The following is a 287,650-nucleotide window of genomic DNA, read 5'->3' as shown; positions in this document are numbered from 1 at the left end:
TAAGTCAGGAATGGCAGAGAAGTTTGTGTGGGTGGTGCACGGCATGCATGAAAGTAGTAATATAAAGGCACTTTTTTTAAACATAGATGATTTAATTTAGCTAGTTTAGGAGCATTTCACTTTTCTTTTGCGCTCCGAAAGACACAGGGCCTAGAGTACCACAAACAACATGTATCCCTTTAGAAATAAACTTATCTTGTGATACTTCTAAAAGCCACATATTCTTAACTAGCCACAATAACACTGTATCGACCCACCCAATGTTCCTTTAATGCAACAATCCCTATAATTATCTAGTAGCCACACACTGCAACAGTAAGACTTGATGATTAGGGGGTTACAGGTAGGGCCCCAACAGTTTCTCTGCTCCAAGACATCCGCGGTCCTTTCACATGGTAAGCATGTCTGTTATACCCAGCGCATAAATGTCTGTATGTCAGCGCTGATTATTCAAACCCTGTTTAAAATGTGACACACGTGTTGTCCAAAAACATTTCCTCTAAATTTGCAAAGTTACTGATTTAAAAAATATATTTTCGAATTTTTAGTTGCATGTCAAACATATGATAGACTCTTGAGCATATTTATATAGCTAAATCCACAATGGTATAACCACGCTAAATAAAAGATGCCCAAGCACCAATGCACTCTAATGCAAGCCTCTGAACTGTATGTTGATAAGTACATGAAGCGTACCTCCACCTCTATAGCTGAAAACAGTTTGTATCCGCACTCTGAGGGTCTGCTGAATTGTTTTTAATATGGCACTTTTTGACAAACTGCAGATGATGAAATCCTATTTATTGGAAAAACTGTCCTTAAGCTACTGTTGCTCATACTTACTGAGTTCCCTAGCTACTTCTTTACTATGTCAGTAAACTTTTTGAAAAGGAAGGAAGGTGTTGTAGATTTAAAGAAACATCTTAATTGAAGCAAAGGCAAAAAATTATAATGAATTTTATGTGACTGTTCATATTAGCTTATGGGGATAGGTTAATTGGATAATCCAAATTGCCACTAGGTGTGAATGTGTGAATGAATGTGAGTGCGAATGGTTGTCTGTCTCTGTGTGTTGGCCCTGCGACAGACTGGCGACCTGTCCAGGGTGTACCCCGCCTCTCGCCCTATGTCAGCTGGGATAGGCTCCAGCACCCCCCGCGACCCTGAAAAGGAGAAGCGGAAGTGAATGGATGGATGTTCATATTAAATCCAACAACAAGTGAACATCCAAAACCGGCTCCAATCCTTTGTATTAATGATCTCCCTCCCTCCCTCCCTCTGTGTGTGTGTGTGTGTGTGTGTGTGTGTGTGTGTGTGTGTGTGTGTGTGTGTGTGTGTGTGTGTGTGTGTGTGCGTGTGTGCGTGTGTGTGCGTGTCTGTGTGTGTGTGTGTGTGCGTGCGCTCACAGATGGAAGGTCACGGCAGGAGCTTTTCTCAAATGCATCTCCAATCATTTTTTTTACAAGAAGTGTAGCTCATACAGTGGCATAAATGTATTCTTTGCGTTACTTTATAAATATGAAACTCTAAAGATTTTGAGTTCATGCACATTGTGAAACAAGAATCTAAATATTTGTAATGTTGACTCATGACTACATGACTTTAATAGACTACTTAAAAACACTAAACTCTAATTTCAGCAGTTTATTTTAAGTTTACAGAATATAACATCTGGTAAGACGATGAATTTTACTTCTCACTGTTTGTGCTATGTGCATCTATTTATCATATATGTTGCTTTGCTCTGTAAACTGTAAAATGTTTCATTGTATTCATGAAATAAACCAGACTTTCACTGTCGGCATCTTTTAGTGTTTTTCTGCTTTTGTTCACTCCAAGTTAACAAAGCCCACAGACTTCCAGAGTTAACTCGCTAACAGCGTGGAGCAGTCTCAGTGTATTTAGCTGCTTTTTCCTTAAACACAATCAACTGAGAGAAATGGCTGTAGTCATCCACTTGGGTCATTGTGAATGTTGAAGGAGATTTGTTCCATAGACACTGTATACTAGTGTTTCCTACACTTAATCCAACACTACTATGTTCTGTTTAAACCCAGATTCCTTTTATAGAATGCAGTGAAATTTGTTAAACTGTTGCTTAATGGGACAGAAGTACAAGTCACTCTTTTACTAACACATTGTAGATAAGTTTATTGCTGGACAACACAGCTAACAGCCTCACACACGCTTTAGATTTTTGAAGTATTGTGTGTAACGGTTTTAGTCTATCAAACCTTACCTTTTTCTCCCCAGTATTACAACAGTATGACTCCCAAAGTACGGCTCAGTATACGAACAAGGACTCTAAAGTCAGAACAGAAAGATACAGTTGGAAGATGAATGATTGCATTTTTTATGATGCGTAGTAAACTACACCCTCTTCTTCTTCTCTTTGTTGTTGCTCCGTGTGTGTGTGTGTGTGTGTGTGTGTGTGTGTGTGTGTGTGTGCCTTAGATCTCAAATAATACATTACCCATACTTAAAAAAACTTAAAAAAAACATTTGATTTTCAACATCTGAGATTCTAAGTTTTCTTTTTTTTGAGATTCGTTTTTCTTTACCTCTCAGCTGTTGTGTTCCAAACAAACGATGTTTTCTTCATGACCAAATTGTGTGCTAACTACCTCACACCGCTGTGTCTGGGGTCCAAAAAAAAAAGTTAAAACGATATACCTTGCGGCAGTTGTGCTGAAGAAAATACTGCGTGTCTGATGGGGTGTTTTTATATAGGTGGATTTGGTTTCAGTTGGCCTCTGAGATGCAGATATAAAGAGCAGGTTGTAAAGAAAAAGGTGGAAAAACTATGGAGGTTCGGTTAGTCAGTAGGAGGTGTAATTGCCGGATAAAGGAGCAGTTTGTAAAGAAAAAAGGTGGAAACTATGGAACTACAGTTGGGATGTGTGTGCTGGGAAGCTCTTGATAAGGAAGCTGCTTTTATTGTTTTATGACTTGTTTTGCTGACTGTTGGGTCCCTACCTGTAACTCCCTGTCTAATCATCAAGTCTTACTGTTGCAGTGTGTGGCTACTAGATAATTATAGGGATTGTTGCATTAAAGGAACATTGGGGGGTCGATACAGTGTTATTGTGGCAAAAAAGTGCCTTCATATTACTACTCATGAAATAGTGGTGGGGTGTGTGGTAGGGGTGAGAGATGGGTTTAAGGTGATGGGATTACATCTGGTATCGGCTTTGAGCCCCGATGGGATCCCAATACCTGGGATGAACCATCCAAACTTACACACAGTGCACAAGAGAGGTGAAGAAGAGCATGCAGACAGGGTGGAGTGGGTGGAGACAAGTGTCAGGGGTCATTTGTAACAGACAAATAGCAGCAACACAGGAGGCAGAGCTAAAGATGCAAAGATGTTCATTGGTAGTGACCAGGAAGGAAATAAGTATTAAGAAATGAACAGCTTATGGGCTATTTCGGAATTTGTGTTCAGGAAACAAATATTGGCAAAGTGTGCTTCTTTTTTCTATTAGCACTTAACACACTGAACACCTTGATTAATTGCATGAGGCTGACCTTTATTCTAAAATGCAGTTAAATACAAATTGTAGCCCCATCCTTGCCTCAATGCGTAAAAAGATAACTAAATTATATTTACAATGAACACTTACTAACATGCATGCAGTATAGAGTTCATCTGAGATAGACAGATTGAGATAACTGCAGAAGACTAATGGGACAGAATATACAAATCTGTTGTGGTGGGCGTGTTTTTTGGCGCAGCGGCAGGGGAGGCCAACACAGTAATCGCCATCAGTAATCACACCTCACCTGCATAAAAGGAATGAACTGGGTCCTGAGGTTGTTCTTGGTGTGTGTGGCTGACAGCTGAAAAGCTGCAGCCGAGTGTAAAAACGAGTATGTGGTCGGGTCTGCCGTGTATCTTCTACATGTGTCATTTCTCAGAAAACACTGATATATAGGCCTATACACTCAATGCCCATTCAGTTAGGTACCTCTGTTCATACCTAATCAGCCAATCACGTGATGCCAACTTAACACACTTAGGCAGGTAGACATGGCAGCACAGTCAGGCTGGCCTGGTGACATTCAAACCGAGCATCAGAATGTGGAAGAAAGCTGATTTAAGGGACTCACACCAAGAAGGTTCTGAGTTTGGCTGGGGCCTTTCTGTGTGGAGTTTATATGTTCTCTCCGTATCTGCGTGGGTTCTCATGGAGTACTCTGGTTTCTGGCAGTCTGTACACGGTGTACCCTGCTTCTCGCCCTATGCCAGCTGAGATGAGGTTCCAGCCCTTCTGCGACCCTGAATTGGATAAGTGTGAGAGAATGGATGGATGATAACTGTGGCATGGCTGCTGATTCCAGACATGCTGGCCTGAGTACTTCATGGACTGCTGATCAGTTTACAGCCATTTCCAGAGTTTAAAGAGAATGAATTTAGCCAATAGGAACTCACATAACTACCTATTACAAGGCCTCCACAGTCACCAGATCAGAGCACCTTTGGGATATGGTGGAATTACACATTCACATCATGGACATGTAGGTTAAAAATCGGTGTGATGCCTTTATTTGAATATGGACCAATATCACTGAGTAATGTTTTCAGCACCTTGTTGAATCTATGCCATGAAGAATTGAGGCACCTCTAAAGGCAAAATTGGGTCCAAGGTACAAGGAAGGTGTAATAAAGTATCTTGTGAGGGTATAGCCCACATATTGCATGTATAACAGAGGTCATTAAAGATATGAATAAGTCTCTTAAATTTGTTAAATGCCAGTTAAAAAAAGAAGTGCGGTGTAACAAAACATGATGGTTTGATACTCTTTATTCACTGTAGGCTGTGTTTAAAGTGGTGTGGAAAAAATTTAAAAAACTTTCATGTGAAGAAATCTTGCCCGATGCCCATAACTTTACATAACTGGGTATGGTATATTTCTGAGAACCATGTTTTTTTTTTTTACCATCATTATTGTTAGAAAAGCAAAGTTGCTTCAAAAGTGAGAATAAAAAAGGAAAATAGAAAGATTATGATAAAAAAAATGTCTCAAATAATAATACAAATTCAGAGGCTTGGTGTAGATTTGAAAAGGAAATGAAAAGCATTTATTTCAGTGGGCAAGTCATATGTTTCACATTTTTTGATGTGTGGCTTCACCTTTTATCATATTTGCACTTTACTTTATTTGTAGCCTTTTCATCTAAAGTGTTATGTAATATGGGCCTTTGTGCTGTTAGTATCTTGGGTATGAAACATGTGCAAACACATGTAATTAGCATTTATAAGCCCAAAACAGAGTTTGTACAGTTTTAATTCTACAATTATACTTTAACACAGTCTGTCTCTTGTGCTTTCTCATAATTTAATTAAGTAATCTTCAAAAATAGTTCTCCAGGGCTCTTGAAGAACATTTAAAAGCTTTGGATTGTGGCTGCTTTTTGTTCTGTTCTCTGTCAAGATTGTCTCACACTACTTCAGTGTTGAGGTCTGGCTATGGGGAGGCCAGTCACTGACTGATAGTGCTCCATTGTGTGTTTTTCCATACAGGTTAATGCACTGGCAGTGTGTTTGGGATTATTGTCATGCTTAAAAATGAAGCTGTTTCTTGTCAGGTGCCTTCCAGATCGTATTGTACGGCTGATGAAAATATGATCGTGCATTTCGATGTTCATAATTCCATCAAGATTGATAAGATCCCCAACACCACTGGCTAAAATACAGCCCCGAGACATTGCAGAGCCTACGCTATTTTTTAAGGATGTACCATAGACACTCACTGTTGTACCTCTCTCCTGACTTCCTCTGTACATATTGACAACAATTTGAACTATAAATTTCACATTTGGATTCATCACTCCACAAGACCTGTTGGCACTGATTTTCATTCCAGTTCTTGTGTAGTTTAGCATATGTTTTCTCCCTGTTTCCCTTCCTTGAGAATGCCTCTTGACAGCCACCCTGAGACCACTGAGACCATTCCTGGTGAGGATTCGGTGAACAGTAGATTGAAAAGCTGAAGGTTCAGATGGATCTCCAAAGGCAGGATTCTCCCCCCCTCCCCTCCCCTCCCCATTTCTTAAGTACATGACTTTCAGATACTGTAGACAGTGCCACTTGAAAGTTTCCTTGAAACATTTTATGGACACACCGCACAATATGCTGACATATGCCAGATGACTAATAGCTCTTTGGGAATCACGTTGTTAGTGCAAAAATGCAATTTTATGTCTATCAGACTGTTTTTGGCATTTTTGTAGATTCAAACTAAAGAAATGGAAACAGTTTATGTGCTCTGTGACAGGCTGCTAGTAACAAAGTGCCTAAAGATATTATTTTAAATTGATTCTTTGCCAAGTTGTCTGTTATGTGTAGACATAACATTGTCTTCCTTGAGTTAGGTGTCTTTTTATGCTTCAGTGATTTGTAGTTTGTGTTAAGTGGCTTAACAAACAAAACCAGAAAGCCAGCATAACGATTGCTCAAGATCACTTAATAAAATTGCCAGAAAGTCTCGCTTCTTGGAAGCAAAATATAAAGAAATTAGAGCTCGATCAAGATTATAACTGGATAACATTATCTGACATTTTCTATATCTGATGACATTATGTATATGTCACGTACTTCTGACAGTATCATATAAGATTAAAAAAAACAAAACACTTTATTTTTATATTTTTTAATATTTATACTATTTGTAATCATTTATGCAATCACTTATTAAAGCCTTGAGTTTATTATTGCAGCTCTTTATGTGAAGAGCAGAAACGCACTATAGGAGAAACAGTGCGTCTATCCTCTTAAATACATCTGTTGTTAAACATTTTTTTTACTATGTAAATGTTTCAAACGTACCTTAACAACAAAGTCCAGACAGTCAGACATAATGACGTCAGTCCTGTCTGGCTCGCGCTAAGGGTGGGGGGGTGTTGGAGTCGCGCGGGTACGCGAGAGAGGAAGGAGGAAAAAAAACTCAACCATCATCAACTCGCTGGCGGAGCGGGGTCACGAACTATGACCTTTAACAGAAGAAAACCAAAACAAATATTTTATAAAATAGCAGAGCGCACTAAATCTGTGACCGCCAGTTCCCGGAGGTAAGTCTGAGTCCTGGACTGAAAACAGTAGAAAGCTGTGAGATATACAGGACCATAAAAGAGCGTAGCTAATTTCCCAACTAGCTAGCAAGCTAGCCGATGCGGAGCTCCCTTCCTGGCCGTCTCCGGCAGCTCGGAGTGCGGGCATGGACCGTGAAACATCGGTCTCAGTCCGTTTAGGCTGACATATTTTGGTGACAGCTAAATTAATTGTTAAATACGATGACACAGCTGTCGACTTGAACCAATCCCTGCGTGCTAGGATGACAGCCACAGTGGGGCACACAGCTGCAGTCGGCTCTCACTGCAGCCTACTTGCGTTCACTTGCAGTGAGCTAGCTGAGGGGGCTAACGCTGGAAAGCTGTAGCTGCAGCAGATGAACTCGACCCTTTTACCTTTGCCATCCCGGGGACGGGAGTGGATTGAAAGTACTACGATCATACATTTTATTCATCACAGCTGCCATTTTTTTTGTATTCGCCACCAGAATATCTGTTCGGTGTCTGAAAACAAAATTGCTCGAACATATTTATCATAAGGATTCGTCTTCGATGTTACTGGCTGATTGCCAGATTCTCCATTTTGTTATGTGTTGTGATACGTTTGAGAAAAGAGGTAATGATGGACGTACTGTTAGACCAATCAGTAAACAATATGAAGCTACATAAGATTCCTGTATGGTTAGTGCAGCCACATAAATCATTTCCCCCCAAAGGCTGTCAGATTGTATTCTTATAAACAGTACAAGACCATATAAACAGAGAAGGACGGAAATCTTTCAAATGCCAGTAGATTAGAAAGAATTAAACTAATGAAAGGTGGATTTAGACACTTCCCCCAAGAATAAAGATGCTGCAAGGTGGTGATCACAGCTTTAAAAAAATCATTCTAATTTCTAGATCTTCTAGTGCAGCTTGACTTTTTCTTTCTTTCTTTCTTTTTTAACATACTAGCAGTTATGTTACACTGACAGCGAATCTAGGGTAGTTCAAAGTGGTGCAAACAGCCACAAAAAGCAAACGCCAGAAAAATGTCATCATAGCCCTCAGTCACTTTATGAACAGTGTGTGTTTCAACATTTTGTGAGATTCAATTCATCTTGTATTTACTGTTACCTTCTGGCAGAAGTTTAAAGGATTTAAAAATTAATTTGTGCTCTGTTCAGTTAATGCTCGGAATATTAGTCTGTAGTGTGGAGTCATTGGGTTAGCGCAACATTAACAATTAATGTTGATGTGATGCTAAATTGTGACTTGTTGTGCTTTGTATGTTTGTGGTGGTCACAATAGCTATGCTGGGAACTGGGACTTGGAGTCCAGAACAAATTTCCTCTTCAGTGACAATAAAATATAAAGTAAAGCAAATTAGAAGTTTTAAAAATATTGAAAGCAGTGGGAGTTAGTCTCGACACCTTCATATTTACTATGTTTTTTAAGTCTTGACAGGATTTCATATTTGTCCATTTGGAGGACAGGTGTACAAAGTAAGAAATGATTGGTGCCTCTGTCGATGTCAGTGTGGTATTAGTATCTCCAAAAAGTGTTTCACCCACTGAAATTACTCTGGCACTGGACTGATGCAACTCAAGATTCATAGGTAGAAATTATTACATTAACCAATATAGGTGCAGCAGTATAGGAGGATTGACCATATCTGTGATAACATATAATATCTAACACTAACGCAGTGATGGTTCCAAACCCTCTTCAGTTAGCTTCACTTTGAGTGTGATTTTGGTTTTCAAAGGAAACAAAATAGACATTTAACAAAGGTAAAGGTGAGTTTAGCTGATAGCTTAAATATTTTATCTGGAATATTACATAAATACTGCATTGTCTTAGCAAGTTGTGTTGTGGTCTATAATAACATGTCAGCTATATTACCAAATTAAGTGAAATCCTCCTGCTGTGGTGGCTTACTCTCTGTTTGAGAATATGCAGAAGTGCTAAAGTATGGCTCTAAAGTCAGCGTAAAGTCACATGTAGAGGAACACACCAAGCTGTCGATCTTTGAACCATTGTATTGGACAGTTGCTCAGGTCTTATTAAGGATGGGGGAAAAAATTTATAGAGTAGTATTGTGTTATTTTGCAATGCAATCTTATATCAATACAGGGACACTAAATATGAACATAGTATTAAATAAATTAAAATACACTGTTAATACTATGAGCTATAGGGCTCATCTCATGCACCACCATCCCAAGATAACATTACCTGAGCAAACATTTATTTGACTAAAATAACCTTGAAAAAGGTACTTCCTAGTTCAGAGCAAGCCAAAGGCTCAGTCACACAAGTAAAAATAGGACAAGAATATCCTTGCAACTACAAAAAAAAAATTAAAAATGTATATCCATATATAATTATTTCCACATTCTGCAACCGATTGCAACTTGTGACTAAATGGTTGTCCAGACGTTTAGGGTTATTGCACGTTTACAAGCACTTTTAATCGCACGTTGCTTGGATGTCTTGCCTGATCAGAGATAACCTTTCTGCAAACAGTAATAGTCTGGACTTGGGCTGACTGTAATCACTCTGAAAAAGATTCTTGAAGGTTTGCAAGTAATTGCTGTCTAATTTTAAATGCAAACAGAATGCCAGCATGTTGCCATCAGTCTGAATGGGTCTGTCATTGTGCACAACTCATAGGGACTTGACTCATCCGGCTGCCAGCTGATTGTATTCTGGTTATTTATGTAGGCTGCAGGCTCCATGTAATGGCAACATTTATGCAGGTTTTAGGGACAGTGTTGGTATGCTTGACAATCTCATTTTGAAGCAAAAAAATAACTGAAGTGAGATAACTTTATCTTATTGGATAAAACAAATACAGACAAAGTTTACCATGAGGACATAATTTGCAATTTTAAAAATGTCACAATATACATTGTTGCAATATTCTCCATATGTTAAAAATCGCAATAAATTCTTCTTGTGATTGAAGTGAAATGTTTTGTTGAAGTTACCTAAAAAATAAGAATATTACTTTTAATAACTGTGTGATGATACGGCAGTCTATAGCTTAATATATAGGTAACAGGGCAGTAAACAGAAACTGTTTTGTCAATTTTATTTTAGTTTGAAGACTGATTGCATTTGTTATTATATAGTATAAAAAGAGAGAAGCTTGTTTTTTGTTTAATTTTTAATGATTTTAAAAGTTGGGTTGCAAAGGCATTGCTGCAGCACAGATTTAGTATTTCAAAGTGGCGTAATATTTTAATGTTTATACCACCCATTCATAAGAACACATGAGTGAGACACTGGTGTGCTTCAGTAGCCAAATCGCACCATACAAAATCATCCAATGTCTTGCTGCATCTTCTGTGACCATTATGCGAGTCAGTAATGTCAGCCTGCTCTTCTGGGGTAGTTGGTATTTTTATTAGTTATTTAATTCTTTTCTTTGACATCCTTCCAAACAGACCTCACTAATGACTTTACTTCATCATGACGTCCAACCTGAATCTGCTTTCCCAGCAGAAAGTGGATTCTGAGCATGACGCAGAGGTGAGTGGTCTGAAGTTGTTGCTTCATCCAACCAATATGAATTTTTTTTCCTTTTTTGATGGTTTTACTCACTTTGGTCGTGTGGTTACCTTTAAGATATAATTCACCATTTGCTGTCTTCTTTCACTTACAATAAAAGTGTATAACATTTTGTAGCAAAACATTTCAACGCTGCATATTCAAATGAAATGTATTTGTGTTGCAGACTTATTAATTAAGATTATTTTTATACATTTAACCAATTAGGTGTCATCCTCTCCATCAGACTCAGTGATGAGTGAGTCTCCGCAGCGCTTTCAGGTCATCTCGACTGAGCCCTCTACACCACAGCGAATTCAGGTAACATCTTAAACTTGAATGTGTTACAACCTGTTGACATTGTCCCCTTTCGCAGGGGCGCTGAACATGTTGGTGTTAAAATATTTTTCTTGGATCTTCCACACTTTCCCTGTTGTTCTGTCTTCCTCTTTCATCTCTTATCCCCCCAGATTGTAACCGACCAGCAGACCGGTCAGAAGATCCAGATAGTGACAGCAATGAACCCATCCAGTGCCCCCAAGCAACAGTTCATTCTGACTACAGCTGACAGCTCAGGGGCAGGAAAGGTCATCCTGGCCTCACCAGACAGTCACAACGCCAAACAGCTCATCTTCACTGCTGCAGACAGCCTCATGCCAGGAAGAATACAGGTACATTTCCCTCTTAATACTGTCACATAGGGCATATGTGACAACACTACTGCCAATAACTTGTTCTTATTTGAATGCTTTTTTTCTAGATTGTTACAGATCCAGTGTCAATGGAACGGTTGTTAGGACAGTCAGGAGATTTGAGCCGACCACAGCCGGTGGAGTACTGTGTGGTGTGCGGAGACAAGGCTTCAGGTACTTCAGCCACTTAACATGAGTATACTTCGGATCTTTTCCATATACTTTGGTATCCAGCTGTGTGTTCAGCTTCATATTGTCAGTAGACTCAACCACGGGTACAAAATAAGAACTTTTTTGTCTGTGTACAGGACGTCACTATGGTGCCGTCAGTTGCGAAGGATGTAAGGGCTTTTTTAAGCGGAGTGTGAGGAAGAATCTGACTTACAGCTGCCGCAGTAAGCAGGACTGCGTCATCAACAAACACCACCGCAATCGCTGCCAATTCTGTCGGTTGAGAAAATGCCTTAAGATGGGGATGAAGACTGAGTGTGAGTGTGCATCCAATTCCAGGACACAGTGCAAAAAATACACCCAGAAACAAGTCAAGTATTGTCCCTGAGAAGGTAGTTTCAGTTTCCTTGAGAAATAAGTGAGATATGGCCCGAAAAAGTCTTCTATCTTTTTCCTGACCTGACATGTATAAAATACAGACTGGTGTGACACTGGATACTGCTGCAGGAGGTTGTTTAGGAAACATTGTCCCTACAGCTACTCAACAAGGGTTATTTTTAGTAAAAATATAGGTTCAGCTCTTTCTTTGCCATCAATTTGTCAGGAAGTCCAACTGAGAACTATTCTGATCAGTTAAACCAGAAGTACCTCATATCTGCAGTATTCTGAGAGACACTAAATATCATTAGCATTGTTCTCAGTGCATGATTGTAGAAACGCACAATGTTCTTTGCTTTTACTTGTAGGCATGAGGAAAATATTAACACATTCTGACTCCTGTAAATATTCAGCTGTCCAGAGTGAGAGGAAACCCATCGACATTGTGCCCAGAGAGAGGCATGCCAACTGCGCGGCCTCCACCCAAAAGATCTACATTCGTAAGGACCTAAACAGTCCACTCATCGCCACACCTACGTTTATCTCCGATACAGAGACAGATGGATCCAGGTCAGACCTGCAAACAAACATTGGGTCTGAGCTGTTAAATTTGCACCATCTTTAAGTTTCCAACGATTTTGTAAAGTTGTTTTGATGGTTCTTTGTACCACATGTAGGTCCAGCTTGCTGGACCAGGGGATGCTGGTTAACATCCAGCAGCCAGTGATCCAGAGTGATGGAACTTTGGTGCTGGCAACTGATTCAAAGGTACATCTAATCATTAAAGAGACTGTGTAACAGTAAACAAAACATCTGCCTTTTGTAAGTCGTGTAAAGAGGTTGGAGCATAAAATCTGTGCTAGGCTGTAATGTATGTACAGTGGGTGCTGGTTATGTTGCCTATATGATGGGATATAATCTGCATTGAGTCACTTGTCTTTAGATGGATTGTGGGCAGGGAGACTTGGGGACGCTAGCCAACGTTGTGACATCACTGGCCAACCTAAGTGACTCACTAAAAGAAAACCTAAACAATGGTGATACCTCAGACAGCCAACATGAAGAGCAGTCTGCAAGCGAGATAACACGGTCAGTCAGCAACACCCAGAGAGGAGTCTTGCCTTTGCTTGTTCAGATTTGGGTTCAGGTGGCTTATCGTTAGTGTTCTCTTCAAATTTACTTTGTTTGTCTCTGCAGAAGTAAACCAGTTCTCTATTTGCATTTGTTTAATACCGCATTGGTAATTTTGTGAGTTATGCGTTGTGGGTTCTAATATCTGCATTATTTTTTAACACTGATAAAACCTGTGTTGTAGACTGTAGATAATATCTCATTGATGACTTTGCATTGTTTTTGTTCTTATTTGAATGAACATAGTAACTGGGTCAAAGGAGCTTGCAAAGAAAAGCGTCGGGACTTCTTTAAGTTGCTTGAAGACGTTTCACCTCTCATCCGAGAATCTTCTTCAGTTCTAAGGTCAAATGGTGGAGAGTCCCAGATTTAAACCCAGTGGGAGTATCCCCCCAAGAGGGACCTTAGAACCTTAGAACTGAAGAAGCTTCTCGGATGAGAGGTGAAATGTCTTCAAGCAACTTAAAGAAGTCCAGACGCTTTTCTTTGCAAGCTCCTTTGACTACGATGACCTGGATGACTGAGAACCTTCACAGACATAGTAACTGGATAATTGTGTGTATAAGAAAACAGTGTTAAAAACAGCATTTAGGTAATAAAAGTGGTGCTAAGGAGTTAACGCATGTATGTGTGCAATAAGAACACATTTATACTTTTGTGACTTATATGTTTCTTGTTAATGAAATTAATGAAAGGTCATTTTATGTGTGCTTGTGTGTTGCACACAGTGCCTTTGACACCCTGGCCAAAGTCTTCAACCCACCTGAAGTTGGGGTCGAAGACAATCTGGCTGATAAGTCACAATGTGTCAGTGGAACAACGATCCAGCTGATTGGTCGAGACCAGGAGACCCCTATTATAGAGGTGGAAGGACCACTGCTCACAGACAGCCATGTCAGCTTTAAGGTGAATAGAGTTCACATGTAATGGGAAGAACAATATGCACAATTTTTGGAGATGATTGACTGCTGAGGGATACCGATTGGCATCCACAGAAGGGTGGGTGGTACTCAGAGGTTATTCACCAGAATACAAGACCATTCATCTGTCTATGCAGTTTTAAATTACCAAAGTATGGATGCGTGGTCAATAATAAACAGCAAAACCCTGTTAAGTGGTTTGTTATCACCTGCAGTTGAAACACTTATTTTAAGTTTCTTTTTAGTTGGTGTTTATTTGATTTTTGTCCTTGCAAAGATACTGGCAGGAAACACGAGGAACAGTGAAAAATATGACATGTAACAAGCAGATCCCCTGCTGGACATTTTGTGCAATGTGCATTAACTTGAGCGACTCATTTAACACTTGCTTTGTGTTTCCTTTGTGTTACCATTCTCCTGTCAGCAGTAAGGTTTTTGTACTTGATGTCCTTTTCAGCTGTGTTGTGTTTGTATCTTTCCTCTAGCTGACCATGCCCAGCCCCATGCCCGAGTATCTGAATGTACACTACATCTGTGAATCTGCATCTAGACTTCTCTTCCTCTCCATGCACTGGGCACGCTCAATCCCAGCCTTCTCAGCTCTCGGGTGAGAGAGTTTTCACACAAGCTGTTGTCTTTGCAAACACTACCAGATGATTGTTAATCAATATTTTCCCTCTCTTCTCAGTCAGGAGGCAAACACAAGTTTGGTGCGAGCCTGTTGGAACGAGCTGTTCACTCTGGGTCTTGCTCAGTGCGCTCATGTGATGAACCTGTCGACCATCCTTGCCGCCATCATCAACCACCTTCAAAGCAGCATCCAGGATGGTATGGACCACAGACCTCGCCATCTTTCACAGTAGGACACACACGCATATAAACAGGAGTAAAGAAATGTGATTTTTCTTTTTTTTTCCTTTCTTTTTTGTTATTAACAAACATAGGCCTTAAGCATAGAAGACAACTTTATTACTTACATGTGATGAAATCAGAACAGGCTCATATTGTTGCTGTTTTTATTTAGATTGTAACAAAACTTTGAAATGTAATTGCATAAATAAAAATCCCCCCTGCATTTTGGCTTAATGAAGCCAACTACATTGCAAACAAGTGACGACACTTGCCACTAACACTGACTAAGAATTGCGTCGTTTTTCAGTGACGACATGCTTTTTGTTGTTTCTCTAAGTAACTTTTCTCGGACCATTAAGATGGAAAAGAATTAAAGAAAATAAGAGACTTAAACCATGAATATTTATACAAAATGGAAACTTTCTTCTGTCTCAGACAAACTGTCAGGGGAAAGGGTGAAACAGGTGATGGAGCATATCTGGAAGTTCCAGGAGTTCTGTAACAGCATGACAAGGCTGGAGACCGACAGCTATGAATACGCCTACCTGAAGGCTATAGTGTTGTTCAGCCCAGGTGAGTCTGATTTTCTGTGTCAGAAATAATAATGGACAGTCTAGCTGTTATCAGTCAAATTATTTTGGAGAACAACTGTTGTGTGTTTGACTCATCAGATCACCCAGGTGTGGACAGCAGTGGGCAGATTGAGAAGTTCCAGGAGAAAGCTCTGATGGAGCTACAGGACTATGTGCAGAAAACATATCCAGATGACACCTACAGGTACATTCATACCTCCTGTCCTACTCTCATCCACATTCAAAGCAAAGTGACAAAAAATGTTATACAAAGTGATACCCTAACTTAATACCCAGCACTAAGATGGAAAAATAACTGATACTATGCCACTCTTATTTTATTGCCGTAAGTTAATTGTGAGTTTGGTTGAGTCTTTTTTGGTTTTTACAACTTCTCTCCAGCATATACCTGTTTCATTCTGTGGGACACGTCACTGTCTGCCAGGCTTTAAGCTTTTATTTTCACTGTGGCTTTCTGAGGCTGTGAATTCACCAACCTGTTATCTGCACTATTCTCGAGTAGGCACAGTAAAACATCTCAGACTCTGCAGAAGGGAGCTGTATTAAGACTGATAAACATCCAAGCTGACTGCATCTGACGTTTACATTCTTTTCTCTGCAGAGTATAAACAGGTCATGTCTATAGGGTGCAGGTCTGCAGTGCATGTCTGAAAAAAGCTTTTGGCTGATGTTGTCTGCTGTTCAGTTGTCATTTAATCTGACTGTTAACATTTTATTTGATGTCCAGTGCTGGTAAATTTTTGTATCCCAAATTTGTATCCTAGTTACAACCATCAGCCACCAGATGGAGCATCATTGTACAAAAATGCCATATCAAAAGGATGAGATTGTGGATACAAGCAGCAGAAATGAGCTTTCTTTGAAAGGTGGCTGACCTCTCCTTAAAGAAAGGGTTGTTCTCAGCTAGCTGAGTTGCTTCTTGGATGAGGTGTTATGAGGATGTTCTAACAGGAGGACAGGGATATTCTCTTGGCATTACCCAGAAAGAGCTGGAGGAGGTAGCTGGGGAGAGAGTCTGGACTTCTCTGCCTCTCTTTCCCCAAGATTTTTATGATAGCTGTGTGAAGCACCACACCTTTAGACAGTGTTTACTATAATAATCAGAGTTTGAATCTAAATAAGTCGTACCCAGGCTGTATGATGCAGTGAATTTTGAGCGACAAGCCAATGGTTTGATTAGCAGCATATCATGGTGAGCAGAGGAATATGTGTTGTTGGTTTCATCCAGCTGTACAGGATACAAGTGCCTATATCGTGAATTGGTATGTGAGGAATGCTCTTACCATCTTATTGCAGATAACAAAGTGAAAACAGCGATAGTAGTTGTGTTGGGGTGGGGTGGGCAAAAGAGGACCATCGGTGTACCACTACCCACCCTTCATAATGCACAATGTGGATTCCAAAGACAAAAAAGTCTGTAACACCCAGGGAGAAACGAGCACACACCCCAGGAGTGTATTTTTCATTTCTGGCTTGAAGAGATGTTTTTTAATTTGTTCTTTAATGATCATTATTAATGAACATGCAAGTGGATATGAGCAGAACAGCTAAAACAGTATTAAGTTAATACATGCTGGGTCTTTACTGTTTTTACCTCAGAGCTGTACTTCTCTACTCTTCACTGTGCCTTTGCCACACACAGTGGAGTCTTTTACCAACAAATGAGGTTTGCTGGAAGGTGTTGGTTTGGTTCACCAGGCCGAGCCACTCCACACACACACACACACACACACACACACACACACACACACACACACACACACACACACACACACACACACACACACACACACACACACACACCTTAATTTGAAAGTGTGTAGACGTCCAGACATGCACTTTCAATTATATATGTAAATGCAACATTATATTATAGCAAGGCAGATTCATTGTATCATGACTCTTATAATAATGATCACATTGATTTAATGCATCACTGGGGAAATAATCTAAAAATTGGCCTTGATTGGTTCACTTTGACCAAGGTTGATCGCTGACGTCATCATCCATTGGCACAAACCTGAACTCCTGTGTCCTTTTCTTTTCTGTGGATGTCTGGCAGAGGGCCTTCATTCCATTTCAGGTAAAACCGTGTTTGCATGCTGTGATGTGTTGTGTAAATTACATCTTTATTCCATTCCTCAGGCTGACACGTATTCTGACTCGTCTGCCTGCACTGCGCCTCATGAACTCAAGCATCACAGAGGAGCTCTTCTTCACCGGCTTAATAGGAAATGTTTCTATTGACAGCATAATTCCTTACATCCTCAAGATGGAGACGGCTGAGTATAACAGCCAGGACTCTGACTCTACAGAATGACACGCCATCACTCCAAGCACCCTAACTCTCAGAGTTTGAAGTATTTAGTGAGTCTCCTCTTCAGGTACACACTTTCTCTTGTAAGGATTGTATTTTTGAACTGCAGTACTAAATCCTGCAGCAAGCCCTTGCTTTCAATGATGCATAGTGCAAAGTCATTCAGGTAGATTGAGATGGAATGGCACTGGACAGCCTGGATGGCTGAGGATGTTTCCTGAAGCTGATGCAGTCAGTCCTGTTGAACTAAATAACAGAATCTTCAGCATCTACAGCTATGCTCTTTAATGTCTTTATAGCACTTGACCTAACCCTTTCAAATTGCGTTACATTTGTCTAGGTTTGCATAACTTACAGAAAGTCCAGAATCTAAAAGTAACATTAAAAGAAATCCTGCATGTGAAAAAGATCTTTAAAAACCTCTTTAGAGTGGAGGACATCTGATTACTTTAAAGCTGGGAAGTTTTTTTGAACATCAGCGCAGTAAAATTGGCATGTTTCTGATACAGGCCATTAAAAAGAATTGAGTTTTCAATATGTATGGAAAAGAGCTTTTCTTGTTAATTTTGACACAACTGAAATTAAAATGTTGTTCAATTAGTTAAATCTGAATTATAGTTAGAGAAACTCAGTCAGGTATATAAAGGTACAAACTCTCAGTTATGTTCTCCATTAGTAAGTATTCATAGCATGTCATAGTATTGATCAAGCTCATAGCGCATAATCAGCTCAGTGCATCACCTCTCTTTTAGTTTTGCTTTTACAATAACAAAAGTTTCATAAGTCAAGTTAGCCATTTAAATTGAGGAGCGTATGTTGTTTCTTATACTGAACGATAGGGCTGCCACGATTAGTCGACTAGTCACGATTACGTCGACTATCAAAATCGTCGACGACTGATTTAATAGTCGACGCGTCGTTTGAAGCTTTGTAAGATCCCAAAAGACGCAGGAATAAGTAGTAGGATTTAAGAGTGTAATAACGGACTGAAACAGAAGATGGCGGCACTGCTTGTACAAGGATGCCAGCTGCTGTTAAACCCTGAAGAAGAAGAAGCTGCGTCCCAGAGTTCATAGCGTGGCCCAGCTCAGTTTTCAACAATGGCGGCAGCTAGTTAGTTTTAGTATTACTCTTATTATTCTTTCTGGGTCACAAAATAAACGTTTAAGATATTCTCAGGCGAGAATGTAGCTGTGTAAACCTCAAATATCTGCTCAGTTTATCAAGACATATTTTCAAAAGCGCTCCGACGTTTTCGGAGACGTCTCTTACCCACCAGCTCAATAGCTAACGGGTTCAAGGCTCACTAGAGCCCGTGAGAACACCGGACTCCCGGCAAATCGTTTTCAAACCCACCGCCGTCTTTCGCTACTCAGGTTAAACATGATATATGAGTCACTTAGATAACTTAAAAATTTTATTGTTTGGCTTTTTTTTTAGTATTTTACTTGTTCCTGAATGAATCGGTTTGGCTGAGATTAAAGTTACAGTTTTTACACAGCTGAATAAACCTCAAGCAGACAGCTGATTATCAGAAGTGTGAGATGCTCGAGAATATACTCCAGTGTCCTGTTATATTTTAGATAGCAAGGAGCAGACGGCTGAGTTTATTAAACTTCACCGAAACAATCTGCAAATTTCATTAAAATTTAATAAATTTTAATCTTGCCTTTATTTTTAGCTAGCACATACCTTAAACACTTAAGCTAATGATAGTTATATTAAGAGCAGATGCATGCTGGTGCAATAAGCTGTATGTTTTATGTCCAATGAATGCATGATCTGATTAGTTGACTAATCGCAAAAATAATCGGTGACTAGTCGACTATTAAAATAATCGTTTGTGGCAGCCCTACTGAACGACATCTCAGAGGTTTTTTATGTGCTTGTGTTTCTATGTGGTACAATTATTTTTAGGTTATTATGAGTATGTTCCTCATATAATCCGTGCAATCACCTCATCAATTTTCCCTTTTATGACAATCAATTACATATTGTTTCCTTCTGTCCTGTCAGTGTCATAACTATTCTTCTCTATCTTCATTTTTTACAGTATTTATCATCAGCTAAATATTTCTTTTAAGGAATTAGATTACCTTAAATGTTTGGGTTTAAAAATCCGACTTATGTGTAGCTATGCTACTGTTTTTTATTTTTGCATTTGTATTCTCGTGCACATCAATCAGCTTTTGTGGTGTTTCATTGCACTCATGCTGACTAAAACTTTGTGTTTTGTATGTTTTCCAAAAACTTTAACTTGTTGTAAACAAATTTGCTCGTTGCATACTAAGTGTACTTAAAGTACTTTTGGGCAGGTTTCCCTGATTTAAAAGAAAAAAATGGAGAAAAAAAAAAGATTTTCTAGGAATCCAATCCCGAGTGCATTGATGTCTTGGAGACTAAGTAGGAGATATGCATTGGCTTACCTTCTTATATTATGGTTCTGAATAGGCATCCACAGCACCATGAATGATAATGGGTGTATAAATAGGTCAGCTATGATTATGTCTCTGTGAAGTACATGTCAGATGTAATATTTGGGTTTAAAACCCATATGGACTGTTCGTAAAGGCACTGGTGAGAAAAGACCTTCGTACATGTAATTTCATTAAAATGAGTGCATGTTGTTTTGAAGCAGGGTTTTTTTAATCTTGTCGCTGTCTGCCCTAAAAAGGAGCATTGTTATAATTTTTCTAGAGCATTGCAATGCATGCAAAAGTTGCTTAAGCGCATTTTATTAAATGCTGTATGGAAAGTGTGGATTTAAATGTTGTGGCTTTAAAATATTTACCATGAGCAGCTCCCACATTACAGGATAATAGAGTTTTTCCAGAGTATCTTATGGTTAAGATTTTATACTGTGTAAAAGTACTGTTTTTTTCCTTATGTAAAATGTCTGTGTTCAAACATTGAGATTGAGAAAATCAGAAAATCATTCATGTTTTGCTCGAGTTGGTCACAGTCCTACCTTTCTACCTCACGCTGATAAAGATATAAAAGAAATGTGTTAATGACTGAGTCCCGCATCAGAATTCCAGTCTCTGAAGCTACGCATTTTAAACAAAATAAACAGTTATTCATGAAATAAAACACGACTGAAGTTATTTGTGATGAAGATGGATGATAGAACTGGAAAAGCTGAAGTCTGTATGAACATATCAGTTTTTTTTTCTGTTCCGTTGAATAGAAGTTAGGCTTTAGTAACAATACAGGCAGGAACCATAGCATTCTCCTTATTACTTTGATCACTTTTAAATACAGATGTTTCCCCATAAAAATAAAGCCATCAAATAACGAGTGAAAAAAGCATTAATAATGCAGAAACCTGCTTAATGGGTCTGCTTGAATATTTTATTCTACAGTTTACTGAACAACAGCAAACTAAACCCCAAAAAGACACAAAAAACAGAAATTCTGTTTCCAAAAAAAGAGAAAAGCTTTAAAGTATTTATCTGAATTGAAGATGATCTTTTATCTTTTATTATCTTTTAAACTGTATATATTTCTCCCGTGTGTATTTACTCTTAGTTTTTAACAACTGTACAGAGACACCTTTTTCATAGCTTCAATGATTATTGCAAAACTTTACACACAAAATATTTAAGCTGCATTCACAGAACCACGCAGTGTTGTCAAATCAACACACAATCAGGCGAAATTACTCCACTAAGCTCGTATTGCTGACTGCTTCAAAGGAAAAAAAAATTAAAGACAAGTCTTTCCAAAGTCATTCTACAAAAGATGAAAAAATATGAAGTTAAAATAGAGATGAACTAATTTTCATGTTCAAGAAACCAGTTTGAGATGATCTGAGCGTTGCAACGTGGTGTGTTGCTGGAAGCAGCACTCAGGAGATGGATACACTGTTGACATACAGTAAAGTAATGGACATGGTCATCAACAACACTCAGGTAGGTTGTGGTGTATAAACACTGAGTTGGTACTTTAATGTGCTCAAAGTGTGACAAAAATATCCCCCACACCATTACACTAGAATTAACCTGAACAGCTAATACAAGGCAGGATGGATGGTTTCATGCTGCTTATGCCATATTATAACTCTACCACCCAAATATCACAGCAGAAATTAAGATTTATAAAACCAGACAAGTTTTTTTTTCTAACCATCTATTGCCTAGTTTTTGAAGCTGTAGCCTCAGTTTCCTGTTCTTAGCTGACATTAACTGGCCCTTACGGGTTCCATACCATCATACCAGAAGCAATGAGTGTGAATAATTTAAAGTTATTGTGTTGACTTTTGTTGTAACTTCTGCTTCCAGTAGTTAGTCTTACAACAAATGAACTGTTGTGTAGACTGTGTTTTAAGGTTATAAGGCAAAATATAAGTTTTGGCAAAAAGAGTGATTGGTTTAAAAAGTTAATATTTTAGCAATTCGGGAAAATAATAATGTAGCTTAGGCGTTCTTGCAAAAAACTACAATTACCATCACTCTTTGGTCGCTTGGCTAGCGACCTTCCTACGTCATCAAAACGCGTCTCTGTTAGTGTGCTTTTTTTGGCTACAGGCACGCGCAGTTTGCTGTTAAATGGTAATTTGTAAATATAAAAAAGGTTAAGATGCCTATGAAAGGAAGGTTTCCGATTAGGAGGACCCTGGAATATCTCCAGAAGGGCGACATCATCTTCAAAAACAGAGTGAAGATTATGACAGTGAATTATAACACACACGGCGAGCTCAGCGACGGAGCAAGGTCAGAGCATCGACTAGGAAATAGACGAGCAGAAATTTCAGCTTATTTTATACACTTAAAAAAAAGTCAACTCTTTTTGAGCCACGCTGTTGTTGAGATCTCACGTGTCTCATGTTTTATTAACCTGAGCCCATAAACACGTGGATCAGGGGAGAGGGGGTAAAATGCTGTGTGGATTACCTGGTCATCCTTTATAACTACTCTGACAGTATGCTCATATGCATCACTGTGAAAAGTACCGTGTTTTTTCAAGTCATGTTTATCCCTTTGAATTGTTGTGAATGTCAGAAAAATGGTGAAAGATACAAATCCTTTTTTACATTAAGGTTTTAAAATTCAGTTCATTCAAAACAACAGTTGCCTCAAGGGCTGGTGTCATGTAGGTTTCAGATATCACCCTGGGTCAGCACCAGTGTTGGTCAAGTTACTTGAAAAAAGTAATCAGTAACTAATTACTCCCCCAAAAAAGTAATCCCATTACTTTACTGATTACTTATTTTCAAAAGTAATTAATTACTTAGTTACTTAGTTACTTAGTTACTTTTTAAAAACACGATTTACAACCTGAAGAGGTGATAAAGTGATAGATCTTTCAGCCCAATTCTACTTTTTCTACATAATCCATCATACAAAATGTAATCAAATGGAAAAGTCTCTTTTTTTAACTTGTTTTATCAGTTTTAATCTTTTAACTTTATGCATCAAGCAAAACATTTAATTATATGCAACATTCTCTGACTTGAATAAATTAGTTTAACATTTAAACCTATTTTCTACACATTCCAGCACATAAAATAAAATATTTTTTGTGTTTTCACTCACTCTTTCAAACAGATGCAAGTAAAACACAGCAGAAAATAAATAAAGTCAAAGACTCAGCGGTCCTTTTGCTCTATTTTCACCTGTAAAGCAGGAGCAGGGTAGGCGGAGGGTTACCCTGGTGCAGGTGTGCTGCGGTCAGTTGAAGAATCCGCGCGAGTGTCTCTGTGAGTTTCCCATCACGTCGTAGCTACTCGGTGCTTGCTCGGAAGTTTAGGGGGTTTTTTCGCTGTAAAAAGAAGTTTTCTTCCCACGCACGATGGACGCTAATGTTTTTGTCACTTTTTATGGAATCAAACTCAAAGTAAGGTCAGTACTTCCACACTTTAAACGCTGCACGCTCATACTCTCTCCCGCACTCGATATATTATCCATTGTTGATCTGCACACAGCTGCTGTCACCAACGTCGCACTTGCCTACGTCACTGTCATGAGACATTCTCGCAAAAAAAATCACGGTTTTAGTAACGCAGCGTTCCTACGGGAAAGTAACGGTAATCTAATTACTGATTTTGCAATAGTAATCCCTTACTTTACTCGTTACTTGAAAAAAGTAATCAGATTACAGTAACGCGTTACAAGTAACGCGTTACTGCCCATCTCTGGTCAGCACACCTGAATCAAATGATTTGTTCATTACCTTCATTATCTGGAGAACTTCAAGACATGTTGAGGAGGTAATTAAGTCACTTAAATCAGCTGTGTTGGATCAAGGACACATCTAAAACCTGAAGTACACTGGCCCTTGAGGCCTGGAGTTAGACACCCCTGCTTTAGGACAACTCCATAATAACGAATTACGATAGTTGAGCTTAGAATGCATGAACTACTTTTTCAGCATTACTTTGAGAGAGGACGTTTTTAACTTTAGAGATATTGTTTAAATGCAAGACAGCAGTCTTACATATTTGTTTAATATGTGCACTGAAGGAAATATCCAGGTCGCAGAATAAATCCAAGATTCTTCAAAGTTTCCTAAAAGAAAACACAAGTTTTGGATAATTTTACTTTAATCTTTTATCACAATAGTTTTCAGTTGATTTTGCATTAATTCAACTTTGTGTTTAAGTTTACTTCTCAGAAGTTTACTATATACAGGTTTTCCAGAAACACTTAAAAAAACAAAAAAACAGCATGATTGCCTTTTTTTAAATGCAGAAAGCTATAACAACTGTAATGATCTAAATGAAGCTAAATTGTCTTCTCTCTGTGTTTTGCAGAAAGTTTGTGTTCTTCAATATTCCTCAGATTCAGTACAAAAACCCGTGGGTCCAAATTATGATGTTCAAAAACATGACGCCGTCATCCTTCCTGAAGTTCTACCTGGGTGTGTAGCTTTACGTGTTGTTGTGTAGTGTTGATACGAAATACTGGAGAAATTAAACTGGGCTTAGATTGATCTTCTTTTGTGTTTTTGTCCAGACGACGGGGAACAAGTAATGGTGGATGTGGAGGGGAAGGACCACAAACAGATTGCTCAACATGTTAAGAAGATTTTGGGCAAACCAGAGTAAGATATACAAGGATTTTTTAAAAGTGTGAATCGTCTTTTATGAAACAGAAACAAATAGTTTGAAAAAATACCTTCCATAACTTTTCTTAACTCAGTGGCAAACCACTGAGGAGGATTTCTAAGAAGTTATGAACCACGTTGCTTAGGTGATCTGTCTGAATTAACACTGTGATGTCTGCCTGTTAAAACTAAAGTCCAGAAGACGGACTACAAAATGAGCATCTTACTTCATCCTGTGTTCCTATCGTGTTGTTTCATACAGCTAATACAAGAACCAACAGTAAAAAAAATATGATTACATACTAAAGTTGGAATTTTAAAGAAAAACATAAACCTGGATATAAACATGAATTCATAATGAATGATGGATGTGACGCTAATAGCACTTGGGTGCACCTTAAATGCACTTTGATCATGTAGACTTTCTTTTATATGTAAATTCTTTTTACCTCGATCAGAAGCAGATCTTATTACAGCAGCATAATGTTCATAATTCACCTGTGGGTTTAACATTACCTTTCATTAAAGGTTCAAAACATATCATCAGGTTACAACATGAAATAGAATCACTGTTCATTAGCATTTAATGGTGACCTGCCACTTCCTTCCGATCCAGTGTATCCTCTCCTAAAGGAGGTAATAAAGGAAGCACTTAAGCACTTTTCCTTTGTATTTAGAAAAGTCAACCAGATCTTATTATGGCTGCCAATGCAGATAATTCCAGGTTATTTGCCTCAGTTAGTAACCTTTTTAAGATAAATAGGCTATTCGAGCACACCTCTGGATGTCTGCATACGCTCACATCAGAATATATTTAGGTTTGCTTACTTTTGAGCTATTTTATAGTGTTTCAGAATTAACTTTAATTATATACAATTGATATTTTTCCCTGTTGGCTCACAACAAATCAATACTCTGTAAAGAAAAATGTATTTATTTTTCCTTCCTAATGTCTATAAGAGGACAACCTCTCTGACTGCGAGGGATCTATGTTTGTACCTCCAAAATGAATCAGGCACATCTTGTGGTCTGTAATTATCCTTGGTGTGTGTAGATTTCTTTGAATGGATTAGACATTGTTCATAAAGGCACATACCTGCATATTTAGGGTCCCACAGTTCACACTGCATGTTAGGATTAAAAAAGAGTGAAAATGAGATCTGAATTCTGCAGAAATCTGTGATAAAACTGGTGAGTCAAAGAGTTGTCCACAGAGAGCCCACAGACAATCTGCAGAGTCCTGATGGTGGCAGTTCAGATGCTTCCCATCTAATCTGACAAAGATTGAAAGGATTTAACAAGAAAAATCAAGTAAACTGCCCAAATCCAGGTGTGCATAAGAAACCCCAAAGCTGTCACTGCTGCCAAAGGAACTTCTAAAGAGTAGAAAGGAGATTTCAGCAAGATGGACTCCTCAATTTTTAGTTTTACCATTTACTACTGTGCAGTGTCAAATGTCCTCTGTGTAAAAACTCTTCTCCAGCGAAGACCAGGCGATCTGTTCATATATTTATTTTACTCAACTCTCTCCACAGAGAGGTGCTACAAGCTGAAGCTCTGGCTAAGATGCAAGCCTCCAACCCCGCCAACTTTGGGCCAAAGAAGTACTGTCTGAGGGAGTGCATCTGTGAAGTGGAGGGCCAGGTGCCATGTCCTGGCACCACTCCGCTGCCTAAAGAGATGACGGGCAAATACAAGGCCCAGATGGCAGCGTCACAGGAGTAGAGTCTGAGAAGGACAGTGGACTTTTGTAGATTTACAGAACAATATTACGGGATTATGTGGCTTCATTTGGTGTTTATATAACTATATGAAAGGACTGGCACTCAACTGTGAAGCAGGAGGAACCAATCATCTGTCACAGTGAGACCTGTTGAAGACTTCGCATGGATGTATATGGGCTGACTGATGTGAGCATTTAAATAAAACCCATTTTTCTCATGTAGCTTTACTAACCAGCCTATTTTGTTCACACTATGTAAGTATTCACCATCAATGCTCACATGAAAAGTGGAAAAACAAAACCAAAATGCAATCACATTTTACTGCAGACAGTTTTATTAGTGCTGAGATGGAATTTCCTAACATTTCTAAATCGCTGTGTCCATTTCAAATATTTTCATTTAAATGCAGAGATGTTAAATTACTTTCAAAGATAAAGATCAGCAATTAATATTAATGAATCTCCTTGTGTTATTCACACTGTCAAAACATTAAGGGTGGTCACGTGCTTTGCTAAAAATTTTCTGCAGATGTTACAAACACAAAAAACTCTACGAGGAGACTGAAAGCACAAAAAGAGAGTCATGTTAGGACCGGCAGAGCAGCACTCAAGGTGATAATACTTGCTGGCATTCATGTAGTGTTAATATATGTTTGACCAAGAAAAAGAAATTAACCTAAGAATTTATTTAGACTTAACAAATATGAATGACTTCCTTACACAATGGAACTTCAGTGAACTTTAGATGTTTTATGCCTACAGTGTCCCTTGGCAAATAGTGTTTCGTACCTGCTGGGTGAACTGGTTGGATGAACTCTGAATGGACATTTCAGGTGAAACTAGTGATCAGATAACAAGCCGAACATACAGATCTTAGCTGTGATGTCCGACATGCCGGGCTACCAGCTGAACAACACACACGTGCAGCCAAAATTCCTGTACTGTAACAAAAACAAAAAAACATCAGGTTGAGGAAGCCTTTTTTTTTGGCTCCCTGTTATATAAGATGCAGCATATTTATTGGATGACATAGCAGGTGCAATAAACTGAAGATTTTGGGAATGAAAAAGTCGGGTTTGACACCTTCATTTAGTTTAAGAGTTAATTAACTGGCTGACTGCAACAATTGTAATTAAAACGTTTGCTAGTCAGTGTAACATTAAGCTACACTTTTTTTTAGTGGCAGGCCACATACATGGTTTAATTCTGTGCAATGCATCTTTAACTACGCTTACAAATCTAATTGGTCCAGGCGTATTGACTAAAATTATAATTCAAACACTAATAACAACTTTGTCAAATAATCTCTTTCCTTCAAACACTGGGCTCCCCAAATTTTGTAGTAAGTGTTAAATTCCACTTCTTGTTTGATAATAACATGGTCATTTGGACTGAGTTATTTGTGGGAAAGTTGGATGTAAAATAATGTGCGCTTTAGCTCTTTGCTAAGGGATAAATGAAAAGCAGGAAGTACAATTACTACAGAATGAAGCACCAATACAAGACTTCAAACATCAATGAAACAGATTTTACACATTAAAGTCTGCAAATTTAAGACATTTAAAGCCATTTCTCCAGAGAGAGCGGAGTAGTTTCTGAAAAAACTGTAGTCAGTTACCAACTACAAACCCAAATCTCAAGTTGAACTGTGCTTCATGTAGGCAGCAGGTTTTAATAAGGTAGAAGAAGCACTGTGTTTCTGTAGTATCTTTTTTTGATCGGGGGGGGTCATCACAGGTCTGCCAGTGCTATAGGAGTGCAGTGCTATGATAGGATGTGTGAGCTCATCTTTATAGCTTTGCAGCTATGGCAGCGTTTTGACTTTGTTCAGAGCTTCTACTGAAGAACCATCTGACTGTCTCATTTAACATTTGTTAAAAGTGACATTGTTTTATCTTCATTTGTTCATGTTTGCATTTTTACAGCTGGGCAAATAGCTCCAGACATGCCTAAACAAATTCACTTTTACTCACAGTGCTCTAAAATTGTACATGTGCATTAGATTTGAGCCCTTGACCTAAACAGGCAAGGAAGCCTAAGAAGATGTTTGGAAATTCAGGAAATGACTACTGAAGTCTTGTATGTATTTTTGTTGTGGCATGAACTTCATTTGTGATACAGCAGACCTCACACAAATTAAATTCTGTGGGCTCAGAAGTCGCATTAAGTGAGCTAACCTTGTGGGACTTGGTAAGTAGCAGGTGATCAGGAGGATTTTGAGGGAAATGTGTCAGTGCTTCTTATTCTTATTCTTCTGCTCCTGGAGGGTTTTCTGTAGCTCTTTTAGGTTCTGTGTCAGAAGGTCAACCTCATCGAGACGCCCGCTGAGCTTTGCATCAAAGATGTAGGCCCTAATGTTGTCTATCTGCTGTAGCAGCAGCTCCTCCTCTATCATGTCCACATCCGGCAAGACCTCATCTTTGTCATCCCCGTCAAATGGGTTAGTCGAGACTTCTGGAGAATTTCCTGAAGCCTCTAGGAATGGGTTACCTTCATCTGTGTCATCATCCTCAAAGGGGTTGCGTGAAACAGTCTCAGCCTGTTTGTCCTCCTCTGCATCTTCATCTTCATCAAAGGGGTTGTATTCTTTCTTTCCGTTGGTTACCTCTTTGTGGTCCTTCTTGATGTCCTCAAAGAACGGATTGGATGGATCATCTTCGGTGGGTGTGGAATCATCCTCTTCAAAGGGGTTAAGGGAGGTGTTATTCTGGCCTTCACCGCCAGGAGGCGTTACATGGCCTCCTAAGCTTCTCAACCTTGGGGGAGACTCCTCCTGGCTTGTGAGAGCAGGGAATGCTCTAAAAGACGGAGGACTTCTTTCTGCCTTAGGAGTCAGCTCCTCTGCTGGTATGTCCTCCTCTCCCTGGTGACCTCCAGTTGGAGTGATATCTAGAGACCGCTCCCATTTATAGGATGGCTCGAAGGAGTTTACAGCGGAGCTCCATTGCTCTTTCTCCTCCCTTTCCCAGGTCTTCAAGCGATGCAGCTCCCCCTGCTGCAAACTCTCCTCTTGAGCAAGCTTTTCTGAGAGCGCAAGAGCAATACTGGTCTGCTGCTGGTCATACTCATCCTGCAGCTGGCGCAAGTTCTCCTCTAACATGGCTACTTCGTCTGTTCTCTGAGCCTCCCGAGCTTGACGAAGGAATGACTGAATGTTCTCGATCTGCTGCAGAAGGGGGTCTTCCAGTTCGCCACGTGTGTGGACGGAGTCCGCGGAGGGAAGCCAACCACCAGCTTTGGTAATTCGTGGCTCTCTGGGGGCCTGTGGCAGCTCTCCATTGGCATTCACAGGTGGACGGCTTCTTTCCTGTCTCTCCTGCCTCCTCTTCAGAGCCTCCTGTGCTGCCTGTTGAGCAGGAATCACATGAAGGTTAACACATTTAGCCACATCTGTCCAGCGGAAAAAAATAATAGTAACAACATACAGGAACACAATCGTACCAGTCTTTCTTGTTGCAGTCTCTTCTCTTGTTCCCGTTTCCTCTTTTCTTTCAGCTCTTCATATTTGTCCTTAGTGGGTAAAGACATCAGACCTAACAGCTTCTCCTGAAACAGAAGACACAAAGAATGGGCAGATTCATACAAATAAAGAATTCCAGGATGAAGATATGTTGCAGAAACAATGTGTAAATGTACTGTAATGCAATGATAAACGGAAACATGCTGCTCTTAAAAATTTCAGCCCCAGACAACATTACAGCACATATAGCATATTATATTTGTGGTACAACACATTTTTCTCTCAATGAAAAGCTTTGTTTACAACAGCAGACTTTCATCAGCTCAACATACAATATGATGACTGAAGCAGAAACAGATTTTACAGACTTGGCAGGTTGCTCATTATCAGTGAACTCCTGTAAAGTAATACTGATAAGAACATGGCAATAGGCAAAATGTGCTACAGGTCATGAACTGATTTTATATGGACTATCCCTTTAAGATTACAGTAAAAACACTGATACAGTTAAATCATTTCTGGTATATGATAGTCATACTACAGAGAACCCTGTTACTCTTATTTCTAGCTACTGCTATCTTGGAGCGTTGAATGATTCAAAGTTTGAAATAACTTTTAGTTATCTTATATTGGGCCATGTCAGTGCAGCCAAGCCATTTTAGCTCCACCCCCCTTCAGGCCAACTTTCTTCTGATTGGTTTACTCATTCAAACAGAAGGTTTGAGCAGAAGATGGTTGGGTCTTCTATGCCCACTTTGACCACATGAGAGATAATCAAACTAAGCATAATATAGAGCCAAGAGGAACTGTGTTTAGAGCAGCCTGAAGACGGAGCTTTTGTGCTCATAGAGATCACTTCTACATTCTTTGACCTCATTATTTCAAATTTTATTATAAGCCTGCAGTTAATTAATTTTCCTGCAGTTTAGCTGCTGGCTGAAGTACAGGAAAGTGGTCATTCCTCCAGAATTTCATTACAAGGATGGATGAAGAAACATTGTGTTTCTTCATCCATCCTTGAAATTTCCCCTTGTGGGACTAATAAAGGTATATCAAATCAAATCAAATTGTGTTTTTATGTATGAGTGGAAGTTGTCCTGACCTGGACAAACAGCGTGGCGGTATAACGGATCATTTTCTGTAGCTGGAGCACCTTCGGATGTGGTTGTGGATCATCCTTCAGTCCTAGTGTTAAGATCTTCTTACTAAAAAGAAAAGAAGCCAATTTAATCTTTAATAATGGCATAGTTGGCAAACACGACAAAAGTTTCATTTTGAAGCTGCCAGTCATGACTGCCATATACCTCAGAGCATCGATGAGTTCATAGTATTTCTGGACTTCCAGTCTTAACCCACCAGCAGTGTCAAGATTGTAAGTGGTTTCTCCAGCACTATAAAAGTGTACAGATGACAGCAAGTACTAAAACCATCTCTCCAAACTGAAAAATAAGCAGCTGTTATAAGAAAGTATGAAGAAGTACTTTTTAAATGTGGCTTACTTGAGAGACTCAGCCATTCGGATATACTCTGGAGCCTTTTCATCCACCTTCTCCATGCACATCCTCAGCCTCTGTCAGGAAGACAAATTCAAAGCAAGTAAACAACAGGAAGCTCCACAAGAAACACATTAAATGACAGGAAGGATAGAACAAAGCAAACTCGAGAGGTTGCAAAACAATTCTTAGAATCGACCGCAATGCAAATGGGAACAGATAAAGAACCTGATCTTCACATTAGGAATTAAAGTGATAAACTAACCTCATAAAGTTTCACTATATCTGGCACATGGTCCTTCTCTTCTAACTTCTGCTGTCTCTTCAGAAGTGTGTCCATACAGTGGTGACAGCAGCGAATCTTTTCATCATCCTTTTCCTCCAGCATGGAGGTTACACTGCTCAAACTGCTGATGCTGCCTCTCCTAGAGCCCATCCCGCTGCTGCCACCTCCCGCTGGTGGAGACTGGGACTGACTGGGACTTCCGGGTACACACAGTGCTTCTCGAGTCCCAGCGATAAGCTTCTCTGTTGAAGGTTAAATAAAAAAGACATGCAGCATTATGACACTTATAGAGAGACTTTTGAGATCTGACAGTTTTCTGTATTTCCCAAGTATTTGTTCATGCTTACGGGCCAGGGGTAAGGGAACAAACTCCATGCACTTCCTACACATGATGGACCCGCAGAGGCGACAGTGATGCCGTCTGTTACGTATGTTGAACTTGTTTCCGCAGTCGGGACAAAACGGTACGTCTGAATCATTCACCCATGACACTACAGACTTCTCAATGGCTACAAAGAGGGATACATTTTTATTATTTAAAATATTTTATGAAGCACAGTTACATATGTAAAGAATATTCAGAGTTATAATGAAAACTCTAACCTCTGATCTTAGCAGCATCTGAGTTGGCTCTGTCAAATGATGTCAGCTAAAACATCATAGTTTATGGTAAATGAGCTGCAAATTTATTTCCAGCAACAGAAGAAAATAAATTGTCTGAATGAGGTAATGTAAGCAAACCTTTTCCAGTCTAATGATGAGCTTGTTGACCTCAATGACATAATGATCTATCCTGGCTGCCCGGTGCTTTTTAAACAAGTCCAGATGACTTCTGGTTACTCCTAAAAAGCAAAAGAAAAATATTTTTTTAGTGTCTTGCATTAACAAATATTGTTGGTTAGCAGTGCTACAGATGACAGGTTTTGCAGTCTCACCCAATTCCTGAGGCTCCCACATGTATGGGTCCACTCCACCATAGTAGAAGGACTCATAACTGCCAGTATCCGGTCTGTCGTCCCCATCCCTCTTCAGCAGTTTATCTTTGGCTTTCTTTGCTTTCTGAACCAAACCTGAAAACAGTGAGACAATACGTACAATGAAACAGTGCGTAAATGTATCCTGAAACTGTGATTCTTACGCTGATCCAGAGTTAATATTTATAATGACCACATTTTCAGTTTATTCATCCATCTTTCAACATGTGATTGTTGTTATCATGTTTTTCTATTTTCAAGTTCATTACAGTACTATTAATATGCAAATGAAGCCAACCTGCGCATGCATCCTTCTGGCCTTTTCATAATTCAATCATATTCCTATTATGTAGAAAGTTGCAGCAGCCAACACGGACTGCAAATTCATCCTGACAGCAATTTCCTATAATCCAGTACAGCAGTATTCTTATATTCAATTGCACTGTTTATACTTCTCCTTTTATATGTAAATTGTGTGTGTATATATATATATCCCCTACAAGCCACATGATCAGACTCTAGATATTTTTTTCTACTATTGGCTCTGTATGATGTAAATGAGATGTACTTAATATGTTCATCTGCAGCACACAGCTCCTGTAGTGACCATATAAGACTCATCCACACTCTTAGAGGAATCTAAGCTTAAATTCTTCACTTCTAACAAAGGATAAACTTCTAGCTGACCCAAGACCCAGTATAAGATAAACAAGAATACGTTTAACTTGTGACTAGTCACACTAGCAGGGTCCACAAATAATAATGGTAAATGGTAAATGGCCTGTATTTATATAGCGCTTTACTAGTCCCTAAGGACCCCAAAGCGCTTTACATATCCAGTCATCCACCCATTCACACACACATTCACACACTGGTGATGGCAAGCTACATTGTAGCCACAGCCACCCTGGGGCGCACTGACAGAGGCGAGGCTGCCGGACACTGGCGCCACCGGACCCTCTGACCACCACCAGTAGGCAACGGGTGAAGTGTCTTGCCCAAGGACACAACGACCGAGACTGTCCAAGCCGGGGCTCGAACCGGCAACCTTCCGATTACAAGGCGAACTCCCATAATACTAAACTTAAAATGAATAATAATAGGTTTCCTTTCAAAAGCCCTTTTTTTCCAGACTAGACAGTACACTGTACGATTTTGTGTCTTTAGAACACAACAGGAGTAAATTAGCCCTGTAGCCAAAGAGTAAAACACAGAATCTGCTACTAACTTTTTAGCTGTCCCCGAACATGGCGGTCATCTCCAGAGTGCTCCTCTTCATAGTGGTCTTGGAGTTGGTAGAATGACTGGAGGTCCTTTAGGCACAGTGGGCAAAGAAAACCCTCCTTTACTTCACCTGTGCCCTCAAAGGGGGGCGGGTAGCTGGAGGCCATGACAACAAGTGTCAGTGCTGCTGCAGAGGGGGTGCAAAGTGGCACGTTCTCACTTCGGTCCACATCTCATGGGGCGTGCAACCTACCCCACAGTAGCTCCATAATGCCTGAGAAAATCCCAGGATACTGAGGAATGAGAGAAGTACACTGAGGCCACATACAATACTGAACAAAAGACTTGAGCCACCGATAATTTCTTTATATTTGCAATGCAAAAACGTAGTTTGTACAATTCTAACAAGCTTGTAAGTCAATATTTGTTATGACCAGATTTATTCTTCAATACAGGATGAACTCTCTTAGGCAAACGCTCTTTTAATTTTTTTGGTCATCTTCGGGAATTTTTCTCCACGCCTCTTAAAAGAAATTCAAGGCTCTTCTTTGTATGTTGGCTGTCTTTTGTTCTATTCTCTGTCAAAATTACCCCCACACTGCTTCAACACTGTTAACGTCCAAGTTCTTCAGAGGCAAATCCACGATTGATAGTGTGACAGTGTGTGTTTTTCTATCCAGGTATGCTTTTACTGCATTAGAGGTGTGTGTTTGGGATCACTGTCATGTTGAAAAATGAACCCACTGCCAATCACACGCTTTCCAGATTCTATTGCATGGTGGCTCAGAATCTGGTGATGCTTTTTTGAGTTCACGATTCATTCAATTTTGCCAACATCCCCAACACAGCTGGCTGAAATGCAGCCCATAATCATGGTTTTAGACACTATTATACCTCTCCGTGGGGCTCCTCCATATAAAATAATGATCTGAATCAGAACCAAAACCAAAACTGTTGGTCTGAGAAGAGAGAATGTTTGTATGCTTGAATGATCCATAAGTGTTGACTTAACTCAATTTTAAGCTGCTTAAAAAACAAAAATACATTCCTCTGAGTATTGAACATCTTAAAAAACATTAATACATTAATTAATACTTACATTTAAGGTAATAATATTGATTAGAATACTATTATGCACATTCAGATAAATTACTATTACAACTGCATTATAATAGCTGAACTTAGCTTAAGTCGACCCACGCATTTAACGGGAAAAAACGCTTAACTGGACGGGAAGTATTGGGTTCCCTAGCTGCATACCAGAGGTGTTTTACTAAGTGATAGCTGGATACGAGCCATGAAAGGACTTACCTTTATTGTTTATTATTTAGGCTAACTTTGGGCGCCGTTATACCACACAGAGGATGTGGCGTTAGCAGGAGAAAGCTAGCAGCTGCTCTCGCCTTCTTTTGCAATCGTTTCTCCCCTCAAGCTGTTCGAAAACGCGACATTAACAAACTTCCAACTGCACAAAAGCAAACAAATGCCTACTGACTATTGGACGCGATAAAAAAAAATCTGCACTTAGCCTACAAATGAGCCCGACAGTAGCTGTGTTGTTGACAGTTCGAGTTTTCACTGACAGAAGCACAACAGCAGCGCCAGCAGCCCTGCCTGGTCATGTGACTGACATCCAGTCGGTATGGAAGGAGAGGAGGGACAAAACTTGATTTTGCGGTTGGCGCTCCATCAGGAAAGTTCTCCGCAATGTAAGTACATATTTATTATATCCAACTTTTGGTTGTCTGTATTTTGTGCAAACCTGCACTGCTACCGTAAACAAACCATTTTTTAACTCTAACAACAGTTTGTCATTCCCGATGGAGGGTGATGGGAAAAATTCAAGGCTGGATAACTAAGGGTGTGTTTTTTGTGGTTGGGATGTGTGGTTGGGTTTGGCCAGCTTCATTAACTGCAACTACGAGCCTTAAGGTGAATCCAGCTGTACTGTGTAACCCTAGAACCTTTATTTGATCCAGTTTCAGTTTGTATAAGCTACAGGTCCCTAGTTTTATCCTACAGCATTTTTTCACTCGTTAAAACACAGTTTAAAGGATTCTTGGAGTGTGCACTTAGCTGACTGGCATTTATTGACAAGAGGGTACGAAGCAATCCACGGAGAATAGGTGAATAGTATGGACTCCCATCTCAGTTTCGACCTGTCTCATGGGCTTCACAAAATGATATATTGTGCAAATATTAATTTTTGATTTTCTTTTTCAAGAGAACATTCTTTAATATTCTTTTTAAGCATTTATAACTTTAAAAAAAAAGAAATAATAATTTATTTAGTTAAATTACTTATTATCACTGTTGGCACCAAGAGCACAGCCTGTCCTGGTGGCTCACAAGCCGTTTTATTGGAAGGGCTCATAGACAAAAAGTGATGCAAACACTAATAGAATCTATCTATCTATCTATCTATCTATCTATCTATCTATCTCTCTCTCTCTCTCTCTCTCTCTCTCTCTCTCTCTCTGTGTGTGTGTGTGTGTGTGTGTGTGTGTAGCTCATTATATAATAAACATTATATAATAAACACTTTGCCAGTCCACTGGCACTTCTGCTAGAGTTGTGAGTGTTCGGCGAAACATCTCCAATATTAGGTCTCCATCGTTAACTCACATGCTTGATGAATAATTTGCATATTGATCAGGCTGGTGGACAGCTGCTCCCAAGGCTCTGATGGAATGAGCCTAATTAAGCTGGGGAGTGGATATCTGACACACTCTGTCTGTTACTGAACTGCATAAATCATTCTCTAAGAGGCTTAGGCAGGGTGACTACTTTGGACTACATACTAATTAGGCTTGTGTTGAATCAACAGTTTAATGGTGCACCATGAAGCATTGCATTTGCTGGAACTAAAGCAAACCATACGTTTTTACCAATGCGTTTATTGTCCAACAAAAACATTGGTGGCTGACTTTAAGGCAATGGCAGCTTTTAATTTATAACATTAGCTTCAAATTACGTAAACCATGCAGTAATGTAGAAAAATAAGCAGTGACACAATTTATTTGCTGTGATATTCATTATATTTTACATGAGTAGAAAATAATGAAACGCTAATCGAACAGTGGAGGGAGCTTTTATGTGTAAACATAGACACTTTAATTTGATCTTAACACAAGCTGAACTGACGAGCGCCTGTTGCCTCACAGAGGCAACATCGCTAAAACCATCTGACTAATGTTTTAATCATCTGCCTCAATGTAAGAATAAATAATCTCATGTTATTTATATCGATAGCTATTAAAAGATCAACATATGGCCCCAACCCTTCTGAAAAAACAAAACAAAAACGTCTGTACAGCTAAATAGTTATTCCAAAGTTTGGATGGCAATTACGCATGAGCTCTCCAAGAAAATGTCAGACAAATGGCTTGCGGTAATGTCTCAAATGTCTTCAAAAGAACAAGCGGTGGCACAAAAGGTTTAATGATCTTTTTTTCATTTTTTATAATTCATTGTGGTCATTTAATTTGTACATTTATTTGTTTACAACACAGCGAAATACGCACTCCTGTCTAATCTACTCTCCATCCACTAAATCCTCATCCGGTGCAAACCTTTTACCCGGGTGTTGTCTCTTCTCCTCACCGTGGCCCTTGTTAACGTTGTCTAAAAAGTCGAGCAGCAGGCTGGTCTTGCTGCAGCTCGCAGGGTCCAAAACGTCACACGGACTGTTTGTGCCTAAATCCGGACTCGAGTTATCCCAAAACCGTTTCCCAGGGTGCTGACGCTTTTCCATCTCAGCGAGGTCTTCTTCTCCATCCGCGTCCGCATCCCCGTCACTGTCGCCGTCCTCATCCTCTAGAAGACGCTTACCTGGGTGCTGGCGTTTGCTGTGCAGCACCAGGTAACGCTTGCCTGGGTGTTGCCGTTTTGAAAGTTCACTGAGCAGGAGGATGGGGTTGTCAGAACTGTGACCCGCCGTGGAGCGCTTTCCCGGGTGCTGCCTTTTCTGCAGCTCTAGGAAAGAGTGCGTTTCATCTTCGCGCTTGCCCGGGTGCTGTCTTTTTTGAACATCAAAGTACTGTTCATCCTCGTCCTCTTCTCTCCTTCCTGGATGCTGCCGCTTCTCCAAATCATCACTATATCTCTTACCAGGGTGCTGTCGTTTTGTCACCCATTCTGGCTGAGAGTAATAGCCGTCTGGAAGAAAACAAGAGAGGAAAGTGGCTCTTAAATGTTTCAGAAGTCACTGATAAAAACCCGGTTTCTCTCTACCGCGTGCGCAGATAGTCGACCTGTTTCTTTGATTATTTATTTATTTATTTTTTAATTATAAAGGAGACATATTCTCTTGCATTGCCGATGTTAACTGTTTAGCAATTACTTAAACAAAATGTCTCCAAATGATACCTGAAAAGTGCGCACGAAACTGTAAACTACTGAGAATGTGCTGCAACTTTCAGGTACATCTAAGATATACCCGAAGTATCAGTATCGTATGAAATAAGATTTTATGACATTTTCTTAACTCAGAAAATAACATATGTTTTACGCACCATTTCTTCCGTCTTCATCCTGCAGCTTTTTGAGAATGGACCGTAACAGGAGAGTCTCTGCTCTCTCTAAAATAATGTCGTCTATGGTCTTTCGGTCAGTCTCATCCTCAGCAGACATGCTCTGTCCTCCAGACACCATCAAGTTGCAGACCGTTAGAGATGCAAGGATAAGCAGACATGTCGACTTCATGGTAATTTAGTTTTTCGTCTGAAACAGATCACGGCAGATAGGAAATATTAAACAGAAACAATATTAGTCTACTCTGCGCCACTGTATTTAAGTCAATTTTGGGACCAGACGTTTCGTTTTTGAATATAATTTTTTAAGTACAATTTTTATTTTTATTTTTTATCTTGAGAAATCCAGTTTTAGCAAAGCTGCTAACCAAGCCTTTGAGGCTTTGAGATCGCAGCAGCTTTGAAGATTGGTTTTTACAAAGAAATCTAAGAGAACTCTAAAGTCTCACCAAATAAATATGAATAAAACATGATGCATGAGATCTATCCAGATCAATTAAAGAGCAACCCTTAACCAGCAGACATATTTACATTTCCAATGAGATTAGTCTAAAAGCCTCACCTGGTAAAATATTGTCCTTTCCCCAGTTTCTGGCACTACCGGCAGTGATAATAGTTGCTTTCAGTCGCTTGCAGCAGTTGGTGACCTTAGAGGCCAAGTCTAGAGGTATGAGCAGATAACTTTCCGTCCCGGCATTTATACGAAACGGTCACTGTCGTCACACCAACACTGGAGTAATTTTTCAGGATCCTTCGTCCCTATTGATGTCACCAAGTCGTGCGCAACTGGATGTGGTGAATGATCGGCCAATAGGAGCTTTTGCTCGATATCTATCTATCTATCTATCTATCTATCTATCTATCTATCTATCTATCTATCTATCTATCTATCTATCTATCTATCTATCCGTGTGTGTGTGTGTGTGTGTGTGTGTGTGTGTGTGTGTGTGTGTGTGTGTGTGTGTGTGCAGTGAAATGTAAACAAAAGCAACAACAACAACAACAACAACAACAAACAAACAATGACAGACTGACAGAAGGCAGGATTTATGTGAGATTTATGTGATGAATATGTGAAAAAAAGAACAACTTTATTTTTAAAAGTTGCAAAATTCATTTGAGTGTAATGCACTAGTTTATAATATATATATGTCTCTGTGTGTATTCCGTGCTTTTTTCATTTTATTTTAGTATGTACTGTTTTTACTGCTTCTCTTAGATGATTACATAAACGGTCAGTATCTTATCATAAAATGTGGACATCTCCCATGGTGTGCCAACGAGGGCTGTAGCATGATGTGGGCTATTCATGCTTTTCTTAAATACCCTTAGGTCATGGGGCTCAGGAGGGTGGGATCACCCCATCTGGTTCTTCTGAGCACATACTGTATAGCCTAATGTGGTTTCTGGTCACGAAGCAGCAGTGCTGAATGTATCAGAGGTGGGTCTAACAAGTTTTACATGGCTGAGTGGGATGTTGACTCACTAAGCAACCAGAACAGGCAGAATGTGAAGTCTTCTGAAGCAGTTTTATTGTTTAATAACCTCTAGATATGTTTTTCCCTTCTCTTTCAACAGAATTAAATGTTACCCAAACCTGATTGTTCCACTCTGCCTGGCACTATCATATATGTAGCTATAGCTCATCAATTGCTTTAGTGTGTGATCTTACAGTATCTAAGGTTCACTAAAGCTATAGGTGGTTTTCACTCATTGCTTCACATTTCAAATCACATTCAGAAAGTGAAAATAGTCCACTTTTTTCTGGTTGTATTAACTGGACCAGAGCTGGCTATACTTAGAGTATTTCCACAGGTGAAAAACCCACAGGTGAACTTTACATATTAATGGGTCATTTCATGCAAATGCAACATCAGCCCTTTTCTCACAGTCAGGTGTCATTTGCAAGTGTTTGAAAACAGCTGCAGACATTTGCTTCCAAAGTTTCTTTCTGTACAAAATAATATCTGCAGTGCTTGAAATTCATATCATTCATATAGCTGACAGGCAAATACAGTTGGGTGCTTTTATAATAGCTGGTCTTGGTTATGAGGGCTTGACTTCAAAGACGTTTTTAAGTAAATTGCTGACAGCAATAACTCTGGATTGTTTATGAAACTATGTATTTCTTCAAGAAAATAGTTATTGTCAGGTAAATTTTGCGCTTGTGCTGCCGTTTTTTATGAGACTTGTCTTGGACTACATTCCAGATCTCATTAAACTACCTGTATAAAACTGCCTGTGTCCATTATGTAGAGTCATATCATTCCATCATCTGGATGAACTCCTCTCCAGTCTCACTCTGTCTGTGATGAATGTCAGCATGAATTGAATTGAGTGTGTAATGCTGTAATTGCCTGCTTTCAGTGTGCTGTCACGTCCAATACTTCAAGCAGGTTTGAAGTCACATGGTTAAAAATAGCAAATCAATTTTAAAATCATTCTTTCCACTGTTTTAATGAGTTTTACCGAAAGTCTAACTTAATTTTTTAATTTTTATCAGTCTCAGTTACATATTTCTGTGACGCTGAAATAATGATATTGTTAGTTCAGTAACAAAATGAGGTTAATGATTGGGTTAAAAGGTTTTAAAAGTGTTCACAGAATGTACAAGCCCACCACTGAAGCTTCTTTCCATGAGCAGTGTAAAGAAGGAAGGATAATTTCCCATAAGGACCAGTCTCTGTCTGATAGTGTGTTCTTACTGCGCTGCTTCAAACTGACACATAAAGTGACAGTAGTACAATTAGGACATGTCTGATCTGTATAGGCACCTCCTTACACCTGTCATGTAGTTCCCTCCCTCGTATAATGCTGAGAGGGCAACTACAAGTCTGAAGGAACCAATTAATTGCCCAAGAGTGTACATAGTTGGTTTTTAAGCAGTTTAAAAGGGTGGCATGTGCTTCGATCAGTGAAAGTCTTGTGATTCCACAGAACGTGTTCAGTGAATGTGGTGTCCTCGTGAGTGCAGATGTGAAACAATTAAAGAAGATGGAGTGAATGCTGCAGGTGTAGCGGCATTTAAAATATTCTCCTCTTATCCCTCTTAGACGTGGAATAAAACACAGCGTCCTTTCTTTTCATTCACTCTCATTCATCCTCCACAAACACTTGACATGAAAAACTTTTAGAGGTGGGAAATCACAGCATTAGAATTCTGGGCTGCATTACGTACCTCAGGAGGAGGTGATAGGTTAAGTGTACACCCTGTGCGTTGGGAGAAAATAATAAGACTCATTACCCTCTGCACTGTGTTTGCTCCAGCCTGGTTCGGTTTAGGGTTGTATATAGTCACAATGAACTTCTTCTTCTTGTTAAGAAACTTGATGCATTGCTGTGTGTTGTCCTGATTGTCTATCTGTATTTGGCTGCAGAGATGAGAAACCCCTATCAGATTTATTTTACTATTATTAAAGTATTAAAGTCTGCTTTGAAAAGGTCATACCACAGGACAGTAAAACAAAACCAGTTAAATTAAATGAAAAAGACATACACCAAAGTGTAAATTTATATATTTTGCTGCCATTTACGCAAAATATATTTCATGTATAGATGACTTTTTATTCTCAAGTTGACAGTTACTAAAGGGAAACTCCCCAAGGCAGCCAATGAGTCAGCATAAGAAAAATAAGGGTGTGGAGCAGAAGGAAGAAGTGCAGTAATCCAGTATGCTTTCACAATAAGTAAAAGGACAAAAGGCTGGGTATAAACTAAGGAAGTATATACAATCTGTAACACTATGGCTTATTGTTCAGTCTGAGATTTTTGATTATTATATGTTATACAAAGTTTGTTTTACCACAGCCAATTAATAACCAGTTATAACACTGATTATTCAGGATGATTAAGTTCAGTAAAGCTAGACTGAGTTTACTTTGTTTTGTAAAACAGAACCCAGCTCCTGTTGTGTGTCTTCAGTGTGCAGATCAGGAGAGTCTTTTTCATGAGTCGACTTGGTGTCTGTTTGGAAGTCAACATTTATGGTAAAGGAAAACAAACACACACACTCAGATCATGTATACTGCAATATACCATCATGAATACTGCACACAGAGCCCCTAGACAAATACTGCTCACATTCACTTAAATTGCTTCACCTGCTATCTCCTGAGATCCAAATTTTCAATAATGGGTTTTCATTGACGCAAATTTCTTTCAGCAGGGTGATTTATCAAGTGTTAGGCTGACCGTGATATCATCCAGCAGGATGTGATCTGTATTTAGATCATCACGTGTATTTTTTTGGACCTACTGAGCAGTGAGACAAGAGTAAAAAAAGAATCTGCTACAAATGAGCATAAATATATAAAACAGACATGTCTAACTGTCGGCTCTGATTTCCTCAGGCACGCTAAACAAAGCAGTGACTTTAAAATGAAGCACTCGTATTTCACCGTTATTTTAAAAACCTGTGAAAAAGCAACATTAAGATTCCTTTTGAGTCATCTTTCTGAAAATCTAACATTCACGGTGCTTTGTTTTCTGGTTGAATGACACCATCTTCAAAGTAATTTGCAAAATAGTGCAAATATTAGTTTCTTTATTTGAGATTTTTTAGTCAGGCATCTCAACAAGGAAGCCCAAATCACACACTTCTACATCTAAGTGATAATGCCCATGTTATTATTGTGTGACAATCTGCATAGGGAGGACTTGGCAGTGGATGTGGGGACAACAATACATTGTTCAGATTGAATTTTAGATCATTACATCTTAGTAAGCCATTACCTATGTTTTCTAATTATTTGTCATGGTAACAGAAAAAAATCTCAATTTTTTGTTATTAATGAAGTGTTTACATTTATTGGGTGCCTTTAATGACATAAAACAGTCAGCACCAGAACCCTGAATAGGTCATGGTTGATTTAATCAGGAGTTAAGATTGTAACATTTGAGGAATAAGCTTTTAAATGTTTTGTCTTTGAGGAATCAGAGAAGTAGCAGAAGTAGAAGCTGACAGTGATCTATAACATATAACTGGTATCGGCCTTATGTTGTCCAATATGCACCAATACTAAAGCATTTTTTCTTCATAGATGATAATGCAGAATAAGACAGTTGCTGTCATTAGGAAATGGTGTCAATACATAGGAGTTAAGCAGACAGGGGTACAGATTTAGGCTGTTGTTCATAAGTTAATGACCAGATTGTGGGAAAACATGCTGTCAACTTCAGAAATAATGACCAGATTATTTCCTATCTGTCACTCTGTTATCTTAAATGCTTATCCAGTTCAGCATAGCCTGAGGGGCTGGAGCTTATCCTAGCTGTCACTGGGCAAAAGTTGGGCTGTAACCTGTACAGGCCGCCAGTCAGGGTTAACACATAGAGACAGACAAACAGTCACAGTCACACTCAAACCTACAGCTGATTTAGAATCATTAATTAACACAACATGTATGTTTCTGAACTGTAGAAAGAAGCCAGAATAACCAAAGAGAAACCATGTACGCACAGGGAGAACAAGCAGCATTGGTATCAAAACTCCAGCTTCAGTTAACAAAAGGGATAGGGATAAGGCGATTAAAAATGCTGGTTGAGTAACTGGCTTGACACTTGACTTGGCACAGACAGCGTTGGAGGAAAGAAGCAGAAGACTGAGGTCTGAACATATTTCACTTGAAAGGTCAGCTGAGTGACCAGTTCAAGATGCTGAGATACTCCACTGAACATTTTAGAGGCTCCAGTGGGCTTACAGCTTCTGACTTGTGTAATTTTAGCTACAGTACCCATGTGAAACCAAAATATCAAAATATCTACCTCGGGAGCTAATATCGTTTTCTGAACATATCTTAAAGGTTAATAAAAAATGATAGGACAACAGGAAGACATATGCCACACGGTGAATGGTGCTCTTCTCTTAGAGACTTTGAAAAGCTGTATAAATATGTACCATTTCTTTTAGGATGAAGTAGGGCTGTGCGATATGACCAAAATCTCATATCCCGATATAAGAATTCTATCGTCTGATAACGATATAAATCACAAAAATGTAACATTTTCTGTAAATTCTGTGAATCTCGGGCAGCTCGACTTGCGGGAAGTGTTTCCAGCTGCGCGTCATGTAGCTGGAGTCGAGTGTTTTAACCGATGCATGAAACGATACATTTTTAGACACAAGTTGTAACGGCCGCCGTTTTCTTTGTGAGTATTTATTACACGGCGTGCTGCGGGGAAAAGCCTGTTCTAACGTTTGAGTCTGAGGTCTATTATTTAGCACCTGGCGGCTCTTTTTTACTTCTCATCCGTAAATAATCTGCTCTTTCACGTGATTCAGTTTATTGTGAAAAGTCTCAACAGGATCTTGAGCTTTATTGTGAAAGGTTTATGTGGAACATAAACAAGCAGACACGCGATGGTGTTACGTTGTTGCTAACCACAACGCATAAAAACAGGCGCTTGTTCGTCTGTAGTGTGGTTATATTAAATATAAGAGAAAGAGAGAACTTTAAGAAATTAATATAGCCACTACAGTGACCATCAAAACGATGAAAAAATATTGCCGTAAAAAGTTTATTTTGCGACACCACGAAACAAACGATAGCGTAAAATGAAATGATACACGTTTTTATATCGTCATCCGATATATATCGTTATATCGATCAGCCCTAGGATGAAGCGTGTATCAATCTAGAAAAGGAGAGCCAGTGAAAAAGTTTCCAGAAAGTTCCAGAAAGGAGAGAGTGGGTCTGTTGACAGGTGAAGTCCAACACCTCACTGCCAATGGATAGTCGAGAAGAAAGCAGCCAGAGGTGGCGAGTAAAAATACAAGACGTCTGACTCTGACACCAAGGGCGTGTTAGGAGCGCTTGAGACAAGCACAATGAAGACAGACAACAGCAAACAGAGACACTAACAAATAAATAAACAATTCGTGTGTGGACGGCATGAAAACCCTGTCCCCCAAAAGTGACAGTGGCCTGACAGAGGTCACTGTGGCAGGGAATGAGTGACAGCTTCACAGGGTGTGCTGCTGGTGAAAGTGAATGTGTGGAAGAGGAGTGTGTCACAGGTCAGGAACACAGACCAGCTTTCGTAACCAGCTCGCCTTGCATGTTAATGTCACGCGGGAATATCATCACATTCACTCAAGGCGACTTATCACTCGTACTATTACTGTTTAACAGATTCACTTTGGAGTTCATTTAAAGACTTGCCAGAGCTGACGGTCTGCCTGCCATGCTCCATCACAGAGCTGTGCCAGTTGAATTGGTGAATTATCTTTGACTTACAGTCATTTTCAGGAAGTAAGACGGTGTTCATGGAGAAAGTGCTCAAAGTAAATACAAAAATGGGATCTTAAAGCCCTACCACAGTGGGTGATTTTACAGCAGCGCCCAGCAGCTGTTCAAGACCTTGATCAATCACAGTGATGACAACCCTGCAGCTATGAAATGGCTGTAGAGGGGGCTGTGGCATCAGCTGAAACAGTGTTTATTGCATAGCTAAGCTGTGCCATCTACACTGTGGACAGAGTGATAAATGTACACGTGTGAGGATCCAGAAAAGAATCTTTTAATTAAGGCGATGTTACGGTATTGGAATAAAAGTGAAGCACACATCTTCACATCAAGCCTATTTAACTTTCATGCACATATTTACAAAAGTTTTCCCATTTCCCACAAGTGCCAAATCTAAAGGTAATACTCACGAGAGCCGCTGGTGTGTCACAGAATTTTTAGTTTGCCATTCTGTGGCTAGGAATTTCAAATCATTACTCAATCTCTGAAAGCTGGGGTTGTTTCTGTTCCTATATTGACATTTTTCATTGCACTGAACAGTTACTCTGAAGTCACAATATGCACAGACATCACACTCCAACACACACACACACACACACACACACACACACACACACACACACACACACACACACACACACACACACACACACACAGGAGGAGAGAGCAGGATGACTTTGCATTATTTATTTTCAAATTTCATCTCTGTCTTTAGCTGTGTGTCTGCAGCCTTGAGAATCCTATTATCTCTCAATAACCTGTGAGGCGCCTGTGTGTTTCTTCAGCCGGAGACTGTGATTAGTGCACTACTACCACATGCTCCAGCTCACTTATCACTGTGCTCGCTCTCTTCTCCTGAGTGTCTATCCCCCCTCGTCTTTTCTCCCCTCTGCCTCAGTCAGGTAGTGTCTGGGACCAGTTGTAATCGTGCTAGATTGAGCTGATCTTTCAGTCTCACGCCTGGCTCGATTGCAAATGTGACGTTTTAAATATTTAGTATTTCAAGAGTTATGAAAGCGAAAATATTTCTGGGAAAAAAATGAATAGAATGATAACAGCACTAAAGAGAAGATATATATCGTTTTTCTTTGTAACTCAGTCCTTAAAGTGAAATACAGTTGAATAAAAAAATATCAGGGTGCTTATAGCTTTAAAACCTTGCTAAGAGTGGAGTATATTTTCTTAATAGCAGAACTTGGGTCTATTTGATCATGATTTCTTCTGCTGAGGTAGATTGCTTTACGAACATTAGCTGATAAGATTCAAACAGAAACAAATGGCTTATTTGGTTGAGCTGTTTTTACTCCTCTAATGTAAAAGGCTGATGGGGTATTGCTGTAACCCCACCGGGCAGCCATTGAGCACGCTTAAGTTTGTGAATGCAATTACTAGAGAAGGAAGTGTAGAATTTTCAAAATGATATCACAGGTGTATGTATTCACTATTTTTACTAAATCTTGTATGAGTTTAAGTCTCAGTGCTACATTTTGATGGTAGGATCAGAGTTTGGCCTAAACAACATTTAACCACAGATTGTCCTGGCTCAGCTGTTCAAATATCTGAGAATATAACTGTTTCAAGCACATTGTTGAATCTGTGCTATGAAAAATTATGGCAGTACTATAAAGTGTCCAGTGAGTGGACACTTTATAGTACCCACCTTTATAATACATGACTATTTGTATTTCAAAGGGGCCTTGCAATGACCAAATATTCAATTCACTTCCATTCAGTTCATTTCAATTTTATTTACACAGCACCAAATCACAGCAACAGTTGTCTCAAGGTGCTTTGTAAGGTGAAGACCCTACAATAATACAAAGAAAACAGAAAACCCCAATAATCGTATGAGCTATGAGCAAGCGCTTTGGTAACAGTGGGAAGGAAAAAATCCCTTTTAACAGGAAGAAACCTTCAGCAGAACTAGGCTCAGGGAGGGGTGAGCATCTGCCACGACCCGTTGGGATAAGGGAATAAGACGGGACAAAAGACATGCTGTGGAAGAGAGCCAGAGATTAATAGTAAGTCATGATTAAATGCAGAGAGGTGTATAGACACATAGTGAGTAAGGTGACTGATGAAGAAACACTCAATGCATCATGGGAATGACCCAGCAGCCTAGACCATTTCAGTGTAACTAAGGGAGGATTCAGGGTCACTTTAACTATATGCTTTAGCAAAAAGGAACGTTTTAAGTCTAATCTTAAAATTAAAAATGCTGTTTGTCTCCCAAATCCAATATGGAAACTGGTTGACACCCAAATTGCATTTCCTCTTTACTGAACTTAATATCTTTATTTTATTTTTTAATTTTACATTTGGCCTTAATAGCACAGTGATGCAGACTGCTACCAAACATATACAGAAAAAGTTACTATCATCCCAGGAAGCATACCCCCCTTGAGGCCCATCTGAAGCCACTGTGGGCAGATGCATAGTGTGGACAGCCCACTGTGGTCCCCAGTACCAGTGTGAAACAAAGGACACATGGGCCCAAATGAGGCAGTCCTTAGTATGGCCTGACTGTGGGCTGCCCACTCTAACAAGAGACAGGTTCACAGTGGTTCCCCTCCAATCCTATCAAATAAGTTAGTCTGTCTTAGAAAATGCAATATGGCCTGATAACTTTCACTTCTGAGTTCGTTTGCAGAATATATCAATAAGATCCAGTTTAACTTCCATTTTACTGAGCTTGTGAATCATTCGCTGTCTCTCAGACTCACATTTCTCACAGTGTAATAAAGCATTTTCTGTAGTTTCATCTTACAATAGCTACATTTCCTGTATGATATTTCCTTATATATATATATATATATATATATATATATAATGTGCCGTTTGGGACCCACACGGTATAAAAATGTGGGTTTCCCTGCATGGACATGTGTGCTGGGACAGCCTGGCTGGACTTTTAAAAAATTTTTTTAACATTCATAAATGTTAATTGTATCAATACCAAGATGGTGATATTTTGTTGTGGTTGCCATCTTGATGAACCCCAAGAAGAAACACTTAGTTTAAGTAATAAAACCAGTCACAGGTGAAATAAATAACTCTGTTCATTTCACTACAACGTTAGACCAGATTTTTCTTCTAAAAGTGACTCTACGTACCTTTTCTGCAGTGTCATAGTTTCAGATTCAAAGGCTCCTGGTATCAAATCTTAAGATATATCCTCTCATTAAATTTCCACATACAGCTCAGAGATTTTATGTCACTTAGTTGTATTTTCAGCCCGCTGTGGTCCTCGTGGCAAAGTGGAAATGTATGAAGATGAAACAGAATAGCGATGTGCTTCCCTTGTATCATTATCTGTATGTGTACTGAGCTGTAACTGAGAGGTGTTTAGCTGTAACATGCAAACCATTCATCTTCTGTAGGTAACAGAGGGGGATTGCAGACACACCGCAGAGTCCATCTCCAGTATCTCCCCCAAAGATCCTTCAGTGTAGTTAATCTAATTGGGAGAAATGGTAGGCAGCCACAAAGCATATTAAAAGTATATTTATCACCAGATGTAAATGCCACAACATGCAAATGCCGTTATCTTCCTCACTGTCATTTCCCCCTACGCAGAATGGAGCACTTATGTCAAATTTATTGCACGCGCACTAAGAAAAATGCTCCCACTGGGTTTTTAGAAATGGCTCATCAGAAGCTCAATGGAGCTTTAAAATATTTTGTTTCTAGAAATACTGGAAACCGCATATCTTGGCATCACATTTTCATCTTTCAGTCTGTTTTCTGCCCTTTAGTAAAATGGCCTAGATGCTCAAGTGAAATTGAGCAATAAAATAGAAAGCAAAAGAAAACCTATTTGATGGGGAAAAACAGTCAATAAAACCATGCTCTCTTAATTTGCTCTACTGCTGTCACACCTCTAAAGTAACTACCCACTAGTTGCTGTTACAGCTAAGCCTACGACACTACTCAACATTAATTTTTCAATGCTTCTTATGGGTGAGCGTGCTAATAACATCATCAGTATGGATGGTAAGTTTAGATACACTGTTCCAAAAAATAGTAAAGTCAAATTATTTTACTGTGTATTTTACAGTTGTGTACTGTTTTTCTAGAATATCATTACATTTACATAAGTAACACTGTGATCTGACACGTCAAATGTAAAATAACATAACATCACTGTAAATGTAATAAAACACAATTTACTTGTTTGTTAAATATATTTTGTTGTACATATGCATATTTAGATTGTAAAAATACATTCAGAAATGTCTCCCATCATGCCTTGGGACATGTGCTGCTGTTTAGATGTTCTTGCTTTATTGTTTATGGTTACGTTACTTTTAACTGTTATCTTGAATGTTGTGTTTACGCCGTGGTGCAGCGTCACTGACAGTTGTTGTTTTGTAGAGAGAGTGCTGTACCATGAATGACTTCTGTTGTGCTGTTGTTGAACCTTGAGGCACATTGTAACACTGGCAAGTGTTTTAATAAAGAGCTCCCCCTGCCAGCTTGGGGTTGAATAATAAGCTCAATCTCTCTCTGTGAGCTTCTTTGTTAAGATTTCTCTGCATGCCACAATGTAAAATATTGCACGGACACGCTGTGCTAATTATATGTTTTGAAAAAGAAATGTAGAGGTAGGAATTGCAATTGATATAAATAACATGACGCTAAGCATCGGCCAATGAATGTCAACTAACAACAAGGTATGGCTGTGACCGTAGGAAAAAACCCTAATATGAATGTATTTTACTGTGTATTTTACAGTAATGTTCTGTTCTTCTAGAATATCATTAAAGTTACGTAAATAGACTTTGACTTCACATTTTGAATGTAAATTAACGTTAAATCACTGTAATGTAATACAACATAATTGTCATGATTATTAAATGTATCTGTCTGTACATATGCATATTTAGATTGTTAAAATACATTCACAAATGTATCATGATTTCACAAATATCTGTCCGTTATTTGAAAGATTGAACTGTTGAATTCAAATGTAATGCTATGGAAAAGTATATAACATGATCCCTATAAGCTTGTGTTACATCACATAAGTATTATTATCATTGCTAGTTAGGGCGTTCGTGGCTCAAGAGTTGGCAGTTCGCCTTGTGATCAGAAGATTGCCGGTTCGGGCCCTGGCTCGGACACTCTCCGTCGTTGTGTCCGTGGTCAAGACTCTTCACCTACTGCCTACTAGTAATGGCCAAAGGGGCCGATGGTGCGATATGGCAGCCTCGCCTCTGTCAGTCTGTCCCAGGGCATGCAATCAATTATTATTTAAACTAACTGCTAACTGTATATTTCTGTACATTTACGTATTATGATTCATATTTCCACATTCAGTGACCTTGTTTATAGGTAATTTCATTGTTTGATCACGTAAAAATGTTCCTAATTTAATGTCTAAAAGCACTTGGAAAAGGCAGAATCCCATGTCAAATTAGCGCAACAAACTCTATTTTCATTATTGAAAATAACTGTATTTTTATGGGACAGTTATTTTCTGTTATTTTACGGTCGTATTTTGGCGCCCCAGCTGCTGGAACATTACCGTTGTTTTAGGATGTGTTTTTTAACAGTGTAGATTTCCACGTGTATCCCCAGGCACGTTATTGTGCCTTTCACTTGTATCCTAATCAAATACAGTAATTTTTCCATCCTATGGGAAAATATTTTTAACAAATATGCATTAGCAAACATGGATAGTCATACTGTTCTTATGCAGGACTATTTGAAATGTAATAAGCATTCTTTAGAGAACAAAGATAGCTACCCGCTTCGTGCAAAAGTCAGTCAGTTGCAAGAAGTCTAATTTTAATTACCCACTTGTAAAATACCAACCAAAAAATGAAAGAAAACAATTAAAATCTGGATGTTTATTAGGCCGTAGCATAACCCCCGATTTCTTCTTTTCCTCGTTGGATTTACCAGTGTGCTTAGGATCACCAAGAGGTTCACTTCCTGATCATCTTCAAGTCCTCGACAGATGGCTTCACATAATGTTTAAAACACTTCTTGGTATCATGCTGAAATTATTGCTGAATTAAGCCCTGCAAGCTGTTCATTCCCTGAAGACGTTGAGCAAACACCAAAACATAACATGTCCAATCCAGTGCTTTTCAGCTGGTATGACGTTCCTGCCCCGAAAAGCTGCCTTTGGACTATAAACATGTCGGTGACTGTGGCTAAGAAATTTTCTCTTTACTGTTGCTATACATATTAATTAAAGCATTTTCTGCATGTTTATTAGTAAACCTGTAATTTTTCTTTGATATTTGTTGGACAGGAAAGGCCTGTTCCTGGCATGTCTCTCATGCAAGAAAAATATGTGCATTCTGTTTCTGATTGCAGTGACATGCACTGTTGACAATATTAATGTGATGGTCTCCTCTCTGTGTGTGCTCACACATTTGTAATTCTGCTTGTGTGTTTCAGAGGCAGTGCCTTCTCCCGGCTCTTTCTCCTGCCCTCTCTTTGCTCCTGGAAGCAGTTCAGTAATCACTCACCTGTGTGCAATCGAATGTTTTTAGTCACTCACTAGTTAAGGTGAGTTCTATTTAAGAGCTCCCTCAGTTGCTGCATCTATTGTGGTAGTGTAGATCTGTTCCTGGTGTTTTGGGGTTTTTTGAGTTTGTAAAAAAAGTCAGTTTTTTACCTTTTGACTTACCTGAATCTGCTCTTTGCAGATGACTCCGGTCATGGTGGATATGTGGGGAGAAACGTGTTTGGAAAAATGGAAGTCTGTGGAGAGGAAGAGACTCAGCGAGGGAAAGCTGTGTAGAAACAGACTTGTTATTCATCTATGCTTCCTGCCCAGAAAGAAGACATTCAAACAGTTTTCTAGTTGCAGTTCAATCTTTATTGCCTGTGAAAACATCTGTGTGCAAACAAAATCCGTTGAACTTTTATTTTTGTATTCTAAGTCTAATTGTCGGTTCATGACAACTGAACTTTGTTTCCATGCCCAGTGACAAGTGCAAAACATTCATATTGTGCACAACAACAGTAATTATTGCATTATTACTGTGTGATTTATGTATTTATAATATAAAGCAGTCGACATGGGAAAAATGCTATAGAGGATTTTTACCAGTGGAAAGTGAGAATAAAAACAGGCTTTCTGTGGAGTTCCACATTATTGCCACAATTACACTGAACCTGCCACACCTAGGAACTAAACCCCAATATTCTTTCCTTCCCTTTGGGGACTGAATTTGCCATTTTTGAGTTTCCTTTGCCCAAGCCTAAAAGGTGCTGAGTCTTATTTCAACACCTGGTACTGTGCACTAGAAGCCTTGGCAGACATGGTCTAATGAAGCCATGTAGTAGCAGTACTACATTGTCTGCAAAATGTAATGTTATCCAATACTTCATACCATACTGCTATCCTATTATCACTATATTGACCCAGCAGCCTCCAGCTAGGCCTTGATCAAAAACACTGCTATGTGCAGTATTTCCATCTTTCACTCCATAAAGAATTCAACACCAGAAATTCATGGGCCAAGCATTTTGGAACATGTTTTTGCAAGGGATCAGATCATCAAACAAATTTTAATATTAGACAAAGATGACCCAAATAAATACAAAGTAAAATCTGTAAATGATGATTTTGTTGATTAAAGTTTTAAAGCTATCCAAATTCAATCAGCTGTAATTGCTCAAATGTAAATGCTCACTAGACCTAATAACTAGTTGTGTCAGCCCTGGCAGAAAGAACTGCAAAGATTAACAGTAGCTGGCCATGAGACTTTCACATCACTGTGGAGGAATTTAGTTTTTTTGTGCAGAATTGTTTTAATTCATTCATTTATGAAGAGCCTCTTTAAGCTTAAAGAGGCTCTTTAAATGAAGGCATGACCTAGGTCATGCCTTCATTTGGCTTTTTTGAGTCATTCAGAGGTGGAATTGCTAGTGTGTTTCAGATCATTGTTCTGCTGCATGAATTGTGACCATCATTTTATTTTACGCCAGATGTAATAGTACGCAAACCTTCAAAAAAGTTCAACTTTTTCATTATCAGTCCATAGAGTATTTTCTCATAATTTTTCGTTACATTTTTGGTTTTTTTGGAAAATGTGAGACAAGCAATTGTTCTTTTTGTTCTTTAGCAGTGGTTTTCTCCTTGGAAGTTGCCTATGTATGCTATTTGTTTTGTCTCCTTCTTGAATCGTGAACATGAATGTAACCCTACTTACAGTTTATTATCAAGAATGACCAAACTCCCACTAGGCCAGTATCAGATAATCTAGGATCAGCAGGAGCCCAAGGTATAAACATCGATAGGAGGGACCACACCAGGGTAAACAGTTCACAAGTTGTCATATTTGACATACAGCAGCTGCAAACAAATGTACTGAAAGCAATAAAATAAAATACAAAATATTTGGCCCAAAAACTAAATAAAAGTGCACGCATACAGCTTTATCTGAGTCAAATGTATGAATGAATAATGTCTGGTAACTGATGGATTGTTGGGGCCCATTCAGTTTGTCTAACGTTTGTCCTGCCACACTCAGGTGAAGGAAGAAAGTTTGTAGTCCTGCAGGTATCTGAAGCTTCAATGGGAACTACGGAAAGTCATGTGATCAAGGTCAACTGTAGGGGTCGCTGGGAGCTCAGCGCTGATTGGCCAAGTTACACAACAACAAATAATCTTATTTGTCCACATCTTCCTTTAAACAAAAGAAAAAAAGAAATGACCAAATTTTTTACATCATACACCCAAAAATTACTTTCCACTGCTCTTTTTTTTCTAACTGGGCTACACTAACCTTAAGGGAAGTGACGCCTGCAGTTCTTTACCTGTTTTTCCGAGTTATTTTGATGGATGGATGGAATGATGAGGGTTCAGTGCACTCTTGGGAATAGTTTTGGTAGACCAGCCACTGGTAGGAAGGTTCACCACTGTTCCATGTTTTCTCTATTTGTGGATAATGGCTCTCATTAAGATTCACTGGAGTCCCAAAGCTTTAGAAATGGCTTTGTAACCTTTTCCAGACTGACGATGTAAATGACTTTGTTTCGCAGCTGTTCTTGACTTTGTAGATTGTGGCATGATGTGTTGCTTTTTGACATCTTTTTTAGTCTGCGCCACTTTGTCAGGCAGGTTCTATTTAAGTGATTCAGCAGGTCTGGCAGTCACAGTTAATTTGTAATTCAACAAGGCAGTGCAATTACTTGTTTGTTTTGTAATACGGCATATCTTTTTTTCCTTTCACAAATGAAATTATTATTTAAAAAATGCATGTTGTATTTACTCAGGTTATCTTTGTATGATATTAAAATTAGTTTAATCTGAAACATGAGACAAATGTGGGAAAAAAGAAATCAGGAAGGAGGCAAATACTTTTTCATAGCATTTCAAATAAAAATAGATGGCTTCCCTACTCAATAAAATAACATCTAAACAACAGCAAATAAATTATATAAAACAGGAACATCTTTACGTGCAATTACGTAGTTCCTCAGTAGTTCCAATTTAGTAGCTCTGTGAGGGTTTGTTTTTTTTGTGAAAATGTCTTTGTGCAACACTGTTGTCACAGTGGACAAACTGGACAAACAGTGACCCTACATTGTACATTAAAACCCCGACCAGGATGCAGTCTACTTAAAGCACATAGTTTAAAATAGAAGCAATGTGACATGACTTATTTAGCAGATTTTACCAAATGATGTCAGACCAGATAATTAAACTCTGAAGCTGATAATGATCTGAGCAAGACAGTTTCCCAAACTCTGATCAGTTTAACAAGGTTAATAATTCATGGAAACTCAAATGCCAGTAACATTAGCTCCAATTTTGTTTTGGTCTGTGTGGTTTCTGTAGCTGCCGTGGATGCACAGCAGGTCATGGTGGCAAGCTGAACCATCATCAACCTTGGCAGCAGTGACAAAATACCTGTAAGCATTCATGAGACCTCCAGCCACCATCTCTCCACTTGAAAGCAACACATGTGGCAGGAAGTCTGTGTCTGAAAGTGCACTCCTGGATATACAGGTTTGGTTTTTACTAGTTCCAAACAAATTTAGAGTGGGACTTTTCTGACCTTCTAATTTTATAAAATTTCACCAATGGCTCAAACTATGTATTACAGACAGCGGTAGACATTCACCTGTCTTCTGACCTCCTCTATCCATGCTAAAGATGTTTTGAACCACAAATTTGGATTCATCATTTCATTATACTGGTTGCCACTGATTTTCAGTCCACTTTCTGTGTAATTTGGCATACTTCAGCCTTTTCCCCCTGTTTCACTTCCTTAAGAGTGGTCATTTCTGGTGAAGTTCAGCTTGATCAACTTAAGGGCAAGCTGCATTTTTCAGGTCCTGTGTCAGGCCTTTCTGGCACAGGAGCTGATTAATCCCAATTTCTGAAGGACATGGTTTTCAGATACAGTTCATCTGATCTGGATAGTTATTTTTGTTGTTGTTTATTCAATCACTTCTTCTTTTTGTCCACTATAAATCAAATCAAATCAAATCACTTTTATTGTCACATCACATGTGCAGGCACATGCGAGTGAAATTCTTGTGTGCGAGCTTCACAAGCAACAGAGTTGTGCAAAATACAACAACATAAACAGGCAAAATATACGAATGGCTAAATCTGAAACTAATAAATATATGTACAATATATAATAGTATATGCAAAAAAAAAAAATTATTTCTGGATGTGTATACTAAATGTTTTTCTACGCGTGTGTGTGTGTGTGTATACACATATTTTACAAATTAAATAGAGTCAACAATAAATAAAATATATAAAAATATACAGAGTTGAGACATGTGCAAAACAGTGGCATTACTGTACAGTATGGAGTGCATAATGTTGAAGTTCCAGTAGTGGAGGTGAGGTGTCTATGACGTGTTCAGCAGTCTGATGGCCTGATGGAAAAAGCTGTCTCTCAGTCTGCTGGTACGGGACCGGATGCTGCAGAACCTCCTTCCTGATGGAAGTAGTCTGAACAGTTTATACTATATACTGTGCTGAGATACCCCAAGTCTTCTGCTAACAGCTCTTTGTGAATCACCTTGTTGGTGCAAAAATTTAATTTTGTACCTGTCTGTGTTATCTTTGGCTTCTGTTTTTTAAAAACATACAATTAAGGATACAATGGATGAGATCATTCTCAGTTTTTTGTAAAAAGTATTTAAAATATATAATGTCAGATTATTTGACATTCAAGAACAATAAAAAAATTTGGAGTATAAGACACTGAAACCTCCTCTAAAATGTTTAAGTCTTTTTGTCTCATCTCTGTTGTCATATTACAATGTTTATATCCTTCGGTAATGTTTATCTATCTACATATATATATATATATATATATATATATATATATATATATATATATATATATATATATATATATATATATATATGTATATACTTTAAGCCTTAACACGTATTCAGCAAGAAACATAGCTATTTTTGGCTCATCCTGTTGTCTGTTTTCACTCCTTTCCCTTGTTTTTGTGGCTGTTTTGAGCTCTTAATCTGAAGGTGGTCTTCAGGGAGACGTGCTAAGAACTACTTGATAGTGCCTTTGTAGAATAGAGTACTTGCAGCTGTTTATGTCTGGCACAGTGATCAGTGGGAGAAGCAGCTCTATCGACATCCTTGATGAGCAACACATAGAGCCAAATATCTAGTGTCAGATCAGGAATGCTGATCTTTTTCACTACATCACCTTGACAAGAATAGGCCAAAAAAAGGGGTTGTCAATTTTTCATTAGATACAGAGTGCAGAGGCTTGACATAAGTATTCAGTAAGTATTTTAACCCCTGTGGCTGCCATCAAGTGCCTGTTAGGTTAAACCAATCCATGTAGCCAAAAATGACAACTATGAAAGTACTGCTGTGACTCACGTGCTCCCCATTTCTTCCTTCAGTTTTACATTCAGGCCTGCATTTATACAGCTAATGAAGAAATTTTCCTGTTTTCAGGATGTTTCATGCTCAGAACAACCACAGAGGTAGTCAGCCAAGTCACAGAGGAAACCCCTTTAGATATGTGACTGCAGCAGCAGGTAGTCATTTACCCTGTTGACTTATTCCCAGGAGACATGAGAGGGAAAAAGGGGCTGTCTGCTCTCTCAGATGTGGCGAGGCTGCTCAACATCTTCATTTGCTGTCACTGCTGAGAGAGATGCACCTGTATCAGTACTAATAACATTGTTTTCATTAGGTTAGTGTCAGATAAAAAGCACAACCTACAAGGTCGCAACAATTGTTCTCCTGCTTTATCTTTGCTAATGACATTTAGTTCAGTTGAGGGTTGCTGCCATCTCCCACTTCTTTTATCATTCCATCTGAATTTGGGCCATGCTGTTTCGCTCTCACATCAGTTTTCTCTCCCGGGATTATAAAACAGCCATTGTTTAGAGTAAAGAGCAGGACTGACAGTGCCATCTGTTCCACCAGCCTAATTGTCCGCAGGTATGGATGAAGATACACTGTCTCTCTGCGAGATTTACAGGGACTGTAAAGGTCAGACTGCAAAGAGTTGGTGTAGGTGCACACAGTAATGCTTTGTTATGACCAAAGTCCTGTCACGGCTCCATAAGATGCCGACAGAGCCGTGCAGCCTTGGGAGTGAGACAAGACAGAGGGATATTCATCAGGAGTGCCAGCTGCTTCAAGTGAAGCCATTCTCTTGAAAGAGGCATGAAAAGTGTGTTTACTCTCAGCTTTTTGTTGCCTTTTGTGAACTAGTTGTTACATTTTTCTTGAAACCTGACAATAAAAAAATGAATTAACACTGAGCATTTAGGAAAATTTGGGCATTAAGAGTTGCTGGTCTCTGCTGTGTTAGAGTTTGGTGTCATTCAGTGCTTGTCTTTTTACATAAAACCGTACATCTTTAAAAGACGCCCATGTATGTTTTAATTATCATTCTCATGTTGCCAGAAGTATAATTGTATAGTGGCCTAAGGGAATGCTCCTCAAAAGCCTAAAATGAACAGCTACAATTAGAAAGTCTTAAGTAACCCTACATGGAATATTGTATTAGAGATCCTAAGTCTCCTTCACTTCCTCTGCATTGCAAACAATAAATTATTCTTTTCTCTTTGTTATTACGGGTATATAAACAAAAATGTGTGTATTTCAGTACAGTACAAAAGCTATGAATGGACTGATACTTGAGTGTGTTAGTCCCGTGACATACATTGTATCTGCTGTAATTCATCCCAAAGGTGTTCTATTGGGTTGGACACAGGACTATGTGAAGGCCAGTCAACTTTTTGCACATCAAACATTCTCATCCATGTCTTTATGGACCTTGCTTTGCACGCATGCACAGTCATGTCACATGAAGGGGCCATCCCCAAACTGTTGGAAAGTTGGAATGATGAACTTGTCCAAAAATGTCTTGGTATGCTGAAGCATTTAGAGTTCATTTTATTGGAACTAAGGGGCCTAGTTCAGCTCCTGAAAAGTAACTCTACACCATAATTCCCCCTCTACCAAACTTTACACTCGTCCACAGAACATGTCTCCATTGTTCAAGACTCCATCGGTGTTGTGCTTTACACCACTGGATCCAATGCTTTGTATTGTGCTTGATGACGTAAGGCTTGGAAGTAGCAGATCACCATATAAACCCATTGCATGAAGCTGTTTTTGAGATAATGTAAAGGCCGCATGAAATTTGGATAACTGTAGCTACTGACTCTTCAGAAAGTTGGCGATCTCTGCGCACTACGCGCCTTGGCATCTGCAGACCCTGTTCTCTAATTTTATATGGCCTACCACTTTATGGCTGTTGTTCCCAATCACTTCCACTTTGTTATAATACCACTGCAGAATATTTATTAGCAAGGTTTACAACTGGACTACACAGATGGCATCTGATCCAGATACTACGCTGGAATTCACTGAGCTCCAGAACGAAACCCATTCTTTTGCAAAATCTTGGCTTAAGCAGTCAGCATGCCTAGTTGCTTGATTGTATACAACTGTGTCTGTCGAAGTGTTTGGAACAACTGAATTCAATGATTTGAATCGGTGAGTGAATACTTTTGTATCAAAAATAGGCAATCATAAATGCTACATCTTATAATATGACATATGAAATGCCACAGTGCCTGTTAGATATGAGTAGCAGTATGCCTTGAAATAATGTCCTATCTTTTTTTTTTTTTTAATTCCATTTATAAAAAGTTTGTGAGGTGCTGGAACACCATGGCTTCGAATCATAAGGAAAATGCAGAACGTGACCAGCTGTCTGTAACTATCTGCTGTTTCCTGCTCATTGAATTTTAACGCAACAATAGGAAATCAATCACTGGCATATTCAGGACTTTAGAAGGAACCTGAACATATAATGGATTAAATGACTGATCATAACAAAGACTCTCTAATTTTGAATCTTTGTATGGCTGAGTGACATGGGTATGATTACGTTAAGGACAGGAAGTTACAAGAGGGAAGACTGACAAAGGTGTGACAGATGGGATCCCATCAACTGAATTACAAAATCACTTTACTTAAGCCTTTTGTCGCTGCTGAAGGACTATTGAGTTGCCCAGAAACTAAGCTGATTTTACTAAAAAGGCCCCCAAAGGAAACATAATTGTGGTAAATGAAGTGTGGGTGGCTTCCTTTTTGTCCATACGTGTTTTTGTAAAGTTTACTCGTGCAGCAAGAAGTGCATGTATGCACACACATATACACAATTTCAGGAGATTGATGGTATGAATCAGAGAGAAACTTTTTTTCTGACAAGGAGGATTTTAAATAACACAGAATTCCATTTGTTAGCTCAAACTGATGCTCAAGATGAATTATGTCTGTGGCGTCTTGTTTACTTGCGCCTGACCTTTTTCCGTTGTCTAAACATGATGTAGTTATTCCCCTGAGGGAAAAGTTCAAATGTCACTGTAAAAATAAATTCTGATTCTGTCAAAAAGACCTTCTTTACCATTCCTAGTACTACATGTTGTGTCTTCATCATTTAAAAAAAAAAATCTTCTGAGCTGAGCGTGGCCTGTAGTATTCTGTAGTTATATGGACACCTAGGGCCTGACAGCTAATTCTCTTCTGTTCATCTGACTTAGCTTTTACTGATGATAGCTTTGTGATGAGGTCCAAAGCTTGAAAGAAAGAGACTTCCAGTCTTTCAGGCCACAGTACCACCGAGATCGATTCTTCGTCTGCTGTCAAAACTCTGATGGACTTTCGTTGAGAGCTATTGGAGTGCAGAGATGATAGTTTTCAGAAAGTTGCTCGGTTTGTTTCACTGTAACTGGTTTCAGAAATGGAGAAATCATTAAAAGTGAAATTGAACCTGTTCTGCTCTGTACCTAACTTGATCCTGCCTTAATTACACAACCATTTTCAAAGAGTGTTTTGTAATTATGCTCTCTTACTCTGTCATGGACCTGGCTTATGATACCCTCACAGCATTTTCTGTAGTTTGCTTTGCAAACACAGAGGAAAATTCTGGAGTTTATAGCTCTTGTGTGGCCTCTCTTTTGCACCATCTTCTGTCTCCGCGGTCCTCTCAGCTCTGCTCTCTGTCAGACACCCTTGTCACTCTCCGGCTGGCCTGCCATCCTGCCAACAGACCAGTGCTGATGGAGCCAAGAAACAACAAGGCTGACAGTCAGGGTGACTCACTAGCCCCAAGAGGATTCTTTAAAAACACCCTCAACCTCTGAAAGTACAGTATGTACAATCAACTCCCAAATATTTATAGACAAAAAATATATCTGTGTGTGTATGGGGGGAATTCAAAACCACAGCATAGCACTATGCATTGCTCTGTGTATCTACTGGTCAGTTCTTTACTTTCATTTCTACTTCCCAAATGTCCAAGTTACTAATTTGAGTAACCTGTGATATTTTATGTACTCACAGCTGGTAGTACAAGACACTGTGACACTGTCTTTATTAATATTACAACAACTACTGCATGCACGTTATAGCACTGCTTCATGGATTTGTGCTGATGGCTAACGGATATACTTAATCCCATTGTTGTTGTTGTTTTAAATGTATGATTTAAAGGAACACATGAGTATTTTGTGTGTGGGTTTGTTTGTTTTTTGTGTATGGACATACTGCAAATCAATTTCCCACTGGGGACAATAAAGTTACCACTGACCATTGACCATTGTAATACTGTCCTCATCAGCAGGACACTGTTTACCAATAATACCAAACTAAGTTTGGTAGTTTTGGTATTTAATTGAACAAAATCTTACATCTTTGGTATGTAAGATTTTGTTCAATTAAACATAAACCCATATGGTAAAAGAGGATAGGCATAATGGTTTACCTATACTGTAACTGTCATGATTTGAAGAGAATGTGTTGTGTTCAGTGTTTGCTAAATGACATTTTATTGTCCTGACATTAAAATGATATAAGGCTTTCATAAAGTGTTATAGGAGAATAAATGATAGTAAATGGGTCATTTTAGCTTGTTGAAGGGGGTTGCTAGGCAACATGATGACGCTATAACATCTGAGCTACCTATTTAATTATTAATTATACGAATGATTATATCATTTTGGTGTAGTGACATATTAAATAATAATTCAGTTTTATTTAAATAGTGCCAAATCACGGCAACAGTCAACTCAATGTCTATAATGTCTATATTGTAAGGTAAAGGCTCTACAGTAATACAGAGAACACATTACAGCTGCCTGTTGCATCAGTCAGTGGTGCTGATGAGAGGAGATAAAATGATGATTCTAGAGGCTGAAAACTGAAGACAGCTGCAAAATTAGGCAGTAGTATTGAGCTATAGTGTTCCACTTGTCAACTTAAAAGTTACCACATTACAGAAAATAGAAAGATATATTATTATAAAAACCATAAATGCAGTGTTGTTGTTGTTGTTGTTGTTTTTGTTGTTGTTGTTTTTTACTATATTTGCTAAAAAAAACCGTTTAGGTTAAGCTGTTTCTAAGTTTAGTTCAGAAAAATTTGAACTGACCTGTTATTTGTTTTTTATTTCTTTGTTTGTTTCATTGACTGCAATTTGTATGAAGTTGATTAAAAAATATATATCTGAACCTATCCTTGTGAGGTAGGCCTGATTAAATGTACCAAGAGAGGTCTGTTTGCAGATCTTACAGAGGGTGTGGACATAATCATGTTATACACGTGAGCGCAGGTCCACAGCTGGCCTCAGCTCTCATATACTTTTAGGTGCTCTCCATGGGGGTTAGAAGAAAATTGAATTTCATCCACAGCTGCAATCTGTTGAAATATTTCAGATAAATTGCCCTAATATACAGAACATGCAACAAACGTCATGTAGATATGCAATTTCTGACAAATGTAATGTTAAACTAGATGAAGGAAGTTTGATTTTTAATGTGACTCTAAACTTTTAAACAGTAATGTGAAGAAGACTTATTTGGGCTGCATTTATCCGGAGTCAACGAGTGATCTTGATCTCAGCTTCTGCTGTCAGTGTTAGCAGATTTCCTTTTATATTACAACAGGAGTAATTGAGGTTCATCACCCTAAGTGTTAGTGTAAGGTTGACTTACGCCACATAACTAATAATTAACAACAGTCCCCCACATCACCACCCACATGTTACTTTACATCAACTATAGAGAGAAGAGAAGAGAAGAGAAGAGCAGAGCCTAGCAGGAGCTCATATTGTTTGGAGGCAACAGTATGACATCTGCAGGGAGAAGTAAAAGGATAAAGATAGCATGAGGTTGTTGTTCTGTGTGTGAGTGTGTGTGTGAGTGATGGCTGCAGCGCTGTGGGCTGTAATAGAGAAGAGAGTGCATTCGGCACACTCAACACTGAGGCAGCAGGAACTTGCAGCAGAACTCCACAGAGTCCTCTCTATCTGTAATCAGCGGAGCGAGAGGGGAGTCACACGTCCTTTTTTCCTCCACACAAACAATCCTCGTTTCTTTCCTGTCCATCTCCTTCTTTGTCACTGCTTTTCTTTCTAGCTTTACACAGTTACATTAATCCATATTAATTTGCAGCATTGGTATTTTTTTGAACTTCATCATACACGCACAGACTTCAACACAAACACCTTTGATTTGCTTAACACAGCTGATAAATGCTTTAATATTAAAGTGGAACAGGTACTGAATAATTGTGTAAGGAAATGCTTTATTGTGACGCGAACTCAGCCTTCTAAAAGCTGAAACACTTTCTTTAGCTTCTTACAAATGGCTCGGTCTGCTGTGACATCACTCAAAACTGACTTAAAAAGATTCCTCCCAAACTGTGTACTTCACGCTAAACAACTCATTTCTCATCCAACATCTTTTTCTCATTGCTGAGTCTCAATAAAACCAGAAACTGCCTGCGCTGGCGAACTTGTTTTTAAGAATTTATCTCTGTGCCTGTGGTCACCCCCTAGCCCCCTGAAGGAGCCAATTCATGAATAAATCAATAGAACGGGCAAATTATAACAGGATAGCTCATTTTGTTGGACAGCATCGTTAAAGGGTGTGCGTGTTTGTGTGTGTGTGTTTGAGAGAGAGAGAGTCCTCTGCTCATATTAAGCCTGATATTTGATCAGCTGAGCTAGTTAATTATTTCTAGAAAAGATGGGATATATATGTTCTCAATTAATTATTCTTTATGAGGAATTCGTTTCCTCTCAAAGATTTCATGCATGCCTTCAAATGATGCCATTTACATGTGTCCCCATGGTTTACCTCACTATGCCACTACCTAACTGAATGATTTTATTTATTTATTTATTTGGCCATTCACTGCCTTTATCAGACAGTCACAGCAAAATTATGCAGGATATGTAGTGAATGATAGTAGGGGAATGAGATGCAGTAAAGATTCAGTTTCCCTTCACAACCCATTACAATCTGTAAATTTTTCTTACCAATAGCAATGTTCAGAGGAAACCCACCTTTGACTTTTTTGTTTCATTAAGGAGGTTAAAAATAAAGACAAATTGCATGCATATGCTGTGACAGACTGGCAACCTGTCCAGGATGTAACGCAGCTGAGATAGGCTCCAGCCTAGGGCCAAAAATCCAGTTTTGTTTAATAATACTTCATGGAAATTGACACAAGCACCTAAAATAAATAAATAAAATAATTAGATAAATGGTTAATTGAAAGTGATGCACTGGGAGAAAATGTTTTTCTTTTAAAATAACAAAAATATGAAATAATTTGAATAAAATAATCATAAGTCCATGTATGATATTTTATTGCAACAGTGGTAATGTGTTAATTAGATTTACTTGTATGAGAAATAATGGAGCAACTCTAAGGGGTGTGAATAAACAATGGGAACTGCTGGAGGAAACAAGATTGTAATTCAGCTTGCATTCTCCCCTTTCAGACATGCAGCCAAGTTAGACACGATGTGGGAGCCTGTAATCCACTGTGCCAGCACTGTGGTGATCGATGGATTCCTCTGGTCTCCTGAGACCTCAACATCTCTAAGTTTGGCCTTAGTTATACCGGAAAGTCTGACTATTCAGCAGGCATCTTGGTAAGGCTTCTGATAATGTATTTGGGATGTAATATAAATGAAACAGAGCAGAGCCATAATTCCATGGTTATTGGCACATAAAAATAGCACCTATTCACAAGTGAAAATGGAAACTGTAAAAAGCTTAGACAACTTTTCCTTGAAAATAAAGTTAAAAACATTTATTTCCCACCACTAGTCACAGCTTAAAGACCTCATAGTGCCATGTTATCCCCAGAGATGGGCAGTAACGCGTTACTTGTAACGCGTTACTGTAATCCGATTACTTTTTTCAAGTAACTAGTAAAGTAAGGGATTACTATTGCAAAAACGGTAATTAGATTACCGTTACTTTCCCGTAGGAACGCTGCGTTACTGCGTTACTAAAACCGTGATTTTTTTGCGAGAATGTCTCATGACAGTGACGTAAGCGAGTGCGACGTTCGTGACAACAGCTGTGTGCAGATCAACAATGGATCATATATCGAGTGCGGGAGAGAGTATGAGCGTGCAGCGTTTAAAGCGTGGAAGTACTGACCTTACTTTGAGTTTGATTCCATAAAAAGTGACAAAAACATTAGTGTCCATTAGCATTGTGCGTGGGAAGAAAACATCTTTTTACAGCGAAAAAAACCCCTAAACTTCCAAGGAAGCTCCGAGTGCGCTATGACGTGATGGAAAATTCACAGAGAAACTGCCTTATCCTTCCACTGACCGCTGCGGCACACCTGCACCAGGGTAAACCTCCGCCTACCCAACTCCTGCTGTACAGGTGAAAATAGAGCAACAGGACCGCTAGTCTTTGATTTTATTTATTTTCTGCTGTGTTTTACTTGCATCTATTTGAAAGAGTGAGTGTAAACACAAAAAAAAAAAATATTTTATGTGCTGGAATGTGCAGAAAATAGGTTTAAATATTAAACAAATTTCTTCCAGTCAGAGAATGTTGCATATAATTACATTTTTGCTTGATGCATAAAGTTAAAAGATTAAAATTAATAAAACTATAAAAGTTTTAAAAAGAGACTTTTCCATTTGATTACATTTTGTATGATGGATTATGCAGAAAAAGTAGAATTGGGCTGAAAGATCTATCGCTTTATCACCTCTTCAGGTTGTAAATCGTGTTTTTAAAAAGTAACTAAGTAACTAAGTAATTAATTACTTTTGAAAATAAGTAATCAGTAAAGTAACGGGATTACTTTTTGGGGGAAGTAATCAGTAATTAGTTACTGATTACTTTTTTCAAGTAACTTGACCAACACTGGTTATCCCAACCGAGCACTTCACTTTCTGACTGCAGGCTTTCTGCAGCCAGAAAGCCTGCAGTCAGTCAGAAAGTGGTTCATAGTTTCTTTGTGAGGCAGAGCCTTTAGCTATCAGGCTCGTCTCCTGTGGAACCTGCTCACAGTTGGGGATTCGACACAGACGCCCTCTCTACTTTTAAGATTATTCTTAAAACTTTCTTTTTTGATAAAGCTTATAATAAGGGATGAATTAGGTGACTCTGAAGCATCCCTCTACAACTTCCTAAAATGCACTGAGCATTCCCTACTCTTGATGAATTAGCATGCCACTACTGCAAGTGATTAACTTTTGTCTTCTTTCTACCATAGTTTGTGTGCTGTCCTCAGTCTCTGTGCTCTCCTTTTCTTCTCTTCTCTTTCCCTTCACCCCCTTTCTATTCCTGTTCCTTCTCAAGGTCGCCAAATGATTAGTCAAACTGGGTTGGATTGCTGATGCTTTCACTCTAGTTTACAATATAAAAGTGCTTTGATACACTCTTTGTTGTGGACTGTTATCATATGTATATAGTTTAATTAAACTGAATTGAATTTCATTGGATAGTCATTCTGTTGTCATTCTTCTATGCATGCTTAAAGTTTCATGGTTTAGTCCAAAATCCATAATGACCAATGTCTCCAGACAGTAAGCCGAGCATAGGCCTGCTTGACTATTACTTTTACTATTATAATACAAAGGTGTACTGCTAACACACCATTAAAACAGTAATAAACCTTTACCCATCTACACTGGATCAACATTTAATTGGTGATGTAGAAAGATTTCTATATAGCTTTAAGTCTATGATCTAGGTTGCCAGGTTCAAGTCTTATTGATGAAAGCATGATATTTCTTCTGTAAAATATGGTCCCAGTTAAAGTAAAAAAGAGGATAAAGCTCTGTATACTTAAGGTTGGATATATATGGTGAGGGACAAATTGCTACTCTCTCTCACTCACTCACAGACGCACCCCTCACTCATGATGTCTGCTTTCACAGCACTATGGTGGGGATTATTCTTGATTGTAGACACAGATATGGACAGCTGCAAATACAACAGAGGAGCGGTCAATTAAGCTCCAAGAGGACTTTTTAAGTCTGCTTGAAGTCCATGTGATGGATGTATGCAACTACGCATACATCCATCACATGGATGTATGCGTAGTTGTCCTGCATACACCTCACCTTGTCCCTCGATTATGAGACATTTGTCACTTTTTTGAGTCAAGTGAACTCTGGAATACTTTTGAATGCTGAAAGTGTAACACCTGCTGCGTAAGACTGAGTAGCTGTAAGCGCCCACTTTGAAATTTCAGAACATGTCCTCGACTTACAGGTTATCTCACAAAGTCCATCTTTTATTTGTGGTCTGTGTTTTCTGGTCAATTTTAGTGCCATGTCTTTTTCTTACAATATCTTTGGCTCAATGCAGATTTTAGTTTTGTAAACTGTTTTTGTACAATAACCATCTGCGTCAGTCTACTAAGTCTGCAACTGTACTCTGTAGCACATAGCAAAAAGGTGCTATAGCTATACAAAAATATACAACAACAAGTACACGCCCACATATAGGCACACAATGGCTTGCTGGTGGAGCCACCCACTCTTTTTCCCTTTAACTGACAAATACATCTAATGAGGCACTGAATGCAACAAGTGTGAGACTGAAGTCATTGGGAAGGCCAGAGCTGACACACACACACACACACACACACACACACACACACACGCACGCACACACGCACACTTGTACTTCTTTGTGCTTGTGTAAGAATATCAGAAATACCCTGGGTCTTTTATTTTAAAATATTTTTGAAGAAATATGTGAAGAATTGGCTGCGTATAAATTAAGTCCCACTGTGAAGCCTGAGCCTTTTTACCCTCATGTTTTGAAAAGAGACACGACATCAAGATTTGAACCACAGGACACCGCATACAGCATCATATGAGAGCTAGTCAATCACAAGTGAGGCCTGCCCTAAATCACACCATGCTTTATCATGATTTGTGAATCTAATGTAAGTATGATTTAAAATGAAAATCACATTGTTGACATGAAACCAGTGACTTAGACCATGAAGTTATTAGGAAAATGTTAACTAAGGTTACAGATCAAAGGATGGAAGGCATTGATTTTCTATAGACTTAGATACAACCTAACTTCTTCTTGAAACACGTCAGGTCACCTTCTGCTGGAAGTTTGCAAAAAAAATATCAATTAAAGCAAATTTATACTGGGTTATTTTTGTTTATCCTTACAAATTTTTTATTATGTATTTTGTATGTATTGTGTGTGTGAAGCCCATTTTAGAGACTGAGAGTAAACATAAGTCACACACTGTGCTTAAAGCAGATGCATCAAAACTAGAGTAAGTACCAGTAGCTGTAGTTTACATGAGGTCAACAAACTAAACACTGTTTGCCAACATTGCTGTGAGGTAGTCTGAAATTTTGACATCTAACCTAAAATTATAGCAAGCTATGGATGTTACAGGATTGTCATTTAGCATGTATGAATGTGTTGCGCATTGAGTGACACATCTATGGATGCATCAGTAGATTGGTATACGTTTTGTAGCTCTATTTGACAATTTTACGAATTTTCAACTAATTATGATGCACATATACTGCATCATATCATATTGTCCTTCCGCACAAACCTGAAAAATAACAAAAATTCTATTTCTCAAAATATACTGCTGCTTCATTTTCTTTGTGGTGGTTTCCAGCATATTCAACAAAAACAAGCAAAACGTATAACTTTTGGTGACCTGTGTCTCTGATGAGTATGGCATTACACAGGCTAACCTTCTTCTTCTTACTATACAAAAAAAGCCTTCCCTTCACAGACTTGGGTATGGGTAAACGGGCAGACACAACCAATCAAAATGTGGGATATTTTCCAAGATGTGGAACAGCGGAACAAGCAATAAAAATACTGTGCAGTTCCGTATAAAAAGAGGGACATCTGGTCACCCGAGCTGTAGTTGCAGTAATCATCATGGTCAATATTAGAATAAAGCTGCTAACACCTGAAGAGACAGTGTAACAGACAGTGAATGTTCTTTTTAATTGCTTTCACAACTGTGCCCTAAAATGACTTTCAAGACTTCAGCAGGAAACTTTAATAAGACCGACTGTGGCACGTGCTGTTAGCACAGTGTAAATAGAATAGGAATCTCACTCATTGACATGGACTAAAGTGCATTAGGAAAGTCATCCTGTCACATAGGCAGTGACTGAAAACTGCAAATGAGACAGAGAAGGTATTATCCTAATTTTCTTAGCATTTGACTGATGCATTTACATTTAATCGTATTAATACATAACTTAAATCAGCTAAACTATAAACAAGTTCACGGTAGCTTGGCTTCAATTACTCAAAAGGTTCCCCTGTTCTTTTGGAGGAAATGCAATCAGCATGAAAAACAACAACATTTTAATGAAGTAAGAGAGGATGACTTCTATTTTTTTGCTATTAATTAAGGCTTATCAATTTTTAAAGGAGTAGTGCAACGTTTTTTTCAAGCTTGGCATGAATCTTCTCACCTAACTATTTCCAAAAAAAGAGAGAGCGAGCGAGAAAGAGAAAGACGTATTATTCTGCTGCCATTCTGTGATTATTCACTTTAGGTGAAATGCCTGCTTATTTAAACAAATTTCAAATAGGTGATGACTCACAGAGAACTGGAAAAAATGTTTATTTCCTTCAAATGTATGTCAGTTTAGATCCCTGAAATTGCTATTTAAAGTCCTAATCCTTGAAGAGGGCTTTCAGATTACACCCCATAGAAAGTGACTGCTCCAGTAAATCCAGTTAAGTGTATAATCCCACTCTGATCTGTGGTTTGATTTCTGGTCGCCAGGAGCTCATGCTGTCCTGGTGTTTGTTATCAGATTAGAGGAACCCAAACAGAAACTTTAGCTTCAGCTGTTGCTGCCAGCCCAAAACTTTTATTAAAATAAAAACACTGGGAATATTCAATCTCTATTAGTCTTGTTTGTTTTTACTCAGTCAAAAGCTGCCTTTGTCTTGATTTTTACTCCTGTTACCCAGTTTTTTTGCTCACACCTGCACTTTTTAAGTGAGATGACAGATAACAAATCATTGTGATCTTATATATCAATTTAACTGTTCATGTGTTTCTTAACTTAATCACATTAACTAAAAAAAGGCCAATGGCTGCACCTTGTAAATAATAGGATGCCGCTCTGCTTGGACACACAGGTTTATTATAGTGGTCTCGTGGATTCCGTTTATTTTCATTACTTTATCTCAAATCAATAAGACAATGTGCTGCTCAACGTGAGCTGCAATTATCATTCTTATTTGGCACTCTGGGGTTAAAAACAAAATGAGCACATGCTACAATCCACAGAGAAAACAGATTCCAATATTGCTTCCAGTGTGCTGCTAAGGGAAATGATTAGTTCTTGTCCCACCGTTGAAACTGAATGTTTTGGTTAAACTTGTTTTTCTCATTACAGTCAAATATTCATCAGGAACTATAGGGGACTCATTAATGGAAATCCCACTTGTCTAACTTGAGATATAACTCACATCATGACTCAGTAGCATGTACTATTTGTATCACAGCCCACCACTATTCCCCAATGATGAGGAAACCCATAAGAGCCCGTGGCTGTAAATAAGATTCAAAGAAAAGTAATTAGGCCTCGTCTTCAAAATATGCCTCAAAATATTTCATAGGCCTCTTCTCTTCTGTTCCATGACTATCAATGACTTCATGTCTAGCCTGAGAATATTTGAGTCCTGTCAGAAACCTTGAACTGAAAATTATCATTAAGAAAAGCTTTTGATATCCCAGAAAGTGAATTCTCCAAAGGGGAAGACATTTACTTAGGTGTCTCTTTTGGTATCAACAATTAGAAGGAAAAAAAAAGTTAGACACTAAACAGGCATAAACATAAATAATAATTAAAATGAATGGTCTTGTCAGCAGAAAATTTGTAATAAACCAGATTCACACACAGATTATGCATGTAGCTGTGCGGTGCATAAAAACAGACTCCTACATGCTCCTTCTAGGTGAAAATAACAAGAGTGTTTCTTTAAAACATGTTAAAAAAATCTACATGTTCTGAAAGAAAACCTGATTCACTGGGTCAAGCCACCTTCTTCCATTAAACCCTTAACTCCACGGTCGAGTTCTGATAGAAATGTGCAAGGGTCAGCATGGGCATCGGTCTGGCAGTATATAACCCCGTGCACTTAGCAAGCTGTAATGCATTATGTGTCCTGAAACTTTTCTATCTACCATCAAGTTTTGAGGTAAACCTTAATGCAGTCCCACAAGAAAGTTACTGCAGATCTCCTGTGGGGTTGCAGAGTGAGCCTTGTAGCACACATGAAGCACTTTCACCCTACAAGACGTACTATTTTGATTTGATCCCTGAATATGCCAATTTTTCATCCTACAAACACATCAACCTCAAGAACTGTCCATTTATTTCTTGCCTAGTACATGCACCCTGAAAGATTTGCCAATGTCTGATTATCATAGCAATCATTTCCCCAATTCATCATGAAGGAGATGTCTGTGCTAAATTTCACAAAAGGTCATTCAGTAATTTAGAGACATTTTACTCAAAAACACATTGCATTAAAGGAAAATGCCACGATTAACCAAATGTGTTAAGAGCTACCATTAGTCTTTTTATGCTACTATATGGAGATTTTGCTAGAAGAGGAGAAAAAAAAACAAGGTATCACCAAAGTCAGTAAGTTTCTTATTCTTAGGTTTCCAGCTGTAAATAAATAAATGTATCATGGTGTAATTTGGGCAATAATCAAACTCCATCACTGGACAGAGAAATTGGTCTGGCGTTGGTCATTACAGACCGTTGTTCTCCACATTGTAGACTTGATGTTATAACAGCTAGTGGCAAGTCCTTCCTTCTGAATGCTAATCCAGCAGCACAAATGGCAATTAGCACGATAAGCATGCTGATCACTGCACAGATGCCGAAATACTGAAAAGGCAGAGGGGTCCTGACCTTATCAAAGGCTGAGCATAAATGGTCATGCTCAGAATATAGAGTGTGTGGTTTTTTTCTTTTTTCTGTTGAACAAAAATAAATAATGTGCTTAGAAATTCTGCAGCTTTTTGACCTTATGTGCTAGAATAAAAATCTGGTAGACCTTCTAGTAGGGTTAGCAAGGGGCCATATCAGAAACTGGAACTGTCGTTGAGGTGTCTCACATTTGGTCCCTAGTGCTTTATGCACCTTATCCTTCTCTTGTGCCTCCAACTGTAAACGTAGTAAGCGAACCTTAAGCTTCGCGTCACTACTAGATGTCTGGGATTCTGGAGAGAAAGGCTTAAAGCGAGGCAGAGTTTAGGGAGCCACATCTGATTTAACTTGGGCACCCGGAGGTGTAGCAAATAGAGCTTGCTCTTCAGTTCTCTCTGGAGAAGCTGGATTAGCAGAGGCTCCAGGGGGAGCTAAGGGTCCTGAGAAGGTACCTCAGTCATAGCATGGCTAATTAAGATACCCAACTCTATTAACCCCTCCAACAAAGCCCGCTTAATATCCTTCTTCACTCCGTATTTTGGTACGGAAAGTTTACACTGGGCAGCAATACTTAACAAGTCGTCTTTGCGACACAAGTCAATCTTTCCAACGCTAGGTTGATTAAAAAAATCAAGCAGGTCAAAACTCATCTTCAACTGCAACCATGAAACATAGCCACCCTAAAATCACAACACACTTTCATTAATTTAGGTTGTCCACAGCATAAAAAGATCCCGGACGAGCCCCCACTTGTGTTACGTCCCCCCTCACCATGGTGGAGGCAAAGGTAGGCAGGAGACAGCAACACTGGACAACCACAATCAATGAAGATGGAGGACAACAGGACAGTTAAGAATCAGGCAGGATTTATTGGTTGCTTGCCTTGATAGTCAAACTTAACAAAAGAAAAAGGTGGGGGACGAGGACTGGGCGGTTGAGCCAAATCAAAGAAATTAATAAAACAAAAAGAGGTCGATAGCTTCCAGGGCCTAACTAAAAGAAAAATGCAAAACAAAAGGCCTACCTAGCTACTAGACAAAAGGTCAGTGAAAACATACAAAAGCGGCATCAACTGCATAACCTAGTGTGTCTAACAGTTTAAACTCTGCAGCCAGCGTATAGGGTACCCCAGCTTACCCGTCCAGCCTTCATCACACACAATACAAAGAAGCCTTCACACAAATGTTTGTCATAAAGCAGAAGCCAGCAGCCACCAGCTGGCCAGGGAGCTGCTCAGTTGTAGTGATCCCGGGAGAGTGATTGGCCAACTGTGCCCAGACCAGCCAATAGACACATGCCAATCAACTTTGAAATGGCCAATAGGTGGAGGCTTGACACCTGAAAGATAAAAAGAACACAAAAGCAAAGCCACATCTCTTGGCACGTAACACCCATCTTTGCTCTGGAGTATAAGTGATTTGTCAGCTGGGGACTATGAGCTCCCATACAATCTATGCAATAGGCAATATAATATCTCAGCCTCAATCACAGTGGTGGGCTGACAAGCATCACCATCCCAATGCTGTTCTACTAGTGTGGTTAAAACTAGTGAAAGTTGCTACAGTCTTGGACACGCATAGCGTATTTCCTTAAAACTGACATTGTAGGTTAAGGACAACCTGTCATTCATAGAATAGACCTAATTAATTTCAAACAGAATGGAAAAGCTTCAGTGACTCCTGCTCCACATGAACAGTTACTGTTCTGACAGGGTTATTCTAACAATGTGAATCAAACTCAATTTGCCCGAAGCTTAATTTTCACCATAAAACAGGTTGAAGCACGAGTGTTATCACACACCAACACCGAGTTCACACTTTGAACTGCTGACGTACATCAGCAGCAGAACTTTTGGAGATGAAGATGTAGAATAATTTATAACAGAAGAGGGAGCATAATGATGTCGAGAAGTCAAATGGGAGCACAAAGACAGAGAGGGAACTGCATCATATTTCCCCTTAGGCAGAAGAAGAAGAAGAAGATGTGGTCCCTCAGTCCCCAGGCATTCCAATGTTGGCCCCCCAACTGTGCCCTCACCAGGCTAGGGATCAATCCCTGCCTGACTGACTCTGCTCCCGTGCTCCGGACTCTTCATTAGACCCGGCCTGCTAGAGTGGAAGCTCTAATTGACAAGGGCCACTGAGAGCCAGCATCCCCGTCTGCCACCCTCTCAGAGAAAGGGTCGCCAGGCATCAGCCGCTCACACTAATCTTTCCCATTATCCTCTGCTCTACTGTGGGAGCAGAAAACAGCCTGCCTGTCGAACGTGTGGATGCTACATTCAGGTGCGTTTCTGTTTGTGTGTGAGTGTCTGTAAGCTTTGTTTGAGCTCTTTGGCTAATGGGAGCACAGGTCTGATTAGATCATGTAAAAAACATCCCATCTACGACACTTGTTTACAGCCTACTCTTGGTTGAGACTATTGTGTGAAAAGGTTAGTTATTTTTCTGCTTTGGAGGATGTTTTTCATGTGAACTTGCTTTGCAAGATAGTACTGCACGTACTCTTTTGTGAACAACTCTGACCCCATGATTAAGAGCTTGTATAATTGAGAGGCAGGTAAAAAACCCAAACTCCTGTTTATCTCTTATATCTGTCCCCATATTGGACTCAGTACTGAGAAAGGGCTTATTTTGTATTTGCTGCTCCCATTTTTACCACTCAGAGGTCTCATAATCATTATGATTCAAAATTTTAATTTATGAATTAAAGCAATTTGCAGCATGGCAAGACTAATTTGAATTGTCAATTACAGTCTTTGACTTGCCAATGAGAAACTCAACAGTGGTGCGAGGGCTCTATCTGGCAAGGGTGCAATTGATAGACAGAAAAGGGGTACTTGGGTCCTGGAAGGTCAGGGCAGAACTCGAAAGAGATGCTGACAAACAGATTATTAGCAATGTAAATGAGTTTAAAATGTTCCTTCACCATTAATCTTTTTTATAACTAGGACTATATCAGTAAGGTAAAGACACACCAGTGTGGATAAGGTGAGTACTTTGTTGTTTCTTCTCAAAGCTATAACATTGGGCTTCCCTATTTCAGAACACATGATGTCCACAAGGGGGCAGTGTAGCCTTGTTGCTTCACAGCTCACCTGGGATCTTTCTTGTGTGCCTTTTGCTTGTTCTTCGTGCCATTGTGTCTGGTTTCCTCCCACAGTCCAAATATGTGCAGATTAATTGGTGGCTCTCTAGTGTTTGTAGGTATAAATGAGCTGCTGTCGGTTTCTCTGTCTCAGCCCTGTGGATGATGTCGCAAGCCCATTGCAGGTTCCTACCACAGTGTTCCCTTCCTCTGTTTTTTAATATCAGCTTTATAGAGTCAAGCCCCCTCCTCCATCCTAGTTGCACAGTTGTCTCTACAGGCAAGCTAACGAACTAGAAACTATTTTGGGCTGTGCTTAAGGATAGAGCTGTATTTAATATGCTCACAGTCACAATGATAGTGGTTCAGTGAAGGCTGATTATTTAAAATGTTATGGACAAAATAAAAGTGGACCTATGATGCAGCTGGACTTCAGAGCAGCTCTACAGTTCATCTTCTGCCTAAAAGAAGCCATTTTAGTAGCTTCCTTCCTGGTCAATAGTGAATGGGCATTTAATTAATTATTGAAATATGTATTTAGTAATTAATTCCAATTGTAATTAATTAATAAAAAAAATTAATTATTTAATGGTTTATTTAATTCATTTATTTTGCCACTCCTGGCCCTCCATACTGGCTATCCAGACCCGTGAACTTTTAAATGAAATGAATGAACTTATACATAAAAATAAATCAGTGACAGCTAAGTAGGTCTCCCTAGTTCAGACCAAAAACAAAACTGTTTCTTACAGAACATGACTGGAAATCCTAACATCCAGCACCATGTCCACATGAAAGAAATCTCCCCGTTACAGCCTCCTTCACCTCAGAAACTCCGCTTCTTTTTTTTTCTTTCTTTTTTCTGTTCATCTCACACATGGACCTGTTTTTCCTGCAAACATACTACTGATGGGATTCCTGGTCATGCTTTGGTAAGAAACTTAGTTATGTTTGTGGTGTGGTGTAGTTATGTATGTTGTAAACTGTTTGTTCTTGGGAAAGGAGACTATATTTTTGTCATGGTCTGTGTGAGTGGTGAGTTTCCACAGCTTTACTCACCTGGAGCTAATTGAGGCAATCAAGCTGGGGAGATTTAAGTGCTACGCTGATGAGAAAATGTCTCTTCTCTGCCTACTTGATGATACTCCACGGTGCAGAATTAACACGCACCTTCATACCTGCTCTCTGGAAATCCCTCTGTGTCTCACCTGCCTGCCCTCCTGCCCTTTCACCACCTCGAAACCAACAGAACTCAGGTCAGCTGTCTCACACTCTCGAATTCTCCTGGAGTCACGCCGCCTCTCCCTCCAGCCTCTATCACTCCTCCTGCAAGTAAGCTGGGAAAAACTGTCATACTCACCTTCTCCATAATCCACGAACTCCAAACTAACCCTTGGCTCTCATTCTAACTCTGTTCTCCTCTCTCCCCAGTGTGACTATTACATACCAGCCACGCTCCAGTTGCCTTCACGGCCCTGTTTCCCCACAACCAGGTTACCACGCCACATTAGCCAAGCCACTGTGTATTTTGCCATTGCCAAGTGTTACCCTTGTATTAGCTAAATAAACCTTGTTAAAATGTTCTCTCTGCCTCTGCTATGGGTTACTGCGCTTGGGTTCAGTTTAACTTACCGGCCTCCAGCCCCCTTTGACAATTACAGTGGAAAAAATGACGCTGATTATGACAGCTGATCGTGCCACTCGGTATGCCTGGTCAGAGGAGGAAAAATCAGAGGTTCTGACTCCAGCTTGTAGGTCAGATAAACAACCTGTCACCTGACTCAGCTCTCCTCCACACAGTCCTCATTCATAAATCCAGAAATTTAATTTCTCCACGTTATGGTTGTTTCTGCTTTCAGGTCAAAAATGTAGATGACGAAAAGATGATGGAACTATGTTAGCCAATGACCCATGGTTATTTGGGGACCAATATATGTTGACAGGAAAGAAGCAATCATAAAGTATGTGTACTCATTACTGAAATGGCTGTCAAAAAATATTTGGCATGATGTCTTCATTCAGAATGAATTCAAGTATTATCTCCTTCCTGTCTATTAGTGCCCTCATGTTTCATGCACTGGTGCGGCAGATCCCAGTACTCAACCAAGTACGAGAGGGACTATTAAAAATTTAAAAGATAATGATAACAGTGCATAAATATCCACCTTCTCTGGAAGTATTGGAGTCAGGATCTGAGAATGAAAACGGGAGCCTGCAGGTAGCACCATCATAGCAGCTGGTGATTCTGTAGGAGATGGAATGGTGTTCTCGTTCTTACTCTACTGCACTTGGATAAAAGGTGTCATCAGCTGCACTGAGTGAAACAATCCCCTGACTTGCAATGTGAGGAAACTCCTTGGACCAGGTCATGGTATAGGGAGAGGATTAGATTGATCATGGAGTCCAAAAGGGTGCAGCTCAAAGGACTGTTCCTCAAGTTTGTGGTGACCATTTGACGTACACTGACTGGACTCACCAGCTCAGCTACGAGAAAACAAAAGTTCATCTATATCAAACATGACATCAAACAAACTAAGGATTTAAATGTCAAGACATGACTTTATATCATATCCTATTTCTACAGACAGGCAATGAGAGACCCACAGCAGAACTCATTATTTATGAAAGGCTTAACACTTTTCAGGTTGTAGAAGGTGAGGGAAAAATGACTTTGCACTGTAAATGGCTCAGTTGTTTGCTTTAAACCAAAGATCACACCAGCAACTTCAAATTCGAATCCAGACTTGGCTTGTTAGCATGTTGCAGACGTTAAAAAGGTCCTACTGATAGACATCATTTGCAACTTTACCATTTTAGCCGCATGTAAATTAAAAATTTACAGAGTGCAAGTGCCGAGGCTAAATGGCCTTTGTACAAATGCACACACTTCTTAGCAGTACAGAGGTATGAGCACAAGCTAATTTGCATTGCTTTGGGATTTCAGAAATGAGATTGCTAATCCAATAGCTAATATGATAGCTAATCCATGAGCTAACAGGAAGTTGATTTTCAAATGAGGAGTGGACTTGCCATTTTATTCAAGTCATTTTAATCGTTTTAGTCAAACCTTAAACATTGATCCATATGCGTAGGTTTATGGTACAAATTACTAATGGATATCTCAGTCACTCAGCTATCCTGCCAGTTTTCATATCCTCCCTGGTGAATTTGATGATTTGATCCACCGAGTTAATGTGATCCATGAATTGTGGTACGTCCTGATTTTTGATTTTCACCCAAGTGTCTTCCACATACCTGAACCAATGACTTGGTGGTTTTCCAGGATAGGATAACAAAGCCCTCTTTTTTTCCCACTTCTTCCATGTACAAATTGGCCACATTGGGTTAAACTGGGGAATCCATGGCACACCCATGTTTCTGCCTGTAGAACTGACCCTTGAATGTGAAATACGTGGAATTAAGTCACAGTTCCAAAAGCAGCACTTGGTCGGTGCTGAGAGTGGTCCTGTTGCTGAGGTTGGGATAATCCTGTAATCTCTTACGAACTACCTCCAGTGTTTCATTGACTGGAACCCAATTGAAGAGAGATGTAACATCGTACGAGTCCATTAGTCATCTGCCTCCATAATGACATCTCTCACCTCCTCAACAAAATACAAGGTGTTCTGGATGTAGTGTTCAGAGCTGCCTACTAACAAGTTGAGGATCGAAACCAGAAACTTTGAGATGTTATAGGTGACCCGAGTTGATCATACTGACAATTTGTCTTAAAGGTACACCCTGTTTATGTATCTTGGGTAAACAATACAGACTTGGTGTAGATTCCCCTGAGAATAGCCTGTGAGAATAGCTCTTGCAGTCCTCCATAGGATGCGAGTAATGCCTTGCAGAATAATCTCTGTCCGTGCAGAAAGGTGTCTGGAGTTACACTGACGTGCATTAGCCCCCATTTAAATAATTAAATATATAATTACTTAATTGTGTCCTTAATTAAATAAAATTTGAAATGCATAATTTATTAAATGCTTTAAATGAAATGAATAGGCATTTAATTATTGAAATATTCATTTAAGTAATTCCAATTTTAATTAATTAATGAATTATTATTCATTCATTATTAATTATTTAATGGAGTATTTCATTCATTCATTTTGTCACTCCTGGCCCTCCATAAATTTGGGCCTTTGGTCAAATTTATTATCAACACTACTTTGAACTTATTACCCTTTAAATTGTTTTGTTGTTGTTGTTGTTTTAATCTAATGGTGGCGCCTTATTAGCCAAAAATACATACTTACACGAAAATCAATGTGCTAAATTTAATGGCAGTCCGTCCAATGGGGGATGACTGATATTTTAGTCTGACCTACACACAACAACCTGCTGACAGAGACAGAAGAAATGTCTCAGATCAAGCACTGATTTTGGATGGATGGCTGGAGCCATAAAGCTATACTTTAATTTACATTTCAAAATTATTTCACTTGCTTATTGTTGGTGTGAATCGACAACAGGCTGAAATGGTAAGTAAGTAAAGAATAATGCATTTAAAAAGCAGATGCGATGAGATCTCTTTCTAGAATTAGTTAAAAGATGCCAGCAGACTGAAGCTTGTACCTATATCTTATGGCAAAAAAAGATGTGGTGCAACAGCAATATTTTTTTTAAATTACAAAGTAATTTTTTTAATTTAAAACTATAAAATACTCCAAAAATGAGAAGGAAAAAGACCCTCATGCCTACTGGCTCCTTATTCCTCTTCCTTCCACTCTGACTAAGCAAAATGCCACCAGGAATCTTTCTTCAATGAATTTTTGAGCTGGTCATGCAGGTTGTATCATCACCTGCAACTGCTTACAGCTCAATACTGAAGATGAGTTTTTCTTTAATCTAAAATAGTTTAACAGCAAGGAAAATACAGAACAGAAAGATTAGCTCTAAGACATTAGCTGCTGTCACCAGCATATCTGCTTCAACATTGCCATCTAGTGGAAAAACTACCAGCATCGAAAAGGACCATAAACCAACAGTTAATTAATGACTGTGCTTCAAACATGAACATTGTTTCTGTAACTGAATGAAGGATCTGTCGGAATATATGAAACATGCAGAAACACTGATTGAAGATGTATTGAAAGATGATGATCAAGGGACATTCACAGTTTATTATAAATAGAAGAATAGATATCAAATGTGAAATATACTGCACATACTTTGCATATGATAGCTGCCTTTAGAGTTTACCCTTACATCATACATTTAATAGTTTAAAACTCATAAAAGTGGCTGCTGTATATTTACTAAATGCCATGATTACAGTACATTCAACACCTATTAGGTCTCAAATCAAAGCCACAAATTAAAAGAATATTTTTAACAATAATGTTGGTGATACAGTATTAAGTTTCCATAGCTACCAAGGCTGTGAGACAGAAACCTCACACTTATTATCCAGAAATGAAATGTTTCTAGCAGCACGTCATGCTGTCCTCCAAGCTGGTGAGAACTGAAAGATTGAAGTCATGTTGAAACAGGTTTTATGTGAATTTGCTTTTGCTCTGGAATAAGACCTTGTGAAATTTCATTTGTCAGATTTATAGGTTCAGTCTGCTGGCATGTGAATGGTAAGATTCGCAGAATAAAGATGTTATTCTGTTGATCACGGAAGTGCTAAAAAAGGAGACGTGAGAATGGTTAGTGGTCTTTGATAGATAACTGGCAAAGGTTAACAGCCTTTGTGTCTGTCAGTTATAAAGGTTAAGTCACACTCAACAGTGTTCTCAATGAAAGCCACTATCAGGGATAAAGAGAAGTAGTCATTATCGAGGACATCTCAACAGGGATTCTCAGTAAAAAAGAGCTATTCATTTCTCCCCATTCATACTTCCTCAGCCAATCTTAATTAAAGCCACTATAATGCTGCTATTTCACTAGACCATGGGTCCTCAAAGTGCATCTTGTGAACCAATGGCAGCCATTTGGAAATTTTTTGTGAGGCCCGCAGGCGTGACATGAAAAAATGCACTACTGTACATTTAGTTCACCCACAGTTTATGTCATACATGAACAGTAACATGACAGTTCATAGAGACAAGGATTTTTCTTACATTTTAACTCTCTTCTTTTCAACTATGAAAATTGGAAGTAATGATGTGCATTTTGCAGTGTAAATGAAAAGCCAGAAAAAGTAAAACACATGCTGTAATGAAGGCTAAAAGAGCAGGAGTCTCCCCTCAGATAATCAGAGACAGTCTGCAGGTGCTGGGAGGTTTATAGGTCAGGGCCCACTAGGCCCAGACGTTGTTCATATGACCTAAACAGCAGCTGCATGACATAGACCTGCCCGTTCTTGAAGGAAACAGAGACCCCTAGTGCTCAAGTGCCTAGGGGTCAACACATTGCTCCTCAGTGAACAATCCAGCAGATGAGTGAAGAAAGCAAAATATTCAAAGCTTTGTTATTTTAGCTAAGAAAATATATGTATAGCACAGTCTAATTTTTGCTTTCACAAAGTAATCACCATGGCTTTAGTGTGTCAGTGGTTTACTTTAGTGTGTCAGTGGTTTACTGAAAATCCCCAACAGTCAAATAACCCCTATGAACAAGATATTGGCGACAGTGAGAAGGACAAACTCTGACACACTGTGGAAGTAAGCCAGAAATGAATAATAACAAAGATTAAATGGAAAGTGGTGAAAATAAGTCAGTGAAGAAGACACTAGGTCCATCATGGAAAGCCTCCAGCTGTTTATCATGGGGGTTTCCCATGTTGTGGTACTTGATGGGCTGTCAGTACTTCCGTTTGAGCATTTTTGATCAACTGAAGGCTTTCAGGGAGTTTTGATGACAGCCTGAAAATAATGGATTGCAATAGTAATAGACTGGAAGCAATAAATGCATGAGCTAGTTTTTCAGCATCACTTTGAGACAGGATATTTCTAATTTTAGAGATATTGCACAAATACAAGAAAGCGGTCATATTTGTTTAATAAAGACACTGACGGTCATATCCTGGTCAAAAATGGTTTCAAGATTCCTCACAGTGTTGAGGAATACTGTATGGAGGCCAAGGGCAATGTCAGAGTAAGTATCTGGTTTTTAAGCTTTTTAATTGGAGGTCACCCAGACCCATTTTGCCAGTTTAAGTATGTTGTACTTTCGAATGATACTGCCTAAGGAAAACATGTATAATGTAAATAGAATTGGTCCTAGTACAAAACCCTGTGGAACTCCATAATAAACCTTTGTGTGTGAAGAAGAGTCCCAAACTGGAGTCTTTTAGACCAAGGGTGTCAAACTCAAATACACAGTGGGCCAAAATTCAAAACTGGAACAAAGTCGCGGGCTAACATTAATATTTATTGAACAAAAAATCTTCCTCCAGATATAAGAATGAATCTTTTCTTATGGACTCAAATAAGTTTTGCTGGAAAACTGAATATGGAACAAGCAAAGCTTAATACTAAACAATATATATATTAGCTGTATAATACCAGAAGGCCATCTCTAATAGTATTTTGGTATGGCTTCGCGGGCCAAATGTAATTAGGCTGCGGGCCAAATTTGGCCCGCGGGCCAGAGTTTGACACCTATGTTTTAGATAGATATGATTCAAACCACTGCAGCACAATACCTGTAATACTTACAGTTTATTCTAATCTTTGGCGTATCATATTGTGGTGAGCGGTATAGAATGCTGCACTGAGATCTAGAGAAACAAGTGCAGAATGAGTGTGCCCTTAGACACTATACGAAGCTCATTTGCTACCTTAACAAGTGCTCACACGTTCATCGAGGACTTGTTCTTGTTTTTAATATGACTGTGCAAACATTACACTATTTTCAGTATTTTATTGCTGTCATTTTATTACGCTTATCTGAAAGACAAACTAAGATAATACAAAATTACTTTATTGTCACTGCATGATGTACAGATTACAGTGAAGTTACAGTGCATTGCCTGAAACGGCCTCACAGATGCACCACAAGCATACACAATTGTAGAATTACATAAAAGAGTGTATTGCATGGGCTAGAGCTAATAAATAAATAATAGTGCTAAATATAAACCTGCACAATTGCACGGCCTGTCTATAAAGTGGGTGAGTTCAATCCTGGGTTCAGTGTGGTAATAGCTTTGAGGTATGTACTTACCATTATTCTTGTGGTTTGTATCTCTGTAGACCTGTATCTTTGAGAGGAAAGTTCAAACAGTTTGTGCGCTGACTGGTATGAGTGTACACCTACACCTCGGAGGATGTAGGTGTCTTGTAACGTAGGGAGATGTGTGTACGGTATTTTCTCTGTGGTTCTTATGTCTCTTTGCAGAGCCTCGTAACAGCTACTGTTGCCATACCACACAAGCACCTTGTAAGTCACGAGCAGAACAGTAATGATACATATGATTTGAGCTATTTACATTGAATTATCTTCATAGAAAGAAATGTTTTTGTTTTTGCAGCTTTCCGTACTCAATTTAACAGACATATTTTCCAACCGATAATAACTCAGTATGAGTCATCATGAATACTGATGCTCTGTTAATCACTGAATGAACCACAGGACTGCAACGACATGGCATAGTTCTCACTCCTGTCAGACAGTGATATGCATATTTCACTACACCTACCTACTTTTTGGGGTAACTTTTTTTCAGATCTAGCTTTCGTTAGCTATAATAACCTTGTAACCCTAACTGTGCTGTAGATGACGCTTTTGAGTAACAAGAAAACAACAACCAAGAGTGGCGTTTCGCTTGCTTGTAGCAAAACACGGGGCTCTAATGGACTTGTTCCCACAAGCTTTTTGTAACAATATAATGTGTCAGTTTTTGAAACATGCGAGTGAGTCATCTTTACTAACACAGTTTTCTGTTTTCTTTCCCGCTGGGTTACGCATTACGCCATGACGTCAGCCGGGAGAGGGCGGGCGCGCCGAGGGGTGGAGGGCACTCGGAGTAGGGGTGTTGCTCGTTGAACGTCAGCTCCAACAGTTTGCGACCACCCATGTAAGTGTGAAATATATTTTTAGTCGAGTTTTTTGGGGTTGTTTTACGGTCAGTTTGTGCGTGTCTGTGATGCGTTTTGGGTCTCCGTAAGAGTGTCGGTGCGGAAATTGCCTCGTATTACCAGCTCTGTGTAAGGACACACTAACGGGACTGTCAACCTGAGTCCGTTAACACACTGCTGTCGCTTACTGACAGCACTACACCGGCACTGAACTAATATTTGAACGATTTTAAAAGCTTATTTTTACTTATTTACGCAAGAAACTTTGTCTCTGCGTTAAATGTTGCTCAACTCGGATTTTTTCGACTTATCTTTCGTAATAATCGCTATATATTTCATATCCGTGATTTCTTCATTAGTGTTTGTATGTGAGCGTTATTTGTTTTTGTTTTTGTTTTGAAGTGAGGCAGTCAATAAGAATATAATTAAATATGTGGGATACTGTAGTTTTGTACAGTAGGTTTGTCTTGTGTAGCAGGAAATAAGCAGCGTAACAGAGTTAAAAATTTCCACCTGCCATTATGGTAACATCGTATCATTTGCTTTATTGCTTGTGAAGTTGATTGTAGGATCTTAATCCCAGTTAATTAACTTTTAATTTACTATCCAGCTGTCATATTAATGCACCTCTGTGCCTTGAGATATTAGCCAGGACCTCTCACTTGATCAAATTTCAGTCAGTTTTTCTCTAATGCAGACTGATGTCCTAAAGACGTTTCATGGTCTGATAAGGATGGATATCTGTAGACTCATTAAGTCTGAAGCCTAGTATTCTTTGCAGAGGTGCATTCCCCCCCCCCCCCCCTGCAGCCTATTATTATCATTGTCTAGGAGACAGACAGAGACACCCATACACACGCACCGCACAGGCGTATACTCAGGCAGGGAGAAGCAGTGATGTGCCAAGGAAGCGTTTAGAGGATTACAGTTTCCATCTCACTTTTTGTGTTCTTTGTTGAAGACCCGTGGGCCTGATGTAGCAGGTCCTCATCTCCTCTGCAGTGAAGGAAGACCACTCCGGTGTCATTATAATGGACTGAAAGGTTTGTTTTCAATCATTTCTCTTTTATACTGATAGGTGAATCTGTCTCTGCAGGGATGTAGAGGGTTGGAAGGGTTTGGTGTGACATGATGTATCCCACTATCTGTTCAGCTTACTCTGCTAAATGGCTGAGAGCTTGGCTGCCCCTTCAGGGCACTGCTAACACAGCCATTCATGTCTCACTCGGATGGTCAGACCACCACGATGACGTTGCCCTCCTCCTCCTCCTCCTCCTGTTCCTGCTTCACTCACATTGCGCCTTCCCTGTTGGGAGCTTAGAATTTAGAGTTATTTTATGAGTTTAACATGTTTGTATTGCTTTTTTGTGTATGTGTGTGTGCGTGTGTTTGTGTTTAATTTTCATAATGCTTACACAATACAGCTCCTTGCCTTCTATAGGTGTAAATCATGCCTCCTCTGATCTTAGCACAGTTTAGTGTAACACCTCAGCTTAGGATGTGGTGTAGATGTGCCTATACTAGATCAGGTCACAAGATTAACACAGGCTGCTTTATTCTTGTCTGGCTGTCACAGGGGTTTATTAATTGGCTATGCATGCAGGAAGGCTGCATTTCCTACAGCAAAGCTGCACACGCTGGATCAGAAAGATAAAATGAATCGGACTGTGAGTTATGCATGTAATAGATTTGTCCCAGTGGTTGAAATGAGTGCTGTAGTGGCGCGGCTGCCCCTCTGTTGGTCTTCCTTGGTCTCTTGTGTTCTGGGGGCCTCTGGATGTCTGGAGTTTTGATCTCCTCCATACCTGCTTCATGCCCTGGAGGACGGGGCTGTGGCCCCCCCACACCCTCTAGCAGATCATTACATGAAGGAACCTTTTAAAAAACAAAAAACAAGCGCGTCCATGCTCACAGGTGTACGCACGGGTGATCACACCCACAAACTACACCCTTTTTGGCTCCTACCTCAAAGCACACTGTGTTCTGTTGATCTTATGTGCTGCACAATAATGTTTAATATTTAGTATTTACTGTCATATTCCCATATATCATTGTGATGTTGTTTATTCTATTACTCTTGTTCTCTTCTGCTTGTTTTCTTTTTTTCTTTCTCAGCAGGTGACCCAGGTGATTGATATATGCATTTTTTTCTTTTCTTCTTCTTTTTTTTCTTTTTCTGCTCATTCTGTTGGTTTTTGGTTTTTGCCCTTCTCCCCCGTCCCTCTTCTCAGCTGTTTCTCTTTCCCTCTTTCTTTCTCCCCTTCTTTCCCCCAGTCAAGTCTGTCCCATGTTCAGTAAGTGAAAATAAAATAAACAATAAAAGGTGAATCAAATGGACCATTATGGCAAGGCTGGGATGGTCAATTTGGTAAAGTAAATCCGTTGGGCATCTTTCTTTGCCTTTAGACAACAATTCTGATGGCAAAAGAGCCAAACGGGACAGGCAAAAAAAAGAAAAAAAAAAAAAAAGAAAAGAAATGAGTGCTGTAAAGAAGCGATTTTTCTGATAGAAAAAATAAGAGGCTTTTTTGCTGTCTTGCTTTCGGTGTTGATACACTGGTGTGTAACATCCCGTCATTTAAAAAAAAAAATCCTTGAATGTATATGATTCTAACTCAAATTGGATGCGATCGATAACTTAGCAAGATCAATAACTAAAATAACTTCCTGTTATATTTTAGTTATTGTTCTACATGACAGTAATACATCCACAACTGTCCCTTATTTCAGTGTCATTTGTTTCTAGTTTCAGTATTGTTGTGACTGTTCTGCTGCTAAGAATTGCTCAGTCAAAAAGATAACAAAAGACATTGTGTGATTTTTGTTGTAGAGTGAGTTATCTGCACAAGTCTTTAAAACATCTTGTGTTTTAAATGCATCTTTACTAATAAAAGACCAAAAAAGCATATTTTAATGGTAGTCTTCAGGACTAGTTCTCCAGCCTTCTTGGATGGCATTCAAAGCTCTTTGGATGTTGGCTGTCTTTTATTCTAATCTCTGTCACGGCTATTTCACAATGCTTCAATAATGTTAAGGTCTGGGCTTGTGGGAGGCCAATCCATGACTGAAGTTTTCATTATGTGTGTGTTGTTGTTTTTTTTAACCCAGGTATGTGTTTACTCCATTGGCAGTGTGTTTGATATCATTGTCATGCTGATAAATAATTCTGTTGGTAATGAGATGCTTTCCATATGGCACTGCACCGTACAACACTTTTCTGTATTCATAGTATCATCAATTTTAACAAAATCTCCAGCACCACTGACTGAAATGGAGTCCCAAACCATGGCAGAGACTCCACCATGTTTACAGATGGTTGATTGACAGCTAACCCTCTCTCCTGAATGTCTATAATAACAATGACATTTTAAAAGAAAATTAAAAATTTGGATTCATCTCTCCAATAAGACCTGTTGCCACTGATTTTCAGCCCAGGTCTTGTGTAATCTGGCATGCCCTAGCCTTTTCTCCCTGCTTCTCTTCCTTAAGAATGGCCTCTTGACAGCCACCCTTCCACTGACCCTTTCTGATAAGCCATTGGTGATCAGTTGATGGATCAACTGAAGGGCCAGATGTATCTCCCAGGTCCTGTCAAGTCTTTTCTGGATTTTTTTCTTATTTCTTAAGGATGCGATTTTCAGATACTGTTTATCTGTTGTAGATAGTTTGGGCCTAAAAATCTGTCTTTTTGTCCTCCACTTATCCAGTTTCCTCAAGTGTTTTAGGGACATGGCACACAAAATGCAGAAATATGTGTAAGTTTTAAGCTAATAGCTGTTAGGAATAATCTTGGCATTGTTAGTAGATGCAACTGAAAAAACAAGAACACATTTGGTGTTTTTACAACAAGCTCCTAACAAAGTTCTCTCTTTTTTAAGTTGTCTGTTATGTGTAGGCACAACGCTGGTGTGTCTTATGAGTTAGGTGCTTTTTTAATGTCTAAATGATTCACAGATTAGTGTCAAGTAGCTTAACAAACAAAAACAAACTCATTCGGGTATGAAGACTGGACTGAAAATGAGTAAAAAGCAGCCAATGTCCAAAGAAAAACTCTAAACAGCTGTCAGAAATCCTGAAGAACTGTTGCTTAAGACCACTTTAAAAATTACAGGAGAGTCTGCCTTTTTGGAAGTAAAGTTAAAAAAAAAAAAAGAGTGGTGGCTCAAGTCTTCCACAGTACTGTACATCCTTCGTAGAATAAATATTTTTAAGTCTGTGTTTTACAGTTTCCAGGTTGTTTCCAATGTGTAAAAATAGTTAATAGTAAAAGTGTGACTAACTTCACGATTGTAGCTCAGTGCTACTTAGGGCTGCCACAAACGATTATTTTGATAGTCGACTAGTCACCGATTATTTTTGTGATTAGTCGACTAATCAAATCCATTGGACGTAAAACGTACAGCTTATTGCACCAGCACCCATCTGCTCTCATATAACTATCATTATCTTACAGCTTTAAGTGTTTAAGGTATGTGCTAACTAAAAATAAAGACAAAATGATAGTTTATTAAATTTTAATGAAATTTGCAGATTGTTTCGGTGAAGTTTAATAAACTCCTTGCTATCTAAAATATAACAGGACACCGGAGTAAATTCTCGAGCATCTCACACTTCTGATGATCAGTTGTCTGCTTGATGTTTATTCAGCGTTGTAAAAAGTATAACTTTAATCTCAGCCAAACCGATTCACTCAGGAGCAAATAAAATACTAAAAAAAGCCAAACAATAACATAACAAGTTATCTAAGTGACTTATATATCATGTTTAACCCGAGTAGCGAAAGACGGCGGTGGGTTTGAAAACGATTTGCCAGGAGTCCGGTGTTCTCACGGGCTCTAGTGAGCCTTTCCCCCAGCTAGCTATCATGCTAGTGGGTAACAGATGTCTCCGAAAACGTCGGAGCGCTTTTGAAAGTATGTGGTGTCTTGATAAACTGAGCAGATATTTGAAGTTTACACAGCTACATTCTCGCCTGAAAATATGTTAAACTTTATTTTATGACCCAAAAAGAATAATAAGAGTAATATTAAAACTAACTAGCTGCCACCATTGTGAAAGGACACATTCAACTTAAGTGGAAATTTTTGGATAAATGACACAAGTCAGCAAAACATAATATCTGTATCATTGTTTGTAGATATTTTTTTTATGTGAAAATTTTACATGCTATACCTTTAATTTAAAAAAAATGCTACAGTGCTTGATTGAATGTGCTACTTTTATTTTGGGTGTTCTCATTTTTTGTCCCAAATCAAATACATAAGTCCGTAAATTGACCCTACATGTATGAGTACAGCGTTAGCCCTGTGCTAAGGTTGTATCTAGCAGCTCATAAGTAACTGTATATACTGTACATATAGCACTTATGTAGTTACGCAATGCCAACATTCAAATTCAAATTTTATTTGTCACACAACAAGTTACACAGATGAGTTATGAATGGGTGCTTATGTGTTCTAGAATATTTGGCAACATTTACAATTAACTGAGCACAGAAAAAGAATTGGTGTCTGATTATTAATTGTTGCTCTCTGCTGCAGATGAATATGCTGTGCAGAAATAGTGACACACTTCAAACATGATCATTCAGTTAGAAGTGTGTATAGTACCATCAGCAAGCAGGGAAATGGTGAGCAATCATGCCTTTGTTGCTGAACCTGTGTCATTCAGCTGGTGAGGGCAGCAGGACAGAAGTGTGTATTGCAAGAGGGAAATGGATGTATGCCAGGGCTGCAACTAACAACTCTATTGTTCCTTGATTAAACCTGATTAAAATTATACTTTTTTTTTTAAATTTATCAGTTGATCCATGCCACGATAGTGATGTCTTGATATATCATCTTTTGTCTAAAATCACCAACAATATATTTTATTTGCAGTAAAAAGTGATTTAGACTGACTAAGTGTTTAATCAAGTAATCGATAAAGCTGTACTCATTCATCGCGCTGCTGGTTAAGATTATCACCATTATATCTATTTGCATAATGGATTGTGTTAAAACACTAATGCTCTTCTAAAAAAAATTTTATTGGGTTTATATACCCCTAGTCGGTGTCGTTGCCGAAGGATAACTAACATGACAACAGATGCCCCCTCATCTAATGTTGGCTTTGTAGAGTTGTGTTGCACAGCTTTAAGTCTCTTTGTCCCTTTTTCTAAACAGATGCATCAAAAATGATTAGTAAGGGATTCAAAAGGATTCACATAATCCCCTTTTTTCAGCCCCTTGGAGTCTAAACACTCTCAGCATCATTTGCGCAGTGATTTGGCTCTCTTCTCTCAACAACAGGTTGAGCCTTTTCTAAATACAAAGTTAGTCTCAGATAAGAAACACTATCTTTTTTTCCCTCTCTGTCTCATAGACCCACACTCACCCGCTCCCACCCTCTTCCGCCTCCGTCTGCTGTTTGAAAGCCCACAGAGCAGCAGAGGTATCATATGCAGCTTAATGTAGATAATGTTTTTTTACAGTAAGTCTCTGATGCTACCAGGGGTTCATGTTCAAAAATAATGCTGTATCTGTGGACGGACTGAGTTTGTTCTTCCCAGTGGGACTGACTCCCACACTTCCAGAGTGAAGGTGAAATTCCTTTATAAAGGCTGTGGTTTCTAGTGGCAACAAGCTGCCTGTTTCCCTCTGATCCCTTCCTGTTTGAAGGCAGAGGGAGAAAAGAGCCAGAGGTCACGTGGAATCACAAGAGGTTGCACTTTAAAACGTGTCTGAGGGCCTTGTTTTAATGTTAAAGGATAACTTGTTTATTTTCTAAATTTCTCTTAAAGCAGTTGTTAGATACCAATCAACTTGTCCCTGTCCCAAATTAGCTAATAAACCCCATGGTGATAGGTTACAGTCCCTTTTTGATAAAGTTAATCTTAAGCTAGTATAAGGTTTTAGCTGTCCACGTTTAAACAAATTCAGTGGACATATTGAAAGGTGTCTTTAAGTGTCCTTTCCCGTAACAGTATCCTCCTCCTGAGCACAAGTGGTGGAACGTTTTTTGTGGCATAGATTCAACAAATTGCTGTAAACATTCATTAGAAATTTTTCTTTATGTTGACATGATAGCCTCTCCAGTTGCTGCGGATTTGTCAGATGCACATCCATGATGCAAATCTCCACTTCCACCACATCCCATAGGTTCTCTGCTGGACTGAGATCTGTGACTGGGATAGCCATTCACGTACAGCAAACTCATTGTCATGTGCACAAAACCAGTTTGAGATGATTTGAGCTTTGAGACATGGCAAGTTGTCCTGCTGAAAACAGCCATGAAAAGATTGGTACGCTGGTTATACATAGACATTTTTAGCAGCAATACTCAGGTAGTGGTGCTTCAGCAATGCTAGATTGGCATTAAGGGGCCCAAAGTATGTCAAAAAATGATACCACTGATAAAAGCCAGGACTGATGCCTGGTTTAATGTTGTTTACATCAGATTCTTACCCTACCGTGTGAATGTCACAGCAGAAATCAAGAGTCATCAGACCAGGCATTTTGGTGAACCATTGTTTAAAGCAGTCTGATCATTTTTTTTCTCGGAGAACTGCCACTCACTGGATTTTTTTAATGATCATTCTCTATAAACTCGAAAAATGGTTATGAGGGAGTTTCTGAAATGCTCAAACCAACCTATTGGGCACATCCAGGCTGCGTTCAAAGTCACTTAAATCACCTTTCTTACGCATTCTGATTCTTATGTTTGAAGTTGAACAACATAAGACAAGTCCGTATGTCCAATATGGCCTATCTAGGTCTGGACACTCTTTAAAAAAACACACCTAATCTCAAGAGGTTCAGTTCATGGTTAAATAAGCGTTAATAAATAAAATATGGATGTTTTCCCCCCTTCTCTTCATTTTAGTTTGTTTACGTCTTCTTGAATTTAGATGGCAATCATTACAAGCTTTCGTGTTAAGTTTTGAAGGTTAGGTGGGCTTTCATCTTTCAGCTTAAGTCTCCTCCTACAGTGTAAACTTAATATTGTTGACCCACAGTCTACGTGCGGAGCCTGATGTCATGGTCAGAGTAAAAGATTCAAAGCCACGGCTTATATATGCTGATCCCCAATAACACCTCTAGTGGGCTAAAGGGTGTCTGGTTACCCGGGGCCAGAGATTTGCCTTAAGATGTGTAATAACGCAAATGGTTTCTGAATGCATAAAATTGCTCTCAGCTGTAGTGAGATGCCCTACACACTGATGACCTGGTAGATTTAGCTCTTCAGTTGCACAAAGTGTGCATTGATCCTGACATGCATTCCCCTTACCATTCCTTATGGGTGTGCGCCTTTAACACAGCCTCTGGTATGAGATTTCAGGTCATGTGTAGGTGGTTTCCAGCCTGTTGACAGCTGATGACGACCTGCCAGAGCTGAGGAAATAGGAGACATGTTGGGCAAGTTGAATGTATTACTACTGTTAAACACCTATCAGGTTAGAAAGTGAAGGCCATATTATAGGGCTTGAAATGTTTTACATATATTGGAAACCGTCTTATGACAACATCTGTCTTATTAGTAAACAGCAAGAGAATGAGCTCCTCAGTACCTATACTGGTTAGACACACCGGTGTTGTAGTAAATATCAGTGTGACTATCAGTGCCATGGGTGCTGTAAATAATTCATTCAGGCACTTGTTGTGGTGTTGAACACAGATGCAGAGGTGTCCCTTAAACAAGGCTTCCTCAGTATACCTATGACATCATCCAGCATAATGTTAAACCGGCAACCTGATCATGACTTGCTGCTCATCTTCAATTTTCTTCCACATCACTGCTTTGCTGCCTAGATTTGTTCATTGGCTAGCGTGGTTGTGTAAGCTATACCTCAGAGTATAAATGGTATTTATGGCCCCGTACAGTCACAAAAGACCAACATAATGGCTCCCCTGTTCTTTGCTGTTCTTTTTATTTGTAGCTTTCCGCCTCACAACCTGTTACATGCTCGACTATTACCCGAATACCACCTGCTGTCTGTCTTGTTCCCGTTGTGTGTGTGTGTGTGCGAATGCATGTGTTGGAGGTTTTCTTTTAACATTTTTTTTTCATTTATTTTTGATAAGAGTCAGTTTGGTAACAAAGGGTTTTGTCTTTAGAAGATATAAAATCTGCTATATTGGAGGTATTAAGGTAGATTATGAAGTACACTCAATTTGGCTTTTTTTTTTTTAGCATTCATTACATATTTGTGAGTAGTGTGTAAAGATTACGTTAATTCAGTTCAATTTTATTTATGCAGCGCCACATCACAACAACAGTTGCCTGAAGCTGCTTTATGACCATTAATTCAGATACAAGGTGCCATTGTCCAGTGACAGCCTCTTGTGTCATTAAGTAAACAGATAGTAACAGCAGTAACAGATGATTGCACATCTTCCGGTTTGTCCTGTTCCTGGAAAGCTGAGAACAACTTTGGCACCAGAGCCTCCCCAGGGTTTCATCTTGCACAATTGGGCGTTGTGTCTGCCTTTTTAATAGAACTACCTGCTGTACACCTTCTCATTTAGACACATTGTACTGAGCGCCTGGGTTGAACCTGACACGACCAGACGAAACACATCATGGATGCCTTTGATCCAGTCGGGCCCGTTCCACTGCCTGTGTAACCCTCTGTCTCTCTTTTCTCGCTTACACACTCTCTCTGTGTTGATACAAAGAGTTGTCTCTCTTATCACACTTTGTGCAGTTTGCTGAAGTCATCTCCTTCAGTGTCACAGCTGACACAACTGTGCTATTCTCTGCCACCCAACCACACACACATATGCATGCACACACGCACACATGAATAGAATAACGATTGTTCCTGTTTCCTGGCTATGCTGACATTATACAGCTGTTGAATGAGATCTGGTCCATTTTCCATCGGTCAAATGCATCACACACAAGCACACATGTAGATACATCCACTTGTACCCAGTATAATCCTTGCTATCTTTTTTTTTTTTTTCGTTGTCTTCCTTCTCTGTCTCTGTCTGATGCAAGCATGCACGCACATATTTGTCCACGCACGCAAACACAAACACCAAGCGAACTCTCTGGCCTAATTCCACTCTTATTGATGTGTGTCTGTCAGTGAAAGAGGCACAGCACAAAGAGCAGCAATGGGCCTGTATGTGTGAGCTCAGAGCGAACAAAGAGCGGTCTATTCCACGCCAGCTCTCAGACTCTTCTGGAAACACTGCATTTTCTTGTTTAAGCTATAGCCATATTTTGAGTCCACCAACTGTATGTTCAGCAATGAACAACAACATGGCTGCTTCAGTGTCAGTGAATGCAAGCCAGATTGACCTCTGCTTTGGGTTCTTCATGCACAATGTCCTGTTTAGGAACAAAATTTAATGGCAAAGTCCTCATTAAATGTCGATATTTCAATTATGGAGCTGTTGAAAAAAACATTTTTCTCACATTTTGCGTATTTGCAGATTGTCTGTTTTATCATTTAACTTTCTGTAGCTCTCAGTATTATCGCTCTTGAGCTCCAGCCCTTTTTAAATAATATTTTTGTGTAATAATAACAATAATGGGTATCATTTTTCGCAAACTGGTGGTGAATCTGTGTTAGAAAGTCATTTTGTCTGAATGATTCTGCAGCTGTTTTCTATCCAGAGCTTAAATGAACATTTACAGCACAGTATGTAATATATTGCCAAGCAGAGCAACTGAACAGAGAGAAAGAGAAACTTCAATAGAAGATTGTAGTTTTTTATGTGTTTATCACAATATCTTTCATTTCTTAAAGTGATAAACTGAGTCAGGTTGAGCCAAGCCTCTTCCTCCATTTCTCCAGTTAAGCTGGCAAATGAGAAGAGGACAAATGGCAGCTCAGTTGACTGGTGTGAGACACAGTGCTGTGAACAAGAATGTGTGTGTGTATTTATGTGAGGGACTGAGTGAGGGTGACAGAGTTCCAGAGAGGCCATTGTTCATGTGGTGATTTGTGATTTACCTTTGGCAGCGTCGCAGAATCTCTGAGCAACATGCTGACTCACACAGGCTGCTGCCCCTGGTTGTCACTGACGCTGTTGATCACTGATAATCATTATTATGTGGTGAGCAATCAAAATACATATTTTCACAAACAATTTCTTGCAGTATCCTGGTCAGCATACAGTCATGAAATGAAGTAGCTTATGTCAGAAGAACACAGCTGCTTTTAAAGATCCATCTGGTGTTCGTATGTTCTCTCTTCTTAAAGGTAGATTGACAAGGCTTGCTAAAACTGAATAAAGATGCAAGCATACACATCAAGTCTGACAATAAAGCGTTGTCCTCTAAAGACTCCTCAAAGAGGATTTGGTGTGATTATGAAACCGCAGGCAATCAAGAAAACACCCAATCCTGCAGTTGGGATCAGCCTGGGGATGAAGAAGGGGATTTATTAATATGGATGGATGGATGGATGGGTACCGGGGTGAAACAAGACTTCAGCTTCAGGATAGGATTAACTTTTATGCCTTTACTCGCAAGCTCTGAAAGAAATTTAATGCTTCATCATCAGTGATTCACACTTCCCTGTCGCTCACTGTGCCAGCGGACGATGCATGCGCGAATCTGTCTTCAAATATGCATGTATTATTGAGTACGGTGTACAGCTTATGCATAACTTGTCACCTTCTGTGAGAAACAGCTCAGGTGGTAAGCTTGGTTGCATAGAAAACAACATATTTCGAGCACGTCATCATGCATCTTTATTCAGTCTCATATTTAGTCTCATCATGGGAAGACTGTATCCACATGAGATCAGCTGAAGAAAGTTGTTTGTTAAGAACTGAATTCTATGATCAAATATTTATATTTTTTAATTTAGTAAGAGGTGTAAAGTTAATTATTCCCGGCAGGATTGGATATTGCAGTCATTTGATATTATTATTTACTATGGAATGCGTGCCAGCGTAAAGATTGTAAGTACTAAATTTAAAGACCATAGTTAGCACAACCATATTATGAGTACTCAGGTGACTAAAATAAACCTGCTTAACACCTGTCTCACACTCTCTCACTCTCACTTTCTCTCTCTCTCTGGCAGGCAACAGTTGCACTTAACTGATTGGCACCATCCTATATCAACTCATAGCCTCCAAATTAATCATATTAGAACCCTGTGGCCTGAATCTGTCAGTTGAGCTAAGAGATAAGATTTAGGCAGAGAAAGTAAAAGCATCTGTGTGCATGCGTTTTACCTTGCTGAATTGAATGGAATGTTTTTATGTGCATGAATGCATCTTCTTTTGGCAGTGACAGTGTAGCTGTTGCAAGAACTGATATGACACTTGCATGTTGCTTCATCCTCCACCCCCTTCTGTCTGTTGTGAGATGTGTGTGAGTGAGTGTGTGTGCCTGTCTGATAAACCTTGCGTTATTCTTTATGGGCAGGCAGTGCAGCTAAAGGAATGATATAGTTTGGGTATATAGCTGTGCCTCCCCAGGGTTTTGAATGATCTAGACTTGCTTGCTTGTTTTGCTGTCCTTAATGGGAGCAGCTTTTCATGCTGCAGGGAGACTCAGGCTGCCTTCCCATCTATGAGGTGATCACTGATCAACCAATAAGGTTGCTCAGAAAGACTCCTTCTATTTTAGCAGGTGTCTTCTCTGTTATTTTGCCGATGGCTTGTATTGTGTCAGACGGCACAGGATTTCATGCACTCTGTGACACTACTCTATATGCTGTTTCTGCTGAGGAAATCCTTATCCCTCGATACTTCCTCAGGGCAAGGAGAGAATGCCTTTGGGGATTTGAAATTACTTCCTTGAGAACCACACAAACACATGCAAACATACAGTGTTTCCATGTGTTTGTGTCTTCTGTTCAGTGGAGCGTACATATTCACGGTAGCGGATTGGAATCAGGAAGCGGTGCTGATATTTCTTATAAGGTCAACGACTGATGATTGAAGTTCTGAATCTTAAAAATGATTCAATCTTTGGTCTTTTTCCATCTGTCCATCTTCCTCTTAGGTAACCCAGACGAGTGAGTCACATTAGAATGACAGTTTGGCTGATGGTAGGTGGGTTTTTCTTCTTCTGATGTTAGTCATCATCTTTTTTCCCCTTCTCTCACTCCTCTTTTCATCTCCTCCTTTTTTACTATTCTGATTGCATCCCATCCAGGCTGTTTATAATCTTAACATGCACACTTATTTAGTCTATATTTTTCGTCTTTTTGCCTCTTTTGTGTTATTTTAATTGTGCTAGTTTACCAAGATCCAGCTTAATTTACTTTATTCCTACCCAATAATTGATAATGACATATTGACATTGAAATAATATCAATTATTATCAAACACTGGAACAAAAATGTTAAGATGCAAATGTTGTGTATGTGAAAGTTAGGGTTTGCACCTGGATCTAGGTAACTTTTCATCCACTCATAATCCATCTCCTTTCTCTGTGTTAGACCAGAATGACCACTTGTTCCTGAGTCAAAGATGCATGCTCCCTTTTGGATCCCTCTGACCGCCAATGAGCTGATCCAACCCTCCCATCACAGTCCAATCACCACTTCCACTGTCCTCTGCTGATCTCTGCTGTTTTCTAGTCTTCTCCCCCTCAGTCAGTGATCTAGTCTGACCATCTGCATGCCTGACAGAGAGGAAGGGAGGCATTCGCAGGTTGTTTGATTGGACAGATTCTCTCTGCTATTCATGAAGAGTCAGCAGGACAATATGCAGCAGGGAGACAAAAGTCAAATGGCGCCAGAGGGGGTGGGACCCAGTTCAGGTTCTGTGACAAGGGGGTCACAAGGCTCAGGTTTGAAGAGGGCCTTTTCTGAGTCAGATCACCCTTCCTTGATTAAGATGAGCCAAAACGCCAGGGCGAGCATGGGGGTTCTTGGCCAGGGTTTGAAGCAGCTGTTCCAACAGCAGCGTAAACGTCTCTCCCTCTCTCGCTCCACCATCACTTCCTCATCATCCTCCTCATCTTCCTCTGTGGTGTCAGCATGTGGCACTTCCCCTTGTGCCCCTGAGGATGCCTCAGAGTCTTGTTGTCCTGACTCTGACATCTTCTCTGCTCCTATGGTTCCTTCTGCAGCTGGCCAGGGCTCAGCCGCTGCAGGCATGATGAGGCGTGGGACCAGCCTGCAGAGCCGGCGAAGTAAGGGTTCTGGGTCGGGATCTGGGAGTGGAGATCGTGATCCTCTTCTGAAAGGTAGCCCTCAAGCCCCGCAACGCCGCTACACCCATGATCCGCAGCAACATATTAGCCGCCCACGCTCCTCCTCCACCACCGATACCACACCCAGCAGCCCTGCCCCAGGATATTCCAGCGGCGATGCATTGCTGTCATCAGGTTACCAGTCCACAGAAGAGACAGACAGGGTAGGTGACAGGAGCCATTAATCATAATCATTACACAAGTTTATTGATGTGCCTCTGTTTTTCTATTCAGTAGTGTCAGACCTCATTTGTCAGTGAACTGTCAAACAAAAGCTGAGGTTCATTTTGCTGCTAATGTAAATTTTCCTGCTGTTCAACAGTGAACGCTCTGAGATGGGCCTGCTCTGTGTCATTACTGCTGTTGGATTTTCCCAATGCTGACTATTGTTCTAGTAAAATTGAGCTATTATTCAAGGCATGCACACACATGTAGAGTGTATATAGAACGGTGTACTCCAAGGTCTGGCTAACTTTACTATCAAGAGAGACATTTTTGAGCAACTTTTGACATATTATAATAAAGGTGGCAGCCTATTAAATATAAATTAGCCCATCAAACTCAGTAATAGGAATAAATAATTAAAATCTTTTACCACATGTGATCACTCTGCAGTGGGCTGTTGCATGCATGCATTTTTAATTTAAGAATATAATAACATATGTTGTGTTGCATGTCTAAAGCATCAAAAAAGGTTTACTTATTTATTACCAACAAAACTGAACAATATCATGTATTTTTTAGCCAAGAGTCAACCTTTAAAGAAGAGTGACTATAAAGATATTATGGCCACTGTGAATCCTACCACTCGTATTTTAATATCCATAGTTTATTCTCCTCCCACTGAGACCTCTGAGTTTGTCCTCTCCCTGGATGTGAAGCATTTGACCATGTAGAGTGGGAGTATCTATACACAAACTTAGAATAAAATTACATTTTGGGTCAAAATTGGATAAAATTGCTATATCTCCCCATATGGAAAAGATACATATAAATCTTATAAAGTTTGTATCTGTCTTGTGTGAAACTTGTATGAAAAGCATACAAGAGTGAAAACAGATATAAGATCCCTTGAAAAATTATTGTTTTGGATACTTACTAAAACAATATATGAAAGTAATGAGAAAGTGGCCACTTTCATGAGTAAATCATATAAGTTTTTACTATTTCTTTTCCATATGGGTCTCCCCTTCAGTCCATCTTTGATAAGAAAAAAAAGCCACGTCCAGTTGTAATTTTGACTAAATTCCAGCCACAGAGGCAGTGAAAGCGAATTAATCTGTCCACGTATTGTTTGGAGTTCATATGTAAACTGACTTGAGGTTGCTGAAGTCATTTAATTGTATATAAATCTATGGCAGCCATGACAATTGAGGGTCATCAAAGTTAAAAGAATAAGACAATCAGGCCACAGACATATTAAGTGTTTCTTTAAAATCCTTGTATTGGCTGCACATTTTTGCAGTCACTTAAATGATGAATAAAAGTTCAAATGTTGAAAAAAAAATCCAATTAATTTCCATGTTCATATTTCTCAGTTAAAAAAATCTAAACCAAAGTGAGCCACAAGAGGTGGACAAAAGAGCTGCATGAGCTCCAGAAAAGCAGGTTCTCCACCGCTGGTGTAGTCAGTGTTGAAATATAGGCTCAGGATTAACAATAGACACATGCCCATATGAACACAACTAGAGGTGTAGCTTGTTTTAATTTAATTATAAAAAATCCTTTTCTATCATGCATCCACTTGAAGTAATAAAGGTCATAATCCAGCCTTTGGAAAGTATTTATACAAAGAACAAAAGTATATCTGAAAATATCATTATGTGATGCAGATTACGTAAGTATCCTCTAAAATGGGACTATTTTATGACCTGTTTGCCTCTTTGTCTTACAGCAATATAATAACTTCAGATAAACCTATAGGAATAAAGACTACTAGACTTTGTTATTCCTTTTCACTGAATGTACATGACAAAAGGTTAAGACAGCTTTCTACTTTCTGTCTTAAATAACTTCATTAGGTTGCCACCTGGATTGCTAAGCAATAAACAAAAGTTAAATCACTTTCCAACCTTATTACTGTGCTGTCTTTAAGTTCATTCACAAAAGTACTGTAAGGTGTGGCTTTTTTGAGGATTGCATGAGGAAAGGAAGACTAATAATTGCTGCAATTCAGTAGTTACCAGCTTCAAAATTCACCTATTAAGTAAAACTTGTGTAATAGATTTGCAATATTTTGATTGCTCTGTAACTGGATCATTAAGGGTAGACTGATGTGACATTTCTGCAGTGTCTGTTTCTTAAACTTTTTCACTTTTCTATTCCACAAAAAAGGCGATGTTCAATGACCACGAAATCTCAACCCCTAACTTGTATGTTAATTACACTGACATTGCTCATTGCTTTGTTTTGTTGCTTTTTTGTGGTGCAAAAAGAAACAAAAAACTGCAGACCCCACAATGTGTAAGCCATTGATATTCGTTTTTCTTTTTCTTTATTTGCTTGTTTTCAGCCATTTAGCTGCCGTTTCTTAATGGAAGTGCTTTTATCTTCCTACGTAATTTGCTTGTAAAAGTTGACCTTAAGTTCTGACTTTAACCACCTTTGGTGTTCCTGACTCCAGTTGTTTCTCATTACCACTAGAGGGCGCTGTTAGATCAGCCTTCCTGCTGTGAGCAGCACTGGGCTTGGTTCATGTGTTGGGAGTGTTTGCTTTATGAGCTCATGTTTGTTGTAGACCAGACTGATCCTTTTGGATAATGAAGTAAGCCATGCCAAGAAAAAGCATCAATGTGTCATAGACAGAAGGACGTCTGGCTATCTGGCTTTTAAGCCAGTGGTGGGGAGTAAGTCTAGGCCAGTGGGCCTTGATATCCACATTAAGCAGCAGGCTATAATGTGTGAGCTAAATTTAGTAAAGCCCTCTCCTCTTTCTTCATCTGTAAAACCAAGTATACTTCATTCCTGCATGAATGACCTCACCTTGAGTGACAGAGCAAGGCTGAGAGCCAGTCATCTGTGCTCCATTAGTCTTGCTGCTATGATGGACGACCATCAACCTTTCTGAGTTCTGCTGCTTGACCTTGGCAGAGGTTATAACCTGTCTGGCTCTTCTCTTAACTACCATCATAGTCATGTCTCCACACTACAACACAGCAATGCAATTAAGGTTATCGAGCGGTCGCCGTGGTTACCCTGAAACTTGCTTTCTTGGGACTACGCCCTGCTTAGGTTGTCATAGTAACAGCATGGTTGACCTTGGAGGTGTGTGAGGTCTGCTGCTAGTGGAGGTTGAGTGTTGCATCAAGAATGATGGATGTTCGGTGAACGATCAATTTTCTTCATTGATCGTCGCACTTCTTTTTTCTTTCTTGCTTTCTCCCTTTCTGAACATCCCCCCCCCCCCTCGCCCCTCATTATTCCTCTGTCTTTCCCTCCCTGTCCCCCTCCTCTGTCCCTGGAGAGAGTTAATACAGATAGTCAGCTGGTCCCTCCTCCTTCTCCTCCTCCTCCTCTCCAATCTCCCCCTCCTTCCTCTCATCCTCTGCCACCACCTTCGCTTCACCCCACCCTTCAGCCTACTGACAGGAAGCAGGAGGCAACCTTGCCTTGTCCTAGATGAGTGAGAGCTGTGTGTGAATCACTCCTGTGTTCAGAAGAGGATGTGGAGGGTTGTGTGCATGTGTGAACGTAAGACCTCATTTCATCTGCGTTCCAGATTCTCTGAGTGTGTGTGTGTGTGTGTATTTATTGAATATTCTTTGTGTATAGACAGCCATGTGGTGTGAGTATTTTGTCTGAGTGACTGTATCTTGTGAGAGAAAGAGATTTGCTCAGGGGATCACTGTGAATATGAGTAGAGGGCAACACGGCTGAGCTGTTATTATCTCCTTTTGCTCTCCCTCCCTTTTTTTTCACCCCCCTCCCCACTTGTGTTTGCATAGTAGATGACTAGAGCGGTGTGGACTACAAATGTGTGTGCACATGGATCTTTGGAGAGGATGGTAGCATGTGTGCCTTTGGCGTGAGTGTGGAGTGTACTATGTGAGGCGGTGTGTACTTTGGTAGGATATCAGCAGAGAGGAGTAGAACAGGGGATCCAGCTGTGGGTCCGTCACTCAGGCAGTCAGGATGGTGCAGCGCTTCAGTCTTCGTAGACAGTACTCCAAGGTAAGCTTAAACACACTTGGCTTGTCACTAAAACCACGTGTCTTCCTGTCTCCATGCTACAGATCCATTTACAGCTGAAGCCCGGTTTGTATTACATTTTTGCTGCCAGCCTTGTATTATCTCTGTAATACTTGTGTCATGCATTACCATTTTTCCATCTCTCTTCCTTTCTTTATCTTCCTGCTATTTGATAATATGCCAGAAACTGGGGATTCTTTGAGTTTGGTTCAGAAGAGCAGTCAAAATGAACAAACTGACTCTGTTATCATGTGCAGAGGCAGTTCATGATTAAGTATAAAGCATTGTTTGCTCACTTCTTTGATACCAGCAGTCTTTACAGTAAACTGATTTTCTTTTGATCCTTCATTCCCTGTTAAGCAATTCAGTCATCAGTGTGATCAGTGATCAGTGTTTGCACTTTATCTTCGCTCTTGTTAAACAGTAACTCATTCTCCAGTGGTGAGATTGGTAGCATGAAGTCGACTGGTGCCATTACAGAGGGACGTAATTATTGGTAAATGTTGTGTTTGATTATTGCTTATTAGGGAGCATTTATGACTCACTTACAATAACACTCTGTTGGCTGTGCTCTAAAACTGACTATGGGTTTAATGTATCTCTCCCCTGATGCCAGTGTTGTTAAACTGAGTAGAAGGCTTGTGTTGGAAATCAGCAGCAGGTCCGTTAAAAGCCTGCTGTTCTGCAGGTGGTGCTCAGCCTGTGAGCTATAATTACAATTAACTGCTGATTAATTGATTGACTGATTACACCCATACTATTTGTTCTTAACACCATGTTATAAGGCTGTCAGATGCTCATGTGCTAAGAAATGTCAGTGTGTACATGCGCAAATGCTCCGGGCAGACAGATGCACGGTGTCACTTTTAGAAAGACTAGAACCCAGAGTGATAGAGTATAATCTGGTCTACATCCTATTCAAAGAGAGACAAAGTGATAGAGTAGGAGTAAAAAGATATAGAACGTGAAAGGCTACAAGGTGCGAAATGCTCAGCTTCAGGAAGGCTGACTCATTTTGGACAGGAGATGGTGAGGGACAGCCGAGTAGACTCTGGTGTGATATGAGCTACTGAGAAGAAATAAAAACACCAGCCAAACCTTAAGGCTACTTCTCTCACACTAAGAGTTTTGTATCTGAGAGAGATGAAGCAGTCTTTGTCTTGGGAGATCATAATCTCCTCCAGGGCCTGTCTGCGAATGCTCACTATCCGCATCCCATCCAAAAGTGGGCTGTCGGGAAATACTGTAAAGGAAAGAGGTCGGGTAGGTGACCCCTTCTCTTTCCCTTAAGCCACATCTCCACATGCACACCTGTGTTCCTGTTCATCCTTTGTCTTCTGTTGTTTATCTTTTTATTTTGGCATGCTGTGCTCTGTAGAAAAGCCCCAAATCTGCACAGTTTTATAATTTGCTGATTCAAACTGAAAATGCACTCAAATGTGTGTTTTGTTATAGCTGTATCGTAAGATAGGATGTACTTTTTTTTGGTAAGTTATTTAGTTATTAAATGGTTTAAATTAGCTTATTATATTAAATTGAGTATATTTTACATTTGTTTTGAATTTAATACAAAAATTTTGATCCCGTCGTAATAATCAGTAACAATTTGACTGAAAACTAAACATGAATCTCAGAATATATGCAGCTCTTTTGCCTTAGTGACAACATTTTCTCAGGCTGGCAGGGACACTGTGAGCTTGTTGATAAATGTTTTCCTAACATGATATGACAGTGTTGTCTTGTCTGTCTTTCTCAGTCTCATCCTATCCATCCATTTTAGCCACTTGAAGGTCGCTGGGGGGCTGAAGCCTATCCCAGCTGTCACGGGGTGAAAGGTGGGGTACACCCTGGTCAGATCACCACTATATCATAGGGCCAACACACACAGATAGACAATTACACCAGTTTACTTAACATACATGTCTTTAGGCTATGGTAGGAATCCGGAGTACCCAGAGAGAACCGGGAACAGGGAGTACATGGAAACTCCACACAGAACAGCCCAGCTGGCTGGTGGATTTGAACCCAGCCAGACCACCAGACCTTTGCTAATCTCTGCAGCACTGTCCCCATGTGCTCAGATAAATATTCAGTGGGGTTAAGGTCCAGTGTCCTTGATTTTCCTGGCTTTATTTAATTGTTACAACGCGTTGAGTCATGTTAGCCTTCATAATCATGTTGTATGAATCTTTCTCTAAAAAGATGGATGCACCCGGGGAATGTAGCATCTCTGAAGCACAGGTTGCTCTTTCTACTAATCAAATTGTCATTGATTGAGTCATGTAATCAGCTCCAGACTAAAACGCCCCAACAGTGATTCTTTATGTATTGATAGTATCATTGTCTCTCATTAAATCTACCAGTATCACCTTTTCCATTCAAACACTGTGAAATGCAGGCATGTTTTAGCATGAGGTTTTGCTATTTCTTTTTTTTTTTTTTTTACTCTCCTGAGATATAGTTTAGAGATAGCTGCTCCTGCTCTGAGCTTCTTTTGTTGTTGAGTCTATAGTATCTAGTATATATAGCTTCTTCAATATGATAAGAGACAAATTGGTCTCTGACTAGCAGCCAGTGTAGGAATCCTAATATGGGAGATACGTGGTACATGATGAATCCATCTAGATGTCTGATGACTCTATAGTTTTTGGATGCATTGGTTGGAGGATGTGTTGCAATACCTGCCCACCAACTGCAGTATCTTAGGGTGGTGGGCAGCTCTGGGGACTGGTGCGAACTGAACTGTCTGCAACTTAGCGTCACAAAATAACAAACCTGAGGGTTGGTTGGAGATCCAAAAAGTCTCCATTACTGCTCTTTTAATAATGAAAGAGTTCATTCTTTTCTTTGTGGAGAATCTGGTCCTTCTGTAGTCTATAGGCCACATGTGCTAAAATCTGAGGGTGAATAATTATTGGCTTTTTAAATCTTTTAAGTTTTTAAACAGTGTTTTTATTCCTGATCTCCTAAAGATTCCATTTTTTAAAACACTGAGTGTTGTAGCCAGTTTCAGTGTGTTTTCTGTGGTCAGGTTGTTAATGATGTCTGGCAAAGAATAGATGTTTATGTAATAGCTTCATTTGGGCTCCCGGGTCACATTCAGCCTATTCAAGGAAGTCGCAAATGCACTGATTGAATAGAGGAAGTGACAGATTTTCGTCTATATGTGGATCTCTCTGTTTGTGGTCATATACGTCTTTTACTCTTTCTGTGCTGTCTTTCTTTTGAACCTTTCATTTAGTGCACCTGAAATTTGTAAGTGTTTAAAAATTCAAATTAAACTCCTATGTCTTTTTTTTTCAAACATTTTATTACTGCTAAAACAAGTCTAACAATTATTTGTTTTCTGTTAATTAGCTTCTTAAATCAAAAGTAGTCATCAAAATTAAACTAATTGAAAAATCCATAGCAGCTACTCGCTTTCACACTTCAATTATGCATTTATGATTGGTAATTTTAACAGTTGCCCCTAATAGGACTGCTTTTTAGAAAGTGTTTGTTAAAAGCAATGACTTGTTAAAGAAGGGTTTGAGTTTTGTGTGTTGCTGTGCCAGTGTTTAAGAGAAAAGCAGAGGGGAGAAGTGTCGGTGGAAGGAACCGAACTTCACCTGGTCCCCCGAGGCTTGTTCTGTCCCTGCTACTTTAACATCCCCATCACTGCACTCCCATCGTCTCTCACCTCCTCAGGCTATTGGCTGTGTGTTGATGAAAGCGTTTTTGACCTTTGCATCAGGACAGAACAGCTCATCCTAGAACTATTTTAGTGACATTGAGTTTTTTTGAAATCGGCAAAAGACAAGCATGATGTCTCGCTTACCCAGAGTGCTGATGCAAATGAATGGTAAAGTCTTAACAAACCCCTGCCACAGCAGATTGCCCTTTAGTCACATAAAGACAGAAACAGAAGCAGGCAGTCAGACTCGTGTATAATCAAACAACTGAGTTTCAATTGACTTTTAGCAAAGAGAGAGAGCGCGTGTGTGTGTTTGTGTGTGTGTGGAGGCAGGGGAGAGCCACGGGGATGATGAAGCATGTGCTCTTAGTACACACTGGAGGTGATCTCATCTCAGCCTGTTCACTAACCACCAGCCTGTAGCAAATTTTGTTTTCAGGCTCTATCTGTGTGTTTGTGTGTGTGCTGTCAGTGCACCATCACGACTATGTGGTTGTTGACTGAAATTAGGATGCAGCATAAAGCAATCAGTTGGCAGCTTGTGATGTTGTTGACTTTCGGGCAGACACTGAAATTGTTCTCAAATGCTTCTGTCTTCCTTAACTTTCCCCTCCTAGCATTGTAGGGGAAAGTTTTCATTCCTGTCATCTCTCACTCTCACTCTTCTTTTTTTGCTTATCTATGAAAACAAAGTCTTCTCTTTTGTTCATGTAAGTGTGTAAATATTGCCTTGTCTACTTTTTCTGAGACCATTGAGTTCAACTAAAACATCAGTGATGTGTTTCTGTCGTGGTTGATTTAAATTCTATACTGTGGCTGATCATTGATCACCTAAGCAAACACTAATATCAACAGTGGATTTAATACAATGGATGCTCTGTTCTTTATCACATCTTGTTTTGAGCTCTCTCATTACTTGTATTACTTGCTTGCTGTGACTTTTGTGTGTCTGTGCAAGTATTTGATGTGTTTGCTCAAATAAGCATCCAATTTAGTCAAGTTCTTCACCACTACGAGACACCAGAACATTTTCAGTGCTTTACTTGGCTGATAAATGTAATTCTTTGGCAAGATATTTACCCATCTGGTGTTTTGGTGTTTCCAGAGATTGCAGTAAGGTCTCCCCCACTTCTTGACACTTTGGCAAATTTGGAGTCTATAATGACCTGCCAACCAGTAAGTGTTATGACATATCATACCCTATCCCACGTGGATGCTTTGTAAAGATTACTGGTAGAAGTAATGAAGTATGATTATTGTGAGAAGAATTTGTGTCCAATTTTTGCAGCACAGTATGAGGTAAGGTCACCATTTCAAATTTAGCCAAAGATATATTTAGAGATATTTCAAACTGTCATCTTGGACTGCCCAAAGTCATGCAATACACGTGTCCGTTTGCGGATGTGTGGGCAAATGTTCTACATTAATTTGATTTCTCCTTTTATGCAACTACCTGTAGTTCTCTATTTATCTTTCAGACTCTGAGATTTCTCCACTTGTGGGAAATCTCATGCGGTTTCCTCCAGCATCTAAAATTAAACCCGAAGTTTCCTTGCTGAACAAGCATGTGAATCTGCTACATTGCTTGTTACTCATGTGTCACACTTCCTCAGCAGCTTTTCTGACTTCACTGTTTTGATCTCCACACCCCCTTTACCTTGTCACTGTTTTCCTTGTTTCATGTCTTAGAGGCAGTCCTTCTTAAGCGCTCACTCTCTCGGGCTTCCTCTCATCTGTGTCCAGTGCTCAGACAGTGTAGCCAGTTACCCGTCTCCATAGTAACAGGGTGATGTTCAAAGAGGTTTGCAGCAGCTTTGCTCAGCTGAATGCTTGCAGGTTTGCTGTCAGATCTCGCAGCCACCTCATCTGCTTGAGTAGTGCAATAACACCTTCCTAGAGGAGAGAGAAGTGCTTCCTAAAATTAGACTCCTGTGCAGTTTTCCAGATCTTCCAATCTAATGTTGTACACTATGTAAATAAGCACTTTCTTGTCATGTGGAATGGCATCATATCGCTTGTTCGCTTATTGCTTATGACTATTTCCTGTTTTCATTCTCTTTTAATGTAAAGTTGGAATTTGGCAGTTAGAATAAATTACTTGTATTAGGCAATTTACCAGACCCCAGCTGGAGTTCTTTACAGTAAATGTCTAACTCTAGAGTAGATTTCGTGCTTAGGCTTTAGTATGCAATGTGTGCATACATATGCACTGTGTGTGTGTGTGTGTGTGTGTGTGTGTGTGTGTGTGTGTGTGTGTGTGTGTGTGTTTCTGTGTTTTCCTTTGTGTGTGCTTGAACTCTACACCTCTCTGTTTGTGTTCCCTTTGAAGCATATCCTCAACCTGTTTAATTAAGCTCTTGAATATTCATGTAGTTGTACATATAGGCCAACGCCTTTTTTCCGGTCCTGCATGCTGTTAGTATTCACAACACTAGTCTGGCACTCATGCTCACAGCAAAGGTTAACAGTTAATGAATAAAAAGTCATTTTATGTGTGAAATTCTTGTTGAAACGTCCCTCCAGATGTTATGGTGTGAAAGGAAGAAAACAGGAAAGACCTCTGTGTTGAGCTGGGGTAGGGGAATGTTTGAAACACTGATGCAATGGTGTATGGGTAAAGGTCGATGTTGATCAGAAAGATGGATAGACTTTTGGAGAAAAGAAGAAAATCTCTGAGGTTCTTTTTTTTTCTCTCAGTTCCCTCTTAGTTTTCTAATCTGGGTCTGAATGAGGAAGAAGCCTGCTGTGCCTTCTTTGCCTATTCTATTAATAGACAACTGTCTGAACCAGTGTTAACCAAGTTCACTTTCAAGTGTGTCTGAATGATGTTATTTATCTATAACCCCCCCCCCCCCCCCCCAGAAATATATATTTATGCAATTTTTAAGGTTTCCATAATCTTGTGTGTTACTAGACCTCTTTGTCTCTTGTGAGAAAGACGCAGTTGAAAGTAGCTTTTGTTAGACCTCTTTATTAGAGCTTTTCCAAAGATGAATTGCATTTTTATGTTTAATTATGTGGTTGCTTGAGTACACCGCCACCCCCTCTTAAAATAATATGATTTAACTTTAACCATATTTAAAAAAAAAAAAAAAAAGGTTTAATTGGGTGTCTGTGCATGAGGTCGCGTGCATATATGTGCACATGTCAGCAAGAAGTCTCCGTGGGTCATCGTTTGTGTATTTATTTTGGTCCTGCAGCTGGTCCTTCCTCTTTGGCCTCGTGTGAGTATATGTGACACTAGTGTGGGCACGCATGTGTGTCTTTGTTGTTTTCTCAGCCGTTCCAAGGTTGCTACATACTTGGTCAGTCACTCGCTGAGAATATTTGGGTCAACCTTAACCTACATGTCTGTTCCCCGGACACCGTCCCCTGTCCCAGTCCATCTTTAGTTTGCACACTGCTTGCTTTCATTTATCCAGCTGCCAGTATTAGCTCTGAATTTGATTTCCTTCAGCTTGGTCGTCAAAATAAACTAGCTGCATCTATCTGATGAAGTGTTTTCTTTAGTTTTCTGCTCCTTATTCAGATAGACCAGCGGATTGTTTTCAAAGGGAAATTGCTCATTCTGAGAGATGGAGAGCAGAGAAACAGACTAAGAGAGGTCGTGCTCTGCATCCCTGCCACTCCCTGTGCAGTCTATATCATTCGCCTGACTCTGTTGAATTATGGATGAAACTATTTATCGCTGAGCTCAGCTCTGCTCCACTGACCCACTTGCACACACATTTCAAATCTGGTCAGAATCTCTCGGGAAATCTCATCATATTTTCCTTTTTACTAATAACCAGAGCCATTCCTCTCATTCTCATGTGTGTCAATTTGTAGCAATCCCAGGAATCTCCATTTTCTCACTGTCCACCTCTTACAAGGTCTCCCGTCTGTACTGGACATCACATCATTGAAATGAGTTGTGTTTTTTGTGTCAAGAGAGAGTTTATATTGAATTTGATTGTGGTTGCCTTTTCCTCCTCATTGATATAGACACATCTTTAATTTTCTGGCAATATCTCCTCTCTAGATCTCCTGTCTTGTAAATTAATATAGGCAATTACATTATTTCTACTTTCCATCTCCATGACATGTCCCTCCTTCATCTCTGTTCATATTATCAGCCAACAAGTCATCTGTGTGCTTTGATGTTACTCACTAATCAGAGCTGAATTGTGCTACAACAAAGGCCTGCACGTCTGTCAGCAGGACAAGTGATAGCGGAAGAATGCAATAAAAATACAACAAAACCTTGAGTTTATTGACAGGAAACCTGTCAGGAAATGAAATACCAGACAAAGCACTAACACAGGGGACAGCAGTCGACACACATCATGTAGCATCGTTGTGCTTTAGCTCCCCCTTGTGGATAATAAGCAATACTACTCATTGAGTAGTTGGTTGTGTAAATTTGTGAGATTCTCTTATAGTTTTATGTTTTGATCTCTTGATCTCAATAGCAGCAGAAACTAATTTATTAAACCAGGTATTATTTATTAAAATGTAGACCTATGTTGAATATGTCAGATAATACGGGGCATCAATCTTTAATGAGAGCAGGTAGAGTAGCAATGGCAGGAAAGGGGCAGACAGAGCTGTTATAAATTATGGTTGTATTGAATCACTTAAATGGAACTGGGCCATCATTAACTTAATAAATGGCACATGTAAGTAAAAAAAAAAAAAAGTTTAATTTTCACCAAAGAAACCCAAGCAGTGTATTTCCTGAGTCACAAAAATTATGTTTGTGTGACTCAGGATAATGCATGCATAACATGCACGCAAACGTATTGCTTGATTGCGTGCATATGTTGTGAAATTAGTCTCAGTACACAAGATACCCAGAGCCACCAAACTTTGTTTTTCAAGATAGTCTTAATCTGGAAACAAGAGAAGAAGATTTTCATTAGATTTAGCTGCCCTGTAACGACATGAGCTTCCTACTAGACAAGTGCCTCTACTCATTATCTGTCTTCCTGTTATGAAATCGGCTGCTTCTTAGTGGAGGCTTGCAAAACTTCTGAAACAGTACCCAGAGGCCAGACCATCCAATAAGTCTGCTTAAAAGTGAGTAGTGAGATTAACACAGAGACAAAAAGTGAGAAGAGGCCAGACTAAATAATCCTCCAGGGCCAAAAAGCTGGGACTGCTTGTTCTGGATTCTTCATCTTCCTGCTTATGAATAGGCTGGCTGTGTTTGGGCTTACATACTGCCCCATGGTACCGAACATTGTGCAGCATCCTGCCAGACTAAGTCTGCATTTTGGGTCGGTGCCCTTTCTGTTCCACGTTGCATAACCAGGATGACTGAGTATAAACAGAAGCAGGGCCAATAAATGCCAGCTACCACCAATAGACCAACACCGTGTCTCCCCATGAACCCACTCTTATGTTTTCCTGCACGTATACGCACACTGCTTTCCTGTGTACACTTTGACACATCCATTACTCACATCACAGCATCACATCCACATTCAGACTTAGAAACTTAATGGAAAACCAAAAAAACAACAAAAAGGTTCAGGTGCTACAACATACAGGCCTTTTGAGGCTGTTACAATACAGATATTTAAGCCTTTTATGAAACTGTATGGCTGCTGTGTTGACATTAATGATGTCTACATGACTTCGAAACCATTGTGTGTAGTTCTGTACTGCAGTTTTTTGTTACATATTAGCTGAATAATAGACAGTTATTGGCTACGTCTGTACTAGGCTGATATCAGCCCGTGTAACGGCCTCACCCACTTTATGAGGCTATCATTACTGCAGGTAAATGGGCATGCCATGTATATGTAGTTTTCCACGGCCTCTGCAGTAGGCCCTGAACAAGTGTGCTGGCCTGTGACTATTTTTATAGTATTTGTTTAGCAAAAAGTAGCTCCAGTGAAAATAAGGTAAAGTATATCAGTAGTTCAGGAAAGCGACTGTATACATTTATCTACGCGTGAAACCCTTCTAATGATTTGATTGAACCCACATCTAAAATCTGGTAATACTTAAATTCATTCTGAACACATGATTACTTGTCAGATGTCGAATGTTTTGCATTCACAGTTGTCAGTTTCAGCACAGGACATGATAACAGATAATTGTTTGGGTTGTTGTTATGGACATTTCTTTCTTTTCCTTCCTGTTTGGCTCTTGTCGAAGCCAGGAATTGGCTGGCTATGAAGATGTTTCACACTCTTGGATGCCACCAGCTATAAATGTCCATGTGTATAAAGTGCTCAGGGGTTTATGTAACTGCTAATAGGGCCATTGATTATACTGGAGCCTAGACTAGTGAGAACTGGACAGCCAGAGTTGGAAAGAGGGCTTTTTGTTATGGGGGAAGGTATTGTTGAAGAAAGCCAGAGGCCCGAGTCATGGTTATCTCCTCTTTTAGGCTTGAATTACCATCAGTCTGTGCAGACAAACCTCTCACTCTTCTGCCTTTATGTAACTGCTCATCTCCTGCCACCAGACCATACTACACAACTTACTGTCACATGGAGCGAGCTGTGGTGTTACCCCTGCATAAAAAAACTAACAACTTTTGTTTAATTCTGCAGTTAGATGCAAAATTTCAGGACAAATGCATCTAACTTGTTGCTCCAGTTATAAAAGCTCAAGGTTAAGGTTTGGAAGGGTTTTGCATTGTATTGTTAATCTTTGCATAACTTTCTGTTTATAAAACTTAGAGAATTTATCCTTTCCCAAACCACAGTCCAGTTACATCAGACCCAGTCTCTTCTTTGTCTCTTCTGGATTTTTCCAGAACTTTTTTTTGGCTGTGGAGCACAGACCTGGCTTTAATTCAGCGCTAAGCTCTGTCCTCTGAACGACACTTTCCATTATTATGGCCCTGTACGCTGGCTGAGTAAACACATCCACACGAGTTGTTTTCTGTGTCTTTGTGTGTGATGTCATCAGCTCACAGCACTGTTAGTTCAAAACAGTATTTTTTTAAGAGAAAGAAAAATCCTTACTGTTAAACTCGTGTTTTTATTTTTTGATTAAAAATGTAAAAAAGGACAATACAGATACATTTTACCAAGTTAGAGTAACAGCGGAGGTAATCAGACTTGAGCTTTAAGTGTCACCATAACAGGCGGTGTGGTTTATACCATCACAGTTGTTTTAGAGATAGTATAATATTTTTATATATTATATTCTCTGAAAGCGCATTTGAAACCTATACATTTTGCTGTTTAACTTAAAATATCTAATCACTTGGCAGCACTTCATTGCATTTTAGGGAGATAACCTGCTGAACTACAAAATGAGAACCAGAATAGAGAAGAATGGTAATTTAAGTTCATACAGGCTTACCAAAATTGGACAATAGAAGACTGCAAAAATAGCGTCTGGTCTGATGGGTCTCAATTTCTGCTGTGACATTTAGATGTTGAGGTTAGAATTTGGCGTAAACAACATGAAAGCATGGATCCATCCTGCCCTTTCAGTGGTACAGGGTGGCTGTGTAATTGCATGGGGGATATTTGCTAGTCACACTTTCAGTACCAGTTGAGCATAAACCACACAGCCTACCTGAGTAGGCTCAATTTAATAGAGCGCCTTTGGGATGTGAAGGCAGAGGGGGGTCCAGTGGCATACTGCACCTAATAAAGTGGCCGATGAATGTATGTTGATGACTTTATTACAGTGGTGGTGAGTTTCCTGCTGGTTTTGGCTAAAAACCAGTTAGAGGATGTCACAAATCAATCTATGTAGGAAAATCACTGATGTATCATAGTAGACTGAAGGTGTGTCATTGACTGGAAACGCATGCTTATTCTTTACTGACTTTAAACATCACCAGTTCAGCAGGTCTTTCCCCTTTTCTATATCTCTGCAATGCAGTTCTTTGTTATTTTTTTAACGTGAGTAATTGTACTGGGTCTAAATAAAACTTATTAATTCACATTCATTTCCAACTTTGCTCTTCAAGGCACCATCCAGATGTCTCTTAGTGAACCTGATATATGCATATTAATCTTAACTCCTTAGTGGTAACCTAAAAAGTATTCGAACAAGTCAAAATAATATATAAATTATGTTTAATCTGACATCAAAATGTTAAGGATAAAGTTAAGGCTAAATATTCACCAATATGCAAAAGATGTATAATCTAAAATGAAGACAAAACTGTGTTTTGACACAAAATGGAATAAAATATTCTCTCTATTAGCTTTTGTGAGTTTCCTCTGAGTTTCAGTCAGCTTTGCTTTCAGTTTTTTCCCCCCAAAAAGCGATCCCATTGGTGCTTTATGGGATTTAGGTCAGGACTATGGGAAGGGGCATTTTAGAGCTTTTATTTTCTCCATGGTGAAATATTCTGTCACCACCTCTGTCACTTTCGTTTTTTCGCTTGATTTGGCTGATCCTTTGTTTAAGATTCAATCGAACATTTGTGATAAATACAGTTCAGCTAAAACAGTCACAGAAATGACTGTCAACTCTTTGTTTTATTACGTTTTAGTTGGTTTTCCCCTTGTAGCTTAAATTTTGGGTCATTCAACCATCTACTGCCTATCTGTGCAGAGTTAATCCTGGTTGTCTTTCTTATAGCTTATTCAGCATACTGCACTTTCTTTGAACCACTATTTGTTGATCCTGTTTCTAATCCTCTGTTAAATTAAATGGATCTTGTGATCTCTGAAGCAGTCCTTCCTGTTGTTTTTTTTTTTTTTTTTTTTGGGGGGGGGGGAACTCATAATCATGAGTCCAGTTTGCTGCTGGTCTTCATTGCTCTGCTTGTGTTCCTTCTGTTATAAGTCAAGACCTCTGTTTTTGAACATTTTGACAATATACTGTGAAAAGTGGAAGATTAGGTTATTTTCTGGTCTGGTGAACAGAGTGGCCTTATTTTATAACACTATTTATTGCTTGATTCCTGAGCTCAGTGGGTTGTTTTTGCCCGTTTGTGGAGTTGTTTTTAATTAAATCCAGGGCACTTGTGGATGGAGATGGACAGAGTTAGTTGAAAAATCTGAACTTTTCCAAAAGAATTTTAATTTAAGAAGTAATGTTGTGCTTTTTACTTTAACAACCTGATTCATTAATTATTTACTTTTGGTGCCATTTTAATGTATTGTAAAGACATAATCCTTCTATTACTGTCTCAGTTAATGTGTAGCTACTAGTAATTAATTTCTGTCAATGTAAATAACACCTAAAGTGAGCCACAGCTGTTCTTTCTGTCCCCTAATTTTAGCCAGCTAATGTGGTGCTAATGAGGTATAGCTGCCTCTGAGGCTAGCGTCTCTATTTATTTCTGTTCCGGTGTCAGTCACTTGTCATGGCATGAGTGCACCACCACCTGTGATTTGTGTCATTGAAACTTTGCTATTTGTTGCATGTTGTTAATCCCACCAAAGTTTATGCTGAGTCACTGTGAAAGCTTGATCATTCCTGGATAGCCAAGAGTCGCTGAAGGCCATATTTGCCGTGCGAGAGAATTTGACTTCAGGCTGGAATGACACTGACAGTAGAGCAAAAAAATGTGTGCCATTTAATCACAACTGATGGGAAAACACCTGTCAGAAGTTCCAGTCATGGATTCCCCGAACAACTAAAGGGTTACGGTTAAGACGCCTCTAAGAAAATGTATCTGTACTTGTGCTCCCTGTAGTCTTGTTTAGAGGTTTTTACAAAGTGAGGATTCACCCATCTTTAAATTATTACTTTTTAAAGTTTGTTACTATTTGAAAAACTGCCAGGCTCAACTACTTAACTGGTAACTGGTAGTTAGCTGGTTAACATTTTACCCTAGTTAAAACTAGATTAACTGACAACACTACAGCAAACATTATTTGGTATTAGTAATCCAGATTTTTTAGCAAATCATTGTAAACTACTAAAGTAAGTTAATGCTAAGCCTTTGAGTGGGAGACCCCATTTCTTTGGGTAAAAGTTAAAGAGACGGTCAAAAGTATATACTGTTTGTCTGAATGGGAATTGTTGCCAGTAAAGGGAAAATATTATTATTCGTGGCTCTACAGATGTGCAGATATAGTTTAACCTATTTTTTCTATATTTACATTTTCCAATGTAAAGCCTTGGCTCAAATTTGAAACCACAGATTCTGCCATGTGTCCCTTTTATTCAGTACTGGGGTCAAACATACACATCTCACAGCGAGTTGGACTTGTTCTTATATAAGCACTCTTCTCCCTAATTCCTACCCGCTCTCTTCCGGTCCCCAAACCTCTCCTGCTTTCCCATTAAACCCTGTATTCGCGCTCCTGTTGCCCTGCTCCTCCTGTCGGCTTGGGCACAGAAGTCTTCAGTTGCCCTCGTCCTGCCATACCACTCCACACCATTCCCCCTACACCCACTACTTCCAGTGCTTTTTCTTTCTTTTTTTCTACCTAATTGTACACCACAGTTTCATCATGACGCGAAAGACTCTGAGGCTCATAAAAAGGTGTTTGTAGTATATTTGGATGCCAATTTGTGCTTTAATGCAGTGAAAATGATCAACCTGAACGCAAAATTACAACTGTGTGCCGTCTCAGTTCTTCTGGACTGTTTACTAACAAACACTGTTTTGCACTCTAATTATGGCCATCCTCTCTATAAATTACCAATACTCCACTGTTTTGTAGCACAGGGACCCAATTATAGGCTTATATTTTTTGAATTGCAGCCTTGCGATGATCATACAACTGTATAATGTCAGTCCTTTCTTGTTGTTTGATTTCTCCAACTTAAACTAGAATTATCCACGCATTAGTGCTTTTCTGCTGGACAGTTATTTTGTTCAGTGTGGGTTTTTTTCTTTTCTTTTTTGATCAGTAGAAGCATCTAGTCCAGTCTGTTACAGCGTGATCACTCAGTAAACTGATTGGCTGAGACAATCAAACTGTGATAATTAAAAGGAGGGAATGGAAAAGTTCTCTCTCCTTTTTTCTGCCTGAACTAGCTAATGTTTTGGAGCTGAACTGGCCTAGAAACTCAAACAGAAGAAAAGCCCCCCTCCCTCCCTTCATGAGGCTTTCTCACAACCCCTCTCTCTTTTGCGCCTTCTCTCACTCCGTCTCCCTCTCACTGACAGCTCCTGGTGGGATCTTTTTTTCTTCTGTGCTCCTTTTGCTCCCCTCACATCCGTTCTCTGGGTCTCTGCCTCTCTGCCGCTCTTTCCCCCCGTCTGCGGATTTTATGCCCGATGGATGCTTTGAACGCTTAACTTCGCAGTAAACTCTCCCTGCTTTTATCCCAGGCTACATCCAGCGCAGCGAGCCTTCGTATGATTAACATTCTCTGTACTGTCACCCACCCCCAAACATGCGTTAGATGGGCTCATTGGTCCAGAGGAGTCTTTCTTCTTCCACTAATGTACGCTCTCTGTGGGAGTCGTGCCTGTCGAAGTGCATTGGCTCTGCACAGGCTCTCTGTCTGAAGCGTGTGTTTGAACTCAAGCTTCGTCCATGGGCTTTGAGGAGCAGCAGCCCTGTGAACCAGCAGCAGAACATAATGTAGACTCTGCAGCTATCAGTAGTCATGGTACATTGCTGGAGTGACTGTGCATTTTATGGATTCTGGATATTCAATCAAGCCAGCAGTAATTCCTTGTCCAGTGGGGTCTTTGCAACTGTGGACTTTGAGTGAAGTGGACTTTGTTTGGAAGAAGTGTCCTGACTGATGTGTGCTGTGCCAGACCCAGGCTCCTCTCCTTTTCTTTCACTGTATTTTTTTCCCCGAGAGACACACAAACAAATAGAGAGACCAAACAAATATTCCACTCCAAGCTGCACGCATGCGTGTCCCACTCATGGAGGTCATCCTTAACCTGGTAACTGCTGACACCTCTCCACTTCCTACCCCCAACACCACAGTGAGTCTCCACATGTGTATATAGTGTGTGAGGTTGTTTGTTATGTTTGTAAAGACTGTTTACAGTCTTGTAAAGGTGTTTATAGCGATATGGTGCTTGCTTACATATCAGTTAAAGTAGGAGTGCTGTGTGCACTGTGTCTGTAATAAATAAAACACAGATGTCTTGCTCGAAAAAAGGATTTTGTCCTGAAGTGTTTTTGCAGTAGTGAAAATACTTTTTTTTTTTTTTGCACTCTCCTTTCCTTAGTGTGTGCACTGATAGGCTTTGGCTGTATTATAGTGATTAGTAATGAAACTTTGTGGATTCAGCCATTCGCGAGTACATGTGTTGAGTAAACTGCCCCTTGTTCAGCATCACATGGAGTTTAGTAATTTTCCATATCCTGTGAATGGAGTTCATTGTTGCCACGTTGGATACACTTAAAGGAAACAACAAGTGGATTTTCATCAAATCATCAATTTCAACTGAAATCACAAGATGGTGATGCAGGGGAGCAGAAAGTAGGGTTGGGGTTAAATGTGGCACATAGTAGTCCAATGCACAAATGTTTTATATTAAAATGACAATAAATAAATATTAAATGCAGCACCAGACTTTTTGGGCCCGTGAACGTTCCACTAAAGGCCTATTTCACACATAACCTACCGCAACTAACTAAGTGTTTGACCGTGTGTTTGCACACAGTGTCAAATGCTCAAACGCTCGTAAATTCAGATCTGTTAATAAAAGATCACTCAGTACTGTTAAGCTGTTACTTTGATGACTGTGTTCACTCTCTGATATCTACGCTGTACGGTTAAAGATCAGATCAACTAATCAGCAGTGTGAAGTTCAGACAGTCATGGATGACCGGCTTTGATGCAGGGTGTTTAATAAAGTCACAGAGATACGAGTCATTTAAATGGAGAGGCGACAGCTGTGTAGTGCAAAATGAACAGAGCTGAAAGGGATAGCTAAAAATCCTCCCTTTTACAATAGTTCTCATCCTTCATGGATATTGGACTCTGTAGATAACATACTCAACTTACTGATATGACTTGAATTATAAGGGAGGCACCTTTTCCACACTTCAGGGAATATTATAATAGGGGGGGGTGTGGATCAGAGCAGATTTCTCAGAAACATGGAGTTGCAACGTCCTCGGAGTATCACTCTTGCATCTTGCCATTTGAAACTGCTGCTTCTCAAGAAACACAAACTAACAACACAGGAAGCCCACAGCTAGAATGCGGGGCTTAATGAATAACAAGGTACTGTACTTTTCACACTTTCACACACACACAAATAATGAAAACCTGAACTTGACAGCAAGAAACATAGAGCGTGGTATGGTCACTTAGGTGTTTCTTGCAAAAAGTACAACAGTGAGCTGTGCCGTGGTTGCGTTGCATTGTAATGTTTATATAAAATACCGTAAGTCTGTTGTATAAGCTATGACTCTCAAACATAACAAATGGGAAGATAATTTTGTTTCATTCTGAAACATTTACTATGACAAACATACATATTTAAACAGCAAGCTACAGTCAGGGTCAGTGTGGAGTTTTAAATTCCTCTGGCCTTGATCTGGTTAGGGTGTAGATATCATCAGCATGCGACAAGATCCTAAGACTGTGTCTATTTCCACTGTTTGTCCTCGAGAACATCCTGACTCTAGCTGTCCTCGATCTCACCTGAGTTAACTCACAAAACAACAAACACATTAAACTCAACTCAGAGGAGACAGACGGAGCGCCTGAGGTATCTGGTGTAGAAAGAAAGGAGAAGTGAAACATTTTGATCACAAAAAATAGGAAAGAGACGTATGACAGTCTAATTTCTGCTCGGTGACCTACATTGAACAAAATGGATTTTGGGGGCATGTGTCCTCTGCAGTTCAGAGAGAGTGAGATGGGTAGTACAAGATGTTCTTGTTGCATGTGTCTAATTATATGTGATGCACATCTAACACCATTAGCTTGGTAAATTCTTGCCTAAATGCCTATTTGTGTGAGGTTTACTTCGCAGGTCTCGGTGTTTAGGTTTAGCTCGGCTTTTCCCAGGCCTGTGGTCGATCCGTGCTAAGTCAGTGGTGGCCTTTCATGGCTCTAACAAGCTTTACTGGATCCGAGGCTGTTACACACACCAACCTGTGGCCCCGGTTTGGGACATAGGTAGAGTAGGTTTTCTCTGAAGTATGTGTGTGTGTGTGTGCAAGGAGCTGAAGGGCAGGGGACAAGTCCATACAAACCCTTTGTTTGTCATTTTAACTGATAAAGTCTAATCACAGGGGGGTGCACACCACCCTGCTCCCCAAATTACCAACACACACACACAAAACGTCCCTAATTAGGCTGCACAGACTCCAGTGGTGCAGTGCGTGTCACTTCTTGCTTCAGTGGCTCAGCACATCGACATGTTTGGCTATGTTAATTGAGGGAAATTAGCCTGATCCTTCAGCTCATGATCTTTAATTTGTTGCATGATTAGTCACACTAAAAGTCAGACATTTGAAGATGACACTGATCGTACAGGCAATGCTGATTTGTTTAGTAACTGAAAGCCAGGGATGAAGCATTGCTTTGCTATGTGTGTGGTAACATTAGATCATATCTTGCAATGGCCAGTCTTTAGAGCCGGGAAGGCGCACAGCTGATCATTACTGCTTGAACTGGTTTCTTCGCTTTACCTAACAGAAGAAATGCGCTGATAGTAATTTGGGGGTTTTTTTTGTTTTTTTTTTGGATCAGCACGTTGGTTTGGTGCCAGTGTGTACAGGTCACTAGGGCTTCTTATCACAATGTCTAAAATCTATCTGTGCTGCACTGCAGGGTCCTCCAGTACAAAGTATACTGCTTACTTGTCCTTTGCTCTCTTTATCTTTAGTAACTGGGCAGACATTTGATTATGCAGTTATTGTGTCACCTGGAAGAAAAAGGGGAAAACCAAATCAAGCGTGTGTGCTTCATTCATGCTCGCCCTTATAAGGTTATCAATACTGCTTTGTAACAGACCAGGTGCTCCTCTGAAACCTGTTCATTCGCTCTGTGCTTGCTCAGCAGGCTATTCCACTTATCCAGCTCACTCGATCACCTTGGCTTGCTGTCAGGAAGCTTTAATAGTGATTAGACTTACTGTACGTACACAATGTGCCAGTTAAATGGACTCATAGATGTGTGTCTTTTTCTGATTAATGTTGCCACATAGTCATCAATACAATACACATCACCTTGATTTTAAATTCACTTGGTGAACAAGTTTAAATTGTTTTCTTGCTGGTAATTCTGACGAGTACTCAGAGGAATGTGCCCTGGGATGTGTGCGTGTGGGCGTGCTGTTGTAAAGAGATGTCTAACTAGTTTTTCTTCCCATTAAGTACTCCTCTATGACAGACAGTCCCAACTCTTAGTTTTTCCTGCACAGCCTCTTAAATTTCTGATCTCAAATATTTTTTACCCATTTCTGTCATTTGCAGCTGTCCACATGGAAAAGTCAAATTCCTTCTAGAAAAAGGTTTTTAGTCAGATGAGACAAAGATTGAGCTATTTAGTCACAGTGACAAGAGGCATGTTTGGAGGAGTAAAGATGAGGTTTTCAGACCTAAGAACACTTCCAAGCTCCTTAGACTACGATGACCTGGTTGACTGAGAACCTTCACAGACACATGGTGGTGGTGGTAGCATCAAGCTCTGAGGCTATTTTGCTGTCAGTGGTACCGGTACACATCACATCTTGAATGGTCTCCCAAAAGCCCCGACTTTGGGGCCAGGAAACCAACAAATTTAAATGAATCATTTCTGCTAAGAGTGGTCAAATATCCAGCTAAAAGGTTATTAATGACTACAAAAGGTGTCTGGTTGAGATGTACTTCCAAAGGATTTATAAACAAATATTAATGGGCATGTACATTTACTTTTGATCCTGTGTGTATATGTTTGACCTTGTGTAGATTAGGAAAAAAACAGAAATAATTATAAATAATTCTTGTTTTCTAAATCGATTAAAGATGTATGCTGTACAATCATTCCACCCTGGAAAAAGAACAGTTTAAAGAAATAATTAAAAGCCCAAAATTACTTTGACACTCATGCCCACAATGAGTGTATGTAAACGTTTTATCACAACTTTAGTGTGACCAACACTAAATTGTACTTACACACAGAGTAAATTATAACAGTTTCTTCCTGAGTAGGAAAAAAAATATGTAAAATCTGCACAGCGAATACTAACAAGAGTTTTAAAATGAATATAGTGGAAGCAAAACAACTGAGGTATCATGAAGCTGAAATTCTCGAAAACTCGTTTTAACAGTACTTGAGTAAAAAAATAGGTTAGAAAGTTACTACTTAATCGGCAACAACAAAGAACTGAACCAGATCAGTTGTTTCAAATAATCACAGACAAAGCTTTTGTGGCTTGATCTATTGTGAGGCTCCCAACTGTGTTTATTTTTGCAAATTCAGTCACGCGGTATAAGAAAAGGTCCCAGGTAATGCACTGCGCTCTCTTTGAAAGCTGCCAGAGGGATGATGTCATCTTCCTCAGAAAAGGGAGTGGAGAAGGGGGCGGAGCTTCAGGCGCTGCCAAGTACACTTGAGTTTCAGGTGTGCTTCAACTTTCACAACAAGTCGCCGGTAGAGCTGGAGCAGCTGGAGCTTACAGAGCGAAACTTCACTGAGTCGTTGTGGGGTTTTTATACAATTAAACTTTAACGAAATTTGAGCAGAACAGATGAAAAAGCACAGCTGGCTTTCACTGTGTGGACAATGCACTGGGAAAAAATCCTTCGTTTGACCAACGGAAAGGTGAGCGCCGCTTTTTTGCGCATGTTTTATTCGCTTTACTTTTTTTATTATTAAAGATAGTTTTTTTTTTTTCGGTGCTCCTTTTGGATTCTTGTTCAATGTTTACGAGGAAAGTGATTAATCGGGAGCTTTAGTTTCTCCCGGATGCGTTGTACTTTGCGTTGTTGACAATTGCATCTGTCATCCATTAGTCATGCCGCTCAGAATACAGGTGAGCCTCCGGTGTTTTGGTTTCTACCGGTTATGGTGTGGCAGTATGGGGGATTTGAGTAGTAAATACTCGGATGAATAACCAGTGCGTGTAAATCCCTTATGTGTGTGTGTGTGTAAGTTTGCTGTGCTTCCTGAGCCCCCATGGTGTGATGTGAGGTCCAGATGATTATTTTGTGTGAATACTAAGTGATGAGAAGAATATTTTCATCAGTCTCTCCCAAAGGTTTGGCAATGTTCTTCCCCTGAGGTGTTTGAGGAAATGAATCACACCAGCGACCTGTGATTGAAGGTGTTAGATTCATCATTGTCTCAGATAGGGTGGTCTAGTTTTAGAAAAATTGAGGAAACACAATTTAGATGGTGTTTGGATTTTGCGCGGATGTTTCGTGGTCTGTTGATAAAATCGGGTCATTTTGAAAAACAAAGAAGAAAAATCTGTGAAATTGCTTTAAACCCAAATCTAATATCCTGCTAGTCCTGTTTTGTTTTGGGGGTTTTTGGCTTCCAGAACAACGAAATCAGAGTCCAGGTTTTTCGAGTTGAGTTTTGTGTGGATGTGCTGAAAATGACAAAAGTTATTTTTCCTTAACTTTCATTTCTTTGCAAGTCCATGAATAAAAAAACCGCTTACTTGGCATCTTCCTCTTTAGTTAAACTGACCGCAAGTGACCTGTTCAACCCACTCAATTAGCCTCGTTCCAGTCTGCATGCTACAAAAATGCAGAAGTTTCCTTTTTTTTTTTAACATGTCAGCAAAATGACCAAAAACTCATATATTGCAATTCATCCTTTTTCCTCCCTGCCTCACTCCCTTTTTTGTTTTCCTCGCAAATCCTTTGATTTCTTCCCTCACCCTTCACGTACTTGAATCTGTCTTTTTTTCCTCTTTCATCGCTTCAGATCGACCGGCTGGAAGTAAGTGGCCTGGGCCAGGCACCCCTGTCTGTTTCATGTGGGGCAGACAGTTCGTTCCAGGGGGGTGAGGATATCACCCCAGACCCTCACCGCACCAAGCAGGCCATCGCCCAGCTGCAACAGAAAATCCTCAAGCTCACAGAGCAGATTAAGATCGAGCAGACAGCCAGGGATGACAATGTTGCAGAGTACCTCAAACTGGCCAACAACGCCGACAAACAGCAGAGCACACGCATCAAACAGGTGAAACAAGGAATTATTGTTAGATTTTTTGTATTAAAGCCAGCACCTCATTGCCTTGTGCTTTTAGTAGGCTGGTGAGATTAGATCACAATTAGTGCATAAACACCAAACCTGTTTGATCAGTTTGTTTTACCTTGGCTTTTCCTCAGAGGCAGGGAGGGAACTTTCTAAATATATTTAAGTGGATAATTGCGGACTGATTTGCATTTCACTGACTAATAAATTCCTGTCCTGTGGCTGTCAGGTTTTTGAGAAAAAGAACCAGAAGTCAGCACAGACCATCCAGCAGCTGCAAAGGAAACTGGAGCACTACCACCGGAGGCTGCGAGAAGCGGAACACAACGGTATCCCACGCCAGCCCAAGGATGTTCTGCGGGACATGCAGCAGGGCCTGAAGGATGTCGGAGCCAAAGTCACAGGCTTCAGTGAGGGCGTGGTGGATAGTGTTAAGGGTGGCCTCTCCAGCTTCTCACAGGCTACCCACTCTGCTGCTGGTGCAGTCGTCTCCAAACCACGAGAGATCGCCTCCCTTATTCGCAACAAATTCGGGAGCGCTGATAACATCACTTCACTTAAAGACTCTCTGGATGACCCTTCAGTAGAAGAGGGTGTGACAAGTACTGGAGGACGTTCCCTGGGAAGCACTGGGCATCACTTCCAGTCCAGTCCGAAGTATGGTAGCGAGGATGACTGCTCTAGTGCTACATCAGGCTCAGTGGGGGCTAATAGCACAACAGGGGCCCCTGGGGGTCCCCCCAGTTCCAAGGGAAACACACTGGAGAGGAGCCAGAGTTCCAGCTTTGACATGCTGCTGCAGGAGGTGCAGGAGTTGAGAGATGGCCAGGCAAGGCTAGAGGAGAGCCTGGAAGGTTTGAAGAGCCACTATCAAAGAGACTACACAGTTGTTATGCAAGCACTGCAGGAAGAACGCTTCAGGTAAAGAGAAAAAGAACTAGAACTTGCCAGAATGTTTGTACCATACATGCCTGAGTGTGTAACGAGAAATCCCCGCGAATGTCAACAGTGCGTAATCAGGAATAACCTGCTATAGTTAGAAACACTTCTCTGGAACCATCTTAGTTATGCATATTGCTATTCATCATCGCAAGGTACACTTGGCCTGCTTGTGCATTAGAGAGATTTTACCAATATTAGCAGCATTAGCTCACAGTAGATAAGAAACCTTTTACCTACAGTTCATCAACATTAACATCAGAACAGCTCAAATTCTTTTATACTCATTCTCAAAGCAGCAGTTGGCATGTAAGCCGAGAACAGCACAAAAGTGCATGAGCTTTAAAACACAGGGCACAAGGACTGAGAACAGATCTAATGATCAGCTTGAATAGAAAAAGAAACATGTGCATTTTTCTTCCTAAAATGTCCAAGTTCAGAGTGATCTGTTTGACCTCTTAGATTAAAATTGCCAACAGAGACAAATGGCATCTAAGGAGCTATTTTCACCCTTCCCAGGGGAGGGAGTACTCCATCCAGAAACCAGTAATGCTGCTAAAAACTCCTCAGGAGCTGAATCCACCCATAACATATCTGCAGTTATTTCATAGCGGACATTTGTTAAGGAATCATTTCTAAACATTAAAAAAAGACAGGTAAAACTTATAAATCATGTGTCATCGCCCTACTTAGAGACTTTTTGCTGGATTTTATACCAACCTGTTAAAAGATCTTAAAAATAAGAAACAGTCAAGTTGACTCATGTCTATTCTTGTCCTTTGCTGTCCATCCAGCTTTATGTGCCTGCCAAAATAAACAACAGTATAGATTCATCGCCTCTTGTTGGGCACACATTCCATTGGCCAGTCTAATACTGCCGAGTCTCTTGTGATAGGCTAGTTGAATCAGCAGATGAGCAAGCATATCCTAATCTTGTCAGGGCGGGTCATCAGCTCAGTCAGGTGCCATGTGGCCAGATGCCCTCAGGGTCTATTCCTACTAATTCCTGCGTGCGTTTCTTTGTCTAAGCTAATTATGCCACAGACTCTCACATGTGTTCGTGTGTGCTTCTTTTACTTACGCATGCGTTCAGGTGTGAACGTCTGGAGGAGCAGCTCAACGATCTCACAGAACTTCACCAGAATGAGATCCTCAACCTTAAACAGGAGCTGGCCAGCATGGAGGAGAAGATCGCCTACCAGTCCTACGAAAGAGCCAGAGACATCCAGGTTTGTAGTTCAAGATAATGTCAGCAAGCACCAGCACCCATTTTTATCATGATAAGCAGTTTCATTTTCATTAACAGATATGCATGAGGAATGGTAGTGATTACACCAAAGTAATGATAGATAACAAAGCACTGCAAAACAACTGATAAATGCACACCAGTGACAACATCTCTCACTGTCACACAGATTTGTCTGAAGAGGCTTTTTAATTTGTCTATTAGAGAACCAAACTCTCTGCAAAAAACAATAAAACAAGGAGGAAAAATGTGAAACAAATGTAAAAGCAATGTAAATATAAAAAAAAGAGACCTAAATAAATTAAGGTGGGAGAAGGTAGATTGTAAACATGAAAAATGTCACTGTGTTGACAGTCGCTATTACAGTTATTAAAGGGCAGATGTCATTGTCACTGGAAGTTAAAAATGTTATCTTATCTGGTGACATTATGAGTTCATAGAGAAATGTGAGACAGGTTGTAGTGTATAGGTGTTTTTTTTTTCATCGCAGTGCTTTTGTTTCACAACCATTTTTGTTATTAATGCCTCCATCATCGGCAAGTGACATGCCAGATTAATTTTATCAGAGGCCCTCGTGTGATTTTTAAAAATCAGCCGCCACGCCTGTTTTTTGTGCAGTACATTCGGCCCAGACAGGCAAAGTCTGAGTTTTATTGGAACAGCTGCAATCGGCAGCTACAGACCTGATTTCACTAAATCAGGCTGCCAATAATAAATGTTGAACAAAAAAATGTTCTGGCACACCTTTCTGATAGATTTAAACCTGTTTGTTCTATGACTGGGTCACCACACTGTGTACTGACACCAGCCCAAGTAAATTTGAATCTAAAATGCTGTCCAAAATGTAATTAGCTGAATTCCCCTAAATAGCAATTCACACTGAAATTATATTATTACAGGACCTCTGTGTGTGGCACAATACAGTAGATCATTTTTGGTGGATTTTTTTTTTTCGCTTTGAAATGACGAACATGACAAAATCATACCAGACTGAGATCACAGAAGGCCGCTGCAATTATTACATATTAATAGGGGTCCACTGTTATGTTAGTCCTGTGTGAATTGGGCTTTAAGAGTGTCAGCAGCTGCAGCAGAGTAATTACATTTTAGAATGCATTGAGCCTTATTATTACTGTTGCAGCACTGCATTTTATTCTGACCACTTATGGCTTGCACGCTTGACCTCCCAACGCTAAAATGGGCCTGTGTTGAAATAATGGAAGTGGCTGGCCACTCAACCTTCCTGTCTTAAGCACTAGTAAGCTAAAGAAAGCTGGTCAGACGAGACCTTATTGTGTCAGTTTTAAGTTAAACTGAAGTTTTGAGTCGTGCACAAACCCTCCATCAGTTAACTGCCTTATCTAAATGTCTGTGTTGACTCTGTACACAAGGAGATGAGTTCAAGGCCCTGGTCTGTCCATCAGCTTTGTTTTGGGGGGGGGGGGGTTCAAAACATTAACTATCCCTTGAAAATGTCTCACATTACTTGCATCCTTTCCTCTTGTCCATAAAGGCTAAGGTGTGTGTGTTTTGTCCCTGCATAAAACTTTTTTCACGCCTCATATTGCTCATTACAGCATTCCCTTCCTACACAGCAGGGGGTGGTAGAGAGCCATGAAATGTACTGTCAACAGCTACTTCAAACTCTAACAGAACCAGCAGTTACTTTATTTATAAAACACCTTTCATTGAAACAGGAGCCTGAGGTGCTTCACAGATGACTGAAATTTCAGTAACAGGATGTAATAAATGCTGTAATAAAAGCAATAAAACTAGATTAAAATCTAGATCAAATAACTAAAAAAAACAACAAAATATCATTAAGTAAAATTGCATAAGCAATATAAGTACAATAAAGCTAAGCTAATAAAATAGGATTACTGAAAAAGCAGATATAGTTAAATGAAGGAAATGTCTGAAAATCTCTGATGGGTAACATGTATCGATAATGTGCAGGATATTTAAGTGTTTTTGGATAACTTATCAATTACAGTTACAAACAAACATGATTAAGAACACTTCACACTGGTCTAATGTGGATCACATGAGTCTATTTAAAATAATCAAAAGTATAAAAGGCTGCACTCAGGCAAGTGAGAAGTTTTTATGTTTTTGTTCAGTGTTTTTCCACACATGAGAACAAAGGAAAGGCAAAATCATATCTGACTTTAAATCACAGTAAAACGATCAGTGTCTTGCTATTGTGCTTTGGATTAGTTTATGTTTATGAAACTGGTGACTAAGCTAAATGGATTTCCTCTCGTCGTCCTCTACAGGAGGCTTTGGAGGCCTGTCAAACCAGGATCTCTAAGATGGAGCTGCAGCAGCAGCAACAGCAGGTCGTCCAGTTGGAGGGGTTGGAAAATGCCACAGCCCGGACCCTCCTGGGAAAACTTATCAATGTGCTGCTGGCCCTAATGGCTGTCCTTCTGGTCTTTGTTTCAACTGTAGCCAACTGTGTGGTCCCTTTGATGAAGACGCGCTCACGCTCGCTCTCCACCCTCCTCCTCATCCTCCTGCTGGCCTTCTTGTGGAGAAACTGGGACGCTCTCTCGGGGTATACGCACCGTGCGCTGCAGCCCCCAGGATGACCAGATTACATTCAGCACATGTTGCTTTGGTGACAACAAGAAATGTAACTGTAGCTGCAGTCTGCAGTCGGTTCAGCTGAGCACATTTGGAAGCGGCCTGGATAAAGAGCAAGAAGTGTGAAGAAGAGTGAAGAAGAGAACATTCACATTTAGGAAGGACAAGACTGTTTACATTTTTAAAACGAACTTTTGTGTTGTTATCCCTCACAGAATGCAGTATTGTACTGTTTTTACCCTTAGAGTTTAATCAATTATAATGTTATTTCTAATAATATTATTTTATTTTCAATGTTATTTTATTCAGTACCATGTAGCATTACACTCCTCTCACTCTACACAAAGGGGAGTTTAGTCAGGAAACTGGGCTGGAGAGCTGCCACAAAGGCCCAGTCTAATTGTAGAGACATGCAAATGTGAGAATGTGGTTGATTGCCTTTAGGAAGAGAACTCTTACTTAGCTGTGATTAGTAGTTTTGAACCATGGCTGAAAAACCTTCCTGGAAGTTTCGCCTTTCTTGCTGTGATGAAATTTGTTCAGATAGAACATTTTGAAGGAATGAGTGTCATGCAGACGTACAATTTCTAATGGCAAAGATCGCTTTTACTTTTTTAAAGTTAAAAAAGAATTGAAAATAGGGAAGATAATGAATGGCACAAAGACTAGAGGGGGAAGCTGAGATGGTGTGCCCACCATAAAAACAGCACATGAATGCTACAGAGAACATCTGGCTGCTGTCTAGCATCTGCCATATTTGTAACTTGTATACAGTGCTGCACGTTGTCATGAAGAAAATTACTTCCAAAGCAGATTTACTTTTAAAAGCGATGATAAAGGGCTGTTGTCCAAGTAAAATTAGGTTGCCAGGACAATTGGCCTCCCACCCCACCATTATGATGTGATCAAGTTAAGAAAGAAGGGGAGACCACTGGTGCTTTTCCAGTTCTGTCTCAGAACCATCATGAATACTGCTGCTTCAAATCTACAGTGCAAGTCATCTCCACTGCCATGCCAGTCAAATGCACATTGCCTGTATGTGACTTTATACTACTGACACAGTTTCCCTGCGTGTTATCTTTTCTTTCTTTTTTTTTTTTTAAATGTACCACCGTATCGCTATGTCAAGGTGTTATCACCCAGTGCCAAACTGAAGTTTGCCCAGGGATGCCTAAGCACCCAAAAGGTCCAAGCAGCTGTGGCTTCTTTCCATATATGTCATGAATGTCTTGCCAGATGCAACTTTTGTAAGGGGGAAAGTAATTCGCAATCTGAACATGACCTTGCCTCCAGATGCTCAGTAGTGTGTTTCTACACATTTTGCTTCCATGAGTAGAGCTTGGCATTCGGCCTCTCTTTTACTCTCACTTTCTAATCTAGTCAAGGACACTACAAGATGACCTAGCACGTTAACTAGTCTGCACTGTATTTAATGCCAAGAAGCTGATTTCCTAACAGACATTGTGATCATTTGAACTGTACAGCTGCACTTTAGCACACTGATAGACAGCATGTAGGTCAGGCCTTTGATAGAGACTACAAAGCTTGACACTCTCTGAGAAGTGAAGCGCTGATGCAGGTTGAAACTGCTGACATGCTTTTCTACAGGAAATAAAAAAAAAACCAAGGAAATTCAGTGCATTTTTGTCAAAATGTGAGTAAACTTGTTTCCTCTCAAGTTGAACCGCAGTAGGCAGATTTATTGATCTGTCAGTGATGTGTAATCAAAGGTACAATAGACAAGTTGGGAGTGAGCTGACCTTTGACTTTAGTTTGTCCTTGCAGCAGCACCTCTGATCTTGGGTTGTGTGCTAAACCACTTCAGTGCCTTCTGATGTCCTTTTCTAAGTGTGGAATAAATAAAGTGCATTCCTGACTAATTTATGCACATTCCGTATTTCTTCAAAAGACATGTTTCCTTTTTGTTTATTTATTTTCTTGTGTGTCTGATGCTTCTTCGCAGTGTTGTAGTGGAAAGTGTGCTTTTAAAGTCATCTTGCATATGCTTTTCCTGACCGCTAGATGGAGCTCGTTTACCTGGAAAAGCCTTGACGTTCCTTCAGTATGAAAGCCGTGTTCAGTTTGTGTGAATGGTGTGCTCTGAGGGTGGGGAGAAGAGATGTGACTCCTTATCAGGAAGGAAACAGGTTCTGAGGAGGGGGTCTTAAATGCCAAAAGTTAGCTTGTGCAGCAACAGATATTGTTTTTATTACAAACGAGAGATCGGGTGTACCCCCACTTTATATCACTGTAATGCACCCACACATGGAGCCTAATTCGGTTCAGTGTCGTTTTCTTGATTGAGCTGCACCAAACCGCAGCGGTCACGCCTCACTATGGATATTTGATGCTGACAGTTCTGCCCCAGACTGCGCCTTGTCCCTGCATCCCTGCCAGACCTCATTGTAGCCGCTGGCTCCCTACTCCCTGACGAAAGTCTGCACTTACATGCACGCGCACTGTGTCGACACTATTTGGCTCATTCATTGTGCTCTGCACTTGGGGGGTCATTATATTGCACTTTATCGGAGCACTTTGCTCCTTTTCTACACTGCCAGATTTGATGCGCATGGCTGTGCGCCAAGGTAAACACGGAGCGCACTTATCTACCCAACTGAAAGCTGCAAGTAGAGATTGGGGGTTGGGGTGGGAGGGTGTGGAGAGAGAGTGGGTTTGTCCCCCAGAGGAGTACGCAGTAAATAGGCACAAGCGATTGCTCGCGATTTAGCATCAACTTTAATTATTTCATGTATTCAGAGATAACACTTTTCTCGGGCTCCCCTGCAAACTGATTTATGCAGCGTCTGACTCACTTGTTGTCTTTCCTCGACTAGGAGTCATTCATTTCTATTCAGAGATGTGAGCATATGCACACTCCGTCGAGAAAGCAAAAAAAAAAGGGGGGGGGGGATGCTAACCATATTCGTGCATTTTTGAGTGGGGGCACATGTGTTGTGCTTGAATATTTATGAGGTAAAACGTGCAAAAGCAGTGTTGGATAGATGTGAATGTCAAAAACCGGAAAGGTGTGCTGATGTGCCCATCTGGTAGCACTTTCACGGTCTTTACCGTGCCGTATGTGCCCAAAACGAAACCCTCCGGATCTGCAGAACTAATCTGAGAGCCGAGGGACCGGGAAGCACAGGAGGTGGGCTTGTGACCCGCCATTAACCCCAAGATGAGCGGAACCACGCACGGGTGGAGACTCATCAAGTGGCTCACCTTGAAAGGAAGATGATCATTATGACTTCATATGGCACGACTTCACATTATGTCTTAAATAATAGTTATTGTACCTGAGTGATTGAAAGGAATCAGGATCTAATCAACGAACGAAGATCAATCACAGCTGACTGGGCTGACAGAGCGCTTTGATGGGACGTTCCATTAAGAGGGAGGCAGTGCCATTTTTCAGGGTTAATGAGTTAACGCCCCATGCTCGCAGCAAAGTCCATCTTTACTAATATTTGTAATCGAAGAATGCTTTGCTTATAAATAAATATACGTATATATTTTTAAATAACCAGCGCTGAAACCTGACTCAAAATAAGTTTGTCCTTTGTGCGGCGATGTCCAGAAAATGCACAACACCAAATCAGTTGGAACTATTTATTCCCTGTTGTCTATTCTGTCAAGATGATTAAAATATCACCCAGGCGGTGTGGCTCAGTGTGCCCCAGGAGAGTGACTGCTGAGCTGCACGATAGGCAGAGAGGGACAGAGGAGGCAGCCTGAAAAGGAAGCACGACTCGCTTATCGCGTCACTGTGGGTTTAGGCGTTGAGCAGGAAACAGTCTTTCCTCTCGGGTTGTCGCAGTAGGAACAAACACACATTTTTGTCTTTGCTCAATGCACCCCTCGGCACAGAACACGCGGAAGCCGGTCAGAAGGAAAAATGCCTCCTTCGATAGAGATAGCCGTCCTGCTTCTCGGCGTCCTGGCTTTGGAGACGCGCCGGAGTGCCAGCGCGCTGCACATCCAACAGGCTTTCGCGTCTCCAAATCAGACCAATAACTTCGTGGTGGATCCAGTGTCCAGAAAAGTCTACCTGGCTACCGTTAACACAATTTACCAGCTCAATGGGACCTTGACAGCTGAAGTGGAGAAGAGGACTGGACCGGTGGAGGACAACCTGTTGTGCCATGCGCCACAGCTTCCCCAGGCTCCCTGCGAGCATCCCAAATCCCTCACTGACAATTACAACAAGCTCCTGAAACTGGACCGGGACCAAGGGATCGTGGTTGCGTGCGGATCTGTGTATCAAGGCTTCTGTGAGCTCAGAAAAATGGATAATATTTCAGAAATAGCGGTGGAGTTCCCACCCCAGGGTGAGAAGACTGTTTTCCCCAGCATGCTGAACATCGCTGCCAATCACCCGAATGCATCCACCGTGGGGCTCATCTTCAAAAGCCACGGGGGAAACACCCGGCTTCTGGTTGGGGCGACATACACAGGGGCTGGAACTCAGTTTTTCCCCAAAAACCACAGCAAAGAAGATCTGCGTTTTGAAAACACCCCGGAGATCGCCATCCGCTCCTTGAACATCAAGGATTTATCCAGACTTTTCACCTATGACATTAACCCTTCCGAGGATAATGTATTCAAGATCAAACAAGAGGTTAAAACCAAAAATAAACTAAGCTTCGTACACGCGTTCATCCAGAAGACTTACTCATATATTGCCTTCAATAATGATGCGAAAATGGGCCACAAGGAGAGCCAGCCCAACAGCATCCTCGCGAGGATATGCCTGGACACCGAGAACCCCCGAAAATCCACCGGGCCAGAGAGCAGGAAGCTCACTGAATCCTACATCCAGATGCCTTTACAGTGTGGATTTAACGGGAACTTTTACAACCGGGTGTTGTCCGTGTACCCCACGGAGATCCACGCAGGTGATGGGAAAAGCCCCGAGCCATACTTGTTTGGAGTGTTTTCTAAGGGAGACAGAAAGTCTGCACTTTGCGCTTTCAAGTTTGGAGACATCGAGGAGGGGATACGGCAAGGCCGCAGGAACTGCTCAAACTCTCCCAGCAGCGACGTTCAGGTGCTGGACAGTGTGATACAGGGCTCCGGTTCAGCCTGCATCCAGAAGGGAAACCTTGTGGTAAGGGCTTTGTACACATTTAATTAGGCAATATAAAAATACTTAATTTATGTAATTATTTTGATCTGATTTTAAGCTGCCATGTTAATGAAATATATACATTCTGTCAAATAAAACGCACTCTAAAACTTAGCATAAGCTTTGCTGAAAACGAAACTTATTTTACAGATCAGTTTATCCATTTCTTGACATGAAAGTGAGAAAAAAAAATAAGTCAGCGTCACTGAGATATTTTCTGCATCATTATTTCATATGTTTTTATTTCTTTTCTCTTCGTTATACTGGGTGCCAAAACGTGCTCGTCCAATAAACCTGCTTGAGATTTATGAATCCTCTTGGCCATTACAGTTGTTCAGGCTGCAATAAGATTTACTCCCTCACGTCTGCTGCTACTCTCTGACAGTTTCCATTTATGCTTACGAACAATTATCCTCTTTAACCCTCAAACTGTTGACTCAAAGAAAGGATCTCCCATGTTAGGAGTAGAGGTGATAGCTGGAAAGACCCTCTAGAGCCACACTGAGGGTTGTGGGAAGGGTGAGACTAATCTCATATCCAGCAACTCTCCCCTTTTACCAAATGTGAGGATTGTAAGGGGTCAGTAGTTTACTATGTTTTCCAGTAAAACCCCAGACATTTTTATTTAGTGTGTGCTTCTGACTGAAGTTCAACTCTAAATTTAGCCCAATGTTTGACCGATAAATAGCTCCTCTGTTCCAAGCACGTGATCAAATATTATCACGTGTATTTTATTACAATCTTCCTACTCATACGTGTGTCCTCAGGGAAACTTTAGCATTGCAAAAGCGCTGTCTGATTCATGGTGCCTAACAATAACAAGCAATGAAAGCTTTCCACAGTTTCATAGGAATGCAGAGAAATTCCAGATTTTCATTGTGGTGGTTTTGACTGACAGAGTTGAGGTCAAAGGAGACTGTCTCGCCACCACTGTGCTGTCAGGTCAGAAAGTTGCCCTCCTTGCTGGCACTGCCTTGTTTGCCGTGGCCCCGGGGCCACTCCTCTCGTGACCAGTTTTTCTGAATACCATCTCCGGTCGCCCACAAACCCTTTTTGAGATGGACAACTGCTTAGTTCAAAGTGATTTGTGCCCTTTGTTTTTTCTCCTGCTGCAGTACAACCCACTTACCACTCATAGACTAAAGTTAGTCTTTCCTCATTTACATAGCCGTGGCCGTTGAAATGTGATCTTTTTTGTAGTCGACAGTTTGAAGGCCAACACTGAGGGAAAGCCAGACACAATTTATGATAAGAGAGACGATGCCTCGAGCAGAAGGGCCCGTGGGAAAAGACTCTACAAATATCCAGTGTGCTTAATTTCTTTTTTTTTTTCTTGTGTGCTCTAAAATATTCAGAGAATTCCCAATAGATCCTGGTGCTCATCCAAGCGCAGCACTAATGTTTTATCATTGCCCACTGAGGATTTGACAAAAGCAAAGTCTTACGAGTGTTGAAGACCCTTATAAGCCCATTTCAAGTATTCACTGAGATGTCTGAAAAGTGATTTAGCAGAATGAGCAACGCCAGTGTGATAGCTTCTATCAGCCCTTGCTTTCCACACGCCTCCTTTTGTGCCCAGCTCTCTCCTTCTTCTAATCTTCATGTCATGCTTCCATATGAAAGCTGATGAGAATTGATCTTTCTCTCTCACTCTGTTTGTATTCTAGTTGCAGCCCGAGCAGCTGGACTGCGGTGCAGCCCACCTGCAGCACCCACTGGCATTACAAAGACCCCTTAGGGCCATTCCTCTGCTTGAATACCCGGGTCTCAGTTCAGTCTCTGTGGACAACGTGCAAAACCACACCGTGGTTTTTCTGGGAACCAGTAATGGACGACTTCGTAAGGTGAGTCTCACACGCACATGAGCGTGCATACACTCTCAGTCCTTGTGATTGAGAACTTTCTAAACAAGCTTAACCTCAACCGCTGAATGGAGTTATTATTTTTAATGTAGTTGAGCCCCGAAGCTTGGAAAAACTCTAACATTACAAGGTATGTAGTGCTGCTGTGATGTGGCTGCCGATTCTTACAATAAACCAAACCTATGTGTGTGATGAAACACTTCGAGCCACCACAGGGCAAGCAGAAATGCCTCCTTTTAACTTGTAGATTTTCCCTGCATTGTCACCACCCAACCAACCCCCTCATTCCGCTGATCCATGAACCATCCCGAACCTTATGTAGTCCTAATCATGAGTTTTAATGTCTAACAGCGGTTGACGGCTTATGACTCATTTGCGACATGTGTTGGTGTGCAGTCTGAGCTATTAAACATCTGCAGAAGGTCCAGCTTGTGAAAACCTTTCCTGCCCAATTACCAGCATTCCTTAATTTTGTCTCAGCCACATTCCTCGTCACCCCTGACTGAGCTTCCTAAGCAGCGGATCTGCCTGCATATGCAACTAGCTGCACTTCAGCTGTCTGTGGAAACAACACAAGCTGACTCTGAAAGCTTTCTGACCCTATGGTTTTGCATTAGCCTAGTACCTTTCACAACATTAAACCCATTCTGCTGTCGGGTGTTTTGTTTAGACCTGCTAAAAGAACTCCTTGTTTTCCTCCCCAGATGAAGGCACTGCTTTAGCCCCAGCTGAGCACGCAGTAATTGGTTTTTGGATGGTTTATAGCGGATGCGCCGCGTTGGTTGGCATGGTGTAAGCAGCGGTGTGTATGAGCGTGTTTGTGTACGTCTGTTTGCTAGATTGCAGGTCTGACTGTGTTTTTAGGTGTTTGACTTTGTCTGCAAGCCAATGTGACTGGTATAGTGATTCCATGTGTTTACTCAGATGAATGCATACCCTGTGATTACGTGTTACGTGTGTGTGTCGACCTTGTTGTATAGGGTGTGCAGTATTTTGGTGACCTTGGGAAACAACATGCTTTGTGCTTTTATCTTTATGTCTTTCACTGTTTGCCTATGTATCTCTCTCTGTGTGTGTGTGTGTGTGTGTGTGTGTGTGTGTGTGTGTGTGTGTGTGTGTGTGTGTGCCCTCAGGATAGAGCTGTTACAGAGGTTAATGGTGCTGTTAGTGTGTGTAATGTGATTCTGACTGTGAGTTTGGCTCAGACTAAACACAGGGGAACAGTGGTTGAGATTAAGTTAGGCCTCTTTTACTGTCTTTGAGAGAGCCCTCAGTGAAGTAATTTGTAATTACATGCATTTTTTAATGAAGTCTCTCCCTCCCCATTACAGCTGACTTCCATTTTCTGCTTCTCGCAGTGTCCGCTTTTTTTATCTCGCTCCCTCTCGCTCCAATTTTACTCCCTCAGTGGGTCCACCCCTCCACTTCTCAGTTCATCGCTTCGCCATCCCCTCTTTCTCAGCTCCTCTTTTACTCCATCTCAAATATAAAAGGCCCTTTGATTCATTTTCCAAACAAACAGACTTTATCTCTTTCTCTTTCTTCTTTCTGTCGCTCCTGCCCCACCTCTATCAATCTTTATTCTCTCTCCTTTACACCCAGGTACACATTCAAACACACACAGAGAGACACACACGTGCACAGACAGAGACACAGAGAGAGAAAGAATGAGTGCACAGCAGCTGAGCACTTCTTGGTTGAATAGGGTCTTTCATCTGCATGAAGATAGACGGAGAATAGAGTCAGAGCGACCTGCCAGTACAGCAGGTGTTTTGTTGGCTGACCTGGTGGCTCACTGTGCCACAGCTCTCTTCACGTCTCCTCCTCTCTGCACCTATTGTGCTCCCTGTCCAGGTGTGTGGGCTGCTGTTTACTTACTCCTCGCTGTGTCACTCTGCTTATGTGTTTGTAGTCACTGGGGTGTGAGGTGAGGACATAGCACAGCTGCTTACTATCACTAAAAAGCAGGCGAGCTTGTGCGAGCAGATGGGTAGGTGGTGTTATAAAAAAAAACCTGACAGTGATTCTTGCAGGTTGAGATAATGCCTTTCATCACAGGTTAAGCCAATGGTTTACTTAGCTCCTGTCTGCGCTGGTTTAACATTAACCAGCACGTCTAAGTGGGTGGTAATGGTTTTGTCCTATATAAATGTGTGCTCCTGTGCACATGACAGTGTTTTGTTGTGTTCAGTGGATGGAGAAGTGATACAACCCGTGCTTGTCACCAGATGCTGATCAGTTTGCCACTTCCTCAGGATGCCAGGATCTCTCCATTGAAGGGAGGCCCGACAAATCGCAGAAATAAGAGTTTTCACTGTCGGCGTGACAGGAAGTCTCACTCAGCACAGTTTGTTTTTCTGCACAGCTTTGTGTGTGTGTGTGTCTGTGTGTGCATATGTTTGTGCGTACGTGCTTTATGATCTTGACCTGCAGGACGGTCAGTGTGCAGATAAATCACTGCTCAGTGGAACGAGATTAGGCACACTGCTTGAACAAAGAGCACCTGAAATGTATTTGTGAAGGTGGAAACATGAAAAATATTTGAAGTAAAAGGCAGGAACTAAAATCACTTTACTAAATCTGGCAGTCATTGCTTATACATACATGCATGAATTTAATTAAGACTGAGAGTTTTGGTTACTCTCTTGTGTATCCACGTTAGCTTTGGGGGAGGGAAAGTATCCAGACAAAAGAATTTAATCTGTCATGTTGGCCTTTTAAAAGGGAAGGAGTGAGGCAGCTCAGACAAAAATTAATTTAATCTTTGTCTGGATATTTTTTCTTGATAACATATGCAGCACAGTAACAGCTACAGCATTCTAAGCACCCAAGCACCAGTCCAATCACCCCTCATATAACCTCCTACTGAGTAATTGAGATACAGTCATGGCAAAAAAAAAAAAAAGGAGCTTGTCAAAGGAGCTTGCAAAGAAAAGCGTCTGGACTTCTTTAAGTTGCTTGAAGACGTTTCACCTCTCATCCGAGAAGCTTCTTCAGTTCTAAGGTCAAATGGTGGAGAGTCCCAGATATAAACCTAGTCGGAGTAAACCCCCACAGAGGGACAAAAGGATCCCCTGATGATCCTCTAATCGCCTGAGCCAAGGTGGGAAACTGGGCGTGGGTCCCAATCAGCCAGAGTTTCGGGTGAGTTCATTGTGAAACCTGGCCCCACCTTATCATGCAAATTCCTGAGGTCAGATGGCCCAGGATGTGAGTGGGCGTTAAGGCGTCTGGGAAGGGATCTCAGAACTGGGATCTCAGGTGTGTGTTAACATAATGCCAAGGAGGAAAGACATCAGCAATGTGCCCAGCTATCTGGGACAGGTTCTAAGCTCATGTGAAATCCACTGGTTCAAGTCCATCCAGTCTAGAGTGAGAACAATTATTCACAAGACAGTTGCCAATCTTGTCAGGAGTGGATGTTACCCATTCAATGCTAAGAGAGGTAGCAAAAAAGAACTCAAATGCTACATCTCAGATCTGCAGGTCTATACGTTAATATGTTAAAATTCTTGATGGTACAGTTAGAAAAACACTGAACAAGTATGACTTATTTGGAAGGATTGCCTAGAGAAGGCTATTCTCTCTCTAAAAAAAAAATATGGCAGTTTAGTATTGAAAAATTACATCTGAACAAACAACAAGACTTGCTGAACAATGCCCTTTGGGGACCAGTATGGACATGTTTGGCCATAATGAACAGTGCCATGTTTGGAGAAACCTAAACAGCATATCAGCACAAACACCTCATACCAGTTGTGGCGGTGATGATGTGTTTTGCAACCACAGGACTTGGGCATCTTGAGTAAACCATGAAGTCCTTTTTATATCAAAATATTCTGGAGTTAAATGTGAGGCCATCTGTCCAACAGCCAGAGCTTGGCCCAAACTGGTTCATGCAACAGGACAGTGATCCCTAACATGACAGCAAATGTAAGGCAAGGCAAGGCAAGGCAAGTTTATTTGTATAGCACAATTCAACAACAAGGTGATTCAAAGTGCTTTACAGAGACATTAGAAACAAAAACAAATAAAAAGCATGATTTAAAATTGATTAAAACAAGCAAACAAACAAACTAATTAACAAACAAACAAAACAGTATATAAAATCAAAACAGATAAAATCAGAACAATAGATAAGATGTACAACAGAATGGTAAAAAAGAAAAGAATCAAGATGTTGCAATGGGCAAGAAAAAGTGCAGATCTCAGCTTGACTGAAACACTGTGGGGGGACCTCAAAAAAGCTGTGTGTATATGAGCAAAAGAAAAATGGGTCAGATTCCTCCACAATGATGTGACAGCCCGATAAAGTCATACAGAAACAATTTTTTTTCAGTTATACCTCCTAAACGTTTGTCTACAAGCTACAGAATCGTGGGGTGTGCTTCATTTTCACACTCTGCAACTTTTCGTTTCGTTTTTTAAATAAATAATAAAACCACAGAATCTGTTTGTTATTTTACACCTGAGGTAAGGTAAGATTTTTTTTTAAGCTACCAAGGACAGGATATTTTTTTTGTCCCAATATAAAAACCTTAGAAATAATAGAAGGTGTACTTTCTTCTTATTACTGCAGCGGGCTTCACTATGCCCATTCTAGTCATGGGTGAAAAGATTTTGAGGCACAGTTCGATACTTAATTCAGTTCTGATTAAATATTATAGCCTGCTATATGGGTCTCTCATTTAGTCCTGACCCAGATGTAGCCAATCTGAATCTCATCCTCCCACTCACCCACTTCCTCATCCACTATGTCACTATGTTTTGGCCCTGCCGTGTCTCAACTTCCAATCCCACTCAAATACAATGTACCCTTGTTCATTCATCCATTCATTGTAGGTTTAAACAAACTGTCCCAGGTTTATTCCCTTACGTGACTCACTGGTCGTATTGGGGGAGCTACCTTAAAAGCATGAAGAAGTTGAACTACACTAAATCTACCTTAGGAAAAAATCTAATTTGGCCAATTAGCTCAGACTACATTATAAGAAAGAAACTGGCACTGGGCATGTGATACCACATTTTATTACAAAAAGTATAAAAGGATAAGTTCAGGATAAGTAAGGGTAGAGTAAAAACTGTCCACTTATTCACAGGTCAAACATGACAAAAAAGGTTTTTGTAGCAGAAACCAAAATCCAGGTGGGGCACTGAGTCTGGCAGGATCTTTGATTATGTATAGTATAGTGAAGGTTAGTTTTACAAACTTATATTCAAAACATAAAATGTCATAGCCAAGTATTCCAGGAAGCTGTAGGTCAACTTAATACTTGCCTTAAAAAACAACCATCCATCCAGGCAGAATTTATTTACGCTGTAAACCACTTTGGATCATTTGACTGGCCAAAAGGGTTTGATTATTGTGGAGAAGCAGCGGTCCAAAGTTTTACCGCTGTATAGTGTTTTTGAAAGACTATACACCAATGAATGTAGCTGAACTACCAGCAAGCTATGATTCCTGAACTTAAACTAGTTTAATTGCATGTAGTGCCTTCATGTCACTCTTCACCTCCAGCGCTGCTCACTGACTCTTCATCTGTGTTGAATTTATCTGCACACAGAAATGAACATGGGTGTCAGTTACGGTTAATATCTGTGTCCTGTGAGCGTCACAGTTTCCCATATAAACATTATTTTACATTTACATATTATATTATTTGATATTGTATACAAGTATGGCTTCTGGAAACACATTTTAAAGATACGAATCACCACACAAAAAGTCCAGAGTTCCAGTGTCCTCCCTTTTTACCACAGTAAACTTACCATCTAACAATAGACAGTCATTGTGGCTGCTTATTTTACTGCACCAGCTGCTGATTTAGATTTCATATTTTCAGTTGGACCGCTGGCAGACAAAAATTGTAGACTGCCAAATCATCTGACATTACACAAACAATAAGACACCAAAAATATGGTGCAATAAAAATCACACAATCAAGGTTGTCTGTACATCTCGGTGCTTGCTACAGGTGGGCGTAGTCTCCAAGGAGTGATCACGATGTAAAAGTTTTGTTTGTGTATCTCTTGCCAAACACAGACGTGGGAAAAAACCTGCTTCTTCTGTGGTATTGCTGAGCAAATGACTCGATCTGCTCAATCAACTGAAAAGTAATGTGGTTGCACTGAGCAGTTGTGAACATATGAGAAACTCTTCTGCATGAATGTGAACCAAGAAATTGGCGCTCAACGTCTTTTTTTTATTTTTTAATTGCACCACTTTGCATGTGGTTCCAACTCTGCAATTCAACATGTGCGTCTCTCTTTTTCACAGCTGACTCTGCTACCGAACATGACCACAGCCAATCAGTGGATGCTGAAGCTGCGAGCCAACGAAGCAGTACACCACATCATGACCTTCGATCCCAACGACAGCAACTTTCTTTATGTCATGACCTCTCATCATGTAAGGTTATACCCGCTGGCATATCAGCACGTAGCGCGACCATGATAACCACAATGAGACCTCATGAATGTCACGTCATGTACATCCTCCTTAAGTTCACTTAACAGAACACTACCATATTTGTGGTTAAGGCAGACATGCATGCAGACCTACATTAAGCTTTCAGACCTGCATTTCAAAGCCAATTTGTTTGATAACAGTTGGGCTTAGGGCGGGATATGGCTGCACCTCTGGCCTTTATGGTTTCTGCACAGTGACAGTGCATCAGTTTGTTAGCTGTCTGTGCTGCTATTAAATCTCTGTGCTTCCTGTCACAGAAACAAAGTTTAACGTGCACACAGAAAATATGCTACAGCTCCTTTTTAGACTCTGACAAAACTGCTGCATGACATTTTTTAGGTAACATTTGCCGTGACATTGTTAAGATTTAAATTAAATTTGGCACTATTATTGGCTGGCATTTATTTTAGCTGTAACCTTTAAACGGATTTACATTCTGAGACCGGCATTCACTTCCTAGGTTCAAACTGCCTATCTGTGTTTACCTACAGCGTATTCGTATTTGTTTGCACTGCAAATAGACAAAGCAGCAAAAAAAGAAGAAAAAAAGGTGGTTGTTAGCCTTAAGAAACTTAAGGAGATGTACACTGCACGTAGGAGTTTACAAATGTGTAATTACATTATCTGAGATTTTTTTATCTGCTTCATTGTAAGCGGATGTCGGTGAAATATATCTGCATTTGGAAAACGACAAGATCAAATGTCTTTGTAGGAGTTATTCAGGAAAGACTGTCTGCAGTTATTATACATTAATAAACACTTTAGATGTCATGATGTGTTTACTGAAAAATTTCATGACATTTATTCATTTCTTTCTGCTGTCAATAAGTGTTGAATGATGACATGCAAAAGTTATGTGTGAGCCTGTAAGCTGGTTTTCATTGTGGGCTTATTATATTATATTCATTTCGTCTGGGTGGTAGTTTAAATCCTAGAGACTCGAAATTGCAGTGATACTCTTACACTGTAGCAGATTATCAAAATTCTTGAGGAGGATCATTCTTAAGTTCTCTTAACAGCCGTCAGCATCTTGGTAACAAAATCACTTGTTTTCCACTTTTTGGCCGCCCTTGAAGATGATTGTGTGCTCATGTTTGCTTCTGTGCATTGATGTGCAGATGCTGAGAGTAAAAGTGGCAGATTGTGATCAGTGGAAGAGCTGCAGTGACTGTTTGGGAGCAGGTGACGCCCATTGTGGTTGGTGCACACTGGAGAATAGGTAAGAACCACAGCACGTACACACATGCACGTACGCACACAAACGCACAAAGACGCAGTCTCTCCTTCTGTTTCTTTAACTGTCATCCTCAGACTTGTTTGTCTGACCCTCCCAGCCTCTCCTTTGGTGCCAGTTAAGCATAATTCAATCAAATTATCAGACGCTCGGTTTCGCGCACACACATGCCACATGCTTTTTGACGTAAAGCAAAAATCTCTGCTTTGAAAAAGAGGTCAGCTGTTTATATGAAAGGCGCATCGATTCCAGAATAGACTGATGGCACAGAGCAATAACGATCATTGGTCGTTTTATTACTTGAAGCATTTGCATGAATCAAACCCACTGAGGCTTGTTTGCTTATTTTCATCATTTTCGTTTTCAGTTTCAAAATGTCGCCCAGCTGAATGAGCAGTGGCAGAAACCGAGTGTGTTTTGGGGTTGGAAGAGTGTTGTTGGATTGAGCAGAATTGATTTGCTTTTCATTAGGCCGCAGACTCGAGTTGTTTGGGGAGGGAGTGACAGGCTGGGAGCGCCCAGCGAGGAGTGACTTGGCTGAAGTGTAACTGTGAGCGAGTGAGAGTACACTGTGATTAATGTGGTTCTGTCAGGACTGGCTCTCTGGCCGTGCATTCACTGGCTTCCAGGGAGAATATGTGTTGTGTCGAGCTGTGTTTGTGTGCCGGTTGTTTGTCTGCGTGCGAGTTGCTTGGTGATTAAAGCAGATCAGACGAGATAGTGAATTTTGTGATGAGCTGTGCCCCGGCTCTGGAGGCTCTTGCATTGCCAGGGGCCATTCAGAGCTGGAAGAGTGGAACTGATGAGTGTTATGTGTTTATGTGTATGTGGTCAGACTGTCTCACTGTCATCTCCCCGTCTCCTCTCCTTATTTATCTATCTGTCGTCTCTTTATCCCAGTCCCTTTCTCGCTTGGCTGCATTTTTTTACCCTTGTGATTCTCGCTGTCTTCTGCTTGGGTTTTTTTTTTCCTTTTCCTGCCCTCGTATTTTCCAGTAGCTTTTGAGAATTTAGCCATCCCTCTCTAAACCTCCCTCTAGTCCTTGTCTTCTCCTCTCCCAGTGCCCTTGTCCTCTTCTCTATCCCTCTACAAAGGAGCGTTGATTGTGATGATGGTGGTGGGAGGGAGAGCGCACACTGGTTCTTTTGACAAGGAAATGTCAAAGTGTGTAAGCCTGTGTGTAAGTGTCAGAGTGTGTGACGCTGTCTGGCTAACGGAGACCAGGGAGCTGATGTCATGAGTGTGTGCGTGTTTTTGATGCACTGTTTGGCCAGTCGTACTGGCCGCTGGGTTGGCGCTGTGGCCCCAGAGCCCAGGGGATCAGGGGGTTGATGTGTGGGGGTGGATGGTTTCCTCTATCACCTCACTGTCTCATTCAACTACAGACACTGAGGATGGTGGGGGGAGTCAAGATCTCACAATCTGTGAAGCCACCACTGTCTCTGTGGGTGCCTGCTCGATTTTACGCATGGCGCTGACGTCTCTCTGCACGTCCGCGTGTAGAGTGAGCATGAAAACATATCTGTTCGCTTGTTGGATGCTCCATTGTTGTCTGAAGAAGAGAGCTAGTTCCTCCACCAGAGATAAAGCTCGGTCCTTGATCACTCTTTTCATGCTGGTGCTGGTCTAATCTGCCACATGTCACAAGAAAGCACTTAAATATCTTTATTTGAATCAAATTATGCATCACACGCAGTCTTTGCTGTTCACAAATTATCATGCTTATCTGCATGTGCTTATCTCACAGCGACTTTTGTGTGTCTGCCTGTATGTGTCTGTGTCTGTTTGTGCATTTAGAAGCTCATATGTTCGCCTGCTGTTTAACAGTCTCACTGACGTTCAGACACTTAGGAGGTGATGAGTTTTCTCAGGTCATATTTTAGCTGCATATGTTGGCTCTGTTTATTTTAAGGAGCTGTTTGAAAAGCTTTTAAAGTTAGCGGGCTGCAGTGGGGCTGATGATGAGTGCGTGCGTGTGTACCTGTTGTATGTTTATTTGGTCTTCCAGACTGTTAGAGAAAAGAAAAGTACTTTGAATTAATTTCTTCTCACTGTTGCTCTTGATCAAGTAGGTGTTTGAATTAGCAGGTTATGTACTGTTTGCATCCATTTTAAGAAAGAATAAAAAGATACAATCTGAGCAACTTGGTGCATTTTATAAACCAATTGTTTCAGCTCACATGCTGCTTTGCTGATGATCACTTGAGACTGCGAGTCTGTACGTTTCCTGGATGCATGCTTCATTTCATACCAACTGGTATTTATGAGCTATTCAGTACTTAAAGATACAATCTTGAGTTTACTGGATAAAGTAAACAAGGAAGATGCCAGATGTGATCTTAGACAGAGAAGAGGATGAAGAACTAAGTTATCAGCTAAGATGTACAAGTTTGTTTAGAAAAATGAATCATAAAAGATTGCTACAATGCACAGATGCGTTCTCATAGGTCTCATAATCAGGTAAATATAATCTCAAATGAGCAACACAGGATATGTCACATAGTGTCACTTTTTATTTAACGAAAAATGAAAGAAATGCAGAAGCAGTGTGTGAAAAATAAAATGTACTTAAATATACTGGAAGTAATTCTTTTTGGTGTGACTTAATCACTCTCTCACATTGTTGTGGAGCAATTTGGGCCTTCTCGTCTTTACATCGTTGCTTCAGTTCATTGAGGTTCATCAGTGCACAGCTTTCATAAGGTCTGGATTTTGACAGAGCCATTGCAACACCTTGATTCTTTGCTTTGTCAGCCGTTCTGCTGTAGATTCGCTGCTGTGCTCGGGATCATTGTGCTGTTGCGTGACCTAATTTGGGCCAACTTTTAGCTGTCAAACAGGTGGCCTCACTTTTGACTCTATAATATGTTGGTATACATAGGAGTTCATAGTTGACTTAATGACTGCAAGGTGCCCAGGTCGTGTAGCTGCAAAATAAATCATCACCCCTCCACCACCATGCTTGACAGCTGGTATGAGGTGTTTTTGCTGATATCCTGTGTTTGGTTTTCTCCATATGTGGCACCGTCCGCTAATATGGCCAAACAGTGATCTAACCCTTCCCAGACTGATAAGCAACAGTAGTTGCTTATTTAAAGACATTGTTTTCCTCCTTGGCATTGGCAACTGAGTGCTTCACACCAGTAAATTGCCAAAACATTTGCTTTCATAGAGTTGCTCACACTTGCTGATGATCAGTTAAATCGAGTGTATTTGATTAGCAGCAACTGCTCCCTACCCTCTGAATTCCTGTAGAAGCAGTGATGGTGTACTTTTCACGCACCATTTCTGCATTTTGTCTGAATTTTTATTCAATAAATAAAGACATGGTGTAATATGTGACGTGTTGCTGGTCATGATGGAGTTTCATCTTATCATGACCACATCTGCTAATCAGTTTGAAGCAGCAGACAAATAAAGTGCTAAAAATAGCTGCCTCAGTCGAAATGAATTCTACAAAACCCAAGCAATCAAACAAAATACAAACATTGGTTTCATAAAGTTACTATAATTGGTGAAACTATCTGTAAGCATTTTATTTTAATTGCTGAAGTCAGGCATTTTAAAATGGAAATCTGGGGATTGATTCGCTTCGAGAGCCAGCCTCAAGTGGCTACTGATGGAAATGCACAAGAGGTACTCAAGCCTCAGATTAATTTTTCAGCCCTGGAGGTTTGCACTTGATAATGACCCAAATGGAAGTTGTTTTATTTCATAATCTCAACATATATGAATGATTACTGGCAACTATAGGTTTGCAATAATAATTTCAAAGACATGATGGGAGCATCACACCTCAGTCCCTTTGGAGTTTTGACTGAAGAGAGTATTGACTATTGAGTAAAATGCTATCATGCTAACATTTCCACAGTGACTTGCTTATATTTGGCAAGTCATTGATGTTAATACAATTATTAAAAAACTATCTTTTATATGTGTGTTATGAATGTGTGTTATTAAGAGTCCTTATCTGAGGACATACTCGTTAGAATATTTGATACTAGACCAAATTCATGAACTGAAAAACAGAGAAGTGTTTATTTTCCTTAAAGGAAGTTAAAAAAACAGATCACAACCTCTGGCTTGTAAAGCCCTTTATTTCTATTTTTAGTTGAGCAGCTGACCTCAGGCCCCTCTGAGTCCCTCTGTGCTGCTGGGACTGACAATGTGGACACTGACTTTCTCGGACACAAACACTCACGCTTACAGCCGCGCAGGCACAAAAAGACACACTTTATTTTAAAACAACTGTGAAAGTATAGAAGGGAAGTGGGACGTGCCAAACTCATTATGTACCGTGTTAGGTCATTGCTAGATGGGGCCTCTTCTTTTTCTCCTTACTCTGAGGTCACTTTGTCCTTTCAGTCTGCACTGCAGATGAACTGAGCTCTGTGCCAATGGTGAAGTTCATTAGTGAAGCAGAAGTCAGGGTGTGAGGCCACCTTGCTTGTTGGGTGCCCTTTTACAATTCTTATGTCCCAGGCATTCATTATACTCGCAGATTGCGCACATACACACGACTGTATGTATGGTACTGCTGACCATGTGTCCAGCGTTCATATTCCTAGATGCACTGTTGGTCCAAACAGACTAAGAATCAGACTGGTAGTTTTGTCATTCTGCTATCTGTAACTGTGCCTGTGGGATGGGTTACCATAGCAATGCATATGACCTAAGGTCAAGTAGTCTCTTGTGTCGAGCCAGCCAAACTGACAGCCAAAGTCTGAATGTGACATTAGGAGACCAGAGCACCTCATAAATCTGCAGCAAGCAGACCATGAAACCCAGTGGAGAGAATTCGTCAACTCCAGGAATGAAATGAAAACACAAACTCACCTCACAAAGAATATAAAGTTGACCTTGAACAGGGGTGTCAAACATGGTTTCATCAAGGTTCACAATCGGTAATGGGAATCACTTTAACAGTCATACATGGTTTATTTATATGCAGTTTTTAATCAAAAATGCATGTCTCATATAGTCCTTACGCCTAAAATTTGAAAAGCCCTCAGCCAGTCAGCTTAAATGTTGTTTGACCTTCAGACCATTTAGTCAAGCAAAATTATTCTGTTCCTTGTGCAGTTCTACAAGGCTACCATATAACCTATTCACAAGAACCAATTTCACAGAACTGAATCAAAATGATGACGCAAACGCCTCATAGCCAGGCTTCTCTTTACCCTCGAAGTTTCTCTGTAGGTAGGACCCAAATATAGACCAGAGGCAGTCTGAACCTACAAAAGACAAGCTTTATCTAAAGATGAAAACAACTCACAGAAATGAGTTGACTTCTGCAGGGCACTGACTAAAAAAAAATCATGAATCTAGTAGAACACAAAGACTTTGGGGAGCAACAGTGGGACAAATAAAAAGGGAGAGACATGACTATTTGCACGCACAGCTGACTGGACGCAGGTGAAACTCCCGAGGGCGTGGTGGGTAGTCACAAAGAAGGGAAACCAGATGCAGGTGCAGACAGGACAAAAGGAGAAACAACCATCAGAAGTAGGAAGATAAAGATACATAGAAAAGCCACTGAACTGAAACTACAACAAAAAGCATAGTACCATGACACCTACTGTTCAGGGCAACATTTTTTGAGAACCTAGTGATGTGCAGGCCGAAAATTATTATTATTTTTTTTAAAAAGGACCAGATTAGACTTGTAGGCGCTGAGTTTGACACATACGACCTTGAAGTTCTGGATTCACAAACCCATATGGCTGTCTTGTGGTCTAGATTACCAGCTGCAGGAATGATAAGCAGTTATTTTATCATAATCTGATACTGGACGAGCAAAGCAACATGTGCATGGCCTTGAAGTTTAGGCCATACAGAACATGTTGAAGCTCTTCTTCCTGTAATCTAATCTCAACAGATTCAACATGAAAATGTAACACACATGATGTAGCAGATATGATGTTCATTTTGTTTCTTTCTGTCCAGATGTACCATCCAGAAGGAGTGCGCTCAGGGGCTGCTGGCCCGTTCTTGGATCAGCATGGGTGAAGGCCCCCAACAGTGTCCTTCCATGACCCTGACACCCGCTGAGATTAGCATCTCGGCAGACATCAAGGTGCTGTGAACTCGTTGTATGTTATTGTTACCGTCACATGCTTTTCACAAGTCAGACAAGCACTGCTGTTGATCTTCACAAAGTTATGGCTGCAATGGGGACAGTTTATTTAAAGCTGATGTCTCATGACCACCTTTATAATCTGACACCTCTCACCATTACAGCACAGACTATTATTATTACTCGGCTAATAAAATAAAGTGCCAGTGGCGTGTGCTACTGCAGCTTCTTCCACCATCACAACTTCCTGCTTAAAGCGATGCATACGTTTATGTAACGCTAGCATTCATCTGCTTTTTTTCCAGCTTTTAAAAAATGTTGCTGTCAATGTTCACTCTTTATAGCTACACCCTCAACTCTGAGCCATATCAGAATCAGAATCAGAATCAGAATGGGTTTATTGCCAGATGTTGAGGTTTACAACATTAGGAAATTGCTGCGGTGCTTCAGTGCAGACAATAAGAATTAAAGTGCTATGTAGAAAGAGAGATATGTGCATGAGATATACATGAGATATATACATGAGAATAAGAATTATGAGTGCTACGTAGAAAGATATATACATGAGTGCAGGTGGTGATCAGTGCCAAACATATATACATGAGAATAAGAATTATGAGTGCTACGTAGAAAGATATATACATGAGTGCAGGTGGTGATCAGTGCCAGACATGAAGTGATGCAGTGACACAGCATAGGGTCATGTGTTAGTGGCGGGGACAGTCATGTGGTTATTGTTCATGTGTCCAACAGCAGAGGGGAAGAAACTGTTCTTGTGGCGAGAGGTTCTGGTGCGAATGGACCGGAGCCTCCTGCCTGAGGGGAGCAGGTCAAACAGACTGTGTCCAGGGTGAGAAGGGTCAGCTGAGATCCGGGCTGCTCTTTTATGTTGAACGGAACAACACACAGCTGACACACAGAAATATTTGGTAGTCGATTGTTCAACTGCTTTTGAACCTTTGATATATGACTACTGTGTTTGAAAAGCCCTCGTAGTTCTTTCAACACGGACTAAAATCAAAGCTGGGACTTGGCAATATCTGATCACTGTTTGAATCAAAACTGAATGTTTTGAAGCACAGAGCCTGAAAAATAAAAAATCTGTCTAAATTCTGGAAATCTATATAAGCTAGAAAGATATAAGCTAGAAAATGTCTTGGACTGAATACATGAGTTGATCTGATGGACTATGATACAGAAATGTTACTGTAACCTCAGTCCACTGTTTTACTGGGTTTTTGAAAAATACAACAAGTCAAATGTCAAAACTCTAAAGTGCATCTATATTTATTCGTGCTCATGGTTGCAGGAAGTTATCCGTGCGAATTTCTCCTTAATGGTTTCTACTGACCCAGCAAAGAAATTCAAATAAGAACTTTGCCAGGTGTCTCAACAATGTTGAAATGACATCCTCCATTGGTTTTAATATGGATAAGAGGCTGGAGTACAGAGTTATAGGCTAAGGCTAGTCTGGTACTTTCAGCTATTCCTTTATTTCACAAGTGGTCGTCACAGCAGATGGACACGCATATTTGATTTAGCACAGGTTTTATGCCGGATGCCCTCCCTCATGTAACCCTCCCATTTGTCTGGACTAGGGACCCGCATGAAGACTACACTAGCTTGTGACCCCCTGAGGTTGGGTTTGTGTCTCCTCCCGATCAGCTAAAGGCTTTTAGCAGCATTCAAAGACTGTATAGGTGCTAGCAGGTGTATATTAGTCCACCACCCAATTTAAGGTTTATGCCAAAGCTACCCTAAATTACCAGTACGGGTAATTACCCAAATCATTTTCTATGTTTCTGTAGTGGTTAATACACCAGTACATGCAAGCTCTTTAATTGAAATGATAATTTTAATTCTAAAATATAATTATTGTTATTACCCATGAATTACTTTTTTTTTTTTTAAGCAGATGATTATTTTTTGATTAACAAGCCAAAATGTGGGGATTTTCTGCCTTTACTGATTGGAAAAATTAGCTTTAGTGGTTGAACGCTAATTAATTTATGACTTCTCATTCAACTTCAGTGTACTGGCTAAAATCTGAGTATGACAGATGATATCATTTTCTTTTTTTTTTGGCTAATAAATAACAATATTATTTTTAGTTTTAACAACTTTTTTTCACATATTTCTAAATTATTTGTGTTTTCATGTGTTTATAACAGAGGTAATTAGTGCTAAATGGTATTTTATTTAACAAAATTTGGGGAAAAACTTCTTGAATTGATCATAACCTAGAAGCAACGTATTTTTTCTAGTAAATCCATGATAAATGCTCCAAAAAAGGTATCAACATCATCAAAATGGCAAAGAGGTCCAGTTCAGTGACACCTGTTAGCATAGGAGACAAGCTTTATTTAAAAGACTGTATAGGAGCAACACAAAGACACAGATACCTGGTAATTTGTGCTCAGCAACACACTAATAAAGAACTAGAGTTTCACGCTCAAAAAACTGAAGCACTGATTTCTTTGCTGATCTGCACAGGCAGCCATAATATTTATCAGATTTCATTAGCGATGGTCCAAAATGCACCAGCACCACATCTATTATTTATTTTTATATTTAGCTGTAACTAAAATTGGTAAAATGAAATGCAGATTAATAGTAAATAGTGTTTTGCTGCTTTGCAGACAGAAAAATATGTTTTATCAGTTATTTAAAAAGTAATTTGCGGTGACTTTCCAATGTCAGCTTACTCTATAGTATTTGTACATTGTATGTGGGCATGTTTCCAATCACCTTTACCTTTGTACTAATGGAAAACACACATTTAACTCAACTTTCAAGTATACCTGAGAGCTAGTCAGGCTTCATTAGTACCTTTTGTGCATTAATAATGAGCTTACCCATTAAAATCTTCACCCTTAGCTTTGCAGGTGTTTATAAGTGGTATTTAATGGACCACTACCTTAATCAGACTTGGCAGGATAATATATCCTGGTTAAAAGAGTGACTGCATCACCTACTTATGGGGTATAGCTTCCAAACTATTGTTTTCAGTAATTCTTAACAGTCATTATATCGCGTAACAAAAGATAACAATGTGATAATTAGCTCAGGGAAATTTGACACCTCAGATATAGTTGACCTTTAATTACAGATCATAATTGGACTTGACTCGGAGACGACAGGTCATTAATTGGTTCATTAATTGTGGATATTTGCTTGTAATGAGGGTCAGTGTGGCTGGTCCTCCAGCTGCCGCTGCCAAAGGCATCCTTCATCAACAGGAAACTCCACTCAAGGTTGTCTCCCCAAAAGCAGGAAGCAGCAGGCAGGAAGTCAGGGCCTTAGGCAGGAAATGATCAATTCCACTAAACAATGGAGAAGATTTTTAAGACAAGTAAGCACATGCCGCCGGCTGCTTCAGTTCCTACCTGCTGGGCTGCAGAATATGTCATCTTGCTCCTTCCTCTCTACTTAACAATCCTTGCCTTCTCCCACCATCCCACCCTTAGTTTTCTCACATTGAAATCATTTAGCTGAAATTCAGTCATGTCAGTGAGGTGTTATGTTTCTCATTATACGTCTGTCATACTTCATCACATACCCAGATTTAGATGTGAATGTAGCACTGTGCCATCTGTTTCTTCATTGCACATTAGTTTCTTTATTTCTGCTTAAACTCTTGAACAAAGTTGAAGTAATGCCAACACCATTCGCTCTCTGTTAAGGAGTATTGGAGTCGATGTTTGTGCGTTCGGGGGATTCAGGTTTCTAATTAATTTTGATGAAGACGAGCAGCTATTTATATTGCTATATGTGTTTTTGCCGCAGGATGTTGGCATCTTGATAAACGGCAGCGTTCCTGATCTGATTGGTTCCCGGGTGGAGTGTGAATACGAGCCGGGGGTTTCTACAGTCGCCACGGTGCACCTGGACTCCGGTCCCTCTCAGATCCAAACCTGCCCTCTCCTCCCTCGAAAAAGCTATCAACCAATCCTCCCCGGCAAAGGTGGGACTGCAAACAGGCAACCATTTGGCTTTTTTTTTTTTTGCTAAGCTGCCAGCCATGTTTTTCCACACATTTCAAGGACAGTTATGGTATTTGAGTCATTTTTTTATACGAACAAATCCAATTTCCCCTTTCATCTCTTCAAAAAGCGGCAAAGTCAGTGTAACGTCAGGATGTACTGTTGTCTAGTTTGTGTTATGAGGGCGATATCATCTCCAGCGGTTGTCACATACGCTGTTGTCTACATTCTTTTGTTTCTTCAGATCACCTGACGGTTTCTGTGGCGATAAAAGTAAATGGCACATCTGTGGTATCTGGGAGCTTCATCATCTATGACTGCGAGAGGACTGGAAAAATACATCCGAAGACACCGTGAGTCACACTTTTAATATCACTTTGGTTTATCTCAAATTCTTGATTTAACCAGTTAGTGATGCGTTTACACGCAGTCACATTTGCATTGATGCAGTGGTGAAATTTACATTTTCTCAAGTACTGTTCAATTTTCAGGAAGTATAGTTTATACTACTTTATATTTATTCCTCCACTACGTTCTTTATGCAACCCTTTGCACTTCAACTTTCACCAGATTTAGACACAAAATACTAGCATGATTAGGGTTTTCATGTAAATTAAGCATATGCTATGTTAGTGCATTGTTAAGGAGCAAATCAGTGTCTCCATGTCCTTATGAGAAAAGCGCTGCTTACTTGTGATCACTTTTGCCGCTTCACATACCCTTATCTGTTTAAATAAGTATCTGGATATGAATATTGAGCATCTGCATTTGGAGGACATGATTATTGGGGCCTCGGGCTTTTGGTTCTGTTTGCTGTCCAAGTATCAGGCAGCTAAACAGTTCCTTTAACCTCCCGAGCCTCCTCATCCTCATATGGTGACATTTTATTTGGGTTTTTCTACATCTAATACTTAATACTACTTCATACTACTTTTTTTTTAATTACTTCCAATCAAAGCTTGTGCTTGTTTTTTCAGGTTCAACTTATTAGGTCTGCTATACCTTGGAGAAATTAAAAATCCATCCAAAATAAAATTTGGGCTTGCAGGATGTTGTGTAGTAATTTGCAATCTTGAAACCATGAACTATCATGTGACAATGATAAATCATTTTTATTAATTTTTGAACTGTGCAAAGGTTTTAAACTAACCCTAATTTCTTTTAAGGAAAGTGGAAAACAGGGTTATTGAAACATGTGCAAGTATACATGGAAATACAGTTTATAAGAAAAAATAGAGTGTTAATAATTCTTGAAAGTCAGTGGGTATGACCACCTGGACTCTCTTAGGCAAGCCTTCTTATAATTTCTTCAAGTAGTTCTCCAGGCTTCTCGCAGGACATTCAAAGATCTTCTTTCAGCGTTGGCTGTGTTTTGTTTCGTTCTCTGTCAAGATGATCCCACAGGGCTTCATATTGCTTTGTGTTGAGTTTGAGGTAGATATGCCAAGGTTTTGGGTAATAGCTCTGACGGTACAAAAATACTATTTTATGCCTGTCAAATTGTGTTATCTTTGGCATTTTTCACAGATGAAACTAAAAAAAAATGGGAGCAAATTGTGTTTTGCAACAGGCTGTTAGTAACAAAGTGCTTAAAGGTACAATTACCTGGTCACTAAATTGCCTCCCTGGAAGCTAAATGTGAAAAAAATGAGGGGTAGCTCATTTTGCACAGCACCTTGCAGTCTCGAAAAATGAACGATGCACAGGTTCTGTGTCCAGTAGCTCAGATATCTGTAAGTTGTTAGCAGTTCCACCAAAGAGTTATTGATGTTTTTTTTTAGATAACTGTTTGATCATTTAAATTATTCAGTGTTTTACAAAAAAACTCAAACACGTGAATAGTTCTCTTCTTCTTTGATACCAAATTACGTGTTACTTAGCTTTCACGAGTTCTCAGACAAGACTGCTGAACCGTGTAAACAGCTGAAACTAAGTTCACCTGGAAGGTAGAATAATAAAATGCTATTAGGCTCTGATGCATCAGTAATGGTCTAATAATGAAGCAGCTTAATAGTGTGCCACTCACCGGGGACACATTTCCCCATTATGAGGTCTTTGACTTAATTTTGCTCATAATATTTCTTTAATTTGCACAATTATTGCAATAAATGAGATCCTTTGAGTAACAGAGTATTATTACTTTATATTGATGCTTTTACTTAAATAGTGGATCAGCTGCTTCAATATGCAATAAATTTCCTCAAAACAAACCTTTAATGTTAAATAAATCCCAGTGAAATACAATTATAGTGATCTCACAGCAGCAAATGATTGCCACCTCCATCCCCAGCCACTCCCTCTCATGTTTTTTCCCCTGTTCTCTATTTAGGCCTCAATACTCTCGACGTGTCTTCAAAGGCTTATTGTGTGTTTTGCTTGCTCCAGGTTTCCCAGTGCAGGATCAAATTTGAGATTAATATGCTGTAAACATTAATCCAAGGGAAATTAGATATGTGTGTCTGGCAGATCATGTCAGTGTTTGTTTATATGAAAGACTGTGACTTGTATGGCCCGGTTACTGGGAGGGTTTACTCATATCTGGAAGCAATCCAGCTGGCTTCCTCCTGCATGTTGGACCATGTCAGAGGATCGGCTCTATCTGATGGGCAGATCTCAGGTTTAGAGGGGCATCTGTGTGTGTGCGTGTTTGTCTGATTCCCGGAGATTGAGAAGGCGTTTGATTTGTCCCTTTTGTTCGCTTTTTGAAAGCAGTTTCGAGGTGTGAACACTGCAGTTGCAGGTACATGTGTGCAAGACTGCACCCAATATGTGCGCGCGGCCTCAGTGCTCGGTGAGGTCCAGGAGTGTGAAATTAGATGGTGGTTTGTTGAAGGTGATAATGAGCAAAGTGCCATTCTCACAGGATGAGCATTCTGCTGTAATGTGCGGATCTGCTATACTCTATCTGATTTTAATCACTGCATGCTGTTTTGTTAATAATCCCTAAAGAGCCGCTCATTCTCAGGGAAACCGGATAGTAGAGGGTCTTTGTTTTACGCTTTATGAAAAAAGCCATCACTCGGGTTTTTCTTATGTTATTAGATACTGACATCTGAACGTCTGTGTAAACCATCAGTGTCACGCAAGCACCGTTAAAAGTGATTTGCTGCAAAACTTATTCTCATATTAGAAAATCTGTCCTGTGCTGTCTCATGCTACTCTGGTGTGGAAGCAAAATTACATTTCTGCAAGGTGTCAGTGGAGGGTATTTTATTCCAATTCATTATTAATACACTGTGCAAAACAAAGTGAGACAATGTCTCCTGTGGCATTCTGGCTCTTTGTGGTAATGCCAGACTGATGTGATCAAAAATAAACAGATTCTTAGTGCTGCAAAGAGCTAATTATCTGCTAATCTGCTAATTGTTTTCTTGAATAATCAATTACTGATTTGGTTTGTGAAGCGCAGAAGCGTAAGTAAGTAAACTTTATTTGTGTTGCACTTTTTGAGACAAAGAACAGTCACATGGTGCTTCACAGAAGTGTCAATAAAAACCAATCAACTCTTAAAGAAAAGGGAAACATGCACAATTTAAATGCCGACCTGTTGATGTTAGATTATTTTGACAGAACAGTAATTTAAGGGATTAATCATTTACCAAAATAGCCGCCCAATAATTTTCTCTTGATGAACATTTCAATCTAATTAATTGAGTTTTTGTTTCAGGTTTAGCAAGTTCAGTGAATTAGTGGTTCAGTGAATTATTATAAGCTTTAATTGTCTTTGTTCAAAACACAACACTGTTTAGCTGGGAGCGGGGGAAAATCAGATTAAAGGCGAAGGAAACAGAGGCACATCTGCCAAACATTTTACATCATCTTCAGTCAATAATCAAAATATATTAAATAGTAAAAAACACCTCAAAAAACAGATTTAACCCTGGATAGCGTAACCACAAAACAAATGCTAGGCTTTCTTTTTATATTCATGATAAGTAGTAGGTGGTTGAATACTATTGATGCATTTTTATTACTCTGTACAAGGCTGAGACTGTAGGAGCCGTACAAGAAATCCATTAGTTAGTGGGTGTAATTTAAGCCCGGTACCTTGCATGATTTGCATTCCCATTTCTTTCTCCCTAGTCTGTCCCAACTCTTCGGCACTCTTGCTCCTTAATATAATCTCTTATCAGAAAGATGCAAATAAAATCGTAGTAAAACAATCTCATTTGAGGTCGTGAGCGTACCGCAGTGACAGCTGTCCTTGAAAGACTGCCAGTTTTGAGCTCCAGTGTGTAAAGCCTGGATCTAAAACACATGCTAGAAAGTCAGGCTTAATAGCATATATGTGACAAGAAATATTTAGCCAACGCTTGCAATAAAGAGTATTACTGAAAGTATAAAATCACTTGTGCAATACCATCTGTGGTTTAAAAAGTAGGCGAAAACACGCCTGGTGATGTTATACAGTACTTCCCCTTAAATTTGCAGCAGAAAGCATGTGTTGCAACCATGCCAAAACCACTTTACGTGACAGTGTCTAAATAAATGTATTATTAAGTTGCATTCAGGGTAATGTAGCAGAGCTTGAGCTTGACCCATGCTAGTCACCTAAATTTAGAATATTAGAATAACTAGTGACCATAAAACATTACGACACTTTCAAAATGGTCACCGGGCAAAGTGTTAATGACAACCAGACCAGGCATTCCAGTCTCACCACACAGCCCAGTAGGACAAACACCTATCCTGCCCTCTCGCTCTCATTATGTCTCTCAGCCACGCTCTCACTCTCAAACACACACACTCTCGCCGCTGTATTTGCTTTTTGTGTCTCAAGTTTGGAGCATGTCTCTTTCCTGCTTCTCTTTTTTTCTCTCTCTGTCTCTCTTGCCGTTTGCTCCCCCCCCTCCCCCCTCTTTCTCTGTCGTCCCCCCTGAAACTGATCTTTTCTTTCAAACGTATTTCTCTTTGACAGAGATGTGATTGAGGATGTGTGTTTAACCGCTGTGTCCACTGAGGCCCTGAGAGTGCAAGCCTCACTCTTTATTTGTGTGTGTGGTCATTATGAGTTGGGGAGGGCAGTTTCACAGGGTATTTACTGTCAGTGTTAGATGAAGCAGAGAGAGTGTGTGTATGTGAACAATCCTTGTGTGTCAGTCTTTGTGTGTGTGTGTGTGTGTGTGTGTGTGTGTGTGTGTGTGTGTGTGTGTGTGTGTGTGTGTGTGGTGGTTTATAGGTGTTTTAGTAGGACAGAAAGGGAGTCAGGGAAAACAGAAACTGTGCAGCTGATAAGAGCCTTGAGGGGTCCGTCTGCTTTTAATCAGAACACACATGTTTCAATTACATATCTACATCCTCTTGCACCCACTTCACTCCCCCCAATCTAGAAACTCCCTTAGAGTGCTGTTATCACTGGAGGCACTATCATTCCTAGTGTGGGACATCTGTCTCTTCCCAGAGGCAGCGCAGTGACTCACACTTTACTCATGCTCATAATGTGCAGTGGAGATGTTCCAGTTTAGGCACTTCATCTGAAAAGACATATTTCTACTCTGTACACAGAAAGCAAGGACCTAATATCCACATATCCACAAACACCACCCTGTATCATCTCGACTACATGTTAAATGGTCTCAAAACTAAAACTGCCTCATAGCCAAATATCACTGTTCATTCTTACACTGGACCAAGAAAGGCTCATGTGTATTTTTGCATATAAATCAACTTTTCATTTTCTAAGAGAAATTTCTATTTTGAAATATAGCATATATGTAAGATATACTTATATTATCAAAGCAGATCTTCTACGCCCCTGTTCTGTGTTATTGTACAAAAAAGTGCACCCTGTGCAGAAGCAGTGTGGGGGGAATTAAACACACCCATGATTTAACAACTTGTAGAACCAATAACTTTGTAATGTGAGGGTTTGTTATGTGGTTCTGAATTCAGCCCCAGTGTGACCTCGCTAACCAATCAGAAGCCAGGAAATCCTAGACTTGGGTAAATGCAGGAAAACCAACTAGGCAAATTCAACACATAATTATTACAGCTTTGAAAGTGCAGGTGTAAACATTCAAATATGTAAACATGCAAATATCAAAACATGTAGCTATCAAGTATAAATGAATGTTGTTTCACTTCATTAAGGCCTTACCATTTATGCACAGCTCTCTTAAGTTGCTGCCTCAGGATTTCAATGTAGTTGAGGTCTGGGCTTTGACTGAGCCATTGCAACAACATGATTCTTTTCTGATCCACCGATTCTGTTGTAAATTTGCTGCTGTACTTCAGACAATTGTCCTATCGTTAAGCTTTATCTGGTGTACAGATGGTCTCACATTTGACTCTAGAATACTTTGGTATAAAGAGGACTACATGCTTAAATCATCTACCCTTCACCACCATACTTGACAGCTTGTATAAAGTGTTTGTTCTGATATGTTTTCACTAAATGTGGTGCTGTGCATCATGGTTAAACATCTCCTCTGCTCAGGACATTGTTCCAGGAGTCTTGCGGTTTGCTCAGATGTGAGTTTACAAACCTATGTTGTGCTCCCTTGTTCTTCGTAGAGTAGAAGAGGCTTTTACTCTTCCAAACAAGCCATACTTATTCAGCCATTTTCTAATTGTGCCATAATTAACTTCAACATTTAACATCCTGACTGAGGCCTGTAGAATCTGTTGGTCCACGTCAGTCCAATTTGCTGGGACATCCATTCCTGGGAAGACTTGCAATTGCCTTGAATGTTTTCCATTTGTGAATAATCTTTCTCACTGCACAATAATGATCTTGAAATTGTTTGGATATTACCTTATAACACATCCCAGACTGATGGGCAGCAACAGTCACTTCTTTAAGATCATTGCTCATGTTTCCTCCTTGGCATTATGGTAACACACACCAGAATGAACCAGACCAGCAAAAACTCTACCAAAGCGTCTGCTTTTATAAGAAGTGTTCACACTTGCTGGTGATCAGTTAATCGAGTCCATTTAGCAGTGAGGGTAGTGTTTGTATCACACTACTTCTGCATTTGTCTTAACTATATATGACCCAGTTAAATATATCGTGTGCTGTGGTTCATCTCAGATTGTAAACAAGCAAATTTAAAACCTGCTAAAGAATATTTTTATTATGCTTTGATATGTTAAAAAGCTTAAAATTGGAAGAGGGGATTTTATTTATACAGTGACTGTAAATAGTTTACTTTGTTAATCCCTAAAACGAAACTGCCATGTTGCAGCAGCAAATACACACAAATACACCACAAAAGTAGACGTAAGGCCAAAAGATCAAGAAAATACATGCATGCAAGGTACTAGAGTCCTAAAAAGTAATGAATGAATACATGTGTAAAAAATAGAATATATAAAGAATTTCAGATATTTGAGATACTTCTACTGTACAATAAACTCAGAGTGTGCAAATAAGCACAAGAGTGATTGTGCTGTGTGTTTTTATTCTCCTTACACTTTCTAACTGCTCTACCGTGTGTGTGTGTGTGTGTGTGTGTGTGTGTGTGTGTGTGTGTGTGTGTGTGTGTGTGTGTTTGCTATCCCTAAGCTGATTTTAGTGAAAAACTGTTCACAAATATAAAGCTCTTTCATTTTTTTCTTCTTCTCTAAATTAGAATCCATTTCTTGTGCTGCTGTATTCTAAGTATACAGCCGGAGGAAGCATATATGTGCATAAACTATTTTCATCACAGTAATGCAATGTGTTTTAATAGTTGCTTGACAATTTTAAAAAATAAGACAGGCTTTGCAAACACTGGCAGCATGTGCTAGTATGATAAATTTATTGTTGACTTTGTTCTTTTCACCAGAATTCAGACTGATCATTTCAAATTCAACCAAGGTCCAGCAGATAAAAACCTCTCTATAAGCTCTGGCCAGCCAAATCTTATTTCACCTAGACAGACATCTTCAGCTGTCAGACGAGTCACGCCCACCCAACAGTTTGCAAGTGCTGTGCATGTTTAACCTGTGCATGTGGGCTTGTCTCAGATCAGCGGGTATGAATTGTATAGACTCTACAAGCTGCTGATGGTTTTAGTTGCCAAAATATCTTCACGTAGGCAGTGTAACACTCAGACTTGATCTCACAAAGATATAAATACAAGCAACAGCATGCTCACACACGCATCAGAAGAGTCTGTTCAGTGACAGGTTGCTTCTCCCCAAGACAAGAACTAACAGACTTAAAAACTCCTTTGTCCCACACGCCATCAAACTGTTTAACTCCTCTCTGGAGGGGAGAGGGAGGGGAAACAGGAGGACAAAGGAGGGGGGAACAACTAAGCTGTAGTGCCTCTTCACCTCACTGTACAATACCTTGTGCAATACTTTTTGTAAATAGTCAACAGTGCAATAGACTCAATACTTGAAATGTGCAATTCACTTGTATTTTTATTTTTTTATTCCTATTTATTCTATTTATCCCCTTTGTATATTTTATTTATATTTGTCTCTGTATTTATGTGTGTGTATATATAACTTTAAACACCCAGCACGCCCCTGCGGGCGGTTTATCCTTCAAGCTCGGGTCCTCTACCAGAGGCCTGGGAGCTTGAGGGTCCTGCGCAGTATCTTAGCTGTTCCCAGGACTGCGCTCTTCTGGACAGAGATCTCCGATGTTGTTCCTGGGATCTGCTGGAGCCACTCGCCTAGCTTGGGAGTCACCGCACCTAGTGCTCCGATTACCACGGGGACCACCGTTACCTTCACCCTCCATATCCTCTCGAGCTCTTCTCTGAGCCCTTGGTATTTCTCCAGCTTCTCGTGTTCCTTCTTCCTGATATTGCTGTCATTCGGAACCGCTACATCGATCACTACGGCCGTCTTCTTCTGTTTGTCTACCACCACTATGTCCGGTTGGTTAGCCACCACCATTTTGTCCGTCTGTATCTGGAAGTCCCACAGGATCTTAGCTCGGTCATTCTCCACCACCCTTGGGGGCATCTCCCATTTTGACCTCGGGACTTCCAGGTTATACTCGGCACAGATGTTCCTGTACACTATGCCGGCCACTTGGTTATGGCGTTCCATGTATGCCTTGCCTGCTAGCATCTTGCACCCTGCTGTTATGTGCTGGATTGTCTCTGGGGCATCTTTACACAGCCTGCACCTGGGGTCTTGCCTGGTGTGATAGACCCCAGCCTCTATGGATCTTGTGCTCAGAGCTTGTTCTTGTGCTGCCATGATTAGTGCCTCTGTGCTGTCTTTCAGTCCAGCTTTGTCCAGCCACTGGTAGGATTTCTGGATATCAGCCACCTCCTCTATCTGCCGGTGGTACATACCGTGCAGGGGCCTGTCCTTCCATGATGGTTCCTCGTCTCCCTCCTCTTTCTTGGGTTTCTGCTGCCTGAGGTATTCACTGAGCACTCGGTCAGTTGGGGCCATCTTCCTAATGTATTCTTGGATGTTCGTTGTCTCATCCTGGACTGTGGTGCTGACACTCACCAGTCCCCGGCCCCCTTCCTTCCGCTTAGCGTACAGCCTCAGGGTGCTGGATTTGGGGTGAAACCCTCCATGCATGGTAAGGAGCTTTCTTGTCTTTATGTCAGTGGCTTCTATCTCCTCCTTTGGCCAGCCTATTACCCCAGCAGGGTACCTGATCACGGGCAGGGCGTATGTGTTGATGGCCCGGATCTTGTTCTTACCATTCAGCTGACTCCTCAGGACTTGCCTGACCCTCTGCAGGTACTTGGTGGTTGCAGCTTTTCTAGCGGCCTCTTCATGGTTCCCATTCGCCTGTGGGATCCCCAAGTACTTGTAACTGTCCTCTATGTCTGCAATGTTGCCTTCTGGTAGTTCAATCCCCTCAGTTCTGACTACCTTCCCTCTCTTTGTTACCATCCGACTACACTTCTCCAGTCCGAACGACATTCCAATGTCATTGCTGTATAGCCTGGTAGTGTGGATCAGTGAATCGATGTCTCGTTCACTCTTGGCATACAGCTTGATGTCATCCATGTACAGGAGGTGGCTGACAACTGCTCCGTTCCGTAGTCGGTATCCGTAGCCAGTCTTGTTAATGATCTCACTGAGGGGGTTCAGGCCTATGCAGAACAGCAGTGGGGACAGAGCATCTCCTTGGTAGATCCCGCACTTGATGGTGACTTGTGCTATGGGCTTGGAGTTGGCCTCTAGTGTTGTACGCCACATCCCCATTGAGTTCCTGATGAAGGCTCTTAGGGTCCCATTGATCTTGTACAATTCTAGGCATTCCAGTATCCAGCTGTGGGGCATTGAGTCATAGGCCTTCTTGTAATCAATCCAGGCAGTGCACAGGTTGGTCAGTCTGGTCTTGCAGTCTCGGCTGATTGTTCTGTCTACCAGTAGCTGGTGTTTTGCGCCTCTGGTATTCTTGCCAATTCCTTTCTGTGTCCCGCTCATGTATTGACCCATGTGCCTGTTCATCTTAGCCGATATGATGCCTGACAGGAGCTTCCATGTAGTACTGAGGCAGGTTATTGGTCGGTAGTTGGAGGGGACCGGTCCCTTCTTGGGGTCCTTGGGGATCAGGACCGTCCGGCCTTCAGTTAGCCATTCCGGGTGTCTCTCGTTAACTAGCAGCTGGTTCATTTGTGCTGCCAGACGCTCGTGGAGTGCAGTCAGCTTCTTCAGCCAGTAGGCGTGAACCATGTCGGGCCCTGGTGCTGTCCAACTCTTCATACTGGAGACCCTTTCTTGGATATCTGCCACTGTGATGGTTACTGGACCCTGTTCAGGGAGGTCGCTGTGGTCAGCCCTCAGATCCTCTAGCCACTGAGCATTGCCTTTTTAACACGATTGGTGTGTTCATTGATCAAAGGATGTGAACTCTTATGCATGAACATGTTACCTCTAACATTTGCTTTAAATTTGCTTTAAACTGTCAAATCAGACAATCATCTGTGTAAAACTGAATGTAATGCTGATCATTAAATCTTCAGTAAATGTGTTTATAAATCTATATATATATATATATATATATATATATATATATATATATATATATATATATATATATATATATATATATATATATATATATATATATATATATATATATATATATATATATATATATATATATATATATATATATATATATATATATATATATATATATATATATATATATATAACAATTCTGTAACTGTAACTTCGGTCGTTGCTGTGCTTTTTGGAAGTCGAATTTCCCAGAGGAACCCACCCGAGGGATTAATAAAGTTCTATCTTATCTTATCTCTTATCTTATCTTATCATCATTTACCAGTCTGAGTGTTTATTGAGAAGCGCTTTGTTTCATCTCAGCAGATTTGGCCCTGTGTGACCTCTCTGCTGGCTGTGTTGTAACTGTGGAATGAATGCATCTGAATGTGACTAATCATTACTTCCTTTTATTAAAGCTAAACTTTGATGCCTGTAATCAGGTCTGTCTCTCTGCACTGCTCTCCAAATGAATCACAAACCAAACTTTTGAAAAACACTCTTCCCTGAATTGGAGTTGATCACAGGGAGTAATTGTACAGAGGCGAAAACAGGCTTGATTTGGCAATATTTTGTCCTTGTTTCTCAACTCTTTATGTGTATGTGTGTCACAGATGTATGAGCTGCCTGAGCACAAGGTGGAAGTGTTACTGGGACCAAAACAAGCACCTATGCGTCTCCAGTAAAGATGACGTGAATCAAAACCTGCTTGAGGTGAGTAATGTGTTTAATCCACCAATCAGATGCCTCGAGGAGCTCATGATATTAAGTTTTCTAGTAATCAGAGCCTCGGTAGTAATCCAGACTCCACTGTCCAAAAACACTAAGTGTTCTGTAATGGTCTGAGTCCAGACGGGTTAGGCAAGAGTAATGATGTGGTAATTCAGTGTGATGTTACAAGTGTCACAATTACACTTCGTACGAATGTGGAAACCAGCTATAAAGTCTCAGAAGGGTTTGGTTTTAGAAACTCAGACCAGGCATCTTAAGTTTCTGTTTTTGAAATGTTTGTCTGAGAGGATAAATGGAGTTGCTGTGCTTTGATTTGGGCTGGAAGTAATTTGACTGGTTGCTTGATACCAGCGAAGAGTTAAATTAACGCCTACATTTTCCACCGTAGGTTTCTATAGCCCTTTATTTTGCAGCTTGCCTGTACAGTACAAATGAAACTGTATGTTTGCCAATGTCAGCTCCCGTAGGGTGTAAAGTATTTTGTTAAAGCAAACAAATCATCAAATCGTGTAACATGTTTGGCACAAGAGAATGAAATGGCTGTAAAAGTGTGAAATTTATCTAAAGCTTCAAGTGTAGCATTGCTGAAGCCAATTGAAGCTCCCCAGCCACTGTCCTTTTGGACATAATCCTGACATTATCAAGGCCTTCGAGGTCAGCCACTGTATTATTTCTGTCCCCTGTGTAAATTTATTGTGTAGCCAGATCCCATGGCCTGCTTGGCCCAGCAGACTTTGGGCCTCGGGGCACACACAACTGGTTCCAGTTAAAAAATGAAAGGATGTGACTCAGTCCTGTGGTCAGCTGCTGGTCAGCAGTGTTTAAGTTTTGTATGATCATGAATGTTTAACACTCGCCTTTATTTCACAAGATCCCCAACAGAAGCAGACAACTGATGTAATAAAGACATCACAGCATTTTTTTTTTTTTGTACAAATGCAATAAATCCCAGTCGGGTGTGCTGTTTCAGATCCCAAGAAACTGATAAATAAACAAGCCAAGCACAAGAAACTCTTAGTTTTTAAGCCAGTTTTTATAATTAAAATTCAAGGCTCTTTTTAAACCTGTAAAAAGGTTATTTTGATGTAGGTCAGACTGACATGATGAGGTGGGTTTTTCCCATTCTGCTGAGCTCATCGCACTGTCCGGTGGGTCTGCTTTTCTTATCCCTCATCATCTCTCTATTTGAAGCTGTTGTTGTTTCCTTTAGAGGAAGGCTTCACCCTCTCATTTCCTTCTCATACAGATAAACAGGACAGGTATTTTGAGGCACGGATGTGTGCATTGGAGCTATTGTTTTCTTTAACTCCTATATGTCACTTCCTCCCTCTTCACCACAGAATGCCGCTTCCTGCCCCAGCCTGGTTTCCTCTGAGGTTCCTCCATCGCCATCAGGAATGGTCCAAGACTTCACGTTATCCCTCAGCAACATCCAGGAGGTATGACACACAGCCTCCAGCTATAGAGCTGGACTTGGACTTTGTCCAAATTGCGTGTTGTGAAAATGATTGGAATAAAACACAAGCATATGGTGTGTTTGCTTCAAGCTGAGTTAAACACAGATGGATATTTGTGTGTTGTGATTTGGGTCAACGAGTGAGTAAAACTGGAGTGATCTGCTTGTTGTAAGACGGAGATTAAAAAATGAAGAATGAGCGGTTGTCTTTATGCTTAGTTGCTCGCTGCTCAGCTGTCTGGGCCCACCGTGCCTCTGGTGACTCGCTGAGTTGTGTCTTTGTCAGCACAGCGTACAATGTGCAGTCGGTCTGAGGCAGCACGCACACACAGAAGGCAGCGGCTTTATTTTGCATGGGCTCATTATAAATTCAGCTAGTCCTTCCAGATCAGTTGTTCAAACTCTTATTCTCATTCCTAATCCACATGGAGCCAGCCAGATGCCGATCCTGCATCGCTGATAAGGACACAACTGGTATCTGCTAAAAATTCCAGTGCTGACTGGTTGCCAGGCGTGGTCAGTCACACGCCTAACCCAGGCTGGCCTCTCAAGCCGTCTCCTGGTGTGTTGCTATGGTGACAGACATTGAGTCACATACACCCCCCCACACACACACACGCATACGCACGCACACACACTCTTCCTTAGGGCAGCGTGAATGTGATTGGCCATTCACGCTGTTTATTATGAAAGTTTATCCAAACTGACATTGTTTGACTAATGCCTTCAGATTGTCGACAAGTCAGCAGAGCAGGAAATGTTCTGCCAGTCAAATTCATTCTCCCCAAAGCATCACCATCGCTCGGATCCTTCTGGGTTTTGTTTAGAATTTCAGTTTGGTTCCCACACTTCTCCGTAAGGACAAACCTAAAGGATGTTTAAACACGGTCTCACACAGCCTCTCTGAAGCATTAATGAACAAGCAAGAGGTTACAAGTTTGTTTGCTGTTATATTAGTTCAGATCGAACATAATTCCAGGAAGCCTTTCAGTAGCATTTCATTGCAAGTGCCCCCCCACCCCACACACAAAAAAAGAGCTTCTCCGGTGTCAAAAAGTACAGCGAAATAGCAGAGGCCTGGAGAGACTGAGTAAAGTAGACCAATTTAGGGTGGCTGGATTCACAGACAAATTACTTCTCCCACTTTAGGCACTTATCCTTTACTGCTCTTACCTATCTGAGCTTCTTTACGATCTTAACGTCACACATCTTGGCTCAGTAAAACTCGGGGCTTTCATTTTGTGAAGAATGAATTCATATTCATTACTCTGACTCCCAGATGACTTGCTGAGATGTGGGAGTCCAGATGTTTATGAATATGAAATTTGAATAGATCACATTTTCCCTGGCAGGGACAATTATTGTGGGTTATTTCAGTTTCCTGGTTCTCTTTCCGAGTTGTCAATTGTTACCAGACAGTGATTGAGACAGTGAGAACAGCATGTTATTAGGTTTTTTTTCTGCTGTTTTTGAAATGCTTTACTTTTTTTTTTAAAGTAAGTGTTTTTGCATAACAGAATGAGAAGCTGGAGTGTGACTTTGGAACAGAGCAGCGATATGAGGCCACATGGCTGAACAGCACGACTGTCAAGTGTAGTGGAGTGACGGTAAGTACAGACGATGACCTACCAGAAATGAGCGAGTTTGCCAAGTCTGAATAAACATGCTTAAAGCTCCGGCGCATCTACTGTGCATTTACTGGTTCAGTGGGTTCATTATTGTTAGCTTTAACGCTTATTTGTAACTTGTTTTTGATGTAATTATTTTAAACCCTTGTTTAAGACTTGGCTAGAAACCTATGATTATCTAGAGCATCACTAAGTGGAAGCAAAATTACATACAATAAAGACACGAGAACATTGAGGACATACCTGTTTTTGCTGATGCCGTCTTCCGCCCTGTCTATTTAGCTTTCCACTAATCAGAGGAGTCAGATTTACCACCTTAACCTGAGGAGGCGAGGAGCCTTTATCAGACATCGAGAGGATGTATTCATTGACAGCCCCCAGCCTATGAAAGGTAAGATATAAAAACCCATAATTATGTAGACATGCAGAAAAAAAATAAAAAGAAAGGAGTAGATGAAAACACAGCTCTCTGCTCCATTACATTTGTTTGCTCACCTCTCATGTATTTGCAGTGTAATTACATCCCCGCCACAACAAGAAAAAAGATGTGACATAGCCTCCACTGTTGCTCCCAGAATGCATTTCACCCATACCCAGATGTGTTCTCATGAGATTGATGGGTTTTATTAAATCCGTAGAAAAATAAAGATTCCCTTACAGGGACAAACAGTGTGCGACTACCTTTCACTTGCAGTAATAGCAGTTTGTGTATTACAACACATAATTTGCCAACAACCAGTAATTTACCATGATGTTATATCCTGCTACCGTCTAATTACACATAATGATTGGAGAACATAGTGAGCTGCAATTTTAAGGTGTTATCAATGCCTCTCTCAAGCAATGTCCGCATGTATTGTAGCAAATATAGTTTGAGCTCCATGACAACAGTGAGATGATGAAAACTGACGTGTGTTGTTGAACTTGGCAGTGTTGTCTATAGTGCAGCTACAAGCCAGTTTTTGCCTATCCCAGTCCCAGATGTGCTGTTTGCAATCCATGTGTCTACCATGTGAACAACAGCCCTGGGCCACTGCCAGACACTCCGTGCTGTTAACAGGCAAGACGGTCGCTTTCTGAACATGCAGTGTCATCAAATTTTAAAATGACACACACTTTATCACACACATACAGGCGTGCACGCACTGCAATATGCACACAGTCAGCTGCACAGATGCACATGCGGTGATACAAATGGGAGTTCTCACTGGGAGGCACACTGGAACATGAACGTAATCATCTGTTTTCCCTGGCTTTGTTCTCCTCCACTCCTCTAGCTCTTTCTCCTTTTTTACTGGTTTATTTTTATAGCTGTGAATATATCATCCTCTAACTCCCTATGCTATTTATTTAGGGCACGCAGCCCATAGCTTCATAAAAGCTCTAAAAGAAAATACCTTGAAGAGTGTACATTAAGTTGACCAGTCAAGGCAAACAGAGTTCAGTAATGTTTTCTCACAGTAGTAATTGCCTCTATGTCTCTCCCTTATCTGCCATATTCATCTAGTGGAAGTGTACAACTGTGGTGTGGGTAGCTCGGACTGTTCCCAGTGCTGGGGTCGGGAGGATCAGGGACACCTCTGTGGCTGGTGTGACAGCATCTGCAAGCCAAGGGATGAATGTCAGCCAATCAGGGATCAGTGTCCTAATCCTGAGATCCATGAGGTAAGTTCAGGGGTTAAACGTGCAGGACTTTGGGCCACAAATGCTTGCATTCATCCTCCTGCATCCCTCACACCTATGGTATTTAGGCCATGTAATGGTAAATCATGAGGTCACTCACATGGTCTGGCAACCCAGATTGTCTGTCAGTCCAGGATCAGCTGCTAAGGTTTTGTTTGAACCTTATTAAAGCAGCTCATTCAGTGATAAAACTAACAGTCACATAGCCACAGACCCCAGGAGACCCAAATGAGTCGACCTGCAATGACTCAGGAGGCCATGGGAACACCTTCTGCACCATGTAACAGCTGTACATAAGCAAACCATGTGGACTGGGGCATGAAAGCTATGTGTGTAGGACCCTTTATGTATGAAACCACAAAGGCTAAAAGGAAAACAAATCAGAACCATGAGGGACTTGAGATTTTGCAACCACAACAAGAGAAAAACCGCACTGCTAAAAGGAATTAAGGAGTATTTATCTTACACGGGATCTGACTGCAGTCACGTCATCATGATTACTGCCAGGGTTTGCGGAGCTCATTTGCATGATCGTATTCATTTGTTTTTCCAACTGTAATGGGAGCCTATTTAGAGTCATCTTCCGAGCCTTTTCTGCCGCTACCAAGCATTATATCAGCACAGCTTTGGTAGGCGGTCATGGGAAGCATGGCTCACATGAGACTCAGTCGGCCTGAACTTCCTGTAGATAAAACCTGGTCGGCAAGCAGAACAAAGCAGGCGCGCAGACACACACTCTCTCACATACACACACGTAAGCCCACAATCTGTCACACAAATAGGCCATATTGAAGCATTCACGATTATCCTTCATTCTTTGTAGCTGTCAGCATACTGTGACTAACAGGATGCTCTGTGAGAGTCTAACTTATGTGGACTTCTTACATGACTGAAGTTAGCTGGGCTGAGATTCAGTATGTGTGGGTAGACTCTTGTTGCAATACTCCATGTCTCTCTCTCTCTCTCTCATACACACACACACACACACTCCTACTGGCTCTCTCAGGAGAGCAGGCTGCAGAGAGGATACTGGGGTTGTGGTTCGGTGGGGTGAGTGATGCAATGCTTTGGCAGCCGTGTTTTCCCAGAGAATCCACAGGGGTTAGAGCCCAAGTCCTCCAGCTTATAGAAAAAAAAAGCTCCGCTCTCCCCAAACATTCAAACACACTCAGACTGCAGCAGCTCTTTGTTATATAGTCCTTGCGACAGTGCTGCTAAGATAATGAAACATGTTTTTCATCGCTCTGGCTTTGTCACGTACAATCTCTGTCACAAGGTACTCACACCAAAATATCAATAATACAGAGGAGGATTTCATTATTCCCTAAACTTTGCCACTTAGCACCTAATTGAGAAAAATGTTCTGTTCAATTCATTGACGTAAGACAATGGAGACATTTATTATTAACTCCAGGGGCTCTTTATTTTCATGTCATACCTAGACTAGTTCAAGGAATTAAAAAAAAAAAATCCATTGATTAGAGGTACTTTGGCAACCAAAACAGGAACTGCAAAACATAGTTCACTCACAACATGAAAAGAAAAGGAAGAGAAGGACTTGGGTGAGACCTAAATGGTTTGGGAGAGAGGATGGAGAGCTAGTTGGACAAAAGACAGGGTGGAGAAGGGTACAGTATAGTGAGAAGCTTTTTCCTGTTTTTGTCCTCACGTCCTCCTTGATTAGTCTGATGCAGAGGAAGTCGAGTGAGGAGAGGAAGATGAAAGCTCTGACCTCAAAACAATCCCCCCCCAAAAAATGAAAAGGAAAACATGTGGATTTCATTAGGTAGCTGGTTTGTTTGGTGCAGGTTTATATACATGCATGTACATTTGGAGCATGTTTCATTTGAATACGAGAATGTGGAGTAATTTTGTTTAAAAGCTCCAGCTTTCCTTCTGGAGCTTTTTGCTGAGGCACATTCACACCCTGTGATCTCCCAGGAGGCCTGGCAGAGTTTGCGCTGTAAATCAGGACTCACAGACTTGTAAGAGGTGTAAATGAACAGCATGCAAGCTGATGTTGCTGTCAGGTCTCAATGGCACCGCAGGGACGCACTACGCGCTATACGACGCATAGTGATAATAAATAACTGCATATTGCCGGCTGCTTTTCTGTGTTTGTCTGACATACTACAGTGTGCGTGTGCACAACTGCGCGGACAAGCATTTATATGCTGTTTGTGGATTACATGTGCGTGAAAGAATGTGATGTTTTTGTTAGAGGAAGTATATATACTTGGTGTAAGTAGACACGGGGTGGCCACACTTAATGTCTGAAACCTTAATATAACCGCAAAAACATTTGCACCATTTCCTGCAGTGTAAATCTCACAGAAATACGGTAAGTAATGGGCTGGATTCCAACAGTTTGTTTTCACACCATAATAAAAGTACCACATTCACTCTTTTCTCAACCGCCTCCCATTTTAGCTAGGAAATATATGGTTTATTTATCTGTGCTGTCAGTCTTGTGGGTTTCGAATTATTTGAATGCAGGGCCGAGCCTTGTCCTCTCACCTAGACCAAACAGAAGTGCTGTTTTCATTTTTCAGCTCAGTTTCAGATAGAGCCGGAGCCAGGCTAATAACACAGAGGGGTCACCGTGACCTCGGCTCAGCCAGAGGGACATCCAGAAAAGCATGCGCACTGCTGGGATAGCTATGCTACAGTGGCAAGATGATGCTAGATTGCTTCTGTCTGGGCGTTGGAGATGTTATCTGAGAAAGTTGAGTTTTCATGGCGACTGGAGAAGTGACAGTCCTCTTCTTTTCTTTCTGTGGCTCCAGAATGGAAAGTTAAGAGACCAAAAGTGAGGGCTGAAATGATGCGTGAGAGTATGCCTCTGAACAACAGCAGAAATGGGACTAAGGAATTTGACAGAGCAGACACAGGAAAACAGATGAAAGGGAATAGTGCTGTGCATTAATTCCCCTGTTGAGGCTTTGCTCTCTCACCACCACCATCAGCATTCACTTTCCTCTCGACAATCAGTCCCCTAAATTGCCTCCCCACTCATCCACCTTTCTGCTGTGCTCTACACCTCGGCTCTCTCTGTCTCTTGTGGGATGTGAAGGGGGCTCTTAGTCTGCTCTTTATTTGCATGTGCTGTAGAGGATTAGAGGCTGAAGAGTCTCAGACTACCGCAGTTAAGAGTCTGCTTTGTGTGTGTGTATACCTAAAGTGTGTGTCTATTCAATTAGATCTCAGTCTTCAGCAGAAGAACACTTACATGGGCCCTTATCTCTGTGTGTGTGCCACACTCCATGTCAGCATCAGAGACGGCACCTCTATTCTCCTAATTCTTTGTCATATTCATTATCGCCCATCGTTAGTGGAGTGTTTTTAGGGCGGTAATCTACTTATGAGCTCTAATTTATTGTCCAATTTCACTGCCTTTTTTTTCTCCCCTCTCATATTTTCTTTTTTCACTTTGTCTCTGACAGATTTCCCCTCTAAGTGGTCCAGTGGAAGGAGGCACCCTGCTGACAGTTCAGGGCAGGAACCTGGGCAGGAGGGCTAAAGCAGTGAGAGTCTCTATAGGAGATGTGAACTGTACTCTGCTGCCTCAGTTCTACACTGTCTCCACAGAGTAAGTTTTACAACATATAACTGAATTATGATTCATACGTTTGCAGTGTATGTCAGCCTCTCCCTGTAAATTTGCTCAATCATATCAGTTTGTCTCGTTTATATCTTTTATATATTTAACTACTTTTCACATTATCTGCTATGTTGAAATAACAAAACTGAACTTCTTGCCCTGTACACCAACTATATATATATACATATATATATATATATATATATATATATATATATATATATATATATATATATATATATATATTTTTTTTTTTTTTTTTTTCTTTTTTTTTTTTTTTTAATATATTTATTTATTTATTTATTTATTTTTTTTATTTTTTTTAACCCTGATGAAATATGCACCATTGTTAGTGTCAGGACTTGTGAGATGATAGCTGACAATTACCTGTCGTCATGGTGTTGTCATGGTAACCTAATAGGATTTCAGGCAGGTGAGCGTTCAGGTGGATGGCAGGCTGAAATAGACACACACGGAGATCAAGTGATGGAAAGATTTCTCACTGTTACTGAAAGACTCCTGACATGGACATCTCAGACATGAACACTGTGTGTGCTAAAACACCCTCAAATCAGATCATTCAGTCACACCTGCCTACTTTTATTGGATGGTGGAAGCTACCTCTATTACACTGGAATGTCTTCAGCTGGGAAAAGTATGAAAAAGTAGTAAACGGGTGCCATGCTTTAAAAGATTTTGGGAAATATTTTTTTCTATATTGAAAACCCTCTAATCCAGGTGGGAAAGAATATTCATGTAAGCATATTTATCTAAACAGAAGCCATTTTCAGACATCGACTGCAACATCAAACATTTTTAAACATCACCTGTTATAGGTGAGAATGCAAATGTCTTATTAGAAACAAAGTCTCTAGCACGTCTCTATCTCTGTGTTGGCCCTGCGATGGACTGGGCTGGTGCTTTTTGTATGTAAAGTTTACATTTTCTTTCTGTGCTTGCATGGGTTCTCTTCAGGTATTCTGATTTTGTCCAAGACTCCAGAGACAAGCATGTTTTTGCTCCCCCACAGCCTAAACTCTCTTAAGCAAGTTTCCTGATATTTTTTTCAATAGTTTCAGGAATAGTTCCCAATAGTTCCTTAAAGACATCCAAAGCTGTTCTTTGGATTACTTTTGTAAGTAACACTACTGGCTGAAATACAGGCTAAACCACGACAGAGCCCCTCTCCTGACTTCCTCCATACATATTTTTGACAATTTGAACCAAATTTCAGATTTGGAACCGGTCTTATGGGCTTCATGAGATTTGTTGCACTGATTTTCAGTCTAGTATACCTCCGGAGAGGCTTCAGCAAACAGTAGCTTAATGAACTGAAAGTCCAGATGCATCTCTTGGGTCCTGTTTTTTTTTTCTATTTCTTGAGAACATGACTTTCAGATGCTGCTCATCTGCTGTAAATCATTTTGCAGGCCTGATACTTCTTCTGTTGTTCTCTACTTGTTCAGTTTCTTCAGATTTTTTAAGGAAACGCTGTACATCACTCTCAGATACTTCCAGATAATTTCTGTCTAACGTCGCTTTAGAAATCAGCTTGTTCTTGAAAATGTATTATTTTTTTGCCTGTCAAATTGTGTTACCTTCAATATTATTGTAAGCTCAAATTTTAAAAAATTGACAAAAAAAATCATTTTTACAACCAAGTTCTTGTAACAGAGTGTCTGAAGACACAATTTAAAATAGGCTCTTTGCTTTTTTATGCTTGAATGTCTCATAGGTCAGTGTTAAAATGAATAAACAGCAGCTAATGGGTAAAGAGAAGACTTCACAAAGCCTGCTAAAAACATTACATTATAGTTTGGTTCCTTGGAAGCAAAATGTTAAGAAATAAGGGCAGACTTAAGAATTTTGCACAATAGGACAAAAGTTTTTTAAAAAAGAAAGAAATGTAGGTAATCTCACGGTGACGAGTTAGAAACAGTTTGCCCAGCAGATCTCCAGGTGTTTATAAAGGCTCGAAGCCATTTTAGCGACAACTAGAAATATAAATTACACCTGAGCCTCAAATTCTCAGAAAAAAGAATGCACTGAAAATGGTTTTATCTTTTCTTCTGCAAAATGTTTTAAATTTCTAGATACCGACAGATTAGCCAGAGCATATGAAAGTGATGGATTCATTGTATACATGCCAAATGTATAAATGAAAGCAACGTAAAAGTTTTTGATCCCAGGCCAGATAACCCTAGTTCTAACGTCTAGGAGGTCAGGTGGAAAATGGTCTATTATTTGGCGTGCTACAAAGAAAAGAAACAGAAATAGATCATCAAGGGCAGCAGAGGAAATCCATACTTTTTATTTTGTGCTTGACCAACTTTTATTTAAAGACAATCCAAGAGGGGGCAGTTTATAAACTTCCTCTTGTTAATTAATCACCATCACAGAGATCTGTGACAGTGATTAGATCTGCTTTATATAGGCCCACCAATCATGAAATTAAAATACCCACTGTCCACGTGTGGCTCAGTTTTCATGCATTCATGAGGCTAATTTTCACAAATATTATTATGCAGCACACTTCTCATTTTAAATGGCTCCATCACCACCCCTCCAAAGCTCAGGAACCGTCACATTGTCACCATGGAGACAGAAGGAGCCCGACTCCGACTCTAGCAGAACTCAGTGAAAAGTCAGTAACTCGACAATTACATCCGAACTTTCATTCCGTATCTGTAATGTTCCCTGAATGGAACTGTTTATCTGGTCTTGCTCCACTGAAGCCAATCATTGTATTAAGACCAGTTCTAGGGTGACCTGCGGGTCTTACCTGTCACTCCAACTGCCTGACACATTCCCCCCAAACCACACATGTAGAAAACAACGAATCACGTTTCACTCCGGGGTGAGCTCATCCCATGTTGTCATTCCTTATTGGCTCCAAAGGCTGGTTGTTGTGACAGCACGTCGTCATTGCTGGAAGTGGCACTGACAAATCATAACACATCAGTGCGTCTGACAGTGTCAGCACATTTGACTTGCACAGACACGCGCAGGCATGCGAAACCAGACATTTTTCTACTTCTTCCTTGTGGGGCACTCCGGTGATTGATTAGTGATCCTGTCTCATCACCTTCACAACTTAATTTTGAGGTACAATGTAAAGCTATTCACACCACACCCCTGAAGCAGGAAGGTCTGCTTCAAATTCCCCTCATTCATAAGACCTTGCCAGCCGTCAGTATTGCTCTCTTCATATACACAGCCTACTCATCAGCATACACACACCTGTGCATGTGACCTCATTTACCACGACTGTTGAGACAGGTGTCTGCCCGTGTGCTGAAAGGTGAAAGTTCACATCTGTGTGCCAAAAGGAAAATGTGCAGCACTGGAGAGGCTATGCTCTTCTCACCCAGTGTCAACATGTTAATTAATGGCACAGTCAGTCTAAGCACACCTCATTTATTGAAGTGCTTCACTTGATGTTTGGCTCAGGTCCTCCATGCTGCCCTTCCTTTTCATCATTTTCATACGAACCTTGAGTGGCCGTCGCTGTGTCCATTTAGCTCGGCCCCAGAAAACACTTGTATTCAGACACATACGGACTGGATTGTTGATGATTTTGCAGCCACTCGAGGGAAATGATTAGAGACATCTCAGTGCTAGAACAAATGTTGCCCTCCCGACTGTAATATCTCCACAGTGGGGCAATGCTGGAATATAGAGCAGAGGTCAGCCCAGGCCCTGTGCGCTCCTGCAGGGAGTCTGCCTGTCCTTTGAGTAGAATCACACCACATCAACATCACATCCAGCATACACCCTCATGCACACACCACATTATCTGCATATCTTACAAAAGTCTACTTCTATGCTTTTTTATCTGATTGCACATCGATGGAACATTGGACACGTTGGTACATATCTAAAAATTAAACATGGAAGTGTTGCAACATGCATTGTGTATGCGGGAGGCTGCATAGTTTTCTTCTGCACTGTTTCATTTGGCACTGTGGGATATATAGCAAGTACTGTCACTGCTGCCACACTAGCTCTGAGAAGTTAATTGTCTCGTAACTGGCAAGAGTCTAATTTAGCAGAAGATTAAAAATAATTCATCTGAGTTAATTGGTGGAAATTTAATTATGCCATAAGAAGTTATTGTTATATACTTCGAGTGGAGCTGCATTGATTAGTCAATCAACAGGAAATTATTCCAAATTATTCAACATCTGTTTTGATAATTCTGTTAATTGTTTAAATAAATTTTTGTAAACAAAAATGGCAGCAGTTTCCTGGCTCCAGGTTCTCCAATGTGAAGATTTTGTTGGTGTTTTTTTACAGTGTTTTATCAGTGTGAAGTCAAATATTACAGAGTGTGTTCAATGAGAGGATCCAAAGCAATGGACAGTGTACAAGACAGGTGAAGAAGAGAGTTCAGGCAGGGTGGAGTGGGTGGTGACGAGTGTCAGGGGTGATTTGTAAAAGAAGGATAGCAGCCAGAGTAAATGGGAAGGTTTCCAAGAAGGCAGTGAGACCCGCTATGATGTGTGGTTATAAGATGGTAGTAATAACAAAAGAACAGGAGGAGCTGAAGGTGGCAGAACTGAATCGGTTAAGAAAGGTTAAGATTTTCATTGGGAGTGACCAGGATATACAGGATTAGAAATGAGAGCGGGATGGCTCAAACTGAGTGGTTCAGAGACAAAGGTAGAGAGGCCACCATGCTGTCTAACCCTTGAAAAAGCAACTTAACCTGATGTTATAGACATTATAAGGGGTAATTTCATCTCAGGATTAAATATAGTTTTAGAATATGTGAGAGGCACTAAAAAATAATGGGAATGATGAGGGACAGCTTAGATTGAGCAGGTTTGAAGGCAATGTTAAAATGTTTTTGACATGTTCGGATTATGAAAGATTCTAAACTCTTTCCTGAAACTATGAGACACACCTAGTTTCAGTTTAAATGGTACAGGCTGACTTCATCATAGCATCTATCTGCTGAGAAAACCCCTTGTGTTGTAGTTCACAGGAAAAAATGACTTTGTGTCTTTGCTGTGCAGAATTATCCTCAACATTATGGTTCAATAGCAAACATCATATAATATGATGTACAGTTTTGATAACAGTTTAGTTCCCAGCCTGAAGCTACCCTGCAAGTTGAGACTGATTCAGGCTCCAATTTCTCTTATTTCCCTCAGGCTTGATCCTGTGAATAGTCATGTTTCATTTTGTTTGTCCTTGTTTTTCTTTCCTCTCTAATTTAGAGCATGTGAAGCGATGCATTTTTTCCCAAACAGGTGCACTTCTGCCCTCATGCCACATAACTGAGAGGAGTGTAATTTGAGTGTAATGGCATTCTTTACCTGATGCTTCTGTAATTAATGAGCATGAATGTAGACCCTGCTATCAACAGATGGTTGGTACTGCAGGTTATTTTAGTTTCCTTTTAACACCTATTCTGGCTTATGAAAAAAGGGGAAAATTTGTTTTAATTAGGGTTGTTATATGCTAGAATACATGTCACTTTGTTTAAGGCTTGATATTTAGAAAGCCCCGACAGCTTGACCTCAGCCAAGCCTAGACCGACCCAGCCCAGCCGCATCTACTGTGTGTCCTGCCAGGTCCTCCCACACTAAGCACAGCTCCTGCACTTATGTAAATTCCATGGGTCTCCTCTGTCAATCATATATCGCTAGCTGAGAATTTATAACCACTGTAGCAGCAGGCACCTGACTAAATAAACCGACAGGGTGTCAAGCTGGAAGGAGATCATTTGAGGCGATAAAGGTTGTGTTCCCCCTTTGGTACATTTATCCCAGTGAGGTCCCAGAACAGTAGGTCTCTGTGCCTCAGTACACCACCATGTCATTAATATGAGACGTCTCTGTAGAGTGTGCACTGATGGCACAGGGTATAATCACAGCCAGGAGGTAAGAGTACAAGCCACGGCAGCTTCTTAATCTCCTCTGTGGTTAGACACATCTGGTCTAAGGAGCTTTGAACTTTACTTCCCCTAATATCTGATATCCCAGGGCTTTATTGGATTCCCTTATGTAAATGCAATGGGCATTGATGAATTAGTTCATAACACTATTCCCCAAGATTAATTATGTGTCTTTGTTTAGCAGGTCGAGATCTCCTTTTTCATTCTTATATTGGTTTCCCTCACTTGCAATTTGAGTTGAGCGACTCCTTTTTTTTTTTCAAATGAGTTTATTGATTTAAAATTGTGAGCATCATTTTTTTTTTTTTTGCTTGTTATTCATATTGTTCTCTTTTATTAACTGATCCTCTGTTGTGGTGTTCTGTCCCCAGGCTGGTGTGTGTCACTGGGAGGGCTGCAGATAACAGGAGCGATATTGTCCAAGTGGATGTGGAGCAGAGTGGGATGGGGAAGTCAAAGGAGACCTTCTCATATTTAGTGAGTATTCTCCAGATATCCACCCTCCTGCTGGTTTTTGCTTTCTGTTCTATCTGCCTCTTCCTCCACACTCTTCATCTATGCTCCTTTTTTTTTTTGCTCCTTCCCCACTGGGAAAGCCTCCCCATGTGTGTCAGTTAAGTGTTAACAGATGCGTTTTATGATTCAGAGGAATGCTAGTGTGTGGGAATCTTCAAACATCCATGTGAGCTGTAAGCTAAGCACCATTGTCATTCAGCATTGAATGCCAGAAAAAACAAATATGGTGATTGTTGGAATGTCCCCTTGCTCTGAATTCATCACCGGACAAGGCGAGCTGGCCAGCATTGTGTTAATTGACCTCAACCCACACAGTCTCTCAGTCTCTAAGAGTATTCACCCAGTGGAAATACCCATGTAAGCCATTTGTTTCTCTTTGTTTATAGACAAAGAATTTTTTTTACAATCCAGTGCTGGAACGAGCTGTCATGTCTGGAGCTTCTACAAACAGATCTCCTTGTGAGTCATCCCACAGAGAAATCATCCCAATCTTGAAACCCTTCTTGATACATAAGGATTTTTTTAAAATCTAGAACGACAAACATAGTAAGGACTGTTGTTGGACCTCCTCCTGAGCTTCCTTATCCATCTCAGAACTGGTCAGTGTCGGGAGGTGTTTTACTGCAGGAGAAGATGTGAGAGAAAGGGGAAGCAGTTCTGGAGACAGGATATGTGCCTCTACCGCATCTCCTTCCTCAAACCTCTTGACGGAAACATCTGCCTCCTTACGCCCCCTCCTAAACAAAAATACACAATAGGTCTGCTCCATCCCTGTGCACTGAGGAAGTGAATCCTGTCAGTGAGGATAAGAGGTTTCCCTGGAGGCGAGGTTCACAGCGGGGATAAAAAGTTTGAAAAGAGCAGGAATGCTGATGCTGGTAGCTGCAGAGCCGGACAGGGATATTCATCTTCGCCCAAGGAGGCTTTTTATTTGTGTGTAGGTGCTTTTGTGCATGTATGATTACGTGTGCATGAAGTTTCTCATGCGTATGCATGAACATTATTGCTTCTTACCCGCAGTACAGTACAGCTGTCCTGCTACTTGGGCCTTAAATGCCTGTTGGCTTCAGCAGCACTTTAACATACTGCAGCGTGGGCTGTCTTCACAGTTTTCCTCACTAATTTATTGTTATAGTCAGCAGCTGTCTCAGCCCATCTGTAAAGACGTAATATTTAAACCTCAAAGGATAAGGAAAGATTTTATTTGTTGTCAAGAAAGGCATCATAGAGCACAAACGCAGTTTTTACTAAGCCTGTCTTTTCCAGTGACAGAAGCTGTCAGATTTCTACTGATAAATGTGATTTCTTGTTAGTAGTGTCCCATATCTTTCCTCTGCATGCAGATCCCAAAGCTACTGTCCATGGAGCCGGAGCGGGGCTTGCGTGCTGGAGGAACCAAAGTGACCATCAATGGGGAACACCTTAACATTGGATCTGAGGTTAAAGTCAAGGTCAACACAACACAGGAATGCATTATCACTAAGTGAGTGCGACTTTCGTCAAGCAGTTTCTGCAACTTTTGTTAAGCTGGCCAAATTTCAAGTGGTTCTAAACTCTCTGTGACTTTGAATGCTTACCAATAAACCACAAAGGATTTAAATAGCTTTCTTTGCTTTGCCCATATTAATAGCGCCCTTTTCTGTAGCTGATAACAAATGCAGCTACACAGTAATTATTTATTCAGGCTGCACAGTGAAGCCGGCATAAAATTCAGCACCTTTACCTGTATCCCTAATGCTTTCCAAAACAGATTTTTGACTTCTGTGCAACTCTGCCAATATGACTTCAATTGTAATTGGAAGTATTTTGGGGATTAAACAGTTGTAGACATTGCAAGTTCTGAGGTTACACCGTTTACCTGTTTTTCTTTTCTTTCTTTTATTAGGAAAACAGCTCGAACAATTGAATGCATCATGCCTCCTGCCTCACAGGCACACACTGACCCAGTAACAGTGTGTGTAGAGTTTGAGAACAAAACTTGTGAGGGTCCAGAGCTTAGCACCACATACACCTATGAGAGGAACCCCACTATCACCTCCATCCACCCCAAAATGAGCTTCCGCAGGTACGTATACCACCACACACATCTCAAGGATTAAAAATCTCCACATGCAATACTTTGGAGTTCTCCTCGCATTCCCAGTCACAGGCATAAGTCATTACTGTAATATTGTCCTCAGTGTCTTCTTCCTATTGTTCTCTAAATTGCACAGCTTCAGTGTGACAGGGCAGTGGCATGTTTTTGAGGACATGTGAGGCTTTTCAGTGTATTCAAACTGGTGTGCTTTATTATCTTGTCCTGTCTCTGTCTCGTGTTGGAGAAGGGTCCCAAAGTATTTGCATGTCAGTATGAATTTGACTCATTTTTTTGTCGCAGCTGAGATGTGACTCTCTGTTGTGTGTGTGTCACAGTGGTGGCAGGAACATCACAGTGACAGGCCAGGGTTTTGATCTGGTACAGAGTGTCACCATGCAGGTGGTGGGAATTGGACATTCAGTGAGTATCCTAATTATTTCCTCATTTATTTTGCTTGACGCTTTCAGTCAGATAGTCAGATGTGTGGGATCTTGGGATTCACTAGAAAATAATTATTTTCTCCTGTGATGTAGTCATAAACATGCAGACACAAATAAATTATTGGTTCAAAGTAAGTAACTGTTGTCCTCTCTGGTCCTTCTACAGCAGTGTGAAGTGCTCACCCCCTCCACAATTGCCTGCCGCTCTCCTCCATCCAACCAATCCCAGCCGACCTCAGTGCAGTTCTTGCTGAATGGAGTCCTTTACACGAATGACAGGCCGCCTTTCTCGTCTGATACCGATGACGAAGAAGAAGAGGAGGAACCTCACATAGGTCACTTTCCCTTGGAATATGTGGAGGATCCTCAGTTCTTCACCGCCAACAAGGAGAAGCTAATCAAACACCATTCAGGGGAGCAGCTGACACTCATCATCAATGTGAGCGACACTGTTCAATCACTTTCATGCTTCACTTTGTGCTGGTCTACAAAAAGATCCTCAGAAATCCCCAGAAGTCTGCCAGTCCCTACAGACATTTCCACACAAATAATTTGCATTTTAACTTTATTTCATCAAAAAGCTGGTCAGACTTAAAGGTACCATCAGAAGACATCAGGCCTTTTATGTTGTTATGTGGCGAGCTTTGAAAAAAATGAAATACTTACTCTACTCCTTGAACTAGTGATGCTATTTTCTGGCTTGTTTTGTGGTTTCAAAAGCATCACTGCTGTAAACCTGAATGCCCCCACTGTTATGAGCCGACAGAGCTGACTGTTTCTTTATTCATATTCACATAAACCAGAGGCATATAAAACACTTCAAAGGCTCTGTCCCCTGTAATGTGTTGACTTCTAATGTTGCAGGTCTAAGGGGGAAGGGGGGCTTTGTTTAGTTGGAGGTCCCATGTTCCACGTTCTGGCTTATCTAAGCACCTGTCTGCATGAATTCATCACCCTAGAGGGTTTCTGGCTGTGACACTGTAAAAAAATGCACATACTAACAGCGCAGACAGGAAAGTTTGAACACGACGCAGCTTCCTCTTTATGTGTCGGTGTGTGCCGGGTTCAGCCCATCTACATGGTCGACTCATTTGTTGTTTCCTGTTTGATTTAGGAAGATGGATTCCACTCGTGGTGGAGCTGAATGGGAGAGAGAGGCTGAAGAGAAATGTGTTTGTTTAATAGGGAGCTTGTTAGCCAGCCAGCCTATATTAAGAACCTGAGCTGGAATGTGGGTGGGTTTTGTTATCCTTTATTCTGTTTTCGGCCTGTTGAATCCATTGTTTTGGCCTTTTCTATTAGTTTCCGTGTGAAAATCTTGTGCATATTGGGGTTATAAAAATATATTTCTTAGAATATGCTCAAACATATTGGTGTGATAGCTTGATGCTTTTTGTGTCTGTGTATGATGTGTGTGTGTTGTGTTTGTTCAAGGAAGCATTTGTTGACAGAGACCCAGGGGGCTGCAATCTGCAGTGGGGACAGAACAGTGTCCTAAGGGTGTAATCAAAACAAGGAAGCACGCTGGGGATAAACACACGCATACTTCCTCACTTGTCATTCTTATATTGAAGGGAAATTGCCATTTCATACAAAAAGGCTCATATGTTTGTACGTCTCTCTGTTTGTAGGTTAGTCTATTATTAGTAATAATAACACTGTACATAGCAAATTAATTACAGAGAAGGCTGTGACACAGTAAAAAGTAAAACCACAAGAAACACAAGGAGTCATGCAATCATACACAAACCTTGGAGTTAGTGCCCAAAGATGAATATTAAAATTCTTCTTTGTTGTTTCACAGTAAAGCTCACTGTGGCAAGATTACAGTTCGTTCCTGACTGTTCCTGACTGGATTTCTACTTTCAAATAAAGTACTTGAAGTAATGCAGCTAGACTTTTTACAGCCGATTTAATCATCTGTGTCTGATCTTTGTGTACTGAAGTTTCTACATTCCTGACTAGAAAAACTATTATTGAACTCTGGTGGAATGACGTTTCTTGCATTACTCATTAACCCTTAATTAACTGATTAGTAAAATATTTCAGATTAAGAATTTATTTTGCATGAGTCTTCTGGGCCAACATAGACAGCACGGACCCATTATGATTTTGGTAGGGGAGGAACCAAAACATGGGCAGAACCTGCAGAAGAGACCCGGCCTGGGTCGAACCTGAAGTAAAAATGCTAACCGCTTAACCACCGTGACCCTTGAACAGACAACTAGATTTTATGTTATACATGTTAAAAAGGGTACTTTAGTCTAAGAGTTTCAGATATTTTGACGATATGTGAGAGACTCTACTAAATAATGGGAATAATTAGGGACAGGTCAGATTGAGCAGGAATGTTGAGATGGAGGAGTAATAGTGGGTAAACTGAACAAAGAATGTTGAAAAAAGACCTCAGAGGAGGTTCATGGATGTACTGTAGGGCAACATGCAGGGGATTGCTGTGCAAGAGGAAGATGATCCACTATGGTGACTTTTAAAGACACCAGCCAAAACAACAAGAAGAAGAAGTAATGAAGATTAACATGTAATTAGCATTGTGCAAGTGATCTGAGCCTTAGGTCCTAACACGGGACAAGCTTCAAAATCAAGAAATTACCATATTGGAAGTGAAGGACATCTTTCATTTCTGTCATGCCTGATAAAAATCTTTCAAACTCAGTGCCCACCATCTGTAAAGTGAGTTCTCCTGATCCCTACTATAAATTTTTAAGCATTTAAAAATCCTTCACTAGATCCTCGGAAGATATTGTGCTGCTTTTTAAATAAGCTAAGTGCTACACCTCCTGAGTCAGTGAAATCACACTTCATGTGTAAAATCAGACGAGCGTCTATTTAAGCAGTGAAATTCCGGGCTTTAATGGAAGCAGCAGAGTTAGACTGATTGGAAAACATTGTCCATGCATCTTATTTCAAAAGGCTTCTGTAAAGGCCCTGAGAATGTTATTCTGGGCTCAGACAGGGATGACCGTGATCGGGTTTGTTTGTAGAAACTTTTCTGGCCATGTGAGAGGGGGAGTGGGAATGTTTTGTGCTTCGAGCTGAACTCTAGCCCAAACTGGATGAGTTTCCCGCTGCCTTTCTCTGCATGACAGCTGCATGACAGGCCTGCCACGGCTCGGTTTCTGTGCGTGCACACTAGAATGCCTATGTGTCTGCACGTATGTGTGGGGTAAATCTCTTCGTGAATGTTATCTGCGCTTGTTCGAAGTAGGCCCCTCTGCTATCTTACTCCTGACCGGCTGACGGCTGTTTTTATTCGTTTCTGGCACAGAAAGTACCAAGCGATCTGGAGCTGATGCCGGAGGAATACTTAGTGATGATTGGCTCCTATCCCTGCAACATCACTTTTCACAATGACCAGCTGTTCCACTGCACTATCAACGGACTATCCAGCTCCAGCGAAAGGGAGCTTCCTGTCTTTGTAAGTATTAAACCTTGTAAAACACTATAACATGCAAATATACAATTCAGACTTGTGCTGAAAATATTGCTGCCTGGACCTCGATAATTTTAGAGTTTCAACCAAATATTACACGGTATTCAAGCCAAGCATTTAGTCAGAATCTGTACCACCTGTGATGCACACTGAAACGGATTTTATCTGCAAAAATCTGAATGCGTGCTCTGCAAGTCATTTGTGAGTGTGCCGCTCTACATGCATTATAAATGGGTTGTAGTCGCTCCTCATTCCATCATGAAATAGTAGTCAGTTGGGGGTGGTTAGTCGTCATTCTGTGCCACAACAAATAGTTATGTGTTTGCCAACTGTTGTTCATGTCTTTAATCTTTTATCAGTTCTTCTATCATATATTGCACAGACTGCTCACACTGATCCCAAAAACTTCTGAGTCAGCGATGATCTCACTCTTCACTTGTGTCTTTGTTTTTTGTTTCCTGGTTCTTTCATTCTCCATTAAATGCCCTAATCAAGACATGGCTAAGCCCTGAGCAGTCCTGATAAAACCAGACCCTCTTTTTCCTACCCATCTCTCTTCCCCATCTGTAGATATCCGTTCTGGTCTGTTTCGATAGGGCTCTATTAAGGGGGAAAGCATTCATCTATATTTAAATATGAGCCAAACTGCGAGTGGTTTGCTGAAATAGCTCAGAAAACATATGTTAGTCGTTCTCTGCCACGGTTGAGGTGAACTGTAAGAAGCGTTTCCCCACTTTGACACAAAAATAGAAGTAAAGCCTCTCCTTCCTTCTCTGTCTGTCTCTCCTTGTGTACCTGTGGCTTGCTCAAGCAAACCTCCACCCCCATCTGTCTCTCAGGATGTCTCAGAATAAACACTGGCAATTAGCAAACACATAAAGTCAGGGCAAGGGTCAGATAAGATGTCATAACACAAATGGGTGGGCTGTCTGCTTCCTGCACACGAGCACTGAGGATGATTTGCAAGCGCATTTGACAGGGGCATAAATACAGAGTGCAAGTACATTTTCCTTTGTGCTGGCACATTTGAATAAATGCATACATGTTGGGGTGACGCATAGCTCGTGGCCATTTGTGTTACTTCACTTACTTTTGGTGGAAGATCTATTTTTGCACGCCTGTGTTGTGCTTGGCTCTGAAGTGCTGCAGAAGTGGATGTGGGGAAGCAGTGTTTTTGTACCCCAAGCGAAACAGGAACATGGAACAATGGCATTTTCCCCTCCATTACACCAGGCCTGGCTGTTGCAACCTCTGGAAGAAGGCCTCCTCTGGCTGGTCTGAGTAAATAAATGTCTGGAACAGAAAGAGCAAGAGGGAATGTGAAAATGAGGGAGCCCGGTGAGCCAGCTTCCCCCCGTTAGAGTAAGACCACTGTAAGAAGGATTTGGTCTGAGGATTGGAGGCTTTTTTATCTCCGTCTCTTTTCATTAAATATGTTCAGATTGGGGAAGGAGCGGGAATGATGTGAGCAGGGACCAGAGAGACCCTGCTGACTAATCAGAAGGCAGAAGTGAAAGTTCTTTTCTTGTCACATCTGGGTTAGACTGAACTGGGTGACTCGTTGCAGCGAGAGACCATTTTTCAAAATCTACAGTGTGTAATTTTTTTTTTCTGCATATGTGCACCTGTGCCTATGGAGAAAAAAATGATGTGCTTGTGCATGTTTGCAGCAACTTGTGTTCTCATTAAGAACTGCTTCTGTTGCACTCTACTCACTCTGTGTTACAAAGAAAAGTTTTAATGCATCTACTGCTCATTACTGTGTGTTCTGCAAACTTCTGCCTTCAACTTTTTCTTTTTGCCTTTTTGGATATTACCTTACTGGGTTACAATGTAGTGCAGGAAAAGGGACAACAATTTGACTCCAGCCATTCATTTCCTAGCCAACTATCCAGGAAGTGGGGTTTAATTCTCGCCACTCTTCCTTCATCAGTGCAAACCATTTTAAACAATCCCTTTATTTTATCTCATTTGGGCTGCTATAATTATCTTTACACATCATTTGCTCATATTCCCACTACTCTAAGTGCATCTGCTAGGATTTCAACATGCTTGCACAGCTTTAGAGTTGGCTTTTTGCAACATCTAACCAGCAGCTGACTCAAAAGATCTGACAGCTGGGGCATTTTTATCAAATTTCTGGACTAGTGAGATGGAGATGGGATCATTTAAGCGTTATATTAAAATGCACATATTGTCAGATAATTATAGAATAGGTAGCTTGTTTTTTGGGGAGTATATTTTTATTTGCAGTGATTAAGAGCTGAAAGTTTTTTATTTTGAATTTAATGTTTTATATCGTTAAATAAGCTTCTAAGAACACAAAAGTAAATGTTGGGCTTGAGGCGATATAGTTGACAGTCACGCTGTTAGAAAAATCCATAGAAGGAGAAGGGAAAACTTAAAACAGAACAATGGAGGAGGCCGATTTTTGAAGGAGCTTGACCCAGTTTCATTTGTCATTTCCTTTTTCTTTTTAGGTGCAAGTGGGGAACTTTCGACGCAAAGTTGCCACAGTGCAGCTCGGCGGCAGCGAGATGGCCATCGTGGTATCCATTGTGGTGTGCTGTGTGCTGCTGCTGCTGTGCACTGTGGGTAAGTTGTGTACACATACTTACCAGAACGTGATGGATGTATGCCTGTTATAGCAATGCGTGCTCCAGATGGGAAATAGATAAAAGGAATTCGGGGGTCATAGATTCCCGCGCCTCCCTTCATTCCTCTTCAGTATCCATTGCACAAAGACCACAGTGTTCCTCTTACCGTTTACTCCATCTGTGTGCTTATGTGTGTGTATACACTGTAATCTTTGAGTGTGTCTCTGGGGCAGGTGTATGGGTGAAAATTGGTGTTAGTGTGGATTTTCACACAGTTTCCCGGTATGAATCTGTTCTCAGATATTTAAAAAAAAAAAAAAAAAAAAAGCCAACCTCCTTTCTTTTCTTGCCAGACTTTGTGGGTGTGACATAAATGTTGAAATATTAGTGCGTAAATCATTTTAACGTCCCGTGTTCTCACTGTGAAAAACATTGGCACAAAGTCTTTTCCACGAGCTCATAAAAGCTAAAAAACACGAAAATAATTTCATCCATTCGAAAATCTCTCAGTCCCATTTTGACCCTGTTATTATTTCCAGGAAGTTGACAGTGTGTGATAACAGCAGTTGTTTTGTAAATTAGTTGCATTGTATTTTTCTCACTCTTTTGTGGGTTTTTTTGTTTTTTTTCTCAGCTCTGGTAGTGTACTGCACAAAGAGCCGAAGGGCAGAACGCTACTGGCAGAAAACGCTACTCCAAATGGAGGAGATGGAGTCCCAGATCAGAGAGGAGATCCGTAAAGGTGTGTTTATAAGAACATCACACACACACACATGAGCGCACCAGTACAAACTTTGTTATCAAAGTCACTTTTGATAGCGATTTTGAAAAAAAAATAAGTTTGCATGAAGACAGAAATGTTGACCACACTTGTTTGTGTATATCTGTGTTTGTGTGCGCGTGCGAGCAGAAAAGTATATTTGTTTTTGAGGTTTTCTAGTCTGAAGTGCGAGAAAGAAACAACAGTGGACAGATCTGTGCCTAGTAAGCGTGACTCATAAAACATAGTCTCTGCCAAATGATCAGTCACAGACAGACACACTGAGTGACCACATCGCCTCTGCTCCCTCTGCCCTATAGGAACGAGACCTTTGAGTTTGTGTTTGGTTTTGTGTCTGTGTGTGTGCGTGTCTAGGGCATTAGACCAAAGCAGTATGAAGGCCACTCCACATCTGAGCACCCAGATTTATTGTGTGGAGATAGGGGGGACGGATAGAGAAAGAAAAATGGAGGGAGGAAGCGATAGGAGCGGGAGTGAGGGCCGCAAGCTTGAGGAGAAGCAGAAGCGTGGGAGGGAGAGGAGGAGAGGAGAGGTTATTTTGTCAGAGGACACAGATAAATTTGTGGCAGAGTTCAGGGTGAGTGTGAACAAAGCACTGGATACTTTTGCTGAGAAGATGTGATAAAAGCAGGCGAAAGGGGGAGAGGGTTAAAGAAGATGGGTAATTGACATATTCCAGGTTACACAAATGGGAGTGTCATGATATTTGTCTGAAGAGTGAGGCAGAGGGGAGGTTTGGTATTCAGGCCTGCTGCTTATAATCTGGAGCTGACAGTGTGAACTGATTCAGACGATGCTTTAGCGAGCAGGAGGATAAATAACCTGGCGGTGTAATGAAATATGTTTTAAATCCCTCTGGTCTAGTATTCTCTTCTTTCTGCACAAACACAGTCTGAAGAAACAGCCATTGTAACCCAAATACGTCTCTCATCCTGCAACAGGATGCACTTTTCTATAAAGAGATCTCTGGCGTGTCATTACATGTGAACATTATCCTCTGCTGGTACATGCTAGCCAATAAAGTGGCTACAACATTGCCATGCAGATTCGAGTCAGCATCTGGACACGCTGATGCTGTTACTGCATGTAAACCTCGATCTGTACACATGTTTTGGATAAAAGCCTCAGACTGGATTTGGCTGCTCTGATTGTCGTTTGGTAAATATTTGCCTGCGTGTCGTGACGGGCTGCACAGTTTGGCAGGGAGAAAGGATGAGAGGGGAAAAAGATCAGAGGATTAGGATTTGGTATTTAACCAGAAGATGATACTAGATGGAGGAAATTAAATGATATAATTCTGTGTTTGATTTAAAATAGCTTCCTGTGAAATCAACCAGTCTTCCAGCAGGATGGGAAAATTGATGGTTACTGGATTAGTCTGAAAACAGATTTCTTGCTTACTTTACTTAGCAACAAATGAAGCTCGAGGAGCCAGAAACAGGAAGAAACCACGGTGTACAAACAGTACCCATGATTCAATCTCATTTGTTTTGTTCTGGGGGGATTTTTTTCTTTTTTGCGCCTTCAGGCTTTGCAGAACTCCAGACCGACATGACAGACCTGACCAAGGAACTGAATCGCAGCCAGGGCATCCCCTTTTTGGAGTACAAACAGTTTGTCACACGCACCTTCTTCCCCAAGGTGAGAAACCCTATTTATTCCCTGTTATCTGATTTCGACTGGCACATTGACAATACCATTTTTCTCACTGGGGTTTTAATATTTCTGCCCTGCATGTCCCATTTCCCATTTGTCATTGCTTGTAATATGCAGGGTAAAAATTCACCTTGGAACTTTTAAACATAGAGCAGAAATCCAGTGAGGTGTAGCTCAGTCTGGCACCCTGCAGGACAGTTAATATGTTCTCTATAGGTAAGCATTTTTCTGATGTGCGATCCACCCCGAAGTGGGTCTATCTGTGGGTGGGTGTTTTTCCACCAGTGCAGACGGGCACAGCTCAGCAGGCTTTGTCTTCCAACCACAGGCATGGACTTTCAAGGAGACAGAACAATGGCGGGCACTGTGACATGGAAACTTTCTCCCCGATCTCTCAAAAGACACATCGTTTTCTTTTTTTCTCCACTCACACACCCACGCTGTTTTGCAAGTACAAATGATCTTGCGCAATGACAGCCATGTCGGTTTCAGTGGACAGTGGACGCTGTTTTGTGTTTTTGGTTTTTTTTGGTTTTTGTTTTTTTATTGGGAAGGAAAAGAGAGGAGGAGAGTGTTGAAAAGCTACATGGAGGGAAACATAAATTCCAGTGTTGCTACTGCAGTATCGTTTCTCCCACAGACTGTATAAAAAAGCTGGCCATAGCCTCCAGGTCTGAAAAGTGAAGCCGATGCAAAGACTCATAAAGCTGGATTTTTTTGTATATACCAGCAAATGTATGGTTGCAAAAAGAGGCCAGATTGTGCAGTAGGTTTTTTTAATGACCTACTTCTCCCTTGATTTATAATCAGTCGCTAGTTTCAAGGCAACTCAGCATAATGTTAATTCCGTAAATTATGGTGACATTTCAGGAAAAAAAAAAGCAGATACAAGTTTCTACCATACGGGTGTGCATCCTCAGTCAGACTCAACCCTTTGCGTCACATCCGGCTTTGAATAAACGAGATGGCCACAACCAAAATCTGAAGCTCAGGGCTGTCGCTGTGGAGGTCAGCAAACCAGTCTGTGACATTAGCTTGATTAGGTCCATGTATCATAGTCTGGGTACTGTCATATTTGTCTGCTAAGACAGCAAATGAGCCTTTGTGCTCTTGTTTTTCCATGAGAGCTTCTGGTTGTCTGAGATTACACACGCGCACACACACGAAACAGTGTTAGACACAGACTTAGACACAGTTAGAGTGCCAGCCAGACGTGGCTGTCCTGAAATGACAGACTGTGTTGAAAGGCTGCCTCTTAGCTCTCGGCCACTTTGTCTCCAAAGCCATTAAGGATCATGACGTTTTGTGTCACGGTGTCATGTTTCCTTTTCATGGTCATTCGGGACCTTTTCAAGAATTTCTGTCCCTTGCCTCCAGATTTCAAAACTTACTGCCAGCGCATAAAAGCCAGTTCTTTTTGTTTCCCCTGTTTATCTTCCGGTGTTTATGACTACAGCAGACTTTTTATGACAGTTTTCTGTGTGTGATTGTGTGTTTCAGATGTGCTCAGATTACGAGAAAAGTCTGGTCCAACCTGTCTACGAGAATGATGCTCTGGGGCCTCGAGCTTTACCAGAGACCCACCCGCTGCTGCAGGATTGGCAGGTGAGGGGTTAAGCCATTAGGTTGTTAGGTTAGGCTTTCTCCTGCCAAAGTGCTTTTTCACTTTCTTGTTTTTCAACTGGGTCACGCTGAAGCTTATTAAGGTTTCGTGGTAAGGTTGTTGTGCGTATTGTGATTTTTCTTTCCCTTCCTTCCTGTGGTTGCGAAGTTTGTGTCTGGATTATGCCACTGTACTGTCTGTGTGAACCCGCATTATGTATGCATGTCATTCAGGTGTTTCAAAGGACACAAATGTTAGCTTGTTAATGAACGCGCTTCCCGCTAAGTTGATAGCAGGCTGTAGACACACTTCCTACAGGCACTTGGACAAATTCACAGTATGCTTTATAATGAAATAGATCTCTAGTGGGTGGTGTGTGTGTGTAGGTGTGTGTGTGTGTGTGTAAGGATGGACGAGAGCAAGACTTATAAAGAAAGTAAAAGAGGGGGGCGTGCATTTTCACACACCTTTGTGAGAATGTGTGGTGAAAGTGAAAGCACATGCATGCGCACATTACAACGAGAGAAAGTAAAGACTGCAGTGCTAGTTTTGGGTCGGCAGCCGGGGGAGCCTGTCTAACAGTGATGAAGTGCCTTGGATCCACATTGTCTTCCCAGGAAGTGTTTTCCAGGTCACAGCAAATAAATCTCATAGGCGGGCATTTATCTTAATGGACACCCCTGTTCTCCTTCTGTCAGGCTGCAAACCACACCATATGGCTGCAGTCCAGAGGGAAGACTTCATCACACGGCTGCTTTAGACGCACTCATAGATAGGCCATACTCATTAAGTCGACTCGGCACATTTAGAGACTATCACACGCAGTAAGAGACTGGAGCAGGACGTGCAGATAGTGTGGAGGAAACCAGAGTGGGAGGTGCCTGAAGGTACACGGGGAGGAGATGTGATAGAAAGATGAAGTGTTCGGTGGATGGGTCACTCAAGATGAGAGGAGGTGAAGTAGATTAGGGGGGACGCAGCAGGTGTGTAATCCAGTTAAGGTGAAGTCATGTAGAGACATAACTGTTTAATCTCCCCTCTGTCATCAGGCCACCAACACAACAAGGCCTAACATAGAAGAGGGCATCACTCTGTTCTCCACTCTCCTCAACAACAAACACTTCCTGATCACGTTCGTCCATGCCCTGGAGCAGCAGAAAGACTTTGCTGTGCGGGACAGGTAACTGCTTCTCTTACAGCTACATTCATTTGTACTACACACAGAAAAACTGCTGTCAAGTAGACGGGTAGGAAACATTTTTTTCTCAGAGAGCCATACTGAATAAGATAAAGTGAAAGACCACACCGCAAACAACTGAAGTGAAGAATGGTGAACAAGGCTGATTAATAAGCAGGTTCCATGTATGAGTGCGCTGCACAGACACAGATACAACTTAATAAGTGGAAAGTAGCATAAAAATTAAATACTTTTATCCTGACACATCATTTTTAGCCACGTAGTATTCCACGTTATGCCTCCTAAAAGGGACAACACCACAAATAGTAGATAGTAGATACCAGAAAATAACAGTCTCTAATGATGCTTAAGTTATAACAGCCTAATAATTACATACTAAGACCAAAATGTTTTTTGTGCCAGACTTTACATATGCTCGTCTTTCTTGTGTAAACATGGGCATTTTAAAATAGTAGTGTATTGAGATTGACTCATTTCTGCAGCCAGCCTTAAGTGGCCATTGAACTCTAGTTTTTGGCACTTTGTATTGGCTTCATTACGCTGGTGTTGTGCCTGCAATGAGCTTATATTAAAGTTTAATCCATTTAATAGATCAAAGTTTATCAGTCCTTCCTTTTTTCCATCCATCCGTTTTCTTAACTTATTAAATAAGTTCTGACTTACCAATTTAACATTCAGTGTAAAATCAGTCTTAACATTAAAACTGAAGCTGTGGTCTAAAAACAAATGTATAGTGAGTTTTTCACAGGACACAAGACCATGGTTAAGGCTGTAGGTTTTTCTCTCTATCTGTTGCATATAGCTTGTGGAAAACCTTTTGCTCCAGCTTTGTAAATATACGGACATATATCAGTGTTACTTGTTTTGTTTTTTCCTGATGTCCTAAAACTGGGCTGTCATTGTGAATCAGAGAGAAATTCCAGCGGCAAGACCACATCCTTTTCCCAGCACAACATCAGCACTTACTGAGTGATGTAGCCTGTGATGGATTAGAGGGGCTTTGTTAGGGAAATCCCCTGCACCCCTGGTACTGACTCAGACACTCCCTGCATTAGATCAAACCTTTATTTGGCTCTGCTGTCACAGGTGCTGAAGGGAGGACCAAATATTGTTGTTCTTCTTTTAATGTAGCTATTTTTAAATCTCCACTGACCGCACACTGACAGGGCATGTTTGCCAGAGTCTGTTTTTGCTCATCTGTCTCAGCCGCTAATCTGTTTTCTCACCCTTCAGATGCAGTCTGGCGTCCTTGCTCACCATCGCCCTCCATGGCAAGCTGGAGTACTACACCAGTATCATGAAAGATCTGCTGGTGGACCTGATTGATGCGTCGGCTTCCAAAAACCCCAAACTAATGCTTCGCCGGACTGAGTCCGTAGTGGAGAAAATGCTAACCAACTGGATGTCCATCTGCATGTATAGCTACCTCAAGGTGAGGATGGGAAAGAAGCATGCTCAGCAGAGTAATTAATGACTCACACAAGTTTGATTAAAAGGAATTACCGCAGCTTTGATTTTCGCAAATTCTTTAGGAAACAGTGGGTGAGCCTTTTTTCCTGCTGCTGTGTGCAATCAAGCAGCAGATCAACAAGGGCTCAATTGACGCCATCACAGGAAAAGCCCGCTACACCCTCAATGAGGAGTGGCTGCTACGTGAGAATATTGAGGCCAAGCCACAGGTCTGACATCTCATTTAATTAGGCCATGCTGACAATGTCATGCTGACGATCCAAACTCATATTTTTACAAATCGTCCCATGCTTTTGTTTTTGTTTTTTTGCAGAACATCAACGTGTCCTTCCAGGGCTGTGGCATGGACTCCCTATCTGTCAGGGTCATGAACACAGACACGATCTGCCAAGTTAAGGAAAAAATCATTGAAGCCTTTTATAAAAACCTCCCATTCTCCCAGTGGCCTCGGGCCGAGGATGTCGACCTGGGTAAGAGCACATTTTCTCTGATTATTTTCATCCTCTCCCCTACCCAGCCCTCCAAGATATAGTAATCTCCTTTGCAAAAGGTCAATTCCTCTCATGAAGCTCAACTAACCTGAGGCTGCAATGTAATAAATGACAGAATGCATTGAGGAGAGTGTACAGTCATAATCACAAAGAGTTATTGCTTTCAAAAGCTGTGGACCCTGCAGTGCTGATTTGATTAATGGCCCGAGAATATTTCCACAGGTCGTGACACAGAGAGTTAGAGCACGGCTGCGGTCCGTCTTGCATATTCTTTTCCAAATTTAGAAGGAAATTGTCTAACGCTGCTGCTGTCTCTCCTTTTTTCTTTCCTCCAGAGTGGTTTGACTCAGGCAGCAACAGTAAGCTTTTGCAGGATCTAGACAACTCTTCAGTGATGGAGGACGGCCGAAAGAAACTCAACACAGTCTTCCATTACCAGGTGTGTGCTTGTGAGAGACCATTGTGGTGGGTGTTGCCTTGGTGAATTTGTATATCCTGCATGTTGCAACATCAACAGCAGGGATGCTGAGAGTGTGAACTGGAGCATGCGGTGCTTTTCATTATGCCTGCCTGTGCTTTCTTGCGTCCTCGTTCCTTCCCTTGACCCGGAAATCATTCCTCCTCCATCATATATCTCTTAAATGCACTTCAAGGAAAGAGTAGGCTTCTGGAAGTATGACAAGTATTGCCACACCTCCACATCTGGTGCCCGAATTGATGTCTGTTAGACTGATGCTGCAGAATCAAGGATTTATCATTTGGCAAGATCGGCTCCGTCTTACCTTGCATCTCTCTCTCCGTCATCCTAACTGGGAGACAAATCAGCATCCTGAAAAGCATCCCGTGTAAAAGGTGTCACTGGCTGTCACCGGGTGGGGAGATGTTTCTGTGGCGGGTTTTTTTTCTCGTTTTTTGTAGGTGTTTCTGTTTGTGCTGGAGTTCGCTGCTGCACCATGTTTCTCTTTGTGACTGCACAAATCGTTTACTGCGGCATTAGCACACCGTTGATGGCTCAATTCAGTATACGATATCTGTAACAGTATAATTTATTTCAAATTAGAAGTTGTTAACTAACAGTGCGTGATTTTTACAACATTTCGAGGGCCGGGTTATGCTTAAAAGTGTTTTTATTATTTAACCACGTCAGAAGAGACAAGTGTTTTAGGTTCCTCTGAAAGTTCAAACTTAAATGTCATTCAGCGAAGCCTGATGCTGCTGCGCTCTAATTGTTTGAATTATGGAGTCCTCGTGAGTCACTGCATTAAGTGGGTTTAAACGCTGGCTCGTGTTGATTTCACACACAGATCTAACAAATACAGTAACCTCCCATGCTCTCCTCTTTGCGATTTCAACATAGGATCAACCTTATTGAAGTTAACCAAAACTAAACTAAAAGCTGAAAATAAACGTGAAGTAAAATTTTCATAAAAACTAGACATTTGAAAAAAATATCAAACTAGCTGAAACTGTTTTGTGAACTTTAGCTTTAACTAAATTGAAATAAAAAAAATAATAGAAGAAATAGTTTTAGTATTTGTTAGTTTTGTCAAAAGTTTTTACAATTTGCCGGATGAGGCTTTGATTGATGTGCTTATAGAAATTCTGGGTGTCTACAAGACGACGAGTTAACTGCTTTAAAGGAGTTTTTTTCTGTTTTTATCATAATGTCTGTACTGATTTTCCTAATTATGCCTCTGATGTGTGTCCTTCATTCAATAATAATTAAAAAAGACTACAATTAACACTCAAACTAATAAAAACTTAAGTGAAGCATTTTCAAACAAATATAAAACTGAAACAAGAAAATCAACTCTACAAACTAAACTGAGTTAAATACATAAACTCAAAAAATACAAAACTACAATAACTTGGCATAATACTCTAATGGAGCAGGCCTACCTAAAAACCTTTTCCTCGACACATCCATCTAGTAAATGCTTAGTAAAAGCTTTTAAGCTGTTTTAGTTTTAAATCATTTAAAACTTTAAATTGAAAAACAAGAGTTGCTGGTTTCAGCTCTAGAGTCATAATTTAGTGTAAATGGATTGGAGTTGAAGGCAGCACGGTGATGTGGTGGGTTTGAATGCACCATCTGTGTGGCGTTAACGTGTTCTCCTGAGTCCCGGTTGGCTCTCTCCAGGTACTCCGGCTTCCTCCCACAGTCCAAAGACATGCAGTTAGTAAGGTCAGGTTAATTGGTGATTGATCATTCTAAATTGGTTGTAGGTGTAGCGTGAATGGTTGCCTGTCTCTATGTGTAGGCCCTGTGACAGACTGGCGACCTGTCCAGGGTGGGAAAGGCTCCAGCCTGTCGTAACCTTCAGCTGGATAAGTGGAAGAAGATAGATCGGTTGGAGTTTCTTCCAACTCCTATTTCCTACACAGGCGTGGACAATTCATTTTCCCAAGGATCCACATTAGAAACTCGTTGTTGTTGAGGGCCAAACCAATAAGCTTATATAAAGTAAAATTAATAATGAGCAGAAATGAGTTCATCTTACTGTTGCAGCCCTCCACAACAGTCCCAGTTTCTCATGTGGGCCCTTCGGAGAACTAATTGTCCACCCCTGCCCTAGTGTTAAACTGCAATTTAAGAAACTTTTCTTCTTCCACAGATAAAGGTGAAAAGACCTGCTGCATAAATCATTTTAAACTGGAGGTCAACCATTCAAACTGAAATAACAATAATAAAGCACATGTTTGATTTAATGGGGACTTAAATGGCTTATGTTGTAGTAATTCACTGCTAACAAAAGTTTGAATCTATTATCTGGATTTGACGCCTGGCAGAGTGCTATGTAAATGATTGCTGTGAAAGTTATTGAAAAAGTTGTGTGCCACTTTTTAAATTGCAAATTTTTTTTTTTCAAAAGTTAGTAAACTGTTATCGAAAACATCTCAGACACACAAAAAAAGTCTCTTTGCTCACTCTGGCACATTTGCACCAGTGTTTATTCATGTGCATTATTAATGTCCTTGTTAAATAAACCAGTAAAAGTAATGACAGGCATTGCGTGAGTAACTGATAATGTATACTGTGTACTAATACACTAATATGTATACAGTTTCTCATTTACTGCTTTACTATAGGACAGGAAATTAAATAGAAGCTTGTTTTGTACAGCATTATTAAAATGTACTTATTTCATTTTCATTTATTAAAGGACACAAACATTTTTAATTACAGTGTTTGCAGAGAATTAGCCAATCGTTGCTTTTCATATAAGAATTTAATAAGTGCTAAAGGGAAGAATCTTGCATCCTGTCAGCAATGCTACTTACAGCTTCAAACTGCCTTTATAAAAAAATAAAAAATAAGAAAAAAGTAAAATGTCATGCACTTTTCTCCCATTAACAATGTCTTGCCGTGTGTATGTTTGCTTATGTCCATGTCCATTTGTGCATAAGTAAACAAAAGTTCGGTGACTCTCGCCCTTTGACCTGTTACCTGTACTTGTTAAGTGCTCTGTTTAGTCTTAGCTGAGCCATGGGGACAGAGCTGTGAAAGCAGTGAGCTTCAGCATGTACTAACAGTCTGGGTTCATCGGCGAGGCTGTTCAATCCATTTCACCGTGGGCTGACTTTAATGAGCCCTGCCAGGCTCCCGCAAACTCGCCACCTCTCGAGATGCACGCGAGACCAACACACACGCACATGCAAAGCCCTCAGCGGGACACTCCCTCGAGGGCGTGCTTAATGACGCTGTTCTGGTGCACCCCCGCTCACCCCTGACCCCGTGCCCTTTCTCCTCTACTTTCCTCCCTCCCTCCTTCTTTTCACCTTCTCCCTCTTCACAGATCCCAGAGGGGGCATCGCTGGCCATGAGCATGCAAGACAAGAAAGAGAACACCCTGGGGAGAGGTACGCCACCTTCAAACAAACCCACTCGCTGTCTCTTTGTCACACACTCGCCCACACTTGCATAAATACAACCACCCACTCCATCAGAGAACATGCTTACAGTAGCTGATCACGAGAACATGACACACTAATGTAAACACGCGTGAAACCCCACACCTTCGTGTCCCCAAAAGCACACATCTAAACACACTTGCACCTAATAAATCATAACACATACTAATTCTACAACTTCATTCAGAGCCGCTTTTTCCACATTATAGATGTATTCCATTAGCGTGAGTCACCTTGGGGGGAAAATGTGACACAAGTTTGCCCATTGTCCAATCTCAGCCCAGAACAAAATGACTGCTATGGCTGTTGACAGATGAGTTTACATACATCCTTTAATGGCTTGTCCTTTCATTGTCTAAGGTCTACCTTACATAATCAGTACCAGACCAGAGCTTAGTTCTGCTCAGGCTGTGTCCATCAAAGCCTCTGTTCTCATTCATAATGGGCCAAAAATAGGCTTATGTGGACCAAACCTGGCTCCCGCTTCAAAGCATCAATGGGGTGTTATGAGCGTGTAGTGCTCCCTGGCTAATAGAAAACACTGTCCTGCCTGCCTGTGATCAGTGTTGAGGGTCTGGACTGAGGCCCGCTGGGCAGGAGCATCTCTAGCTATGAAGTCTGTAATGAGACCACACTTACTATGAGGGTGTTTGTGTGTGTATCCGCACAAATGCCTCTCTTTTGTCTTTGCCGGGGTGTGTACAGTAATTTACTGCATTTGTCTTTGTGCCTGTACTCGTGTTTGAACACTCTTCTACATGTGTCCTTGTACTCATATCTGTGTACACATGCTTGTGTACGAGCGTGTTTAGATCTATATATAAACAGAAAGGTTTAATGCTTTTTTCTCAGCGTTGGCCGAGCATTACCATCTCATTACACCGGCTCCAGAACCAATCACAGACTCTGTGTGTCTGTCTCCCCTAATCTCTCTCCTTTCTCTCTCCTTTCACTCGTAATCTTTCTCTTTCATTCTCTCAGACAGCTCCCGTCCTCGACTGGCCCACAGTCCACCTTAATCACTTTCTCCTTTTGCATGCACTCTATCTCTCTTGCAGCCCTGTCAATCTTCCCGGGTTTTTTTTTTTCTTCCTCCTATCTGTCAAACTCCCCTGTGTTACCGTATCCTCTTTATTCTGTCAGGTCTCCACCTTGCTGATTGCACATTGTTTCTTACTGTATGTTATTTATTTTCTGTTTCTCTCTCCTCAGTTAAAGATCTGGATACTGAGAAGTATGTACACTTGGTGAGTATCTCCTCATAGGCAATCAGAATGTTTCTGTGAGCTATGTCTAAGTTTATTACCCGAGCTTTTCCTCTGCGTGCCAGTGTTACTCAGCCCAGAGCAGGCCTGATGACAGAGAGAATGGGGGGTGAATAGAGGTGAAAAGGAAAGCTGCTGAGAGGACATGACAGCACTAATGCCGCTTAAGCTCTTTTATAAACGTCAGCCAAGATATGGGCCCTTTGACTTTAGAATAATGAGTTCCTTGGATACAATTTGCCGGGTGAATAGTTAGTTTTGCAGGACAGTTCAGTAGTCATTTTTTGACACAAGTAGGTGGAATTTGACTGCTTCTTTCTTTCCGCTACCCCCATGTAGACTTGTATGAGCAAGTCCCAGACATGATGCTGTGCACGGCAACTGGAGGAAAACCATGAGAATTTCCCAAATCCCATCACTTCCCTATTTCTGTAAATTATTTAGAGCTTCAAAATACCCTTATGCGGATCATGTGTCTAATGCAAGAACCAGAAAATTCCCCTCTGGCATTTTGTACAGCAAAGACAGTGGTGCATTCATTCAGCTACTCATGTTGGGGTTCACTGCTTTGATCTATGTGCAGTTAATGTTTTTTTTTACTGTTTTTTTTTTTCATAGGTGCTACCTCACGATGAGCTAATGGAGAACAAGAGGTCACACAGGCAGAGTCATCGCAAGAAAGTCCTGCCTGAAATCTACCTGACACGCCTGCTGTCTACAAAGGTAACTATAGTCAAGAGACCAAAAGCCAAAACAAAACACAAGTCATCTCTCTGTTCCATATTTTATTACCTGTATTTATTTCAGAAGCCACACAGAAATTCCTTCGTCGCATGAAACCATGTGTCTGCATATGTGTGAGCCGCATTTTATCTCTTCCTCCACAGGGAACTCTTCAGAAGTTCTTGGATGACCTCTTTCAGGCCATCCTCAGCATCCCTCCAGACCGCCCTCCTCTGGCTGTTAAATACTTTTTTGACTTCCTGGAGGAACAGGCTGACAAACGGGGCATCACAGACCCAGACACCCTGCACATTTGGAAGACCAACAGGTAGGCAACTAAACGGTCCGATTAAAATCCTCTTTGGTCAGCCTCTTTGTGCAAGTGCTTTTAACAGCTTATCTCGCTCTCTGTCTGTGCAGTTTACCGCTGCGGTTCTGGGTAAACATCCTGAAGAATCCTCAGTTTGTGTTTGACATTGATAAGACAGATCACATGGACGCATGTCTATCTGTCATCGCCCAGGCCTTCATCGATGCCTGCTCCATTTCTGACCTGCAACTAGGCAAAGTGAGTCTGTCACCATCTCTCTCTGTCAACGTCTCTTTCTTGTTTTCAAAGCTGCTTTTTGCAGTTCCTGTTTCCAGCATACAAACCCATATGAATACCAGTGGAAAAGTTTAAAGCTGGAAAAAAAAATCCCTACAAAACACAATTCTCAGAGAAAGTGATAAAAGTCTTCTATCTAAGTATATTTATTGACATTATTTGTGATGTTCTCTGTGTGTGTTTAAATTCATATATGGAAATAGATCCCCCCTGGGCTTCCTCTGCCTTCCTTGAAAACCTCTGATTTATCATACTGTATTTATCTGTCCATCAGCTCTATGTATCTACTGTATTTAACTAACACACACAAACCTCAGGTCCCACTGTGAACCTTCATCCCAAAGCCTTCAGACTGTCAGCCCCATCTACCTCCTTTCCTCATGTTATTTCAGCCCAGTCGGCTGATCCAAGGTCATGAGCACCAGGGATCTCTTTTTGTGCTGTGCGCCAATGTGTGCGCGCACGTGTGTGTGTATTCGTCTATCTGTCTGTCTGTATATGTGTGCTTGCATGTCAATGTCCTCACTGCTCACAAATCCGTCTCATCCTTCAGACACCGTGACCCTGAGCACGCTCTGCTTCCTGTCTCTCTCTGACTGGCTTCCTCCCTGGAGGGAGCCGAGGACTCATCAAATAATGCTCCTCTTTCACAGAGAAACAGTCTGATTTATACACTTCAGGTCCGAGCCAAAAAGCGAGCGCATCCACAGCGCCAATATTCACATGTACTTGCGGGCAGATGTGTACCTATAGATGTAGAAACGAACACAAAACCTCCCAATATGACAGATTTTTCCATGGTGTCTCATTATTGTGTCACATCTGTCTGTGGAATCGCCAGGTTCAAGGATATGGCCACATTTTCTCCTGTAGGTTAAGGACGGTGGCCTGACACACCTCTATGCACGGTCGCCTGTTTGTGAATGTGCCTCAGGAATAGAGAGTGTAGGGTCTGGATTAGCAGGAGCCAGCAGGGGTGAGGGAGGGGTAGGAGACTAAGCATGGCTCGCTGTTTCCACAGAAACCCTCTTATCTGGCGAGATGCAGGACATAGAGGGCCATAGGGTCACAGGGGGGTTACCAGGCAGATGGGCGAGCAGCAGGAAGTGACCTTGTGGACAGGAAGAGAGAGGGTTCACTATCAGAAGGAGCAACTGTAGCCGGAGCCATCCAGTCCCTCAGCACATTAAACCACACAAACATGCAATAGGTGACACAAATAGCTCATGACACATAGAAATGCCAAGGTGTGTTGTAAGCACCTTCACTGATGCTGAAAGCTGTGGCTGTCCGTCACTTTTAACCCCGTCTTTTTCCCTGCCCTACTTTCTCCCTGTCCCGTTCTCTCTCTCACAGTAACACACACGCAACACAGACTCGCTCACAACAACAGCCACAACTGAAACCTGAACATGCCCACAGCCTTTTAGCCTCACTACTTCTCTTCCTGCTTGAATAAACACCAGTGTGAGAGCCTAAAGTGACTGTGGAGAGAGTTGTTTAGACTGGTTTGTTTCTTCCCTGGCTATAACTGTTTGAGTCTCCTTCTGTGCGCAAAGGAAACGGTTCCCTCCCTCCATTGTTTCACTTTAGACTGGTGTAGATAGGCTCATCAACAAATAACATCCAGTTTAATTAAACCGCCATTAGGGCAAAGTGGGAGAAGTGTTCATTTTATTCCAAGAGGAGGAAGCTCTTTTACTCAAATGTAGGGGAATGGAGTGAGGGGCATGATGTGAGACAATCCTTGGCCTGCCCATAAGCACTGACTGGACGAAGTGTCCTTAGAGTGTTTTATTGCAAATAAACACTGAAGCATATAAAAAAAATTTTAATCAGGTTTTAACAGAGGTTACATTTTTTGTGACTCATTCATCAATGAGAAGCATCGTAATTATGCGTAGGCCCACATCAAGATCCCAGAGTTCAGATGCTGACGGTGATGCAGTAGGGCCCAGCGGGTGGTTGATATAAAGTTTCACTTCTGTCTCCATGGATGAGGGGGAGGTGGGTTGCACAGCAGGAGGTACGAAAAGTCAGAAACACTGGATTGAAATGGTATTTAAAGCCGAGCAGCCAGAAAATGACGGGCTTGAGCAGAAACCTCATTGGCCAAGAATTGCAATATCACAACTTAAATGTAGGGAATTTGACAGCAGGGGAAAGCAGACTCGAAAAAATGGATCAGCAGGAAATAGCAGGCGTTTACCCATAAAATAATAAGGGCAGACTGTGAGTGAGCACATTGTCTTTGTTCGGCTCTTGTCAAAGCTTTATTACTGCTAGATTAGCATGAGAGCAGCACAGTTGAAAGGTGAAATGTATAATGATACAGATTTCAGAGTATATAGTAACCATAACTTTGAGTAAACGTAGTGAGACTAAGAAAGACAAATGTAGTAGTCTGGAAATCTAAAGCAGGCTAAAATGGCCACATAGCCTTAAGGTCAAAGCTGTTCCATTTTTATTTCACAACTCTGGATTTGCAAGGTGTTCTTAATGTCTGAGTACTCTGGCTAAAAGCTGCCATTTGTTTCCAGGACTCGCCTACCAACAAGCTGCTGTATGCCAAGGAGATCCCAGAGTATAAGAAGAGAGTGCAATGCTATTACCAGCAGATACAAGACATGCCACCCCTCAGCGAGCAGGAGATGAATGCTCACCTGGCTGAGGAGTCACGAGTAAGTGAAAGATTCCAAAAGTTTCTGTGTGTGAGTTATTTAGTTTCACAAAAGCCTGCAATCACAGGCCCGTTCTTATTTTTTTTTAAATGTAATCAAACATGTTGATATCGCTCCGGCAGAAATACAGAAATGAATTCAACACCAACCTGGCCTTGACAGAAATCTACAAATATGCCAAGAGATACAGAAACCAGGTAAGAGATATTCACAGTGCTTTTTCTGTGTTTGTGATCTCATATTTGGATTAGATGTTTTATTGTTGAAACAACAGCCCCTATTTGGCAGATGAAACATCTCAGTTGAGCCCACTTGCTGTATTAAGTTTCACAGATGGATATCGGAGCGTGACGCATCAGTAGGGAAGATCGCAGCCACGCTGACAGATGTCACATACTGTAGACACTTTCACAACCTGTCGTGTAATGCCTTAGTTGAAAACCTGCAGTATTTTGTTGTTTTTTTCCTGGTGTTATGTTTTAAGCGGGGAAAATACTCCGTGTGGAATATCTTCTTAGCAGCAGCCGCTATTCAGTCTGTCCAATCCTTTGTTTCCAGCCCACGGATACCTTTCACTTTAGGCAAACAGCGTGCTGTTTACCTTCTCTTTAATCACAACCCCATCTGCTTAATGACTGTTAAGGTGCCGCTTCGTATCTCATGCGTCGCGTTGAACTAGCCCTGTTCAAGCCCCTGCTGTACTCCCCCATGTTTCCTCGCTGCTGTGACTATTCTCTAGAGAGGCTTAGTCAGTGGTGACTGTGCTTTAATGGAGCACCCTCATGATAATACCGTTTAGCTGCTTTCCTCTGTCAAGCTACTGTACTGACGTGGGCCATGGGCTTAGACTCTGATTCAGGGAGCTCTTTGAATGGCCCCTGATTGCCTATTCTGTCGCCCCAGCTCAGTTCGCTCTGCCTGGTAGCACACTGCCGCTAAGAGCCCATAAATCCCACTGACACGGTGACAACTATTGGGCATGAAAAACAGAGCAGATGTGGGTTTTGTAAATATGTGAAGAGCGAATGCTTTTGTGGTGTGGAGGCATGCATGAAGGCAGCAGAAGAGGCTGAAGTACTTCACTTGTTCCTCTGCTGCCTCTCCCTTTCACTTGTTCGACTTTCTATGTCTGGCTGGTTCTCTAAATCTCTCCAGAAAGATAGATGCATGAATGCTCGACAGCCACTGAAAGTCTCCTTTGTTGTGTGTTTCTTTTCTATCTCCCTCGGTCAGGTGGTGAACGCTCTGGAGTCGAACCCCACTGCACGTCGCACTCAGCTGCACCACAAGTTTGAGCAGGTCATTGCCCTTGTGGAGGACAACATCTATGAGTGCTGCAGTGAAGCCTGAACCTGCCAATATCTTCTGCTCACAATCTCTTCCTCCTGCTGCCAACTGCCTTTCTCCCACTTACGTGGTTACTTGGGAATGTCGGTCACAGGAGTTATCCGTCTTAAGTGTTATTATTCTTCAAGCAAACTGTTACCAGGATGGAAAGCGACAGAGCAAAGGATTCAAACCTGCCTGTTAAGCATCATACATTTGCAAAGTATCCCTCCTTTCTTGTGGGGATGCCAAGAAATTTTCCCAAATATTAATCCATGAAACAGACGCAGTTCCGACTGGACTCTACTAAGCTTTAGAGGGAATGTGTGGGAGCTCAGAGATGGGGGTTTTGGGATGTCTTTACAGTTACTGGGACCTACAGTTCGCCCTGGTGGCAACCTTAACGCACTGAACCCTTTTCTGAAGGGAACAAGCCAATGATGCACTGTACTGTAATATAATGTCAATAGCAATATTTATAGATGTGTTATAATGCTTTCAAGTGGCCTGTTCATCAGGATTAGTAGGACCATGATAAACTCCTCTCATCTCCTAAAGCCTGCAACGTTCTCAGGTGTGATTGGTGAAGATGGGCGTTGGACTTTCATTGGTGCTTTCAACAATATGTCCCAATGTGCTTCGCAGGTTGATGACGGGTTGCGGAGGAGTGGGGCGACGAATATAAATGACTGAAATTTATGAAATCAAATGTAATGTAGTTCACTGGGAAGAGCTGCATCAGTATATAAGTGTTGATCTGTGTGCTTGTCAATGAATGGTAATCATGTTGGATTCTGATCAAATTTAAAAGAGGAAAATTTACATTTAAGAAAAAAAAAGTGAGCTCAATATAATCAGAGGAGAGACTGTATTTGTGATGCCAAATGACTTGTCAGAGTTTGTGAAATAAATTACAGTATTTAGGATTTTAAAGTGTCTAGTAATGGCATTTATTATACTAATTCTCAGAGTGGTTCACTTCTAAATGCATTACAGCGCCACAGTGAATTTTAACATTTGAAAACCATTATGATTTGGCCTGCCACCTAAAAGCCCACAAGCTAGCATCTGGAACTTCTCAGAAATCCTTGTAAATGTTCTCATGAAGAAAACGAGTAAGGGGCAGGGGGGATCGTGCAGACATTTAGCTTTGTTTTTATTGCAGGACACAGAACAACTGCCACAAATCCGAGCCATTACAGTAATATTCCTGTTTCACCTTAATTCACACACTAGCATTCTGACATTCGCATACATAAACATCCAACTCACACATGTACAGACTCTTGCAGGAGGTCCATATTTCTTTACACTAATCATCTCAGACAATACCAAGAAGCTAACCTTCTCAGCTTGATCGACACGGCAACTAGAATAGAGTTAGAGAGACAAGAGTAGAGCTTAAAAACTCATCTGATTATCTAAACAGAGTAATTCCACTCATATAATTGACTGTTTAAAGCACGTTTTTGGATACATAATTAGCTGTGATAATTACTTACAGTTGGATTTTTACCCAGTTTGTGTGTTTTTGGAAAGTAGAGAGCTCATATGGTGCTCAGTTGGATGACCACCAAGTGGTCACCCCTTTGGATGCCAGGTTAAAATCTGTGAGACCAGCTGAACCCTCCATAATTAAATGGATTAAAAACACACATGCTGGTTTTTAAATGTGTCAGTCCCACTTGAAGGTGCAGTGGCGACACTGCAGAGAAGACAAAAGGAGAGGTAAGTCAAGAGGATTGGCTGATTGAAGGTAGTGCTGCTTGGCGGTGGTGGGTCCCCATCTGAGGCAGGCACAGATGGGACAGAAGAGGGTGAGAAAGGGAGCACAGGTCAAGCGGGGGCCACCTGGCTTGAAGAGACGGATGAAGTCTGAGTTTTGGAGACGGCGGCCTCATCTTCTCCAAATGGGTTCTTTCCACAGCACACCGTGGTGATCATGCAGTTTCTGAACTGGAGGTCACAAAAACAAATCACAATCAGAGTTATGACGCCTTCACGGGTTGTCAAACTCATTTTACGTCGCGAGGCCACATACAGCTCAATTTGATTTTTAGTGAGCCAGATCAGAAAAACTATTGCCTATAAAAATACACCTGCAAACTGTTTAAGTGTAAATAATTTAAATTTAAGTGTAACTACAAATTTAATCATTGAGGATTCAAAAGAAAAAAAAAGTGCAATTTGTGCAACAACACGGCGACAATACATCTCAGCCTTTATATGACAGAACTGCTTAAATCAAAAAAACCTATAAACACAGCACTTATGGCTTAAATTATGAAATAAAGGTTAAAAATGAAAGAAAAGACAATTACAGGTCATTATCTGCTGATTTGAATTTTTTTTTATTTGACTTTATTTTTTTTTTGTTTGGGACATAGTTAATTAGAAAAAACGAACTAACTATTGAAATGGCCTGTATTTGTATTGCGCTTTACATAGCCCCTAAGGACCCCAAAGCGCTTTACACATTCAGTCATCCACCCATATTCACACACTGGTGATGGCAAGCTACATTGTAGCCACTGCTGCCCTGGGGCGCGAAGTGTCTTGCCCAAGGACACAGCGACCGAGACTATCCGAGCCGGGGCTCGAACCGGCAACCTTCCGATTACAAGACGAACTGCCAACTCTTGAGCCACGATCGCCCGTGTGAATTAGAGAAATGTTCTTAAATTTAGATTTAGTCTACTAGTCAAAGTAGAGATTACATTAGTGTACCCCTGTAGTTTCCAAGTTAACGATTTGTTAACCTGAAGTGAGCAATGAAATGAAGGATAAAGAAATGGAAACACTACTAGACAATTAAACCAAATCATTTGAAAATGGGCAAATCTGGTAGAATCACACACATCTGGAAAAAAAAACACACAACCCCAACTGCTGGGAACAGGAAATTTGTTACTATATAAGCTAAAATTTACTATGTAAAGCGCTTCTCTGAAAAGTAACCACAGCTGTCAGACACATGAAGCCCACACAATTTCCTGCAAAAACTGTGTCAAAGTGAAAATGCGTTCGTGAAAATACTCTTGTACGTCATACCTGTCTGTTTAGCAGGATGTAGATGACTGGGTTGTACAGAGCGGCACTCTTGGCGAAGAAGGCGGGAGCAGTCATGAATACTGGCCCAAACTCAGTTCCCTGATTGGCAAAGATGTACCAAGCCACGCTGGCATAGGGCACCCAGCATACCAAAAAGGAGATCACCATGACAATGACCATGCGAGTCACTTCTTTCTCTGCCCTCTGGGTGGTTTCAGACTCCTGCTGCTGAGCTGCAGCCTGACAGACAGATTCAGGTTAACTTAAACCTCTAATCCGAATGTAAACAAAAGGCTTGAGCCCATCACGACTGCTGAACAAAACTGATTAGACCACCGAGATGACTAACACTGTTTATTTAGTTATGTTTTTTATGTTGTGGAAAAAACAAACGCATTATCCTATGGAAGCTCGTTTCCACCACTGAAGTAATTTCTTTTTTCCTGCCAGTCAGAATTTTGCAGCATTATTTCAAATATTCAAATTTTGAGATAATAACTTCAAGTTTTGTCTTAGCTCTACCGATCTCTCACTGACATGACACGTACTCTCTCCAAAAACAGATGAGAATTCATGCCTGTCACTTGTGAACGTGCACTAATTTCTTTGTCCACATGGGGGCAGCAAAGGTTGAATACGTTATTCAGAACAAGACTTTTTGGCATAGCTAGTGTGGAGGTTAAGAGTTAGCTAGGCATTAGCATTGTAATGCATTTTATTTATTGTTTTTGTACTGTTAGGTCTGTTCTTGGTCTGAACTAGCTACAAGCAGCACATGCTTAAGCTGTAGGTTTCAATAGAGAAATCGTAATGGTTTTAAATTTATCTTTAACTTTGTCTGCTGTAAGATAGTTTCAAAAATACAAACAGTGACTTATTTTAGGCATGAAAACTTACCTCAGGCTCACATCAGGCTAATGTAATTTAACATATGTAAAGATGCTCATATTTCACACGAATGTTGAATGATTAGATTTTAGGAGAGACTGTCTCTCACTACACTAACTATACATATCTTCCCCTTTAGATGCTTGGTTCTCCTTTTTGTTTAGCAGCTAATAACAAATAAAGTGTATTTGTAGTGTGTGGGAGGTGATGCTGGGTTTTGGGTCTTTTGCTAAAAACGTTGATATATTGACACAAAGTTGACATTGTGTTGACTGCAGTAGGCCAATCAGTGTAATAAATTATCATAATCTAGACTTGGTATAAGATGTCAGCCAAAGCATTATATTAAACATTGGCCTAGTGTTTTGCAGTTGGTGTATCCTTATCAAAAAACACACACGAGAAGCTATGAGAGCAGTAAGTGTACCAGATCATTAAAGCTGGGTCACGCAGCCAAAAACAGTCTCCCTGAAACTCCCTCTAAATCTCCCCAAAGCTGGGAGGAGCTGCAGATTCAGATAACAAAAATTCTCTGTAGGTTATAAGCAACCTATTTTAATCTGTTTCCACATGTTTAAACTACCATTTGACAGATGTACTAAAGAATGCTGATTATAGCCAATTTAAATGAAAATCTGCATTATAATTGTGTATAATCACTTATACATTATAAATGCTCTTATTCTATTATTAATAAAGGCATCAGGACGACACAGTGAGCAGGCAGACTGCCCTTTAGCCAGAGGACCTGGGTGTAAGCTGCCATGTTGGCAGGGATCTGCCCTCCTGAAGTGTCCTTGAGCCCCTAAATCCCTTACATCTCCAGAGACTCTGTGATGTGCAGTACCCCTTGTGAAAGGGAGCAAGGTGAAAAAAAAAAAAATCAAAAAAACATAATAAAGTGGAATTTTTCTACAGGGCTAAACAATATATCAAGTCTTTGCTATTAATATTGCTTTGGCAGTGGCATTCCTACCGCTCGCACAGTGCAGAGGAGGCTAGTGTAGCAGAAGAAGATGATGAACAGGGGGATACAGAAGTGGAGGACAAACATATAGATGACGAACGAGGTGTTGTTGATCTCAGGCTTGGGAGTGTAGTAGTCAATCCCACAGGAACACTGCATTCCCTCTGGGATATACCTGCACAACACACAATAACTCAAAGACTTCGGCCAGCACCATTACACAGTATTTGTGCCACATGTGTGAGTTACACTAGTTTGCAGGTTTTAAAAACATAACTATAAAACTGCTTTACTGGGAAAATGGTCCTCAGAATATTAATCAAACAGAGTGTAGACACAGAAACTAACTGTACCGGGACCATCCAAAGAGAGGGGGAGCAGCACAGGTCAGGGCCATGACCCATGTGAAACCCAGGCCAGCCACGGCATGTTTTTCTCCAAAGCGGAAGTTGGTCATCGGCTTACAGACCACAATATAGCGCTCAATAGCCAAAACCACCAGAGACCAGAGAGCAATCTCTCCTAAAACATGAAAGAAAGCATGTATGTAAGTTTAAGTACAGTATCTCTACTGACATTAAACATGAAATAATAAAAGCAGTATATTAGATTCAAGTTTAAGTAATTAGACAAACTAATTTCCTATAAAAATGAATGACTTAATACATTCAAACCTATGAGAGTGACCCAAAAACTATAGCAAATTTAAAGTGTGACTTGTTTTGTTCTAAATCCACACAGAAAACACAGTTTACACAATTCTGACTCTTACCTCCTAATGTGGCAAAGAATCCTTCAATATTGCAGCCGCTGACACCTAAGACGAAATATCCATGCAGGGCCGTGTAGAGCGTGACCGTGAAGCCCCCAACTACCATAAAGAGGTCGGCCACCGCCAGGTTGAGCAGAACGTAGTTCAGCGGGGTCCTCAGCTTTTTGTGCTTGACAGTGACGTAGAGGGTGAGAAAGTTAATGGGGAAGGAAGAAATGATGAGGAACAGCATGTACGCTGCAAGAAGAGAGTACTTCCAGGGCTCAGCCAGGTAGTACTGAGGGTACTCAAATGGGCTGCGCACCACCCCAGTCTTGTTAGACATGGGTACATAGAAGTTGGGTCCTTCTGTGCCATTCATGGCTGCGGGTGTTGATGCCTTTTCTTCTTCTAAGACCTTAAAAGTGGATGAAACAATCTGTGCCTCTCTCTCTTTTTAGAATAAACTACTATGAGGGAGTCTTTTGGTGTAGTTGAAGTGGAAATGAGGGAGAAAGGATGGACGGTGGAACGGCTCTTGTAGAAGTAAGGTGTTCTCTGCAGCCCCCTGAGGAGGTGCGGCACCTTTTAAACAGGCTGGTCGGATTAGGGACTTGCAAAGAGTGAAGTGTTAGGGAAGATGGAATTAAGACACACAATGTGAGAGTCCCTCTCTCTCTCACAGACGCACACACAGATACACACACAATGGAGAAAACTCCAGAAATAGATATGCAGTATGTTAAGCAATTTCAAGGTGAGAGGTAACAGCCATGGTTATCCAAACCCCATCATTACTGTCATGCGCATCAGTGCTGCATCAGAATGAGATGAGAGAGTAGGAGGGAAAGGGAAGGAAACTAACTGTCTGTGATCTGAACCGTGCAGAGTAGACCAACTATAAATGAAATTTCTTGAGCGGTCCAACTTATTTGCATCTGTAAAAGCCTAATCCCTAACCAATGCATAATGCAGAGCTCAACTCATAGCCTTGAGTGAACTGCAATTAGAATCTGGGAGACACAAACACAAATCAAGAGGGGCAGTTATTGTCTTTGAAGGATTAAGAAAACTCGCAGTTTTACAAATTGCCAATATACAATTTATTCAAAGGATATTTGCAAGCATATAAAAATCAAATTCTTGTGACTTAATAACAGATGATCTTGTATTGTTATCAAACATACAGTGCAGCTGTAGTGCATAAAGCTGTAGACTTGATGGTAGAATATTATCTCATTGTTGTGAGTAGGAAAATTCTCTACACAACAAACACGTTTTGTATTATATCCAAAAAAAAAAAAAGTTTTCTATTTATATGTTTACACTGTACATTTACAGAGTGAATGATGTAATCACTGACTGGCCCGGGGTAATCTGATCCTAATAATCCAGGCTTTATTGGCTGATGGTGCACTTTTCTTACACTCTGTAATGACCGACACACAAACACTCTAGGTATTACTTCAGCCGTTCAACCTTGGATAACAAAGAGCTGCTCCTATAATGTACACCCGCCAAACGTACCGCACAGTTTTAAAGAAAATGTAATCAGAAGACAAAAATGTATAAATTAGGTGCTCCACTTTCAGTTCACCGTCAGTTTGGTTCGTCGATGGGCCTCCGACAGTATGGGCAGCAGTTATGCTGAAGCACCAGAAGCTCATAATCTTCACTGTGAAACATCTGCAATAAACACAGCACGAGAGTGTGAGCAACTTGACAGGAAAATAAAGAAATAATTCAAAAACTTTGTTCGTCAAAGAGGACACCAGGTGGTTAACACTGGGTTCTGCTAGCTGAATGCATTCTAAACGCCGTACCTTGAAGCAGGTAGGACACATGGTAATGCTGACTTCAGGCAGCAGGGAGCGGAAGTATTCCCATTTGAGCGGCCTGGGCCAGCGTTTGATCAGCACGTCCCTCCTGCTCATGGCGTGCAGCACAGGACGACTCACCTTGACTGGGACAAAGTTTGAGCCCCCCTGCTGTTTATACACAAAAATGAACCATTATAAACTCCGTCCTTTCACCCTGTCCAGCTGGCTTGCCCATTTGGCAGAATATTAATCACCTCATCTATTTTGTCCTTTTTCTTATTACCTCAAAGCTCATTTTGGCTGTAAATGGATCTTCCTCTTCATCGTCCAAACCCTCATCCATCCTCAAAGATTGGAGATCTTATTGTGTTTATTTGAGAACATATAACCAAGGCGATGCACACATTTCACACATTTTGTGTCGCATGTGTCTTCAGTAATTATGTTTGCAGAGCAGGAAAACCCCTTACAAAATTATCCCCGAGAGACTTTTCTAAGAGGCAAAGTGTTCAAAATTAGCTGTGGCTGTCAGTCACTTCACGGCTCTGGAAGAACACAGCATACCTCAGTGCCCTTGAGGGTCTGCTGGCTAATGCAGGTTAATCCCTGCACTAGGGCTGTGGCTACGGCTCTCAGAGGGTTAGTGTCATTAAGATGAGACAGGAGAGCCTCAGTAACCCTATTAGCTCGAGAGCTAAGATGACTTAGTTCTGACAGCTTACCCACAAGTACAGAATCAAGGCCAGCGCAGACTAAACAGCTTCTTAGAACTGTCACAAGGCAGAGGAGAGCCACGTGCTTCATTTTGAGGAGATGTGCACTGTGTTACAGCATGAACACAGACTTGCGGCACAGTAAAGGCTCAGTAGTTCTTTTATAACACATTAATAACCCTTGTTTGTCTATATATCAACATATAACTGATGATCAAAGGATACCACCATTATCTATATCCTGCCATCGTGCAGCCCTCTGATCTGTGTGAGGAACTTCTAGATCAATAAGAGACAGAGCATCCTCATCAGAGATGTCTTCCTCCAGGTAGAACTGGACCAGCGGCAGCACATCTGTACAAAATCACATGCGACATTTAAAAAAACTCTAATAAAACAAGCAGATTCCTTGGTGGCATATACTGCGCACGGTGTGTATGAGTGTCAGTGACCATATGACGAGGCGCAGTAGATGAAAGGCTGCCTGCAGTTAATGCACACACTCCCCTGGTTGTTCAACAGGGGGTTGTTGGTGGAGCAGCGGTAGCACATCATGCCCTCAATCAGATCCTGCAGCAAACACAGGTGTGTTTAACAAATATGATAAAGGTCACAGCTCTAAAATTTCAAAAACATCACATACACACACACCTCTTTGTCGTGGAAAGGTTTGGAACGAATGGTGAGGCAGCCCAGCTCTATAGACTCTTGGAAGCGTGAGGGAATGTGCAGCTCCTGCAGCTTCTCGTATGCGTACCTTGCAAGCTTATATGCACCAAGCTGTCGGCTCTGCTTGGCCAGCGCATATAAAGTGTTTCTATAATCAGGTCAAGGAAAAATAAACCCGGGGAAGATTTGGCACAGAATTACTGCTTTGTAGATATCTTATTCCAAATATTGTGGGCGTATTTATACTTGTGTTACATTAGCAGAACATCAGCTGCGCTAAGCCAGCAACACTGACTGCATGCCCAGAAAGTAATAAATTAGTTTGTTTGTAGGGTTTTTTTGTGTTTTAATTGAGGACGAGTTGCTTATTTGTATTTATACAGAAACATATTGTTACTAGAGGAGCTCTGAGAGTGGCAACCAGAGGTCAATGAGTTGCAGCTGCAACAGCACTACAAAGGCACTTCTCCATCACCTAAAACTCAACATCGTTTCTGTTCTTGCCCCTCTACCCAGCCGCTCTCGATTCTCCTCCTACACACCCAGTTTTGTGACTCTTGATCAGTGCACGTCCTATTGTGGAGCTGTTTAAGTGCAATTTTGTGTGTGTGCGTGCAGTGTTTTAAGTGTTGAACCAAGTTGAATGCAATTTGCTGAGACTATAAATCCAAGTTCAAAGTTTTTGGAACATTTCAGCTTGGCCACAGAGGATTGCAGCCGTTCGGCCTGATTTCCTCTTCCAAGGCTGCGCTTTCCTTCCTCATTCCAGAGTCCGATGTGTGCCTACATAGATTTGCCCATGTGGCTGTGGGTGTACGCGACCGTGTATGTGTGTATTTGTTCAAATTAAAACGTATTGTTCAGTGTGTTTTGGTATGCATGCTTTTGCACAAAGTTCAGCAATCAAAGCACTTGTTTAGATAACAGAAAATGTGTTTCTTGCTGGCATCGGCTCCTCCTCCCCATCAACACCCCTTTTCTTTCTCTCAGCAGCACTTTGGTTTTCAGAGTGGCGCCAACTCTCCTGATTTCTCCCTACGTCTATCTATTTTCCACCGCTCTATCACTGCCTCTGCCAGTCGTGATTTTAGAATGGTATCTATCTGTCACAGAGAGTTTTCCACATTAAGAGGCCCCCATAATGCTCCATTTTCTAAATATTTGCTGAGATCTAACACTACGTTAAGTCCATTTTCTGAAATGTTAGGATACACTTTAGAGATGCCTGGTGGTATGTCCTTTGTGAGGTTGTTCAGGAGGAATCTGCAGATGTTGAAGAGCGTGTCTGGCATGTGAGAACTGAAGGGCTCATCCTACAGATAAAGACAGTTAAAAATATACACATGTAAGTTTAAGGGGTCACAAAGTGTTAGAATCTCAGATGAAAGTTTTAAAAGCTCCATTTCCAACTTTTTTTCCCGTCATCTTTTAACCTGATCTAAAAGCAGCCTAACCACTCAAAGTGCCTCATTCCTGCTCAAAGTACCCTGAAGGAAAAGATGCATTTTCTTAAAAAAAAAAAACAAAATCACTAACAGCCCTTTATCCCTATAGTTGATAGTTCAAATCTATAGTGCCTGTCTGGGAGAGTTAAAATGAGATATAGAGGCTTCCTGCTCTGGCCTGGATCACAGCGATGCCTCTCTGTTGCAGGGGTGTGACCATAGCAGAGCAAAAAGCTGAAACAACAAACTGAGAACGCTGACACAGGCCAGGTCACCCATACAGGGCTCATAAGCCAGAACTGCTTGTTTGAAAGTAAGTTAGAGCTGCAGGCTCGGAAAAGAGGACTGATGGTAATAGAGGTCAGGGAGGTTTCAAGAATCTAATAATGGAGGTTCCTTCAAGCTGATATTTCCCTTCAATAAACTGCAACCTGAATGCCTTTAATTCTCTCTTTTGTCCCCTGCCCAACACCCTCTATGAATATTTTAATTTCTCTTTAAACCGTGACTCTCTTGAATTGACATAATCTTGCAGAGCCAGACCTAATTTTGTCAAATACACAGCAGTCTGGATGAATTTGAGTATAAAAGTTGATTCAAAAGTACGCAGAAATCACAGTGGACTGTTATAAAAGAGAGAAAATGCAGAAGGAACTTTGTACCTAAACTACCTAACTACATAGTAGGTATTGTTTCCAAGTACGCACAATCTGACAGCTAAAAAAAAAAAAAAGTCGTCCTTGTTACTTAAACACCGATTCACAGTTGTCTTGACTTAAGGTGTATCATATTCTTACCGTGTATCGCTGGATTGAGCGATACACGTGGTAGAGCTCAGCGAGATGCTGAAAACGTTCAAACTTCTTCAGCATTTCTCCCCTCTGTTCTTCACTTTCTGATTCAGACAACAATGGTGAAAAGAAAAAAAAATGCATTAAGCATTTCAGTAAAAATGAGTTATGGCTGGTTGCTCTCAAGATACCTGTGCATCTTACCTTTGGCAATATCTAGACACTGCATAGACAGCATCCAGTAATAGTACCCTGCATCGTTGAACCTGTTCTCCACTACTGCATTCTGGGTAAGCTGCTCTAAGACTTTCACGGCCTCATTCTGAAGTCCAGCCTTGTGAAATGCTGAAAAATAAAAGCAGAAAAGTGGTAAAATACAGACTGGCTGCTCTTGAGGTAATGCTGAATTTACAGAAACAATTTAAAGCACAATTGTTATTTTATGTTTGGGGACACATGCAATTAAGTCCATTTAGACAATGACACACTTTTTGTAATTGAGCCTGTGGACACCACCGCAGTAGATTTAAATCAAACAATCAAGATGTGACTGAAGTGCAAAATTTCAGCTTTAATAAAAACAGTGTTACCTGTTTAAGAGTTAAAACCATTTTTATACATATTCAACTATTTTCAGAGGGTCAAAATGAATTGCAGTTTCACAGCGAAGTGAGACATTTCCCTTGTTATTCCAGGACAAAATAAGCAGATAAAAGATCTGGATTGAGTCTAAGTGTGACGCTTTCATTTCGTAGCTTATGAGTTTCAAAAAGATGCCGATGCAAGTGAGAGAAGCCATCATTAGGCTGTAAAAAAGAAAATAAACCTGTCATAGAGAGCGATAGCAACAGTGTTAGGAGTGGCCAAATCAATAATCTGGTTCATTTTTAGCACAAATGACTTCACTGACCAGTTCATCAACACCAAAAACGCCTGAAAGACCACAGAAGGAAAGTGCATGTTGACAGAATTATTTACATGGTTAAGAAAAACAACTTCACAACATCTAACTAAGTCAAGAACACTCTCGGGGAGGTGGGCGTATCATTTTCAAAGTCTGCAATCAAGAGACGCCTTTGTGACTGTAAATACAGAGGGTTTACAACAAGCTGCAAACCACTGGTTACACTCAGGAACAAGAAGCAGTGTTATGGCATGGGCATGTATGGCTGTCAGTGGAACTGGGTCACTAGTGTTTATTGATGATGTGACTGCTTAAGTGTACAGGACTATAAACTCTGCTCAGATTCAGCCAAATGTTGAAAAACTAATCTGACAGCACTTCAGAGTGCAAATGGATAATGATCCAAATCATACTGCAAAAGCAACCCAAGAGTTTCCAAATGGCATGTGAGAACGGGAATGGCCCAACAGTCACCTGATCTCGCAAGAGAGAATGTTTTTCTTTTACTGAAGACAAAACTGGAGGAACGAGCACGAGTGTCTGTAGTAAAAGCCTATCAGAGCATCTCAAGGGAGGAAACACAGCACTTGCTAACGTCTATCAAGATGTGACTGGAGCACAAACTTTCAGCTTTAATAAAAATCTTTCATTACCTGTTTAGGATTGAAAACCATTGATATATTTTTTGGATGAGTGACGAAATGTTTCTCCCACTGAAAATGCTACATCTACATGAACAGAATTAACTTTAGGGCATTTATATATTTCCATCCATCCATTCTCTTCCACTTATCCTTTTCAGGGTCGCAGGGGGGGCTAGAGCCTATCCCATCTGCTACCCAAACATGGGGAGAACATGCAAACTCCACACAGAAAGAACCCGGCCTGATGGTGAAATTAAACTCATATATATATATATATACACACACACACATATATACACACATATATATATATATATATATATACACACACACACATATATACACACATATATATATATATATATATATATATATAATGTGTGTATATATGTGTGTGTATATATATATATATATATATATATATATATATATATATTTTTTTTTTTTTTAGGGGTGCAACGATACACAAAATTCACGGTTCGGTTCGATACTTTGGTGTCACGGTTCGATATTTTTTCAATACAAAAAAAAAAATGTTCATGCCTTTTTAATTTGTCATTTATTAAAATTATAAATATATATTTTAACTCAAAAGTACAGTTTTTAAATTTAATGTTGCTGAAACAAAGTAATAAAAAAAATAAATCTATCTGATCGAGAAATCACTCATCTTTGGAAAAGAGAGTTTATTACAGAGAAATGGCTCTTTCCAAAATAAAAGCTATACTATAGGCTTCTTCTGGGCTATATTCTCAGCAGCATATTAAACATATCAGGTCCCCATAAGGAGAATCACGTGCCAACGGCTGTCTAAATGACTCAGGTAAAGTTTGTAGCATGCGTGCTTGTTGTTTTTGTCTGCTTCCACTTGTCTTTGCACTAGAATGATGTCGGCGTAAATGTACAGTCATATTCGTTGTGTTCCCACTAGTGCTGTCAGCGTTAATCTCGTTGAAATGACGTTAACGCCACAACAGAGGCGGAGCCAGACATTTGAAACACCCGGGGCTTAGCCCAAAAGGGTGGTATGCATGTGGGATTTTTTTTTTTTTTTTGGGAGGGGGGGGTAGAAATGACTGAAAGGTTAATTGGCTCTGTTTTGAGTTTTGTTCAAAAAAAGAATGACTTCATATAGGGAAAAATATATATCACATGTGCAGGACCTTAAACTAGTTTTTTAATTAAGCAGCAAGGCAGAACAAAGTCGGGGCTGTATCAAGACACGAGGACTAAACCCCAATTCAACCAGACCCAGAACTGATCCAGAATTAAAACAGGACTACAACAGTTCAAAATCAGGACTACTGAGGACTTAACCAAGACATAACCACAATCAGAACTAGATGATAGTCAATCAAGCCAAACACCAACATCATCAAATATACAGTTGAAACCAGATATTTACTCTTCAGATAAAAACACGTTTTTAATTGTAACATCAAATCAGACTAAATGTTTATTTTTTAGATAAATATAAAAACATATTTGTTAACTTTAAGAGTAAAGAGAGAAACTATCTGTATTTCTTAATTGCAAATGGCACCAAATTGTATTCAAACTTGAGCCACACTTATGGAGCTCCACAGTTCTGTTCCTGGTGTTTTGGTTGACATCTCTTGATGTTCCCATGTCACAGAAACAGGCTCTGTGTTTTGCCTTATATGCATCCACAGCTGTGCCACCAATTTACTCACATGGACTCTACTAACCTATCAGAAGCTTCTTCAGCTCAGAATGGAATCATCTGCAGTTTTCTTATTAATTAACAATAAACTTAGTGTACATGTACTCCTACATTTCATGAAAGTGATAAAAAAATAGACAGTTCTGTCTCTCTTTATTCTGACATTTAACTAATTCAAAATATGTTTCAATTTTTATCTAAAACAAAAGTTTACTCTAAATTGATGTTGTACAGTAAAAATGTTTTATGTTTTCTCCCTAAAGTGTATGTAAATATCTGGTTACAAATATGAATATCGTGCTGTGTACTGAAATCCCTCTTGTTTTGCATAGAAATATACTGAACAACATACAAAGCATAATATATAAAATAACATTTACCTGAGTTTTTTCTTTGAAAGAACCCTCTAATGTGCATTCTTATATTTCAGTACATAACTGCAACCGATTTAGTCGGGGAGGGTAAGAACTGAAAATATGAAATAAACACACGTAAGCTAAGACTCTCTAAAAAACAGCATTGTTGTTGTTCGGCTTTTCATTTCGCCATTTGTTGATTCACTCGAAGAGCAAGTAACGTAATATTGGTCAAGTGATCAGTTTGATATCAATCTTTCGTGATTCACCGTCATATTTACATTATTTGTACGGTACGAATGATTTGCTTTGGTACCTGGTCAAACTTAAGCTCTCCTTAGTATGGCTGGCTCCGTTTCTCCAACAGCGCACTCACAGGCAGCAGCTGCCCCGCCCCCTCGCTCAGTCGCTTAGTGCCTGAGCTCGGATCATACCAATATCAGGGGGGATTCACGCACAGTCGTAAATTCCCACAGTGTGCACTATGTGCTTCGAATATTGTGTGTACTTTTTTTTTTTTTTTTTTTTTTTTATACAGTTGTCAGCCAGGCATCTAACTATGAAAAAAATTACACTCCAAAAGACTCCGGGCTTCTGACAAAACAACCCGGGCATAAGCCCAGTAAGCCACCCCCACGCTCCGCCCCTGCGCCAAATCTCCGTTAACGAGCTACCCCGGATCGCCCCGTGCGTGGGGCTGGACAGCCAACACGTTAACGAGCAAACTGCGCTAACGCACTAGTTCCCACCAATGTAATTGAGCATTGCGTGGCACATCCGACATACTGTTTTACTTTTGTCCATGGCGCTTACCTTCAGGGTGATATGTCACACAAAAACCCAAATAGTTGCACTGTCGAGCGCAGATCCACTGAGCGCTCAACACAGACAGCATCGTCAGAAGAAAAGTTGATAAAATAAATTAAAAATTTTGTATTGTTCATACATATGCGTACCAAACCGAAAGCACTGTATCGAACGGCTCAATATCGATACAAGTATTGTTGCACCCCTAATATATATACACATACATTTTTTTTTTAAATTTTATAGGCAGTCATGGACTCCGAAAAGTGTTCAAACAATTACTTTCACACCTCTGAAAATGTATAAAAATGTCTGTAATTTTCCTACTAATCTGATGAAACTACATTCTATAGAATTATATAACATTATTACAGCCAAGAAAAAAGAAGTGAAAGTACATTATAGGACATACACATTTGTAAACTCACATATTACCTAGAGTATTTAACAAGAAGTGCCATCCCATTTCAAAAACAAAAAAAACAGGCAACAACTAGTACCAGTCCTTTCCAAGCAGGACGGCAGCTTCTTAATATGAAACGCCAAAACATTTTGACTTTAAAGCCGTAATAAACATCACCACTATCCTTCATGTTCCAATCAGAGGGTAATTAGAAACAGCTTTAGGGAGTCGACCTCAGTAATGACCCTGCCCCTGCAACCACAGCAGGGGTCAGGCTGTATTATGGCAAACATTCATCAGTCTAACTGAATAAAAACCACATTCAGACACTGATGGTTACTGTTAGTAATGGGCGCACACTCCTCCCCCTCCCCCTTACAGAAACACAAAAACCAAGCTGACAAGGTTGCAGAGCACAGCAGCAATTGTCAGAATCTTTTAGCCAGAGCTCCCATGCAGACAACTACAGCTTACATTGTGCTGTTAGCAAAATAAAGATAACAACATTATCTTTTGGGGACATACTGAGAAGCGTGTCTGGCAATAAAAGACAACTTCAAATTTAAGAAATAGGAAATGCTTTAGGTACGATGTACTTGAAAATCTTGTTGAACCCCTGGGAGTACTAATCAGAACCTGATTTTGGTACCAAGTGAGCTCCAGCTAAAACCTCCAGAATATATAACAAACAAAGTCACCTGAGTTAAGCAGAGTTAATCATTTCTTAAAATGTTATTTATTGAGAAGTCCCAGTGCAGTGGACAGGAGGCAGGCCAGAATTTGACACATTACAATCATTAGTAACACAATACTAAACTAAAATACACACAATCAGCAAAACGCATGACCACAGGCAAGTTTCAGTACATCCAGACCTGCTCAGTCATGCACTCCATGTGGAGACAGGCAGAAGAAGATTATGTAGAAGAGGAAATATGCCTGCTGAGATCATAATTATAAATCTATGAGCTGATTATAACTATGGTTACAGTTGGTAATCATCATCAGAGCTGCTTGTAGTACTGGTGATTAGAGGCATGGAAGCATGTCATTCAGTTAACAGGCAGCCCAGCTCTGTCCTGCTATGCTTGAGCAAAGAGGATCATGTTTTACAGTGGATATAGAGAATCTCAAGGAAGTAGTGAGACATTTCAGTTTTTGGAGCAGGCCTTGCTTTATTACTTCCATATGTAAACACTAGCAGATGCATTGCAGAAGAAACTGTGACATAAGTCCTCTCCCACTGGCTTACTAAAAGCAAAAGTGAAATCCTGCTGGTGATGTAAAAGCTCACCCTTTTGAGCCTCCTCGAAACGGTCATTTTCAGCCAGCCACTGGGCGTACGGCACAAAGACGTCGTTTTTGAACTGCGGGTGTTTCTCCACCAGTGAGAAGGCCTGAGACAGAAGACAGAAGAAGCATATGCTTGTGACTGCCTGACTTGTGTTTTTAGTCCCACATATAGAGAATAACACTGTACTCCCTGGCTATTTATGGCTCTACTTCACTTACCGCACATTTTCCAAACATGTTACCTTAAGTTCAAATACTTCTTCACCATTATTTATTAGCCGAGAACAATGAAAATTGCATGAGCTAAATTGATTTCACACTCAATTAGAACTCCAACTGCAGGTCTCGTGCTGTTCGAATGACAGTATAAACTGTAAAGAGCTGCTGTAGTGCTTCGTGGACACATATCGCCTATCACGCTGACTAATTAGCTCAACGTCCTGTGGCAAAATCTGAGCCAAGAATCACACAGCAGTCATACCATACAGTAAAGGAGAACAAATGTGTGTTTCAGCCCTTTGAGCCCATTCATTTAAAGAAATACTTTGTTTTAAAGAGGAGTGGGAGCAGTGAATAGCATCCATATGGCCTATGGTGTAACTCAGTCTGTGGTGCCGTCTGGCTCGTCTTGGTGTCCACCACCCCGCCCCCTTGAAGCACATAAAGCCAAGTAGTTCTCTCAACCTCTGCCTCCCTCCTCTGCTCTTTCTTCTCTGTCTCTCCCTCTCTGAGGATTAAATATTCCAAGAAGCCTTCAACAGACATAACAGCAAGAATCATGTGATCATAATTTCATGTTCTGTTTTTGGCTCTAGTGTTTCAACATGCAAATCGCCAATGTGCATCTCTGTAACGCCTTTAACTCGATTATAGACTGCAGATGGATTAAAGAAATGCAATATTTTCGTCTTGCCATGATCCGCCTTGATGGAGGAATTTGATTGGAAGCAGAACAGAATTTAAAGCTGATACTCTTTCACTGCAGTAGTGTTTTGAGCTTCTCACCAGCTAATCATCATGTGGGCATGGATTCAGAGAAATCCAAAGCTGGATGATTAGCTCTGGAGTGTGTGTGGCTCCAGTTTGTCAGTGTAGAAAGAAATCAGGCAGACATATTATCTTATTGTTTGCTTTCAGTTGTGGTTACTCTGACAAATAAAGTGGACTTTTCTGAGGATCCCTGCAAAATTGAACAAACCCCAAATATGGAGCAGTGTACTTTGTGGCTTATAGTGCAAGTGCCACAGCAGTTTGTTAAGTGCAGCCCTATATGCTTCACATTATATTTATGTGATTGTCTCAGGACTTTTTATATATATATAAGTTATAATAAGCTGAACAGGTGTGCGTAAGTGTGTCAGACCTCTTCCCAGTGCAGAGTTTCTACATGCAGGTGCACCAGAGCCTTCAAGTCCCCCATCTTAGAGTAAGTCTCTGAGGCATAGCCATGGTGTTTCAGCCTCTTAAAGTGGAGTGCACATTTTGCTAGCGGTTCGCGTTCAGCCTTGTCCAATTTACGGGCGATGTCGATCAGCCTGGGTGAGAGAAGACAGGAATGAGCACACAGAAAGAGGGCGGGAGAAGATGAACCCTGCTGTATCAAACTATGCTCGTGACCCCAGAAAGAATGTGAATCAGTCAGGGTCACGAGCTGAATCTGAGTCAGGCTAAAGAGCTCGGACTATGTTCAACAGCAGTGTCAGTTGCGCTGACCCACTGGTAGCACCACAGGACACTTACAGCGTGCAGAGAGTGGGTCAGATGGAGTCAGCAGGGAGTTCTGACATGCTCACCAGATATCAATTTGCCTGGTTTTCAACAACACAGACACACAACACACATTAACAATAATGGATGTAATGGATGTATGATAGAACCTTAAAGGAGAACTCTTATGTTCCTTTCCAGCTCCATATTTTTATCCTTAGTCTCTACTAGAGCAGCTTTGCAGTTCAAAATAATCCTTATCTATCTAATAATAGCCATTTGTGCCGCCTCACAGCTCATCAGTTGTCTGAAATGAATGGTTTAAGACAAATTTCTTCCTTCTTTAAGCAGCAAGTGGGTGGATTGTTCACAATCAGAGTGGTCTCCCTGAGACAATCTTGTAAGGATACTGGTTCTCATTACTGCTCTTACATCTGTATGATGTCAAACTGCCTAAAATAAGCAGTTAAAGCAGTTTGAAGTCTGAGCTTTTGGCTTATAGGGATTACCTGTACATATGCTGACTTCATTACTATTATTATTATTATTATTAGTATTAACTTTGGCCATGTTTACTGCAAGCATCAGCCATTGTAACAGTATATATAACGGAAGATGAAGAAAAGCACAGTAAGTCCCATTTAATGGAAAGGTATTTGTTTCTGGGAACATGTTTAGCCCTCATGTCTTACCCTTCACATATCTGGCTCTAATGGCCTGTGACTGAGACTCATGACATTTACTGGACGTTTATTATTGCTTGTGCTATTAAATTAAAACACAAACTGCAACTTAAACTTCAACAAGTAAAATTAGGAGTCTCTGTATCTAAATGGACAATGCTGCTCTGTTATTGTATTTTGTCCCATCATCATTTCACTAATGATAGAGCACTCAAGTAAAAATAAAAAAGGAATAGGCTTTATTGTAATCTTTTTGGTCTTGAGTAATAGATCCCCAGGTTTTCTGACGTTTTCTTTGGATAATGGCTGCTTTAACACTCATTTTTAGTCAGACCTTGTGCCTGACCATTTTCAGAGGAATGTTTTGCTTTTTTATTGTTGTTGCTGTTAAGCCAGTTAAAATCTACCCATGAATCATTCTAGATTAAAAACAAAAGCTATCTAACTCATGGGATCTACATCTACACATAACAGACAAATTGAAAAAGAACCCATGTTAAATTGTACCTTTAGGCACTTTGTTACTAGCAGCCTGTTGCAAAAATACTACATTTCTTCCCCATTTATTTATTTCAATCTATGAAAGAAATACTAAATATAGCACCGTTCGTCAGGGTGATTCCAAAGAGCTGTTAGACAAAGAAATTGGCATATCTTAGCACGGTGTGCCTATCCTTGAAAAAATTCGAGGATACTGGACAAGTGGACAAAGAAGAAGCAGCAGGCCTGAAAAAAATACTACAGTAGATGAACAGTATTTGAAAGGCATGTTCTTATGAAACAAGAAACAAGTTCCGCAAGAACCTGAAACTGGACCTGAGAAATGTACCTGACAAGATCTAGAAAAAGACAATATATGCCAAACTACACAAGAACTGGACTGAAAGTCAGTGGCAACAGGTTTTATGGAGTGATGAATCCAAATTTGAAATCTTTGGTTTAAGTCATCGTCAGTATGGCGGGATCGTCAGAGGTGCAACAATGTGTGTTTACAGCCATCTGCAAAACATGTTGGAGTCTCAGTCATGGTTTGGGGCTGCATTTCAGCCAGTGGTGTTGGGGATCTTGTCAAAACCGATGTAATTACGAGCACAGAAAAGTACAGTCAGATTGTGATCCACCATGCAATTCCATCTGGAAATTATATGATATGCAGTAACTTCACTTTTCAGCATGACCATAATTCCAAGCACACTGCCAATGCAGTAAAAGCACCTGAAGAGAAAAACACATATTGGAAGACTATCAGCCATGGATTAGCCTCCTCAGAGCCTGGACCTCAAGATTACTAAAGCAGTGCGGGATCAGCTTACACGGAGAATAGAACAAAAGGATGCCAACATCCAAAGAAGAGCTTTGATTGTCCCTCAAAAAGCTTGGAGAACTATTCCTGAAGACTACTTTAAGAAATTACAAGAAAAGAAAAAGTAACATGGGGTAGGTGGCTCAACAGTTTTGCCAAACCTAGAAAGTAAGGTGATGGAGAGCTCTGAGAATGTATGTAATGAACATTTAAAGCATATTAACTTATTTTTCTTTCTGTAAAGCTTTGAAGCAGAAGAACTAGATCTAGGATAAGTTTATATTATATTTCGAAATCACACACATATGTGGTCGTTTTAAAGAAAGTTAAACAGGAGCAGCAGGATTTCAAAATGTTTAAGAGAGAGACTGACACCTACATGTCTGCCCAGCCGTGTTCGCCTATAATGTCTATAGCTTTGAGATGTTCTCCTGCTGACAGGTACATCTCTGCTGCTGCCCGCGGCTCCCTGCTGCTCTTAGCCCAGTCTGCCTGCTTGGTCATCAGCATCCGAGAGCTCTTTGGGTCTGTCACTCCAACAAACTCCTGCAGCAAGAGAGAGAAAGTTTCAAACTTTACATCACATTCAATAATTAGCAGAGGTGGGACCAAGTCATTGTTTTGCAAGTCTCAAGTAAGTCTCAAGTCTTTATCCTCAAGTCTCAAGTCAAGTCTCAAGTAATGTCAGGCAAGTCAGAGTCGAGTCTCAAGTCACTGGTGTAAAAGTCCGAGTCAAGTCACAAGTCTGAAACTTTGAATTTCAAGTCCTTTCGAGTCTTTAAAAAAAACAAACGAAAAAATAATGTTGCAGTTATGCTAAATGTAAATATTAGACCATGTAATTTTAAAATCTGTGTTTTTCTCAACACATACAAAATAGTGAACTTAGAAAATATACACAAATTGTGAAATTGCACCTCTTTAAAATGCAGCTCAATTAAACTTAGCTCCAAGAATAATTTTCACCGACAGTTCTGAGATAAGCTGCATGTTATTCTTGGATGCGGTTGTAGGACCAGCTTTAAAATCGCATGACAAAAATATCATACACATTAAAAAAAACTGTATCACCAACGTAGCCTGGACAACATTTGCTAGTTAGATGAAGTCAGCTATCTCATCTTAGCATATTTATATGCATATTTATAATTATACGGTTCTTGGAGTGAGTGCATACACTCATGAAGTTTAGTAACTTCCGGTCACTGCAACAAGCCCAGGTACAGTTTACCGACGGATGGGTGCAGGACCTTGAAATGCACCGTGTAGAACGAAAGACCATCGTACGTATCATAAGTTTACCAGTCTCACAAATCGTCTTCATAAATACACATTCGTTAACCGTTTATTAATATAACCTTTGAGCTCAACGGTAATTAATTAGTAGTGGAAATAATTTCTGGTAGCATCACAGAAATGTAGCAGTGACAATAATATTGTATGCTGTAATCGTACTGGACAATTAGTGATACAAAAAACCTGTTTTATCCTGTGAATAAAAGTATGTGTTTTTGTCAGTGTACCATAATAACAGAAGCGAAACGCAATATTGTGTCAGGATAATTTACTATTTATGCACAATAAATAAAGGAGCATAGCGCGACAATTTCTGTTCAGCGCCAGACTTGCTTGTAACCTATATCACCATTTATGTTAAGAAAAATGACGCATTAACTACAACAGCAGACTGACCTTTGTGTAAATGCTTGGAGCAGACTAACCTGTGAGCTGGAGTGTTCTAGGACGTTATATTTGATCTTTGAATGGCTGCAATCCAGGCCATCCGTCGCCTCTTTGTTACTTCGGAAACATGGCTCGAACAATTTCTCTTCAACGACGTAATCCGATAACAACCGATCTCTTTACCCGTCGGCTTCCCGTGGCTGTCATGCGACCGGCTATTGCAGTTAATAATACAACAGCTTCTTGACATTTTTGTGTTTCTTTTTATCGCTGTGTGACTGATTTTAATTGAAAGCCTGCGTGCGCTAGTACCGCTTGCCACGAGTTCCCAGAATCCTTTGCGGTTCTACCCGTGAATGACGTCACATTTTCAATCTCCATATAATATGCATGTTAAATTTTATATTTGGGGTAAAATATCAAGTCTTTTCAAGTAAACCGGTTCAAGTCCAATTCAAGTCCCAAGTCATTGGTGTAAAAGTCCAAGTCAAGTCACAAGTCTTAGAACATTTTTTCAAGTCAAGTCTAAAGTCATAAAATTAATGACTCGAGTCTGACTCGAGTCCAAGTCATGTGACTCGAGTCCACACCTCTGATAATTAGTCATTAAGATGGGCAACAACCAACAATGTAATGTAATGTCCAACAGTTTATCAAAAGCAGATTCCTAACAGTAGTCTGAAAGGAGAGAAAGAAAAGTCCAGTTCAGATGGGCAGAACCATGTGGGTCAAGTGTGAGACAGGAGGAAGCGAGTCACACAAACAGCAGGCAGCTACAAGGCCTTTCCCTCCGGTGTCCATCCTACCTAAAACAAACAGCCGGAGGGACCAGATGGCCACACAGCCACATAAATATACAGCAGCCACATCAAACACACATACAATCTGATACAAACTCAAGCACAAATATACATGAACGAGTCATGGCTGTGTCATCTGCTCCAGCAATGCGAGTGCAACGGTGATGATCAAAAGTGGGGGCACCACATGTAAACATAATAAAGCACGAATTTGTCTCGGCTCCAACTGACCCCCTCATCAAAGTGTTCGTGTGGGAACAGACGCTGGCTTTATTTCTCTCCTTTTGTGCCCCACTTCCAACTGTAACTATATGTCGTACAGGGATACGTGTGTAAACGTTGGCCATGCGTGTGCAGATCAGATGATATATGTAGAGATTCTGATGATATATGAGGAGATGAAAGACAGACAGTAAAGGGGGGGCTGTCTGAACACAGTGCAGGGCCCCAATTTGGCATAACTGCACATGCTGAAGAAAACCATATGCTCTAAATCCCGAAAACATGCAATGCTTCGCAGGTGTTTTTGTCTGTATCGATACAATATCTTATATGTAAGAGCATGTGTTTTAGTCAGTGATTTAATCACCTTGGCGTAGTCGAACATGCGCAGGTCAGTGTACATGCTCAGCGCTCTGGATTCGTGGCCAGTACGTTTGTAGAGCCTGGCTGCCTCGTGGAATTTCCCCTGGTAGGCGTAGACGTCTGCCAGAAACAGGTCATTGTCGTTCTCACCCCGCTTCTTCCTCTCCTACAAATCAGTCAACACAAACACTGAGTTGGGTGCTAAGACTAACAGTCACATATATTAGCATGCACACACACACACACACACACACACACACACACACACACACACACACACACACACACACACACAGTTATGCATGTGGCTTTGCATACACATAGAGTTACACAAGACTGAAGGGTGTTGAATCTTCACAAACCTCTTCTGCCATCAGCCACAGAAATAACAAACACCATTTTTATTGAACGAAAGAAACACTTCTTTCCATATATAATAATTTTACTGACAAAAACAGACTGTCAAAGATGAACATTTCCACATTTCAAATAAGAACAAGCAGAAACACCCAAGCCATAACAGATTCTGCTCCGCTCAGCAAGCACATTGTTAAGGATTTGTGCATATGCTTAGCTGTGCGCTTGCATGTCAGCGCGGACTCAACTGGAAAAGGTCACTCGGGATACAGGTTCCTCCTTTGTTTGAGGTTTAGGTCTAGTTCAGAAAAAAGCCTTACAATTACTGACATTATTGTATGATGACAGTAATTATGATTCACTATTTAATGATGTCAGGATATACACTAGCCAGGAAAAAAAAAAAACAGAAAACAAAAAAAAATTATAACCAAATTAGGCCTCTGAGGACTTAGCATTACCTCAATGCTATTGATTAGTTCCAGGTAGCGCAGATCTCGGATTCTAATGAAGGCCTGAAAAGGTGGAGAGGAAAGATTTAGTATAATTGCGTCTGAGAATCTGTTGCTTTGTGTTCTTATTTGCATTACTAGCTTCTTAAAAATTCTTCATCGGACACTGATTAAGGATGTGGCTTCACTGTTGATTTGGCTAACTTGGGTAATGTCCATGTTTTGACGTTAAGTGGTTGCAGTTAACATGATGAAGAGTAGGGTACTGTATATTTCTATTGCTCATTTTACTAGAAGTAGTAAATTGTGAAGGATGGTAAGATCTGCCTTACTTAATCAAAACAATGTGTGTGTGTGTGTGTGTGTGTGTGTGTGTGTGTGTGTGTGTGTGTGTGTGTGTGTGTGTGTGTGTGTGTGTGTGTGTGTGTGTGTGTGTGTGTGTGAGTGTGAGAGAGAGAGAGAGAGAGAGAGAGAGCTGACCTTCTTGGCAGTCTCAAAGTCAAGTCCCTCCAGGGCTTCTGTGGCCAAATCCCTCCAGTCACTATCTGTCACACCCAGGCAGGCAATCTGATAGGCCTCCTTAAACATCTTCCTCTCCAAGTACTGGTACATGGGTGCAGACTGGCAGGCCAACACCATCACAGTTAAAAGCATTATAAATACAAATTTGTGGAAAAGAATGGCCACAAACCAATCAATAAACAGAAACAAAACATCTTTACGAAACACTTTTTTTTCCGTAACTGATATAAATTGCATCCATATATATCATTTCTTTCTTTGTAGTACAAATAAATACCATATTTATGATAAAAATGACCAGGATCGTGGCACGTGTTTCTGCAGACATGTAGAACTAATGCAGAGCAACAACGGAGGAAATTTAAAGGTTAAGCGCATTTCGCTGGGACGCATTTCGATGAGTCACAGTACTTTTAACAGCATATTGTGGAAGAGAATGAAAAATATTACTTCTTTAATATTTAATATGCTTTAAAAAGCGTATAACTCTGTGGCATTATGAACACTAATATAACAGCCAATACCAGGGTAAGGGTAGAGGTCAAAAGGTCAAACAGAGATAATATACTGAGATTTGAAATTTGACATTTGGAATTTATACTTGATACAATTCCAGTTCATACGAGCCCAGTTTCATAAAGACTAGATGAATACTTTAGGAAGTATTAGAAATGACCTAGTAACATATGATGAAAAGCAAGAACCATGTAACAATTTTAACCATCAGTTTCAATTTCACACAAAATTACTACATTTTGACCATTTTTATTTCAGAAGCATTTTGGCTACAGACCTGTGCCACCACACGGAGCGCCATCACTGCTTCTAGACATGAGCAGCCTGACAAGATAATACCCACCTGCGGCACCTCCACTGCAGACATGGAATACACATGGAGGCAGAATATCTTGGAGCCATTGTAGCCGACCATAAAGCCTTGCATCTTCTGCTGGTGTACAGGGAAGTTGCAAGCCTTGATATTAAGGTAGCCATTCCCAGAGAAGCACAGCATGTCCTCACACTGGGTGTTCCAGGCTACACTATTGGCATTAGGCTCCTGTAAGGAAAGCAAATGCAAGTACACAGGAATAATGAGGTCAGAGGTGACTGTGAAACACATACAAGTCTGGGCTATTGTAAACCTGTTCCTGTATTTAATGCAACTAATTGAGCACACATGCTTGTTTCCATTTTATTTCACTCCACTGCATCTCTGAAATGCAATTCAAAGCCCGCGAAGCTAGGTTCCTTCGTCACGCCCTTTCCACTGCCTGCTGACCTGAAAAAGTAGCTCTTTACTCTTGATGTCATAGACAAGGAGAGTGTTATGCTCATCCACCACAGCCAGTTTATTGCGGGAGGCGCTCATGTCCAGGCAGCGCACTGACGTTGTTAGCTTCAGCAGCGTGATGGGAAACGGGTTGTCAACAAATATCTTTAGTATCTGCAAACAGAGAATAGAGAATCAGTTGTGTTGTAACTGGCTCCAGTAACAGATATATCCAAAAAAAAAATGCTTTCTTCATTAGGACAGCAGTTTCCTTTATGTTCAAATTCCAGGAGCACTGGCATGTGAGCATGACTCCCACTTCTGTGGTTACTTTGTGTGAGAATGGATCTTCTTGGAGTACTCACAGCGCCATTCTTTAACCCTACGAGTAAACCCTCTCTGCCTGGTGGACCACCAATCACTTTGATGTATCGAATTAGAGATTCCATCACCCATTCCTTTTCCCTCACACTGTTGAAGGACAGACACTGGAGTCTCTTCTCCTGCAGAAGAGCAGAGTAAGAAGGCTGAGGCTTCAATTATATTTGACAAATGGAGCGCTGACTGGTGCAGCATTGTCAAACGTTTCTGTTTTCATCATTTCACAGTGTGTTAATCTCATCCTTTAAGCAATTCAAACATACTCGTAAATGTCTCGCAAATCCTAAACACAGTGCTCTTTTAAGCATCAAAAGGTGTTTAAAGAAAGCAATGCCATAAAGATTAACAGTGATTTGATTTGACAGTGACATATACAGCACAGACCACATGAACACAGCCCGTTTATATGGTCTAAAAGTTCTTTTAGGCATGAAACATGAGTACGCCTGATAGAGAGATCTGAAGCACCTCTGTCACACATAGACAGATTTAAAAGGAAATAACCGCCGCATTACGGCCGCTCCTCCTCCCTACCAGACTGTCAGACACACAGAGACAAGAAGCAGAGAGCAAACCCAAGAGACATCCACTGGTTCAACAGACTATGGTGCCTTCCCCCTGATTCAACTGGCTTAATTTATCCAGTTTGAAGATGGTTGAGAAAGGGAGAGAGACAGAGCACATGCACAGCTGGAGTCTTTTGCAAACTAGGCAGAAACATCTGGGGGAACAGCCATTCCATTTCTGGACTGTTTGGGCTTGAAGTAAATGTCTAAACATTGATTTACTGTGCTTTCATCGTATTAATAGCGCTCAAATGTCACTGCAGCCTCTTGCACAATCAAGTGTGCATTAGTGTAATTCACAAAGAACAGCAGCCCCACTGGAGACCAGAGGAAGTATAACTGAAAGAAAATACAAATACACACAGGCTCTGGCAGACGCAAGCAACTTTAAATGAATGTTTTTGTATATTTTGCCACTACAAAAAAAACTGCGGATCTCTATCTCTTCTGACCTGACACAGAATGATATGTTGGGAGCAGACGACCAGCAAGTTGCATTCAAACTTCCTGCATATTTTCTCCTTGACGCGGTAGTGCATGTCTGAGGAGTCGTCTGAATAGAGCTCGTAGATGAGGATCTTCTCGGGCAGCTGGATGGCAAGGCGGTTTCTATAGATGGCGATCTTCTTCACGAGCTCACGACACTTGATCCTCACTGAGGGGAAGAAAAAAATTGAGATAAATGGGAGAGAGTAGTCATGAAAGGAGGGTGAGGAAGGTTTAATTATCTTAGCCGATGCATCCTGTTGAATAAGTTTGCCCTTGGTTTTTTTCCTTCAAATCTTCCTCCCTCGTTGGTGCGAGGAAATTAAAGACTGTCACCTCTCATTTAAATAGAAAATCCTATTATAGCAAGATGTTCACCAAAACATTCGATATCTACTCATTAAAAAAGGCAGGCCATCTGCCCTTACATTAGATTAATTTGAATAATATGACAAGAGGAAAATGACAGTGAAGTTTATCTCCCCAAATGCTGTCTGCATTGCTTTGTTTGATCATCTCACTGTGAAGCTGCAAGATGTGCAAACAATTATTTTGACGAGGCATCACAACAGCTAGCCTATCTTAAACTCAGAAGCCTGTACACCAGAGCAAAAGCGCACCTTTTTGCTCAGTGATGAGGTGCTGGACAATGACATCAGTCATGCTATCTCTGTAAGCATAACGATCCTTGTAGAGGCCATGAACTGTACTGAAGATAAGTTGGTAGCAGGCGATGGTCCCATCCTGGCAGCCCAAAACCTAGGTAAGAGACAACAATGTAGCAGTACATCCCATTAACACTTCTAAAAACAGACTGCGAGAGTGGGAAAATGTTCCTGTTGTTAAAGCCTCTACACGGCAGAACTGAGAGAATCTGCTAGCAACCAAATCTCTCCTGTCACTTTTAGTTAAACACAGTGAAAAGAAAAGCGGGGAAAGTGTTACTTTAAAATGAAACGGCTTGTGCATCTGTGCAGTTAAGGAGGCACTCTGTTAGAGGATCAAATGTCACCCTAAATGTAACGTCAGAGCTCTGAGCGTGTTGCATTTTATTCTTGTTCTTCTATCACAATACTTAAATAATGGCGTATGTCACAGTGAGAGCAATTTCTCTAGATATATGGCTTCACAAGCTGTGGACCCACCACAAAGTTGGAGTCAGGCTTAACCCGGCAAGTCCACACCCAGGAGTTCTGCTCTCCGACAGTTCCTAGCCGCACACCATCTTTTGTGTAGAGGGACGCCTGTTTATCAGAGCCACCCATCACTATATACTCGCCCTTAGAGAAGTAGCCGACGCAGCACGGGTCATAGGTGAGAGTCCTGTCTTTTCCAATCTGAGAGAGACAAAGAGAGAAAAGGACATTAAAAATAAAACTAGCATTTCTTGCAGTTATTGCCCAAGGGCCCAGGCCGGCACTCCCCACCGTCTGGGCTTGCACACTTCAAAGTCCTCAGTATTCAACCAATTCCTTTGAGTGTTCGATGAAAAGCCAGACAAAAAAGAAAGTGTTTCTCTGGTTTAAATAGCCTCCTTTGTATCAGTCTTCAAAGTCCATTTGCACAACATCATATCAGGTCGCCCCATTTGGTACATCTGGTTTTCCTCACTCTGGGATAAAGCTTCCCTGACGATCCATAGTTATTTTCTCTCATTGCGAACAATTCTTGGTGTTGTAATCAAAACAGCATGTTCAATAGATAAATAGGCCAATGACAAAATATGAGCCTAAGGCATAACGGCAGAGTAATGAACACTGCATATTTGTCTATAATTACGATATCGCCCACTGGGAATTTAGGAGGAAGGAGGAATTGCGAAGGGGGCATTAAAGCATAGCAGGACCACTTCCAATGTACTGTTATGGTTTCAATAGACCCTGACAGTCTGATTAAAACAGGAAAAACTCCATAAAGAGTTTTAAATACGTTATATTTTGAACAAACAGACTAATTTTGTGATGTTGCCGTCGTAGTGCTTTAGCAAGTTAGAGCACATATTACTGACAGTGTTTCAAAATGTTCTAAGTCTTCTGGTGTTTTCCCATGAAAATGTGGTTAGTCATGCATGTGTTTAGCCTTTTCAACAGTTAAAAGTAACAGAGAAGATAGATTAGAAACAAACATGTTGCGATAACAAGATACTGTATACACTGTATAGATATTACAAATCACCATGGTGTCTGTACACCCACGCAGGCATGATCTGGTGTCACCGTGTGGAATCAATATTTTTTGAGATTTTGTGACAAAGTGACCAAGCTATTCGAGCAACTAAAATGAGCAAAAGATGCTTAATTTTATACGTGACTACTTTTTTTGTTTTTTAATTGGTCTTTTTGTCTTAGGACTCGCCCAGCTTTCACTGCATGACAGCCACTTGATAGCTTGGATAAGATTCAGCTCCTTCCCATGACCCTAAACTGTTTAAGCAGTTAAGAAAATGGATAGTGGATAGTTCTTCTTGTGTTTATCATACCCACACTGTTTCTTTTATCTATAATAGTTAATCAAAAATTTTCTAAGTTTGTGGTTTTTAATCATTTTTATGCAAAACTGTTGCAAGTTAGCGCCATCGGCAATCGGTCAGTGCAAAACAATACAATGTACTGATGACAAGTGGAAAATTACAATAAACTCAAAGCCTATATCATTACAAAAATATACATATGTTTCATTAATGACCCCCTATCCATTACCCGTAACATACCAATGGGCCTGTTCCAAGTCAAATGACCAATCCATAATAGAACATATCAATATATAAAGACTAAATGCCCTCACTTGGCCACTTAATGGTAACACCACTGGCCAAGCCTAAAGGTTGGGATAGAGGGGAATGTCTACAGAAAGTAAAACTGAAAAGTTGATTTCAAAACTGAAAATAATAAGTCCACAGTGTCTAAATTAATAATTTCACATTTACTTTTGGATTCACATGGTACATAAAAACTCATGTTCTGTGTTTGATTCTTCATCAAGCACAACCTCATCTTTATGTGGAGTGTATCTCTGTGTCTGAGCTATTCAGCCATGACATGATGATTAGTAAGTTACCAAATACATATTAAATACAATGCCATACAATATGATAGTTTATGGTAGGTTGTGACATTCACCTGTTTTCCACTGAGCTGATAAAAGGAGAGCTTCTGACCCCAGTCTGCCACAGCCAGAATGTCATTGTGCTCATCCCTGTGAAAACACAACAAAATGACTACAGACATAAGCATTAATCACAAGATTCAGCACTGATGAGGCTTCTGTCATTTAAGTAATGATGACAGTGAAAAGCAGAGCAGCCAACCTTCAGCTAGGGGACACGCCGGTCACTCTCTCAGTGATGCAAAGTAATGGATGCAAAGCCTTTTAATGTTAATTTTCCAGAACTGTTTTAATTCAGGACAGAATACAGCATAAACCCATGTACCTCTGCATCTATTAACCCTGAATCTCTGGCGGCTCTAGCAAACGCTGTTCCCTGATTGACCTCATGTTTTGACCACAATTTGATTACCAACTTTCCCATATGAGGCAACCCAGCAATAAAATCTCTACTGTCTTTTATGGCTTTTATCTTTATCCTACTTCCCGCATCTTTTCACCTTTGTGTCGTCTTTTTCCCTTAATTGACCTGTTCTGTGGTCCTGCATAGTTTTCATTGCTGTACTCTCTGCTTTGGCTGTAGGGGGAATCATAGAGCAAAGACAGCTGTTCCCAGGCATCATAATTCAGTCCATCATTGAGAAAGGTCCACCGCTCACTGGTTGAACACTGCCACCTGCTGGCCCTACAAAAACTACACCTAAATAAGAAATCTAATTTTGCACAATTTGGGCTCAAAATCTTGGAAGGACAGACCAAAAATATACATGGCTATGTGTTAATCTGTGGAGACATCCTTCCATTTCTATAATAACTTAGGACTAACTTGGAGGGATTCCAGGCAATGGACCAGATAGGAGAAGAGGAGCCACCTGGACGCTCTATTTTGACCTTCTCCTCCCCATTTTTGTTCCGAATGCTCACCACTCCATTCATCATACCCAGAGCAAGGTATTGCCCGTCGTTTGTCCACCTGCAAGCAAATGATGCACAGCAACATAAATGCACAAATGAAAATGTACTGCTGCTGCATAAACGTTGCTGCTCCAGACTTCACTTACCCACAACATGTTATTTTGCTGCTCACTTTATGTTTGTTTACAGATTTTTGCTCTGGAGACCACAGGCCTAAAAATATGAGAAGTTTGACATGTTTAATTTCTCTATGTACTTACATTAGGTCACATTTATCAAAGTTCTCCACTAAGGTGCACTCACCAAAGTCACCAGATGAGCAGGAGGCAAGCTGGTGAGTGACTGGGTTGTAGGCAACACACTGGATAGAGTCATTGTGACTACAGATAAACAAATAAAAGAAAAAATGATGGAGGAGTACAGACTGTGCACCGTGGTGTAACACTACAACTCTGTAATACTAAAGCAATAAGTAAAAGCGCTGCTTACGTATATTTTAAAATACCCTCCAGTTTAGAAGTCCAGATAATAATGCTTTTGTCTGCTGACCCTGAGGCAAATCTTTTACCTGCAGAAGAATGCACTACTGAGTAAGAATTAAGAACAAAAATAAGATGACCGACACAGAAAAATGTAGTGAAAATCAATTTAGTACCATCTTTGGCATAAGCCACACAGTACACTATGTCTTTGTGTCCTTTTAAAGGCTGAATAATACTGCCATCTGTTGCATCGTAAACCTGGAACAAAAAAAAAAAATAAGGTGAAATTGAGTTGAACGATGAAAGTATTCTCTACATGTTTGCATTTTTAGGCTAAAGAAAACAGAAAAGCCTTACCAGGACACGAAGCCCTGCAGCAATTATGAGTTGGCTACCATCTGGTTTGAAGGCAAGGTCATAAACGCTGCAGAAAAAAAAACAAAATAACAGATCCGTGTTGAAATGGTTTTTCAATAAATTGATTAGTTCACGAGCAACAGCTATGAGGATCCATTCATCACTGAAATCATATAATGGAGGTTCCCTGTGGAGTTTTTGAACTCTGGCAATGCCATGGAGGTGGATTTTACAAGGACGTTATTGCTGTCTGCCAAAGTGCACACAGGGAAGGTTTTGCAACCCTCCAACTCTGTTGAAGGTTTTGGAGGAATTCACAAACTTATGAGTGAAGATAAAGCCAAAACATGTCACTGCAACACTGTGAATTAGTAGATATGTTGTTAAGAAATATGAAAGAAATATTAGAAATATAGATGTTAAGAATTCTGGTGTAAAAAAAAAGGATAAATAAATAAAAGCACTGAAAAATCTGGTTTGTATGAAGAGGGAAAACATTCAGCAGTTTTGCTAGATTGCAAGGATGCACACAATCTGTTTCGGTGTGAAAACACTCACTGTGAAGCATGGAGAATAATGGCTTCCAGTTTCATAAGTGTGAGAATTTGCAAGTGTCCAATGTTTCTTTAATAGGTTCTTTCAGCTGCAACCTTATTTCCCAAGTGGTCACCACAGCGGATGGATCTGCATATTTGATTTGGCACAGATTTTATGCTGGATGCCCTTTTGATGCAACCTTCCCTCCCTGATCTGGGGTTTGCGACTGGAATTAGGAGTGAACTAGCTTGGGACCTCCAGTGTCTTCTTTCAGTATTGAATTAGGGAATTTCTTTAATATAGCACACTGACTTTTTCTCTTTTTTTCATTTTGGATAGACCGAATAAACAAAAAAACCATAAAATTCAGAGTTTGAGGAAAACGAGGACATCTTTAGCAAGGACAAACAAGTGCAAACAACAAAATCACACACGCACACACAAAACATACAAAAAATGTTTGCACCTAACAACAAGGAAAATCACGCGTCTCCATCCACTCCACCCTGCGTGTGCTCTCTCCTCCACCTCTTTTGTGCACTGTCTGTTGTTTTGGATGGTTCACCCCAGATATTTAAATTGGTCCACCTTAACTACTTCTGCTACTTGAAAACTTGTCACCTGTCTCCCTCTCATTCACACACGTATTCTGTCTTGCTTCTACTTTCATTCCTCTTCTTTCCAGTCTGTACCTCCACCTTTCAAAGCTCAAAGGGGCTCAAAGACAATCCCTGATGTAATCCCACCCTCACCTCGAACCCATCTGTACCACACAACTCCCCACTGTTGCACTGTCCTATTACATGTGCTGCACCACCCTCACGTACTTCTCTGCAACTCCTGGCTTCCTCATGCAATACCACAGTTCCCTTCCTGACAGCTTATCACATGCTTCCTTCAGATCCACAAAGACACAGCTCAAGTCCTTCTGACATTCCCATACTTCTCCAATCAACACTTTCAAAGCAAAATTCCCATCTGTAGTGCTCTTTTGTGGCATGAAGCTGCTCACTGATCATTACCTCACTCTTTAAGCTAACTTCAACAACACTTTTCCCCATAGCTATGGTATGGCTTACGAGTTTTATCCCTCTGTAGTTACTGCACACTTGTTCTTAAAAATCAGTACCACTTCTCCATTCTTCAGGCATCTTCTTACGCTCAAAGACTGTGTTAAGCCATCTGATAAAAACGTTCACTCTTTTACTTGACTATATCCAGATCAATTGTACTTACGTGCATAGAGTTTTAAGCCAGGAAATTAAAACCTTTATAAATAAAATGAATAAAAATCCCTAGTGGGTCCACTGGGGGTAGGGACACCAATAGGTGTCAAACTTTAGATGGACTGGACTACGTCTTTGTCTAATGTCAAAGTGAAAAATGTGATTGATCTGTGGCTCAAAATTAATTGAATCATACCACCAAAAAAACTTAACTCCCATTTATGCATATAAGAAGTTGGAAATATCTCATTTAAAACTACAGCATGTTTTTATTAGAAAACAAATAAAGCTGTTAAAATGTTTCAAGTGACTTCTCAGCATCATTAACATATCCCACACTGTCTCACTCAAACACAGTTATCATACTAAGTATATAAAGTCCTGCTTTTGCCTTTTTGGGGAGTCATATTTTTCCTATCCAGATACAACCATCTATCCAAGATGACTCCTGCAACATATCAAGTATTGTAATTTGATTTGATCATAATATAAACTTTTTAGTGGGCATTAGAGTATTGTGAGTTACTCTGTGATTTCCATTCTCCCTCTGAAACAGCACAAAAGCATCTCTCCAAACACCTACTCGGATTTGTTTTTTCGGGAAGTCTGATCTTTTAAATGCTGGACTAAACAGAACTACCTTAATTCCTGACAAGAATGTAATGGGAAATAATAGAAAATAAGTTAATACCTTATTTTAAAAGATTGTTTAATAAAAATATGTTATTAGGAGCACGCAATTCTGCACAGCACCCAAAAAACCCCGTAATGAGAACTAGAAATCATACGTCTATGATTATATCGGTTACCAAAGAACCATCATAAGCTACTGTACTTATTGAAAATACATAATGCACGACATCTAATATGAGAGCGATTTGAAAGATGGTGATAATTGAATAGCCGCGATGCTAAAGCTAGTTAGCAGGCTAACACTAGTTTACATAGCAACCACCGTTGCTAACCACCTAGCGTTACATCTGAGCATCGGGACGAGGCTGACAGCGCAAACCTAATCACCCAGATTCCTACCATTGCTCACGGATCGTTTCCTTCCATGCTAGGACGGCTCTCATTTCCGCTCTTTAACTGAAAAAAGCACCAAAGGCTCTTTTTTCAACAGGTTGCTGCAGTTCGCTTGGTTATTTTTTCACTCTGTACCGTTTCTTGTAGCGAGTAGCTCGCAATGCGCAGACTCGCACTTGCTCGCTACTTCCTGCTTCTGTGTTGACATCAGAAAGTACTCGGGAAAGCAACGTCGAGACAAGAAGATGCACATCTAAAGCCTGATCAGTATTCATGTATGCTACACACGCCTTTGTTAACGTTTTAGCTCTTTGCTGTTGATCTGCTGCCCAGTAATGTCCAGCAATCCTTTTTTAATGTGGCTTTATGTGAGCAAACTGTAGAATGAGCAAACGCCTTGTATGTGTTGTTTTTGTAATTGTCCAAGTAAACATGCACGAACAAAACAAGAACTACAGGTTCATAGTTTAACAATAAAGCCAACGTTTTTTTATTCGTTGTCTTCACTTCAACAGGACTCCAAAGAAACTAAAAATGCATCCTACTAGATGAGATACTGAACTGGAGAGCAGTGTGGACATGAATCATCAAAGTCTCAAAGAAGGGGATATTTTGTGCACTTCTTCCGCATTGCCCCCTGGCTGGATCAGACAAGTGAGGCAGCGGAAAGCAGGCAAAACAGCAGGCAAACTAGATGTCTACTTTACAAGGTGACTCAGTTTTGTTTTTGTGTTTTTTACAATCTTGTCTCTGTTGATGTTACCTGTAAGTTCACCACAGAAGCCGTTAGATCACCATTTAATTGATTTTCCTGTTGTTTAAGTCCCGAAGGGCAAAGGTTCCGGTCCAGAGCATCCCTACGCACTTTCCTCCTGGAAAGTGGAAGTGGTAACTTAGACATAAGCCTCTTTGATTTCACCACATCACAAGCACCCCCTTCCAAAGTAAAGCAGAGGAGAGGAAAGAAAAAACCTTCAGAGGGACAGCAGGAGGAAACAGAAAATGGAACAGCAATTCTAGAGGCACCTCCAAATAAATCCAAACAAGCCTCTTCCTCCCTCAGAAGTGATACTAAAAGTGGAAAAGTGAAGACCGCAAACGACACAAATCATATTGATGCTGACACTGAACTACAGAAGACTGCATGTGTATTAGAAGTGAATGTGAATGGAGACAAAACTACTGAAAGTTTAAATGGTTGCTTACAAGCTTTGACCTCAGAAAAAGTGGACAATGTACATCTGCAAAAGAGCCCCCAAAGAGGAGGCCAGCTGAGAGAGAAGTTACTCAGACTGGCTCCTTTAAGTAATCAACTAAACAAATCTATTCTTCAAGAGGACAAGAAAGCAGATTTGCAGCCTTCGGCCCCGATTTTGAATGTTGAACCTGCCGCTGAGAGCGAGAACAAAGGTGATGAAAGCAAAGGTGACAACACTCCTAATTCTGACCTGGAGGCTGGTGGTGACAGTCGTCAAGATGCTGAAGAACATGCGTTGTTACCTGATACCACTGATGGGAGCTGTACACCAGTTCGAGAATCCCAGAATAGTAAGTATGAGCCACACTGACTGACAATTTGTTAAAGTTTTTCATGTTTTTTTGAGCTTATCCAGTGCATTAGTGGTTATTTATGTCTCCCATTATCCTCTATATTTGCAGCTAGAAATTCATAAAAATCAAAGAAACCAAATGCCTTAATTGACACAAAACGTTACAAATAGAAAAAAAAATGCATACATTTAGATCTGATAAAGAGGGGGCGAAGAATAATGGTCCATTGTTAGAGAGTGCATCACATCATTAGTCTAAGGGAGGACAGAATTGATTGAGTAATCTTACTGCATTAATGAAGCCATCATAGGACTCCACCACTTTGTGCTCAGCGAATGTATGATTTTCTTTATTGTGTCATTTTATGAGGTACTTAACTTTGGACCCGACCAAAAGATGTAAAGCAGCTTCACTCTTCTAATATCTATAAATGTTTCCTGTCTGCTTAGAGTCCAAAAGCTTGGAAGGCAAGCGGAAAACAAGTCCTTATTTCAGTGGGAAATCCAGCAGAGATGGTAATGTTTAATGCAGGAAACTGTGGATGCTTTTACATCGGACATGTAGATCAACATTCACGAAATAAATAAAGTGTGTAATTTAAAGAAACGTGCACTGTCCTCATTCAGGACTTAGCCCACCGAGGAGGAAGGCCTTCAAGAAGTGGACACCTCCCCGGTCTCCCTTCAACCTCGTACAGGAAACTCTTTTCCATGATCCCTGGAAGCTGCTGGTAGCCACAGTTTTTCTGAACAAAACCAGTGGTAGGATTCAACACACACATTTAATTATTCAGGATGTTGCATTAAACTTTGCTGAAGCCTGGCATTTATTTAATACAGGTAAAATGGCCATTCCAGTCCTGTGGCAGTTCTTTGAGCGTTATCCATCTGCAGAGGTGACCCGGCAGGCCGACTGGAAGCCCATGTCTGAACTTATGAAGCCACTTGGCCTGTATGAGCTTAGAGCCAAAACACTCATCCGCTTCTCAGGTGGATATTCTTGACTGCTAGTGGATTACAGCAGCAACTACCTTTGTGCAGAAGCAATGTCCATTTATTTATATATATTAATGTAATTTTATTGTCCATTTTTGGTAGTCTTTGCATGGTTTTAGTAAGAATATATGAAACAGAAAAAAACCCTCACAACACCTTTTCTCTTGTGTAGATGAGTATCTAACTAAACAGTGGCGTTACCCTATTGAGTTGCACGGTATTGGAAAGTACGGCAACGATTCGTACAGGATCTTCTGTATCAATGAGTGGCGACAGGTGGGTATAATCCCAACTATTTTACTTCAGTTGCTTCCATTGCTCCCTCATTTATTTGCTCTAAATTCAAGTTTAATTTGTTGTTTTTTCGATTCTTGTGTCAAAGGTAAAACCTGATGATCATATGCTAAACAAGTACCATGCTTGGCTGTGGGAGAACCATGAGAAACTGGGAATCTGAAGGACCAGAAACAAGAAAATCACTTCTATCACACAAACTGCAGTTACCCAACAATATAACAATATTAGCATTATGGAGGACTTGAAATTTTAATCGTGAATTTCTTCAATATTATGCAGTATTACGCTGGCTAGCCTTTAAGAACTTTTACTATGTGTTGAATAAAATGTTTTAAGCTGGTTAAAAGTTGAAATGATTCATGAGTGGTTTATTCAGCCTTCTCGCCTCAGGCTTTCTACATAGATGAGATCCAGGGACACCCCCTAAATATAGCTATTGGCACAGTCTAATCTTTCTTTATGAGTGCATTGATGCGTACCACTTAATGCAGCAGCTTTCTTTTGATAGGGTGTAACTTGATTCCCAAGGCAACTGTTGCCACCGCAAAACACTAAACACATACATCGGTACGTCAATATAATCTCTAACTAGCACCACTATAGCAATCCGGTATATTTAAACTTGGATTTGTTTTTTTTGTGTGTTGTTGCATGTTGATTTAATGCTAAGGCAACTACGCCTTTAAGAAGAAAAGTAGAGCTTTGAAAGTTTCATTGGACTCCTCTGGTGTGCCAACAGAAGTGTGAAGTATAAGATGAAACTACGTAAGGAGAGATTTTGTTTTCCATTTGTTGTCCTTTTTTTAAGTATTACTGGTTTTATTTAAAAGTATCTTTTAATTCTTTAATTCTGTTCACTTCTTTATCCTCACAGCAGCCATCTCCATAGCTCCCACGCCAGTCTGTATTCCTCGCGCACCTCCTGTCCGGCAAGCTCGCTGCCTGGTGGATACAACCGTAAAATTTCCCGTAATTTCGGACTCCGCACAGTTTTGGAAAAGCAATCAGGTAAGCAGAGATTTCTTAATTGTGTGGTTTATCATAGAAATAGATTGTTTAAAACAACAACAAGAAAAACCAAACCGATCCATAAATATGCTTCTTAGAGTATTCCCAGATTGAACCCTTTACACCCACCATTTGTTCATAAACGGACTGTCAGTCTGGAGACACCAGATGTTCACCAGCACAACCACCAGAGGACACTGATCATGCAGAGAAAAGAGCATTACAGGTAGGTGCACTAAATCATTTCACTATCACTGAATCACTTGTGCCATTTCCCTCTTTCCTTTGAAGAGCTGACTTCAAAGACAATGACTGAAAGTTGCTGTGTCAGATATCATCAGGTATGGCGAAAACCCTTCTATGGAACCAGCAGTGAGAGAGAAGAGTACAGGTAAAATAGTGGAGGATACCATTGACCTTTTTATATTGAAAAACAACAACAGTTGTTTCTGGCAAAGAAAAGCTGCTCTTTTTTATCTCCGTAGGAAGGAGTTGCGAGAACAGCTGAAGAGACAAATAGAGGAGAAATGTGCAGCAATAAAGCTGCAGCTGGCCAATAAAATAAAGGAAGCGGAGACTCTCCGAGAAGCAGACCGCCTCGATCTGGCCAGTGAACGAGAGCAAAGGATCCAACACAGCAAAGCAATGGCGGTGTACAGAGATGAGAACAAGAGGGTACAGCCCCACACATACATTATATATCCACTATTAATGCTTTTGTGGTTATGGCCCCATCCGGTAGTGCCCTGGAAATGTTTCATCATGCTCTCAGGTTACAAAAATACAGCGAGTGTCTGAGTGTGGGTGGGGGGTTTTTTTTTCCTTCTTGTTTCTTTCTCTGCTCGTGAACAGCTAATGGAGCAGAGCTGGAGGGACAGAGCACTAACACGTTCCCAGGAGGCCCTGAATGAAAGAGAGCTGCTGCGCCTCAACCCCATCAACTGGAGTGGAACACTGAAATAGGTCAAACCTCCCCAGGAGGTCAAAACGTCAGACTTAGGCCTCACTGTAGCATGTGTGTCAGGTGGAAAAATGGGATCCCAAATGTACAGTGCAGAATCACTAAAGGAACTAATTTTAAAACATTTTGGATTACATACAGTCGTGTGAAAAAACGGGTACACAGTCTTTCAATTCACAGTTTTTGTATCAGGTCATTAAAAAAAACAAAATCTGGTCCTTGGCAAATCTTAAAATTAGGTCAATACAACCTACATATCATACAATGTCATAATTTATTTAAACACAAATTCAGACAAAATACAGAAGCAGTGTTTTAAAAACTTAGTACACCCTTATTACTTCTATAGGAATTCAGAAAGTAAGCAACACTAGGTGAGCTGATCAGTTTCCTCTTACTTTATTGATAACCAGGAAGCTTATCAAAAACAATTTGAAGTCCACCAGTATATGGTGATAAAGAGTATTCAAAAGTTTAAAACACTCAATACCGTCACTAAGCTTTCCAGAAATGGATGTTCCAAGAAATTCACCCCAGGGTCCAACTGCATAACACTGAGGAGAACCTGTCAAAAACAAAAAGGCTCTGCCTGTCTCAGTTCTCATGTTAAATGTTAAAGTTCACAACAGTATAATTAAAAAAAAAAAAAAAAAAGACTGAACAGGTATGACTTGTTTGGAAGGGTGGCCACATGAAAACCAAACATCACTGGTACAAACACTTCATACCACCTGTCAAGCACCATGTTGTGCAGCCACAGGCAATTTGCAGTCATTGAATCAAGCGTGAACTCCTCTGTATGTCAAAGTACTCTAAAGTCAAATGTGAAGCCACCTGTTTGACAGCTAAAGTTAAGGTGAGCCATGTGAAAGGATAATGATCCCAAGCGCAGCAGCAAATAAACCAAATGGTTGAAAAAGAGAAGAATTAAGGTGTTGCAGTGGCCCACAGAAAGTCCAGACATTGAGAGCTGTGCATAAATAAATGCCTGCAAACCTCAATAATCTGCAGCAAAGACGTAATGAGTGGCACAAAATTCTTCTGACTGATAGAATCACACAGAAAAGCAGTTAGTTGAAGTTATTGCTGCTGAAGACGGTTTTACAAAGGATTCAATCAAAAAAAGACTTCAGCATTTTTACTTTGTTTTTTGTCTGAGGTTGTAGTTACATGATTTATGGAGCAGATTATTTTGTATCATTACATCCTGTAAGTAAAACCTTAGAATTGAAAGAGCGTGTACTTTCTTTTTAACATCACTACACAATAACAATGAGAACCTTTCTAATAAAAACACATTAACTAATGCCAAGAGTTTATCTCAATGATGAACTACTCCCGATTTCCCTGTCATTTATAATATGATGCAAACATGGAACTCTGACAAAGATCAAATAAATAAATAAACAAAAACAACAAACAGTGCCAGACTTTTTATTGTAATGCAAACATCGCTAATGAATTTTGACTCTGGACAACATTCCACACTCGGAAAATCATCAAGCATAACTTAAAATAAAAATAAATAGATAATTGGACGGATAAAAAGTGACGCTCTATTGAGTGGCAATCCAACATGATTCTAATGTATCTCCCAGAACTACAATTTAACTCTTAAAAATATATGCTGATAGCACACACACACAAGTATAAAGGAAATATTAATAAAATATGACAACATAAATATAACTTCAAAATAAAGGCAACACAAAACGCTTGTATGTAGAATAGAGCTGGGTCCTGTTCCAGGAGGTTTAGAAAACTGAGTTTAAAAATGAACTCCGAGTTGTTTATCTCTGAAATAGGCAACTTTGAAGTTTACCGCAAGTTCATTTAACTCTGATGACAATAACCCCAAGTTAAACGCACACATGAGTAGAAAAAGAAAGTAACCGTCAGTTACACTCTGATAATGCAATATTCCTATTCATGTGGATCTACACAGCATTTTTATCCGTTGTTTTCAAGTGTTACCTTTTGAGAAAGTGCCTAACTGGTTCTGCAGGGCATGCGCTGGCATGTACCCAGTGAAGGGCACGCCATCACTGGGTACATGATCAAATGATAGAAGGTACCACAAAGAAAATCAAGCAGCAGTATAATTTGTTGTTTCTTTGCTAGATTTATTTTTCAGTTTTGCACAGAGTAAAAATACGGTGCAAAGTGAGACAGTATGTGTGTGTCATAACTGTCAGATATTACATTAAAAAAAAAAAAAAAAAGAAAAAAAAAGGTATCCCAATCTATGGATATGTCCAAACTGAAACTGAGAAACTCTTCCCAGACAGCTAAAATAACAGTGAAATAAAACTGAAACAAATAAGCTTAACTTGTTCCTTGTTGTATTTACTTAGTTGCAACTATATTTAGCTTGTTTATGCTTAATGATGACTCTGTAAAAAGGCACAATTTACTGTCTCTTACACTAAATCAGAAAATGTTAGACTATTCAGCATTGCTGATGGATCCACTTCTGGTCACTACTGCTATCTGGGTACACGCAGCGAGACTGGTTTGGGCCATTTTCAGTGGAAAATATGTTCAGGTTCAGACACCAAACTTTAGAAACTGTCTTTCAAAACGATGACAAAATTTCATGACCGAACAACAATATGTGGAGCAAGTCGCTTTAAAATATGTTTAATTGCATTTTAGTGCCCTTTAAAGTCCTTGCAGCCTCATTTTCACTTGATTACAACATGACAAATGTGATCATTAACCAGCATCATGTGTCTAAAGCTTTATACAGATTAAAATGATTTAAACAATAAACACCCATTGTTTTAGGAACATTCAGTGGAGTTCAGACAGGTTGACAGCTACAGATTTTATTCTGACGTCTGCAGGATAATTTGCTTGGCTCTGACCTTTAACAGTGGCCTTTTGAATGAGGAAATGAAAAGTAGTTAACTCTATTTCTAGAACTGAAAAAACGTTTCTCGGGGTTAACAAACTCAGCACTGTTGGCTTAACCTGCTTCCTGTAACAGGATCCTGGTACTTAAATAAGTAATGTTGGTGACCCAGCAGCTATTAAAAAGTTATCTTCCATGCCAAGTAGGACAAATAAATACATAGGGTGCTGTATCTTTCATTTCCAATCCTATTTATCATGCATTATTATTACAAAGAATTATTCTGGGACAAAGAGGTAAAAAGTTATTCTGTGAACATAAATAAATGGCTGTTCTTAATGTAAATATCCCAGAGTTTTATGAGTGCTTCACTGGGGGAATTTGGGAAATTGTGATATCTCCATCCTACCCAATGTCCCACAGCGGTAAGTTCAAGTGCATTAGTAACCTGACACACTCACAACTCATGTGCCATTCAAACTATGGGAGGGAGGGAGAGCTGAAATGGGGAAAACGCAGATGGACTTCATGAATAGAGTAGATGAAAAAAAAAAAAATCTTTTCAAGAGAGACAAAGACCAGACATCATATCCAAATGCATAAGATTTTCACAATCAGTAGTGGTCTTTATGTCACCCTTGTTCCCAACACAGCTGAGGTAGGGAAGTAAGTTCAGTTCCTTTCCATCAGTGCAGTGATGCTTCGTTACTCCTATTAAAGCTTCATGGCTTCATGTTCTTTAAGTTCTCCCTTCTTCCCGTGTTATGCAACTCATACACATAAATTAACCCACGCCCTTTAAATTAATTCCCCAGTCACAAGTAAATCCCTGAAAATCTAGCATTGCAAAGCTAGTTTCTTGCCTCAAACTGATTCCTATTTACCCAAATTGACCCGTCTTTTTATTCAAGCTACGGTCCAATGCAGTCTAGCGTCCCTTCAGAAATCCGTCCAGCATGTAGTCTCCCTTCTCAGTCAGCCAGTATCCAGCCATAGCAGCCACACCTCCAATGAAAATAGCTGTGAAGACCATGTCACCCTTGGCAGCAAGGGTGGCTAGGGCACAGATTACCACTCCAAAGAACATCTGTTGCAGTACAAGGACCTCATCATCTGTCATATCGTCAAAGAGTCCCTTCTCTGGGCCAGCTGAAGAGGTAAAAGGAAAAGAAACCAAGAGGTCTGAAAAGCTGTACGCTGCATGTGTGTGTTTGCATATTCCTTATGGCTTTTTCTTACCAGGAGGTTTATTTTCAACACAGATGCTGTCTCTTCTGATAAAGCCATTAGCACAGTCACAGTGGAAGGAGCCCTCCTCATTTATACAGGCCTCATTGAGTCCCGGGCATGCTATGGCACGTTCACTACATTCATCTATATCTGTAAGAGGACACAAAGAAAACAAGTTTAAACACATCAGGAAAAGAGAAAAGGAAACTGATGTTGAGATTCAGTAGCCAGTTTGTGTATACATACCAAGACACTTCGCTCCCTTCAATCTGTAGCCACGCGCACATTTTTTACAGCGGGCAGGACCACTACCCATGCAGCCCACACATGCCTGGTCACATCCTACAAAACGCCAGAAATGCAGTGATCAGCATTACATATTGCTATAATAAACATTTTTTCACCAGGAATTCCACTGCACATTTATTAAGTCATTTTACTGTAAAAGTAATGAGGCTTTGTTACCATACTTGATAAATATCTTTGCCCTTTTTTCAGTTTTTTCTTACTACTTAAAATAACTTGTAGTCAACAAGTGAGGTTAGATCAAATAAATTAAAATTACTATATTACAATTGTAACCTCTTTGGGAATCCCACAAATTCCTTTGTGGAAGAAAAACTCTGTCCTACACCACCTAAAGAGAAACAACAACTAACCAGTAATTGGACTAAACTGTTTTGCATTTCATATTCAAATTAAGATGCGTTTGCAAGGTGCAGTCACCAGCCACGATGTCAGGTACACCCGTTTAACTGCTTATTAACACAAATCTCTACCAATTACATGGCAGCGACTCATTTCAAGCATGCAAACAAGTTCAACCAAAGCATCAGAATGGATATGAAAGGTGATTTAAGTGACTTTGAATGTGGCATGGATATTGACGCCAGCCTGGCTATGAGTACTTTACTGATCTACTAGCATCTTCCTACACAACCATGTTTACAAAGAATGGTCCAAGAGAAGAGAAAATATGAGTGACAGTTCTCTGGATGAAAATGTCTTGCTGATGCCAAAAGTCAGAAGACAATGGCTGGAATACTTTGAGCTGAAAGGAAGCTAACAAGTCACTCAAATACCCACTAATTCCAACCATCTCTGAACTCACAACACATCAGACCTTGAACTAGATGGGCTACAGCAGCAAAAGACCACACCTGGTGCCACTGCTGTCAGCTGAGAATGAAAATCCAGACTGCAATTTACACAGCCTCTCCAAAGTTGATCAACATAAGATTAGAAAAAGGCTGCCTGGTCTGATGAGACTCAATTTTTGCTGTGACATTTGAATGCAAGGACTAGATTTGGCATAAACAGCACGAAAACATGGATCTATGCTGCCTTGTACCACTGGCTCAGGCCGCTGGTGGTGTAATGGCAAGGGGAATATTTTCATGGATCACTTTGGGCCTGTGCATCGAGCATCGTTTCAATAGGATAAAGCACGATGTTACAAACACGTCAGTGAGTTAGCGGTACTCAAATAGCCTCCACAGGCATCAACCCAAAAGAACAACTTTGGAATGTGGTGGAATGTGAGATTCCCATCAGTCATTTTAATCTGACAAATCTACAGCAACTGCATGATGCTAGCGTGAGAATATGGACCAAAATATCTGATGAACATTTCAATGGAACTTGTTGACTTTTTGACATGAAAAATTAAGGCAGTTTTGAAGGCAAAAGGGGGTCCAACTCATTAAGAGCAAAGTATAACTATCAAGTGGCCAATGAGTGCATGTCTTTATGCAGTTTGATTTAAACATTCCTTGAACTGTGAGAAGTAGCATACAATAACACCACTCACATTTTGTGATGAGACTTACTGAAACTGTATTATCACATATGCTCCAGATGTAACTAAAAACCTGCCTCTTATTACAGCAGCACCACAAAATATGCACGATTTAATAAGTTCCAGGAAAATGAAAATAGTAACTAGAGAAAAGAGCATACCTCTGCATTCATATGATCCATCTGTGTTGTGACAGTAGGTGTTAGAAGGGCAACGAGCCAGCTCTGTACCGCATTCATCGATGTCTAGGAGACATACAAGCCATGTCAAACAACAGAAAGTTGGCACCGAATCACTGAATTGCTATTGAGTGACCTCTAAAGCCACAAACTCACCAACACATTTGTTGTCATGAAGGATCCAGCCGGGTTTGCAGTCCAGACATTTGTAGTCCTGCGGCCCTGAGCATTTCTTGCATGAGTGGTAGCAGGCTACAAAGGATGAAAGACACAGTCACAGGGTGAGGGTCAAGTTTAGATGACCCCAGGCAGGATTTAACAGCGTGGAAACCATTATCTGAATCTGTGGCACCTGCACAGGCTGCTATGCTGTTATTGGAGCTTTTCTCTCTGTAGTAACCATCAGCACAGCTTTGGCAAAGATGGCCTGAGTACCCGGGATCACAGACACACTCTCCATCTCCCAGGCGAGTACCCTCCCCTTCACAGCGGCCCAGACCTCCACATGTGCCACCGGGTCCAGATGGACACTCTGTATGGGATAAGCAGGATATCAGTGCTACACTTTAAACCTACAATTAACATGATTCTGATTATCATCACTGAGTTCCATGCGTTTTTAATATTTTTTGGACCGACTAGGTTGTCAGTGCTGACATAAGGCAGCTTGTGTTTAAAGCCACACCTTTGCAGTCAGGTCCAAAGTGTCCAGGTGGACAGCAGAGTCTCAGCTCCTCTATACACAGCCACTCAAACAGGTCTGGTGCTTCCTGCTGTCTGTAGGATGTACAGATCACATCAGTTAGGAAGTTAAGACAGGGGCATGATATAAAAAAATAAAAAAATAAATTTAAAAAAAATCAGCATAACCTAATTACACAGGAGAAACTGACGGTGCCACCTACACACTCTACAGACAACTTATTCTTTTAAATTACATTTCAAAATGTGCGTCAGAAGACCTTTTCCTGCTGATCTAATTCATCTCAATTTAACACAGGTTCATGCATGAAAGCAGCTTTTTTTACCTGTGGAACCACCATGTCTCCACTTGGTCCTCTATCTGCTCCAGCAGTCGATTACATTCAAAATCTGTTTTCTCACAAGCAGATTCTACTATCTCTAGTAGGCGAGTTTCACTGGAACACAAGTTTGGACAGAGACAGCAACATAGTCATGAAGTAAGAACACCCTACCCCTTAAATATGATTTAACCCCACCTTTTCCGGTAGAAAACTTTTGGCAAATATATATATTACACAATAGGGCTGGGCCATATTATACCGTTCACGGTAATACCGGTATAATGTTAGGCAACGATAGGAAAATGAAATATCGCGATAGAATGGGAGTAAAACGCGCATGCGCAGTGCCTTTGTTTTCATACGCACATGGCCGATTGTTGAGTGAAACAGATGAACCAGAATTGGTTTGTAAAAATGGTGCAACTTCCGTGATGTGGAACTGGTTTGGTGTTTGTCCGTCAGATACACGACAAAGCACATTTTTTTGCAGAACATGCAAGCGGCCGTTGTTATTGTCATATTTGTCGGACTAAGATGCTCTTAAATCTGGGAGTAATCTGGGTCCTAAACTCCGTATTCTTCAGGTCAAACAACACTGCAGCATCACAGAGTTAAAAACTGTCTAAATTCTTTCATCTTTAATAAAACGATCAGCATTGCTGCTTTACCAGGTGTAACTATGAAGTTTAACTTCCAGGCATCCATGAAAACTAAAGTTATTACATTTAACGGAGTTAGACGTTAGCAGGAAGCTAGCGGAAGTTAGCTCGCTAGTTTCGCTAGTTACCTAAGCATGATATAGCATGTTCTGACTGAGAGATTTCTGAAAAAAATCAAACGTACAGCTCTGCTATCACTTCCAACATAAATGAAGACAGGAAACTAAACAGCAGTGACGTTTGTAGGGTTACTGAAGTTGGGCTAGCTGGTATATAATGATGTGCTACGTGATCGCTAGCGACACAGCTATGTTAGCATAACATAAACAGTGAAGCTGGAGGACGAACACTAACACTTTTCCACTTATAAAAGTTAACGTGAAGGTTCTTCATGGTTAGAGACAAATGCAATCGCATGGCAGGATGTTGTAAACGGACCAAACTTCAGTCAGGAGAACAACTGAGATAATCCATCCACAATATGAGGTTAGTCATTAATAGACTGCAACAACATGGGAATAGAGCAGCTGCCAGAGAATTCAACATTAATAAATCAATGGTACAGAAGTGGAGGAAGCAAGAAGAATGAGTTTAATAAAGTTTGATTTATCTGACTGCTTTGTTTCGCTTAATGTGCCTTATAATCCCGTGCACCTTATGGTCCGAAAAATACATACTGCACACTGCAGTTTAATGTTGCAAAGCACCTCTTTTTAACTTCAGTGGATATTATACATGGTTATGCTCAGGATATGTCAGCCCATTTCTACTGGAAATGCCTTTTGGTTAAACTTTCAGCAAGGAATTTGCATTTGCACTGTTACATTTTTATAAAGCTTTAATGTACATAAAAACCAGCTTCTTGTTTAAGTGAAAATAAATGGAAGGTTGTCTTTTTGCGCTAGTAATGTTGTGGAGTTGTATTTTGTCTCGCATCAATTATATCGTCGGTTATATCGTTATCGCAAATTTTCAAATATATATCGTGATAAATATTTTTGGCCATATCGCCCTGCTCTATTACACAAACTATCATACAAATATGCAGAGGACAGGATGTCTAGTAATATAAGTTATTATGTGAATTTAATTTAGCAAAAAGACGGAACTAGTCGTATTAGACATTGTGAATATATGAGCAGGTATTTGCTAAGTACTCCAACAAAAATTTAGTCTTACCTGGTTGCATATTTAGCCAGCTTCTCCTCCTCCCAGGCAGTGTTTCCTCCCCCAAAGTTCTTATTGGCTGTTCTCTCCAAGCCCTAGAAAGAGTAAAAGTTAGGGTCCTAAAAACATTCTTTTTAAGGTTTGCTCAAAGAAGACAAGCAAGCATTGACAGTTTCTTTGGATACAAGGACTACCTTAATGAAACTCTCAGTGAGTTTTTTGCAGGTTTGGCACGGTGCTGTCTGGACTCTCACCACAGAGAGCTCTGAGAGAAGCACCAGAGCAGGCAGGAACGGCCAGGCCCACCACATGATCCTATAGACAGCATGCATACAAACAAACGCACAAACAATTAATGTTTAAAAAAAAAACAATTTTTTTTTTTTTTTACAAGTTTTGTTTAAACATCATAGCAAGTGTCATCAAATGCACCTACACTTCCAGAAAAAACTGTGTTTCTAGAGATCTGATCACAACTATGTGGTGGACAATACAAAAGAAACTGTAATACGAACCCATAGCTGTGCAAAACGCACTAAAATTCTTCTTCTTGCTTCCTTTATGAATCAGCATGTCTTCTTCTTTCTTCACTATATCCATGAACCTCCTCTGAGCTCTTCCTCTTTTCATTCTGCCTGGCAACTCCATATTCACCATCCTTTGCCTAATATATCCACTATCCACCTGCATATGACCAAATCATCAGTTTGCCTCTCTAACTTTGTCTTCAAACAGCTCAACCTGAGCTGACCCTCTGATTTAATTTCAAATCTTGTGCATTCTGGTCACTCTTGATGAATATCTTAACATCTTCAACCTCCAGCTCTGGCTTCTGTTTTATTTATTTTTTATTAGGGCTACCATCTGCAAACCTTATGTCACAGGAAGTCTCATTGCCATCTTGTAAACCTTCTCTTTCACTTTTATGGTTATCCTTATTTCACAAGTTACCCCTGACTCCACCCTGCCTGCACTGTCCTCTTCGTCGCTCTTGCATACTGTGTACTTACTTTGGATGGTTGAGCAGTATTGACGAGTTGACAGGTATTTGTCTTTCATTCCTCTTCTCTCCAGATCATACCTTCACCTCTTCCAATTCTCTTCCACCTGCTTGCAACTACTGCTACAAATCACACTGCCGTATGCAAAATTAGTCCACGAAGACTCCTGTCTGACCTAAGCTGTCACTCTGTTTATCAGCACTACAAACAAGAAGGTTTTTTACAGCTGATCTCTGATATAATCACACTGCCACCTTGAACCCATCTTTCACTCCAGCTATGCACCTCATCGCTACCTGACTGCTTTACATGTTTTCCCCATGCTCCCCACACAGTACGTTTGTGATGGTTGACTTTTGAAGATTGTAGTGAGTGATTCAATGCCATATTATTATGATATTACTTAAATAGCACTAGCACGGCTACATTGCAGTCATATTGTGCAAACCTCCAAGCACCTTCACCACACTAGTGTAGCTAAAATAAAATATTGTAAGACTCTTTTTCTGATCTACAAATAGCTGCATAAGTGCTGACTAAAACCAGAAGGAAAGAACTAGCATGCTTATACTAAAGCCAAGGGTGCCTGGAAGCTTAGTTTTGATTTACATTTTTATTTGTTAACATGACAGTAACAGGTTATGCACTGGAAAATGTCTCAGAAATTATATTGGTTTATGAAACAGGAAAGCCTCTCAGGTTGTTTGCTTCTCATTATTGCGCCACAAAGCAGAAATAAAACAAGTTGATGCTGCTTTCATCAGGTATGATTCAAGAAGCTGGAGTAGCCTTTCCACAAGATGTTAAAGAAGTTGGAAATACTCCTGTCCTTTATTTTATAATTCATTTATGTTATCATTTATGACTCATTTTCTAATATGCATAAATATTAACTGTACATTTGAGATTTTACCGAGTGTAATAAGTATGTGCGTGTGCGTGGTGGGATTAATCCTCTCCATTTTTTTAATTGACTTTAAACTGTCCAAAGTACCCATCTTTATTTATTTTTTTCGAATGTATCTCAGCCTTCACTTCCTAGGTTTTTGATATAAAAATCTGGTTTCATTAAATGCAGTCCAAATTAGATCTGTGAACAGTATGAATTTTTGTTAGACTTGTTAAAAGCTAGTCTTTAAAACAAGCAGCTTTAGCCTGCCTTAGCTTCATCGTTAGCCTGGTTAGCTCAGCATCAGCACCACCAATTAGCCGACTAGCAGCTGGCTAAGGTCAGTAGTTAGCTGCTAACTTAAGCTAACGCTGTGTCTATCATAGTCTGCTTATCTGTCCGGTGTGTCTTTGAAGATTGTTGATATCGGTTACCATATCCTCCTTAGGCTATTTAGCATTAAATATGGACTAACTAAGCCGCATTAAGGCAGCCAATTTGAAATTAGCTTCAGGCTTTATTGATGATCCAGGTCTTACCTTGCTGAAAAGCCACCACCTCCGTTGCTGCTGTCGCTGTGCCACTGATGATGATGATGATTGTCGGATTCCCCGGTGATTCAGGTTCATAAAAATGCAGGCAGAGCTTCACATTTTGGACATCCACTTCACGTTGAACGCTTCAGTCGTGTCATTTTAGCAGTTGTTTGCTAGCTAATGCTGTTAGTGCTCACAACGCAACAGAGGAGCTTTAGTACCGTAGTGCTGGGCTGCAGTGAGATGAATGAATGAGTGAACAGCTTCCAGTCGCTTCTCTGTTTTCCATAAGGAGGAACCACCCAAACCTTCTGGGATTTAAACAATCAACCAATCATTCAGCATCCAGCTTTACATAAGTCAGTGCTGCATCGTCCAAGTATGAAACAGTATGTAAACATTTAAGACTAACTCTTTAAATGTTTCATTCTGATCATATTCTGTGCCGTCATGCTATGGTTCAGGTCCATTTTGACCCGACCATGAATTCCCTCATAATAAATTTCTAAAACTCATTTTCAAGTACAGATCGAATTATAGTGTTTAAATAGTAATCGGTTCAATTCAATTTATATTGCGCCAAATCACAACAGCAGTCACACTGAGGCGCTTCTTATTGGGCTTTATAATACAGAGAAACCCCCCCAAAATTTAACAACCCTCTTAACATGAAGTAACTAACTATGTGCATATTAGTATTGTACAGCACTTTATATAGCACTTTAAAAACACACCTGGTAGACCAAAGTGCTATATAAATAAATAAATGATAAATGTTGATGATGATAATCTCAAGCAGAGCCAGGCTCAGGGGAGGGCAGCCAGAAGTGGTTGTGGGTGAACGGGAGCAGGACAGGATAAAAGACAAACCATGGAAGAGAGCCAGAGATAATGCATTCATGCAGAGTGGTGTATAAACACATGAGTGAGTAAAAGAGGTAAGTGAAAAAGAAACACTCAGCACATCATGACCCGGAGCCTAGGCCTATTGCAGGTAAGATTCAGTGTCACTTGATCCAGCCTTAACTATATGCTTTATCAAAATGGAAAGTTTTGAGCCTAATCTTAAAGGTGGAGAGGGTGTCATAAAGATCCTCATAACTAGCATTTATAATTATCAATAAATATTAAATAAATGCAGATCGGCTCTACCTTGTTTCTTTTGAGCTTGGTTTCAATCTCTGTTAGTTTAATCATATCTTTTAAAAAGATATATTATATTTTGCTATTGTTAAATTATTTTCTTACAGTGTGATTATTTGTGCTTGCAGATGCAAAGTGCACAGGCACAAATACCCAGTTAGGCACATAATGCATTCACATTTATCTACTCCTTGAGTGGTCTTACTGACACTTAAAACACTTTATCTATCTCTCATGCAATTAACCTACAATGTATGCCTCTGGACTGTGGAAGAAAGCCCACTCCAGACACTGTGGAGGTGGTGTGAAAGGCCTCAGCTAGGATTTGAACCAGGAAACCTGCTGTGACCACTCTATCACCATGCCGGGCTTGACTCTTAACTGCATAATTAAAGCTTAGATGCATTTAGGCCCCCTAACTGATGATGATAATAATAACATGTTAAAAAAATAACCCATTATTTAATAAAAACTGTTGTTGTAATGTGTTGTTTTTTTTATTCTTAAAGCTTTCACAGATATGCATGTTAAACAAATGTCAACGAGCTTATTCTGCAAATGCAAGGAAGCTTATTCTTTTGATGCCACAAAGACATACCAACATTAGCTTTTTATTTAAGACAACAAGAAAAAACGAAAACAGTATAAAACAAAATGAACATGCCAAGACAAACTGGTTAAATATATTTACATATATAAAGTCAGAAACACAACATTATGGTTTCTTTTTTCTTCATTACTTTCAGCGCATTGATACGCAGTTATACAGAACTGGTATTGGGGGGTGGGGGGGTGGGGGGGTAAATCCTCATTAGCAGCTATCGGAAATGTTAAAACAAAGGTAGAGAAACAGAGTTCACTCACTTTTTTCCCGTCTGCTCTGCCAGTTATTACTCACCGTGCTCAATAAAGACATGTAATAGCATGTATAAGTTGATGATGATGAACACATTTTATGAATAATCAATGCAGAAATTCCAGTTGTTCTTAACAGTCTGCAAAATTGCCAAAATACATGCATGTCAATCTCCAAAAATGGGACAGGTGCTGCAGATTTTTTTCATGAACTTCACAAACCTTTACTTGCAGTAGTAGTACAAGTGTGTAGTTGTGTCATAGAAACAGAAGTGTGTGCACACAGTGAGTTTTTCTCCACACTTTACTCTCATTTTGTAGCCCTCCTGAGCCATGCTACTTTTCAAAAATAGTCATCACAGACCTTTGGATCTGCTGTCACCTTTTTCTTTGGAAGTGGTGATATTTTATTGTTTTCCTAGAGCAGGGCTGATTTTTTTTAATGCCTCCTTTTCAACAGGCTAGGATTCCAGAGTTTTTCCTGAAATAAAGAAGCTGAAGTAGCAAAGGTAATGATGAGCAACCGTTCAGATTGTGTCATTACTGTTTGCTCATCCCAAAACTGAACCATAGCTGTCCTGTCGCATTGTCAGGCCCACTCCATTTCACTGCCCTGCAGGTCCGTGTCAGGGCTGGATGGGGGTGTGATAAGACTGGGCTGCAATGGCACAGTTTCCCCAGAGTCTTCCCCTCCTACGGCAACACAACTCTGATGCACTCCCACAAGGCGTAATACATTTGACCCTGTTGTGAATGCTGACAGTCTCTGGGCTAGAGCCCGTGATGCCATCCTGAGCCCCCCTGCTCTTTTCCGTCTGGCTGATGCAGTAGCTACTTGACGAGCTCCAGCCAGTTCAGTCAGGAAACCCAGGCTCTGGGATGGAAGGCTGTAGACATGCAGGCCTCGGAAAAGTTCTGGCAGCGGTCGGAAACTACCTGGGGGCTCAGGTGGGAGGGATTCAAATTGCACCAGCATAAACCGTTCGCCAGCGCGGCCCTGTAAGTAGTCTGCTAGAACACAGCTCAGTGAAGCACTGAAAACATCTGCACAGCGAGAAGACCCAGGGTAATCTCTTCCTGCCTCTTCTTCTTTCACATGTCTTTTCCTCTCTGAGCGCTGAGCTCCCCATTCTTCAGCCTTTGTCCAGGAGGCCTGGGTTAGGACTAGCACCACTTTGCCCCCTTGCCTTTGTAGCTGATCAAGTTGTGAGTGGAGCCACGGCACAGGTCCCAGCATGCTGAGCTCAGCATGGCTCCACAGGTCTAGAGACACACTAAAGCCCAGTGATTGGAGAGATGAGCCCAAATGACACAACAGCTCTGGCAGGCAAGGGTTATCATCAGGTGGGTACAGCAACACAACATGAACACCGCCCACAGCCCCTGAAATAGCAGATGTCAATGGCTACAATCAGTATTTGATCAAAGAAATCTACAGAGAATTATCACTCAAATCAAGATTATGGCATAAAAGTCAAGTAAGCTTGGAAACAAAAACAAGGAATGTGGAAATACTGGTGGCCCAGTGTGAAATTAACATCAGGCTTTCTCCTACCTTTAACGTCTTCGTCTTTCAGCCACTTCCAAACATAGCCTGTATGGAAAACAAAGATACCTTCAAGATATTTTCTAAGAACACTTATTCAATTATTCTGTTTTTCAGTGACACTCGAACAGGAAACTGACCTTGTAGAATCCCTTGTATTAAATACGCTCCCAGTATTGCTAAACACACGAGTAGTAATCCAATGATGAGCACCACGCTCCATCGCAATCGAGATGCTGTAAAAATGTGAAAATATGAAACTTTAATAAAGAAATGGAATGTTCTATTTTTTTAAAAGGTCACTATGTAGTTGGTTATTTGTTACATAGTAATGAAAGAAAGTGGGATTTTTTAGATGTTGCTTGAAAAAAATAAATTATTCCATTAATCTAATAGACAGCAATGCAGTCTTACTGGCAAACGGACACTGGGGCTCTAAGAGTGATTTTGTCCCGTTAATCTTCATCTAAAAAAATAAAGGCAGACGTTTATGTTAGCACAGTCTGTATAGTGATAAATGCATTCACAGTTTCATGAATAATTTTATGTTTGATCACCTGAACACATAGCAGAGGGTGAGATGGCACATTGAACTCTCCGGTTTGCTGAAGGGTTCAAAGAAAAGTCATAGTCAATCACAGCCAATAAAGAGCGATAAAGAAAAAAGAGAAGATTCATCACCGATCCTTTTGACTTCAGTGAACCATCATAACAGAACAAAATGCAGCATGTCATTCAAATCAACAAATGCAACTGACAGAGGCTCTTCACGCATCACCTGACTTGTATTTTTCTTTTCTGTTGTTTGCTTGCAGCCAGTTGAAAAAACTTTTGTAAAAGCTTTGTTCCCACACATTGGGGCACTGGATGATGCGCAGACATTAAATATTTCAAGGATTAAAAGAAACAAAACAAAAATAGAAAGTTTGCATTCTCAAGACATTTATAAAACCTCTGTTACAAATTGTTTTTCATCTAGTTCTGATATTGTAAGATCACCGCTCATGAATGTGATCTCTTTTATGTGATCATGATAAAAGAAAGCGTCATGGCTTCACGTTCCCCATGGTTCTGCTTTTTAAGCATGTCTAAATTTCTGGTGTGTTTAAATCAACCTTCTGGTAATTTATTGGCTAATCCAGTCATTTTAAACATTTTAGTTTAAAACTGTATTTTTAGAGTTGAATTAACCCCCCCCCCCAAACTGAATTAAGCCTTAAAACTTCATGTTGAGACTTCAAATTCTAGTACAACTGAATATCTATTTAAATGTTGGACACATTCTTTCTTTTCTTTGTTTTTTCTTGAGGTGAATCAAGCTTGGAACTGTTTCGCCATTCTTCTGTAGATATCTGTTTGTCTGAGTTATGTAAAAGGCAGAGGATGGTTTGAACTGAGTGACTCATGACAGAGATATTTCAAGGCAAACAAGGCAGCTCTGTATGAAGTTAAGCCCAAAATGAGGAAGATGGTCAGAAATAAGACTCCAGTTATTAAAATAATCTTAACTGACTGTTTGCTGTCTGCTTTATCTCTGGTTTGTTACATTTGGAAGAAGGGGAAAAAAAATCCTATTTGCTTCTTTGTTTCTGCGTTTTTCTGACTATAAGGTTTAAAGTTTATTTTTGGTGCTAACAATGCATTGTTTTTCTGGAGACACAGTGAAAAGAACATATTGACTCATAGCAGTCATTTCCAAAATTATAACAGTGGCTCATGAAAACTACATTACATCACACTCAGGATTTTTGCTGTTTTTACCAAGTATCTGTTGCTTCGTTCATCCCATTTAGCTTGTAGTCTCTGTCTGGAACCCATCACCTCTTCACACTGGCCTCCCACCTGGCCTTTCTTGCACAGCCACACCTCTGCTTCCAGTATACACGGCGCACTTACATTCCAGATCAGCCCTATGCCACCATCCCTCAGCTGAGACTCCACCAAAGTTGCAGACACACTGTGCTGCATATTTTCGAGTGCACCTAAAAAAAACAACAACAAAAAAACCCAACAACAACAACATGCAATTCTCCATGTCTGAAAATTAATGTCCCATGCAAATGTCTTCTGAAGTTGATGTCAGGCAACACCATTTACCTTCATTGTTTTTGAAAGGGCAGATTTGTGTTCTTAATGATCCCTTCCACCATGCCTGTAAATAATTTTATATTTATTATATTATATATATTTATGTATTTTCCAATAGCTTAGCTGTCACTTAATATTTTGGCTTACCTGGAAGCACAGGCATGGTGCAACAAAGTCTGATGGTATGACCACCTCATCCTTCTCTTTGGGCTGCCAAAGATGAAAACAAAGTTAAACAAACAAATAAACATGCATGATGCTGATTTTGCATTACCAGAACAAAATATTGACCCACCCATTCACGCTGTTCTGCAGGAATTTTATCCCAAACCATCTGCCATGTGATTGCATCTCCTTGTCTGACATCAGCTTTTACAAGTTGCAGTTTGACATTCCTCCCCTGATCTTTCACACAGAGTCTGGGACCTTAGTTTCAATAGTCATAAATTAGAACTTTGCTGGATCAACTCACTCAATGGTGTAAAATCGTTTTTACCAGGCCTGCATTTTACTCCTGGGTTTTGAAAGTGTCTTACCACATTCCTTTATAGTTCCGTTAGGCTCCTCATCACAAACTGAAAAACAGAGGGTGTAGTAAATGTTGGGTAACACTGCTCTACAATTCATCATATTTTTGCTCCCATTAACTTAAACTCACCATTTTTTAAAGAGGGAAGTGTCATATTTTGACTCTTTGAGTCTACACTGACCATAACAGGACTGCCGAACTGCACTTTTTCTCTCAACAGCAGCTGGAAGTGCAGGAAATATGTAGTAAACTTTAAAACATTTAATTGTATATAGTAAAGCTCTTAGATTGAGTTTATGAGAATGCAGAGAGTCTATCCATAATGGAGAAAGCATTCATATCTGTTACTTAGGCAGAAACATAAAAATAGAACAGTTTAAAACAACATCCTTAATTGAATATTCAACTCAAGTGAAGCGCAAAGTACAAATGAGGTGTGATCCCCCCCCCCCCAAAAAAAATAGTGCACTTGTTAAGCAACAAAATATCTCTAATTAATGGTTGATAGTCTGAGCTCCAAAAGAGCAACATGGGCCCGCCCTCTTGTGGGTGGCTGTAGCTCAGGTGGCAGAGCAGGTCAGCCACTAATCAGAAGGTCGGTGGTTCGATCCCAGGCTGCATCCTGGCTGCATGCCAAATATCCTTGGGCAAGATACTAACCCCGTGTTTGCCTACTGGTGGTGGTCAGAGGGCCCGGTGGCGCCTGTGTCTGGCAGCCTCGCCTCTGTCAGTGCGCCCCAGGGCAGCTGTGGCTACAATGTAGCTTGCTATCGCCAGTGTGTGAATGGGTGGATGACTGAATGTAGTGTAAAGCGCTTTGGGGTCCTATGGACTAGAAAAGCGCTATACAAATGCAGGCCATTTGTGGGCTCCAGGAGGTGTGGGGTTGTGCCGTGTCTGGGGGTTTGTGTTTTTTAATTTGTGTGCGAGTTCTGGTTTCTGTCTGCTATGTTTGCTTGCATTATGATTTTATTACTCTTACTTTAGTTTATTGTACAGGTTTGAATTTACTTTGCTTTTAGTACTTGTTGGTTTAATTCTAGTTACTGTTTGTATTTCATAAGTTTGCTGCACCCTTCAGTGCCTCATTTGTCACTGTTTAAATTAGTTGCTGTCATGTCTTGTTACCCTCCGTGTTTAACTGATTACCTCATATGTCTATAAATACCCCTAGCCTTCTGTTTCTGTTTAATCTTTGTATTAATATCCTCTTCATGCTTGTTTCCAGTTATTTATTTAACAAGCAACTTCCTTATAGAATTTTGCAACAACCTAAAAAAAAAAAAAAAAAAAAAAAGTGTGACGTGTTACTTATTCCCTGTTATTTGAGGCGCAATTCCAATCTATGCTTACTTGTGCTACTATCTGGACTGGAACCGAAGAAGGAAAACCTAAACTCAGACGTTTGAAACATGAAAAATTGACACTATTTTGCCATGTTTGATAGTTAAGAGTTTGTTGTTTGAATGATTATGACATTTTAAATGTCTCTTTCATGTAGTGAAACAAAACAAATATAGTCTCCAACCCCACAGATTACTTAATTAATCCCGAATAAAAACAAATCAGACAATAAATAATACCTTCACTCTTTCCTAATGTTACCTTATATGTCGACTTGCCAACAGTGGTGTTGCTTTGTTTAAAATAGAGTATCTTCCAACAGTCTAACGTTCCCGGGACACTAAAATGCACTTTCACAAAATCTGTAATATAGAGAAAAATGTCATGGAAAAATATGTTACATTTTTTGTGCTCGAAGCACGTGATTCTAACTGCTAACAAACTCAAACTTTGTTCTGCTGTTTGACACACACACCTTCTTTTTCGCCGTCATCACCCGACTCCTCAGAAACATCCGTCACGATACCCATTTCGTCAGCTTGGATCATCATCATGTCAGCAACATTAAATACAACATTAGTTCATGACATGTGACAGGTTAACAAGCTCGACAGCTATGATAAGAATGCAGGAAAACATTTTAACATTAAGAGCGTTGCCATCAAATATGATGCTTGACATCATTATGAAATGTGCGTCCCAGTAGTCTCTCAAAATGATTTATGGCAAAGCTACCTTGTAGAGTGATGGTGACTTGAAGGCAAAGACTGCAGTTCTGTTTGTTTGAACAGCAGAGAACACTTTCGAGCTGCAACTGTGTAACGTCAACTTTACTGTATGGATCAGGGAAGTCATCAGAAAACGGAGCTGTGAAAACAAGAGCGTTTCTGCTTTAGACAAAAAGGTTTATTTGGGATTGAGATTGAGATGATAACAGTGAGAGTGGATGTGCAAGTACTGATCATGCTGCTACCTTGATCCACATGGCAGTCAGTCAAACCCTGAAGAAAGAATAAAATGTGAACGAGAGTTGAATGAATCACATCTAAAAGGTACCACTGATGTCAACAATTGTAAGTAAAATGTCTGGTAAATAGAGACATATCCTGCATATTTTTTAAAAACTAAGTTAAACGCTTTCAATTTATCACACAACTGTAGTGAGCAGCTTCAGATATTTGAAAGCCTGATTCCAAATATTTTTATAATAACATTTCGGTTATTTAAAAAAAAACTTTATGCATTTATATTTCCTTTGTTCTGTCTATTTTTTATTGTTATTACTTTTCTCTTGCAGTAGTAGTAGAGTAATTCTTCTACAATATCTTGCTTCCCCTTGTTTTGGCTGCTCCCTTTAGGGGTCACCGCAGCAAATCCTCTGCCTCCATCTGACCCTATCCCCAGCGCCATCATCCTCTTTTCTGAATATTCAGCATCCTTTGCCCACTTTATCAACTCTCTCTGCTCTTCACATGTGCAAACCAACTCAACTTTGCCTCTCCAAAGTACTGTACCTGAGTTCCTCCTTTGATGTATTATTTTCTAATTTTGTCCATCCTGTTCACTACCAATGGAAATCTTCAGCTCTACCACCACCTCAATTTCTTGTCTTTTTTTAAAACATTATATTGGAGCTTTTTGCCTTTATTACAGTGATGAGTAGACAGAAAAGCAGAGAGAGAGTGGGGGGGATGATAGCCTCGGGTTGAAGCTAAATGCAGGCTGCTGTATTTTGCTTCCTGCCTCATGGTCACCTGCTCACTCTGGGAGCTACACTGACATCTGGCATCAGAGCCACAGACGACAGGAGGTCTCACTACCAAATTAATAACCTTCCCTTTCACTCTTGCTACCATCCTGTACTATCCGCTACTACCACAAATCACCCTGACACTTATCTCCACTCACTCCAACCTGCCTGCACTCTCCTTCACTTCTCTGTTGCTTTGGATGGTTGAACCCGGGTATTAAAACCACCTACACCTGTCTACTTCTCATTCACACACATGTATTCTTTCTTGCTTCTACTAACTTTCATTCCTCTTCTCTCCAGTGCAAACCTTCTCCTATCCAGCTTCCCCTTCTTTTTGCTCCCTACTCTCACTCATCTGTGAGCATCATAGTCCATGGAGACTCCTGTGTGATCTCATTTATAAGCATGTCCATCACCATCGCAAACAACAAGGGGTTCAGATCCCATAACGGATGAAATCCCACCACCAGCTTGAACCTATCTGTCACTCTCCATCACGGTTTCTCTCCTGATATGTGTCTTGCACCACTCTGTTATTTTTGCGCACACCTATAGAATTAAAGAGGATCCATACTCATCCTGCCATCACTATATTAACTCTTATCTGATGCTACTGCAATGACTTATTTGCTTTCATTCCTGCGTGCACATTTATGTTTATTCAATGTTGGATTTAAAGGCTTATGTTTCGTTGTATTCTTCTATGTATGCTCCGTGTTTTTGCTTTGAATGCTTTTATCTCTGTTCTTTGACAAATCAGCAACGCCTATGAAAATGTCATGTCGATGTCAATGATGTTCACTGCCGCTTAAAGTCAAGGAATAAAGACAGTTAAGATTTATGTAAGTAATGTTACATACTGCATCATGTGCATAAATACTGCCATTTCTGACACAATAGTTTCAGGGAAGTCAAGCTACCTTCCACGGAATTGGAGTGGCGGAGTAAGGTGCCAGACTCAGGTAGATGAGTAAATAAGTAATGAACATCTGACTCAGGACAGGGTGTCTCTTATCCTAATTTTCCAAGAAGACGACGTTTGCACAGTAAATTTTGTTCCCTTTGCACCTACATTTTTTTTAAATAGATAGCAATAACAAAATTTGGTAACACACTTTTATAGTTAGATCACTTAAATCATTAACCGCCCATAACTTGCGTTGTTTTTATTTTATTAGACAGATTTATGTCTGACCTGATAATGACGCTATAGTAGACATAATACAAGCGCTACAAGCTTAAAACTGAGCAGTCATAAATACTCTCGCCCCATAGAGAAGAGTCACTCTTTAACCGCTTGATTCCAAAAGAAACATTTCTCAGTTCCCAGGATTCCCACTTACCTTGCTGCAGGTGAACTCAGGTGTGTCTTGGTCAAAAATCTCCAGCGCGCCTGCCGACACGAACAGCCAGAAACACAGCGATAACAGCAGGGAGACCACGTGTGGCACCCACCGGCGTGTGAGACCCATATTTTTGGAGTGCGCCTAGCACAAGCCCTTTCACTCCGACGCACGTCTCCTGCTCCACGGCTACGCTCCCCTCCTCACGGGACACATAAAAATCAGAGCTTCTTATACTTAAAGCACCGAGCTCGGCAGGACGAGAAAATCGCGATCATGTCTAGCTCGACAGTAGCGACGCGTCGTGAGGCTCCTGGGATTTTGCTTCACCGCCCTTCCTGATAACTGAATAATCTGGAGTTGGGCGTGTAGCTGCGCCACCTGCGCAGGTTTGATGGGAGGAGGGGGCAAAGCTGTCAGCTGCAACGTGAGTTTCTGCATCATTCAGCAACATAAACATAAAGCGACACGCACACCAAATTGTAAAAACAAACCTGCTTGGCAACATGACTCACACTGATTGTTGTGAAGAGAGAAAGTCAAAAAGTAACAAGAAGCTGATCAGAACAAAAGTCTGTTTAGTTTTCATTATCTTAAACGGTCACAACAACCACGTGTTTGCCAACATTTTTATGGTCTATTTTTTATGTTCTTTGAGAGTTTTTTTTGCAACAGATTGAAAACAGTCGTAATGAGTCAGCGGGAAGAGTTTCATTATGTTGCTCAGTTAAACTTTGCCATCATCGTGACAATAATGATGTAGATGGATCCTTTATGGTTGTTGTTGTTGTTGTTGTTGTTGTTGTTGTTTTCACTTGCAAGCTGCTTAGTCGTTTTTCCGTTTTCCTTTAACTTCTCTCTAACTGAACAGGTGATCAAGATGGCGCCGAGTATGGCAGCCTCGTCGCGAGCTCCCCCAAGCAACGGCTTTCTTCTGTGTTTAATTTTACTTTTCCTTTATTTTTTCACGAGCAGCACTTGTCTCCCGTACCAGCAGACTGAGAGACAGCTTTTTCCATCAGGCCATCAGACTGCTGAACACGTCATAGACACCTCAGCTTCACTACTGGAACTTCAACATTATGCACTCCACACTGTATATAAATGCCACTTGTTTTGCACATATTCAACTCTGTATATTTTATATATTTTATTATTATTATTTTATTTTTTTACTATTTAATTTGTAAAAATGTGTATACACACACACACACACACACGTAGGAAAATATTTAGTATACACATCCAGAAATGCATACACTATTATATATTGTACATATATTTATTAGTTTCAGGTTGGCCATTCTTGTATTTTGCTCGTTTGTGTTGTTGTGTTTGCACATCTCTGTTGCTTGTGGGGCTCGCACACAAGAATTTCACTCGCATGTGCTGTGCCAGTGTGCCTGCACATGTGATGTGACAATAAAAAGTGATTTGATTTGATTTGTGATTTGATTTGACATGCCAATTTGGTCCACACTGTGTGTTAGATTAGTAATCTTATCAAGAAAACTGAAACACCTGCACTAATAAACTCTTTCGTTTCACTTCTCATTTTATGGCACCTGAAACATGACCAACATTGCTTGTTTAAACAACTAAGACCCAAACTCTTTCATGGCTCGCATTTTTAATTTCTCTTTGATATTTGGGCATATTGGGACCCGATGAATGTAAAAACAAAGAAATAACAGATTTTTCCTTTTTTTTTCTTTTTTACCTGAATTTTGTTTTTAAGAGAAATGAGAGCCTCATATGAAGATATTCGTTTAAAATTTCAATCGAACAGTATAATGTCCTCATAAGTGGATATCAGGCCCTTGTAGAACAAAATTGACTATTTTGGTTTAAATAACCCAAAATTGATGTCCACATATGTGGATGCCAGGTCCTAGGAGGTTAAGAGAGATATGCAAACCATGCAGATGCATATATACATTTGTCTATTACCAGAGTAAATGCCCTCCTTTGCAGTTTAAACAAAATGATACTAGCTAGACATGTAACTTGTTTGATTTACGTATTTATTTTATGTATTTATTCATGTAACATTATAAAATTGTGGCTTTATTGCAGCTACAGTATTACATCAAACTACCCTCCAGAGGTCTTGTAGGAATCTAGAAACTTACATGGAAACCTTCGTGTTTTCTTTGCTGTGGGTTGCTAAATCATGCAGCAGACGTTTACTTCACGATTAATCCTGTCTAGCAAGTCTGTCACTCAAGCTCCTGCTCGGTGATGTGCTGCCGGAACTCAAATGAACAAACAACTTATTATATGAAGTTCATAAAACAGGCGACAAATACAGAAAAAAGAAATTTCTGCGATTAAAGAGATACTTTGTCAAAGTAATTATTTTGTCAAGCAGTCTGTTTTTTATTCAAAACATATTCTTATAATGCAAACAGTGCCGCAGGCTAATGCCACCTTAAAATACTTAAGAAGGGAAAACAGCTTCAGGGAATAACTAAAACTGAACAAACACTTCTTCAAAGGTCAATCACTTTTGTCTGTAGATCCAGACGAGATGTCACTTTTCTGTTTAAACTCACTTTGCATAATGTTCACCGTTGAAGTTCATAAAACTTCTGCAATAAATATAAGACATGGGAAAGTACCACAGACACGGTTTTCTTGTTCTAATGCTCTGAGATTTTGAGGTAACCACTGCACTACATGTTTTCCGTTGGATAATTTGAATAATACTGGCTTTATCTGTTTCTGTCTCATTGAGTCCCCCAGCCAACTCTTACCATTCATGTTCATTTTTCGTTTCCATTCATTAAATAACAAGCATAGCGAAAAACACAATGGGGAAAAAATACAACAACAACAAAAAAAGGCCAAAATGTTAATTATTCTTCACTTTTAAAATGCAGGAGGTAGTATGTGTGCAAAAAACACACTTGTAGACACAGCTGTAGAAGTAGCCCCAGTCATAAATAGGAGTTATTACTACAAAAAGCTATCAAACCCACTAAAGGCTAAAAAGATAAACACATGAATGCAGTTACTTTCTAATTAGTGAAGCACATTTTACATTTGCAGTAAAAGTGGAAATCCCATGAAAGCTTTGGCTTAATGTCTGTGTTTAGAAAATCTTATGCAAATTTGACGGTTTTTTGTAAACAGCAGTCACGCAGTTTGTCACCTGTGCTGTCACAACACTTTGAAACATTAAATGTGTTCATGAAAAAAGTGGGGTATTATTTGCAACAAGATTTTCATAGTGGTTAGCATATTCGTGCAGATAAGACAGGTGTTCACTAGGGCTCCAGTCACGAAAGCAATATAAAGAACCCTCTGTCAGAGGCTAAATGCTGTGCAAAGGACAGAGTGTTTACCTCTTCTTAACATGCAAAACATCTTGTGGCATACTGGACACAGCAGAGCTCGGTAATGAATAGTTTGTACAGAGTGAGGGTTTCAGGAGTTTGCAATGGAACACCGGCTCCCGTGTCTCGTGTTTCCAGCAAAACAAAAAACCCACTTCTGTCACTTTGAAACTTGAGATTAAAACTTCTCTGCTTTCCACGGTAGTGGTAGTGTTTCTCCCGTGTAGAAACACATACACCTGCACAGTTCAGGGTCTGGCAGCTAAAGGCCACTTCAGACTGCTCTCAGGCTTATGTAATGTCTTTTTCATCGAGGATATTTTCTTGATTGCACTTTATTTCGTTGTGTCTGAGGCACGAGCGTCTGCAGCCTCTGAGATAGTTTCTGTGCCAGCCATATTGCCAGCACTTTAGAAAGGACTCTGGGCCAGCAGTGCCACCTAAATTCAACACTTCTTGTCATCTCTCCCAGCTCCCCTATTAAACCCCTGAAATCCTGGGGTAAGCAGTACTGACGGACCTCCCTGAAGGCTTTTGGGATATCCTTGCTGTGGCCAAGGCCCTGGAAATAGATAAGAACAACTTCTTGATTTTTGTGCTCCTGCAGCACCCTTTTTAAGCGAGCCAGCACAGCTGTGAACATTGGCTCTATCAATGCAGAGGCCTCCTTTTGTCGGTACGAGTCTTTATCGTCACATAATTTAGCACCATCTTTTTTTCCAACAGCTTTTTCTTTTTTAAATTTTCCTAATTTTCTTCCATTCTGCTTCACATCCTCTTCCAGCTCTGCCTTGGTTTTCTCATGTTTCGTGTGTGCATTTCTGCAGTCTACCTCTTTTCTTTCACTCTGATCTGTGTTTGCCCTCTCTATTGTCCACTTCTGATAGGTTTTCTTGGCTTCAGGACTCCAAATTACAAGCACTTTTCCTTGCTCCTTGCAGACAGCATCCCACTGGCCATACAGCCAGGGAAGTGGGCCCAGATCTGCCACACCAGGCCCCGACTCATCCTGGCTTTGAGAGTTTTGGGCCCACAGAGGTGTGCGTACTGTGGCACCTAGCTCCTCCTGAAGAATTGAGCCTAATGCACACACAGCAGAGATATGGTCCGACTGACCTGATGAACACACCAGCAGCAGTGGCTTCTGGATATACAGCCAACCTAAATTTATCGGAAAAGACAAGGGGGGGGAGCATGTCCTTTATGTGTTTTAGTTGCTCCTTTAAGACCAACAGTGAAGCTAAAATAACAGAAATGAATTGAAATAAATTCAAGGCAGAGTAGTCATTCAATTTAAATTAGCCTGTGCCTTGAAACTGTAAATGGTTTCCATATGAAAATATGATTTGCAGTGAGGTAAATGAACTAACCTGCAGCTCCCCTCTTTGTAGCACGGTGGATAGAAATTCCAAACGACGCAACTACAAACACAAATATCAGAACTGCCACCGCATACAAGCCGCGTCTATTGTGGGTGTCTGTAAGAAAAACAGGAAAGAATAAATAAAACAGATAATGGTGAATGTATTTACTTTGTAGGAGTTGTGTGTGTGTATGAACATTCAGATGCACCAACTTATGCTGGCAGATTCAGGTTTGTGAGCACACTTACAGTCCGGGCAGAAAATTCTTCTTCCATGACGAACAGGATCCGACTGCCACACCTGAACAACAGCACGAGAATATAGATGATAAAATGCATAAAATCCAGAAATACATACATGTATGTGTGTATGTATATTTACCTGGACGCAAGGATTTTTAGAATAAAAGTGAAGAGGCAAATTTATTATTTTTTCACTTCTGTTTCCTTCCTATAAAATAGAGAACATATGCACACATGTTCACATTTTTGTCCTTTAGCATGAATTTTTTCCTTGTTTTTTAATCTGTATTAAAAATGCATATTTTTTTTTACCAACCATTGTAACTGAATGTGCTTTCCCTACAGCTGTGCATTCCCTCTCAGTAAGGACACAGAGTTGGCTTGAAAACGTTGCTGGAGAAAAAGAGTTGACATGTACCATTATCATCTGCCTTCCAGGTCCAATAGAGACCTCCCAAGAAGGCGTATCTGTGGGGGACAAAAAGGAAGACTGAGTGCATAAGGGAAAAGCACACAAACAACCTGAGACTTATTAGAGCTGTTAGTAGAATTCCTCCATCCCACATCCACCCACTCACCTGCTGTAAAAGGGCAAGAGATGTTGCGTATTCCTTGTACAGAAAGCTGTAAAAACGAATTAACATCTGTGAATAAACGGCAGGTAGCGGTAGTTTCCAATCAACGCATCTAGGTGCTTCTCACCTGCACACACATCTGAGGGTGTTTGTCCACTGCAGTAGTGTCATATTTCTGTTAAAAAGTCAAAATTGGTGTTTAAAAAACAAACAAACAAAAATGTTTTTTTTCCACAAATATTCATCATGGATGCTGCTATGCTTACAAGACTGTCTTTCTTCTCCAGGGTGGAGTTAAGCACAGGCGTGCAGAGGTGTTTGTGCTGCATCCAGCAGAGGGAGGCAGAGATGTTCAGCGGGCTGGGGCACAGTGTGTACAGCGTAAAACCGTCCGTGAAGAAAGTGATTTTAGAGGAGGAAAACGCATCTCTGGCATCTGTTGAGGCGATGTTAACGCAAAAAACATTAGAACAACATGCCAATAACATTCCCGGGATGCAAACGTTGGCCAACCTGTATCACCTGTATCACTGGATCACAATAAACACCACCAAACAGACATGCATGAACGCACAGATGTATGTGAACATATGCATTTTAAGGGTCAGTTTTAGACAACGAGACAGACAAAAATAATAACAAAAAAAATGAACACCTTCTTGTTCATCGTCATGAAGACACTTTTAATTTTGCATTTGCATTTGCAAGAGTCTCTTGTTCCATAACTATAAACCTACAACTTAATAACAACACTAAAAGAATGAAGAAATAGACCAGGATTGTTCAGTTTGGTTAAGACTAGAAATTTGGGGGTTTCTTACTTTCGGGCCTCTTATAGAGTCTTTTACCCTCTGGCCTGTGTTTGCCTTTTATGTTTGGTGTTATTGTACAGCACTTTATTGCTGTTTTTAAAAGTGCTTTATAACTCATTTGGGACGGCTGTGGCTCAGTAGGTGGAACAGGCTGTGGAAAGTCAGTGTATTGAACTCTGGCTCCTCCAACCTTCATGTCAGATCATAAGTTCAATCAGTTAATTAAGTGGGTAATTACGTGTATTTGTCATACGGATAAAAATGAATCTCTTTAATATGTATTCAATCTAAATGAATGAAACACAACCACTTTAGAGAACACAACCACTGCAACTGCAACAAAAAGTTGGCAGCACTTTCTGGTAATGCAATAAAACTTCCTTGAACACAACAATGGAAGAGGATGGGAGTAACTGACACAGATGTGCTTACGGAAATCTGCAACATCGTACGCTGCAGAATCCTGCATTACAAGAGTCAGTTTGTTTTGTTTTAGTGTGATATTGTAGCTTGTGTGAGGTTTGCATTTTTTGGCATTGTGAAAGATTGTAAGACAAGGGGAATGATGAAGAGCCTTGTATTTATCAAGTATTTCACAGATAAGCACTTTAAAAGCTGTAGAGCGCTCCTTTTCCAAAGCTTCTTGTTGTTGGAGAAACTGTGGCTTCCAAAAAGCCGGCATTTACCACATATTTTGGACGTGTCCAAAACTGAACACATTACTATTATTTGCAGAATTAGTTGCTTTATTAAGGACAAATAATAACATATTTCTTTTTTGTTTTGTACAATTATGAATTTCTAAATTCTCCATCTGCAAGTTTACAAAATAACGACCTACTTTGATTCTTGATAAGTTTAATGGACAGGAAAGCAAATACAAAGAAATGGCTTAAGCCAGAAGTCCTAGCTTTAGAGGACTGGCATATCCTCGTGAGAGCCAGAAGAAAAAATGTTTGGATATTTATTTATTATTTCATTAATTCAAATTTAAATGTTACATCTTTCAATTTTTCCTCAAAATTGTTTGTTTGTTTTCTGGGTTTTTTGTTGTTGTTTGATCACAGAATGATGTGATGCATTGTTTCCAATTAGTTTTACTAAAAAAGTTTTACTTTATGAAAATTAAAAGAGTTAGATGACAGAAACACGTCTGATTACTAAAACATCATATTAACAAATAACTTGTCAGAGTCTAGCTTCTTTTTTTAAACTCCATTCTGCAGACCCAACTCTCACATAAACCTGTTTTGTGAGGTCATGGCATCCCAATATTAACAATGACTATGGATGGTATGATAGAGGGCTGAGTGACGCAGACAGGATTTTACTCAGTTTCTTGTCTCCCTTTCTAAACATCACAACGCCTAAAAACGTTCTCAGTCACACTCACCCATGACTCCCGTCTCTTCAATGGGGCACTTTTTACGCCGCGTTGCGTCGGTGTGGGTGTAATATGCCTGCCAATGCAAACAAGACCTGGTGTAAGAAAGAATACTGACAACATAAAATACTGCTCCACTGAAGATTACACTCAGCTCACCTCTATGCACACACAGGGCAGCAGGTAAGAGATGTTGAGAACAGCTGACTGGGACGTATCAATCTGTAAAGCACACACAAACACATTACAAAACAAATCGCGCCGAGCTCACTCTCTTATGGAATATTTACGTTTGAGTCCACTTTGAGTCCTCGGCCTTGCCCCAGTGTGAGATGTTCTCTGTGATTTTAGGTTACTTTCTAGGGACTTGTGTTTTGTTTAACTCTGTTTAACTCTGGCCTGTTTGTTTCTTATATTTGGTGTTACTGTACAATTTTTTGGTCAGTCCTATTGCTGTTTTTTAAAAAGTGAGTATTGCGGGAATTCAACTGTATTTTTTTTTATGTTTCCATTTAATTTTTTTTGTTCTTTTTAAACATATTTTAAGACGTTTGCAGTGCAGTAAAAACAAGAGCAACGTGCAGGCCAATAATTTGCCCACTTGAAACCCATTTTAATATACTTTACCTCATTTGGAGTGTAACTAGTTTTAATTTATGTGAATATAGCGCATCTGTAGTTTTCATTGGATTGTTAACTTAATTAATTTAAATGTTTAGTAGTAAATATCAAGTGAAAAAAGATTTTAATCACCAGTGTATGTTGTTTTCAAACAATAATACTTATTTGAGCACATTGTACATGTATTCAGTATGTTATGTATTTAAACAGTTATAACCTGTTAAACGTAACCTACGTAACAACACCATAATAACTATACTTACGATTAACTATACTCAAAAAGTAACCCATCCTGACACATTATTGTCATGTGAAATAGCTTTATAGAGCATTATCACCACTTTGACCTTTAGATAAATATATTGACCTTGAAAGAGACGTAAAATGTCAAATGTGGTCCTTTCTATATTTTGACAATACACACCACATTTGTAAGAGTAATAGTTTCTAAATTATATTCTTTTTTGCCCATTTTCAACCAATCGGTCATTTGGTTGACCTTGTGGACGTAACCCAAATTTTGTTGGATTGTTAACATCAGAATTATTTAAAAACTTTTCGAGCCATCGTGTTCACAGACAGAATGACACACGAGTGTGCAAACACTACCAAAAACAAGGTAATAAGTAAACTTGCCCGTAATACTCACTTTCAGGGGATGCCGCTTGGTCTCGCCCTCGCATGTCCATTTATTTTTGTAACAGTGTCTGACATAGACCTCCTCAGTGTTCATGGTAACAGTAAAAGATTCATTCTTCGTGGTGACGTTGATGGATTTTCTCTTCATAGCAACAGTGATAGATTTAGATGACGAATCCACAGACAGATCGAAGTCTGGGCTTTCTGTCACACACAAAACAAGCCACAGAATATTTGAAAAACTGGATGATGTTGAGTCACTAAGTGTTTTTGATGACTATGGAAATTATGTGATTTACATGAAGCCACCAACCTAAATCTATATGTTCACTGCTCTGTTCACAACCACAATTAAAATATCAAATGACACCATGTTGTCTGGAAACAATCAGTTTATTTATCCAGTAGAGAAATGCACAGATTGTATTTCAGATTCCAGATCACCTTTACCTTCTACTCTGTAAGTGACATTGCAGCTTAGTGACTTTGTGCTGTAGAGCACAGAAACAATGTTTCCAGTGTTCGCCTTGACACAGTCATATTCAAGCACCCACTGCAAATGAAAAAACAAAACAAAAAACAGCCACAATCAGGTTATATTTAGCTATAAAACTATGCTTAATATTTTAGCAGTTCAAAGGAAAAAAGCCATCTTACCATGGGACGACTGGTATTTCTCTCTGGTAATTGCGGTATGTTACAGTTGCAACAGCTGAACTTTTCACCTTTACGTGTTTTATTCTCACGCTGAGATGGAGAGAATGAGAGATGATACCACTGTACCTGTTAACATCATGAACTGCATAGTCATACTGACATTTCTCACTCTTCGGTGCAGCTGCAAAGGTAACACCAACCTGTATTTTCAGTGGCAGTATTTTCAGGGTAGGCTTAAGTGTCTTCTTAATTGGACTGAGAATTTTAAGCTTTGGGCTCTTGTTAAAATCTGGAAGAAAACAACTTTGTCAGTTGTGCCACATAACAGTTTTATAGGTGGTGACATACATCCACATGTGTGTTTGAAGTGGATATGTGAACTTTGAAGGCATGGTTGCACTCCGTACCCTCAGCTTTCAACCAGACATAAACAGAAACACATTCAGAGTAAGCCTTCCCAGTGATAGTAGAACTTATCATTTCCACAGGGCATCTTTCATCAACATGATCTGTGCAGGGACAGAAGAGCGTTAGGACGGCTATCACACGCTTTCACAATGAGAAAAGTCAAAGAAATTAAATAACTTACCTTTTGGGTTTCCAATCTAAAGTAAGGAGAACAAAGATAAAAAAATTATGTTTAGGAAATATTTAGAAATAAGGAAGAACATTTAGACATTTATGTCATTTTAAAAAGAAAAATGGCCCACTGGATATCTGTGAGGGCACTGTTAGTGCTATAATAAGCGATATACAGGTTTGGGGGCAACATATGCTGCCATCCAGACCAATGACAGTCTCAGTCAGCTTAATTCAAACCACATTAATCAGGTATCGCACATAAAAGCGTGACTCCGATATAAAGAGTCAAAGATGTGAGCAAAAAAGTCCCCCATTTTTGATCAGTCACAGCAAGAAACTGTTGGTCTCTGGGGAGGATTCTTTGTCTTGGTTTTTTTGATTGGCGTGTGTTTTCATTGTTATAAATTTAATAAGTCATTCAAATGATTCTTAAATCATTGTGTTCTGATTTAATTTACATTTCCTCTCTGTAAACACGGTTGCGCAACTTGAACCGATGTTCAAACATACAAAATAAAAGCAAAAGATTAAAGTACACTCATTAATTTGACTGGAAATAATAATAATACACTCTCATTTAGCGTTTACAGTCATTTCACGCAAATAAATCCTGCTCGTTTCGCTTTTGTAGTGCGCTCTGTGTTTAACTTACCCGACACGTTGTGGTATCTTTTAGCATCACCGGAGACACTAAGAAGCAAAGAATTGTAAAGGCGGCGGGAAAATGTATTTTACGAATATAAAACATATTGAAGTTGAAATATTCGCGCAATAAAGGGCCAGTGCGTCGTGTCATCACGAAGCGGTCCGTTTTTTCTGCTCATCTGTTAGGTTTCCTGCTGTCTGGCGTCAGAGCGCCGTAGAGTTTCATGAAATCTGCCTGTGGGGTTATCAGCTGGAAAAAAAGGAGTCGGCTTGTTTTTTCTGTGTTCTCAAACGCCACTAACTGGCAAATGACTAAAACCCGAAGGCGTTTGTTTGAAAAAATGTCAGTGTTTTTTCATGAATAATCTCTGCCACCGCAGCTCCGCCTCTCATTAAAGTCCCAGACCGCGGGGTGAGAAAAAAAGCGTTTAGTCTTACAGATGAATGGGGACACTTGAGATGATGCTCACTCTGAAATACAATACGCACAGAGCTGCTTGTAGTAATCCCGGCGTTATATCAAAATATATATTTAAGGATAATCCACTGCTTTCAGAAATTGATATGGAGAGTCGCCTCTGTTTTATCACTTTATATTAAATTGAATAAAAACAGTTTTTATGGCAACTAACAATTTGTAGTATCAAAGAAAATCCAGTCAACCTTAGAATTTAACGTAAAAACTTTAAAATACTATTTTTTAAAAGTACAGTGGGAGACAGAGACTTCAAACAACTTCACTACTTTACATTAGGCCTTAAACGTTTCTTTTTTCTAACTCTTATAGTTGGGGTTGGATCAAGTGAGCCTAAATCATCCCTCTCCATGTTGCATAAGCACTCCCTTATTCTTTTTCTTTCCATTCCCCTATATTCATACAGCACTGCATGTCATAAGCTTTGGTCTACTCTCTCCTATGCCTCCTGCTTGTCTTTCTATGCACTCTTTGTCTCACTTCTCTTTCCTCTCACCTCCCAACAGGTCTCAGCAGTTGCCTGCTGCTCTCTGAGCCCGGTTCTATCACAGATATATTCCTATTAAAAGAGAGATCTTCCTCTCCACCATCACCAAGTGTTTTAGGAATTGCTGGGGCCTTCCTTTTAATATCACAGGACTTATATACTTTACAATACAAAGCACATTGAGACAACTATTGCTGTCAACTGCAGTAAGTAAAAATACTGAAAAAGCATCAAAGTTATGGGGGGGGGGGGGGTGAGTGGACAAGAGAGGAAAGAAGTGGACCACAGAGAATATTTATAGAGCGATGGAAGGCATGCAGAAGTGGTGTTGGTGCACAGCATCAGAGCCCATGGGGCACTTTTATATATGTATGTATATATAAGTAGAAAATGACAATGGTAAAAAATAAACAAACCAGAAGAAGGAAGCAAAACCAAAACGACCCCTCTCATATTCTTCACCCTGCATTCCAATGGCTCCTCTCTGGGCGCTGCCTCCGCTGCATTTCCTGCAGGACTGAGAGGAGGAGAGCCACCTTTGTCCCCGAAGCCACTCTCCAGCCGATAAGACCATTTCCCACACCAGAAACTTCAAGTACTCTACACTCTTTTTATACTGCCGACACTTTATTCACTTTTAGTCACTTAAAGTCATTTAATTTTAAAACTGTGTGTATACTGTATATTCTGTGTGCATTTATTATCTCACACTTATAGCCTGTTTATGCCCTGTCCTTATCTTCAACGTCATGCTGCTCTGTTGTATCTTAATTGCCCCTTGGGGATAAATAAAGTCTTTCTGATTCTGAAAACATTAATGAGACATCAGTTTCTCTTCCATTGTAGTTCTCCGCTTGGCCGTAACAGTTACAAAAGTCTGTCCCTGCCTTTGATCATGGAGGTCCACGCCTGCAGAGTGCCTATTAAGACATAACCTACACAATAAAGGTAAAGGAACATGTGACTGAAAAGCACAAGGATAATAATGTGCAAACATTTAGAAGTGAGTACCACCTGGAATCCAAGCAAGTATCCACTCACTTATCCATTTCATCAAAATGGGGAGCGGGAACCTGGACACTATCCCAACAGTCCCAGAGGCGAGAGAGACGAGAGGCGGGCTACATCCTGCACAGGTTGCCAGTCTATTGCATGTGAGTCTAATCCGTTACTAAACTAATGAAAAGCTTATGTGGCAGCAGTAAGCAAACGGTGTGTCAAAATCTGATAAATCAATTCAAAGAACACCAGCTATGACAGACGCCCAAAGACCTGTGGCAACTCTGAAGGAAGCCTCTGAGGGTCAGACTGGAGAAGCGGTGAATACAGCAGTTGACCTGGACCAACACTAATGACAGCTTTGTGGGAGAACAACGAGACAGACTATTCACATTGAAGTTTGGTCACATCTTTAGTGTAAACACTTCAAACCAAAATAAATATAGTTTCTGCATTATGATACATGGATGTGTACGTGAGCAAAGTATACAGCCAAAACAAAAAAGGATTAAAAGAACAACATTTATGGAGCGGCAGAGTCATATGGACTTATTCCTTCAGGTTATGGTAAGAAAGTACCTTGATGTACAGATCTGATAGAGACATGCCCACATAAACTTACAATAGTTTGTTTACAAAGACGCATCAGCTAAATCTTGATTTGGATGAGGTGCAATATTTGTTTACAAACGGGTCACTTTGGCATCAAGAGCTAGATGCTAAACTACACATTCAAGGGTTTTCTTTGGTATTTCAGGTTGGCAGTTTGCTAAACAGTGAGGTAAATAATTATTTATTCCCCTGCTGAATTATCAAGTTTGATCACATCATATCAAGTTTGGTTCATTTTAATAAATAGAAACAGAATATCAATCAAAAATCCAGAAAAAAAAACCCAACATTAAATATATGTTATAAATTGATTTGCAAGTCAGCCAATGTTCAATTCAATTCAATTCAATTCAATTTTATTTATATAGCGCCAAATCACAACAAAAGTCGCCTCAAGGCGCTTCAATGGTGATCTTGGTGGCTGTCTTCCCAACTGCCTTTAGGTGATTAACACAAGATCTTGCATATAGCTCCAGACCAAATGATTCCACCACCTTCTCACCAAGCTTCTTGCTGATGGTCTTACGGCCCAGTTTAACCTTGTGCAGCTCTACAATCTTGTCCTTGACGTCCATTGACGGCTCTTTGGCCTGGAGAGATTGGAATGGGAGAAATTGATTCTTTGGATGGGTGCGATTTATACACACGAGTAAAGATCAGGAGTATCTTAGATTGACTGATTGATTGATATCACTGTGCTACGTTGGAGCACAGCCGATGCACGTGCACCAGAACTGTGGCTGAGTTGTAGGGCGTCAAATACTAATTTCACTCACTGACATTGTTGAGTATTGCAGCATCGACAGCGATCAACTCGAAGGAAAATGACGACGGAGGCAAAAATGTCCTTAATATTTTGGGAACTTTATTCCTCATTAACACGCGGCAAAACTTTTCTCATGGGTGCCATTTTCGTTGTGGTATACTTTTTTTTTCTTAGGGGCGTGATGACGCAGCATCCGTGCTCTTACAATGAAACAGTGCCTCCTTGTGGTGGCAACTAAAATACTGTCTCTGTTAAACCACAGTAACCATAATGCAGTTAAACACTGTACAACATGAGTACACACAATGAATATCTTAACACCCCCTCTTGTACTCAGGTTGCTGGAATCAAAGAAAAGTTGTACAATAAACGATAAACAGTTGTACAATCTCTACCACACTTCCTTTTTTCTTTTTCTCTCCTTTTTTCTTTTAAGCACCAAACATAACGTTAGCAAACTTAGCAAGTTTTAGCTTAGAAACAGGTTTGGTCATAACATCTGCAACCATTTCTTCAGTGGTGCAATATAACAGACACATTTTCTCTTCATTTACAATGGACCTTACAAAATGATATTTAATGTCCACATGTTTGCACCTCTGTCGGCTCACAGGGTTTTTAGCCAGGGCAATTGTTCCCTGGTTGTCCTCGTACACTATTGTTTGAGTGTAGCTGTAGTCATCTATACCTTTCAAAAGCTGTTCTAAATATATACACTCTTGCATTGTGGAAGCCAGAGCCATATACTCTGCTTCACAGGTAGAGAGCGCCACAGTGGGCTGTTTCTTGGTCTTCCATGAAACTAAAGAACTGTTGTTACATAGACGTACACAGTAACCAGTAGTGCTGCGTCTGTCGGCAGTATCACCTGCCCAGTCAGCATCACTGTAGGCCACTAGACCCAAATTTTCATCTGTGTTTCTTCTAAAACACAACTTCTTATCTTTGGACCCTTTGAGATATCTCAACACATGTTTCACAGTTCCCCACTGTTCTTCTGTAGGCTCATGGAAATGTTGCGAAAACTTGCTTACCACAAAACTCAGGTCAGGACGGGTACCTGATGCAAGGTATATAAGACTGCCTACAGCCTCTCTATACATCCTCACATCTCTTATCTTAGTAGCACCTTCTGTGTAACACAACTTCTGATCACAGGGAGTTCCTCTGGGTTTACAGTTCTGCATGTTAGACCTCATCAGTATCTTGTTGACATAGGTTTCTTGTGACATTGTTACACATCCATCAGACTGAGTGAAATCAATACCCAGAAAATGCTTAAGTCTGCCCAAGTCTTTCATCTTAAATTTGACTGAAAGCATTTCTTTCGCATCCTTCATTACCTTTTCATTGCCAGCAGCAATTATCAGGTCGTCCACCCAGATGATCATAATCACCTTACCATCTTTTGTCTCTTTGGTATAAACACAGTGGTCTGCTGGGTTTTGCCTGAAACTGTTCGCTGTTAGGTATTCATGCAAGATCCTATTCCAGATACCACCACATTCTTTTAACCCATACAAGGATTTTTGTAATCTACAGACTAGCCCTTCTCCCTCTTCATAACCTTCTGGCTGATCAATGTAGATTTCATAATCAATGGGAGCGTGTAAATATGCTGTCTTCACATCCATTTGATGGAGTAACAGGCTCTCCTGCGCTGCTTTCTGTAACAAAACTCTTATGCTGGGTAAGTTGGCTGTTGGTGAGAATGTCTCTCCATAATCTATCCCCAACTGTTGGCTGTAACCTTTGGCTACGAACCTTGCCTTGTATCTGTCGTTTCCCTCAATGTCACTCTTAACGGAATAAACCCACTTCCCCCCTACAGTTTTCTTTCCCTTTGGCAAAGTGGTTAGGGTAAAAGTGTCATTTTCCCGTAACGAGTGAATTTCTTCATCCATGGCTTTGATCCAGTTCTTTGAGTTAGCTGATTCTATGGCTTCCTTAAATGTGTTTGGGACACCACACACTGCCCTGTAGCAGTAGTCTATGGTAGTGTGGATCTCATCGCTGCCACTGTTGGCAGCTACAAAGTCATTTAAATGTCCCGGTTTTCTTCTCTCCCTAAGAGGATACCTTTTGTTGACAAATCCATCACTTGTCACACTTGTCTCTTTTCGTTCATGCTCATCAGGTATACCACTTTGTGGACTTGTGTCTGTCACAATAGGTTCTGGAACCTCATTGTCCTTGTCACCTTTCTCTGAAGGTCTGTTAGCCATAGGCTGTCTTACTCTGCTACAGTCATCATTTAGTTCTCCCTCATCTGTCTGTGTTTGTCTTTCTACATTTACTTTGCTCACAAACTTAACAAGTCTATGTTTCTGAACTTTCTCAGTTTCAGGGTGGTAAACTAAGTAGGCGGGACTGTTCTTATCATAACCTACAAAGAAACCTTGGTCACATTTTGAATCAAGTTTCCCCTTGTCCTGTTTGTATGCATAGCACACAGACCCAAATTTCTGCATTTTTGACAAGTCTGGCTTTTTACCTGTCAGCATTTGGTAGGGTGTTTTCCCTGTTCGCTTACTAAAGCATCTGTTCCGTGTTACAGCAGCAGTTTGAATGGCATAGTTCCATAGGCATTTCGGTAGCTGACTCTCAATTAGCATGCACTTGCCCATCTCGAAAAGAGTACGCCACCCCCTCTCGGCGGTACCGTTCTGATGGGGTGAGTACGGGGCTGATGTCTCATGCTTAATGCCATTTTTCCTTAACAGGGTTTGGAAATCTCTGCATGTGAACTCTGTCCCATTGTCTGATCTAATGCATTTTACGTTGCCATATGGTGCAACATCCGCTAGAAATTTCTCTGTTGCCTGCACTGTATCAGTTTTCGTCTTCAGGAAATATACAAACACTGAGTTTGAATAATCATCAGTGAATGACTGCACATATTTGTACCCATCAATAGATTCAGTGGCTATCGGACCTGCTAAATCTGTGTGTACCATTTGTAAAGGAGCCTTTGCTCTTGTATCAGGATCTCTGTTTCGGGTTTGTGCAAACTTTCCCTGGATACACACTTCACATTCCTTTTCAGGTCTATCGGTTCTCCCCTTAATCTGCATACCGTTAACCACACCTTGCAATCTTACTACATCTTCATAGTTGCAATGACCTAATATCTCATGCCATGCCTGTATGTCATGACAGGTGTTACACTTATCATTACCCTCAACTTCAGTCTGCAAATAGTACAACTTGCCATACACATGAATGTTAAAGTTAGTACCGTCTTTGTGGGTCAACGTGTCCTGCCCTTGTTTAAAGGTGACTGTTGCTCCTAATGCAGTGGCTGACTTTACAGAGAATATGTTCTGGGGGTATGATGGAATAAACAGCGCATCTTTCAGCGTTGCTTTGCGTCGCTGGCCTGTATTGTCAATCAGGAACACCTCTGCGTCCCCCCTCTGTTGGGCGACGCCTCTGCACTGGGTACCGTCTGCCAGTTCTACGCTGTGTGACTCCGGTCTGAACGCGTCGTCGAAGCTCTTGAACTTGGCGATGCTGTTAATGATGTGTGAGGTAGCCCCAGTGTCCACCAACAGGCCTTTCTCCTCAATGCTGTACGCTGACTGCTGGACTTTGATGTCTACGCCCTTAATCCTGAAGGCATAATCTGGCGTTTCTGCTTTGGATCCGTTGCCGCTCTCATCTGCGACCTTCCGCGCGCCATCTTGTTTGTCTTTATGTCTACATGTGGTATCACTGTGTGTGCTGCTTTTGCAATGACTGCACCACGTCCTCCGTCTGCACACTTTTGCTCGGTGGCCTTTTAGTCCACACTTGAAACACACAATGTCCACATCGCTCTTGTATCTGCATTGTGCGCTGGATCTCGTGTGCTCACGCCCGGTTCTTCCTCCTGTTTTCATTACGTTGTCGCTACACTCGGATGCGCTTGACTTTTCAGTGTCTTCGAAACTCCGTAGCTTTGTTTTGAACTCAGCAAATGTCATATCGTCTTTATCGTGAGTAACGTGTATTGCAAATGGCTTAAAACTTTCAGGTAGACCTTTTAAAACCATAGCAATCAATAATCCATCACCTAAAGTCTCACCCGCATTGCGCAGTGCTGTAATGGCGGCCTCTGCTCTGATGACATAGTCTGTGACAGTCTCTTCCCTCTTTTTCTGAAGCGATGATAGCGTGGTGTACAGGTTGATGATTCGGGGCTTCCCCTTTCCAGCGTAGTAGTCCCTCAATATTTCTAATGCTCTTCTCCCATTATCAGGGGCATCTCTCATAATCAGTGAGAGGCTTTTATCGTCCAAAAATTGGATTAACTCGGCGTAAGCGTCAGCGTTCTTCTTACCGTCTGCTGCTACTTCAGCCTCACTGTTCGGTTCCTTCAGAACAGTGGCTTTTAATCCCAACAAGTGCAAATATCCTAGCACC

The 287,650-nt window shown here is 40.4% G+C and overlaps 13 protein-coding genes across 15 annotated transcripts; 6 read left to right on the top strand and 7 right to left on the bottom strand.

Moving 5' to 3' along the window:
- Nucleotides 1–6,927: 6,927 nt before the first annotated feature.
- Nucleotides 6,928–17,847, top strand: nr2c2 (nuclear receptor subfamily 2, group C, member 2). Of its 2 annotated transcripts, XM_085343822.1 has the most exons (15): nucleotides 6,928–7,072; nucleotides 10,504–10,588; nucleotides 10,835–10,927; nucleotides 11,077–11,277; nucleotides 11,367–11,472; nucleotides 11,607–11,786; nucleotides 12,261–12,417; nucleotides 12,525–12,615; nucleotides 12,791–12,936; nucleotides 13,707–13,884; nucleotides 14,384–14,505; nucleotides 14,587–14,726; nucleotides 15,186–15,323; nucleotides 15,422–15,527; nucleotides 17,489–17,847. In XM_085343822.1, the coding sequence occupies exons 2-15, from the start codon at nucleotides 10,529–10,531 to the stop codon at nucleotides 17,661–17,663; spliced, it is 1,893 nt and encodes a 630-aa protein (XP_085199948.1). In that variant the 5' UTR covers nucleotides 6,928–7,072; nucleotides 10,504–10,528; the 3' UTR covers nucleotides 17,664–17,847. The 2 variants fall into 2 exon arrangements, with proteins under 2 accessions (XP_085199948.1, XP_085199949.1); XM_085343823.1 differs by lacking the exons at nucleotides 15,422–15,527; nucleotides 17,489–17,847 and having other exon boundaries at nucleotides 14,587–14,757; nucleotides 15,186–15,317.
- Nucleotides 17,848–22,164: 4,317 nt separating this feature from the next.
- mrps25 (mitochondrial ribosomal protein S25) lies at nucleotides 22,165–26,645 on the top strand. The gene is made up of 4 exons (XM_085344903.1): nucleotides 22,165–22,372; nucleotides 24,412–24,518; nucleotides 24,614–24,701; nucleotides 26,240–26,645. Exons 1-4 carry the CDS (start codon nucleotides 22,239–22,241, stop codon nucleotides 26,427–26,429), a joined length of 519 nt encoding a protein of 172 aa, XP_085201029.1. The 5' UTR covers nucleotides 22,165–22,238; the 3' UTR covers nucleotides 26,430–26,645.
- A 167-nt stretch (nucleotides 26,646–26,812) lies between these two features.
- rbsn (rabenosyn, RAB effector) lies at nucleotides 26,813–35,464 on the bottom strand. 2 transcript variants are annotated; one of them, XM_085344095.1, is made up of 12 exons: nucleotides 35,176–35,464; nucleotides 33,869–34,157; nucleotides 32,602–32,736; nucleotides 32,408–32,508; nucleotides 32,270–32,315; nucleotides 32,014–32,175; nucleotides 31,646–31,908; nucleotides 31,387–31,457; nucleotides 31,192–31,278; nucleotides 30,990–31,092; nucleotides 29,869–29,973; nucleotides 26,813–29,773 (listed from the first exon to the last, which is right to left on the bottom strand). In XM_085344095.1, the coding sequence occupies exons 2-12, from the start codon at nucleotides 34,029–34,031 to the stop codon at nucleotides 28,658–28,660; spliced, it is 2,352 nt and encodes a 783-aa protein (XP_085200221.1). In that variant the 5' UTR covers nucleotides 34,032–34,157; nucleotides 35,176–35,464; the 3' UTR covers nucleotides 26,813–28,657. The 2 variants fall into 2 exon arrangements, with proteins under 2 accessions (XP_085200221.1, XP_085200222.1); XM_085344096.1 differs by having other exon boundaries at nucleotides 33,869–34,138.
- A 1,935-nt stretch (nucleotides 35,465–37,399) lies between these two features.
- trh (thyrotropin-releasing hormone) lies at nucleotides 37,400–38,568 on the bottom strand. Its single transcript, XM_085344777.1, has 2 exons — nucleotides 38,379–38,568; nucleotides 37,400–38,022 (listed from the first exon to the last, which is right to left on the bottom strand). The coding sequence occupies exons 1-2, from the start codon at nucleotides 38,566–38,568 to the stop codon at nucleotides 37,400–37,402; spliced, it is 813 nt and encodes a 270-aa protein (XP_085200903.1).
- A 45,803-nt stretch (nucleotides 38,569–84,371) lies between these two features.
- On the top strand, nucleotides 84,372–131,069 carry tmcc1a (transmembrane and coiled-coil domain family 1a). The gene is made up of 8 exons (XM_085344020.1): nucleotides 84,372–84,433; nucleotides 85,396–85,477; nucleotides 97,389–97,434; nucleotides 97,828–98,749; nucleotides 124,159–124,416; nucleotides 124,661–125,352; nucleotides 126,464–126,599; nucleotides 128,893–131,069. Exons 4-8 carry the CDS (start codon nucleotides 98,075–98,077, stop codon nucleotides 129,205–129,207), a joined length of 2,076 nt encoding a protein of 691 aa, XP_085200146.1. The 5' UTR covers nucleotides 84,372–84,433; nucleotides 85,396–85,477; nucleotides 97,389–97,434; nucleotides 97,828–98,074; the 3' UTR covers nucleotides 129,208–131,069.
- A 1,914-nt stretch (nucleotides 131,070–132,983) lies between these two features.
- On the top strand, nucleotides 132,984–207,527 carry plxnd1 (plexin D1). Its single transcript, XM_085345629.1, has 36 exons — nucleotides 132,984–134,309; nucleotides 135,995–136,171; nucleotides 142,467–142,598; nucleotides 143,777–143,877; nucleotides 149,840–149,969; nucleotides 153,756–153,933; nucleotides 154,197–154,305; nucleotides 165,487–165,586; nucleotides 166,945–167,043; nucleotides 168,578–168,667; nucleotides 168,971–169,079; nucleotides 170,196–170,353; nucleotides 173,815–173,960; nucleotides 180,246–180,351; nucleotides 181,734–181,873; nucleotides 182,276–182,455; nucleotides 182,803–182,887; nucleotides 183,074–183,346; nucleotides 186,194–186,343; nucleotides 188,839–188,953; nucleotides 189,590–189,697; nucleotides 191,265–191,377; nucleotides 192,893–192,997; nucleotides 194,045–194,175; nucleotides 195,427–195,625; nucleotides 195,726–195,872; nucleotides 195,977–196,133; nucleotides 196,490–196,593; nucleotides 199,952–200,015; nucleotides 201,279–201,313; nucleotides 201,950–202,054; nucleotides 202,219–202,382; nucleotides 202,475–202,622; nucleotides 205,202–205,342; nucleotides 205,465–205,539; nucleotides 206,576–207,527. Exons 1-36 carry the CDS (start codon nucleotides 133,098–133,100, stop codon nucleotides 206,690–206,692), a joined length of 5,703 nt encoding a protein of 1,900 aa, XP_085201755.1. The 5' UTR covers nucleotides 132,984–133,097; the 3' UTR covers nucleotides 206,693–207,527.
- A 977-nt stretch (nucleotides 207,528–208,504) lies between these two features.
- Nucleotides 208,505–212,707, bottom strand: exorh (extra-ocular rhodopsin). Its single transcript, XM_085344552.1, has 5 exons — nucleotides 212,347–212,707; nucleotides 211,928–212,096; nucleotides 211,584–211,749; nucleotides 209,720–209,959; nucleotides 208,505–208,624 (listed from the first exon to the last, which is right to left on the bottom strand). Exons 1-5 carry the CDS (start codon nucleotides 212,705–212,707, stop codon nucleotides 208,505–208,507), a joined length of 1,056 nt encoding a protein of 351 aa, XP_085200678.1.
- A 1,217-nt stretch (nucleotides 212,708–213,924) lies between these two features.
- ift122 (intraflagellar transport 122 homolog (Chlamydomonas)) lies at nucleotides 213,925–242,381 on the bottom strand. Its single transcript, XM_085344551.1, has 29 exons — nucleotides 242,304–242,381; nucleotides 239,509–239,575; nucleotides 239,325–239,409; nucleotides 239,159–239,237; nucleotides 238,973–239,049; nucleotides 238,816–238,882; nucleotides 238,581–238,727; nucleotides 237,769–237,844; nucleotides 235,795–235,986; nucleotides 235,270–235,408; nucleotides 234,616–234,818; nucleotides 233,582–233,719; nucleotides 233,226–233,390; nucleotides 232,806–233,003; nucleotides 231,905–232,045; nucleotides 231,434–231,487; nucleotides 230,620–230,781; nucleotides 227,927–228,093; nucleotides 225,218–225,389; nucleotides 223,856–223,958; nucleotides 217,968–218,108; nucleotides 217,770–217,867; nucleotides 216,740–216,840; nucleotides 215,510–215,675; nucleotides 215,311–215,428; nucleotides 215,084–215,212; nucleotides 214,429–214,505; nucleotides 214,149–214,313; nucleotides 213,925–214,011 (listed from the first exon to the last, which is right to left on the bottom strand). Exons 1-29 carry the CDS (start codon nucleotides 242,345–242,347, stop codon nucleotides 213,925–213,927), a joined length of 3,558 nt encoding a protein of 1,185 aa, XP_085200677.1. The 5' UTR covers nucleotides 242,348–242,381.
- A 126-nt stretch (nucleotides 242,382–242,507) lies between these two features.
- Nucleotides 242,508–245,429, top strand: mbd4 (methyl-CpG binding domain protein 4). Its single transcript, XM_085344968.1, has 8 exons — nucleotides 242,508–242,572; nucleotides 242,813–243,007; nucleotides 243,121–243,845; nucleotides 244,298–244,363; nucleotides 244,475–244,609; nucleotides 244,688–244,837; nucleotides 245,016–245,119; nucleotides 245,226–245,429. Exons 2-8 carry the CDS (start codon nucleotides 242,877–242,879, stop codon nucleotides 245,298–245,300), a joined length of 1,386 nt encoding a protein of 461 aa, XP_085201094.1. The 5' UTR covers nucleotides 242,508–242,572; nucleotides 242,813–242,876; the 3' UTR covers nucleotides 245,301–245,429.
- Nucleotides 245,430–245,895: 466 nt separating this feature from the next.
- LOC146611028 (uncharacterized) lies at nucleotides 245,896–246,946 on the top strand. Its single transcript, XM_085344233.1, has 5 exons — nucleotides 245,896–245,905; nucleotides 246,015–246,148; nucleotides 246,247–246,374; nucleotides 246,480–246,539; nucleotides 246,634–246,946. Exons 1-5 carry the CDS (start codon nucleotides 245,896–245,898, stop codon nucleotides 246,944–246,946), a joined length of 645 nt encoding a protein of 214 aa, XP_085200359.1.
- Nucleotides 246,947–250,891: 3,945 nt separating this feature from the next.
- creld1b (CRELD disulfide isomerase 1b) lies at nucleotides 250,892–256,332 on the bottom strand. The gene is made up of 10 exons (XM_085344681.1): nucleotides 256,216–256,332; nucleotides 256,034–256,116; nucleotides 254,199–254,309; nucleotides 253,856–253,947; nucleotides 253,523–253,702; nucleotides 253,327–253,422; nucleotides 253,153–253,236; nucleotides 251,440–251,535; nucleotides 251,203–251,343; nucleotides 250,892–251,112 (listed from the first exon to the last, which is right to left on the bottom strand). Exons 1-10 carry the CDS (start codon nucleotides 256,330–256,332, stop codon nucleotides 250,892–250,894), a joined length of 1,221 nt encoding a protein of 406 aa, XP_085200807.1.
- Nucleotides 256,333–261,034: 4,702 nt separating this feature from the next.
- LOC146611026 (interleukin-17 receptor C) lies at nucleotides 261,035–269,177 on the bottom strand. Its single transcript, XM_085345111.1, has 16 exons — nucleotides 269,049–269,177; nucleotides 266,926–266,953; nucleotides 266,688–266,819; nucleotides 266,428–266,490; nucleotides 266,214–266,314; nucleotides 264,738–264,831; nucleotides 264,616–264,654; nucleotides 264,375–264,505; nucleotides 264,227–264,289; nucleotides 264,089–264,143; nucleotides 263,753–263,973; nucleotides 262,549–262,596; nucleotides 262,406–262,457; nucleotides 262,132–262,227; nucleotides 262,001–262,039; nucleotides 261,035–261,828 (listed from the first exon to the last, which is right to left on the bottom strand). Exons 1-16 carry the CDS (start codon nucleotides 269,175–269,177, stop codon nucleotides 261,035–261,037), a joined length of 2,085 nt encoding a protein of 694 aa, XP_085201237.1.
- A 2,964-nt stretch (nucleotides 269,178–272,141) lies between these two features.
- LOC146611025 (uncharacterized) lies at nucleotides 272,142–280,127 on the bottom strand. Its single transcript, XM_085344660.1, has 17 exons — nucleotides 279,915–280,127; nucleotides 279,270–279,285; nucleotides 279,088–279,189; nucleotides 278,881–278,969; nucleotides 278,681–278,770; nucleotides 278,474–278,576; nucleotides 278,034–278,227; nucleotides 276,923–276,985; nucleotides 276,773–276,839; nucleotides 274,834–275,003; nucleotides 274,695–274,742; nucleotides 274,571–274,616; nucleotides 274,309–274,460; nucleotides 274,132–274,200; nucleotides 273,999–274,050; nucleotides 273,757–273,864; nucleotides 272,142–273,547 (listed from the first exon to the last, which is right to left on the bottom strand). The coding sequence occupies exons 1-17, from the start codon at nucleotides 280,056–280,058 to the stop codon at nucleotides 272,694–272,696; spliced, it is 2,367 nt and encodes a 788-aa protein (XP_085200786.1). The 5' UTR covers nucleotides 280,059–280,127; the 3' UTR covers nucleotides 272,142–272,693.
- Nucleotides 280,128–287,650: the final 7,523 nt, after the last annotated feature.

This window comes from Diplotaxodon limnothrissa, linkage group LG20 (genome assembly GCF_057381915.1).
Source record: "Diplotaxodon limnothrissa isolate DT_005_m linkage group LG20, D_limnothrissa_male_GT1.1, whole genome shotgun sequence".
Lineage (NCBI taxonomy): Eukaryota > Metazoa > Chordata > Actinopteri > Cichliformes > Cichlidae > Diplotaxodon > Diplotaxodon limnothrissa.
The sequence above is the reverse complement of the archived record's forward strand: the minus strand, read 5'-3'. Positions and strand labels throughout refer to the sequence as shown.

What these genes read in the sequence shown, in the direction of transcription:
- nr2c2 (XM_085343822.1), top strand. Translation starts at nt 10,529, where the DNA reads ATGACGTCCAACCTGAATCTGCTTTCCCAGCAGAAAGTGGATTCTGAG. An exon ending in ACAGAGACAGATGGATCCAG is followed by an intron (nt 12,418 to 12,524) that starts GTCAGACCTGCA and finishes TACCACATGTAG; the next exon opens with GTCCAGCTTGCTGGACCAGG. An exon ending in TCTGCAAGCGAGATAACACG is followed by an intron (nt 12,937 to 13,706) that starts GTCAGTCAGCAA and finishes TGTTGCACACAG; the next exon opens with TGCCTTTGACACCCTGGCCA.
- mrps25 (XM_085344903.1), top strand. Translation starts at nt 22,239, where the DNA reads ATGCCTATGAAAGGAAGGTTTCCGATTAGGAGGACCCTGGAATATCTC. An exon ending in GAGCTCAGCGACGGAGCAAG is followed by an intron (nt 22,373 to 24,411) that starts GTCAGAGCATCG and finishes TGTGTTTTGCAG; the next exon opens with AAAGTTTGTGTTCTTCAATA. An exon ending in CTTCCTGAAGTTCTACCTGG is followed by an intron (nt 24,519 to 24,613) that starts GTGTGTAGCTTT and finishes GTTTTTGTCCAG; the next exon opens with ACGACGGGGAACAAGTAATG.
- rbsn (XM_085344095.1), bottom strand. Translation starts at nt 34,031, where the DNA reads ATGGCCTCCAGCTACCCGCCCCCCTTTGAGGGCACAGGTGAAGTAAAG. An exon ending in TGTTCGGGGACAGCTAAAAA is followed by an intron (nt 32,737 to 33,868) that starts GTTAGTAGCAGA and finishes CACTGTTTTCAG; the next exon opens with GTTTGGTTCAGAAAGCAAAG. An exon ending in CGAATGGCTGAGTCTCTCAA is followed by an intron (nt 31,279 to 31,386) that starts GTAAGCCACATT and finishes ACACTTTTATAG; the next exon opens with TGCTGGAGAAACCACTTACA.
- trh (XM_085344777.1), bottom strand. Translation starts at nt 38,568, where the DNA reads ATGAAGTCGACATGTCTGCTTATCCTTGCATCTCTAACGGTCTGCAAC. An exon ending in GGATGAAGACGGAAGAAATG is followed by an intron (nt 38,023 to 38,378) that starts GTGCGTAAAACA and finishes GTTTTCTTCCAG; the next exon opens with ACGGCTATTACTCTCAGCCA.
- tmcc1a (XM_085344020.1), top strand. Translation starts at nt 98,075, where the DNA reads ATGAAGAGTCAGCAGGACAATATGCAGCAGGGAGACAAAAGTCAAATG. An exon ending in CCACAGAAGAGACAGACAGG is followed by an intron (nt 98,750 to 124,158) that starts GTAGGTGACAGG and finishes TCATCGCTTCAG; the next exon opens with ATCGACCGGCTGGAAGTAAG. An exon ending in AGAGCACACGCATCAAACAG is followed by an intron (nt 124,417 to 124,660) that starts GTGAAACAAGGA and finishes TGTGGCTGTCAG; the next exon opens with GTTTTTGAGAAAAAGAACCA.
- plxnd1 (XM_085345629.1), top strand. Translation starts at nt 133,098, where the DNA reads ATGCCTCCTTCGATAGAGATAGCCGTCCTGCTTCTCGGCGTCCTGGCT. An exon ending in GCATGTATAGCTACCTCAAG is followed by an intron (nt 195,626 to 195,725) that starts GTGAGGATGGGA and finishes CAAATTCTTTAG; the next exon opens with GAAACAGTGGGTGAGCCTTT. An exon ending in CTGACCTGCAACTAGGCAAA is followed by an intron (nt 202,623 to 205,201) that starts GTGAGTCTGTCA and finishes ATTTGTTTCCAG; the next exon opens with GACTCGCCTACCAACAAGCT.
- exorh (XM_085344552.1), bottom strand. Translation starts at nt 212,707, where the DNA reads ATGAATGGCACAGAAGGACCCAACTTCTATGTACCCATGTCTAACAAG. An exon ending in CCTCTCTTTGGATGGTCCCG is followed by an intron (nt 211,750 to 211,927) that starts GTACAGTTAGTT and finishes TGTGTTGTGCAG; the next exon opens with GTATATCCCAGAGGGAATGC. An exon ending in TCCTCTGCACTGTGCGAGCG is followed by an intron (nt 209,960 to 211,583) that starts GTAGGAATGCCA and finishes TCTGTCTGTCAG; the next exon opens with GCTGCAGCTCAGCAGCAGGA.
- ift122 (XM_085344551.1), bottom strand. Translation starts at nt 242,347, where the DNA reads ATGAGAGCCGTCCTAGCATGGAAGGAAACGATCCGTGAGCAATG. An exon ending in CTGCAGTGGAGGTGCCGCAG is followed by an intron (nt 232,046 to 232,805) that starts GTGGGTATTATC and finishes TTGGCCTGCCAG; the next exon opens with TCTGCACCCATGTACCAGTA. An exon ending in TGTGTCCTACCTGCTTCAAG is followed by an intron (nt 214,012 to 214,148) that starts GTACGGCGTTTA and finishes TGTTTATTGCAG; the next exon opens with ATGTTTCACAGTGAAGATTA.
- mbd4 (XM_085344968.1), top strand. Translation starts at nt 242,877, where the DNA reads ATGAATCATCAAAGTCTCAAAGAAGGGGATATTTTGTGCACTTCTTCC. An exon ending in CTAGATGTCTACTTTACAAG is followed by an intron (nt 243,008 to 243,120) that starts GTGACTCAGTTT and finishes CTGTTGTTTAAG; the next exon opens with TCCCGAAGGGCAAAGGTTCC. An exon ending in AACACTCATCCGCTTCTCAG is followed by an intron (nt 244,838 to 245,015) that starts GTGGATATTCTT and finishes TCTCTTGTGTAG; the next exon opens with ATGAGTATCTAACTAAACAG.
- LOC146611028 (XM_085344233.1), top strand. An exon ending in AGTTTTGGAAAAGCAATCAG is followed by an intron (nt 246,149 to 246,246) that starts GTAAGCAGAGAT and finishes TATGCTTCTTAG; the next exon opens with AGTATTCCCAGATTGAACCC. An exon ending in AGTGAGAGAGAAGAGTACAG is followed by an intron (nt 246,540 to 246,633) that starts GTAAAATAGTGG and finishes TTATCTCCGTAG; the next exon opens with GAAGGAGTTGCGAGAACAGC.
- creld1b (XM_085344681.1), bottom strand. Translation starts at nt 256,332, where the DNA reads ATGTGGTGGGCCTGGCCGTTCCTGCCTGCTCTGGTGCTTCTCTCAGAG. An exon ending in CTGGCTAAATATGCAACCAG is followed by an intron (nt 254,310 to 256,033) that starts GTAAGACTAAAT and finishes CTTGTGTTCCAG; the next exon opens with TGAAACTCGCCTACTAGAGA. An exon ending in CTTTGGACCTGACTGCAAAG is followed by an intron (nt 253,703 to 253,855) that starts GTGTGGCTTTAA and finishes TATCCCATACAG; the next exon opens with AGTGTCCATCTGGACCCGGT.
- LOC146611026 (XM_085345111.1), bottom strand. Translation starts at nt 269,177, where the DNA reads ATGGGTCTCACACGCCGGTGGGTGCCACACGTGGTCTCCCTGCTGTTA. An exon ending in CGGAACTATAAAGGAATGTG is followed by an intron (nt 264,506 to 264,615) that starts GTAAGACACTTT and finishes ATTGAAACTAAG; the next exon opens with GTCCCAGACTCTGTGTGAAA. An exon ending in CACCATGCCTGTGCTTCCAG is followed by an intron (nt 264,144 to 264,226) that starts GTAAGCCAAAAT and finishes AATTATTTACAG; the next exon opens with GCATGGTGGAAGGGATCATT.
- LOC146611025 (XM_085344660.1), bottom strand. Translation starts at nt 280,058, where the DNA reads ATGACACGACGCACTGGCCCTTTATTGCGCGAATATTTCAACTTCAAT. An exon ending in TGGAGAAGAAAGACAGTCTT is followed by an intron (nt 274,743 to 274,833) that starts GTAAGCATAGCA and finishes ACTTTTTAACAG; the next exon opens with AAATATGACACTACTGCAGT. An exon ending in ACCCTCAGATGTGTGTGCAG is followed by an intron (nt 274,617 to 274,694) that starts GTGAGAAGCACC and finishes TCGTTTTTACAG; the next exon opens with CTTTCTGTACAAGGAATACG.